This window comes from Sabethes cyaneus, chromosome 3 (genome assembly GCF_943734655.1).
Source record: "Sabethes cyaneus chromosome 3, idSabCyanKW18_F2, whole genome shotgun sequence".
NCBI lineage: Eukaryota > Metazoa > Arthropoda > Insecta > Diptera > Culicidae > Sabethes > Sabethes cyaneus.
Window position 1 is genome coordinate 184,248,100 of NC_071355.1, and position 278,226 is coordinate 184,526,325.

Genomic DNA, 278,226 nt, shown 5'->3' on the forward strand with positions numbered 1-278,226 from the left:
CCGAACGGAGAAAGTGAAGATTCTCCAGAACCACCAATTTCTAAAGCACTAGAAAAGATATTCTTTGCCAAGAAGTTCCCGTATGTTAATCAACAGTAATGTATGCTAACATTGAAGAAAACTTTCTGCCGTGCTAAGCTGATTAAGCAATCGGTGCGTTATTTACGGTTCTTCGAAGGCAAATTAATTAACCTCTAGCAGCAATTTGTCAGTGCCGCTCAAATTCCCTACCCGCTACCAACTGCCTACCCAACAATATGTTAGTTTGCAGCGAGCATAAAACTATTTCCGCATGAAACGTCGATCGTTAGTCAAAGCACTGTGACTCATGCGTAGAATGCAATCTTTCATCAATTTCCACTTAGCGCCCCTACCTGTCCATGGCCGCGGATGCAACAGGAAAAGCCGCTGTTGCAAGCTGGGAAGAAAGCGCAAATGCAGCGAGTGGTGATGATAAAGCTTCCTCGCAGAGGGGAACACATGTTAATAGGGAATCCGTTATTCTTAAGTCGGATGCCATGGCCCTGACAGCACGCATCTCTCAGCAGCATGCATGCACCGCTCCGTCGTGTCTGTCTGAGCTGAACTGATGAAGCACCTCTAATCTCGAAGTCAACACACGCGACGACGACGACGACGACGAGGACGACGACGGGTGTTCAGTGGGAACGGCGGATGGCGGCGGTTCGCTAACTCCAATGCACTGGAACCGTTTGGACCCATCGCACTTTGTTTGGTAGCGGTACCAGAACGATTTCCGCTTCATCCCATCAGCCTATCGCATCCCACAGCGAACACAGCGAAGGTGCGTGATGATGGGCGACATACTTTCCGCTCGGGGGACGACGCGACGGGTGACGGTGACGACGAATCGGCCATATCTTTTTATACGATTTCATTAGAAACCTGATATTGGGAAACTGGGCCCATATTTTACAGCTATTTTTATTATTGAATTAATATTTTGTTTTGGTTTTCTTCTTTCTTGCTTCGCTCGTTCCAGGTCCGATGTTTAGACTCGGCTCATTTCGTGATTCACGTCGTAAATCATCCGTACGGGTTTACGCTGGAACCCCCGTAGTAATTTGTTTTTCTAAATTAATCCAGCTCTAGTCGCTACAAATACCTCTAAAGTGATGCAGTTTGTTAGTGAGCTAGAGTTTGAATACAGCCAGGAAGGCCAGGTAACCTAGAGAAGGGAGCCCCCTTTGTTCAGCACTCTAACAGCTGGCTGCAAAATCTGTCATTACGAGTGGTCAACTCTCCGAGTGGCGGTTTAGCCCTAAGGCGTTGCCATTTTTATGATTGCATGGCGAAATGAAGTTTTTTATTGATATATTCAATCCGTAGTTAACTAAATTCGCTATAACTAAATGTTTCCTCATGCAGGTTTATATTCCCTTCAACACATAAACTTTTCTGCATTGGAAAGTAGATTAAAGCTATCGCGTTTCCGCATCTAATTGGTTTGTCTGTTTGAAATGAGAATAAGCTGGCAGCTGCCCGTGTCGATAAGCCAAGTTGTCAGATCCGACGGACTGACTGGGTCGATTGGACAACGTCGTCGGTATTTGAAAGATTTCTCGCTTTTCATCACAGCCGGTGAGGGTCGGTAGGACATACGGCAAACACCACGGCTGTCGTGCCTTTCTTGTGAGTGAACACACTTTCCAATCGATCAACGCAACAGTACGGTCACTTGGTATGCTACAACTGCGTCGGAAAACATGAACATATGTAACATTTCATCTTCACGCTTATGCACACTTCCTGACACAGATGACATGGAGCCAAACTATTTATCTATTTTTTTTTCGTTGAATTGTAGACAAATGAGTTCCTCGGTGCGACTGAAGTGGGGCGATAATCACACCAGCTGATTAATGAAGCATGTGTAACTTTTCCTAACGGCGCTCGATGGAGGGATCCGATCGCTTGCGCTGATGGCGCTGCGTAGAAACTGAACCCAAGCTACAACATATCGTGTTCCTTCGAAGCCATGACCGCAGGGCGGTTTGTTGTTGCCTACTGCAGATGACGATATGATACACATCTTTGGCTTCGTCTTTTTTACATTTGTCGAAACAATCCAATGATCAGAAACCAATTCCGAAACTTTGCACGGAATTGCTTTCAATTAGTCCTCGAAAGCGACTCTAAAACAGTGATTCAAGATGTTTTGTGCGGCCCGCGGACTGATTTGAGAGATGGTGGACTTATGCGTAACTTTTTTGATGAAACAGGGGTCAGTCAAATCAGTCGTAATGCCTCGTTCATTTTGTAGTTCCGAATGCTTTCCGGTCTAAATCTTGTGGTAATTCCCAGAAAATGGTTTTTATTGCCGCATATTTTGCATTTCGTTATGCGCAGGAATGGCCAGGGAAATTTGCGACCTGCGACATCATGGGGCGATGTCGTTTGGCCCGCAGCATGCCTATGCCTGGGCACCACAGGATAATCCTGAACAGGCTTACGAGGTATACAGAAGATGAACACGGTCTGTCAAACATGCAGTTTGGGTTCCGGAAACGGAAGTCCACGGTGGATGCAATTCGAACAGTGATCGAGCGAGCCGAGAGGTCATCCAAACAGAGCCGAAGAGGAGATCGTTTTTGCACCGTTGTAACCATCGACGTAAAAAACGCCTTTAACAGCGCCAGTTGGGAGGCCATTGCCGAGTTGCTGCATAGAATGCATGTCCCGGGATATCTATGCAGAATACTGAGGAGTTAATTCAGGAAGCAGACGCTTGTTTACGAGACAGCCCGCCAAGGAGCGCAAGACGATGAACATTACGTCTGGAGTCCCACAAGGCTCTATCCTTGGCCCAACGCTCTGGAATGGGATGTACAACGGTGTACTGTCTCTGAAGCTGCTTAGAGGCGCGGTTATTGTCGGCTTTACCGATGACATCGTGCTATCGGTGACAGGCGAGTCACTGGAGGAGGTAGAAATGCTGGTAACAGTGGCGATTGGAAGTATCGAGAACTGGATGCATGGTGCAAAGCTACAAAACGCCCACCATAAAACGGAGATTCTGCAGGTTAGCAACTGTAAAGCCGTACAACATGCAGTCGTCACGTCGGAGAGCACATTATTACTTCAACGCTCGCGGTCAATCATCTGGAAGTAATGATTCCACGTCGACTACGCTTGCGAGAAGGCGGCGAAGGCTATCAATGCGATAGCCAGAATCATGCCGAATTGTTACGGGCCGAGTAGTAGCAAGCGGAGGGGGGCTCCGTAGCCGCAAGGTTATCGAGTCTGCTTTGACAAGCGAGTGGTCGTGGGTTCGAATCTTAGTAGAATCAAGCCATTTCATGTCAAGTGACTTTAGCATGGGTTAATTCTAGGGCCCCTTCATTTACCCTTCCGTCATGCTGAATTCTATATTCACCCTTTGAAACCTCTTGACAGTGCAAATGTCCCTCCTATAGTTAAGAGTACTGGTCAGAGGTACGAATGAGTCCTCGCCAGGGACGGCTATAATATGGGATAGTACTGGCAGCGAGGAATAAGTGGGTAAAGCAGATTAAGCTTTGAAGGAAGGGTAAACCACAATACACACAAGCACGCATAAAATTTAATAAGCATAGCAATTATAGCACATAGCACAGCGATTATAGCAAAAAGAAATGCAGTGCAGGTTATACAGCAAACACCCAGGCGATATCACAATAGATCAACTATACTGGTCGCAGTGATGAGTCCACACATGGAAAAAAGTAGCAAGCGGAGACTGCTGGCTAGTGTGCCATCATTGATACTGTGGTATGGAGGTCCAGCCTGGATCGCAGCACTAGGATCGAAGCGGAATCGCGTAAAGCTGAATAGTACCTTCCGACTCATGGCTGTAAGAGTTGCCAGTGCATATAAAACAATATCGTCGGAGGGAGTATGTGTTATCGCTGGAATGATCCCCATCAGCATCATGCTCGTGGAAGATAACGATTGCTACGGACGAAGAAACACCAGAGGAGCCTGGAAGCTGACGAGAGAAGAGTCGCTGAGCAAATGGCACCAAAAGTGGGATAGGGCCGAGAATGGTAGATGGTCGCACCGACTCATACCGTTTCTGTCAAGCTGGTTGAACAGGAAACATGGAAAAGTCGGCTTCCATCTGACGCAGTTTCTCTCGGATCACGGTTGCTTCAGGCAATACCTGCACCGGTTCGAGAACGCTGCGACACCATTCTACCCGGAATGCTGACGGTGGAGAACATAGTGGGCGAAATGTGTCGGGAGGAGAGCGTGTGGAATGCCGTCACCGGCGTTGTAGCACAGATTATGTTGCAACTGCAACGACAGTGGAGAAACGACCAGCGAACTACCAATCCCGATTAGCAGACAATCTTGACAGACGCATCGGTGGAGTGACGAGCATGACGGAGCAAACCAAGCTTGGACAGAAACACTACGAGGGCGGCCGTGAGAGGATGGATGTTATGTTGGTCGCTATACCTGGATCAGTTCGCGTCTCGACAGGTGAAGTGGAAGTGCAGTGGCGAATTCGACGAAGCAGTGCTGAGCCCAACAAGAAACCCTGCGAGTGTGGTCGTGAGGAGATGGAAGTCATGACGGTCGCCATCTCTGGATCGGTACACGTCATGTGCAAGAAAAGTGGATGGTGAAGGAGCATGTAGTAGCAACAAGAATGGCAGAACCCTGCGAGGGTAAATGTGAAGGAGTGCACGTTATGACGGTCGTCATCTCCGGATCGGGGTGTACAGACACAGCCTCCCCCCGAAGTAATGCTTAACCTGCTGGAAAATACCTGGAGGATGGTCGCTTTCCGGACAGGAGGAAAATCCGGAAGCTCGTGCTGTTGCCTAGGCCAGGAAAGCTTGCAGGGTATCCAACATCATATAGGCCGAAATGTCTGCTGAATACATACTCCTGAAGAAGATTATCCCAAACAGAAGCGAAGATGACATTGTTTTTGCGCAGTTGTAACGATCGACGTAAAAAACACCTCTAACAGTGCCAGCTGGGAGGCCATCGTCGAATGGTTGCACAAAAAGCAGGTCCTTGGATGTCTGTGCAGAACTCTGAGGAGTTACTTCCAAAACAGGGTGTTTCTTTCTTTACGAGCCCGTCGATCAGTGGAAGGTGACGAGCATCACGGCGGGAGTTCCGCAAGGCTCCTTACTCGGCTCAACGTTTTGGGACGGGATGAACAAGCTGCGCAGCTGCGCAGAGGTGTGCTTATCGTAGGCTTTGCCGAAGACAATATGCTATCGGTGATAACATGCAGGCGGCGAAATTGCAAATAACCAACCAAAAAACGCATGACGCATGATTTGGATCCATCCAGCGTCGCACGAATCAGTGTAACTAGTTTTGTCGGAAAACCATGTTCTAGCATTATCTGCCATAGCTCATTTCGTTTAACTGAATCGTACGCCGCTTTGAAGTCCACAAACAGATGGTGTGTCTGCAAGTTGTACTCCCGGAACTTGTCTAGCAACTGACGCAGCGTGAATCCGTCGTGAAGCGACCCTCACGAAAACCAGCTTGGCACTCGCCGACGAAGGACTCCGCTAACGGTCTCAGTCTGCAGAACAGGATACGGGAAAGCACCTTGTAGGCAGAATTGAGCAATGTAATTCCTCGATAGTTTTCACAATTTTTGAAAATTGGGCAAATGAGGCCATCCAACCACTCCTCAAACATTTGTTCGTTCTCCCAGATCCTGACAATGATTTGTATTTGTATTTGTATTTGTATTAGCCGCTCGCTCCCCGCTTTTAGAAGTTCAGCCGTGATACCATTCTTCCCAGCAGCCTTACCGTTTTTTAGCTCACTGATTGCCTTTTTAACCTCCTCTTGTGTTGGTGGCTCCAAAGCTTGACCATCGCTTACAATTCCTATATCCGCATTTCCGCTGACATGCGCATTTACCTCTCCATTCAACAGTGTCTGGAAGTGCTCCTTCCACCTGGCTGCTACCGCCGTTTTATCGGTAAGCAGGTTGTCAGCGCTATCATTGCACATCATAGACATGGCAAAATTCCTGCATCTCACCGTTTTATAGAAACTCCACAAAGACAAAATTTATTTGATAAAATTCTGCAACGCACTGATAGATTCTGTAACGTACTGATAAAACTGCTGTAAAAGTGAATAAAATCTATTTGCTTTTGGATTGTTACTCGGGACAAGAATAATAGAAGAGTGAGATGACTGTTGCCATTGATCTTTCGATGTGTTACTTATAATCCATATCAAGAGGGGGAGGTGCAAATAAGTAATAGGGGTTGCGTTTCACTTTCATATCGATTTAAATTGCGCAAGTGGCTGGAAGACAACTATGCGGGGGGTTATGGAGGGAAAGTTCACCGAGAAGAGATGTATATATATAAACAAGGCTTTGTTTCTCTTCCATTATAAGGATGTTCAAAGAGCAAGCAGATATATAATTGGCTACGTGACAGAAGAGGGAACTGACTGGGAGGGGACCAAGAGGAGGGGGCCGAGGAACGTGAGTAAGTATGTATGCTCGGTCATAACTCCGGAACGGCTGGACGGTTCTTCATGAAACTTGACACATATGTTTTTGACATAAAGGAATCAGCGCAGGGAGTTGAAAAAAGGGGAAGACGGTCTCTTACAAGGGGGAGAAAGGTTTCTCTTGTATTTGGAATGATGGTAGTTGTACAAGTAGCTGGACGATAAGAGGCGATTTCTGTAAAGGGGGAATTGGGTGGTCATTGACGAAGGGTAGGTTCTAAAACGTGAAAAAGGCTTTGCCTGGCTTTATATGGATTACCGAAAAGAAGACAGATTTACAAGTGGCCAATAGGAGGGAGGGGAGAGGGGGGAGCTGACAAAGGACAGGCACATTCAAATGAAGAAAAAGGATTTTGTTTCTTGCATTATAAGAATTTTCGTTACGATAACAGATGTACAAGTGGCTGAGAGAAAGGGGTCCCAAGTAAGATCGGGTAATTGGTTAGTCATGTGTAATCAGTGAACCATTTTTATTTTGATTTGTATTAAATTTATTTTCAAATATTAACAAAATTGTTAGTAAAAAGTACTGCTAAATTCAATGATATCAGGGATGTTATATTAAAGCTATTTCATTCAGGTATAACACATTGTGACAAAAAAAACTCTAAACTCTACAACTCTAGGAAGAACGTCAAGGGCTTAGGAATCTCAACAATGTTCGTTAACAATTATTTACGTTCAAGGAAATTCGAAGTTCGACTACATAGTCTACGGGAAAACAACACTCTTTTTATTCAAAGCTAGACGAGCCAAATGGCAAGATAAGTCACAGATCGATCGATTTATTTGTCTATGATTTTCTAAGAACTAGTGAACTGACCCTCACTGCCCTACGCCGCAGTTTCCAACAATCTCCGAACAACAGGTTACTCATCTCGACTCCATCTCTTTTCTCATAATGTTATGCTAATAATATGCAATAAACATTCTAATTACGGTTCATCGGTGGGCAAGCATAACAGACCACATCCAGGCATATTCATGTAGCGTAAGATGGATCTTCCGTCGACAGCGCAGCAGCCATCCGGTGAAACATAAAATGAGTTATAACTCGTAGCGTAGTAAAAGAAAAGGCAAGCTGTATGGATGGGAGACGAAAAAGCACACTACTCCCAAGTGATGAACAAACAGCTTGGCAGCGACATAGCATAGATAGCTAGATGTAATCTTTTCATCAAGAATGGCAATCAAGCGGATGTTATCTTGTGTGCATAAACACGGCTCACACACATGTATGCATACGCGTTGTGTCTCTAAAAGGGCTTTTTTCCCCGGGGAGAAAATTACCGGGTACCCCATGGGCCAGTAGCCGCCGATAAAAGACTGGTTTTTCCACTGAACTTGCTAATTTTGCTCGGTGCAGCCTTGGTGCAGCTTGGTAAGCTCCTATGCACCGAGTTGGTCCGAGTAAAAATTGCCGGAGACCTTTCACGGACGTTCTCGAGTCTGTCTTAAAAACAAACGATCGCCGTCGTTGTATCCGAATCAACCAATAGATGATGCTCAAAAATTCAATAAAAAATCAAAAAGTGCAAGATGAGTACATATGTTTGGAACACTTTTTTAAATGATTTTTTTATAACACACTTTTACAGAAAATGTATGAACGTTAAAACGTTGCAGTATCATAACTAACTTATGTTTGTGACAAGTAAATGGAAAGGTGTATGATTATTTTAGCCAACTGCTAACATCCCTAAACCGGCACTGACGTGCATGTCGTAAATGGCAAAAGAAAAAAATTCATTTATCCGTACGTTGCACTCCCGGGTCCGTAGTGCACACATTAAGCCCACAGATGCAGATCCTGAGCATCCATCAACTCGGGCAGAGCAGGGACTCTGAAAAACCACAAGCACGTAGTAACCGGCAAACAGGAATGGATATATCCAGTTATTTGACCGGCGAATGGCAAGACATCGCGATGCGACTGTTGGTGCTCAGTGCTACCGAGTGGCGATGATGATGGTCAACGGTTGGCCCGATGCTGGAGGCAAAACCAGACCAGACCAACCGAACCACTCTGACCAGTTGTATGAGTTTTGGAACGCAAAAAACCAGATTCTTCCTCCATCTGGAAAAAAATGTTCTTATTTCATACTTTTACTCTGACCACGGCTTTACCAGTTCGGTTAGTGATGTTTTCTGACAGCATTACGAATTTCCTGGTGTTTCACTCTACATAAGTCCATAGACTGCACTTTGCTACACTTGGCAGTATTTCCGTATTTAGCACAACCGACTAAGTAAGTCGCGTGCCATTCATATAACATTCGGGGAGAGCATTTCAGTTAATCTGCTGCAATTAAACAGCAACAACCGAATGAGTTGATTTAAAAAACTATCAAAGATTAAAATAGATTCGAAGTTACGAGTCAGTATGTCAGCTCAGGAGAAAAACGCGCTAAGACAAATCTTCTAAAGTAGAACATGACAATATAAAATCTCTCTGTCTGAAATATTAAGCCCTAAGAAAAAAATATCTACATGTTTCGGCGCTAGAACGAATTCGCTTGGCGCTTAAAGTTTTTAGTAATGATAAACGATCCTCTAAGGGTTTTAAGTCTAATCCCATCTTACACTGTGACACACATTTCAAGCTTAACTTGGGAGTGCGGTATAAGATTACAAAATTATTGTGACCCAATTCATTTCAGGTATATTTGAAAATAAAATTGGTGTAATAATTAATAATATCACAGTACAAATAATTCGTTTGCCCTTTATATTGAAATTCAGTCGCTATTTTCAATAGTCGCACTTGAACTTTAAATTGATGTATAATTGCTGCTGCTCGTTTAGTCCAAAAAACATTGGTGGCAACATTTTCTCGAATATTTATGCCAATTTCTAGGATCATCTACGACAAGAAGTCGTTTAGTTCTTTCAATATTTTCAGCATTTTCATAATTTATTTTCTCCAGTAAGTTTGATAAATTGGATAATTCTTTTGGGCATATTCCCAATCAAGTTCTTTGAAATTTGCTCCCCAAAATTACCACAGCTTAATAAATGCTAACAAATTGTTACTTATTCCCAAATGCTCTCCTCTGGGTTTGAAGCCGGACTGCGAGCTGGCCGCTAGTACAATTTTACGGATGACGGATTTCGCGCCAACTCGTCTGTGAGGTTGGCAGCACCAGCGGAACGAGGAAGATAAGACCGACCATTCAGCGGAAGGAATACTGCAGTGGACTCTCGGAAAGCTGATGAGCGGATCGGTGAACAAGCAGTGGAATCACATCCACGATATGATCAATACTACAGCGCAAAAAGTGTTGGGTACTACTGCTGTAGCCACTTCCAGTGAATGATTTGCGCAGAGTGCCAACGGGTGACTGACGAGAAGAACCGAGCTAGAAGTTACAGGTTGACTTCAACTGCGACACGTCAGAGCAAGGAGAGATACCGAGATGTTAGAGTTACCGTAATCGTCGTAAGAGACGCCTGCACTGGGATAGCGTTCATGCAAAGGCGGATAATTGCTTCGAGAGGCATAACACGAGAAGATCCACAGCCTCTTACCCATCAACTCCTACCAATACCTCCTGTAGTACTAGCCGGGATACGAGCAACCATGGGGGAGATCGGGTAACCAACCCCGGTGAAAACCAAGGTCGTATGCTGACAGGGGAGGAGGGATCCCTCGAGATACGTTGGCCCTCCGGCGATACTCTGAGGTTGGTTGCGGGCTTTGCAAGCTTGAGCCACTAAAAAAATCAAAGCAATAGACTCCGTAAGTAATAATAGCTCTAGTCGGAACAATCGGCAAAGACCCAGGCGACGAAAACGGACTAACGATTGGAAATTAGAAACATGGAATTGTCGGTCTCTAAATTTCCTCGGAAGTACTCACGTGCTTTCTAAAGAAGTGAAGAGTCACAAGTTCAACATCGTAGCGCTACAGGAGGTATGCTGGAAAGGAACGATGGTACGTACGTATAGAGATGGTCATACTATCTACAAGAGCGGCAATACACACGAACTTATCATCGGGGACTGTAATGCTCAGGTTGGTCAGGAGGAGGAATTCAAACCGGTGATTGGACGGTGCAGCGCACACCCGCAAACGAACGGAAACGGCCTAAGACTTGTCGACTTCGCCATCTCTAAGAACATCCCAGTAAACCATTTGGTTTGTATATCTCGATTGCAACTGAGATATACGAAATCATATCTGAACGAAAAAGTTATATTTCACGCCATATAAGAACATATATGTACCAAAGTGGAGGCGATATACGTGCGAAAGCTTTGACAATTATTTGTATTTTTATTTTGCGTAGTTTTTATAACACGCAACTAAATACTACTGAATATATGATTAAGATGTAATCAAATATTGCAATCGTCTATACTGCTTTATAATTCACAGTCATGAATTGTATATGAAGGCACGCACGACTGCAAAACAACTTATTGTTCACTTCGATTTGACATACTCTAATCATTATACAATTCCAATGTGAAATTGACATGAAAACGATTTAATGTGAACTTTTTATTACGATTTTGTGTTATCTGGGATGGCCATACGTAGTACCTTCTTCCAGCATAACCTCTACCATCGGTACCAGACAGAATCACAAATCGACCACGTTCTGATAGATGGACGGCGCTTTTCAGACATTATCGACGTCAGAACCTATCCGGGCGCAAACATTGATTCGGATCACTACCTAGTGATGGTGAGGATACGTCAAAAATCGGCGCCCGCCACGGTATAATCTAGCGCGACTGAAGCAACAGGATGTCGCTGAAAACACGCGTTATCTCTCGAAACCGTGCTGCCGGAAGAGGGTGAGCTGGATGAAGCCTCTCTTGAGGACTGTTGGAATGCCGAGAAAACAGCCATCAACAGCGTAGCGGAGAGCGTCCTAGACCGTGTGGTACCAAATCGACGTAACGAATGGTTTGACGAGGAATGCCAGCAGATATTGGCTGAGAAGACCGCAGCGCGGGTATATATGCCGCGTAGAGCCACCCGTCAGAATGTGGAGCGATACAAACAAAAGCGGAAACAGCAAACCCGACTCTTCAAGGAGAAAAAGTGCCACCAAGAGGAGAAGGAATGCGAAGAACTCGAACAGCTGTACCGCTTTTACGACGGAAATTCACAGAATTCACTGAAATTCTATCAGAGACTCAACGAATCTCTCAAAGGCTTTGTGCCGCGGGCCGAAATGTGCAGAGATAAAGATATCTTGACTGACGACCGAGCGGTGATCAAAAGGTGGAAGCAGCACTACGATGAACACCTGAATGGCGTACAGGCGAAAGATCATGATAGCGGAGGAAGTGACCATTGAAGCAACGAAGATGTGCCTCCCCTATCGATAAGGGAAGTTAAAGAAGCCATTCAGCGGCTGAAGAACAACAAAGCAGCGGGAAAGGATGGCATTGGAGCGGAACCCATTGAAATGGGCCAGGACAAGTTGACCGGCTGTCTGCATAACTGATTGTCTAGATTTGGGATACGGAACAACTACTGGAGGAATGGAAAGGCTGAGTTATCTGCCATATCTACAAGAAAGGCAATAAGCTGGATTGTAAGAACTACCGAGCGATTACTGCCGTCTACAAAGTGCTGTCCCAAGTCCTCTTGCATCGACTATCGCCAATAACCAATAGATTTGCGGGAAGTTACAGGCCGGCTTCATGGAGGGTCGGTCTACAACGGACCAAATCTTCACCATGCGGCATCCTCCAGAAGTGTCGCGAGTTCCGATTCAAAGCCGCATATGATAGCGTAAACCGACAAGAGCTATGGAAAATTTTGGACAAAAACGGCTTTCCATGTAAGCTTATTAGCCTTATTAAGGCTACGATGGATGGGATCCACTGCTCTGTAAGAATCTCGAGTGGATTGTCGGCCCCATTCGAATCTCGCAGGGGACTTCGACAAGGAGATGGACTTTCCTGCTTGCTATTCAACATTGCGCTTGAAGGTGTTATAGACGAGCGGCGATCGAAATGCGGGGCACGATTTTCAATAAATCCAGACAATTTACGAGTTCGTATACCTTGGCTTACTGGCAACAGAGGACAACAATACCAGCCGTGAGATTAAAAGGCGTATTATCAGCGGAAGTCGGGCCTACTACGGACTACTCAAACACTTGCGGTCGAACAATCTGAGCCCCCGTACAAAGTGCACACTATTACAAAACGATAATTACACCGGTTGTTCTCTACGGGCACAGAAAGTAGTTAAAGCTGGACGTTGGGCAGGACATGTTGCTAAAATGCCGGACAACTATCCTGCAAAAATGGTTTTCGCGTCGAATCCGGTAGGAACAAGACGAAGAGGACCACAGCGAGCGAGGTGGCAAGACCAGGTGGAGCGAAATCTGGCGAGCACGTTAGGCCAATTAAGTAAGTAAGTAAGTAATACGAGAAGCTTCTTTAAAACGATCCACGGAATCAGGAACCAGAACGTGCCAACTCCTGTTATGTGCAATGACAAGGAAGGGAATCTGATTACAGAAAGGTCGGAGTTGGCCAAGCGTTGGAAATAACATTTCGATGTATTGCTGAATCGCGAACAAGATGTTGCTGTCAACAGAAACAGGATAATGATTAACGATGGTGGACATGCAGTGGATCCACCAACTTTGGACGAGGTTAGAAAAGCAGCGAGAGAACTGAAAATCGGCAAAGCAGCCGAACTTTTGTTAATTGGGAGCGAACGACTGTATTATGCAATTCACCGGGTTATACTTAAAGTATGAACTGAGGAGGTACTACCTACGGACTGGTTGAGAGGTCTCAGATGCCTTATTTACAGAATAGGCCTTCCACTCGAATGCAGCAATTTCTGAGGCATTACTCCCCTCAATTCTGCATACAAGATTCTCTCCCGCATCCTGTTTCTCAGACTGAAGTCGTTGCAGAAAACTTTTGTTGTCGAATACCAGTGCGGTTTTCGAGAGGGACGCTCCACGACGGACCAAATGTTCCCCTTGCGGCAAATCCTCGATAAATTTCGGGAATTCAACTTGCAAACTTATCATTTCTTCATAAACTTCAAGGCGGCGTGCGGTTCAGTTTAACGAAATGAACTGTGGCGGATTATGCTTGAACATGGTTTTCCAACAAAACTGACTAGGTTGATACGTGCTACCCTTGATGGTTCTTGATATGGATGGATTGCTTGATGGATTGCCGTATTTGAACGAAAGGTGTTGCGGACCATTTTAAATTAAACTGACAACCAAAATTCTACACAAAGCCGTAGCGTGACATTGTGGCGCCCCTCTTTTACTAAATCAGTGTTCCTTCCAAAATGGTCGATCAAAAGATAGACGTCGGCATATTCAACTCTCTCGTGGCCTTGATGATCAACTCCTTCAACGTTTTGGCCACAAATTTTCTATTGGTCGCAGTTGGGGGACGTTGGGATAGTTGATGATCGTCGGTACAACGTTTATTTTCAGCCGGTTCATCTCCTCTTGTGATCTCTTTTCATGAAGGTCCAAGGCCTGGTCCGGCTAAAAGACCACGGCAACTTGGTAGGTTCCAAAAGGGTGGTAGCTCCAAAATGATGCAGCAACTTCCGGTAGGTACTTCGTACTGTACCCAAGCAGGAGCGAAGAGCAAAATAATATCAAAACAATATAAAACTGTGTTATAATGGTATATTTTGTTATGATATTTTGTTATGATGTGATTGATAACACATTTTGTTATGGAGTAGATGTTTAAAACAGTGGTTGTAAAATGAGTTTAATAACTGATTTGGTTATCATATCTTACGTTGGCCTTAAAATGGCATATCGAATGTTCATAAAAAAATTTTTATTGATTAAAAAGATTTTTGGTCATAAATATTTTATAAAATGATTTTTTAACTACTGCATTTGTTATTCAATACCTTAAAAATACTGAAATATGTTATTCTTAACTCTGAATACAGTTATGGTATTGCTTTGTTATTGAAATAACACAAGGAGTTATTCTTTTGGCCATAACGGAGTAAAATTTTGATATTATTTTTTGTTATTTTACCAACTATGTCAGCCAAAACAAGACCAAATTTTGATACGAGTTATTCTATTTCCAATAGCACATTTTGATATTATTTTACTCTTCGCTCCTCCTCGGGTATCTTCGTATCTACTCGTTCACCGTAAACCCCGAACGATTCAACAGCGGCTTGAACATTCGTTTGTAGCTGATCGTCAGCAACAGAAGGATCTTTTTTGGGAACTTGGCGCGGAAGATATAGTTATCATCATCGTTTACCTTCTTGGTGAGGGACGTAAAATACTCGGTACTCTGCCAGCCGTTACTATCCAGCGTCAAATAGTGTTCATCATTCATTATAACCACGACATCGAGCTTCACCGACACCTTCAGCCGATCTCTGGGTGATTGCCCACTACTCAGACACGTCCAGCTTTGACTGACGTTTCCGTATAAAAAGTCCAGTTTAGCCAAGTACTTCTACATCGTTTAGCCGGTTACTCCGACCTCTCGGCCCAAGGTGAACGATGAGACTGCTTTGCAATCGATTTTCATCTTCAGCTGCTCCGTGCCGTTCAAAGCTTTCGCCTTTCTCGTTTTTGCCTTTCTTGTAAATGCTAGAATGGCTCCATTCAGCGGGTACGAAGTGCTTCATCATGCTCAACTTTTTCGCTACGGGGTGGAGTTGGCAGTACGAACAAAGCATCGAGCGTAGCTGTTTAGGGACCGTGCAATAATTACGTAAGGCCTTTTTCCTCATTTTTGAACCCCCCCTCCCCCCTATATAAGATTTTGTAAGATTTTGGCCAATCCCCCCTCCCCCCCGTACAAATTCTTAGTAAGATTTTTTGAAACATCAAAAATCAAGTTTTATTTAAAAAGATAGACATTGAAAGAATATTGAAACAGTCAACAAAGTTCTAACAAGTTCATAAAAACCAAAGTTCAAACAAATTCATAAAAAAACAAATAATATCAATTATCTATTGTAAATCCCTTAATCCCCTCACGAACAGAACGTATTTCAGCATTGAGGTTGTCAATAAATGTTGGTGTATGCTCAGAAACTCACTAGCGTTCACTTAATTCGCATTGATCCAATCTAAATCGTCTAAAAACGTGTCCTCGTCAAGTAGTATACAAAGAACTGCTTTGCCTCTTCTAGATGACACACGACATGGTCTTATGTTGGAATTGGCACAACGTTGCGTCTAATGTACAGATCTGTAATGACCGCGGTTTCCTTTGAAGCAAAATACAGACCCCACTCTGGCCACATACGGCAGGCAAGATATTTGGGAACAGAAGAACAATATACCCCAAGAAACACTTTTGTTGTATAGTAGCTTATCAAGCACTTGTTCCATTGGTACAGCTATACATTAATTGTGTAAGCTACTTTTAAACAAAAATATTTCTCGTGATATCATAAGGGATTGCGGCTGCCTTGCGGGATTGAGATAGGAAATTGCAACGAAATATGTTGGAATGATCCCGGGCAATCTGTAGAAACGAATTTGGTGAATTTCACATCGTTCTGCATAAATAGTATGAGCGCCAAAGCGCAAGTAGATACAGTTTAGACTGATTTGAAGGCCGCTTTTGATACCGTTAATCATACTATTCTTTTAAGCAAGTTGGAGAAACTTGGGTGTACCACAAGATTGTGCAGATGGTTGGAAACTTACCTTACGGATAGGCAACTCTTCGTACAACTTGGCAACTGCCGGCCTGCCGCGTTTACAAATGCTTCTGGTGTGCCACAGGGTAGCAATTTGGGACCATTGCTATTCTGTATCTACATAAATGATGCAGCGTTACTACTCAATGAAGATGGAAGGCTTTTCTTCGCTGATGATCTGAAAATCTATCTTGAAGTCAGAAGAATCGAGGACTGCAGAATGTTGCAGAAGCTTCTGGACTTGTTAAGTGACTGGTGCGTAAGGAATCAATTGTTACTGAGTGTGGAGAAATGTTGCGTCATCAGTTTCCATCGCATTAGAAGCGCAATAGAGTTCGATTACGAAATTTCCGGATCAAAATTGAATAGGGTAGAACAGGTGAAGGACCTTGGAGTATTACTTGACGAGAAACTCACCATGAAGTCCCACATTTCTGCCATCGTTGACAAGTCCAATCGTAGTCTTGGGTTCATATTTAAGATTGCTGGTGAATTCAATGACCCGATCTGCTTCAAAGCTCTCTATTGCTCTATTGTACGGTCAACGCTGAAATTTGCGAGCATCGTTTGGAACCCGCACGAGTTTATCTGGTCCGCCAGACTGGAAAACGTACAGCGAAAATTTGTTCGACATGCACTTCGTCACCTTCCGTGGAGGGATCAGCAAAACTTAACACCGTACGAAGGCCGCTGTCGTCTGTTGGGTTTAAGCACGCTAAGTCGACGAAGAGAGGTTTCGCAATCGTTGTTTGGCTGCAAGCTTTTAACTGGCGAATATGATGCACCGGACATCCTATCGCAAATCGGACTCTACGCACCTTCAAGAGTCTTACGACCCAGAATGATTCTACAGGAAGACTTCTATTCAACGCAATATGCTGCCAACTCTCCCATCGCTTCCATGATCAGACAATTCAACTGCTTTGCTGACCTTTTTATTTTTGACGAACCATCACGCATTTACCGCTAACGAATTCGTGCACTTGACAATGTAAATACTAACAATTAAGTAACTTTTAAGTATTCATTTAGACCCAAATTGTCCTATGAATTATACGAATAAATTATAAATTATAAATAATAGCATAATCCGATGACATCAGAGACTCTGGAACAAGTAGGCCAACTGCTGTTTCCTTGAGTGGACAAGGCTAAAATACTCAGCAGGTTGCTATGCATTTCCTTGCAGCATGAAAGATTTCGACACTTCACAACTTACCTCATCAATTTAAAAAATTTTGTAACAAATAACATAAGTTGCTATTAAAAATGTGACTTTTTCATAATTTTTTCGTGTGTGAAAATCTTACGTAAGAAATGATTAAGCCCCCCTCCCCCCCAAATAAGATTTTGTAAGATTTCGCGGAACCCCCCCTCCCCCCATAATGCCTTACGTAATTAGTGCGCTGTTTTCGTTATGGCTGCTGCATGCAAATCAACTGATAACGTGGTGTGAAAAATCGCTAAAATCAGTCATTTTTCAATGCATACGCTATTGCCTTACAGAAACGCAAGCCTCTATGGCGCCCCCAAGATGTAACGCCCTTGGCGGGGGCCAGTCTGGCCAACCGCATGCTACGGCGCTGATTCTACGTACAGTTTTTACACAGCTTCATAGTTTCGGAATGGTTAAAACATTACATTCGGATCCAAACATACTGCCATTGACGTTGTCGCTTTCATTCGTTTCGCCCCGGCATTCCGGGGGCTTACTAGTTTGAGATGGTTGAAAATTAGCAAGATCTGTTACTGTAATTTTGTTATTTGTAACAACTAAAATACTTTAAGAAAAACAGGTCGATTAGATTTTTTCGTTTTTGGTTCGATCACTTTGACTCAATTTTGTGAACGTTCATTTAGTTACTATAATGAGCTACTAGCATTGTACTACCGTAACTACAAAAGATGCAGCAAAATTGTTTATTCAGCAAAATTGTAGATAATAAATTAGTTCTACAAATGTTCCATACATAACTTTGCCAAATTTTGCTCGGCTGAGACGGTACTGTCAAATGAATCAAAATTGAGTCAAAGTGATCGAACCATCCCTGTTTTCATGAACAGAATTTTTATTTCAAACAAAAAAACTGCTTTTGAAGCTTGGCATAGCATTATATAGTTTGACCACCCGTGAGTTGCCCGCGATTGATCTAGATCAGCTGAAATTGCACAAAAAACCATCAGAATGATGCTTGAGAATAGTAGATCATTCTCAGTGTACATTTTCTCGTGATCTAATTCATTGTGACGATCAATAGCAAAGCTGGCCACGCCCATGCAGGTCAATTTGGGAGGGAAAGGAGTGTTAGCCCGACAATTGTTGCTACTAGAGACCGAGGAATCCTCTGCGTCATCCACAAGTGTAACAGGAAGGAGTTGTTGTTAGTGGGAAGGGGTCAATTTGGATCCACCGAAGCAGGTGGTGCGATCACTGTCATTCGAGCTCGCATACGATTTGAGAATGTGTTTGGTTAAGGGGCCATTGCGAAACAGGTAGTGGAAATCCGAAATACCAATATAAGAAAAAAAAAACCATGAGAAATCGGTTTAGCGCACCGAAAATTATGAGCTATCAACATATTCGACTCGTTCGAATTCGCGCGCGGGCTGTTATTAAATACCGATAGACATTTGTTGCTATGTACGAAAGTCGAAAGATGCTCTTAGTGGTTGGTGCTCAAATGAATTTGATATGGCCCTCAAAACAACCGCTGTCGTAAAAATGCAACGAGCGAGATACGAAAGCAAACGACACTAAACCACCATACGAAATGATACTCAGCATGTAAGCACCGGTTGTATGAGACTAACCTGGGTATTAGAAAATTTTCTTGTGAAGCAAACATAAGATAAAAAATACACCTAAAATGGTAAAGATATTACGTAATGAACCATAATTTGTCAATTTACATCCAAAAATTTTATGCAAATGCGAGATTTACGGTGTTTCGAAAACCTCGTTACAAACTTAAATTTATTATACCTGAAAACAAAAATAAGGCGTAATAGAACGAGCCAATGTAGTCCCTAAGTTGAATAGCATTTCCTCCTATCACTAATTTGATGAGATATAGCACCCTACACGCTTTTCAAACAAAAAAACTGCTTTTGAAATTCACAAAATCAATAACGACTTATTTCACCTTAAAGACAAATCCTCAAGCTTCAAAGCAATTAGTTTTGGCTTGTGGAGGAAGCATGGTTATGATTGGACCAAGCCAAATCCGAATGGTACCTTCGTGTAATAGAGAGTGGCTTATCTCTGTTATATTATATCAAACATGCGGGACTAATGATTTGATCTGAACTAGAGCATCTACCTACCCATACAAAAACCTAAACCAGATGACTCCTTTGCTTATGATGAAGTCATCAAATTCGTTTTATACTTCATTGCTCATAGATTTACTATCGATCGAACGCTTCAGATGAGCTCGTTTCAATGTGCTAAGAGGATCAGTTTGAATGTATATTTATTCCTATGTGGGTACCTACCTTTATTTATTTTCTACTAACCATAAAAGTTTCCGTATGTCAATAGACGGTCATTATTTCTGGTATTTAGATATGATAATTAATCGACGAGGACGACTTTTCCTTCTTATTACATTCTACGCAATAACACATAGTAACACTATACGTGACGGAGTTGCAGCATCAGAAAGGAGAAAAATATGAAAGTAATGCTCACTTATCATTATTTATGTAGGTGTTTGGGATTGGGATTGGCTCAGTAAATACATCGAGACCAGCAGAATGATAGAGTCAAAAGGTAAGTCTTGAAATCGCTCGAACGCTCGAGTACTGGGGAAATAGGAAGGCTGCAAATGTCAGACTGCTGAGTAAACGGAAGAATAAAATGTAATCATTAATGCTTGCTCACCATGGTGGAATAATGGAGGTTAAAGGACTTGCCACGGTTCCTTGATTATGAACTGAAGCATAACTTCGCGATATTTTAATAAAACTCGAATTCTAGTTTTACACCAATCAACAATTCATTAGATGAAAATTCAACACAAAAACTTTCACGACATTAGAGGTCTTTGACAGTGACTGCTAAGATGCGTATAAGTATATAGGCTCACTCTATCTTTCCTGTGTCCGTTGGCCATCAGCATCATTATCATTCTCTGCACCCACCGGCAACCTCATTCTTATGCCTATGTTTTCCACTAGCTTCGTTCGCTGTTGCGTTTGCGTTTGCCTTTGCCACGGTAGCGCTGCGGCTACGGGCTACGGCTACAGCAAGCAAGGCTGCAAACATAAACTTGAAAGGCTGTTTTACAGAGCCGTGTAGTAGAGTAGAGAAATGCTGCCACGAAGGGACAGCCACAGCAAAACAGGATTCCGTCCGACCCAACCGCGCTGCCATGCATTAGCTCTTTGCGTCGGTCGGTCGTTAATGCGCTGTTGCCGATTTTGCAGCCTCTACGGGTGTTTTTCTTTCTTTTTCTCTTTAAAACCGTTTATGAGCGCGCTTACCTGTACGATCGAGGGTTGCCAGTTTCAGGGAACTACTGGTTAGGTTTCAATATGTACTAAAAACTAGATTATTGAAAAATAGGCTGGTTGATTAAACAAAAATCTAATTTGTTAGCTAAATCCACAATAGAGATAAGCTATTTTGGCTGAAAATGATACCAAAAAAATTGAGTTTCCTGCTGGCAACAGGGACGGAAAGCTCCGTTCCGTCTTTCGGTGGCATTCGGCCGATGTTCGGGCCCGGCTTCGTGCTAAGCCGCACTCGATCGGGGTGGCAGATGTTTTCGTCGGCGCAGCATTGTTTAGTTTCGAATGTCGTCACAGCGTACCACGACGTGTTGGTTGGTTTCGTGTACGAAACGTCGGTTAAGTTTGAGACTGTTTTCTTGGATTGCTGGCTAGAGTAAGAAAGAGCACTGCGGGTCGGTGATTCCTGGCTACCTGGAGTTACCTGTTGACCCTTGCATCCCGTCACATTCACCCGTGCAGAACGAGCGGCGCGAAACCGTGGCTGCGTGCGCGTGTGTGTGAGAGAGTAGGTGCGGGTTATAACAATTAGATGAAACAATAGACGCGTGTGTGCAGAAACAAAAGGCTGACAGTTGTGGCGATCCTGAATCGGATTTAAATTACTGGATAAGAAACCTAATTAGTGGCATCCGAGGAAAGCGAGACGAGTAACAGTGATTGGTGTTCGATTGATTATGCTAATTTGTGATGATTTAATTTCGCTAATTACACTGCAACTTGTTTACTGTGGCTGATTCGTGGCATTTGTTTACATTTTACGACTGAAGAGTTGCTGAGCGAAACGGGCAGAAGGTGAAGTGCACTATGAAACGCGAAATGAAGCAATAGAAGGAAAGTGCGAAACACAACAAATGTTTATTGAATCAATCGAAACGAAGCCGAGGTCTGTGGTGAAACAAAAAAAAACGCCAGTAAGGAAAACAAGTGAGTGGTTAATTTCAAATCAGTGGTTGTAGGAAAAAAATCAAGCAACACAGAAGTCAAGCTTCAAGACGTATCGCTTGACCGAAGGAATTGTTTTTTTAAGGTTAGTGTGGTATCAGCTAAAACTTGTGTAGTTGAACAGCACCGAATCGAGTGCCGGTTTGGTACGGTTGTGTTCGACCACAACGAAATTCAAGTGCACACGACATCGTGAAGAATTATCGACATTCGATCGACATTATATGATGCAGTAAGCCGTTTTTTGTTCCTGGTGATACCTCGAAAATTAGTAACGGGGTTTTCGCGGTCGAATATCGACCGATACGCAGCAGGTCGTCAATATGTTGCAGTGAGGAATTGAGGACGGCGACGAAGAAAAACGCTTCGTTTCAGTTTGGTTTCGGTTGGTTCGTTTGTTTTTGTACGTGTAACAATTGAACCGGAAAGTAAACGTTGGAGCCGAACTTCTTGGGATTAAGCTGCAGTGAATAGAGACTGTCGTCGGTTGGTTCCAGCTGACAAAAAGCCGATTGCCATACGAGGGTTCGTCCAGAATGGATACCTCAAGGACTTTGTTTAAAGGTAAGTCTTTTTGCCCTTCTAACTAACCGTAACGTAAAGGCGGGCCTTGTCCAGATGAAGTTTAAACGAGCACAATACCCACCCCGACGAACTCCGTTTGTCCGTCTTTGTCGCGAATTTCGAACAAAAACCGGCGAATGGAATTCATTAGTTTTATTAGTCGAAACTACTTTTACACTTTTGGCTTCTCTCTAATTCATGTACGGTTCCATTTGAATTTCTATTGCAATTGCACGCCGCAAAACCCTCTGTTTCTCGAAATAAATTTCCATTAACTAGCCGCCTCGGTGGACCATTGGCCGAGGTTTGGCTGTACTAGCGACCGCTGTGCTCTGGTCGGTCACCACCGGTGGACCTCGGCTCGGGTACGGGTTGCGCCGTTTTCCGCTAATGCCTTTTGCGTCGGCTGCGAACTAGGCAACCGAAGGCTCAAGGCTTGCAACCATTCACCGACCGTTTAATGGCCACCGACCACCCCATTGTTGGTAGGAGCTTTCGCGTGTGTCGACTAACTGCAACAACCAAGCTGCTGCAAGCAGCTCCGCCGAAGGAGAAGGGAACGTTGTTGGTTGTAATAACACCAAGCCATGTGGGCCCAAACCACCCAGCTGGCCGAACGGCTCATAAAAAATACTGCACTATAAGCACTCTGCAGTCATTATAAAAGTGTATTATTCAACATTTTTGCTGGTTAACGCAGGAAAACTGGACACACCAAAACGAACGGTATGCGTAACAGTCGAAGAAACCTGCGGCGGATCGGACGCACGAGAGTCGAAGACAATGGGCAATTTCAGACCTGTCAACGAAATCTGTCAAAAACCGCGCCCATTTGTCAACTTGAATCAACACTGGTGGGCGTAATTGGTTGACTTAGGCAGCATCGAATCGCCGCCTCATTAGGGTCTCGTCTTCGGAAGGACAAATTAAGAGTGGCCTCGGCAGTGGCGAGCGCCAGGCAAATGGGATGAATTTGATGATTATTTATTCTAATTATTTTGCATAAATTAGCGACGATTAGTTGTAAGCATATCGAACCGAGCGAAACTGGATGTGGATATAGGTAGGCGGAGATAGTTTTTATGGTTGCTCATAATCGTAAATTTCCGAAGGAATACGATTTGATCGTAGCAATCTTATCGCGGATCGCAGATAATCACGAATTCGCTCGCCGTTTGCAATCTATAAACACGGTCAGTTACGGATTTTATATTAGCTTTGAATGACTTTCCATGGCAAACAATATCAAATGTGCTTAACTTAAGGTTTCGTGCTGCTTTCGATATAGTATATGAAGCAAAAGGCAATTTCGATATATAGTTTTAGATACATACCTATAATTGGAGCATACAGTATTGGACAACAAATTTGCATCTGGCATCATTGCAACTGGAAGTGTATACTCCAATGTTCTAAAATCGAATCGGAACAATGTACTGCAGTCGATAGTTCAGGAGCCTAAATTTATGCTGTATGATTACATGAGCATTCAGCTGCTATATGACAGCACACTACTGGCAGTGTTTTGTTGAAAAGCAAGCACCATTTTGCCTTGGCCAAAACAAATGTTAAATTACGCTTCCATTTGTTTTTATTGGTTAAAAACCAGTTGTGAAGCTTTTGTTTTAAAACTCAAGTGTTGTATTCTGTGATGGCTCTAGCAAACCAAGGTATATAGTGCAGTATATACGATGAAAAATAATAATATTTATGATTTCTTGGATGTGTGACGTTTTGTGAGTCGATTACGAGTTCGGAATCTTTCAAAAAGCGTTTTGTGACTATATCAAGGTTATGTTCTAAGTTTCGCTCTACCAGAAAGATAACTATTGAACGTATAAGTAGAAGACTACCCTCCACTACTTCTAGAGATGATTCTATGATCGCTAGATGCATTAAGAAGGATGCTTCAAAGTCATCCCTGAGTGGTACAACAAGAATTGTAGCTAAATCAGACCTACACCTATAGCAGATTCGATTTTCTCGACGCCATGCGAAATCGAAGCTCGACAATCGGAAGCGATGGGATTTGTCGTGCACGTCGATCAATCGGAAAACGCTTGATGCACGTTACTGCCGAAACGTCGTCCTCGAAAGCGCACATCCATCGGTTGCGTGGTCTACCCCGAAATCTGCGGCATCTTCCTGTTTCTCTGCTGAAAATAGTTTTGGCTACTCTTTCGTCAGGCGTTCTGGTTACGTGTCCAGCCCACTGCAGCCTGCCATATTATACTACCTTCACTAAATCAGCATATTTGGATACTTTACTTTATAAATTATTGTCCGTAAAGGGCCACCGGGAGGATTAGTGTTCTGTAGAGCGTCAGTTTTGTGCGAATCTGCAAACTACGGGACTACAGCTGGTAAAGTAATCCATAGAAAGTCCGATTCGCGGCTAAAATTCGTCGATTTACTTCGCGGCTTACGTCGTCACATGTTACGAGCGTACTATAGTTTATGAATTTTCAACTACTTCATATCATTCTCTATCCAGCTCCACCTCGGCACCAACACCGTTTGGACTCCCACCACGTTCTCTGCCAGCAACCATGTACTTCATTTTGGCGGTGTTAATGGTAAGTCCGAACCTCGCTGCTTTCCATTAAAAAAGCCTAAAAGTCTCTTCCACTGCTCTACGGTTGATTCAGATGATATCGACGTCATCTACAAAACCAAGAAGCATGCGAGATTCGTGATGATAGTCCCTCTCCTTTCCACGTTTGCTCTTTGTGTTGCACCTTCTAAAGTAATGTTGAATAGCAGCTCGCAAAAGCAGCTGAGGTCTCACCCGCTATTCTGATGCATGATTTTGACCCACCCAGCGTCGCACGAGTTAGCATAATTAGTTTCATCGGAAAACCAAGTTCTAGCATTATCTACTACAGCTCATTTCATTTGACTGAATCGTACGCGGCCTCAAAGTCCACAAACAGGTGATGAGTCTGCAAGTTGCACTCCCGGAAACTGTCAGGTAACTGACGCAGGGTATACATCTGATCCGTCGTAGAGCGAGATCAGCTCGGTACTCGCCGACGGAGGACTCCGCTAACGGTGTCAGTCTACAGAACAGGATATGGGAAAGCGCTTTATAGGTAGAATTGAGCAATGTAATGTTTTTGCAGTCGAGAATCCTTCTATTTGGCTGCTACCGCCGTTTTGTCAGTAAGCAGGTTGCCAGCGCACATCACAGGCGTGGCACAATTCCTGCACTTCACCATTTTGTAGAAACTCCGTGTGTCGTTGCTGGCGAATTTCTCTTCTGCGAACATATGCTCCTCGTACTCGTTTTTTTAGACGTTGGATTCTTTTTTTCGCAGCTCTAGTCTCTCTATACCTTTCTCTGTTCTAACGTGTAACCGCAGTGAGCACGCGCCTCCTGGCCAGATTCTTCTCAACTGTCACTCTCTGGCATTCGGCATTAAAATAGCTGTTACGCTTTCTTCCACGCATTGTGCTTACCATCTCTCCCGCGGATGTTTCAATGGCAGCATGAAGGTTCCTGTCGACCGTCAATCAAAACCTTACCGGTGCACAGTGGTCCAAACAGCGAAATACGTGATCGTTTGATATAGCGCCGAAACGTGAAGTTTTACGTATATAGTGTCTTTGGGAAATTTTTTTGGTATAATAAGCCCCTTCTTGTGAGAGAAATCTTTGGGTGATTAATTCCCTTAAAAGTGAGATACAAAATTTATTTTCTCGTATATTCGAGATATAGGTTTAGTACTTTCGGAAAAGTTGTAGTAAATATCAATGCAAACAACTTTGTCAAAGACACCATACTTGTATCTCTTCATGGAAATTGTCTATGAAACGTTATTCATGGACAGACCCTTCAAAACAGTTTTTAAACCCTGAGTTATTCTGGTTAACTTTTACGTGTTCATAGTATTCTAGAAATTTGTTTATGTTGCTTAAATCAACGTTTTTGTAGAACATAATTATACGTGATTTTCTAATGTTTCGAAGATTTTGAGCATTTTTGATGAAAAATAGTACTACTTTGAGCTTAAATATTTCCCAAAGTGGCAAATGGCGGCAGATCAAACAACTCGTGCTTCAAAGTACAATAAAAAGATGTGTTGCTTATTTTATTTTTTGTTTGAGTAAAGTTAATTGTTAACTGCTTGTCAATTCGTATTTTCTAATTAAATAGACTAAAAAGTCATTCCGAGAAAATTCGGTCTTCTGTGACTGTTGTTGAAATTCGGTCATTTGGATTTCGGTCATTCGTGATTCGACCATTTGTGTTTCGGCCATTTGGTACCAGCCCATTATGAATGGGATCTTTTGAACAGACACCAATCGAAGGTATTGAACAAAATAGACTTAAGTTAGTTGTTTGGAAGCTTTTCTGTTATTAATTGCGTCAAATAATTTTGAGTCTACATTCATTTTCGACTCGAAAATAGGCTAAAAAATATCTGGTAACTCAACTTGTTAGAAAGAGATTGTCAACATAAACAAAATGGCGTTTATTGCATCCGAAGTACATTTTAATTGTTCGATAAACATGACTGTGAAGGATTTTTAAAACAACTATAACTTTTGAGGATACAAACAGATACAGTCAATTGATACTTGATTTTAAAGGTTTTTTGTTGTACTTTTAAGTAGGAGTTGTTTGGTCTGCCACCATTTGCCACCTTGGGAAATATTTAAGCTCAAAGTAGTACTATTTTTCATCAAAAATGCTCAAAATCTCCGAAACTGCAGAAAATCACTCATAATAATGTTCTACAAAAACATTGATTTTAGCAAGATAAACAACTTTCTAGAACACTATGAACCCGTAAAAGTTGACCAGAATAAGTTAGGGTTTAAAAACTGTTTTAAAGGGTTTGTCCACGAATAACGCTTCATAGATAATTTCCATGAAGAGATACAAGTATAGTGTCTTTGACCAAGTTGTTTGCATTGATATTGGCTACAACTTTGCTGAGAGTACCAAACCTGTATCTCGAATGCACGAGAAAATAAATTTTTTATCTCACTTTTAAGGGAATTAATCACCCAAAGATTTCTCTCACAAGAAGGGGCTTGTTATACCAAGAAATGTTCCTAAAGATACTATATGCGAAAAACTCCACGTTTTGGCGCAATATCACACGATCACGTATTTCGCTGATTGGACCACTGTGCGGTGTCGCGATACCTACATACCGCTGATGGGTCTGACGTCCTACGGGATACTGTGTTTCATACTCAGCCACTCGCTCCAAGCAAGACGCTGTTTGAGCCACCTTTCACCTAAGGAACAGGCGCTCAGGTTCTCACCTCCTAGCTTAGCTGCTCCAGTATTTACATGAAGCATTTCCGATCGTCATCATTGACTTAGATCTTCGATGAGGCTAGGAGCTTGAAAGAGCTAAAGCTATGTTTGACGCTCCTTCCAGGTAACTCTTCCCATTTCATATTTAGTACTATGCACAATAAATTCTTCATTTTCCTGATTAAGTGCCAAATCAATTGCCCCACTAGCGGGGCTAAAGTGTGTATTCCGCGGCGCAAAATTTCGAAGTGTAAATAGGGCACGGGAGGGAATTTTAGCATGTATATCTGTACGTAATGCTGATTTTTATCGTTTTCATACACATGAAAATGCTAGCTGGGACGTGTCGGTATTGCCTACATACCGGCTCATTGAATATAACTAATTTTAGAGTGACAGCCAGCTTGCTGTTGGCGTTAGTGTATCATTGAATCGTTCATATACACTAGCACCGAAAGCAAGTGGTTGTCACTCAAATACTAGCTATGTCAACATGATAGAAGAGTTTCAAGCGAAACTGCCTCGCATATTGGTAGTAATGTAAATGGAGCACCATATGCTGAAATTAAAAATAAAATGCTGCACTGGTGTACTGCAGCCTCCGTCAGGCTTAAACTTTTTGCCGTGTTTTTACCTTTTACTCATGGTTACATGTTGTTTTGCTTCTTCCAGTATTTGTAGAGCAAACAGTCTTCCGCAGGTCTTCAATTTCTAGTATCTTTCTAGGTCTTCCATTTATAATTATCTACGCACTAAACCGTTAAACGCTTGTCCGGGTTTGGTCAAATTATGGAAAATAGAAAAATATTTCGTGAATTTCTCTGACCACTCGTTTGAAAATACGAGGTGTTTGAGTAATGTGAAACGCTGCTACAATTTTTCAAAAAGTAATAACCTCCTGTTGATGTCATATCTGCTGTATAACGAAATATTACATCAAAACCGCTCAAAAACAATATTCACGCTTAATTCAGCAACTATGCATTGTATATAACAAATGTTTACGATAAATTCAAGCTGTCAAAGACCCATCCATACCAATGTTGTCAAATTACGCGGAATTTGAACTGATAAATGACTCAATAGCAATTTTACTTCTATAACACTTTTGTCCCTCCTTACTATAATAGTCTGGGGAAGTTTTTTCCACGCATAATAGCAACGGAAAACCAACATTACTACATTTTCCTATTTCTTAAAACCCTCTGAAAAAGATAAAATAAGGTATGTTGCTGCTTCGTCGTAATTGCATATTCCCGTCCTATCCAACACAAATTATCAAAAATATCAGCGTTTTTTATTTTATGACACACAATGCAAAATTAGTTATTCCCTAATATTTTAGTTTGTTGTCTATCATACGCGATCAATCAAAGTGAGCTGAGATACATTTAAATGCTTTTTATCATTAAGGGGACATCGGTCCTGGAAAACCACGACTTTCAAACTTTATGTACCTTTTTCTCAGAAACTACACAACGTATTGGAACAAACTTTTTTTTGTTTTGTTGCTAGTAGTTTGGCAAAGACTTTTATAACTTTTGAGGTTTGCAAACGAAACACAGCTAGAGAAAAAAGAAAAAGAAACCGAAATTTTATTTTTTTAGCCATCTTTTCTTCTTTTTTTTCGTTTTTCTCAAGCAGTGTTTTATTTACGACACTCAAAAGTTATAAAAGCCTTTGCCAAGCTACTACCAACAAAACAAAAAAAAAGTTTGTTCCAATACGTTGTGTAGTTTCTGAGAAAAAGGTACATAAAGTTTGGAAATCGTGGTTTTCCAGGAGCGGCGTTTTATTCCGCTGAAGTTATTCTACGCCGCACTGGAATGCTTATGTGTATAATCGTTTTTCGGCCACTTCCCGTGGTCGGATCATTACTAAATTAGGAGCAAAATAAGCGGAAAAGATTGCAGAATCAAAATCTGAAATAAAAAATAATGATTTTTTCAAAATTTATAGTCGTTTATGTCCTTTTAAAGAGGTCCTACCAGCCAAATTTCCTACGTTTTTTCGTGCGACGAAGAATAAAATGTCGACTAATCGTTTTAATTTCGGTCATTCATAAATTCATTTGTGCGCCGGCTTATGTCTTATTTGTGCAACCGTAAAACAGTAAACAATAAAACTTGTAGACTTCAAGTCTCGGGAGTTTCTGGTTAAATCAAGTGTACCACAAGGTAGTAATTTGGGACCGCTGTTATTCTCGCTTTTTTTCAATGACATCTGCCTAACGCCTCCAATTTGATGTCGAATTTTGTATGTTGACGATCTGCGAATTTTTATCGTCGTATGATCGAAGACAAACTGCGAGCGCCTTCAAAAGTTAGTTGATTTGTTTTTCAGTTCTCTACGAGCAGCCGTCTGATTATTAGCGTAGAAAAGTATATGGTAACTACGTTTACTAGAAAAAAAACCCGATTTAATCCACCTAGTGGTGAAAGGAACCTTTGTTATACGGTCTTACTTGCTATTTGAGATAGAAATCGACACGTCTTTGGAAAATAATTCATTTATTGGTTGTAGTTGCGTAGTGCGTTGATTTACATAATATTTTTGAAAATTGAATAAGTTTACAAAATTTGAACAAAATAGGAATACTTTTAAATTTTGATGAAAAAAGGATCATGAAATTGCTAAGTAAGGATAAGTTAGTTGTTATTAATCTGAGTAAGTGCAAATAAAAGTAAGTTGTAAGAGGAAATCTTATTCTTTAGCATATACATTGTCTAGTAAACGTCTAGTTTATAGGTTTTTGAACTATGCATAGTTTCCTGTAATGCCATTCTATTTGAATCACATCAATAGAGTTTTCTTGAATAATTTTCATCAATTTTTATTAACTCACGCTGTTGTATTTTATACAACACGTGTAGGTTTTTCAACGCCATATTGTTACAAATCGTTACAAATAAAGTGACAAATCGTTGTTTAACTAACGTATATTCTTCAACAAACTTATTGTGAGCAAAATATCATAATTATTCAGTGCATTAATAATTTAAATTGTTGGGAAAATTTATGCAGCAAAACTATCAGCAAATGTAAAATGTTTAAAATGTATCCGTCTGCTGATAGTCGAGTAATTCGGAGTCAAAATTAGGGTATTCTTTATAATCAAAGTTCTACAGTTCCTAAACAAGCAAACATACAGGTATACTATTTTCAGAAAAGTTGTGTATTTTTACTATTTGTACAATTTTGTAGTACATGAAAAAGTCATGCAACAATTACAAAAAGAGCAATGATAGAAAAACTGATTTTACAAATTCATATACAATAAATAAGATTTTTCTATCTTCGCTGCAGAGATAGAAGGTTACTGTCTTTAGCAAAATTTCCTGTAATAATATGCTCTATAGCTTTGCACATCAATGCACATCAATGTGTTATATTGACACTGAAGAAAAATATTTTTTTTATTTCACTTTCAGGGGGTTTAATAAAAATTTAAATTCCACCAGACGATAGAGCTCCCAATTTCAAGAAACTCTTCCAAAGGTTCGATCAACCTAAAACCAAGTTTTTCCAGTCAAAACTCTAGTGCACACGTTTTCTTTGGTTTGGGGCTATTGTGCGCGCGAGTAACTGTGTTACAAAAGTTGGCGCGAGTGTTCGACGGTTAATATATTTTAATCGGTAAAACCAATTCTTATGAAATTTTGCATATATATTCGTAGTCTCAAAACCTCTCGTTTGAAATAATTGAAATTAGGTAAATTATCTTTAACCAAGATCATTATAAATTATTGTAAATTTTGGGGTAGTGTATACTGTTGCTCATAACTTTCAAATTAAAAGGCCAATCAAAAAACCATTCAATAGTGATCTATTAGGATATATTATCTTTCAAATGAGACTAATAGCGCATAAATCGGTTTGGCCATCTCTAAGAAACAGGCGATAATTATTACCTTGTCAAAACAGGTTTTTTAAGCATAACTTTTAAACTACTTGTTTGTTTTCAATTAAAAATTCCTGAACAATTTAGCTTTAATAAGGGCTTTCATTTGATACTAAGATCGTTGAAATCGGTCATGTAGTTTTGAAGAAACCCGTGTCACGTATTTTTCACATTTTTGCTTATAACTCTTAAACGAAACGTCGTGCCACGAACCAACTCAATAGTGATCTACTAGACAAAAACACCTTTCAAACAAAAGTAATAGCGAACCATTCGGTTCAGCCATCTCTGAGAAACAGGCGATAGAAAAAATCATTACATACATACACACACACACACACACACACACACACACACAGACATTGCTCAAATCGTCGAACCCTATCGATTAGTATATGTGACATGGCCCTCCGGGCCTCGGATCAATTTCGTGTTTTTCGACCAATTTTTAAACCTTTGTTATAGTATAACAAAGGTAAAAATTGGCTTTTTCCTACTGCTACATTATTAATACCCTGCCAATTCAGCACGAAACAATGTTGATGGGCCTTGAAGTATTGTTGGACACTGAATTGACTCTTCAGTGTTACTTTGTCGTAAAAGTGAATATGAATATATGGTACTACCACCTGCCTTAGCAGAACATCCGTTCATAGCAATGAGCCTATCATGTCAAAAAGAGTTGAACATATTCAACGATTGGTCATGGTTACCCAACTCTTGTATGAAGGGCCAAAAAGGAATTGGTCGATAAGCACACGTACCAGGGATTTAGAGAATCTCCTTGCAAGGGCTAAGTCACCTGAGTCAATCGTTGAATAAACCGTCTTAATGCAGAATGACTCCAGCAGGTGGGGAGAAGAGCCCGCTCATTATCCACGATGTGTTGTTAATCGGGCCAAGATTAAGATTAACCCTAGAAAGTTGACTGTTTCACTCTCCCTAGGCCCATCGCTTCAAACAAGTGCTCTGATGGTCCCTCCCTCTTCCCGATTCTAGTTTATTTATGAAATGTGGTATATATGGGTAAAAATAGAACAATCTCACCAGCAGTCCTTCGAATGGAATAGAGTTGCGTCCTTTTAGTTTCCATAAAAGCTTCTAATAATTAAGTTAATTTTTCTTCTGGTATCCAATATCCATGTGCAGTATTAACACTCGTATTGGCAGTAAATGCTTCATAAGCTAAAACGAAAAATTTAAATAACTTATATTATGCTTACCAGATCGTGTGGCTCCACCGTCTGCCCAAAACCTCGATTATGAGATCAGGCAGCCGGGAACCACACAGTATCGCACCTCCTAGCTTGGCTACTCAATAGAGCATTACCGGGTATGGCCACGTGGAGGCGCTAGGTAGGGGCTTGGGATAGCTAGAGCTATATTGGACGCTCCTCATTTGCCTTCCCCATTTCATACCCGGTGTCACTTTGTCGGAAAAGTAAACAAAAACTTGTGAATCATCATGAGAATTGGAAAGGATTTCCGTGAGCCCTACTATTTGTCACCTGCACCCGGTTGATTACATCGTGTTGAGTTTTTGGTTGATTAACTGAGGGTTAAAATTTAATTTTTAACCGAAGTGCTCGAGAATACAAGGTCTTAAATCTTGAATTTTGGGGCTGTCAAAATCGGGTCATCACTGTGCTTGATATTTTTGCGTCAAAATATGTATGTTACATGACGTTACGTTACATATGGTGGCGTTGCCGAACTAAACATTGAAAAGCTTTGACCTCAAAATGCTACCCTGCGGGACATTCTAAATGTTCGTGAACAAATACAGCACGTTAAAGTCAAGTAAAGTTAAGCAAAGTTATGCTGTGAAGGAATCCTATCGGTTAAGTGACAATCTCGAACAAAACTACCTCACATATTATAACCTCTACATGTATGTGAACTTATGGATTTACGATCTCTTAACAAAAAAAATCTAACCTAAAGCTGCTATTCATTTCTGAAAAGTTTTTAAATCCGTTTGATAATTCTACAGCTGTTTAGTGCAAATCCACTGCAGGTGGCAGCTATGTTTTTGATTTATAGAGAGTCAACTAACAGCAAACGATGTTCACACTGGATCGAATTCCAAGAGTCAATAATTCGAAGAATTCTCGCTAGAGCTAGCGCTGTTCGGAAATGTATTGGTATAGTAGCTAAGTATACGTCGTAGTCACACTTCTGCACCGCGCAGTCCGCAAAAAGCTCAAAACTAGAAATCAAAGCACTAGCGGCGTCTTGCAAAATATAAATCCACATAACAGCTGAACCCACCACCGCACCGGGGCGAGCGCAAGCGAACGTGTGGAAATGAATACCTACATACCTTATAAATATTAAAAGCCTCGCACATGTACAGATAAAAATACGCTTGCCCCGGACAAACACCGGTTGCTCGTATGGTACGGTACAACACACCGAGAGTTTGGCTTTTGCCGCGGTTTCTACATTTTACTGCGCTTATGTCGCTCGCGTCCCTGCGAGCCAACCTGCCTCGCCCGCCTGCAGCTGCCTTGGTTGTCAGTCATAACTTAAGCAGCTTATAACGACTTTTGAACATCGTTGGTCATGTTTTTATAATCTTTATGCTGCTTTTGCCCGTCGAGTGTGCCTTCGCTCGTTTGCTGCAGACAGGAAATGTCCAATAACTTAGAAATGTGTAACAAACGTTAAATAACCTCATTAACACTAAGTTATAGTTTGAGGTTGTTCGTCGGTATCGATTTGAATCAAACCGAAAATTACGCAAACAGGGCAATTTATTTTATTGAACTTTTATGAACCGACAAGCGGCTCACAGCTGCTACCACCTGGGATATTTACGTATGACGTGCGAAAGCCACTGGATTCGCTGGATCTGTCCCGCCCAGTGACTTCGCGCTATACGTATGCCTGCTGCAGAAGGGAGATTAGCGAGTATCCCTCGACACGACATAAAAATAAACATTTAAAAAAATCCAGCCATTGACAAGTATCGCACACAGTAATCCGAAAGCTGAGAATATGTCCATTTCCCTAGCTAGCAAAATCTATCTAGGTTGGTATGCTCGGTAGGACGCAAACGTCATGTCGAACCATGAATAAAAGGTTGGCCACGCTGAAAGTTGGATCGTTTCAGTTCTCGTAATTTAATGACCCTTTGAAACCTCCCATTTTATTCGTGCACACCACACGGCCCTCGGAAGCGGTGTGGTTCCTCTCTCGAGTGCAGCGAACACGGATAAGAGGGAATTATGCGTAGCAGGGTGCCACCGTGTTGCGACTGACGTGATTCCCTCGTTTACTATGAATCGGTGGTAAATATTTTGCGCTTCGATTTCCGAAAGGCAAATAATTCAAAGTCAGCTGCTACGTCTCACTGCACCACACCGTACTGCACCCGGCACCGCACTCGCAGCAGTTGACGAGTACGATCGACTATTCGAGGTGGGCACCGAAGAGGAAGGAAGATAGGAATGGTCGATATTAAAAAATCTGGTTTCAGAAACTTAAGGCCAACTGGGTAAATTGCCCTGTCCGATGCAGGTTTCGCCAAAATGATGGGAAAACTGGTTTCACTGCAACTCTAGTTTTCCTAGCAGGAGGCCAGAATGATAGGAGAATTTGACGAACGCACTAGAATGCCTTAAACTCGGAATGGAATTGAACTAGTGAAGTGTTATTGCGTTACGGGTGATTAACTTCAACCGGTTTACGAAACTTTCCGCTTCTTGATGCCTACTTGAAGTGATCTATTGAGCAACGATCGAGCTATTTAATGATACAATAACTTCCAATCGGAATGCTGCATCGTCAAACAACAACACTTCAAACTGCAGTGTAATCGAAACTGCTCTTCTAGTTCGATAAAATTAGATTAAAAGAATCCATTTCATGGCGTCCGACAGGCAGTACCGGGCATGTTTGGCTCACTTTTCACTGTCTTTTAAAACTGTTTATAAACATTAGCAAATGTGTTTACACAGTAGACTCATCAGGTTTGCTTGCTTCGTCTTCTTCATAGTCGCTTCTTTCCGCTTCGGAACCGAATGCTCCACAGTCAGTGGATCCGCCGCTTTACTAAGCGAAGCCGCGCTGGCCGCCCACCGCCGGTGCAATATATTTCACTCTCTTTCTCATTTGTCAATAACATCCTATTAGTAGATTGAAGCCAGTATAAGCAAGCTACGGTTCCAGCAGCCGGAGCGGAAATACTTCACCTTTTAATCATTGGCTTGTTTCAGTTTTGGGCTGCGAGATTAATACGCGGTTCCTAGATTTTGCTACGCCGCCCCTCGGGAAAATTTATGCGTTTGCTCGTTCTGGCCACGCGCTACCGAACGAACCTATCTGCGCTGGCATACCTACGTTGTATGTTGGGGAAAGATTTTCCCGGAAAATTTTCGCTAGATTCAGTAGATTAAAACGTTTTAAACGTTAATTCTAGCTAGAATGAATAATTGAATATGACGGGTTTGCCCTGAAGAGAGAGGTTGTAAACGGAGCTGAAGAGAGATTTTGAGCAGCTTAAAGAATAATCGTTTTTTTCGGCTAATCGTTTGAAGCTTGCTCGGTTCTAAAGTACTCAGATTTTGTTTCATTCGCTTAAAGACCTACACACCGAATATTTGCTTGAACGAAAAGATTGTGCGTAGAATTACTCAAAAAAATTTGAGTCAAAAAATTCCATTTTCATAGAAATTAACCATAAAGAACTTTAAAATTCTTTGAACATAACTTTCAAGCTGCAATCTTAACTATTGTGGGATTTGCCGGAAAGCTTTGGGATAACAATATTTTTCGTTTGCATTCCAAACAGTTTTGATCGGTTAACTAGTCTTTTGGACAATGGAGTTCCAACAATTTTGCACTCATACTCCATCTTCACCAGAAACAGTTCATGTGATGCACATAATATTTGTCGATTGTGACATTCGGACTGTTCAACGGACGGCTTTATGCAGTCCTTACTCGCTACCACCCATTCGAGGTCTCTTAACCCTCCGTTTCTCGCGCTGTTGTATTTTGTACAACGCCTGTAAACCGTTAATTTTATCTTGGTATATCTCAGGATTCCAGCAATAAAGGAAATTATTGTTTTCAGCAAAGTTGATCTGCAGACCATGATCTTTCAAACGGAGGAAAAAGTTTCCTAGGTTTTCACCAAGTGGCATTAGTATTCGAGTGAATTCTGTTAGGTTTTAGCATGCATATAAATTGAAGTTGGTGCGAGTAACGAAAGGTTAAAGAATAGGCCGAACATCAATACAGTTGAGTTCGGCGGGGATTTGTCTTCGCTGTGGCGGGTTGTTGGTAAGGTAAGGATTTCTGACTATGTAACGATTCGTGTGTAACGATGAGTCGTAGCAAGAAGCTACAGTATACAGAAGTTTGCAACCTTCCGGTAAAGACGACAAACAGCAATGGCCCTAAATTACTGCCTTGTGGAACACCTAAACGATGGAGGTATTCTTATGGCTCTGTAGACGGCAATTTGACGGCTTCAACATTCAACCAGATACGATTTGAACACGAAAATAAGATTTGGCCAGCAAAATTTGGTGATTGCCTGTATCAAAAGCTGCCTTGAGGTCGGTATAACTCGCATCAACTTGAAGTCCCTGGTCTATGTCAGTAAGGCACAACAAAGAGAATTGGACGAGATTGGTGACGGTAAATCTACCAAGGCAAAATCCATGTTGCTCTGATAACATGTAACACCGAAAAAGTTCCTTGTTTATTAGCGTTTCGAAAAGCTTTGAACCAACATACAGTGAGGTCTCTTTGCGGTAATTAGATGCGTCACATTAATCACCTTTTTACGTACTGGAATCATGACCGATTTTTTCCAAAATTCTGGCTCGTGCTATATCCAGCTTCTAAACAGATAATACAGGCGCACAGAGAACATCGAATATAGAAATCTCGGGTACTTTTCCAAAATCATGGCGATGTAAATGAATGCACTTTTAACTTAACCAATTACGAAGTTTTACTTATTGGAATTTTTAAAGGACTTGCACAAGTACCTTTTTTAATTTCGACGAGCAGAATTGCTCTTCCTGCTCTTTGTGCTCCGATTTTTTCTATTTGACCGTACCTTCTCATCCAGACATTAGACGTGGAAAAGTTATGAATGGGACAATTATGGAGCCTTATTATTAGCTACGAAATTGTGCAATTAGGTATTGCTCTATCTTTCGCTTTTTATAGCGCACTCCTGGTTTACAGTGAATGCTACACAAAGAGTGCCCTTTGTGCTGTTAACTGATGGTGAACCGACCATAGATACATAAAATAGAGCAGTACCTAGTTTCGCAATTTTATAGATAATAATTAGCTCTATAATAAATGTCCCGCACGTAATTTGTTCAAAGTTTGCTCAACTGAGGTAGTACAGCCAAATAAGTAAGATCGGTGTACAGAGAGCACAGGCCTACCGACGAGATTATGTGACCTGGTTAAATAGAAAACAACCGTAACTTTAGAATTAGAATCAAAATTAAAATTATAGTTTAAGTATGAGCTGGAATGCGCAAATAAGTTGTCATAATGCATTGTTCCGGATATTGTAGTAATTTTGAAGGTTCATCTTACTTTACAACAAGGTAATAAATTATAAATCATAAACAAATAAATAAATTTCCAAAATTTTATTTTGAAGTCATTTTTCCTATCCTGCTTAAAAAGTTCAAGATAGTTCTGGGGCTTCAGCTTGGATTAAGTGGAAACTTTTTTACTACCGCCATCCGGGGTGACATTGGGCCACGGGGGTGAGATTGTGCCAAAAACCAAAAATGTTTATTTGTGAAAATTTATTATATCTGTAGAAACTGGTGACTTAAATTCAAAATGATGATGAACATAACATATTTATTCATAACTTAGAATGGAAAACAGATAATATTAGCAAACTATTTAGCCTAAACAGGGTTTCAAAATTCGCGATCAAAAATACGTGGAAATAACGCTTGAAAAAAATGTCCCGCATAAACCAACCCAAACAAGAAATCGCATCAACTTGCTATCTTGAAGGTATATAAACTAATCATTTACAATGTTTTGAAAGGTTATTATGCGTTGGATAAGTTTTGATTACGAAAATAATATTTTTCGAAACTTTGTACTTTTCGAGCTTCACGGGAGTGAGATTGTGCCAAGCCATAATGATCGATCCAATTTGTGGATTTCACATACACAACAAAAATACGTCAGTATACACCAGCATACTCACATTCTTTACTATTGAGCACAATATTTTGACAGATTAGATTGCATCATCCATTTTGGAGCAAACTGCATCATATGTCTGCTGAATAATTTAAACTAATTTTTACTTTTTCTCTGGAAATTTCAGATACTTTGAATAAACACTCTAATATAAGACGAATATATTATACCGTGTATAAACTGCAAGTTTTAAGGAGGGGGAAGGGGGGTAGGATAGGCCACAAGTTCTGCGGCCGCGGGTTCTTGAAGGAAGTAATGGTTACTTTTGTTAAATAATCAAATAGGTATGCTTCCTTAGGATACACCCCTTCATATATCTCCCCCTTGTTAACCCTAGAAACGCTACTGGCTATATAAAGGCTCTCCATTGACTACGAACTCATTTTTAGTTATTTCAGACCACTCCGGGTTATTTTCGTTCATATTTTTTGTATGATGCGTTGTTTTTGGTCGGTCCCCTGCCCCTAATAGTCCACTTAGTTCATGGACGACCCCATGTGAACTACTTTATACTGATCTTCATGTGTATTGTTTATAAACATGCTAATGTTCACTGTTTAGGTTTTTAGCCTAACTTTATGTTTTTGGCACAATGTCACCCCCTAGAAGGGGTGAGATTGTGCCAAAGTTGATGCACTTCCAGTAAAATTAGGTTTCATTGTAACTAGACCATCTCTACGGTAGTTGTTAATTGAACAGTTTAGTATATATTGACAGCTTCGAAATCAACTTAGTTCCTAAATTGTGTGTATACTGAGCTAAAGAACAAAAATATATACTTTTTTGGCACAATCTCGCCCCGGATGACGGTATTTAATTCTACCAATATAATTTGTTCCAAAAAAATTAAAATTATTCTCGATAGTTGCGCATTTCTCCTATATGACTTGCAGACTTTAGCAGTGTCTGTGTTTGAACATCTGACAATAGTTTGAAAACATTGTTTCATTGTTCTTTATTGATAATAGTCGCAATCGACTGTTAGAGTACAGGAAAAGAGAAAAAGAAGCTTTATGCTGTCAGCACAAATTGGTATCTGTATCTACAGTGTACATCTACTGTATCTACAGTGAATAAAGGCAAATATCGTTTTAGTACAAAATAAACAGAAGCAGTCCTGAAAAAGTGCCTTGAGGGACACCAGTAAGCAAAGCAAAGCAAAGCCTAGGTGCTACATTCCGTTATCGAAACCTGACCTTCGGTTTTTTATACGACAGACTTTGCAGTCAGCTGTTACAGTACAGGACAATTACAGGGCCAGTTGCTACTGACTCTAACAGCCTCTCCCAGCTCTAATTCGTTTATGAACCGTTACATTAAAAACATTACTGCTTCACGAATTTACTGTTTCGCAACAAAAATCATGCAAGCAACGTATCTAGGCGCGAGGCCACCACGACCGACCTCGGCCCTACATCAGAGTCAAATATTATTGTAAATGACAATACAAACTACTATTCAATACTACTGGCTCGAATTTTAAACTGCGTAATTGCCACAGCTTCGGAAAAATTTTGTTGTCAAAGTTTTTGCAACGAACGAGACACGAAAGCAAGCGATGCTGATCCCATGCAATAAAATCCTGAACCTGAACACCTCAGCAACATTAACGAAAACTGATAATAATAATTTGCTTAATGAATTAATGGAAGTTAATTAATAACATTGCGAAATAATTTATTAGCTAATTTTAATGGATATGTAGATTATCACACATTGCACAATGGTCAAAATGAGCTTGTAATCCCAAGAATTAGAAGTTGCTGGTTTGGAAACTTACAAGATACCTATTCCTATGTAAAAAAATGCAGGAAATCGATTGGTGATTTGTTTATTTGTTTGTTTGTTTTACACTTTATCTGACTTATTAGTCTAAATGAACTTACTCTAACAATCTATGATAAATTTATTCTCCCCAACCGCTTAAATTTACTCAGTGATTCGCCAAATTAGAAATGCTCCTCAACACAGCTAAAAACTCTGACACATGATGTAACTGGTTCGTTGAGGCCAAATTCGGTACGGTGAAACAGGTTAGTCAGCAATGATGACGGCCTCAAAGTCCTTTCAGATGCACGGAAATTCATAAGCGAAAGTAATTTCGGTGAGTCGATTTCGGTTCGGTTTTGGTTTCGGTCAATTAACAGTTTGGCTACGAACAAAGCCTGTTGAACCTTACGTCGACATTCTAATGTATCTAATCCAAGCAAACGGCAGCGGTCAGGATACGGAGGCAAATTGTTTGGGTCACGCCAAGGCAGATTATAGAGCCAGTCGTATAAACTTTCTCTGAACTCGTTCAATTCGAAGGGTCCAATAGAGCTGGTGTGGAGTCCAAACTATACATGCGTTTTCGAGGATCGGTCGGACTAATACACAATAAAGTGCTTTGAGACAATGCGGATCACTGAAATTTCGGCCAATTTTGGTTATAAATCCAAGCTGGCGCGTTGCTTTTGAGATTATCTGTGCACGATGACGATCAAACGTCATTTTCGAGTCTAGTGTGACACCAAGGTTGTTAACGCAATCGACCCTTCTCAGTACCTGTCCGTTAATTCTGTAGTCATATACGATCGGCGATTTGATACGGTGGAATGTCATAATCTGGTTTCATCCTGCGCAGACTTCGGGAAGTCCATTCCATTTTGCCCTATTAGCCCCAAAACTCATCATAAAATCTAATTAAATAATATATAAACTTTTTGTCGCCCGTAAAATGAACTCAAATAACTTCCAAATGCTGCCAAAACATCAGACGAATCCAATCCCATCTATTTTATACTGTGCGAAGTGCAAGAATAGTCTTGAATTGAATTTTAGGTGTACTTTTTAAGCAGATCATTATATCTCGCAACTAGTAAAAGATATATAGTTATTGTATTCAGTAAACTTGCTCATTTTAACATATTCTACAATTTTTCCGGAAAAAATTTTTTTTTTGACGGATTCAAAAAAACTACAGTTTTTATCACCCTGATAGATGAATATAAGAGCTCCCTAATAGTTAAAAAAAGATGCGCTGCATTTTATTGATAAACTTGTCTAAAGACACCATCGTTGAAAAATTACGAATTTTTCACGCAATAGCAACTGAACGTGTTTTTGTAGATCTAGGAGAGAATCAGGCAAAACGAACCGATTATGAATTTATCACAGTACTAAATCGTTAACATTCAACTCTCCTGATGTCTTTTGAATGTACTGGTGCTATTCGAGTTTATTTCCTGTCTTTGAATTAGTTTTAATCGCTTTAATTAGGTTTTACCATTTATTTAGGGGTGAATTGGACAAAATGGACTATTCTTGCATTTCGCACAGTATGGAATGACTGGGATTTGTTTCTTATGATGTTTTGAAAACGTTTGGAAGCTATTTGAGTTCATTTCATTGGCGGCAAATAAGTTTTTACACTATTTGATTAGCTTTCATTCATTATCATGATTTTTGGAGATAATAGGGCAAAATGGACTGCTTCCCGAAGTCTGCGCAGGATGAAACCATCACCAATCAATTTCCTGCATTTTTTACATAGGAAGAGGTATCTTGTAAGATTCCAAACCAGCGGCTTCTAATTCTTGGGATTACGAGTTCGTTTTTGCCCATTGTGCATTGCTTACTAACTCACAATACTTGACAGCAAAAACCAGGAAAAGTGAAACCAATAAAGAATTTCTTGAAGCAGTTAGCTTTTCCTCTTACCGACGCAAATATGTAGAGATATAGCGCCCTACACGCTCAGAGAAAAAAGAGAAAAAAAGCAGAAACAAGAAAGAAAAAAGAGAGAAAAAAGAGAGAGAAAAGAGAATAGAGAGAAAATAGAGAAGAAAAAAAGATGAGAGAGAGTGAGTGTGTGTGAGAGGGAGAAATAGCGAGAGGGAGAAAGAGAACGAAAAGACGTGAGCAGTAAAATGGAAAAATGAGAAGATACAAAAGAACGTGGAGAGAAAAACGAAAGCGAAAAAGGAATACAACGGACGAATACAAAACTTGACAAAATGAGGAGAAAAGGATTTGATAAGAGTAAGAAGCGCTCGTCGAAAACAAAAAAAATGGATAGAAAAAAAAAAATTAAAAACCGAAAACAGCTGAAAACAGTAAAAAGTAGAAACAGTACAGAAAATAACAAAAAACTAGAAAAAACGGAAGAAAAAAGACGAAAAACGAACAGAAGGAAACTCAGGCCTCAGAAGAAAAGAAAAAACGAAAGAGAGAGAGAGAGAGAGAGAGAGAGAGAGAGAGAGCAAAGCAAGAAACAATAAGGAAACATAGAGAGAAAGAAGAAAACCGGTAACTGAAAAGAGAAGAGCGGGAAAAATTCAAAGAAAGATGAGACAAAAATCAGAAGAAAGATGAGACAAAAATCAGGAAAATGGGACAGAAAAAAATGAAAGAAAAACGGACTAAAAAAAGTTTAAACGAAAGAGAAAAGGACGAACGATTCGAACCGGAGAAGGTAGAAAAGAAAACCAAAAATAAAGTAAAGAAAAAGAATTAAAACGAACGGAGATGAACAATGGAAACGAAAAAAGTGAATAAGAGAAAGGTCGGGAAAGAAAATTAGAGTGTGAAACAAGAAAAAAATGTAACGAAAATGAAGAAAACGGAACAATGAAACAGGGAACATGGGACAGAAATTAAGAAAACCGTGGAAAATGAGGAAAAAACGCAGGCAAAGTGAGATCAAAAATCATAAAAATGGTACAGAATTTAAAATAAGAACAAGTGGAAAAACGAGGCTAAAAAATAGAAGAAACGAAGCAGAAAAAAGGTAACGCGTGAAAGAATAAGACGAAAAATCAAGCAAAACTTGATGCTTAATTTCGAGTCCATGTTAGGTTTGAAGTAGGACTTCAAGTTTAAATTAGTCCAAATTCAAGTCTAATCTAATGTTAAACGTCAAGTTCAACTGCATGTCTGATTTTAAGTCTAATTGAATTCCAATTTTTCTTTAGTCCGTCCAGTTAGCTTCGAGGTACGATGCTGGTCTAATATGCTGGGGGGGGGGAGTGGATGCAGTTTTTAAATAGCTTTGTTATTGCGGAGAGGTTCGAGCAGTAGATTCGAATCCAGAACTACTGTTATTGATGTTCCCGCTTTCACCGGTTCTGCCTTATTAATTCGAGGGTAAAGTTACTAGTGTGGGATGACTAAAAATAAGCAAGACCTGTTATGTTTACACGGCTGTACTTTTGTTAATATTTTTGAAATGGTAGTTCTACAATTGATGGATGGACGGTAGGGAAAAGTAATAAAAAATTTTTTTGAATTGGAGGGAAAAGAGCGGGAAGGTGAGGGGGTTTTATTGGTAGCTACGCTTAACAAGTTGACGTTATGACTTCTACCTTTTGGTTGGAGGATTGGCTATTCAGTCTTTAAATGCAGTGGACAATTTGTTTTATTTTATGCCAACATTTCGATCTTTGCTTTAGATCTTCTTTAGGGCTTCTAGAATGTGTCTTTTATTAGTTAATCGTGACCTATCTTGTAATTTGTGTGTGACTTATAAAGTTTAAACCGTCTTTGTCTAGTAACTTTTAGCCTATAGTGTTGTCTGTCTTTGGGTTTGGATGTATAATGGTCTGGTAAATATTGTATAGTCATTAATGTTGATGTGATTGATATTATTTGAACTCACTCGTTTGTCTGTAATCGCTAAAATATGTTAATTGTGTCACAATTTCACTCATTTGTAGCAGTTTTTCTACCTTTTGTTTTTGTTTTTGTTTTGTGTGGCATTAATATTAATATTTTTGAAATGGTGGTTCTACAATTGTTGGGGGACGGTAAGGGAAAGTAATGAAAATTTTTCTGAAGTGGATGGGAAAGAGCGGGAAGATGAGGGGGGGAGTTATTGGTAGCTACGCTTAACAAGTAGTCGTTATGACTCCTACCTTCTGTCCAATGCTGGAAGGTGCATGGGTCGAAAACTTGTTAAGCGTAGCTATCAATAACCCCCCCCCCCCCTCTTCTCACCTATCCCCTACCGTCCCTTCATCAGCTGTAGAACCACCGTTTCAAAAAAAAATTAATACTAATGCCTGACCGCATTTCAAGGTCAAAGACTAAAAAACACGAGTTTGGTCTAATTCATATTTGGTTCAAATTTGGTTCCGCAGAACTTTCTTGCTGAACAACCGGACGCTACATTTGTAAACCGAACTTCATTTTCAATAAAGTACCCTTAATATTTGCAGCAACTTGAAAGTTCAACATGCGTTGTTAGCCTATTCTGATGCATTACGCCATCTCTGACGTCGCTGGTGACATGAATTTTGCCGATGTGTAAGTTCGTTTCGGGGCTGTGGTGAGAAATCAGAAATTAGCACATCGAGTAAAATCGATTCTTCTGATGATATTTTTCTGATGATGTTTCATTAAATAAAACAATTTTTATTGGTTATCGGAACTGTTGGTTACTTGGAAATATCAACCAGTATTGATATAAAGGGGAACACTAAATAAACAAAACATAATTTCGTTTGTTTTTTTAAGACCGGTTTCATGCGTGCTGCATTTTCAAACCATGAATATTCAAAACTTAACTTATTAGTTTTAAACAGCATCGTGTGCACTGTAAATTAAGCACAGTAGTTACGGAAGGTTACCACGGTTCCACTACAATCACCGCTGGCTTCTGGTGACTGTAGCACCAGAAAGTTCGTCTTTCTTCGCTCGAAGATTTACAGTTGAATAAGTCTTAAAATTGACTTCCGTACGTAAAATCGCCTGCGGCTTTTGCAGCCACGTTGCGTTGTTTTGGTAGTTATTCTGAGCCGTGCTGTGGGACTGTGTCAGAGTCGAATTTTTGACACGTTTGCTAAAATAGCTAGCCGTGACGCGACTCACGATTCGCGAGTTGACCGCTTGTTTAGTTGGCCACCACCAAACCCCGTCTCGACTGGATCCGCGAACCGACCCTGGCATGTCATTAGTTCATCCACTTTGCATTACTCAGGCAGCAAATTACACGCTCATTTGCCTCTGCCGTCGCCGCTGCGCCGTCAACGTCGTGTTGTTGTAGTTCATAGAGTCGGTTTGGCATCGTTCGTTGTAAGAAGAATTGTTCAAATGTAAACAAATTTGACACCACGTTCCGTTTGCTTCGTTTTTCCCTCCTTCCACGACGGTTGGTTTTCCCTTCTTTGTTTTCCACCCGTTTCTGTCCCGGCAGTAGGGTGGCTCACAAAACCATCTGTTTGATTTAGTTTTCAAACTCCTTTAAAAGCGGATTTTCGATCGGAACCACCCTGTTGGCGGTTACCCAGAACACTGTAACTGAAAATTCCATTAGAAAAGGCACGTTTCTTACACTCATTTGAAGTGAACATCTTCGCCCGCATGCTGATTCCGGTGTCAGTCTCTCATCTGTTTACAAAAGTTGCACTTCGTTACAATTTCTCCCGTACCAGGCCCGGTGCTTCGAAGAAATGACGTGGCGGCCAGCCAGCAGTGTGGAATGCCAATACCTAGTTTGTTGTTATTGCTGCTGCTGCCTCCCGAAGGTGTCAGCCGCGACGGTCCAGGTTGTGTTGTTTCTTTTTCCAGAATTTTATCACGTACCTGCCTAGGTACGCACCAACAACCAGGTTAATATTTACACCTTGATGGATTGCTCTATCGGGGGTTAAAGGGAATTTTTCAACACCCAAGAAATGGTTGCAATCAACCAAACCAGAATTGCTTTGCCTTTCTCCTTTATAGTGGAGAACGTCGAGTGCTTGAAAACTTGAACGATGAACGAAACCGGCAAACGTCCGTCGGAAAATTGCTCCAAAAAGCAGATTCGTGTTTCGATGCTATTAAAATCTATATCGAATACGATTCTACCTTTTCCTGTGTGCAGCCCGAGAGCTAATTTGAATTCGATTCTTAATCGTCGGTTGTTGTCTGGCTCGGACGTACCTGCCGTGGTTTGATCTGCCCTGCCACGAATGGCAAGATGAAGTTGGCCAGAATTTTAGTTAGCTCGGGCCATGCAGGAAAAGTCCGATCGCACTCAACGCTCGCTCGCCTGCTCGCACTGATGCCCGTGCGTTAAGTGTGTGTTATTTCGTTAATTACTTTATCGCTCCGGCGTGGCGGTCGATTGTTTTCTGGTTCGAAATTTCCTTTCCTTTGCTTGCGCGCTACGCGAGGCGAGGGTTAGCCTGCCGAGCTGAGCGAGGCCCTTGAACCTTTCGTCGGCTGGATTGCTCCAAGAGTTGTTTTCTCGAAATCTTTGATGATGAGTGAAGCATCCGCTTTTCTACAGTTTTCGGATCGTTCCTTTTTTTACGTGAAGTGATGAAAACAGAGTGGGAATAATAATAGTTTTGTGTTTGATTGTAGTCGTGTTTCTTTTTTTGCTCGGGAAGAGGGGAGAAGAAGTAGCAACTTTCGGAGAAATGATCTGAAAAGTCAGATTTTTCATTTTCGCGCCCCTTCCGGTGCTGAATCCTTTAGTTTTTTTTTCTTCTGCTCTGCGGTAGCGTTTTGATGCAGCAAAGATGGTTCGATGCAGACAGAAAACTCGTGAAGGGAAATTACTTTTTTGTGCCTGTTTGCTCGTTTAACAGGCGGTGGCGATCAGACTTCAAGTCCTTGATTGGTCTTTTTTTGTGTGGCCGTTTGGCACAACAACAACAGTTGTTAAACGATTTCATTTCGAAGCTATACGGAAAGTTTTGTGTGCGCCGTCAGACAGACGGCAGCAGAAGCCGCCGAGCAGAAACGGTGCGGTCCCCGAAGACAAACGGTTTATGCAGATTGACAGAAGAGTACAACGGTAAAACGTTGGCGGCCGGCCCAAAGAGCATGATCGAAGCTGACGGGTATCAGATAAAACACTTTGAAAATCGGACAGCATTGCACAGATAGACTAACGGACGAGGAGCAGCAGCAGCACCAGCAGTGGTGGCACACATTGCCACTTTCCGGCGCTCTGTTGAAAGTGGCGCATTGGCGGAGATAGACAACGACAACTATTTTGTCTGTCTTCCATCTTGGACGTTCGATTCTGGCTTACAGGCGTATCCAGGATTTGCGGTTTTGTAAAGAAAAACTTACACGCGGTAAAGGACAGCATTTTAATTTAAACCAAATTGTAAAAGTTCATGTTGATTGTTGTTTTTCACACCCCCATCAAAAGGATCACCTGCCACGCTGCTCGGACCTCGTTGAGTGATTTCAATCCGAGTTGGGTGTGCTGCTGCTGCTGTTGAGCGATTATCGATGTGATGTGTTGGATTCTGCATCGTCAAGTAGCAAAAAAATAGAAGGTTCATGCTCGCAGGATTATAATCACAGGTCGACAGATTGCATTTGCTTGGCACCTATCCAAGTTTTATACGGTCGAGTTTGTCTAATATTAAATTGCTCCCTCCCGACTTAGAACCAATCAAGTGCCTTTGTATCAAAAATCTGTTTTCCAACATACCCGCACCAGGTGATGTGATTTTAAACTTTTCTCTAAACTGTCTAACAACAAAGCTGTGCCCATCAAACCATCAATAGGTAGTAGACACAGAAGTCCGGTACGGCGGCAGTGTTACCATCACACTTGATCCTTCTCCTGCCGGCCGCCGGGCCGAGGGCCGTGTACTCGTGATTGGAGCTTTTCCGGTGCCGGTGCATGCCAATCCGTGAAACCGAGCTGGGAGCTGCGGGTTGTGCTGCGCCAGGTGAACGGAGTGTGTGAGTGTGTGTGGTTATGTGTGCCACCAGGATAGCTTTTGGTGGATGGTTTGATTTGATATGGTCCACCCAACGAACGGTTGATCCGTGCCGGAGCGCGCGGTTAGTGAGGACAACAGAGGATAGAGTATTCATCAACAGCGACACATCTACAATCATGACTCGTTGAAGCAAAAAAGCTCACAAAGGATGCTGCTGCTGCTGCTGCTGCTGGCGCAGACGGACGGACTGCAAAAGACTGTGGAAATATGGCGGTATAGATTGCTTGTTGTACAGTTCGTGTTTTTGTTTTGGTTGGAAGCCGGTGAGATATGGTCCGGTCGAGTCTTGTGCACTGGCTTTATCGAATCAACCAGCAATGATGTGCATTTTGATAGATCTGCTTGGTGTTCTTTTTGCGCTTTGCGCACACTATCGCTACATGAGCTGTCGATTACTTGTTTGGCTAGCTGTGCTGGCGTTATTTTTTTGTGTGTGGATTTCTTCCTTCGGTTGTTCTAAATTTAGTGTTGGTTCGCAGAGCACTAAGCCAACAAGGAATAATAATTTTAAAACCTGTTTTTATCTCTCCGTTGTTCAACTTAGCAGCAGTGTGTTTTGTGATTCCAAATCTAGATGGATTTCTTTTGTGGTTGGACCTGATCGGATGTAAAACATGGCTATCTGTTATGAATGGTAGAATGATTTTCCTAAGTTTATTCGAGCGAAGTCTTTATCGGTGTATATCGGACTTTTGCTTATTTTTTTTATTGCTAATGTAGACTAGCTAATAAAAAAGGAAACGAACAATCGTTAGGAATAACATGAATCAAGTGGGATTATAAAGTTTATGGTTTATTGCTTCATCATTGCAAGTGCAGAAAATTGTTGGCTTAGTTTTCAAATGCGTTCAGTGGAGGCAGGGGTATAATTTTCATTTTCTATTCACAGCTTTTGTGATTGTGACGAACACAATCTGTGCGTTGAAATGCTTTGTTTTCAACGCTAGAAGTTGGCAGAATTTCTCAGAAGATGGTGACATCTTGTGTCGCATGAAAATGGAAGACGCCTGCCTCTCACGATTTGGCTATACAGCTTCCGAAACGATTATGTGTTATGTTAGTCAAAAACAAAAAAGTTTTATGCTGCATGAAAACGCGATGACGTGAATCATGTTAAGCATATTTTTGTTAGGACATTGGAGTTGTGGGAAAGTTTAAATCATGAACACAGAATCAATGACAGATTCAAAATTTTGTGAATAAAGAGCGAAAAAATTAGAGGTCCAAGGTTGCTACCTAGTTGCACATCAGTTAATTTAAAATTATATTGGATGATTAGGCTAAGACCTATACTATCGTCTAGAAATTCAATTTTATCAAGTTATTAAACTCTAATGTAGGTATCGGAATGCTATTGAAATGATTGCAATTTGGAAATACGGCATTAGCTTCATTGGCATTCGAGTTTGTTTCTATTGGACTACCCATATATTCTAGCCTTACTTCAGTCCATCCAACGTCACGAAAGTGGGTGAGGTCTCACCCGTCATTCTGACGTTTGATTATGACCCTTCCAGCGTAGCATTAACCAGCTTAATTAGTTTTGTCGGAAAACCATAATCTACCATTATCTACCACGGTTAATTTCGTTTGACTGAACTGTACGCCACCTTAAAGTCCACACACAGGTGATGAGTCTGCAAGTTGTACTTCCGGAACTTGTCTAGTAACTGACGCAGGGTAAACATTTGATTCTCGTAGAACTCGTTTTTACCATAATCGAATTTATCATTTGTTGGAGTGTAGACGCTGATTAAGCTGTAATTTGAGAATTTGCCCTCCCGTGAACTACTCCCGAGCAATGAGGGTCTACTCTAATGGGTGTTGAATTAAAAAGAAAAGTCTTACGGTAATTCAGTTATGCTTTCAATAAAAACTTGCATTTTTCACTTTTTTCGTTTTACTGCTACTGACTTTTTCGCGGTCAAACGTAAACTCTATTTTGATTAAAGCAGAGGAGCGTTTGGTGTGAAAAATGTTAGACTGAATACTGGGAATATTTCGACCTGCGGCTAAAAATATTGGGTAGTTTGTGGTAGTGGGACTCCAACCCACAATTTCTCGCTGGTACCCGGTACGACGGTTATTATTTGTAATACATATGACTGCCCTTTGCTTCTACCACCGAGAAGATAGACGATTATCGACTGCATTGTTGCAGGAGCTAACAGTCTGGTGCCTACCGTTGGAATGCTTGGACTGGTTGGAACAAAACTAGATCTGAGACTAATTAATACATGTGTGTAGTACAGTTGGATTTCGAATTTGGCAACAAATGCGTGTCGCCTATGTTGCCAAAATCGAAACCGTGCCAAAATCGAGACCCTTTTTGCTATGAAAAAATCGAATGTAAATGCGTTAGAAATTGAGTAAATATTGTTAATCAACAATTGCAATAATTTTATGCTTGATAAATCCGCCAAGAGCTATCCGTCAGATGCAAGTAAGTTTTTGGCGATCTGCGGTAAGACGTAGTCCTACGGCAATAAAAATATTACTGTTCGAAACCGCAAATTTTTTTTCATGAACACACTGAGGGCATCATTTTTGCGTCATGTAAGACATGTATGCGGAAACTGACTGATATTTAAGCATATTTTTGTAAGGGAAATATTATGTGTTGCCAAAAACGGATACTTTTGTTGCCAAAATCGAGGCATGCCAAAATCGAACCATGCCAAATTCGAAATCCTACTGTATAGTTTAAATGCCTAAAGCACTCGGGTACCAACGGAGAAATTGTGGGATGGAGTCCCACTACCACAAACTACCCAATATTTTTAGCCGCAGATCGAAATTTTCCCAGTGTTCAGTCTAACATTTTTCGCACCAAACGCTCCTCTGCTTTAATCAAAATAGATTTTTCACTTTGACGGAAAGAACTCTTCAGCATTTTATGCGTTAATAGCATGATATTTTTCACTTTCAGGGTTTTGCTCTCTGGCCGTAAGATATTTACATTAATAGTAATCATTAATAGTAGTTTTTTCTGGTTGGAGTACGGAAAAGACGAAATATTTTTGTTTTTATTTCTTCGCCCATTTAGACAGTTCTTACTCCTTTTACGTCATTTATTCCTTTTACGAGACGTTTAGAAACTGTTAAACTTAAAGATTGAAGCCCTCAGAAAATACAACAAAAACGCGATAAAAGATGAAGGAAATACAACGAAGGATTGCGTAAACGATGAAAATGCGATGAAAAGATGCCAAAAATACAATAAAAATTTAATGGAAAGACGACAAACAGAAGTCAAAAGCAATAAAAGGAAGTTTATTGTTTTACGACAGAAAAGCTGCGAACGAACGACGGAAAAGCAATAAAATGATGACTGTTTTGACAACAAATATGACAACGATGGTAAATAAATGACAAAACGACAGCAGAAAACCAATGAAATGACGACCAAGGAAGTTCAATAGTTGACAAAAAAGGAAGAGAAGACGATAATACGACGGCAGCAACAAAAAAGATGATAAAAACAGTAACAAATGCGACAAAAAATACCAAAAGTGGTTGTCAAAAAACGACTAAAATATGACAGAGAGCTTCCTAGGTGAATAATAGACGACGAATACAAAGAAAGGATAAAAGACGGCGTCGGAAAGATACAATAAGATGACAAAAAGACAAAAAATTGCAAAACGACAGCCAATAAACGATAAAAAAACCACGAAGGGGCGGCGAAAAGATAACGCAAAAATGATGACAAATAGGTGAAAAGATAGGCAAAACGACAAAAATACGATGATCTGACACCCAAAAAACGCCAAATAGGCGACAAATGTCAAAAACAACAAAACAGCAATAAATAGAAGCAGAAAACATCGACAAAAAATGGCGATAAAGACTACAAAGGCATTAAGGGGATACAGTACTGAATTCCAACATGGCCAGAAAAATGGCGTCCATGTGAGGATATAGGGGCCATCGATCCGGTCATGTTGGGTTCAGTACCGTTTCACTTAAAGAGTAACTGAAAACAACACAGCTGGTGATAAAAATGATGACAAATCGTTGAAAAGAGACAAAAATACGATGTAAAGAAACGCAGATGTTAAACAGATGAACAAGAAATGATTAAAAGATGTTAAAAAGGCAACGAAAAACGACAAGAAGACGGTAGCAAAAGGCCGTCGAGTATACATTAATTTAAACTAAAGTTTGATAAAATTTAGCTTCTTTCTTAATTTTGAAATAAAGTTCTAATTCTTGCTTCGGTGACAGAAACATAAACAGTAAAACTACGGATCTCTTCAACAGCAAAGTCTACCAACGCTTATAGGAAGAAAACCAGAATAAGCACCATTAATAAATGGTGGCTGAGTTCGACCGGTTAAGTGGGTTTCTACCAGGGCTTGAAAACAGACCGCAAGTTGACTGTGACTGCGTGAATGCGTACGCTTTCTGCATTCAACTTGCACTTCAAACACGATCATTTAACTGCTTTATGAATGCAGTCAATTGCGATTATGAATGCAGTTTGCGAAGATTGCAGCCTACAATCAAGAGAAGCCAACAGTTCTCCCGCTTTGCGTTCATATTGAAGAATGTGAACTGCAAACTGACTGTGAGCATAAAGTGACGTTTTTTTCGTTTCTCTTTCTGTCTCCTAATCGGACTTACAGTAAGAGTTTGTCGCCCGGCGTCGGTTCGACGCAAGCAAAATGTTCGTTTGTATTGCACACCGCCAGAACGACTCTTTCCATGCACACGTAATGTTTTTGTTTTGTAATATTGTATCGTACGATAGCGCGGTTGCTTTTCGTCTGTGCGGTGGCTGACTATTTTGAAGTCATTCGCTGCTCCAAACGTTAAAGGAAACTTGATCGAAACGAAAATTTAACAAAAGATCAGAACGCAATCGTTCTGCTGTACAATCGGAGGTATGACCCATGCGCCAACTGCGTATGACTGGTTGTATTTGTTTGTATTCCAACGGGCGGAATGAATCTGAATGCGCAGTGGTATGACTGTGGTAGAAAAAAAGGATCGATTGAAACCTCATCTTCTGTTGGATAGAACCTCAACCTTAATGGTCGTTCCGTCTTGCGCTTTGTTCGCTAGCTGTCTTCTATTGCATCGCTATTGCATCTCTCCAGACCAGCATGACCTTAAAACGTTCTGATCTGGTTGAAAAAGTCGCCGCTATTTGAAGTACCAAAATTGTTTTGCCCGAGATTGAACACAACACTCGGTGAACTGATTTGAAGATTGGTGCTCGTCGTAAACATCATATCTCTTCAGACCAGTGTGAAATCTTTTAAAACGTCCTGTCTACGAATCTCGTTGATTTCCTCTCGCCTTGCCTGTGTAAAATAAATTAAGAAATGCACATTGATGTAGTGTACATGGCGACTTGAAAGCAGCGTTTGATCGGGTTGATCACGGTATCCTCCCTGTAAGGCTTTAGAAACTGGAAGTTTCCTCACCGTTCTACAAGTGGCCACACTCGTACCTAACACATCGTAATCAAGATTTACATTAACAAGATTGGGTCCGAGTTTGCAGACGCATTAAGTTACATCTATAGCGTACCACAGGGTAGTAACCTTGAACCTTCACTACTCTTTTCTATTTTTTGTTAATGAATTGTTAGCTCTTCTGTCATCTGGCTGTCGGCCGACGATGTGAAGATCTTTAAAATAATTATAACGGACTCCAGACTGCATTGAACTGCAACGATTGGTGAAGTCCTGGATAGTGCACTCTCTTTTCGAATACATTTTAATGGCATTATGTCTAGAGCTAGAAAGCAACTTGGGTTTATTTTTAAGAAGTTATAAAAATTTGCGACATTGAAATTTTGGTTTTTATGGTTTTTTGGTACACAACATCTGTGTAATCCAGTAACTGCTTTTGAGTAAAGCAACTTAAAAGCTCCATTGAACCATTCTGCGATATTTTGCTACGAAGAAAAGCTGTTCGTTCCTGAGCTGTGTTCCATCTGTTACGCCACTTTATTTATCTGAAATCTTCTTTCGGGCTCAACTACTGTGTAATCCTAATCTAGCATCCCGATTTGTCACAGAACTCGGTGTCGGGCTCCAGGCTAGCGGGACCGTTTGCCGTTATAAATCTCAAGCGGATAAAAAGGATTTTAGCTCTTGAGGTGTACAACAACGATTTCGTATCCCTTTGTTGTACGTTCACGTTTGTGTGTATTGCATTTTTCGTCTATCATCATAGTTCGATAGAAAGCCAAACCGTTTCTTTCATACACACTTCCACAAACACGCGTCCCCGACAGGCTCAGGCAGCCATATCGGATAGAGCGGGGAATAGATCTACGGCAAGGAAATGTCTATCCTTTTTCGAATGCAATCCGGAGCAGCAGCGTGTATGGTGGCACAAAAAAGGCCGAGGCATTTCTGATGGGACAGGTAAAAAACAACTCCAATGAGAATAAGCGTCCCTTCTCGTCTTTCTATCCTATCACAGTTCTTTACCTGGGTAGAATGCATTCGACCGAAGGATCGAACAGCATGTATGGCTTTTTTTCGTGTGTTACGACGAGTCCACAAAGCTCATCACACCGTCTTGTGAACTGCGTTTTAGAGTGCCTCACCAACACCGATCGATGTTCTGCCATGAAACCAAGTGTGTGCTGCTATTCGTTGCGTTGTTTTTCTTTCATGTTTAATTAAATAGAGTCGAGGGACTTCCCGCCGTTTTCTTTCCGCCCGGCCGTCTCGAGGGCAAGACGATCTCCGGGATTGGATTTCACCTCCCGAAACCTTTGGCTGGCAATCTCGTCTTTTTAGGATCAGCATGTATTGTTATCTCGTCATTACAAACGATTTCGTTTTCTTCTTTCCTGTCTCACTTTGAGTGCCCGGCCGAATCGGCTAGGTTGGTCAGGTTCACCGGCTTGTTTTGGCTAAGGATGCGTCTGCAGAAATCGTTCCTTTGTGAGCAACATGGGAACGTGTACATTACGCTCGCTTGATTTGAGTTTTATGTTACTTTGATATCACAGTAATGTTAAATATATATTGAAAGTAAGCACGGTGAGGTTACTACAAGAGTTGATTAATCGGATTTTTTCGAGCGTCCGGCTGATTCCCCAACAAGTCAATGATTTGCTAATGAAAACCCCGATCAAGGCAGCAGCTTTCTTTCGGATGGCACGTCGATAGACGGTCGTGAATGCGTCTTTACCTACAGCCTAGCGGATGGACACAAGCCGACGGACACGCGGAGCAGCACTCGAAAAACCATTTATCATCCAATCGAGCGGTCGAGAAGTATTGTTTTGCTGCTGTTGTTCGAATATGGCATAAGAAATGAAAATATTTTCCTTAGTGGTGGCATTCAGCGAAACAAAACAGCTTCAGAGCGGCTACAAAAGCAGAGTGAGTAGCATGGCGAAAGGAAAAAAATGCTATGCGTGTAACGTAAATTGCTCTCCAACAAATTAGGAGCCATTTTCTAGCGAAAAAAAGCAGATTTTTGTATTCATTTTAGGCGAGGCTTTTCCCCGAGGCGGTCGAAAAATTCCACTCCCGTCCATTTGGGGGTTCTTCAGTACGACTCACTTAAAATTTTGAAACCTAGCAAAAAACATTGCCTCTTCTACTAGCGGAGCAAGCAACTAAGTGGCGATGTTCGAGAGGAGAAGAAGCGGCGCGAGATGATGTTCACTGATTCCGTCTGCTCTTGCTAATCGTTGAAACTGATGCCAACGGTGGTGAAGAAATAGCCGTGGAAAAAGATTATACGACTGGAGCGAGAGCCCTGCCTGCGATGGGAAGGAAGGGGGAATGACGGTGCACGTCCGAGCGGAGGAGGCCGGAATTTTTGGGAGTGTAGCTCATTAACTATTCTTCTGAGATCGGTGGATGATGGCTCATTAGTGATGAATCGATTGACTTGGAGAGGCGGTGGCCAGGAGGGAGGTGGAAAACCCCGGCAGAAGCAGCAAGCAAGTGCGTTCAATTTCCGACCGGGAAAGCCTGCCAATTATATCTTCTTAGCAAGTTTTGATTAATCGATTTATTTAATCCTACGGCGAAGTGCGTTTTGTGGTTTAAATTTAAATCTTTGCTTGCGTTTGTGCCCGTTTTAGCCGACATCATTACATTCGACAATTTCGATGGTTTTACAATCTTAATTGTACACACGCTTAAATAATTTTACGTGTAAATAGGTCGGATTTAGTTAAAACTTGGTTGAAACTACTTAAAATGCCCTTAAAGTGTACAAAATCAAATTTTGGGTAAAAAATTTAACCAATTTTGGCTACTTGCTTCCCATAATTGACCCAGATAACACAAGATCGTAATAGAAAGTTCACATTAAATCGTATGCATGTTAATTTTACATTGGAATTGCATAATGATTACCAAAGTGAACAATAAATTGCTTTGCAGTCGTGCGTGTTCTCATATACAACTCGTGACTGTAAATTATAAAGCAGTGCAGATGATTGCAATATTAAGTTATATCTTAATCATATATTCAGGAGTATTAAGTTGCGTTTTATCAAAATGTATAAAATGCAAGATAGAATTACAAATAATTGTCAAAATTTTCGCACGTATATTGCCTCCACTTTGGTACATATATGTTCTTATACGGTGTGACATATAACTTTTTCGTCCAGATATGATTTCGTATATCCCGGTTGCAATGGAGATATACAAACCAAATGGTTTACTGGGGAATTATTCTCTGTAACAAATAATTTTCTACTACCACTTGTTAGGTTGAAAAATTACTCCAAATCTGAGTTTGTACACTTTAAGGGCATTTTGAGCAGTTTTGACCAAGTTTTAGCTAAATCTAACCAATTTACGGGTAAACTCATTTAAGAGTGCAAGTTATTTTCACTTAAAAATGATTGAATATAACGGAGAAAGAAGCTTAAAATTTGTTTCAATTTATTGTTAGAGTTTGTGTATGAAATTTTATGGAAAACTTGTTTCAAAAAATATATTCATGTATTGCTGAGAAAGTTTACTTATGTCTTACGTATTTTTCCAAATTTGCATACATAGATTGTGTAAATTACAAAATTCGTGTTAAGGGGAAACCGATAACAGCTGGAAAATGGCTGGATGAATGACTACCGAATGATGCAGTTATTGTTTTGCGCCTTAAAACTGCATCGCCAGGTAGTCAATGCTTCCAGTGCTTTTATAATTACCTGATACTTGTCTTTCTATTCATCGATCCACTATACATCAACGACGATTAGCAAAATATAATTACTATTTGAAAATGAAATCAATTTGGCATATCGATCAAAATGTGCTCATAAAATTGATCAGTATAATAATCTGGAACTAGTTGTTATTTGTTTGGTTGCACTTCGAAAGAACAGGAACACTACATCAAAGTCGCGCTGTATCCGTGAATCTTCAATGAACTTTCTTTTTTTACCACATCAGCAAGCGAAGTAAACAAGCAAACAACTGAGCAAGAATCGAAAACTGGCCTAACATCAGTACTTAGAAATCTTATATTCAATGTATGCAATACGCCTGAATTGATGCAATATAGGTTCATTCTTTGCTGTTTCTAGTGCAAATGAAATGAACTCTAAAACTAACGATTCTAGCGAATCACTTGCGTTCACGGGAAACTAGCAATCATTAACTTTACGTTCTAGAGCAGCGGTTCCCAACCTTTTTTCGGTTCGCGTACCCCCTGACGGATTTCCCTATACTATTCTGCAGCGAACTAAAGTTTTGGCGAACCCCCATTTGGGAACCGCTGTTCTAGAGCCAAATTTCGGAAGCCTTTTCTGGGCCCAACAGCAAGGTTCTGTTTATAGAAATGTATTCACTGCATTCTTTTTGCCAATCTGAACACAGCGAATATATTTTCATGAACAAAATTTTTGTTTCAAATAAAAAAACTGCATTTGAAATTTGCAGAATCAATTTCACCTTCATGTTCATGTTCAAATTTCCTTCAGCCAGGTTTTGGATGATTTTAAAAAAGCAAGCAGTTTAAAAAACTAAACTTTGAGTTCTAAATTATCAGCAAGAGCAAGAAATTTGACTGTCAGGTTAGTTGAGCAATCATTCAGCATTGTGATGGATTGCAATGAATGAATTGTTTTGAAGGTTAGAAAACTTAGAAATACAAACACTGTCAGCAGTTTAGTCGTTATGTCCATGGGCTGACAAATGAAAGAATACTGCCAGGGGTAAAATAGTATGCGATGCCTGCCTACAATACAATCCGCTTAATTTACCATCCTGACTCAATGCGGATGCGGTTGCTTGAATAAATCAAAATATCTTGAAAAAGAAAACATACTAAATTTTGGGATGTTTGTAGTCAGTAGTTCGTATCGGATCAACTATGTTTATGCAATAACATAAGAAGCCACTTTTGGTTTCCCGTTAAAACATTTGCGTGCAGTAGTTCTCTATAAATTTGCGTAAAAATAGCGCGTAAATTCCAAAATTAGTGTAAAAAATTCAAAATTCGCGTGATAAAAATTGCATAAACTCGGAAATTTGCGTAAATTGTGAAAAAAACAGTAAATTCAAAAATTCCCCTTAAAACCGCATAAATTTCGAAATTTGCGAAAGATAAAACATGTAAATTCCAAAATTTCCAAGGAAAAACCTCGTGCAAACACTGCGGTAATTCCCCAAAAGTCACGTTAAAATAGTCACATGAAAGAACTGCATAAAACGGCGGCTTCAGTGAACACAAATTCTAAACAAACTCGGGGCCTTTTTAACTTTTGACAGTACTTTTTTTCGTAGGATTGCTGCTCACAAAGCAGGAGGGTTGACCAACAGCTTCGGTGGCAATTGTTTTGTTTTATTAAGTTTTCTGCAATGCAAATGAAATGTCATTTAAATGTTTCAAATGTCTTAATTCGGTTCTACATTGTGATATCGCGAAAAGAGGTTGACAGAACTTGCCGTATTGGCAATTACTATTAGAAGTTGCCAAGATGCTGTTCTGTATTCGTCACAGTGCTGCGGTGGAAAGGAGGTTCCTCCCTAAAAAAACAGTCGGCTTTTGTTCAGCTTTCATTATTTAGGATTCGTGATTGAGTTCGTGTTCACAGAAAAACAGACATAACATTCACTGTTCTCATCTCAGTGCTTAGTAATCCTATATTTAATTAATGCAATACGCCTGAATTGATGCAATATATTGCTCATTCCTTGGTGTTTCTAGTATAGATGTAATGAACTCAGCATTGCCAACCTGAAACGAACGATTCCAGCGAATCACTTGCGTTCATGTTCGTGTTGTTCTCTACATTCATTCATTCTCCAAAATAGGGAATGAAATCAAATGTGAATCATTAATTCATTTTGAACTGCCGATAACGGCAATTGAAGTTACAATAAACGTAAACATTGCTGCGAAGTTTTAGTTAATTGTCTTCAGCCAGGCTTTGGTTGGTATTAAAATTCAGGCAGTTTAAAAAACAAAACTTTGCGATCTAAAATAAAATGGGTATGTGCCTTTTTATGTGTAAATGGGTAATCCGACGAAAATGATATTAACTGCACATTGAATGAATGAGATATCTATGAATTTCTTTTATTTTAACTTATCATTTTTTAAAGACGAGGCGGTGTTTCACTGTCCGTTTTCGTCAATTGTGTCTTATATATTGTGTTTGTGTCTTATATATTGTTTTGAAATATTGAGCTAATGCTATTTTCTTTTTTGTTTGTTTCCAGGTATGTGTCATTTCCTTGACTGAGCTTCTATAATAATCCTATCGTGCCCGCATTCTAGGCGAATGGTATCAGCTTGATACTTTCGGATTTGTTGTTATCCTTCAACTTTTACGGCTTAAATTTAAAGGTAAAAAGTAGCAATGTAGCAATGTTACTTTTATTGCAGTTTTCATGATCATTTTTGGTCATAAAAGTTATCATAAGAGTGTAATAAAACTCAACTTGTTGCTTGGGATATTTACATGACCTCTCCAATCTCAAACGAACAAAAGACCACAAGATTATAACTGGATTCGAGTCCAACTTGACCAACTTAACTCCAATTAAAGCCATAATTGGCACCCTTTATAGTTGGGTTCCATCCGCGGATTCTCCAGCTTGGCTAAAGAGTAATGTTATACAAACTTAATAAGCGTTGCTTCAATAACCCTCCCTTATCTTATTTTCCGCTCTTTCCTCTTTACGTCTTCCCTTCCCTGAGATATTAGGTATCAACATCTTTGTTACATTACTTTAGACAAGTGTGAGTTCGACTCTCACCTTCGCTAAGTCTATATTTTTGGCCTAATAAGAAACATTTTTCGGTTTGCCTAAATCTACATTTTTCGCATTAAACATTTACTCTTCCCCAAGAGAGAAGTAAGTCATCTCCTATACTCTCGATAAAAAGAGAAAAATTAAATAGACCAGTTTTATTACAAAATCGGAGCACTTTTAAATTTCGATGGCACTTTTGTTCATGTCTTCTTCAGACAAAGAAAAAATGTTTCATTATATTCTAATTTCAAACTGTTGATACATTTTTACTTTTTTAATTCCTGGAATTAGCTTCTGACACATTCTGTTATTATTTTTTATTGTTAGAGTTTTCTCAGCATACTTAGGCCTTTTTGTTAGATGAAATTTTATAATGAACTAGCTTTGTGCCCGATCTTACTCGAAGCCTCTTTGTCTCCCGATCACGTGTTTATCTGTTATCGTTACGGAAATTCCCATAATGCGAAATTTAAAGCCCTGTTTCCTCATTTGAACATCCTTTTCCTACTTGTTAGCTCTGCTTTTTTGTAACTCAGCCACTTATAAATCTATTTTCTCTCCGGAAAACCCTATAATGAAAGAAAAATTTATCCTTTTTACTGTGACGTTCCCCCTTAGTAGCGCGCCATTTCAGACTGTGCCCCTCTTGCCTCATAACCATTTGAACAACTGTTATCATTCCGAATGCATGAAAAACGCAGCCTTTTTTACTTACTTGGGCCTCCTCCTCATCCAAGGAATACGTATTCCAAGCAGGGCTTGAAAAGGGAACGCAAGTTGACTGTAATTGCGTGAATGCGTACGCTTTCTATATTCCACTTGCGCTTCGAAAATGATCATTTGACTGGTTTTTGAGCCCTGTTCATCTGCCGCTTGCGAAGACTGCCGCCTACAATCTGTGTGACCTTTCAATGGAAGCCAACAGTCATTCTCTCGCTTTGCATTCGTATTGAACAGTGTAAACTGCGAACTGACTGGAAGCAAAAGGTGACGTATTTTTTCGTTTCTTTTTGTTTCTCTCGCAAAGGAAACTTGCTTGAAACGACTATGTAAATAAAAGATCAGAACGCATTTGTTCAGCTATGCAATCGGAGGTATGACTGCATGAACTGCTGGTTGCGTTGTTCATAGCGTTCGTATTCCACCGCTAAACGGACGCACAGTGGTCCAATCAGCGAAATACGTGATCGCGTGGTATTGCGCCAAAACGTGAAGTTTTTCGCTTATAGTGTCTTTAGGAACATTTCTTGGTATAACAAGCCCCTTCTTGTAAGAGAAATCTTTGGGTGATTAATTCCCTTAAAAGTGAGATAAAAAATTTATTTTCTCGTACATTCGAGATACAGGTTTGTTACTTTCGGCAAAGTTGTAGTAAATATCAATGCAAACAACTTTGTCAAAGACACCAAACTTGTATCTCTTCATGGAAATTATCTATGAAGCGTTATTCGTGGACAAACCCTTTAAAACAGTTTTTAAACCCTGACTTATTCTGGTTTACTTTTACGTGTTCATAGTGTTCTAGAAAGTTGTTTATCTTGCTAAAATCAACGTTTTTGTAGAACATTATTATACGTGATTTTCTGAAGTTTCGGAGATTTTGAGCATTTTTGATGAAAAATAGTACTACTTTGAGCTTAAATATTTCCCAAGGTGGCAAATGGTGGCAGACCAAACAACTCCTACTTAAAAGTACAACAAAAAACCTTTAAAATCAAGTGTCAATTGACTGTATCTGTTTGTATCCCCAAAAGTTATAGTAGTTTTGAAAATCCTTCACAGCCATGTTTATCGAACAATTAAAATGTACTTCGGATGCAATAAACGCCATTTTGTTTATGTTGACAATCTCTTTCTAACAAGTTGAGTTACCAGCAATTTTTTTCGCCTACTTTCGAGTTGAAAATGAATGTAGACTCAAAATTATTTGACGCAATTTATAAGAAAATAGCTTCCAAATAACTAACTTAAGTCTATTTTGTTCAATGCCTTCGATTGGTGTCTTTTCAAAAGATCCCACTCATAATGGGCTGGTACCAAATGGCCGAAACACAAATGGTCGAATCACGAATGGCCGAAATCCAAATGATTGAATTTCAACAACAGTCACAGTAGACCGAATTTTCTCGGAATGACTAAATAACTATTCAATTGGAAAACACGAATTGACAAGCAGTTAACAATTAACTTGACTCAAACAAAAAATAAAATAAGCAACACATCTTTTTGTTGTACTTTTAAGTACGAGTTGTTTGATCTGCCACCATTTGCCACCTTGGGAAATATTTAAGCTCAAAGTAGTACTATTTTTCATCAAAAATGCTCAATATCTCCGAAACTTCAGAAAATCACGTATAATAATGTTCTATAAAAACGTTGATTTTAGCAAGATAAACAACTTTCTAGAACACTATGAACATGTAAAAGTTGACCAGAATAACTCAGGGTTTAAAAACTGTTTTGAAGGGTTGTCCATGAATAACGATTCATAGACAATTTCCATGAAGAGATACAAGTTTGGTGTCTTTGACAAAGTTGTTTGTATTGATATTTATTACAACTTTACCGAAAGTACCAAACCTGTATCTCGAATATACGAGAAAATAAATTTCGTATCTCACTTTTAAGGGAATTAATCACCCAAAGATTTCTCTCACAAGAAGGGGCTTATTATACCAAGAAATGTTCCTAAAGACATTATATGCGAAAAACTTCACGTTTCGGCGCTATATCAAACGATCACGTATTTCGCTGATTGGACCACTGTGGGACGGTGTGAATCTGAATGCGCGGTGGTGTGACTGCAGTAGGAAAAGGATCGGCTGAAGCCCCGATGCCAAATTTGGTGGAGAACAGTCCGCGCGTTCCAGAGTTATGGCAGAAAATACATATTCACGTTCACTTTTCTATATATAATTGTCAGTTTGTGACTAGGTTAGACAAAGAATACATTATATTTCACGACTCCATTATGACTAGTTAATCTTGCGTGTGATTTGTTCCGTTTTATCTGTGTTTTTGCTAGCATCGCACCGTTCGAAGCGAGACGGTTGCTATCAACATAAGTGTACGCTGTGTTGGTGCTGTATGCTGGCTCGCTAGCTGTCAAAGAAAAACCCAGAACGCGGCACCTTGGGCTTCGGGTCGACACCAATGCACCCGGCGCCAGCGAAACTAGCAGGTTTATGTTTTTCATAATTCATATTTTCTGGGGACTTCGTACTCCGGCTCTGTAATATAGCTTGGTATGGCTCGGTAGACAGGCGTGGTTTTTCTCGGTGCACACACGGTACCATTCTGCATATTTGTGAATGGCAGTGGGTGCTTTTGATAAATAAATTCAAATGAATAAGTTACTCGGTTACCGTGCTGTGCCTTGGCACGGTGCCGTACGGTACCTCACGGTGCGCTTCAAGCTCATATAGCACTGCACCATACGAAAAGCATTGGCTCCGAGTGGCGGTGTCTCATCCGTTACACCAGCGAGTCGATAAAATGCACCGAAACCGAGAACGTAGTAACTATGAACGGGGTTGGACATTTTAGCACGGCCCGCAGTGCAGTGCATGTTTTCATATGTCTGCATTTAGTCAATGCAAGATTCTCTTGTTATATTTATCGATTTCATTTTCAATTAGCTATATTTTTTTCAATTTTTTAAACCATTTTTCACCTATATTTGGTTTATTTCTCTTTTGTATGTATCCCATTTAGACAAAAAAAGAACTCTAACGTTAGATTTCATTTTTAGTCATCCAATTTTATTGTGTTTTAAGGCATCTAAAATTATTTTTGATAAAATTTCAATTTGTGGCTTATAAGCTGGCTTCTCGCACAGTCCTGCAGAAACGCAACAATCGACTGTTTCTTTGTCTAAAAACTCCTAGCAGCGGTCCACTATTTCCTACTAGGTCGAACGACGCTGACCGTCCAGCGACACATTCAGTTCAGATCTCACACACAAACTGACCCAGTTTGTGGCAATTACAGAGCAACCAACGGAGGACTGCGACGGTTCTAATCAGCGCTCGAACTCACCTACGCGGCCGCGGCGGGTCGTGCTGGGTGCCTTTTCGGATCGGTTCCACTTAATTGCACTCCATTCGCGTCCGCCGTTGTCGGTTGCATTTGTGTGTGCACTGTTGCATGTTCTACTGGGGCGACCAACCGGTTCCTCGAGCCTCAAGCCTCGTTGTCGTCGTTGTCGAAGTTGCTGGTTGCTGCAGAGAAAAAGGAACTTTTTCACCATCATCCACTTTGCAATTGTTGTTTATTTATTTATGTGGCTTTACGACGAACTCGGCTTAATGGGGTGCACTGCTAAGTCTATCGGTATGCAGAAAACAGTTTTAAGCCTCTTGTTCAATTGCTGTATCGTCTACCTTGCATTGTCGAGCACATACAGATACAGACACATGCACAAACACACTCACTAGCTCACTAGCTAAGGCTGGATACCATTTGTTTAATGGCCACCCCCTCATTGGAACCCCTCAGGTATGTTGGCATGGTATCTCGACGCCTTGTAAGTCTCGTCGAAAGATCTTGAGAGCTGAGCTGGCTGGCCGGTTGTGAAAACTGGTTTCGCAGATTATTGTCGATATTCATAAGGCTGACGGTTGTTGCACACCGGGCGAACTGCTCCATTCGGGTGGTCAATATTATACAACTGTTGGGAGGAATAATGGTTTTTCTCTTGACCAGCCCTAACCCGTTGTGCTTTGTGGTCGTCAGCAGCGGATGGAAGCGCCGATCGTATTGGAGCTCTGGGCAACATTTGCATTAGTATTAAATTCCATTTTATCAATAAATTTGCAATATGCAAATGTTTACCGGGGCAGCTGGCAGCCGGGCAGAGGGTGGTGATGTTGTAAGCTGCAATCAGAGACTTCACAAATATGAAAATTTATTGATATTCCTGTTGTTCCTGGCCCTCTTGCCTGATGTGTACATGTACATATATGATGTCGGTACGTCGTCAGTGTCGGTTGATGCTCTTCGGAGTTTGCTGCCGAACGGTGCCCCGGATGCTGACCGTTGTGTACCCCAAGGGGCAAAAACAGTCCGTCATAGGCGGCAGCATCCATCGTCCATCGTGGTCAGTCAGGGTAGGCACAGCACAGGACAAAGTGTAAATCGATTTTGGATGCACTGGTCGCCGCCATCTTCAGTGCGGATGAGTTCCCGGGGCGATCCTAGAAAGATAAACATTTGCAGACGGATTACAGTCCGATAAGATAGGCTTCTTGTGGCTTCTGTCCGTTGCCGGTCCATGCATGCTGTGATGGGCTTGTTGGGCCATAATTATCCGTCCGAGAGGAACAAATCTTATTAAGTATGATTGTGTCCGCGTGCACGTCCGGGGCACGATCCGATTGGGTGTCCCGATTTGGATGCAGGAGCCAGAAATCGAGACGTTGCATCGTGCGACGCACGATAGAGTTACGGTTGGTAACTAGTAATATTACTACTACGCGTAACAGCATCTATTTTGTTGGCGATTGTTATGTTTGTGAGTGATTCGCTCCGATGATTGTCATTTGCTGATAATTTATGTAAGCAATTTTGTCGAAGAGCTTCGGTAACGTGAGTATTTTAGCATTGTGTATTACTTTCCGCAGTCAGCTTAGTAGGCACTAAGCTGAAATGGGACATAATAAAATACAAGGATTGAGCATACCAATAAGCTTAAACTATTCCATTCACTGGTCCGGCCTAATCGCTTCTTCAACTCAGTTAAGTACTCCATTCAGCGCGGGCTAACAGCTTCCGAGTGGTCGAGAGACAGCGGAAAAAATCTTCAAATCTTTTCATCGGAATGCGAATGTTTATGATTATAGCGTTGACGGTGGCGGTTGTTAGTTAAAAGAGCCAACGTCGGCCTCCAATCACTGCTGAAAATCTCCACTTCAGTCCTCCTCGCTGCTGGTGCTGGCTGCGTCTTCGCATGACACGACAGTTAACGGACCTCGTCTGTCCGAGGCAGGCTCTCGCTCGTATAACGACACCGCGCACCAAAGTCCGGTTTTAAGGCAAGACAGTGTGCTACGCAGCAAGCGAGGTTTTTAAAAATGGCCACCACACGATGGTGTCCCCTCGCAATAATGACGGTGTTGACATATACGAAAAGGCACGGGGTAAAGAAAACAACAGATCTTTTCAAAATAGGATATGTAAATATTGATAATATGATAATTACTTCGAGTTTCGGTTTGGACTGGTTTAGGTAGAGGAGATGATGATCTGCGTTGGATGTGTTTTTTTTGTCGGTGTAGAAGGTATTCATGTCTCACGCGAAGCAATTCACTGGCAATAATGTAGACAGAAGATAAGCGCCCTAATACCTTTGGACTTTCCACTTCCAGAAGCTCGTGGGATCACCAGTTTAGATAGCATCAATTAACCGCTTCTGGAGAATCATTTCAAAGCGGAAAAGTTTTAATGAATAAAATAAATTCTTGTCTGAAGCTAAATTCATCAACATTTTTGACAAGCTTCACTACGGTGCGGTGCAGTGCGGTGCGACGGTACCGCCGAAACTCGCCATCTGCGTGTTTGTGTTTCGCAAAAACACGGTCCGAGCCGTATAATTATGTTTGTGGCTTCAAGTTCCTTCTGTTCGTTAGTCGAACAGCTTTGCATCAGTTTCTTTCCACGATCGCTTCCATCGGTGCACCGCTTCAATAAAACAAAAAATACAACAAGTTGCTCACGGGAGCACCGAGTTGCAAACCTGAATGACAGGTGAAAATTGAAAAGTTTTTGCAGCAAACTGGCCAACCGACCGACGCCATGTGCAACGAACGGTCAAACCAGATTGTTGTCAGTGGCGATGAAAACAAGTTGAGACTCAACTATAAACCAGTGAACTGAGGGGAGGGAGGTAACTTTTTTTCTCCTCAGCATTTTGCTGCAGCACACTGAAACACTGAAAATCAAACCAAAGTCGAAGGTCAAACACGGAGAGGAGTCCACCCCGAACCCGAAGTTAATGTTTGAAAACTCCATTTTCCATCACCGTCCCCAGCGCTGCTGCCACCGCTAGTAGTGCTATTTACATGTGACACTCCATGCGGTTTCGGTTACACTCTCAGCAGCTTGGTGGGACTTATAAATAAAGATGAAATTAGATACCGGTTAATTGCATGAACTGAAAAATACCGAAGCAAAAAAGGACAACGAAGAAGAGATGCGCAATTCACAAGCCAATCATGATGGCGAATCGAGTGCAGCAGGTGGTAACTGGAATTGTTGCAATGGCAGTGACCGCAAAAACCGCCAAAAAATGGCATATCCTGACCGTCCCCTGTTTTCTGTTCAGTAGATTTTGTTGGAAGGACAAGTTGGAAACTTTGAGCTAACTATTAACTATTAATGTTGTTTAAATTTAATATAGTAGACTTGTTGAACTGGTTTTTTTGACGATTAGCTTTTGCTTGCACCTGTGGTTAATTAACCACAGGATGGAGTTTGGCATCAAGCTGGTACTGAACAGTCTTTTGCTTGCACTTAAAGCACAACAGCTTCTAGCATATGAAAAGGACATTTTTTCCGTAGAAAATAAAAAATTGCGAAACTTAACGCGATATGATTTTTATTCGATAGAATTCGCAATCAGCTGTTAAAGTACAAGATAATGACGGGTCTAGTGTTACTTTAACAGCCTCAGCAGCTTCTAAGGTTTAATTCGAACATACGACGACTAGCTTGTCTGCAAATCAGTAGTGTCGCACCTCGAGGCCACCTGGAGGGCACTATTTCCAACCTAAAATGTATTCCCCGTGCTATAACTGTATAATTTATGTTATCTAAGTTCAAAAAAACGCATGACTGTTTGCACTAAAACTGACGAACTGAGGTGTTATTAAACAGAGCGTTGCTTGAGCAGCGTGAAAATTGAGCTCATTATTGCTGCAATTGAACATCAACAACAAACACTGTCATTATCGATTTGATGCGGCCATATGAAATCAAGAAATAGAAAAGGTAATGATATCGTAAACTATGTGCATATGACTGTGGCTACTTTATTGCTTGTTTTTACTGTCCCACAAAATGATCCGAAGGAAATGATTATGACTTGTTTTCATCCGTAGAAGCGCTTATGGGTCTATCGATGAAAAATGAAAAAAAAAAAAGGAAATCGCTGCCTTGATCGCTTTGGCAATTTGTTTTAAAATTTCAAAATAGTTTGAGATAGGTACCTAAATTCAATCTGGAAAACGTTTTCACATAAATTTGATTGATTTACGAAAGTTGTATAGGGGAGAGACGTCTAAAGTGAGACAGTTGTTATCCAAAATTTTTAAATTTTTTTAATGATAGCTACCCGTTGGTAGTTTCAATTCATTTGAAAGGTATATCCTTCTAGTTGTCCGAAAAAAAAAACATTTCAGTCGTTTTGGTTATAAGCTGGTTTAGTTACATACAACCACAAATTTGAAGCCGTAATTTTGTTTCACTGTTAACCAGAAAGAGCGAGATAACCAGGAAAGAGCGAGACAACGAGTATTGCATACTGATACAGAGACGCTTATGTGAAATCAATTTAAACCATATTTTTGGGTAATAAAGTATAGTTTAGAAATCTTGCTGTTTATTGTGTCAATAAAGCATACATTATTATTGGGTATGACTGACTCTCCTCTACTCAGTTTTTTTATGACGAAATTTGAATTACTGCCAGTCAGCTGAAAACAGCTTTTGATTTTTTTTTAACGTTTTTCAACGATGTGCGCCTTGTGCGTTTTTAATCATTGGTTTTCAGCCGTAACTAAGGGACGGCAAATAATATTATCGTGTAATTTTTACCAATAAAGGCGCGTTTAGACTGGGAAATTTTGTGGCAACATGTAGGGCATGTTTCTGCTTCGTCGTAATTGCTTGTTCCCGTCCTATCCAATACAAATTATTAAAAATATCAGCGATTTTTATGACACACAACGCAAAATTAGTTATTCCCTAATATTTTAGTTGCTTTTTTTCATTAAAAAGTTTCTAGCAGCCAAATTTCCTACGTTTTTTCGTGCGATGGAAAAGAAAATTTCATTCATAAAATGAAAATAACTCACGCAACGCATTGTCGTTATTCTGTAGCCAACTTGCATGTTCTGCAGAAATTTTGCAGAATAACATTTGTCATGCCGTCCCACACAAATGCACAGAAATGCGCGCTACCTTCGTAAACATTATTGTGATTTTTGGTTTGGACGATGAAAAATTTTGATGGACGGATTTCAAAACGGTACGATGAATTTAAGAAATAAAGTCAGTTGCGTAATTTCAATGAAATGCTTTAATAATTGCTTTTTAGTGAATTCAAAGTGTACGGATCGGAAGGTAAGGAGTGTATTTGAGTCAAATCAGCACAAGAACTTTTGCAGTATTTATTAAATCCACCTAAGAAATGATGAAAATTAGAGTGGCTTTCCTTACTACTACTACTACGACTCTCACGGAACTTGTCGGAAGTTTTCTTACCTATTTTCTCGACTCGTATGGAACTCGACGGAAGTTTTCTTATCTTTTCATAGAAAAATTTCTGTTCAACGATGTTTGGTTCAAAATTTATAAATTATATAAATATGCCATGTCCGATAAAAACGAAAAAATCTTTTGAAATTTCTCGGAAAATTGAAGGCCTCATTTTTTTTTAAATATTGTTTCTGTTGAATTATATTTGTTTGTTTATTTGTTAAAAACATGTTTGTGTATGGAAAAATATTCTGTTGGAAGTCAAAGAACAATGCTTGAAGCCATTTTAAAATGCAATATGGCGGAAAGCAGTCGAAAATTTTGCATTAGAATCAATCAATTGTAGACGCTTTTAGTTCGGGTTGACTTTTAGAAGCTTTTTTGTAAGAAACTTTTCATTGTGTATCGTCCGGATGTTTTTTCCGTGTTTTGCACTTCATTTTTTTGCATCACCATCAGGGAGGGAAAAAATCGCTACTAGCGATTAAGATCATAGAAGCGATCAGATTTAGATTCATTGACATCACTACTTGTAAACGACAAACACTTTGCCGCGATCTGTACAGATTATAATAAACCTCAAGTCAGATCATGTTCATTGCATGATTGCGTTGAGAAATATAACAGATACAGACGGTTGGTTGAGTGCAGCGTATGAATCTCAATACATACAATATGTGTAACCTTTTTTCTCGCGGCTAGGTGAGATGTATCACCGTGATCGACTGCTGAGACTGTTTAGAAAACAAAATCTTGTGATCAATGCTGAAGATTCACCGTTTGTCATGTACGATACGGATCGGGATCTGTGCATGTGGCGATAACTCACAAATTTGATCAAAATCACTGATTTTCCATCCCTGATCACCATTGATTGAGCGAACTGCTTATTATTCGTGTCTGAGTGTCGGCGTTTTTCACCCTTTTTTCCTTCTGGGCAGGACATTGGGCAAGAGGCTGCATTACGCACCTCTAGCCAGTGCAACTGTTATAAACTTTTACTGGCAAGAGTCTTCTTTGTTGGTAAAATGCAGAATTCAGTACAAAGGAAGGATGTAGACTGTGCTTGTCACTAAACATTCTATGAACAAGTCCAATGTTGCGGATCGAGCGAGAAGCCAATGTTGTCTACTCTCACGCGAGTGAGTATGAGAAGCATAGCATTCAATGCTTACGCCGCACACGCAAGCGTAAAACAAACAGCCACCGATGCTGTGTACAGACATTCTGCTACCTACACACTCGCGCACGCATATCCTCACATCGTCTTCCTGCACAGCTTATTCGCGAGTCAAATAACTCCTGAGCAATCAGCTGCTCGTGAAGCATGGGGGCGCACTGGGATACATCAGGTTTTGCATTGCTTTTTCTTTTCTTCTTCATTCTCGTCCTCGATTCTGCTCACGGGAGGGAGTGCAAGCCCTCGCGAGTAATCGGTTTCAGGAGCTCGGGCTGCAGCGAAGAACGAGAGCGACGAACGTAGCTGTTAGCTAAACACTCGCTCGTAAAAACTCGTCGCAATGCATGAATAAGTATGAGCGAGAGTTCGAAAGGCACGATTATGCCGGTGCGTTCGTCAGCATGAGTACGCGTGTGTGAGAAAATTAGACCACACGCGTGTGGGCTGCGCAATATTGACTTGATCCCTTGCTTTTTTGGCCCATTTTCACAGCGTTATGGCACTACTATTCCGCTTGACTATTTTTATTGGAAAATATATTTCAAACATAATGCAAAACTTGCTCTACTATCTATCTTTTTATCGAGAAAAATATTAACACTAATCTGTCGATAAGCGCGGCAATTTCGGTCTGTTAGCAAAAAATATTCGTGGAGTTCAGTCGGTATATTTTGTGTTAAAACGGTATTTATTGAAATTCGCCAGGGGACACTGTCCGATTTCAACACATTCTAGGCAAGCTTCCCGGGTGGATAAACCTTACAATATGGATTTTTTATGGACTGGAAGGGATGTTAGTACATTGAAGTCTCGCTAACGTTCACTATTCGGGAGACGTAAAAGAATTGGTCGTTTTAAAAGAGGACGTTAATTCATATTATGAGCCCATCATCATAATGATGATCATGATTGCGATTGTGAAGAACTGCTGCGCTGCTCGAGCCAAAGATGCTGATTTACCTGATGATTCATATTTTAGACGTAAAAAGCCAGGTAACCAATAGACATAACTAACGCCACTCAAATCCAAGCCGATAAGCATTCAAGTCACCTTAAATGCTACTTAAAAACTACCTTGGAAAAATATACGGCTACTTTACTGATAATCCTCTTATAATGCTGGCAATATGCTTATTTGCAGCTGACTACTGGCAAAACGAATTTGAATAGCATTTTGGACGCAAATTTAAAACAGCCACACATTCATAAAGCTAATAAACTGCAACGTGCAGTATAAAATGCCCGATATGCCAATAAGCAGCTGATTTGTTGCTGATGTTAATGCTTATTGGTTACCGTAAAAGAGAGGACTTTAATTCAAATTTTAGTCGTAAATCGAAAGGACGTTATTTCAAATTTCGAATGTACAAAAAGGGGACATTAATTCTAATTTTGTACGTAAAAAGAAAGTGCGAAATTAAAATTTCGGACGTAAAAACTGGACGTAAGAGTAAATCACGCAAAATGAATGGACATAAAAGAGATTCTAGTGTAATTACAAATTAATATTCGACGTCTCTTTAAAATCTAATATTATGGATGACAGTTCAGCATTTTGCGTGACAAGCTTTATAATATTATTTCGAAAGGTACAAGCACAGACAAACAGACGAGACACTCGCGATAATTCCATCATCCAATCAAAAACCACTCATTTTTCAAAAAAGCATGTTTCGCAACATGGCCACACCGCGGCGCGCGAGTGTTGCGTTGAGTTTTCAGTATAAAACCATTCAAATGTACAAAACCCTACAGTATAAAACCCTGCAAATGCAAGCTACTCCGCAACATGCATAACAGAGGGTGCTAGTGTGCAAGCAAAATGTGTAGGACGATGGTTTTTAAAGGATTTTCTTCTAAGTGTCATGTCAGTTCGTCAGTGGTACAAGGCTTATGGAAACTCAGAATCGATGTTGGGTGTCATTTGGTGAACTTTACGATACCCGATTTACGATATTAGGTGCCATAACAGTCTTATTGCCGAGGGTGTTCAACGGCCTTTAACTGCCACTGTAAATCATATAGAGGTTTCCAGTAATGTGTGTGTTGGTGCTTGAAAATGAGGCAAACAACAATAGTAAACAAAAGAGATACATTCTTTTGTCACCAAGGTACAGAATGATTTTCGTCTTCCGCTGGCTTAAATGCCTGCAAATTTTCAAAATGTGTGCTAGAATTGGAAACAGGGTGATAAATTTGACCAAATCATGTGCTCTGCAGTGTGGCAAACGAAGCAACACAACCAATAATCGTTTTTTTGGGTTTGCTCCTCCAGCATCAGCTGTTCCCCAACATGAGGCAAACAACATGTATACACGCGTATTTCGGTGTTTGCTAGTGTGGGTGCATGAGCTGTCAGAAAGCTCTATATTCTGATTTTTAATGTACGACTAAGTCTTCCGGGACGCAACTCATTAATGGGCCCAATAGACCACTGAAGTGGAGAGGCATTGTCATCAGCTACTTCGCAAGACTAGAGCTTGAGTTTTTGCTTAAGATTTTGCACAATTTGCCACTTTGACTATGGTGTTTTGGTGGAATTTGTCAGTTAGTCTGTACTCAGCAATAATCCGTCTACGATGGAATTTCACAGATTTTGCAACCGCTTTCCAAATACCGCCGAAATGTGGACTGCCGTCTAGGTGTTAATGTTGCTTATTGTGACATAATTCAGTCTACACGCATGCTTTTTTATTACTTGTGCATTTCTTTTAGAAGCGTCGGTACGAAACTTAAAAGAAAATCCAATCCTACTCTGTGCTTAAAAACTGATGACTGCTGTACACGGTAGTGTGAAAGTTCTTTTATTAGTTGTGAAGTCTTTGTCGTTTTCAATTGGAAGCATACAACGCAACCATGGGTTATATTTCGAATAGCATCTTTTGCTTTTAGAGGCTAGTACTGCTATCGCGCTATTACTAATAATAATAATAATACTAATAATAGCTAGGGCTAGGACTAGGGCTAGGGCTAGGGCTAGGAGCAAGTAGATGTCCATAAAGTAAACAATGTTGTAAATGGACCCAGAACACCCAGTTCCATTCTTTTTATCGCGCCAGTTAGAAATTTTTGCATATTTTAATCCACATCGCATGAAGATGCGATGAACATCCGCTAACTAGTCAGAACTAGTCAGAAGTGTCAGAACTGTTGCTAAGAAAATAAGGTGTTTTACTAGTACAGACATCAGTTTGATCATTGTCAGTGCAGCTGCAAACAAACAAACGCTTGTTGAAAAGTAAACTGGTTATTCTCGTTTTTGACTTTTGAAAATTTATTTGGAATCACAGGCGACACGCTAACTCCTAGCCTTTGTAGACGACCTCGACATCATTACTAAAAACCGTGGGATGGCGTAGGTAATCTACACCAAACTAAAAACGGAGGCTAGGTGGATAGGGTTACAAGTTAATGCGTTGAAAATCAAATATATGGTAGGAAGAGACTCCCGAGAAAGTCAAGTTTGCCTCCCACGGACAGTGACTATTGACGGTGATGAACTGGAAGTGGTTGTTGAGTTCGTATATTTGGGATCTCTGGTCACCGCCGACAATAATACGAGTAAGGAGATCCAACGGCGCATTCAAGCTGGAAATCGAGCCTACTTTTCTCTTCGCAAGACGTTTCGATCAAGGAGCATACGCCGCCGCACAAAGCTGACGATATACAAAACGCTAATCAGACTGGTAGTCCTCTACGGACTTGACTTTGCTTTGCAGTAACTTTGCCGTTTTTGAACAAAAGGTGTTGCGGATGATTTTTGGCGAAGTACAAACGGAAAGCAGAGAGTGGCGGAGACGTATGAATCACGAGCTACAAGCACTGCTTGGAGAGATTCCCACCTGGCGTACACCTGGCGAAAGTTTGGAGACTACGCCAGGATGCCGGACGACTGTGTAGTGTAACCCGTTCTCTTCAAGAACTCCACCGGCACCAGGAATAGATGGACTCAACGGGCTAGATGGCTCGACCAGGTTGAAGCCGACTTGCATGTGTCGAGACGCGCATCGAATTGGCGACGAGTAGCCCAGGACCAAGTACAATGGAGAGGAATTCTTAATACGGCAAGAGCCACCCCGGCTCTCGGCTGAATAAGTAAGTAAGTAAAGTAAGGCGACACGCTATGGCTACTACATTGTTGCCACTAATATTCTAGTGTAATGATCCAGTAATAATAATTCAAGTTGGCCTCGAGATACGACATTAGTCTAACAAGTCAGTCGTCGTAAGCTTGAATTTCGACTAGGAGAGGCTGTAAAAGTCAATAGGATCGTAGCTCTAGTCATGCAATTGTCTTGTATTTCAACTGTCAAAGTCTTTCGAACAAAACCCCAGAAGCTCAAGTTTGTTTAATTTTATTTTTGAAATTTGAGTTTTCTAGAAAGTTTTTGGTAGAGCTTATTTATGAAATAGAACGGTACAAATAGATTTGGCATTTCACGATTTTTTCTCAAGCAAAAGTATTTGTTTTTGGAAATATAAAATAACTCGCTTACCAAAAATATGGTGGAAAGTTACATTCCAGCTAGCATTTTCATATGTATAAAAAGGTAAAAATCAGGATTACGTACAGATATACATGCTAAATAAATCGTATTTCATGCGCCAAATTGGCATATCCCTACTATTTTGGAGGCGATATACGTGATTACGAATAATTTTGAGCGTTACGACTATATAAGTATTTATATACGATAATATCCGATTAAGCGCGAGTCCCTCCGTACTACACGATTTTGTGCTGAAAATCGTATGTATGTCAGTCACTATCATTATATACGACAGAAAATCAACTTGATCCAACTTTATCCAGCTTTAGCTACGATTTCCAGTTTGTTAGGAGATATTTACGATAGTTTTCGTGCATTGATATACCAGTTGGTGCTAGCTGGGATGTGTATTCCAGTGCTCGAAAAAATTGATAGCTCTACATGAACGCGAATACAAAACGCATTCAACGTATACAGTTTTACCCCTGGTAGTATTCTTTTGTCTGTCAGCTCATGGGCATGACTACTGAACCACTGACAGTGTTCGTCATGCTCTGTTTTCTACTCTTCAGTATAATTTATTCATGAATTGCAATGCCGAATGATTACTCGTCGAACCTGTCCGTCAGTTTTCTTATTCTTGACTGATATTTTAGGTCTTAAAGTTTAGTTTTTCTAAATGCCTGCTTCTGTAAATCAAAACCTGCTTGAAGAAAATCAATTAAAATTACGGAGCAATATTTACGTTTATTGTAGTTTCATTCACTATTGTGAATGAATGTAGAGAACAACACGAACATGAACGCAAGTGATTCGCTGGAATTGTTGGTTTCAGGTTAGCAATGCTGCGTTCATTTCATCGGTACTAAAACAACAAAGAATGAGCAGTATATTGCATAAATTGAATATGGGATTTCCAAGCACTGGTGTATTCTATAGGACACAAAAACTCATGTTTTTATAATAAGCATGAACAGTAGCTAATAGTTTTGACATTTTGGAAAAATAACATACCATCTTAAAGCAATTTGTTTTTTTTCTTCCTTTTTACACTATGTTGGCTGCATGGGGCAAAGTCGTAAAAAGGTTTTTAATCAAGATTTTATGATAAAAATCTGCTTAACTTAGTTCTATATCAAACATGTGTTCGTGTTTGTAACACAACACTCCTAATTTTTTTGCTTATTAGAAAGGTCAATAAAAAAATTGAATCTATTTTTTTATTAATAGCGGCAGACTTCTCCTTAATTGAACATTATCGCGACATTTCAGTCAATTTATACACAAAGTTACAGTTAGATGTAACCTACTTATACCGCAAGCCTGCTGCTCTAAATGCTAAATGTAAATCCAATCATCATGATCGTTGCTGTTGACTATCAGCAATCGTGAACCGATTCATGCACAAATTCCAGTTAAACATCTCGAAACACTAGAGAGTGACTCAGTTGACATTTAATACTGTGCGCCATACACCATAAACCAACAGTGAATGTCACCACTGAATGGGAAATTGCGCCGATCTCACACACCTCAAGCACACCTCAGCAAAACCATGAAACAAACCGAACCGTCACAACCGCAGTGGTAAGAGCGCGAAACCCCCCTTCACACAGCTTCCAACCAACCAAGTTAGGGAATAAAATCACTTCTTCCTGACAGATGAATCACGAGCATGTGGCGACGATTAATTTCCCTGTGTCTCACCGGATAAACCACACAATCGATGCAACCCAGCCAGCGGTTACAACTCAGCCAAAGAGAAACACACGCCGTCGTCGCTTCAACGGCAGAAAGAAGTTAAATGATTTCAGCGACGAACCTGACGAATGAGCAACTTCAGACTTCAAAACTTCCAAACCGATAAGCGCACAAAATGGCCGCTCGCCGAACACGATCGGAAATAAGTGGAAATGATTAAAACCTAAAATGGTAGATGATTCGATTATCGAACCGATTAGGTTTGCTCCTAATGAGTGGTGTCCCCAAAAATAAACCCAAATTGCCAAACCAACATACCTCCGGCTAGATCGTAAGTGGGCAAAGAGGCCTATAAAAGTAACGGATCTTTCGGCCTGAACATTTCAATAACAATCTCTTGGTGCTTTTTGCCGTTCCATCGGGGTTCCATTTGGACCGGTTGTGTTCCTCGGGGGGAAAGAAAGTCACCCGAAAAAAAATAAACATGCGGATACCGGTTCTGCATGGCGCAGTTTTTGTTGGTTGCTTGCTTTCGGGTGACAGCGCGCGATGTGTTTTTATCGGACCCATCGCTGATGGACGGACCGACGGACGGACGGCGCTGGACGACACTCTCCGGTCAGCAACAGCAGCTGCTGCCACCGCAATGATAATGGGCCGTAATACAGCATCCCCCCTACCGGCTTCACATACCAACCGTTCCAACGACATTGTGCTTTCACCTGTGTTGTCCGGTAGGTACGTGAGCAAGATTGTGGTTGACGTTCCACAAACCAGTAGGAGCTGTTGGTAGTTGGTTTCATCGGAAAATGGCGATGAAAATTTTTCTGATTTTGATTGTAACAACTGCTTAAAAAGTTCAGGTAAACTAAAATGAAAAGCATGCTGCAGACTACATTTCTAACAAACTTGAATAGGTTAAAAACTATACCTATCACCCTCCCGACTGGTGATGACCATCTTATTTGGTCTTCACATTCACAGACGCCATAATCATCACCAACAAGTGACCAATTTACGTGTTGCTAACTGTAGGCCAGATAACGACAAAAACATGAAAAAACTCAAATGTCGATGTCCCCATCATGTTTCAGCATCTTTTGCCGGGCGACGTGCGGGTCGTTAAAAAGTAACAATCACCACCGTGTCAGCATCGGCCAGTTGCGTGCATCGTAATTGTAAACAATGACGAAAACAATTTCGTGATTAAAAGTTGTTAGCTGCCGCAGCAGAAACCGGATAAACCTTCCTACCTACAACACGCCGAGTTCGTACGAAACAAGATTTTTCGACCGATAACTTCGTTTCTTCTGACAGCGAAACAAAGCCTCTATCTAAAAGCCCCCGGGGCTCGATTTTATGTCGAAACAAAAGAAAATCCTGCTAAGCACGCATGGCCATTCTAAGAGTCTTCCACCGAAAAAAAAACCAGTGCAGACGAGAATTTATCAAATCGATAAAATCAAAACTATCTTGTGCTCTGCCTTTCTGGCACAACCATTTTCGAAAAATGTTGTTGTCGACATTGTACGCTTCCACTTGGATTGTGAGGTGAACCATTAATTCTAAACAAATAATTTATTTTTCCTCGTCTTTCTATGATCGCCTTTATTCTAGGCTTCGATCTTCATTCTTCAAACTTACGACCTGTCTACGAAGAAGAACAGAACATGACGACGGAAAACCCTCTCCTTTCAGAACAGGGAGCTAAACTAATAGAAAGTTTCGTACCTTTTTCTTCTACAAATTTTATGTCTTCCTTACTATAGGGTTGGGATCAGCTCGGTCCGAAATTTCCAGTTGAGTAGACTCGGGGTCAATCAGGGCAGCAGTCTATTTTGTTTTTGCTAGGCCGAATGGAACTTAATCGTAGGCCTAATTACTGGTTGTTCAGCAGTGACCATTTGCTCAAAATATAAACTGCCAGGTAATGCAAATTAGCAACAACAACAACAATCGCAGCTAATTTAATCGATTTTCGGTCGACCGGCGTGCTGCTTCCCAATAAGCATAACTTATTTACCAATCCGTCGATTGGTTTGTCTTTTTTCAGCGAACGCCTCAAGCCGGCGGCGGACCGCAGCCGAAATGTGACAGACCGGACAGTCTAACAAGCCGGTAACAACTTTTAAATGGCCATCGGACGGCTTGAAGGTAACGGATTTTTCGTCCGTCGGCTGTGAGTGAAAATAAAATTTACTCGCATTCCGCTTTCGCACATCGACTTCTTGCGTATTTGTGGACGGTAAAATGTATACAAAAAAGGCGTTCAATAACGACCCCGACAACAAAGAAAACGCGCAACGCACGCAATGTATTTACACATTTTGTTTTATAGTTAGGTGGTTGGTGCACCACTCAAGGCTCAGGACCCTACGACCGCGGTGAGAGACGCTTTCGAGTGTGACCTCCGAAGGCGCAGAGGAATTCACTGCGTGCCGCCAGCGCACTGCGAAGTTCCTTCGAAGCAGTCGCACCCACAATCCATTCACTCACTCACCGATGTGGATGTGAACTTCCCATGGGCGAGACACTGTCTAACAATTAAAATTGAACTGTTTGGCACCGGCGTGCCTAGGGTGGGGTACACTGGGGGTATATATCCGAAATTCTCTTCAAAACAAAATAATTTCTGAAACTCCGAAGTCCGCAGTTTTTAATTTGATCTGCCACTATTTTTGCGATAAGTAAATTAATTGCGAAAAATTAGTTGCAGTTTCAAATCCAATTTCGAGATGGTCTAACTTGGGGTTTACAGATTATTACCCAATTTTGATAATGCAAGCTATGTTTTGATATATATCCGTCCGCCACGCAGTTTCAGTGACTAGTGTTGAAATAGTTATAAAGATCTGTTTCTAGTGCTTTGCACATTCAATAAAAAACACAGAGTTAAAACGAACAACATTCGCTCTACTGGTTGAAAAAGTTAATACAAAAACAATGTGACCAACTGATTGTTGTGATCCCATAGCTTAGAGGAAATTTGTGAGTATTTAGAGCACATAAACGAATTCACTTCTTCTCCTGCCTTCCAGCAAAGTAAAAAATAAGCGTTTTATCATACACCCAGCGAAGGAGAAAAGATATCAATCAATGGGTACTTACGTATTTTAAACTCGCTGTTAACAGTCAAGTAGTATCTACGAAACTGCCTTCAGTTGATGCCTTTTGAACCGTTTCTCATACAGATCATAGCATGCAGTTGATTTATGGATTTAGGTTGCGCGCTTGTGAGTTGTCCTGTTACCTTAAAGAAATCAAGGATTGTTTTTAATACCAATCTTTCCCCCGCATTGAAGACATTTTACCAGTTCGGTAGCACATCGAGTAGCACATCCACTTTAACGCCAATACAGATATCAAATTAGCCTAGGATTAATCGTCGTAAGTAAAATTTTTTTGATCTGTTGGGACGAGGTGGTTTTGTCATTTTCCTTAGAGTACTTCCCAAACAGAAATATCAAATTGGTTAGGTTTAAGCGTCGTAAAGAATTTTCGACCTGTTGGGACGGGGATTGTCACTTTTTTCCAAAAAAAAAAAAACACGTTAAAACTTTGATGATGTCTTTGCCAACCAATCACGAAGCGAGGATTTCCAGTTGGACAATGCTTCATTATTTTCAATTTTTCCTGAAGAACCAACATTTTTCTTCAATTTTTGTCGACGCGAAGAAGATTTTCCGTTCGTTTGATGCAAAACTATTGAAAATCAATCAGGAAACCGCTATTGACATTTAAAGCCGGACCACTTTTCGAGATATATTTTTTGGAATGCCCGTTATCAGCTTCCTGAACTTCCTGAAAGACGTAGTCTTACGTCAAAAAGAATGCGAAAGGAGGAAAAGGAGATAACATGGGAGCAGGAACATTGAGAAACGAGAGCAAAATGAAGAAAACGGAAAGAAACAAATGAAAACAGAAGACAAACTGGACAAAACGAAAAACGAAATGTAACAGAAAAAGAAGAAAAGCAAGACCGAAAAAGAGGTTGAATTGAACAGACGAAAAAAACGAAATTAAAAAATAGTTAACGGGATAATGATACAAAAAAAAACGAGACTGGTAGAGAGGAAAAACCGTCCTGAAAATGAAAGAAAACAACTTCTTTTTCTTCGGAAAACAAGAGGAAAATCTGGACTGAAAAAGGCAAAAAACGGGACAGAAAACAGAAAAGAAAGAGGAAATAGGGGATTTCAAAAAAGAAAGGAAAAAAAAACGAAAAAATAAGGAAAAACAAGACAACTACAAAGAAGACGGGGCATAAAATGAAAAAACGTGACCGAAAAGATGGGTAAACGGGAAAGAAAAAGAGGGAAAACGTGACAAGAAAGAGAAAGCAGAGCAGAACACAAGAGAAACCACAATGAAAAAAAAAAGAATAGCAAGAGAGTTAGAAGAAAACCAACAGAAGGGATGTAGCTCACGGGAAAAGGGGTCAAACAGGATGCAACATGAGAAATATGAGACATAATGGGAATGGAATGAAAAAATAGAAAATAAAAAGGGAAAAACAAGAAAAACGAACAAAAGAAAAAGGTAAAACTAAAGCCGTAAAAATGGAGATGGAAAAGGAAAACCAAGGAGCAAAGGAAATAAAGGGAGTCAAAAACAAATTAAGCATGTCAGAAAAGGGCAACGAAAAGGGAAAGAAAAAAGGAAAAACGAGTCCAGGAACGGAAAACGGAACAGAAAACGGGACACACCAAAAAGTAAAAAAGAATAGCAAGTGAGAAAAAAGAAAACCGATAGAAGAAATGCGAGATGCGGGAAAAAGAGATCAATCAGGATATTACTGGAGAAAAATTCGGAAAAACAGAAAAAACTGCCCAACGCAAAAGGTAAACTGGAGAAATAGAGACGAAAAAAGAGAGATGAAAAAGGAAAACCGGAAAGCAAAAGGGACAAGTGAACCAAAAACACAATCGCCAAAAAGCCAAAAACAGGAGAAACGTAGCATATAACAGACGAAGTCGAAAAACGAGAAGGAGAAGAGATAGTAAAAGACGAAAATTCGGAACGAAAAAAAGGAAATGAAAAAAATAACGACCGGAAAGAACATTGCAGCTAAAACAAGAGGAAACACGGGACAGAAAGTAAAATAAATGGGACAGGAAAGGAAAAAACAGAGCAAAGAGACAGAAAACACTGGAGAGAAAAAAGAAAAGCGAGAGAATAGGAAGAAAAGAAGAAAAAGGAGAGTCAAAAACTATGAAAACAGTACAGATAAGAAGAAAAATGGAACAGAAAGTCGAAAAATGTGACTGGAAAAGAGAAAGAATCGAACAGAAAAGAGGTAAAAGGTGTGAGTGAGGAAGACGAAATATGTCGGCTTAAATCTTTATATATGAAGGTAAGCGTAAGTATGTTATTACAGAATGCGTTGACCGTTATCTACCAAACTTGACACAAATGTTCCTTGACATAAGGGAATCAGCACACGTCTGGGGTGATGGGGGTATCCTTATCAAGGGAGGGAGTTCCAAATAAATAAAATGGGTTGCGTTTTTCTTGCATTTAGACCGATCGCAGTTGAGCAAGAGGATGGGAGACAAGAAGACACGAATCAGCGCAAGGAAGGTTATGGGGGGTGCGGAATTAGAAAAAGTTTGGGAGGTTGGAAGGTGATTGAGGAGGGATATATGGAAAAAAGGCTTTATTTCTCTTCCATCATAGGGATGTTCATAGAGCAAACAGATATATAATTGGCTGCGTGACAGAAGAGAAACTCCCAAGTAGCATTTTCAGTTTTATTACGCTCTTATAATAGTACTTATGACCAATTTCGATCGTACCAACTATCATAAGAGTGTAATAAAACCTTTATTGTTACTTGGGCTATCTGGGATGGAGCCAACAGGAGGGGGAGCAACGTGAGTATAACTGTATGTTCCACCATAACTTTTCAACGCCCGGACGGTTCTTCATTAAACTTAACACACATGTTTTTTGACATAAAATCATCAGCGTCGGTAACAGATTAACAAAAGGGGTGAGACTCTTACACGTAAGGGGAAGCAAGGTTCAAATGGGTTTAGGGGTGCGTTTCTCTTGCATTTGGAATGATAGTGGTTGAGAGGGGATTTTTGAAAGGTGTGAATAGGGTGGCCATTGACAACCCAAGTAACAATTGTAAAGCCACTCGATTTTACTTGAATTTTATAAAGGTTTTATTGCGGTATTAATCGTAACCTCTGGTTTTATTGTGGTATTGCGCAATACCAAGAGGATACGAGTCCAAACACACTTATAGCTAGCTAGAAAACCATAATAAAACTATTAACAAAGCAAACTTATTGTGGTTGCTTATATTACCACGTTAAAACTTGTTGGCTGCACCACGTCTCTTATAAACTTACCATAAGTGTGACGTAGCAATACAAATTGGCGCACCAATGAAAATTGATCTTATCGCGGTTACTTGTCAAACCGCAATAAATCTGTTAGTTTTATAGAGCTATTAAAACGGTAACACCCTGACCAAACAGTTTTTTTGCTGCTATTATGAAGAATACCAAAGTTCAACACCAAAATTATTTTTTTATGCGAAGCCATATTGCCATATTCTAGTATTTTGTTTTAGCTCGCAAACAACAATTCATCAAAGCAAAGTGTTTTGCAGAAAAAAAGTTATTATCAATCGGGTTTCCTGTCAAAGGAAGCAACTATAATGATTTTGCTAGAAGTTGAGATTGACTAACTGAATATTTTTAATTTGTTAAAACAACCAGTTTCCGAAAATTGCAAAATTTCAGTGGCCCGCTGATTTTATCGACCTATCATATCAATATGCACGATGAAATTAAAAGCGCACATGCTGCAAACCAATGAAATTGCTTAAAATTTAGTAAATATTCTATGGAATATTTTATTCTGGTCGTTATAAACCAAATCGTTCAGAATGATCTGTCTGTAAAACCTAAACTTTTCTGCTCATGGACATATTTTCAAGTTGACAATGCTAGTGAATTTATTCAGCTTTTGCCAGAAAAGCAGAATGCGAAAAGCGAAGAGCTTTTTTAAATTATGGTGACGGCTGTCAAACAGCGAAAGTTTAACCGGTTTTATTGCTGTTTTCAGCAGAGCGTGATACGACTACTTGAGCTTATAACCTGATTCTTATAGCGGTTTTGAAAACATTCTGAGGAGTGGGCCACTTGGTCAGAAAGCCGTTTTATAGCGGTCATCAGAAAGTTCTGTTGGAGCTCATAGTTTTATTAGCGGTTTTATGAAATTGGTCATGAAAACCACTGTACGAACGTAATAAAACTTAGAATTATTACTTGGGAAGTGGAAGGTTCAAAAACGTAAAAAAGGCTTTATCTCGCTTCATAGGGATTTCAAACAAACAGATTTACAAGTGGCTGGGGGACAACAAGAGGAGAACTGACAAGGGGAGTAAACACATCCAAATGAAGAAAAAGGGTTTTGTTTCTTGCATTATGAGCATTTTCGTTGCAATAACAAATGTACAAGTGGTTTAGGGAAAAAAGGGTCTCGAGTAAGATCGGCCAATCAGCTAGTTTCAAATACAACTTCGTGTCTAATTTCGTGTCCATGTTTGCAGTCAAGTCGAATTTAATATCTTTTTATAATATTTCATTGTTGAAACCAATTTCATGTGTAATTCCGGATAAAACTGCCAGTCCAAATTGCATCAAATTTAGGTCAAATTCCAATTTGAAATAAAACTTCAAGCTAAAATTCAAGTTTAATTTAATGCCCTATGTAAAGTCGGATTTCAAGTGTAAATTTCAACTCTAATTTCTAGTCTATTTCAACTTTGATTTTAAAATCAATTGCACCCGAAAGTCCGGAGTTTTCAACTTAATCGGCCGGTATTTTTGTGACAAGTAATAATGGCTTTGCCATCCTTCGATTAGGTATTCGATTTTCCAGGCTAAAACATTCTGCTGAAAGGTTGGGTGCCCCACCTTGTGTTTATGCCTGGGCACGCTAGCGTAGTGTTTAGTAAAGCTAATATCAGAAGGGTGGGGACGCGTCTCCTTCATAGTGGTCTAGGAGTTTCGACTGTTCGTCAAGCACACACGTGCGCTTTTTCGCTATTTGTTCCCTCAACGAAAAGCAAAAGGGAGAGGAGAAGAAATATAAAATATAACTCTAGACTTTTGACCGTCATTTTGATTATCAAATTATAGAGACCTGTCCTTCCTGTCATTTCAATTTTTATTCTGTTTTTGGCTTTATTTTTAAACTACATGAATTGCCCCCTAATCATCAATTTTTACAAATTTTGATTTCATCGTGTGAAATAGTGTGCAAAAGCTGTTCTAATCTCTACCATCCAGTTATCATGTTAGGTCACTATTTTTAACTATATTTTTTTAATTCAATTTGTAAGACCCACTAAGGAAGGGCAGCGTCATCTCAAATCTATGGAATAACAAATGACATATGGACAATGACAATCAATGTGTTTGAAAGCAATCCATTTTATCTCAATTGCTTGAACACAAACATCAGAATGTAGCAATTAATTAAAACATTTTATTTTAAGCAGGGACAATAAATTTCCTTCCAATAAGTGCTTTTAAATTCCTGAATTCAAATCAGATGAAAGTAAAATATTGATTCATTAATCACGCGTCAGAGAAATGGGAATTTTTTATTTCCGTTTAACTTTGGGACGTATAGGATCAAAAAAATTATCTGATGTTATTTTTTTTACACGCGCAGTCCAAAAAAGAGAAAAATTTTCCGAGCAATGAAAAAATTTCCAAAATTATTTTACCTATTCGTGTGCCAGTCGTTGCGTGCTTCAACCACAGTGCTGCTACTCCTGCTGTGCTACGCCGACACGGCAGTGCGGTGCAGTGGCTTCACATACATGCAATTGCATGCTCTCTCTTTTTTATTTCATTTTATTTTATTTTTTTTACAACACACAATCCTAGAGGCAGCAGCGCGACGTCGTCGCGTCGCGGTGAAAACGGAAAGTTCTCCGAACCGTGCCATGCCAGCCGTGTTCAATCCATCCAGCGATCCAGCCGCAACAGGCAGTCGGTCGGATGTGGTCGCTAATGAAGCTTAAAATTAAATCGGCTGATCCATCGTCGTCAACTATCGATTGGTTATCTTTTTCTAGAGGGGGGAGAAACCCTCCGTTGTTGGGCTGCGATGCGACTCGATGCGATTGTCGTCGTCATATACCTTCAGTCCACAGATTACAGAGCGGCGCTTTTGCGGTTCATCAAACCCCCATTTGTTACCGTGATTGGTTTCAACCTTTTTCCTCTATTTACTCGAAGCCAGCAGGCGCAGCGGTTTCGAACTTTGGAGGGAATAATCGGAATGATTGTATTTAATTTATTTACATATTTGGATTGATGAGCCAGCGATAAACACTAGCTAATAAGACTGTTTTAATAAGTCATACGTAAACATCTGTTCGAACCGATTCGAACGATTCATTCTGCTGACCCTTTAAGGGCAAAGCCGTAGCACAATGATTCGACTTTCGAATCTGGCTCTATTTCTGGGAACAACTTACTGGTATCAGTGACCGTATCAAAACGAACATCCCCGAGGCCTATATCGTAGGGTCATTTATTCCGACACTGAAACTTCGAAAAGGAATCACATCGTCACGTAACAAAGCATCGATGGCCTAATTTGGAAATGAACAGGCATCTTTCAACCGTCGTCATCTGCAAACGCAAAAAAACATCCAAGGAAGAAAGCCTGGCTTGCCCTGGCCATCGGTCATCTCCCATTCTTCTTGCTCCATCCTCTCTACTCTACTGGGTAAGTTTGATTTATGAAGGTTTCACCTTTTCACCTCCACATATGGTGAAGCCGTGCTCGCGCGATGATAATAATAATAATGACGATAATAACGCATCTCGGCACCACACACCATAACCACCATCACCAGCTGAAAATGAGGTGAAATTCCGTTCCGTTTCTTATTTTCTGGTTCGACCGAAGAATAAAACATTCTAGACGGCCAAGGCAGCCCCTTAGAATCATTTGTTATGCCCAACTAGAAGAAACCTCTGCCAGAAGAGGGGGGGAAACCTTTGAATAAATGAACACAAGATAACCATCATCGGAGCGAATACGGGTGTGAGTGTTGTGTGATTGAATCAGCATCAGGACGACCAGGACCAGTCCACACCAATGGAATTTAAGAACTTGAGGCAAATATTATGGATAGAGATAAAGCTGCGTTGCATGGTTTGATGAAGTTTACCAAAATAACAGTCCAAAACATTGCTGTTACGGGAGTCATGGCGTGTCATCATATCACTTGAAGAGAACTCGGGTCGAAGTAATTAAATGGATGCAAATCTCGTGCATCACAAGACATAATTTTCTTTCCTGGTAGATCTACCGTTACCAATCCATAGTTTAATTCTCATCACTGTGCCTCACCACCATGGATCATGGACTTCAAGTCGACGCGATATACACCGATCTTAAAGCAGCCTTTGATCGAGTCAAACACCATATTCTGCTTGCCAAACTCAATCGTCTGGGTGTGTCATCAAATCTAGTTCGTTGGTTCGTTGGTCGTATCTGACTAATCGCCGACTGTACGTCAAATTGGGATCAACGAAATCAGATGAATTTCATAATCACTCAGGTGTCCCACAAGGCAGCAATTTAGGACCATTATTGTTTATCATATTCTTTAATGACGTCTGCCAAGTGTTATCGAGAGATTGCAAACTTTTATATGCTGACAATCTTTAAATCTTCTGGATAATCAGTGCTCTCACAGACTGTCAATTGTTGCAAAACAGGGTTGACAAATTTTACGACTGGTGCCAACGCAATTTTATGACTATCAGCGTGATGAAATGTTCTGTAATCACGTTGACGAGGAAAAAGAACCCAATTCTATGTAGTTATAAAATAGGAAACGAAGAAATACAAAGATTAAATGCTGTACGTGACCTCGGGGTTTTGATAGACTCAGAACTAAGCTCAGGATATCAGCTCAGGAGTATCATAGTCATATCGTTGCTAAATCTCGACCGAACCTCGGGTTCATCTTCCGTAACTCAGCTGAATTCCTCGACCCATACTGCCTTGTACTTCAGCTTAGTTCGATCGATGTTGGAAACAGCAGCTATCGTTTGGAGCTCATTCCGTAGCAGTTGGATCCAAAGAATTGAAAAAGTTCAATCGACATTCATCAGATACGCTTTAAGACTTCTTCCTTGCCGAAATCCAAATGAGCTACCGCCGTACGAAGTAAGATGCAAACTTCTGGGAATGGATACCCTCCAAAAGCGAAGAAATCTCGCGTAACTTTTCAAAAGGACCTAAGTAATATTGAGAGGTTCTCTTTGGCGTCCCTCTCTTCTGATTATTACGGTGACATAAATGCATTCCAACAAAAATTTTCCTCACGTTTAGCTAGATAGTGACGCTAGCAACCGATTCATGCAAAGCTGTTGTTTTAAAGGGCATTTGCACTGCCGTGGGACTTGAAAGAGAAGAGACACAAAGTGAATCTCTCATTGTTACTTAGGTCCTTTTGAAAAGTTACGCGAGAAATGTTCAAAGGATGGTCTTTGTCGGCAAACTGTTGTTGGGGGAAATCGACGCACCGTGGATTCTCTCCAGAATAAACATAAATGCAATAACACGACCCCTTCGACGCCGGGATTTCACGAAACTTCAGCAGTACAGAACGGATTATGCACAAAATGAGCCCATTCGATCGATGTGTTTTTTATTTAACCAGTGTTATCATTTGTTTGACTTCAATGTTAGTGCTAGCGTTTTTCGTGACCATGTAACAAATTATTGTGTGATATTCTAGTTTATAAGCGTTCATGTAGACTGTCTGTCCGAGAATGTATACAAAATAAATAACAAATAATAACAAATATAATTTACATTCTTAGTACATTTATTGTTCTATCTACAAATTTCGTGTGCCTAATGGGTACAATTTTACGAAAATATTAGCTTTTGGCAACTCGGCTTACGTCAACTTGACTCTTGAATTTGATTGTAAAAATACAAAAGTCAAAGTGTCAAATTGACGTAAGTTGCTAACAGCATGTTAATATTTTCCAAAACGTTGAATCCACTAGCCGCCATATTTGCATACTCCTTCTGTAATATTTATGAAAATCCGTAGGCGTAGGCACTTGATCTGTAGGTTCGTGGAAAAATCTTAAATTCGAAGAACTACGGAAAAATCCGCTGATCTGCCATCACTGCCACACTCGAATATTTGGTTGCTAGTCAGCAAAATTAGTATGTTCCACAACTTTTCTGAAGACACTACATCTTTTTGGATGCTTCTGAGAAAAAAATTTATAAATTTATATCACCCTAATGAGTGGAACGAAATCATCAAAATCAAAATATTTTTTGTAGCGTTCGTGTAGCAATGCGTAATGCTTTGAGGTTTGCGTCTTCAACTTCATTAATGAAACATCCTTCATTATTATTAGGATAACCTTGATGGGTTCAAGGGGTGGGGTGATACAAATATTGTTTTTTGAATACGTTCAAAAAATTCTAGTGTATTCGCCAAAGTTGTAGAACACACTAAAATAAGCAACTTTATTAAATGCAGTATCAGTCTTTCTCTTATCGTTGGCGAAATATCATGATTTGTTTGAAAAAAAAAAGTACTTACAAACCAATTTTGCTCAAAAACTTTGCACATGATTAACTAAATAAGTTTGTAGAACATTCGAAAGCAATTCAAAAAATCGTATGCAATGTTATTGAGCAGCAAATTGCAATATTCAGCAAAGTGTCATATTTTAGGGTTCTAAAACTTTTCTGAAGAATTATAATTTTTTTTGGACGCACCTGAAAAAAATTGTATCACTCAAATAGGGGTTTGATCCTCAACTCTTTTTGAGTAAAAAGATGCATGAACGCTACATTTTTTTAATAAACTTCTCCAAAGACAAGCGGAAAATTACCCATATTACGCAATAAGAAATGGTCGCTTTTTGTGGTTTGATTTCACTATGGAGCGTCACAAAGTCACAATGCCGAATGCAGGATCCGTGCAGACTGCTAATTGGAGACAGATAAAAACTCGTGCTTTTTGAGAATTGTGTTCAATTAAATTCAGTGTTATTCATTTGGTCTTCCGTAGCCATTTTTTTTTTGAAGTGTGTGTTAGTGTGTGATACTAGAAAATCAAAATTTTTAATTCTTCATTCCCAATTAACGGGACTACGTGCTACGTCTAGACAGAATTATTAAACCTAGCGCAAATCTGCAGCTGCACGGCGAAAGATAACCTCATTTGCAGCAAAAAGTTACATTATTAAATGTTTCCACCAAGTTAATTTGTCTGAAACACGTCACAGCCTGAGTCATGCTGTGAGCTCTTCGGAGCTCTTCAGCTTTATCGTTGTTGTTGTGCTGGCGGGATAGAGTTTCCAACATCTTCAGCGATGCAGTATTTGGACAGGTGTCACATTGGAACATGGCGAGAAGACGAAATTTCGGTAGCTAGTAGCCATCGTAGGAGCAACTTTTTCTTTTAGATTGATAAGTTTCCGATGCGACAGATGTACTACTGCCAGTTGGAAATATTCTCAGTTTAGTAAGATGATTGCCCAAGGATGCAGCTCATCGAGCATGAGTAATGTCGGTTATTCATCTTTCCTATGTTCGATCCGATTCGGTATCATTAGTTGAATACTGTGTTCGGATGCTGAACATTAATGATGACTCAAATCGGCTGGAATAATGGTAACTGGAGCGGTTGGTGGTGATCCCAGAAGTTCCCAGCCTACCGGCCGGACAATCACGTTTCAATGAACGACTGTGTTATCTCAACAGGTGTCGATTCCAATTCCGAAACATTATTGAAATCATGAGACAAACAGCACTCCACAGCAGGAACCGGCACATATTTAAAAGGAAGATGACGATTATTTCAGACCCTTCCTTCCTGGTTGCCGTGAGAGATGATGGCATTTAATCAAGAGGAAATGTGATAGTAAGTAATTGTGTTACCAGAAGCATTCGGTAGAGAAATATACCGTTTTTGTTCTTCCAGTGTAATAAAGCTGGAGGTCGATTTCCAGTTATGTTAAAGTACGACGAAAGATGTTGAATGCAACACAACGTCTGCATATGTATGATAGCTGGGACATTTCTATGGCGCACTATAACATTATGCCAGCTTCATCCGGAATTAATAGGCAAGAACGGAAAATGCTTTGTGCTATGTCCCGGAACAAATGTCAATTGCTTATAGGTGAATGTTATGGTATGACCCAAGTATGATTTCTCATTGTGTATATTTTCTAGTTGGATTGACGATATAGTTCGATTGATCATCTGTAAAAAAACATTTGGACAATGGATACTGCATGCTGTTTTTTATGTATTACTGAAAACTATTTTCAATATGTACTTATCATGCACTTCTTTTTTGTGCAGTTCCTTTGTTAGCATCATCATCCGACAAACAATCAAATAAACTTTCGTCAAACAGCTTTTTTTTTCTGTTCTGGAACTAATTGCTGACGAGTTCTAATCCAATTTCTGGTGGTCACAAGTGGATGGCTTCGGCAGGCTCACCACCACCAACCAAAGCGGCCGGGTCTCAATGACAACTAGAAAAAGTCACCAATTTTTCGTGAACCATACAGTAAGGCCAGCCAGCAGTGCAAAGAGTGCACTTCTGATTGGTTTGTACCTACTCTAATACTAACATCAGCACAAAGTGCCGTGCAGTGCAGCAGTGCAATAGTCAGTGGCATTCAAGGAGCGAGCACAAGAAAACTGCAGTTTGCACAAGTCCGAGCCCGTAATTGCCTGCATTTGAGCGATTCTGGTTTTCTTCCAGCTGAACGACCCTTTATGGTTAGGACAAGAAAAAGTTTTTCCTTTCTTTTCCATTGAACATACGGAACTCGAACAGATATTGAGAGAGCGAGGGAGAGACACAGAATGGGTCAGCTAGGCGAACAAGTGACCAGGCAATCAGCGTCGATGTTTGTATTGTGGGCTAATAACACTGACAGTAGAAGGGAAGAGCTACAAGCAAAGGGAGGAAGCAAGAGGGTTAAGATACTGTGGTTGTGCTTGTTCTAAGCATTTGCACACGTAACCGGAATGTGTTTTGTCGAGCGGACTGCTTCCTTGGTTTGCCTCGTTTGGCACTCGCCACTCGATATTCCCTTCTCTAATCACCTTGATCTGTCCCGAAGAGCAGTAATAAGGCCAATGTTTACTAGCATAATCTTTTTGCTTGAATGCAGAGAAGGTGTTTGGAGCTCATTTCTTGAGCAAACATCTTATGGAAAAGGGTTATGTCGAGCTGTTTTAACAGATTCTGAACATATTTGGTCGGAAGCAGATTTTTTTTCCAACGCAGCACAATTGTGGGTTTGTGGGTGGCCGGGTGTTAAAATCTTGAAATTGTTCGCTGTGACTGCGAGGAAGAATCAAGAAGCTTTCACTAATTCAAGATGCTGTACACTGCTGTTATCTGCAGACCTTTGTTATGCAAATTGTAAACGGCACACGTCGTCGTCGTCGTCGTCCTACTGGGGAAAGCCCATCTGCTAATGAATAATGAAAAGATGGTTATTTATTTCACCTCCGGCTAGCATTGAGTGGCTACAGAATCTGGTGGTGGTCGTTATATTACTGCTTCGTAGGTAAAGTTGGGATGGATTTGCATAATAAACGACGTGCATTGGACAATACAGCAACGGCAATTACCATTGCATGCAAGCTACCGGACCCAGCAGCGGAATGAGGAAACTTAAACCTAACCAAATTGGTAGGTTGGATTCATGATGAACTTTTACGGGTCTCGGTTTAAATAATCATGTAGCAATTTGCCGACGACATTAGGTTTACAATTTTAATAACGTAAAATATTTTCTTTTCTCATTGCAGGTATGAACATTTCCCCCCGGAGAATGGATCCCAGCTAACTGGTACCCTGTTGTTTCGTAAGTTCCACAATAGCGAATCATTTGAAAAATGATTAAGAATAAATTATCTGACGCAGCTGAATGATCGCAGGAATTATTTGGAACATATGTTTTAGTTTATTATCCTTCCAACTTCTTTCAAAAATTGACCCTTTCAGAGACAATCTCCACTTATCTGATGATGCAGCTGCACGGTTTTTCTTTCCATCTTTCCTGTATACATCGAGATATGATTGATGATGCACATGCAGGTCGTCAAAGTGTGTAGTTTGATTGGAAGACCAACCGAAGTCAGTTTGGCTGGCACGCAAACACTCAACCACGGTAGCGCAGTAGTGAATTCCAAACTGGTTCCGAACTTCACTCACACAAGGCCTGCATGCATGCATGGCTGACAGCAAAGCAGTGGAAATAAGTCAGCAACTTACGTTCGTTCCTTGCTGCTGCATACATACCTACAAGCTGCTCGATTGACTCAATGCTAAATTTACGATCGAAAGGTGTTCCAACCGGTGGTGGAGTTATTTTTCTTTCCATCCCCGTTTCGCACCTCACGGCGGCGGTGGTGAACCCTCGCGCTCGATGGCTGGTCCTGGTGGCTCTGGCACCCTTATCCGTTCCTTCTTATTGGATTGTGTCTCTCGGCGAGAATTGGAAACCGGCAGCAGTTATGCTGCTCGCTCTTGCTGACGTGGTGTTTAGTAGTGTGATATTATAGTCAATGCGATGCCAAGGAACCGAAAGCAATGGCACACAGATATAGGAGACACCACTAAACGCACAACAGTTGCAGGCAGCAGAACCGGTTTTTCGTACGGTTTAAAGCCATCGATCGCTGTCACACCGGTTGCGGTGGTGCCGGGGCAGGGTTGTATTTCAATTAGCTCTTGTCGACTCAGAAAATGGCATTCATGAGTACAATTGGCTTTTGGCAGTTTGTAGATTTGTATTGTATAACTTAAGACAAGTTTAAAAGCAACCTGTTCAGTGTTGTCTACTCGATTACTGTTAAAAAACCGCGAGCTTTGCCAGTCCTACTAAAATCCGCTTTGGCTTTGATAATAGAAGTCAAATAACAAAAGTTGAAAGCACGGTAAAACAAACACAGATAAAATATCAGAGGAGTTGTGTTCTAGATATACTGTATGAATTCTTTGCCACTACCGACTATACTGGTGTTCTTGATGGAAACGATACTGCCCAACAAACATTTTATTTGAAGCGCAGTTTATTCAACCACTATACAGCCAATATCCAGTAAACAAGCACTTTATAAGCTACTATACAACAAAAATGTTTGTTGGGTGACAACGCAGCTTTGATTCTTTTGCACATAATTGGGCACGCAATCGATCGTTATGTACCTAAGATAGTACATTCGCCAAACAGTAAACCTTGGTTGACCCGCGAGCTTGGTATGCTGAAGACGGAAAAAAGGGCTGCGCCTAGGACATATTTAAAGTTTCGCTTCCTTTCCCTGCGTGAGCATTACTAAAGATTGAACGTTGTAACAAAAGAACCAGTCGGAAGTGCTTTAGATGACACCTGCAGAGAATTAGAGATTTCAGCGTAATCTGAAGATGAAGCCGAAAACTTTCAGGCAGTATGTTAGCGATCAGCATAAGAAATCGGGCCTTCCTTCAACCATTACCCTGAATGGTGAGGTTGCTTCGGAACATCAGTTTATCTACCAACTATTTGCTGATAAATTCGGGTGAACGTTTTGCGATGAAGTATTCCTAGACCACCAAGTTATTCAGGCTACTTACAATCTTCCGCTAATGACTGGGAATACGCTGGGTACTTTCAACATCGACGAAACAATGATCTCTAGAGCCGCATCAACGTTAAAATCCTCGACTAAAGCCGGCCCAGGTGGTATCCCGCTTCAGTTTTTCAAAAAGCATATCGCTGACCTGCTTATCCCCCTTCGGTTCGTGTTTAGTCTGTCCGTCTCAAGCAGGATATTTTCGACTGTATGGAAAATCCTATATGTTTCCTATTCATAAATAAGGGGATCGAAGAGATATCAATAACTACCGAGGAATCTCATAATTGTGGCGCCACTTCCAAGTTATTCGGGCTTGTAATCATGACTCCGCTGCTGTCACATTGCAAACAATACCTAAGTGATGGTCCAGCTGGATTAATAGCAGGTAGATCAACCAGTACGAATCTCTTGTGACTCAAATCATATATTGTGGAAAGCTTTTCGGATCGTGCTCCTCAAAAGGACGTCATCTATACTGATTTATATGTGGTGTTTGCATAGTCAATCATGCTCTAACAGTTGCTGAATTCGGAAGACTCGGCGAATCGGCGGGAGCGTGCTGCGTTGTTTTAATTTCTATCTCGCAGGTCATAAACTGATTGTGACAATTCAAGGTTTTCAATCTAATGTGTTCGGCCCAGGGATGGTTCGATCACTTTGACTCAATTTTGATTCATTTGACACTACCGTCTCAGCCGAGCAAAATTTGACAAAGTTATGTATGAGACATTTGTAGAACTCGTTATTATTTACAATTTTGCAGAATAAAGTGTTGCTATAATTTTTGTAGTTACGGCGCTACAATGCTAGTACCTCTTTAGTAACTAAATGAACGTTCATTTAGTTACTAATGACATACTAGCATTGTAGCACCGTAACTACAAAAGATACTGCAACACTTTATTCAGCAAAATTGTAGATCTAGTTATTATCTACAAATGTCCCATACATCAATTTGTCAAATTTTACTCGGTGAGGATGCTACTGTCAAATGAATGTAAATTGAGTCAAAGTGATCGAACCATCCCTGGTTCGGCCTCGTCTGGAATTTCAGAAGGCAGTCATTTGGGACCGTTAATCTTCTTGCTGTACTTCAAAAATACCAACCACGCTCTTAAGGTGATACGGTACTGAATCCTAACATGGCCGCAAAAATGGCGTCCATGTGAGGATATAGGCGCCATCGATCTGGACATGTTGGATTCAGTACCGTTTCACCTTAAAGGCCTTCGTTTATCTTACGCCGATGATCTGAAGATTTACTTGAAGATTCGCTCCAAAGTCGATGCAATTTATCTTCAACGATAGCTTGACACCTTTATGGATGGGTGTAACTTGAACTGCGTGTTCGTGAATCCTGAAAGTATTTCTTCATTTCTTCATTATTTCTTTCACCTGAATCCGCCAACCTGTGATTTTTAACTACAAGCTCGATAGTACTGAAATCCAACGTGTCAACCAGGTGAAGGATCTCGGCGTTATCTCGGACAGTTAGTTATCGTTTAGACGGCACATTTCCTACATTGTGGACAAAGAATCCAGAATTCTAGGATTCGTCTTCCGCATCTCCGCATCGCAGGTTTCACCAACGTGTATTGTCTCAAGTGCATCATACCGCTCACTTATTCGTTCGACTCTCGAATACCAAGTTCCATTGTCTGGCACTGCATTGAGTCGATTCAATGCCGCTTCTTTCGTTTTCCGCTCCATCATCTACCTTGGCGTGATCCGTTCCGATTGCCAAGTTACGACAGTCGATGCCGATTAATCCATTCGGAGACACTTCAGGTGCGAAGGAACGTCGCAAGAGCTTTGTTCGCTGCGGATATGTTGCAGGGAAGAATCGATTGTCCTGCTATTTTGGGAACCAATAATCTGAACGTACGTTCCAGGGCACTGCGGAATGACACAATGCTGCGAATACCATTTCAACGCACCAACGACAGACGAAACAGTGCTATGACTCGAGTGTAGCGCGTTTCATAGCGTTTTTTGGCGTTTCATAGAAAGTTATATTTGATTTTAATCTATCACGTGAAGCAGTCCGCAGTAACTTTTCTGTGTTCGCTTCTCCAAATGATGTTTAAGAAAATTTGTGTATATTTGTATTTTTTTGACTGTGTGATTGTTTGGCGGCTGGATAATGCGCAACATAGATCCTATAGAGCTCCTTAGCCTTCTATCCCTACCTATTCGTGGTACTAGCCGGACTGCAAACGGAGATCGGGTAACTAACCTCGGTGGAAACTAAGGTCGCATATCAATAGAGAAGAAGGCACTCATGCGAACGCTGAGTGTAGTAACGCGGAATAGCCTTGTCAGCCTTGAGCATTTATTCCTACGTTATGGGCTGTCCTTGGTGGCTTGACGAATCCTCAACCAAGTGCGCGATAGTACTCTAGGTAAGGAGTGGCTCACGACAGCGTCTGATCCGGAGCGGGTGGCTGAATCAAGAAATGAGTTATCTCGGCATCGACAAAGGCGACGAAATAATGACGTGGAATGGATGCTTGGTATCTGGAACAGCAGATCGCTAAATTTTGTGGGGGGCTATAGGGTGCTGTACGATCAGTTAGAACCCCGAAAGTTCGGGGCTGCAGGAGATCTGTGGTGGTGGAGGTGTGAAGGATCCGTAGCGGCAAGGCAAAATTTTACCAGAGGGGTGGAGCTACCAATCAAGGAGGTTTTTAATGGCAGACCGAATGCAGGATCGCGTAATGGAAGGCAATCAACGAGAGGATGTGTGTGTTGAAGCCTTTTATCCTCGTTTTTCGTTCATAAACGTACACTATCCACACGTAACTAGAACCGACGATGAGAAGAAAGCGGCTGGAGGCAACGTACGACAGCTGTTCGCCACGGGATATTGCGATAAGAAAAGCGATATACAGATCGGTGTTCAGGCTATGGGGCTTGAACCTTAAAGGCCAGCGATGTATCAACTATGCAACTTCCCGAACCCTGGGGATTACACGGAAAGAAATCTGATTCCGATACCATGAATAAAGTCATGAAATCATGAAACTTGATTTGCTGTCAAATCATGAATGAACTGCCATATCAGGCAGCACAAAATCATGAATAATAGTTCATGATTTTGTGTTGTGTTGTACTGTAAAAGTTCATGATATTATGATTATTATTCATGGTGTATTTTCATAAAACATAAGCTAGAAACCTGAAATCATGAGTCATTCTGCTCGTTTTGGAGAATAAATTTCTGTCCGTGTAGAACTATTTGCTTTCCTCGCAAAGGTATCCACAAACCCACCTGAAGATCGTCTGATCAACGAACATGGAACCAAATCGACCAAATGCTCATCATACATACGCATACATACACATACGCTCCCTACGGAGTGCGGATATCGGCTCAGACCATTACCTAGTGACAGTACATGTGCGCTCAAAATCCCCTCGTTAGCCGTCTTCCTCGGTTAAACGTTCGGCAATTAGACAACCCGCGAGTTGCCGAGAACTACGCGCGCGTGCTGGATGAAGGTCTACCTTCCTCTGTGGAGCTAGATGCTTTGACCCTCGAAGAAGGATGTCCATGAGGTCGCAACCGCAGTAGGTGAAGAAATTTATGGACACGAAATGATTGGTTTGACGGGGAATGTCAACAAGCAATGGAGAGGCACAAAGAGCTTGCAAAAACTATCTAAGCATTGCCACAAGAGCGAATTTGGCCGAAGTATCGACGAGCTCGGAATGTGTTGACTATGATTCTGAGGAGGAGAAAACGCCAGAAGGAGGACAGAGTTCGTTAGGAGCTGGAATAACTATTCCAGGCTAATGACACGCGCAAGTTTCGCGAGATGGTGAACTGAACTCGCAAGGGCTACACACCTAAACCAGACATGTGTAGGGAAGGGTCGAGGGAGGAGATCTAATCACAAACGAGCGCGAGGTCGACGAGCGGAACAACAGGGCACAACAGGGTGTCAGCTGCCGATCTCGAAGAAATCCGGTGAGAAATCGGTCTGCTGAAGAATAACACAGCCGCCGGAAAAGATCGACTCCCGGCAGAACTCGACAGAAATGGCCAAGAACCTCCAGCAATGGCACTTCACTGGATAATTTCAAAGATTTAGGAGGAGGAGAAACTACCGGAGAAGTGGATGGAAGTTGTGGTTTGCTCCATCTACAAAATAGGTGATCGGCCAGATTGCTGTTATTACCGCGGCATTACGCTCTTCAACGCCGCCTACAAGGTGCTCTCCTAGATTTTGTTGCGTCGTCTATCCCCAATAGCAAGAGAATTCGAATGGCAGTATCTGGCAGGCTTGATGGGGGCCCGTGCTGCTACAGATCAAATGTTTACTCTCCGACAAATCGTCCAGATATGTCGGGAGTACAACGTGCTCACGCATCATATTTTTGTTGAATTCAAGCGAATTATTAACAAGACTGGCCTCTCTGTTATTTTTCCATATAAACGCCATGCGTCAGCATTAGCGACGCTTCTATTTACGAAGGTGGTAAATTTTACATGAGTGTTAGTAAGACAATCAGAATTATGAATTGGTGTTTGTTTGACTATGTTGGCATGGCGGTATGAATATTACCATCCTGGCTGGCAGAGCGAGCTACCATCAGTGTCTCTTGAATATTGGCAGAGCTGCAGTCTTCTTGTTATGGAGTCTTCGATTCAAGGCAGCATACGATACAGTTCGAAACGAAATCGAAACGAGAAGAACGACCTTCAGCTAGAGTAACTAACTCCCAGCCTTCGCAGATGACTTCGACTAGAAATCTTGGGACGGCAGGAGCAATCTACGCCAGACTAAAAGCGAAGGCTAAGAAGATCAGGTTACAAATCAATGCACCGAAACCAAATATATAGTACGAAAGGGCTCCACAGAAAACAATATTCGCCTTTCACGGACAGTAACTGTTGATGGCCATGAACTGGAAGTGGTTGATGAGTCCGTTTATTTGGGATCTCTGGTCACCGCCGACAAATACGAGTAAGCAGATTCAACTACGCATTCAAGCTGGAAGTCGAGTCTACTTTTCCCTTCGTAAGATGCATCGTTCAAGGAGCATACACCGCAGCATAAAGCTGATGATTTACAAATGGCTAATTAGGCCGGTAGTCCTCTACTGATTTGAGACAGTAACTTTGCTTACGGAAGACATACGTGCACTTGGCGTATTCGCACGAAATGTCTTGCAGATTATTTTTGGTGGAATACAAATGGATAGTGGAGAGTGGCGTAGGCGTAACAACTATGAGTTGCAGGCACTGCTTGGAGAGATTACCATCGTACACCAGACGAAAGTTGGTAGAAATAAGTATGGATTTAAGAATTTCTTGCGGACCTGCGGGTCAAGTTTTACCTAATTTGATGAATGTTTCTGGCAGCATTTTTCTTAGCTTTTCAATGGTGGTCTTAAAATTAAAATTTGTTGGGGACTCATGGCGAAAAAGGCCATTTTTTGATAAAATCCAATATGACTACCAAATCCAAGATGGCCGCCAAAAAATTTTTTCTCCATTTGACAGGCCTTTTCTTCTTCTTTATAGAACCATTCTTCAACATGTGTTCATCTGAATTCAACTGTTTTTTAAACTCTCGTGCCCCTTGGCGAACGAGGGGTCCCCTATTTCGAGGTATTAAAAGTGTAATTGTTATTGTTTAACCATTTTCGACCAATCAAGTACAAAAGTTCCGATATTTGAAGACCTCGTGTCAGTAGTGGGCCCGTTTTAACGAGAAATACTCAATTAGGATAACCGCCTAATTAGCTTCGAGTTACGATGCTGGTCTAACAAGCCAGACGTCGTATGTTCGAATCTCGGCTCGGTGGTGCTTGCTAGATAGAGTCAGTAGGATCGTTGCACTGGCCCTGTAATTTTCCTGTACTCTGACAGTCGGCTGTGTGGTCTGTCGATAAAGATGAGTAATGTCTAACGACGGTATAAATCCAAGGCTTTTTTTTGTTCAATTAGGACCTAAACCTCAAGCTAGGAGATTGTAAAATTAATGTAAAAAATCATGGTGGTGCTATTTTTATGTCGCTTAGTGTTTCTGTTGCATCAGTATCTATATCAATAAAGAATTTTAGCAACATGATATTGAATAATGAAAAAATGTCAGGCATTATCTAAATAATAGATTAATAAATTCTTGATATGGGACTACGCATATAGGTACAACTGGTCCTACCGTCCTGTTGAGACCAGGGTAATCTATAAGAAATTCAACAAATTAAATTTCATGAATGGTGTAATACTATACATTTACGTTAAACATAATTGTTTCTCTATGAAACTTAAATTATTCGATTATTAGAAAAGGTCGAATTGTATCTACATTTCACAAACGTCAAAATGAAAGCGCCGACTATGGAAGCGTAAAGTTTTGCAGAAGTGACGAATCCCATATCTTTATGTTTTTATCCTTAAAATATTAGAAATTATTTCGGATCGCCCTTTCCAAAAATAACACCGAGGTTCTATCGCTAGAGTAGGCGGCGTACAGCAACACAATTCGCCTTCAGTCGGCCTTTTGACGAAGGCTCGCTCGCGGAAAAGCAACACCTGCACCAAATGAGTATTAAATCGGTACAATTTATTACATCGGTCGAATTGCCCCACCGGCGATCTCTTCTGCCCGGGTGCACTTGATGATGCTACTCTACGGGTACTACCAACCAACCTACTGCTCGCTGACCCGGAACGCGCACACCAATCGGACCGAGAGATCGGCGGACCCTTTTCTTTTCGTTAAAGCTCACGTAGCCTACGGGACGGAACCGTCGGCCGCTGATGCACTGGGAACTGGAACGTGTGTGTGTGTGTGCGCGCAGGGCTACCGAGCCAAATTCAAATTATAATTAAAAGCGACCTCGGCTTATGATTTCATAAATAGTTTTTTTTTTGTTCTTCTTTCGAAGGGATGCGCTCTTCGATCTAATGGCGAAGCGAGAGCCATTATGCATCAGGTAGACGACGCTCCGTGTAGCGGGACGAATGGCGTAGTCCATCGGGATACGGGATGACGTTGATTATAAGCGAGGTCACTCTCAGTGAGGTTTCGGTTGGGGGAACGCGCGCGCGGTTGAATTCGCCGAAGTCGAAGAGCTGAAGCTAGTAGGGGGAAAAACGGCGGAAGTGACGAAATTGCACTACATGCCATGCCTTGGCACGGCAGTGCTGGCTGACCCACGTTAGGCTATAATTTTCATTTAGGAATCTGTTTTTTTTGTCGGTTAGACTAACAGTCGTCCATTCGTTATTTTATTTCTGCGTTCCTTTTCGGTTTTCATGTTGGCTGACCGACGACGAACCCCGTAGCAGCAGTAGCCAACGAAGGGATAAACGAAAACCCTGCCGCCGTCGCCGCCGCGCTGGGCCGGTCAGCAGAAGCCGTTGCATGTTTTGCACATCAAAATTATACATTTCGGAATTGAGATTCACCATCGCGCGTTGCACATGTTTGTTGGCCGCAACACGTTTCGGCTGCCAGAGCACGCAGGTGAAAGATTGCTCTGCTGGACGATACATGGCGTGCGGGAGGGTAAAGGGAGGTTTTCGACTGATTGATATTGCTGGCAGATTTGGTTAGTTTTTTTTCTACCCCAGGTTGACACAAATCGGTTTCTTAGAAATAAAGTAAATATTATCTCTGATAAACTGATTTCATAACAGGTTCTGACTAGTTTATAAACTAAGATTGCCAGCTCGGTTTTATGTTATCTAAGGATATGAACAGTAATAATAACACTAAGTAATAAGGCTGGAAGTGTAGAATTTCAATCGTGTTTTTCTCAGTAATAATCGCAGATTATGAAGGCAAAAATCATGGCGCATAATGCTTACATCATTTTCACCAAGAGAAGCGTTTCATTTCAAAATCGATTTCAGTGTACGTATGGTCGCCATTACGTAGGCCATTTTTCATGTGAGATTACCATGCCACAAAGCCAGTGGACCATTAGCCATTGTACGCACGCGGAAAGCCCTTCCTCGTACACTCTATTATTATGCGTCGTTCCCAACAGCATATCGATATAACGAATTCTCACACGATCGCGATCGTAAAAAGTTTCGTTTGCTTCCTCCCAATAGGGTTAGCTAATTTTAGACCCAAGACGCTAATTTTCCACACTTCGCGACACTTTCTCTCACATTCGATCGTTTCCTATACGATCGGCGACGGCGACCCGGCCAGGAAATGAATCGTGAGGCGGTCGTTTGGAAAAATGAACCATATCATTTCGAAAGGTGTTCAAAGGGAGCAATGCAAGAGGGTGACCGCTAACTGGTTCGATGGCCGCTAATAAACCGGCGACAGCATCGCGTCGAAGCATTTGATTAACGCTGCTTTTGCTTTTTTTTTGTCATCGCAACATCGACCGGCCATTTTTACTTCTTCGTCCGGTCTGGGCGACCGGCATTCAGGGCCATCATTAGTGGCGATGATCAATAAGTAGTTGCCGTTTTTTTTGCTTTTTTGATTCCATCCAGCAGCAGCCACCCCAAGATGTATGACAATAAATATAATTTATTGGGGGCTTTAACTGTTGGAGTCCTAGGCGTATTTTAATATTGGCGAATTTTCGGCCTTTTACCATACGAAATGAGGCTCTATTTGTGAGACCTAAACATGGTTGATTACATTACAGTGCAACAGATTCGGACGGTCAGTAATATATTTGCCAAATTTTTATAGTTTTTTAGACAATTGCGTCTCCTGCAAAATTTACTGAATGGTTGAGAGACCACTATAATTCGGATCGGCTCATGTCTTACATGACCGCAACCCATTTTTAACCGGTTATTGGTAGGGGAAGGGCGGTAAAGACGGACACTGCGGGAAAGACGGACATTTGTCATATTTCATAAACAATAATTTTTTGAAGCAAATCAATGATGAGAAATGTTTCTATAGACTGAATTAACACTTTTGAATTAAACTGCCGATTTTTAGCAGCGCAGCTGTCAAATTTATAAGCAAAACAAAGAAAAAATGCGTATTTTCGCTAACCGATGTAATTTTTTGTGTGAAGGAAATAGCTGGTAAATCGTTAAAAAACAACATATTCATGCTAAACCGACGACATTGCGTTAGTTTGACCCTTCACTGAATATCCGTTGGAAAACTGGTGAATTTTTAAATATTCAGTAAAAAGTTATTGAAGCTTGAAAAAATGGTATCCAAGTCGGGAAAGACGGACACCCAACGGTAGGGAAAGACGGACACATAGATTTTGAACCCATTTTGCCCAACGACGATTTAACATTGCAAATACTTACATATTATATATGTAAAAGTAACCAGAAGTCTTATAACAGTTGGAATAGGCCAACTTTTAGAAACGATTAATTCGTCATCAATTAAAATATTGAAGGGAACCATTTTATTTCCTCGCTCAAAGGGGGAATTGGGTAGGGGGTTTTCCCAAGCCAATTCTTTCCTAAATACATGATGAAATATGTTAATCTTTCTTAATACTGATAATTCGTCGGCGCGTGACACCTTTTCGCGAGTGTCCGTCTTTCCCATATCAAGTGTCCGTCTTTCCCGCCCATGCGCAGAAACTCTGATTTATACATAATGTTTATAATATTAAAAAAAGTATAAATTTTGGAAGAAATTTTCTAGTACACGCTGTAACTTTATTAGACAGAGACTTAAAGTTTCAGTTTGTATGAAAATTGCAATCAATACAGTTATATTTGAGTAGATATTGACTCTTGACCTTAAGGTGTCCGTCTTTACCGCCCTTCCCCTATTACATGTTTTATGATCCTATTTACTATGAACAGAATCTGATTGTGAAATGCGCTGTCGGTTCAAACCACTTCGTTGACATCAACAATCGAAGGCGATACAGTCTTACTTGGATGTTTTTGCTTGTGCGACTGTAGTTGTAGACTGTATTAGACTGTAGTACCTACTTGTGTGCGGTTGAAATGCAGTTTGTTCCGTATGTAGCATTTTGGCATTTTCGAAAACCTTCGCATGTCACGTATTGAACTAAAGCATGCTTAGAAAATTCCACACATCATAGGCAATGTGTATGCCAAGTTTCATCAAAATCTCTCGAGCGGTTTGCGAGGATACCGGACACACGAACAGCATTTCTTTTTTATATATAGATAGAATACGGGAGGGAATTTTCGGCTTGTTTCTAAATTCAGCCTATTTTTCCTTTCTTTCGCCATTATTTATACTTTGCCGACATACAGCTTTAACTTGTTATAACTATTTTCTCAAAAATATTAGTAATCTACTGTTTTTTACTAAAAGAGCATCAAAAACATTTGTTCTTTCACTAGAACTAAGCCTAGGCCGAAAAAGAAGATGCAATCGCTTAATGGGCAGAAATTACCCTCCCGTGCCCTATGTACATAGAAAAGCAAAATAACTTCGGCAAAGTATACGGCTACTTCATTGTTAACATTTTCATTGTGCTGACAATGCTAATTTGCAGCTGATTACTGACAAGAAGAATTGAAATAGAATGTTGTATGCCAATTTAGAACAGCAACACAGTCAAAAAGCTGGGCATTACTTGTACCTAAAATGAATAATCTGACCAAATTTGGTTTAACGACAAGGTCGTCAGAGTCCATTTATGGCAGTCAGTATGGCACCGAATATCACCCTTCCCTTCCCGTCTTCAGTGTACCAACATCCTCCCATAGACTCGGGAAACCATCACAAAAAAATAAAATTAGTTTAACTAACCTGCTAGCCGTAATAAGATCTTGCAATTCGAAGTAACATTGTATTCCATAGGTTTTATTACTTTTTGGGGCATAAGTTACACTATGTACCGAGATTTTCGCCTAATTATAATTCATCGCTATATTTTCACTTTTTCGCCGACGATTTGTTATTAATTTTTTTTTTCGACTGTTCCAATCGTCACATCACTCGCGAAACTTAACTTGAGACACAGAAAACTTTAATTTACTACCCGAACAGTTATTTGGTAAGAAATTATAATGATTTTGCCCTGTTCACTTGAATTGATATGAAAAACTTTACTTCGCTTCGATTGTAATTCCGAAGCCGCGACCGTCGTTGTTGTACGTTACCAAGGAAACGGGTATATATGTGGAGTGTTGCCATCTTTACGTTGAGCATGAAATTGACCAATAATTTTCGCTATTAAATTAACGGCCGTAGAGTGTCGAAAATATATTTATAACATTCACTGATTATAAAATTCACCGTACACATTTTAAGTGATAGAATTACTGTACTCGTTCAACAGGAAAAATAGATACGCGATTCTACGTTTCATAATTGTTCATAACAGATTATTACCTACTACTAGCAACTCTGGTCTCGTTGTCAAAGTACTGAAATCACTGAAGAATGCAACTGGACTCTGACGACCTTCACCTTAAAATTGACAAGGTCGATTTAGGCTGTCTAATACTACCTGGAAAAACCTGGAAAATCGGGAATCCTCAGGGACTTTTATTTACTCTGGTAACACCTGGATTTCTCGGAAAATTTTACCTAAATTCAGGAAATTTTTAAAATCTATCGCAATATTTTCCTCGCAGCACTGTCCCACTGTAGCATTATACTAAAAGTTAAACTGTTTCGCATGCTTTGTGGATCGGAGAAAGAAAATTAAACATTTCTGCGTGATTTGCAGGAAAATACCACGGCGGGTTCTAGAGTTAGCTCCAATGGGCGTTAAAGAACTTGACATTGGTAAGCAATGAAAGTGCGAGTGATGCTCTCCGCTTAACCATCTTTGTTTATCAATTTTTCGCCTGACGATAGCGCTTAAGCTTGCGAATGAACTCGCACGGGAAAAAATAACAGTTAAGGAATTCAGGAAAGCGATTCTCGCATGGAGAACTCACCTAGAGAAATGGAGTAGGTGGAGAAATTTCCCCGTTTCGGTAGCTTATGTTAAGACTCGAGATTTGACAAATCCAGCCACATGGAGAATATACGTTTTACTTATTCGCAGCCGTTCCCCAATCTTTTAGTATTAAGATCGTGGGGTAGTTCCGGGCTACCCTTAAGAAGCAAAGAAGGCATATTTATGAACATAAACTCTTTTCCCCAGCAATCTAAATTCTGTCTGAGATAATTTATTACCTCTAAAGCAAAGCAAAGCCTAGGTTCTATATTCTGTTTTCCAAACTACGTTAGTCCTACGATTGTATTGACCGTAACAGCCGAGATTCAAACATATGACGACTGCCTTGTTAAGCTAGTGTTCTTACTTTGAGGCCACTTGGAAAGTTCTCCTACTTAAAACAAAAAAGTTATTCTGATTTAATTTAATCGAAGCTCACCTTCGTCGATTTGAAGAGCATGACGTCTATTTTGTCGATTAGCATATAGTTCGACATCTATTTGATATTTTTTGAAACGATGGTTCTACAATTGATGAAGGGACGGTAAGGGAAAGTAATGAAGAAGGATTTTTTGGGAATGGTGGGGAAAGGAAGGGGGGGGGGGGTAATAGGTAGCTACGCTTAACAAGTTGTCGTTGTGATTCCTACCTTTTATCCAACGCTGGAAGGTGCATGGGTCGAACCAAGCTGAGATTATAACCGGATTCGAACCCACAATACTCGCCAGGGCATGTGGCTCGCTGGTATCCGTATACCTATGAACCACAGAGGCGCTGGACAAAACGAGACTGCACAACCCCCCTTATGTCTATTGGCTATATATTCGCGTTATATACCTGGCTACGTCCGAACAACCGCAGGGGAAGTGGGTAGGAATGTTAGTGATAGCATCTACTTTTGAAAGTGCAGGGAACCCATACTACTTTCATAGATGTTACAGGAAAATAGAGAATATCGTATTAGTAGGGCAAGGCAAACAATAAGGACCATGAGGAAGCTTTATTCAATTTTAAAGTATGTATACAGTCAGTCCACAATCATGGGTCACGCACAATTGTGGGTCATTTTAGCTTTAGCTGCTAATTTTCGTTTAAATATCACCTAATGATTGATCAAAATGTCAACTTATGAGTAACAATATTATCAATCAATTAGCATAATATTCACGCATTAATCGCCAGATAAAGCTAAAATGACCCTTAATTGTGTGTAACCCATGATTGTGGACAGACTGTACATAGTATAGGGTACGGGAGGGTATTTTCAGCAGGTTTCTAAATTCAGCCTATTTGCCTCTTCTTTCGCCAATAAAAATACTTTGCTGACATGCAATTTTAATATGTTATAACTATTTTCCCAAGACTGTAAGTAACCTACTATTTTTTATTCAAAGAACGTCAAAACCACCTGTTCTTCCACTAGAACTAGGCCATACGCCGAAAAAATAGATGTCATCGCTTAATGGGCTGAAAATACCTTCCCGTGCCCTATATGGCCAAAAATAAAACAATCTCACCAGCAATCCTTCTTGTGAAATATAATTGCGTCATTTGAGTTTCCATCATCTAATCTCTAATATCCAATAATTTTTTTTTCGTTCTGACACACACACATACACACACACACTCTTTCTCTCTCTCTCTCTCTCTCTCTCTCTCTCTCTCTCTCTCTCTCTCACACACACACACTCTCTCTCTCACACACACACACTCTCTCTTTCTCTCTCTCACACACACACACACACTCACACACACACACACACACACACACACACACACACACACACACACACACACACACACACACACACACACACACACACACACACACACACAAACACACACACACACGCACGCGCACGCACACACACACACAGATACATTGCTCAGTTCGTCGAACCTTACCGATTGGTATATGTGGCTTGACCCTCCGGACCTCGGATCAATTTCATGTTTTTCGACCAATTTCTAAGCAAATATTATTCTACATAATTTCTGCAGGTCAGGCTAGTTTTCCTGGCTGTACAATAACGACAATGCCTTGCGTGAGTTATTTTCATTTATGAATGACGGAAATTAAAACGATTAGTCGACATTTTCTTCGTCGTACGAAAAAACGTAGGAAATTTGGCTGGTAGGACTTCTTTTATGATAAAAACCATTTGAATAGATCTCAGCTCACTTTGATTGATCATGTATGATAGACAACAAACTAAAATATTAGGGAATAACTAGTTTTGCATTGTGTGTCATAAAAATGCTGACATTTTTAATAATTTGTGTTGGATAGGACGGGAATAGGCAATTACGACGAAGCAGCGACATACCCTGTAACTTCTTTGAACAAAAGTAATCGTGACGAACTTTTCAGCAATAGTTTCAATCTATCTATACTTATAAAAATGAATTTCTGTCTGTCTGTCTGTGTGACCATTATAGACTCGGAAACTACTGAACCAATCGGCGTGAAAATTTGTATGTAGGAGTTTTTGAGGCAGGGGAAGATTTTTATGATGGTTTGAGACCCCTCTCCCATCTAGAAGAGGAGGTTCCCATACAAATGAATCTCAAATTTCTGCATAACTCGAGAGCTAATCCAGCATTTGCAACCAATTTTGGCATGTGGAGGTTTTTTGAGGCAGGATTTTTTCTACGGTGGTACGAGACCCCTTGTTTGTGGCAGTACGAAGTTTGCCGGGTCAGCTAGTATTTTATAAAATTGATGATCCTGAGAAATAGCGTTAAAATTGAATGAGTTAAAATATTTACCTTAAAACATGATAGCTTCTCATCCCAAGTAACAATTTGATTTATATTGTACTATTATTGCAATTTTTTTTGGTCACCGAAATCATTTAAAGTGTGCTATAATATAGTGTTACTTTGAGTTAGAAGTATGTGGATTGACTGGCTTTTTTACGAAACTCAGTCGTTCAAGTCACAAAATCCATTCGTTGTGAATTCGCATTCAGCTAGTAAGCATCGATAATGTTTTTAAAACATATATTTATTCTATTCAAACAACAGACAAAAGCGTTATTGGTTAGTTTAATTGTGTGTACAGCAACGTTTATATGCGCGCTAAACGCTAATTTTAACTTTAAAGCGTTCGAAAACTTTATGTCCCATTCGGCGCTATTAGTAATTATAGGGCTCTTTATAATTACTTTTTTATGAATATCTTGTAATTATATATGTGACTTTAGTTATGGCATCACATCATGAATGTTGGTAAAATTGAAACGTGTAAAATGTTCCCAATTGTATTATATCTGCGATAAAAGGTAACTAATTATTATTGCATTTTGCATTCATTAGCATTTCGAGTTAGAGAATCTCAACCAAATAAGATTCCGAAACCAACTAACAACGGTTTCCTCGTTCCAATATGGCGCTGTTACTGTTGCTGGTAGCCTATCAAATAACTTTCCCACCGATTTCATATAACCACTTCAGGAACCGATACTACTTACTGACTGACTCCGTTCGTATCGATACCGAGGAAACACTTTGTAATTCGAGATCCACTCCGGTGTACCTCTACTCTCAAAGACCGCGTCGAGTCGAGCTGGATGGACACTCTGCGGTTGTGTGTCATTGATATGGTCTGACTTGACAGTGCTGGTTGGGGAAGCAAGACGACGTCGATGACGATGTGCTCTTTACTGGTAATGCATCAGCCGATGAAAGGGCTCACAGTCGTCACCTTTTACGACCCCGAAATCCGTAAATGGTTTCCCTGTTGTTCAGCGTCTTCTTGATCCATCCAACCCCGAAGGCATTTAATTGCGAAAACATTTTATGAGCTTCGCAAGGTTCGTCGAGAGGGAAAATGAGAAAAAAACGGAGTTCCCTTCCTTCGTCACCCGTCGGACCTGTGACACAACAGGTCGGATTGTGCGAGAAAGGTTGGACTATCCAAACAATTATTCAAGAATCATTAGCTGACATAAATTATTGATCTCGATGAGTTTCTCAGGTGCCATTCGACGACGGTGACACCCGGTGGGTTCTTGCACGTACATCAGGTAGACGTGGGACCAGGGATCATTTTCGGCTAGGGTCAGGTCAGCTTTCCGTTTTTGCGTCCTTCCACAACACGCGAAGTGGTGCGAGCTAGAATGTACCTACTTCTGGTTACATTATGCCTTCCACTTTCCTGGCTGGGCCGTGACTTTGTTCGCTTCCAGGAAACGACGACCCTTACCCACCGGCGGGGGACAAAAGGTGAGAATTTCTTTCGTTTAGCTTCGCTTCAGTCAAGGATCGAAAGGAATTTGGTTCCTTTTGTGAAAAAGGATTTCGTTTCGTGTTTTTTTTTCGCTTTTCTTTTCGTCCTAGTGCCTTTCATTCTGAACAACATATGTTTGCCCTTCTTGCCGCCGTGCCGCGTCACGCCGTGGTCGCAACTCGATGATCGAAATCGAGGCCCGCACTGATGATGCCTCTGTAGGGAATAAATTACATCCTTCTACGTGCTTCGTAAACTTTTACTTGGCTGCATTTTTTTCCACTTTTTTTTCGTTGTAAAAGTCATGCTCGGTTCTGGTGTTGCTGAGTTTTACCTTTTGTTGTTTTTCCTAAGTCAACCGTTCAGTTCAGAGCTGATTGAAAGAAAATGGGTGTTCAATCGTGAAAAATTGGCGCGGTTTTCCACTAAACGAGAGTAACATTCGTGGTGTTAGTGGAAATTATCGCACTAATTGGTTGTCTACAATTATCGGGGTTTCTGCGGTATTCATCATCACATGAACTGTTAGTAAATTTCTGATTAATTTATTTTTTCTACTTTTTTATTTTCAGGTAAGCAATGAGCCAAACTTAGTCCTCCAATTCAACGTTGGGTCGTATCTGTGTAAGTACGTTTACATTTAGCAACACACTGTTTTTTGTGTAAGCAACAATTCAACGGCGCAGATGTTTAACAGCTGTCCAAATTAAAAAGATTGACATTACCACCGTGCCATGCATACAATTTGGCAAACATTTGCTTTTCCGATTCATTATTTATTCACAAGTGTTTCACTTCGTATCACCCATCATCAGATTCTTCTCCTCAAGCCAAAATTGTCGTTTTGTGTGCTTTTGAAAAATTTACCATTAATTTGTAGCACACTATAAAGTCTGTTCTGTTCTGTTGTTTTCCAAATCCTAATTAAGCTGAGGTTTTTATTGAGGAATATTTTATTGCTGACGCCATTCGGCGGTACTATTAGCTTTGCCGAGCGCGTGAAGAAGTTTTCTTCGGACTACGGGAAGGTTTTCTTTTTATAGCCATCGATGATGACGGTTGAGACCTCCGCCATCAGCAGCAGCTCTGCCAGCTAACTCATTAAAGGAGAAACCTTGTGTGTCATAATAAATTGCCACCCCTGGGGAGGTCCCTCGGGGTCACCGACGCACCGGAGTCACGACAATCCACTTCGGAGTCGGAGTGTTTTCTATTGATGATCTCGGCTGGTGGACCAAGCGACCTCTGTGCGGCGGCGAGAAAGCACGGAACCGCGGTTGGATAAATTATGACTATTCGAGACGGTGCGCGTGGTTTTCCTTCGTCGTTTCACTTCACTTCACGTTTCGTGACCTCCAAAGCTAGGCGATGGCGATGGCAGAGTCAAGGCGATGCGGCGGTAACCGACATATTGGACAACAGCATGTTAGCGGCGGCCGGCGGGGCGAGTCGATCGACAACTTTCTTCGTGGTGGACACAGCCAGCAAATAAAAACACGTTTTACAACTCTCCCGATGCGATGGTGAAGACGACGAACCGTTCCTTCCAGCACCCCGCAGTTCTTGGCAACTCCTTATTTGCTTGCTTGCTTGGTTGGCTTTGTTTATTTCTCTTTACCCAATTTCAAGCTCCAGCATCCGCCGTTCGATCTCCGCGGATTTGACAGTGTGCGTGTTTGTTGTTTGTTGTGCACGCGTGGGGCGACAAGAGGAAAAAGAAATTAACTGTGTCACCGATTTCCTGGGTTTCCGTATACGAATTTTCTGCGCCGTCCGCGGGACGTACGGTACGCGTGACATGTGGCCCGGCAAGTCTTCGCCGCGTAACGACGAAGCGACGAATCGATTTGAGGTCACCACGTTCGTAGTGCAGGGTTCTTCTCGGAAAGGTCTGTTTTTATGTGAATTTTTTTCCATTACAAGGATGAAAGATAAGAAAGATAAATAGTGTGCCCATGCTTGGAAGCTGAGACACGAAACTTTTACAATTTCTAGTATTGATCCAATATAGCTTCAATTTGGATTTAGTTTTATTAGGTATACTTAAACATATTCTCTACTTTCAAGCGTTTATGCTGTTGCTTCATGCTGCTGTCATGCTATCACAATGTTTTTTTCTTAAACTTCTTATCTCAATTCTTTTTTAATCTAAATCCAATATAGTCTCGATTTTGTGTGAGTTCTACTTCTTCCTCGATGTTCAATCGAAAACCTCTTTAACTAGAAGACTTACATCTCTGTTGTTTGCTAGTGATATCAAACATCACTATCGGCGACGCGTATTTCAGTGAAGGTGGTAATTTTTTCATGAGTGTTAGCCAGTTATTCGAAGTTCTGTATTGGTGTTTGTTTGGTTATGTCGGTACGATGGAACGTATAGTAGAACTCACTCACGCGAATGGTTGCAGGGACCATCATAGTCAGCAGAGCGAATTACCCTCAGTGTCTCCTGAATATTGGCAGAACTGCCAGTCTTCTTGTTAAAGAGAGTGGTTTGGTTCAATTTTAGTTAAAGTTTAGCTAAAACATGAATTTCTATTTCGGAATTATACCACAATTTTCCTTGACATTTCACTTTTGGCTCAATATTTCCAATGGCTTAATTGAAATTTCGTTAAACTAGGTTTGCTTCGTGATATGTAATACAATTTTTGTATTGTTTGTTTTTTCTTGGATTTGTTTTATGTCAGTTTTGTGTTATTTTTATGCTATTTTACTGTTATTTTTGGATAATTTTGTGATTTTCGTTATTTTTATATCAGTTTATGTAATGTTTTGTGTTATTTATGTATTTTATGTTATTGAATTCCAACTGTAAATTATGTTTGCACTCCTTACTGTTTGTCATCCGTGTCATTTTGATTACCGTTTTATTTTTACATGATTTTGTTGTTGTTGTTTTAATTGAGTAAAAGGGGTATAGGTAAAGATGTAAAGCCTCTCACACTTTAGTGCGTTCGCTGTTCTTGTATTAATTTGGTGTCATTTCTGTGCCTTTGGTTATAACTATTTATTATTTTTGAATTGTATTTCATTTTAAGGGTCCTTTTTGTGTTATTTTGTGTCCTTTTAAAATGATTTTTGTATCTTTTTCTAGTTAACTTCGTGTCTGCTTTTATTTTTTATAATATTTGTATTATTATATCATTTTTGTAAAATTTTTGTATCCTATATGTTTAAAATTTTTACAATTTATAGTTTTTGTGTCATATTTATATCTGTTTGTCCGCCCAGTTAGCTTCGAGTAGGGATGGGAAAACTATCATTAATTACTGATAGTTATCAGTAAGCAATAATATCACTAAGTATCATTAAAGTTTCGCAGTTATTGATGCTTACTGATACAGCTACGTCGTCCCGTAAGTAAAATCAGTTGGATAAAAGTCAATGGTCGGTAGTTGTCGTCAGCAGCCTAGAATTGGGGTGGCTCGTGCTGTTTCAAGCAGTCGTCTCTATTCAACTCGATCTTGGGCAATTCGTCACAAATTTCCCAGTCGTCTCAAAAGTCATAAACCACTTTCGAATTGGTCAAGCCATCTTGCATGTTGAGTCTTCGTGTCTCCGGTGCCGGTGGGGTTGTTGAAAAGAACTGGTGTCGTTGCTCTGCCGTCCGGCATCCTTACGACATGCCCGGCCCACCGTAGCCTACCGACTTTCGTCAGATGTACAGCATATTGGATAAGCTGTCACCTTGTCCCAACCCTCGCCGCGTCTCGATGGGACTTAAGTGTGTCCCCGAGACGTGCGAAAGACATCACTCGTTCTAATGTACCTCTGATTAGTCGTGACAGTTTATTCGGAAAACCGGTTTCGTGCATTGTGTGCCATAGCTGGTCTCGATGGATTGTATCGTATGTTGTTTTGAAATCAATAAAGATGTGATGCAAGGACACGATGTACCCTCATCATTTCTGCAAGATCTGTCGGATGGCAAAAATCTGGTCGGTAGCTGCGCGAGCCTCCATGAAGTCCACCTGATAAATTACAATGTAAAGTTACAATGAATAATGCCGTTATTACGTAACGTACTGAAATTACTGATAGCTATCAGTAACGATTTTTTATGATAGTTCCCATCCCTAGCTTCGAGTTACGATGCTGGTCTAAGCGTATGTTCGAATCTCGATAAGACGGTTTTGGTAAGTAGAGTCAGTAGGATCGTTGCACTAGCCCCGTAATTGTCCTCAAGATTTTAGAGTCTCTACTCCAACAATCGGCTGTGAAGTTTGCAGATAAACAAGGGCCAGGTCTTAGAAAGACTTTTAAATCCAAGGCTTTGCTTTTTTATATCTTTTGACGTAGGACTACGTCATTGTTTACTATACTGGGACTGGGTAGCACTTTGTGAAAACGAAAATAGAAGTGTAACGTTTGAATGAAAGATTTCAAATAGTAATTACTACTAAACTACTGAACGAAACTGAACAATTTATATGTCGTTGGATAGATAAAATGACCAGCAATTTTATGGAGAGGTTGAGAGAGCAATTTTATGGAGGGTGTAAGAGGGGGGGCTCCTATATAAATGAAACACAAATTTCCTCAAAACTCAAGAACTAATCAAGCAAAAGGAACCATATTTGGTATTTGGGGGTTTTAGAAGGCAGATTTTTTTCTATGCTGTACTGAGACCCATTCCCCTTTTAAGAGGCGGGGCTCCCATACAAATGAAATACAAATTTTTTCATAACTCGAGAACTAATCAAGCAAATGGAACCAAATTTGGTAGGTGGTGGTTTCAGAAGGCAAGATTTTTTTCTATGGTGAATTGAGACCCCTTTCTTTTTTAGGAAGGGGGGCTTCCATACAAATGAAATACCAATTTATCATAACTCGAGAACTAATCAAGTAAAAGGAACCAAATTTGGCATCTAGGGGTTTTTGGAGGTAATAATTTTTTTCTATGGTGTACTGAGATCCCTTCCCCTTCTAAGAGTTGGGCCTCCCATAGAAATGAAATACAAATTTCCTCATAACCTCAGAACTAATAGCAAATGGAACCAAATTTGGCGTGGGGGGTTTTGGAGACAGGAATCTAGTAAAATCTTCTCGGAACAAGAAACATTGAATCGACGCCGCTAACTTACGTGCCTGTAGCCATTCATGCCAAAAGAGAAGGACATTCGAATGACACGTCATATTTGGCCCTTTTAAAGCGAATGATATAGTCCTACGGCACCCTTTTGTACAACCCTTAGGGCTGTACACCTTGTAGTTTTTGTGTCATTTTCATGCTTTTGTGTCCTATAATAGTATCATATTAATGTTATTTTTGGGTGTCTTCTGCGTATTTTCGTTTTCAAATAAAGCATGACTAAAAACGTCTCAAAATTTCAATCACAGAGATTTTTAGTCAAAAGAATTGGTAAATATCTTCATTTTTGCACTATTTTGGCATCATTTTGGAATGATTTCGGTGTGATTTTTTTAAATCGTGGTTGCTAAATTTCATCGTTTTTGGATCACCTTTGACACATTTTTTTTTATTTATTTTGAATCATTTTATTGCCATCTGTTCTTTTTGCTTTTTGTTGATTTTTTGGCATCTCTTTATTTTTTGTTCCATTAGGCTTATACAAATTTGAAAAAAAGTTTATGTCCTGGTCTCAAAATATTGTTGAAGGGGGGGGCAAGAAAAAAATAATAATATTAAACCTTCAATAACCAAACAAAAGAGAAGAAACCAGCGTTTATTTTTCCATATTTATTAAAATTTTAATACAAATATTTTGTACAGTAGGTAAATTTTAGTCCAACCCTTTCAAATTTCAAAAATTTTCGACCCAAGCACATCCTGTAAGTAAGCATCCTGGTAGAGATGAAGCAGTTTGATAATAGTGGAGTGCCACAGGATCACCTTAGAGAGCCACAAACGTATAACTTGATCTTAATTTTGTTTTGAACCTCCGTATCACTCGGTTAGTTACCTTGCTTTTCTAATAATCGAAATCCGTGTCACTTACTAGTTCAGAACTCGGCAACCACGACATAGTATCGTAATCTAACCATAGTGTGAAAATGGCAGTTTAGGTCCCTGCCACTTTATTACTTGGAACACTTATGCTGTGCTATCGACATGTTTCAAGAAAACAAATCTTTGAAGCTATTCACGTTTCTTGGTCAACCTTTTAGTCATGAATATCAACCCGAGCAAAGTTTTAGAGCAAATTTAAAACAAAATTGGTTGGTAATGCGTACCATCGTTGCCTTGTGCACTGGGCATAAAATAGACCCCACAGTGGTTCACAGCCTCTTATCTAGCAACTCCTACCCCAACCTCCTCATGGTACCAGCCGGGATACGAGCAACCTCGGTGGAGATCGGGTAACCAACCCCGGTGGAAACCAAGGTCGTATGCTGACAGGGGAGGAGGGCTCCTTCGAGCTACGTTGGCCCTCCGGCGATACTGTGGGGTTGGTTGCGGGCTTTGCAAGCCTGAACCACTAAAAAAACCAAAGCAATGGACTCCGTAAGTAATAATAATAACTCTAATCGGAACAATCGGCAAAGACCCAGGCGACGAAAACGGACTAACGATTGGAAATTAGGAACATGGAACTGTCGGTCTCTAAATTTCCTCGGAAGTACCCACGTGCTTTCTAAAGAAGTGAAGAGCCGCAAGTTCGACATCGTAGCGCTGCAGGAGGTATGCTGGAAAGGAACGTTGGTACGTACGTATAGAGATGGTCATACCATCTACCAGAGCTGCGGCAATACACACGAGCTGGGAACAGCTTTTATAGTGATGGGCGAGATGCAGAAGCGGGTGATCGGGTGGTGGCCGATTAAGCAGATTAAGAATCAAGGGCCGATTCTTCAATATAAGCATAATTAACGTGCACAGCCCTCACCTCGGAAGTACCGATGATGACAAAGACGAATTCTACGCGCAGTTGGAGCGTGAATACGACCGCTGCCCAAGACATGATGTCAAAATTATCATCAGGGACTGTAATGCTCAGGTTGGTCAAGAGGAGGAATTCAAACCGGTGATTGGACGGTTCAACGCTCACCCGCAAACGAACGAAAACGGCCTAAGACTTGTCGACTTCGCCGCCTCCAAGAACATGGTCATACGTAGTACCTTCTTCCAGCATAACCTCTACCATCGGTACACCTGGAAATCACCCAATCAGACAGAATCACAAATCGACCAAGTTCTGATAGATGGTCGGCACTTTTCAGACATTATCGACGTCAGAACCTATCCGGGCGCTAACATTGATTCGGATCACTACCTAGTGATGGTAAGGATACGTCAAAAACTATCTGTTGTGAACAACATACGATACCGCCGCCCGCCACGGTATAATCTAGCGCGACTGAAGCAACCGGAGGTCGCCGAAAACTACGCGCTATCTCTCGAAACCGCGCTGCCGGAAGAGGGTGAGCTGGATGAAGCCCCTCTTGAAGACTGTTGGAATGCCGTGAAAACAGCCATTAACAGCGTAGCGGAGAACGTCCTAGGCAGTGTGGCACCGAGTCGACGTAACGAATGGTTTGACGAGGAATGCCAGCAGATATTGGATGAGAAGAACGCAGCGCGGGTACAAATGCTGCGTAGAGCCACCCGTCAGAATGTGGAGCGATACAAACAGAAGCGGAGACAGCAAACTCGACTCTTCAAGGAGAAGAAGCGCCACCAAGAGGAGAAGGAGTGCGAAGAACTCGAACAGCTGCACCGCTTTCATGACACACGGAAATTCTATCAGAGACTCAACGGATCTCGCAAAGGCTTCGTGCCGCGGGCCGAAATGTGCAGAGATAAAGATGGAGGTATCTTGACTGATGACCGTGCGGTGATCGAAAGGTGGAAGCAGCACTACGATGAACACCTGAATGGCGTGCAGGCGGAAGACCATGATAGCGGAGGAAGTGACCACATTGGTGCAGCAAGCGACGAAGATGTGCCACCCTCATCGATAAGGGAAGTTAAAGAAGCCATCCAGCGGCTGAAGAACAACAAAGCAGCGGGAAAGGATGGCATTGGAGCGGAACTTATTAAAATGGGCCCGGACAAGTTGGCCGGCTGTCTGCATCAATTGATTGTCAAGATTTGGGATACGGAACGACTACCGGAGGAGTGGAAAGACGGGGTTATCTGCCCTATCTACAAGAAAGGTGATAAGCTGGATTGTGAGAACTACCGAGCCATCACTATCCTGAATGCCGCCTACAAAGTGCTGTCCCAAGTCCTCTTTCATCGACTATCGCCAATAGCCAATAGATTTGTGGGAAGTTACCAGGCCGGCTTCATGGAGGGTCGGTCTACAGCAGACCAAATCGTCACCTTGCGGCAGATCCTCCAGAAGTGCCGCGAATTCCGAGTCCCCACGCCCCTGTTCATCGATTTCAAAGCCGCATATGATAGCGTAAACCGACAAGAGCTATGGAAAATTTTGGACGAAACCGGCTTTCCGGGTAAGCTAACTAGACTTATCATGGCTACGATAGATGGGATCCAGTGCTGTGTGAGAATCTCGGGTGGATTGTAGGACCCATTCGAATCTCGCAGGGGACTTCGACAAGGAGATGGTCTTTCCTGCCTGCTATTCAGCATTGCGCTTGAAGGTGTTATAAGGCGAGCGGCGATCGAAATGCGGGGCACGATTTTCAATAAATCCAGTCAATTTATCTGCTTTGCTGACGACGTGGATGCTGTCGGCAGAACATTTGAGGCGGTGGAAGATCAGTACACCAGACTGAAACGCGAAGCAGAGAAGATTGGATTGCAGATAAATACGTCTAAAACGAAGTATATGCTGGCGGGCGGGACCGAGCGCGACAGGGCTCGCTTGGGCAGTACCGTGGTAATCGACGGGGATGAGTTCGAGGTAGTCGACGAGTTCGTATACCTTGGCTCACTGGCAACAGAGGACAACAATACCAGCCGTGAGATTAAAAGACTACGGACTCCACAAACACTTGCGGTCGAACAATTTGAGCCCCCGTACAAAGTGCACACTGTACAAAACGCTAATTAGACCGGTTGTCCTCTACGGGCACGAAACGTGGACATTGCTAGAAGAGGACCTACGAGCACTCGGAGTTTTCGAACGGCGGGTGCTAAGAACCATCTTTGGCGGAGTGCAAGAGAACGGTGTATTGAGGCGAAGAATGAACCACGAACTCGCGCGTTTCTACGGCGAACCAAGTATTCAGAAAGTGGTTAAAGCTGGACGGATACGCTGGGCAGGACATGTTGCTAGAATGCTGGACAACTAGCCTGCAAAAATGGTTTTCGCATCAAATCCGGTAGGAACAAGACGAAGAGGGGCACAGCGAGCGAGGTGGCAAGACCAGGTGGAGCGAGATCTGGCGAGCACTGGGTGCCCGCAGAACTGGAGATCAGTTGCCATGGACCGAAACAGATGGAGAAATTATACTGCGCAGGCCTTGTCATAAGACGTTAGGCCAATTAAGTAAGTAAGTTAAAACAAAATTTGATATCTTGATGTAACGGATTTTGAATACTCGGTGTGATTTCATTTTGGTCGGATCAAAAATGATTGCAAAAATTCCAAGCCGTGAAATTAAATTGAATACTACTTTTGTTATCAAAAATATCAAACGGAATACTTATCTTGCTGTTACACAATATTAATAGGAAAGCAGAATTAGTTGTCATTTTACTATTATATCATCATCATTTTGCTATCATCATATAATTTGAACAAACCATTTAACTAGAAAAAAATTTATATGAAAATAGATTAATTTAAATATTGAAGGTTTATTTACATCATAAATAGAATCTGTCAGCAAATTTTCTTTCAATAAAAATGAAAACAAAATGATAGCAAAGTTTGATACATCATAAGTGCCATTTTGAGTTGGTAACAAAACATGTTTTCTAGTTAATATCAACAGCAGAATATGTAATAATTTTGATATACTTTTGTTGTCAATCCTTGCTCGGGAGGCCTCTCCTTTGTCTATTAAGGATTTCAAGTTTCGAACAGTTCAGTGACATCCTGCATGCTGCATGCATCCAATGAATGGTAAAAACTGTATTGTTGAGTTTTATGTCCCCTACCTCCAAAATTACGGTAGTTACTTGGACATTACGGAGTAAAACGACCAATTTTGAGCCCCGAAAACCCGAAAAATTTCTATTTTTATCTTATCTAGTACCTTTGAGGGAAAAAATAATCCCACTGCAATTCAAAAATCGGAATATCTCCGTCAAAAGCGGTACCAATTTTCACTAATATATTGTTTAATTGATTGTTGCCTCCATCTAATTCTTTTAAAACATGGTAAATTAAAATGGAATCAAGCCGAAAGTCTGATTGCAAGCATACCAATTTTCGACGTCGGGAACTTAAAGTTTAAGCACAATAGTTGCCTATGACTTGCAGCAGAATCAGAAAGCTTAGTTGGTGAAAGAAAGTTGATCGAGACTAACGAGATAACTATAACTTTGCACATATTGGATAATTTAGAGATGTAAACTCATTGAACTGTGAAAAAATCCGCTTATCACTAAAAAATGCAACAGACTAATATGACACTTTATTTTTTTGCCCCTTCACATTTCGAAAATTTTCAAAGGGGGGGGTGACATAAACTTTTTTTCAAATTTGTATCAGCCTTATTGTTATTTTTTGTATCATTTTGTGTCATTTTTGTATCATTTAGGTGCCATATTTGTGTAAGTGTATCAAACATGCGGTGAAAATAATACAAAATAATTTAAAAATAAGGCTCTACAGCATAAAAAACTCGAAAAATTAGTGTACGAGTTGAGTTAACGCTTCTTACACGAAACAACGAAAATTCATTCGAATAATGGAATTTCTGAAAAACGGCAAAAAAATTCTTTTATTTTTATTTTTTTGTAGGTTTTTGCAACAAAAATAATAACGTTTATATGAAAATCAAGAAAAGATTTGGGTTTCACATTTAAACTTTAATTAAAAATGCTTAAAACGCATATTATTTTTGGTCGAATAAAAAAATCTTTGTTTTTTTTCGAAACCACCCTCCCCCCCTTCAGTAGCCCAACACCGGAAGGACAAAAACGATACAAAATATTTGTAATGGCCTAATAAAAAGTATAAACTTGAAAATCTTGATACAAAAATGGAACAAAATGTACACAAAAATGGTACACATAGTAAAAATGATACAAATACAAAAATATGCAAAAATGATATAAAAATACATGGAAATGCAACTCTAAAGAGGTATGAGAAATAATGCAAAAATGACACAAAATTGCATAAAAATACACTAAAACTAAAATAGTTCGTAAAATTTACAAAAACTACATTGAAACGACACCAAATTAAAATAGTTACAACACCAAGTGACGTGAAAATGATAAAAAATGCTACGGGTCGCAAACAGATATGAGAAAAAAAAAACAGTCAAAATGCCACATAAATAACATAAAAGTGATGCAAATACTTGAAAAAAATGTTATAAGGAAGATTCCAAAATAAGACAGAAGTATGTAATAGCATAATGGCACTAAAATACCAATCAAAAATTAACTAATCAAAAACTAGAATAGAAATGAAAGTTTATACCGAACCACCAAAATGATACAACAAAAATCAACAGAAAAATGATACAAAATTTGAACCAAAAAATACAAAAGAAAAAAGAAGGATACCTTTTATGTCCTTTTTGTTTTGTTATTGCTTTATTTGTGGTATCATTTTTGTGTCATTTTGGCATCATTTTTGTATCTTTCTGTTCCTTGTTACACTTTTGTATTTCTTGTTAGTTTTATGTAACATTTTGAAGTAATTTTTATACCATTTGTAAATCATTTTCGTGCCTTTTTCATATTTATTGTCATCAAATTTTGTGTCATTTCTGTTATTGTATCGTTTATATTTGATTTTGGCGTTGTCACTTTTGTATTCTTTTTGTAATTTGTTTCATTTTTGTGCATACGTTTTGGTATCAACTTTGTGTTATTTTTGTTAATTTTTGTGTCTTTTGTATGTTTTTTAGTTATGAGACTTTCAGCCTTGGGCTGGTTTGCCTCAGCTTTTATATGTTATTTTTCGTGCTAGTTTATTATACAGTGATGTTCCGATTTTGTCTACCCTGATTTTATCAGCTTTTTATCCCGATTTTGTCAGCCTATAAATTTTGTTTAACTGTTGTGTTTTTAAACATGATTTATAAAACTTTTCAGTCTGCTTGAAACTATTCTGATTCCCTGGGGAGAGTTTTTAAATAAAATGATGCCTTTTTGCGAGTAACTCGGGGTCAAAATCAGGGTATTTTTATAGTAAAAGTTCTATAGCTCCTAAACATGTAAAGATAGAGATGTACTATATCCAACAATGTTGTGTATTTTTACTATTTTTACAATTTTGTGAAACAAAAAAAAGTCATACAACAACTACAAAAACAGTTAACATAGAAAAACTGATTTTAACGATTTTTTATTAAATGAGAAATAGTATTTTTCTATCTTTCCTCAAGAGATAGAAGTTATGTTATGTTTTGTTATTTTTGTATCATAATTTAGTCTAACGTTCTTTTTATGAATGTCTTATAGATTCAGTAGACTGAGATGACACTTTTCTTTTCAGACCCACTATTTATTCATTATTTTGGTTGATACATACTTCGTCTTTGACTTGCTTCATCAAGTTTGAAATAAGCACTGCTTTTTACGATAAATTTAACTTATTCACTGGTATAGAAAACATAGCGTATTAAACATTTTGTTTCAAGAAAATTTCAACGACTCGAGGTTGCAAGAAACTGTACCTGTCAATATTCTATTTACACGAGCATACTCTTCTCCACCTTTATGTCAGCCGCAAGTTGTGAAACAATCCCATCAATGCCGGAAATTTTCTCCACCGATCCTGTTCATTCATGCGCACACCCTGCAATACCGGGTGTGTCGGATTGTGTTTGCGAGTTCAATTTGTCGGCGTATTAGCGCCATGTCAAACAAGCGCTAAAGGAAAAAAGTTTGTTCTACAATTAGCTCCACCAAAGTGACCGACCAACCACTCACTCGACTCGACTCGGCAGGTCCCCACTGACCTCAATGAGCGCGTAATTTCCGAAAAATGCTTTAATGTCGTTACCTCGAATGAATGTCGCCGGCCGCTTGTCCACTGTCCACTGAATTTAAGCCGCTGCGTTCGCTTGCTCGCTCGCCCGGTGAGTGGCTGATTGACTTTGTGTTTTTCTTCATCCCTTCTAGGCTTCTCGCATTTGCAGCAAATTAGCGCAAACCGACCGACGAATTTATGCTTCGCCTGAGGATAATTGGAATTCCCGCGGTAGATTTCGTTCCAGCTGGCTGCCTTTCTAATTTCTCCGGGATAGCCAGGCGTGTTCGGCCGTCGTCACAGCCCACATATTCCGATATTGGTGCATTAGTAATTAAATTGCAGGAGATAAAATAATAACCATAATTGTTCGGTGGAATGTGCGTCGTGTTTATCCTTTGCGCTGCTGCATCACACGGTATGTAACCGTGAATTCCGATCATCTCGTGTGTTTGTATGTTTGTTAGCATTAACCCCTGAAGGGTGCCCGGAATTGCAACAAAAGAATAAAAGTGATTATAAGCTTGAACGAGCAACAAATTGTTGTCGCGAGAATGTATCAAATTAAAAATTAGCTATGTGCTCTGGCGTTTGAGCTTATTATCGATGTGAAATTCCTGTAGCTTTGCATTAGTGAAATTCCTGTCCCACTGTACTTGTGGTAGGACGCAATTTGTGGTTGTTATTTTTTCTCACCCAACCGGGCGTTGTTAAAGTTTCCTAATACCTGGTCTTCAAATCCTTTTGTGCACAGAAACAATTATTGAATAATACAAATATTTCGCAGGAAAACATCCCTGGCATACCACAATTGTCATGCTGGTGGTGATCCGAAGCAATTTAGAAATGATTTTTTTTTCATCTTTCATCTGACTGTGATAAGGATTGATTTAAACAAAATTTGATTTACACATTAATAATTACACCGAAATCATGGATTGCGTGGGATTGTTCACAGGCAAAAACAAAACCTACTTATATTTCTGAACATATTGTCCAGGTTGTATCATTAAACAAAAACATGAGCTACAACTAGCCCAAGCTTTCCGGGTAACAGCCGCCTGGGTATGGCTCCACGTACATCGTTATGACAACGAAACAGGGAACGGAAGTTTGACTGCGTCTTCACCCGTTTGTTTTCCTCTGCGTGTACCTACCTGGTGTAAAACACTCAAGACAAGAAAAAAAACATTGCCCTGCAGATGCAATCTAGAGAAACACTCTATTCTTTCACACTTTGCTCTTCAACTACTGCGGCTTCGGTAAGCGCAACGCGGTACGACGACGACGACGACGACATTAGCGCGCTTGTTGTTACAACAATTATATTTCATTTCCGTGTAAAGCAATTATGGATACTGTTCTTTTCCTTTTATAATTGTCGACGCAGACGATGGCAACGCAACGGCGCGACAGTGACGCCGATGATTGTTGGAGTAGCAGTTGCAATTGGTTTCAAAAAGCCGTGACACATTTATTCACATTGCACCAACATTACGAGCAAGTGTTTAATCGACAAAATTATTTTGAGTTAAATCGTTAAACATCATTTCATAGTTTTTCGTCAGTTGTTAGGCCATTGCCAATTATTTTAAAGTTTTTGTTACCCTCTATCCCCCCCTTGAGATTGGCAATAAAAAATTTTCGAGTTTTTTTTCTCAAAATTCAAGTCTAAAGACCTTGCAATATCGAAGACTTCTACTAAAAATTAAATTTTAACCCTCAATCGGTCAACCGAAAGCTCAATGAACCGGGCACAGCACACTGGTCCAGAACTTTTTTTGGTGCGCATTAGCTTTGAACGGGAAGACTTAGTTTTAGGTTTATGGAACCTTTCTTAAAATTAAAAGTTCTATCGTCCAGCGGAATTCAAATTTTGATTAATCCCCAATAAAAAATGCAATAAAAAAAATATTTTTCTTCAGTTTCAATATAACACATTGATGTGTTCTGCAAAGTATATTATTACAAGAAATTTTGCTGCAGACAGTAACCTTCTATCTCTTCCGATAGAAAAATCCTATTTCTCATAAATGAAAAATAGTTAAAATCAGTTTTTCTATGTTAGCTGTTTTCGTAGTTGTTGTATGACTTTTTCTTGTTTTACAAAGTTGTGCAAATAGTAAAAATACACAACATTGGTGCATATAGTATACCTCTATCTTTGCTTGTTTAGGAACTATAGAACTTCTACTGTAAAAATACCCTAATTTTGACCCCGAATAACTCGCAAGAAGGCATCATTTTATTCAAAAACTCTCCCCAGAGAATCAGAATAGTTTCAAGTAGGCTGTAAAGTATTACAAAACATGTTTAAAAGCAAAAAAGTTAAGCAAAATTTATAGACTGACAAAATCGGGATAAAAAGCTAATATTTTATCAGCCGGGGGTAGACAAAATCGGGGATAGAAAAAATCGCGAGCTGACCAAATCGGAACATTTTTGTATAAGTAGTTTTGAAGATTGGTTTCTAAATACGCTCTTTTGAAAAGTTACTCTTGACGAAAAAATTATGTTTCACGAAAAATGCGTGGTATGCAGTCAAAAATAGTCGTTTTGATAGTTGAGCTGAAATAGTTCCTGGAATATCTTTTGTCCAACATTTACCTATACATTCGTTTTCTCTCCGGAAATTCCTGTTGTGAAAAAGAAACAAAGCCTATTTTTCTTATTTTGATCCCTACACCTTGTCAGGGCCCACCTCCTTTTTTCAACCCCTCTATGACCATCTCCTCGTGCCAAGGTACACGTATGTTTCACTGAGAACGATTCAGGCGTTCCGGAATTAAGGCAGGACTTACACATAGATCGGGCACTCAGCTCCCCCCTTTTGTTCCGCAGGTACATATGCATCTGTGTCTCTCCGAAAATCCCTATGATGGAGCAGAAACCAGGCCTTTTATTCTTATTTTAATCTCCTCCCTAGTAGTTTAAACCAATTTGAGTCAATTTTTGAAAAAATCGTTCGGCGAATTTTTGAGTTACGTCTTTCTGAAGTTTTAAAAGGAAGATTGCTCGTATAATGTGAATAAAAATCTTTAATGACACTTCTGAAATGAACGTAAACCTCAGCTGGTCGTGATTTTTTATGCAACTTGTGTCCATTGGCGATCATTTTAGGACGTTTACGCCGTATTGGGACTAACCGGAGATGTTCCGGATTAAGTTATCGCTGTGGGAAATGGCCAGTATCGTACATGAACAAATTTTTCTCGCGCGATACCTCAAATTACATCAGAATTTAAGAACTGGATCATTCGAAGTCTGATAAACTACCTAGCACCACTTTGGTTATATCTGGAGTAGCTCCGGGGACTTCCGGGAACACCCAGAGAAGTGGCCATTTTCGTCCATGAACAAAAACTTATCGTGCGACACCTTAAATCACACTAGAATTTAATAACTATGGAAACCAAGTCTGCTATCTAGGATTAGGTTTGGTCATATTTAGACATGTGTGGGGGACTCCGGGAACCCCCTAGGGAAGTCAATAACACAATGTGGTATTTGTTTGATAATAAAACCATGTCCGGAAATGGCCATTGTGGTTTTAGGTGCTCAGTTTGGCTTACTTGGATCTATTTTTAAAGTTTTAGTGTGATTTAAGGTGTCGTATGATGAGTTTTTGTTCATGGTCGAAACTGGTCTTTCCCCGAAGTACCCCATAAACATGTCCAGATATGACCAAACCTGATCCTAGATAACATATTTGGCTTCTATTGATCCAGTTATTAAGTTCTAGTGTGATTTAAGGTGTTGCACGATAATGTTTTGTTCATGAACGAAACTGGCCACTTGTCTGGGTGTTCCCGGAAGTCCCGGAAGTTGTCCAGAAATAACCAACGTGGTGCTAGGCTGTTGATCTGACTTCGATTGATCTAGTTCTTGAATTCTGGCGTAATTTGAGGTGTCGAATGATAAGTATTTGTTCATATTCGATACTGGCCATTTTCCACGATGACTTAATCCGGAACATTTCCTGTCCCAACACGGCGTAAAGCTGCTAAAATGGTCGCCAATGGGCACATGTTGCATAAAAAAATCACGACCGGCTATGATTTACGTTCATGTATGAAGTGTCATCGACGATTTTTATTCACTTTATACGAGCAATATTCCTTTTAAAACTTCAAAAGGGCGTAACTCAAAAATTCGTCGAACGATTTTTTTTTAAAAACTGGCTCAGAAGTGTAGAATAACAATACAAACTAACTGGCATTTGCGGTTTAAATGGCCTATTTTATTTTTTGATAACGGTATTTTGAACACCGTGATGGTGTCTTCGGCAAAGTTGTTCAGTCGAGAAGGGCTTTTAGATAGGGAACAGTAGTTTAAAATCTTCTTATTACGTGGCGCTAGTGCTTCCTGAGAATCGTATTTTCTATAGAAAAACTTTCAATTTTACCCGCACTGCTGCTTGTTACGCCTGACGAAACAGAGTTTTCCTTTTCATAATATCCCGAGCAGGAGCGAAGAGCAAAGTAATATCAAAACTACATCAAATTATAGTATAATACTATATTTTATTATTGAATTGATACGGAGATACATTGATAACACATTTAGTTATTAAGTAGATATTTAAAATATTGTTTGCAAGATGAATGTAATAACTGATTTTGTTATCATATCTTATTGTGACCTTAAAATGACATTCGAACTGATACGAAGAATGATTAATTGGATGAACTGGAAAATTTCGATGTAGACCGAAAATATATTGGGTTGTGCAATGGTAGGTGGGGCTCGCACCTACGCTCTTTTTGTTGGTACCCGAATGTTTTACTCACTAAGCAATTGCCGCCCGTTATATTAGGTAGTCTAATACCTAGTTTTATTCTCCCAATTCTATCATTCCTGTTAACGCACCACACACTCCTATGCGACAATATTATTTTGTTTCAAAAGTCAAAAATCAAAAGTCAAATAATGATGAAATGAAACAAATACAAAAGTTCAAGAAAGATGCAAAAATGCAATTAAAGTAAGCAAAAGTATAAGCTAATCACAAAAAGACACAATAAAGAATGGAAGACCACAAATGAAAAAATTAGGGAAAACAAATCAAAAATGAGGAAACGTTTATACATATAAAGAAAAAACAAAGAAAAAAAAAATTTTAAACTAAACGAGAAGTGTAATAAAATGAGAAGGGAAAACAGAAAAATTAAAGGAACTTATAGTGCAAGACAAAATCACAGCAAAAACAATTAGCGAATATAAAAAGAAGAGGAAAAAAATTGGCAAACGAGAAATATTACGAGAAAAGAAGGCAAAAAGAAAAGCAAGAGAAAAAAATTAAAAAATGAGAAAACAGGTTTTTATTAACCTTTACGTCCCCGTCATAAAAAATGAAGGTACTTTCAGTTACACTTTAGGCTCCATCGCCACTGATTTTCAATCGATTTTTATGCAACTGCAATGTCTTAAAAGAACCACATTAGATTGGCCTTTAATGAAAAAATCTGCTGGTAAATTATGGTTCCATTTTCCCGGAGATATTCCAGATCGCGGTGGGATTTTTTTTGAGGTTATAAGTAACAGATGAAATAAAATTAGAAGTCTGCTTAATTAACTGCGCAAAAGTTATCCATTTTGTTTGAAGTCACTAATAATGACGTTTGCACTATCCTGTAGAGCGCTGGCTTACGCCTCACACTACGGAACATCTGTTGTCGGTTCTATCGGAACTCAAAAGTGGTCATTTAGTATTCTCTTCGAAAATATGACAAATGGGGTATCAAATGACAGGATTTTGCAGCACGAGTTCTTTAGTGGACATTTGGATGTTTTTTGAGTCGATTTGGACATTCCGGAACATCCGGCATTGGTTCTACCTGAACTCAAAAGTGGTCATTTGGAATTCTCTTCGAAAACATGGAAAATGGGGTATCAAATCACAGGATTTTTCAACACGAGCTCTTTAGTGCACTTTTGGATGTATTTTGAGCTGATTTGGGCATTTTCTCACCCCAATATCCCCGATCTGGAATATCTCCGAGCAAATGGAACCATAATTTACCAGCATATTTTTCCATTAAAGGCCAATCTTATGTGGTTCTTTTAAGACTAGTTGCGTAAAAATCGATTGAAAAAATAGTGGAGATAGAGCCTAAAGTGTAACTGAATGTACCTTCATTTTTGATGTCGGGGACGTAAAGGTTAAGTATAGGTCTGTTAGTACGGGAAGAAATAAGAGACATAATTTAACGATTCGACATCAGTTCTTATATTTTCATCTCCTTTCTTTATTTTATATGTACCTTCCCCATCTCATCTCATGTCGTTCCATTTATAGTTGGATTTCCAAACTCTCACCATTAATAGCTAGTCCCACCAAGTAATGCTACGAACTACATAATATCTTCTGTTCTTGCAACAACGATTTGGCATCGGTTGGTGACATTTGATGAAAGTTTGAGGACCTCATACAAAGTAGAGCCCTTGCGTTACTGATTCTACTAACACTGTGAAGATCGCAGAAAAGCCGTTAAATCGACTCCATAACAATGAAAACTGTTACCGCTTTAGATTGCTCTTCTAACAAGAAAACCGGAAGTAATTAAACTGAGCCTTTAACAATCTCAAACTGCACACTAATGAAGAGACAGACAGGACTACTTTAGACTAATGCAGTTGATCAAGCCGAAAAGTTGCACCACCATCATGCTGTGTTGTCAAGCTCAGACTGTGACGAAGTTTCTACTTACTTCCGGTTGACTTAAATACCATCAGAACTACTAGCCGAACGTAAATTGTGGGTTAATGGGTTTCCCCTCGCTGGCCGGCAGAACCTGACGTTCCGATAACCGAAGTCGAAAATATGTTCAGCTACCGTTTCGCGCTGGACAGACAGCCTCAGCCGTTTTCGTTGCATGTTTGGGGTTGTTTATCGCCACTTGCCAACCGTGACTTTTCCGCGCGGTGTGCTCACGTTCGGACACGCAGAAAGCCGGCACCTACGCTCTACGCACAGGTCTTCGCCACGGAACACTTGGCTTCACTTTTCGGGGGTTCCGTGTCGATGTCGGGGCTTACAAATAGCAACGGAAGAAAGCGAATCCAGTTCGCGCTGCACTGTATGTATATGACGGCAGCAAGCAGCTTGCATTGAGTCGAGCGCAACGACGGGGAACGGCGGAGATCCTCCAAAGTCCATGGCAGCAAACTGAACCGAAGCCATACGGCGGCGGCACCGGCGGCAGCGGCAGCATACGGGTTCCAACGAAACTTTGGCCCGCGAAGAGGCGACACACCAAGTCGAAGGTATGTGGCATGGTAAAACGAAAAAAAAAATACACACATAAACTTTTGCGCAGACGGAACGGAACGGAGTTTTCAATTGTTTAAAATCACCCACCAGCCACGGTTGAAGACACGGGCAGATTCGTAACAATTTCGCCCCTACACCGCACCGGTGGTGCTGGTTTTCCGTTTATTTTTTTGTTTTTCTTGGATAGAGATAGTGTCGGTTAATTTAATGCCCGGAAACTGGAGACGAATATTTCTGTTGTTAGTCACTGGTAAATTTTCTGAAACTGTTATTCGTTACAGTCATTTTCCACCTCGCCTCGGTGTTAGTGTTGAGTCGATCCTAGAATTGTGTTTTGTTTTCTTTGTTAGGATTGGCCGTCATACGCTTTGCGTGTATAAAAATTCTCCACAAACTAGGTTATGATGAATGAAACTTTGACGTGATTGGATGGGCCTTCAGTTTGATATTTTTCTTCTCTTGTTCGTTAGTTTTCATGATGCGCGACACTAATTGCAGCCCCTTTGCAGCATGCCGATCACACTTCGAGATCGTGTCCTCATTGTCATATTACGTTGCTTTATCTAAAGATCCGTCAGTCACCGATCAGCGTGATGCCTGCAGGTGGTATAGATCGAGCCAGCAAGTGCGTTGTGCCCCGATCGGATCGGTCAGTAGGAGGTTCGGATCGATCTATCAATAGGAAACAGACTTCATGTTACGGAGATAAATGAAGCTGGCGGGATGTAGAAGAAAAAAATAGTCACACCTTTGACTCTCACGTTCGGTCTGTATCACAATCAGGCAGCGTCTCAAAGGAGTGAAAGCAATTAAAATTCTCGTCCCCACCTTCTTTTCATTCAAACATTCGCGCTCCGCGGGCTGACGGACTGGCTCAGGTGGTAATTTTCTCTTCTCTTTTTGTTAGTCCTATTCAAGTGCTCAATAATGTTGCAGCGTGGTTTCGTGGATATCTGTCGAATCACTCCGCCGAAGCTAGATAACGGGTGTGGGGTGGTGGGTGGCTCGCGGTACAAGAGGGTTCGAATGAGCATCCTCTTGTTCAACGCTGGCGAGAGGTTAATTCTTCATCATTAATTTTGAGCGGTGAAGCGAGCGGATGGAACGAAGGGGAAGAATTCAAGCTTCCAGCAAGCGTGTTCGCTGGCTGTCTGGCTGGCTGGTTGGCTGGTTGGCTGGTAGGCTTTATGTGCCGAATCCTAGCGCGTTGTCTGCCAAACCACACATTAGTGTGGTACGTGGCTGAAAATCAAAATAATGAGGCAATAAAAAACATCATCCGCAGTATTTCTGGAGCCCGCTGCCGGTTCGAACATCGTGATTTCAGGTTTCGACAGACCGCAAAGATGAACTTATCGGCGATGCTTGCGGTGAATGAAAAAGTAGACACTACGAGCGAACTGAATCAGTTTTTCTTGACATCATGAAATGCGTTTCTGAACCAACCCAAATTCAAACCTGATTACGAGCTCTATGGAACCTCCTGCCAAGTCGAAGTAGCTTCTGTGAAACAGCAACACAATCGCCTCAATAGGCGAACCTGTCGATCGCACTCAAGATGATGCGCAAAAGATTGCCGAACTAAAAAATGGCAAACAAAGCTTCAAATTTCAGCGTTACTCCACACGGATCGCGCACCCAGATTTTGTGCTGTTGAAGATGATGAGCGTGGATTTTTTTTGCCCAGGTCTTGAAGACGCCATAAAATTCGATGGTAAATTTGCATAAAAAAACAAAACTGATATTCGACACATTGCAACACAATGCCAAACCATTCCGAACCACCGGCCAGGTGGATATGGTATGTACATATTTTGCCTGAGAGGATGCATGATAATAAAAAATAAAGAATCCGACTCTTGAGAAATGGCTGGTTAAAGCCTGCCATATGAGCCTGAAATCGTTTGTATAACCTTGCCGGGACGAAGTTAAGCCTTGGTTTAAAGTTTGCCTCACATGTGTTGCTTTTTTTTGACTTTCGATAGAGAGAAGCCATTATTTCACATCACATTGGCAGCGATGAGAATCAGACTGGTTTCGTATATCCTGAAATTAAGGCTATCGATTTCGTCTGAATTTTGACTCCATGTCTTATGATAAGAAGGGCTAATGAAACGAAAATTTAAGTGATAAATAGCTACACTTATAAAATAAAGAACTGTAACCAACCAACTTTAAACATGTTTCAACCCAAGCACCTAAGTCAAGCATCCTGGTAAAGATAGTGGAATGCCACAGGATCATCTTAATTTTGGTACAAGCTTGGAACACTTTATAGTATAGCACCAGTCTAAAATATACTCAAATGGCCGTTCTAAAGCTCGTCTTGAAAAATTCTACTATTTGCCATATTTTCATAAAAAATTGAAAATAAGCAGCTTTCACTACGACACTACAGGATTGTGCAAGAGTGCATTTTATTTTGCTAGAATGAAACTGATAACTTTTACGCAGCAAGGCCCCCAATAGTGTAAAACAACTAATAGTGCAAATAGACGTAAAACGAGACTTGAGTCTACTCTAGAGATATAATTTTGTAGATAATTTATTTCTTTGCTTCATCTGACAACATGGTCTACATGATATAAAATAATAATAAAAAACTAACAAATTAAAATGATCTACGAGACTTGGGGCGAACCAACCAACGGTTGAAAGCCCCATCAAATAGTAAACAAATAAATGATCTACGATTACGTTAAACGTTTCACAGCTAAAATTAAAATCAAACAAGTAGAACATAGAGTTCAAACCTGCACAAATGGCGGAATCAGGTTCGTTTTGATCATATTCTGTGACTGTGAACTGTGCGATGAGACGAAATTCTTAGAAAATCAATTGAGCAAAGAACTCTCTAGGGTGCGTTCATATTGATCTTTGGTAGAATCCAAGGAGCATCAATTGATCCAAATAATAATTTCCAACAAATACGGCACGCATATCGTCCCTTCTCTTTTCCAATATTTCCATGCCCAGCAGCTTACACCTGTGCTCGTATGGAGGAAGTTCGACTGGATCCGTCCAGGACAGATCCCGAAATGCGTACCTGATAAACCTTTTTTGTACAGATTCGAGCCGTGCTGTCCAAAGGCCAGTGTATGGGCTCCACAAAACATGTGCCGTCTCCAGTGATGAGAATATAATTGCGTAATACAAAGCTCTGAGGTAGTATGGATCACGAAACTCTTTTACAATTCTCATTATGAATCCCAGCTTCTTGTTTGCTTTGGCAATGGTGCTGCTATAGTGGTTCTGGAATGTAAGTTCGGTATCCAATAGAACGCCAAGATTCTTGATGATGACCTTTATGCGTTTAATATTCTATCTGTTTGTGGAAAAACTGTATTGGATTAGAGCCGTCTTTCGGCTGTAACTGATCATGGAGCACTTGGCAATGGCAACGCCTATACTGAGCCGGTTGCATACATATCAAACACAAAACATGTCGATCAGCTTTTGTAATTTCGTTACAATTAGCAACTGAGCGAACTACAAGGTAGTTTTTGATCTACCTTGTATCTTCAGATCTTCAGCGTACAGAATAATGCAACCTGGAGGAAGGAAGTACCATGCAAACATCCTCGTAATACAACGAAAATAGCACGGGTCCGACATTGCTGCCCCGAGGAACGCCTGAAGCACTCCAAGACTCAGTGTTCCCTAGTTTCACAGAAAGACAGCGGTTTTTATGGAACGGAAGCTAACCTAGGAGTACCCATGTAAGATAGTAATGTTCCAGCACCTATATATAAATCTAAGAAGTCAAACGAGAAATCGGATTACTGAAGAACAAAACCGGCGGTAAGATCCGCCTACTGGCTGGGCTTTATAACCTTGGCCGAGAAACGCCGGCAACGGCTTTACACTGGGTTATTTCCAAGATTTGTGGAAAGGAGAAGTTACCGGAATGGATGGATGAAAGGAGTGGTGTGTTCAATCTACAAAAAGCGTGATCGGCTCGACTGCTGCAACTTTCGCGGCATAAGGCTGGTAAATGCCGCCAACAAGGTGCTCTCCCAGATCCTGTTACGCCGGCTGTCATCGATAACACGATGTTTCGGAGAGAATTAAATTTCCACCATCCAAAAAATCTTGCAAAAATATCGGCAGTACAATGTTGCTAATGCATCACATCTTTATTGATTTCAAAGCAGCATACGATACAATCGATCAAGACCAGCTGTACGCGACGAGCGCTTCCAGCAGTAAGCCTTCCAGTACGTTCGAGAAACATCTCCACGTTGTCTTCATTTACTACTAACGTATGCCATCGAACATCCACCGGTACATATACCTGAATCTTCTCGAAGTTGCTCGAGGCCACGCAGGTAGTAAAAAATACGGGCGTTTTGGCCGAAAGCAAGGTCAGTCTAATTTTGAACATTGTAGTGTGAAGATCAACTAAAAGTAAATAGCAGCAGTAGAGAAAAGGTGTAAATAAAATCACTGGAATTTTCATTTCCATCATACTTCCTTGGAGCGGAATAAGGGCAAATACCACCAGTTCTTTTAAGAATTAATTTTGAAGAGTGAAGTTTTTCTCTTGATTGCCAATTCCGTTGCCATACCTTCGGTGTTTGCAGACCACCTCAAGCCGTCCCCAGTTCCCAGTGCGGACATAAAACACCAGCTTTGACAGATAATTCGCGAATACGGTTTTCCGGATAAACTGACGTAACTGAATAGAGCTACATTAGATCGAGTGATGTGTTTCGTGCGCATCTCGGGGACACTCCCGAGTCCCGAGTCCCTTCGAGACGTAGCGAGGCTTATCCTGCATGCTGTTCAACATCGCTCTTGAGGGGCTGATCCGACGAGTGGACCGTTTCGATGCCCGTACGATTATTCGAAGGTACGATTTTCACTAAGGGTGGCCAATTTGTAGGTTTTGCGCCAGACTGAAAGCGGAATCTTGGAGGATTGGGTCAAAAATAAATGCGTTGAAGACCAAATACATGAAAGGTAGAGCTTCAAAGGAAACAAACGCGCACCTTATAGCGGTTAGCTTTTATTTTTAGAGTAAGAAATGCAGGTATTTAGCGGATTCTCAGAATATCGTATGAAAGTATGCACTTAAGTCTCTGGATAACGTTCTGCCGAAAACGGCTTAGTAAAAAGAAATGAGAAATGAAGAAATTCCACTATAAGAGGTGGCGGGATTATTAATTATTGCTGTCAGCTGTCCCCTTCGATTACAAATACCTTTGCAACGGAAAAATGGCTGGGAAGTTTTCTTGGATGCGTCAAAGAAAGTTGGCGGTCTCTTACTCATTTTGTCGTCAAGCTGTACGGCCGATTTTGATTAAACTCGGTGGTGATTTTGGAGGAAGAATAAGCCTGAAAAATTGCAATATTCATTGTGCCTACAGAAGATTCGTCGGTCAACCAAATCGGCTTTATTTGCGATTACGCTACACGAGTAGTCCGGTTACCAAGAACGATCGAGTGCGCGGAAAAGTGAACGGACCAGCCATTTCACCAAACCGCGGAGGTTTAGGAATCAAGGTGGATGCCATCCTGGATTCAGTGCTACGAAATCAGCGAATTACCTCCATTTTCTTTGGTTAATCCAGTGTAGTTAAAGAGACACCATACTCTGTGGGTCTCAGGTGAACCTCCCCTGAGAAGCGAGTCTGGGTTTTAAAACGCTTCCGGTACATCCACTTTCTAGTGGATGGCGCAAAAGTACCGGAAGTTGAAATTATAATCAAATCTACGGAATTCCTTTTTACCTTGTCCTTTTTAAGCTTGTCTAGAAAGCTTAGGAGGGTACAATCTCTAACAGACGGTAACCGTTGACGGCGACAAACTCGATGTGGTAAATGAGTTCGTGTATTTGGTAGTGCTGATGACTGCGGACAACAACACTAGTAAGGAGATTCAGCGGCGCATTCAAACCAAAAATCGGGCCCACTTTGCCCATCGTAAAACGCAACGATCAAGAAGCATACGCCACCATACGAAGCTGACAATGTACTAAACCCTTATTAGATCGGTACTTCTATATGGACTTGAAACCGTGATGCTGCGCCCTTGTCGTGTTCGAGCGAAAGGCGCTGCGGACGATATTCAACGGAGGATAAACTGAACGGCATCACGAGCTGCAGACACTGTTTGGAGAGATTCCTATCGGGCATTTGGCGAAAATCGGTACGGTGGTCCGGACACGTCGTAAGGATGCCGGACGACAGTGCGATGAAAACAATTCTCTTTAAAAACCACACTGGCTCTAGGAACAGAGGGACTCAACGTGCAAGATGGCACGACCAGGTCGAAAGTGATTTGCGACTTCTGAGACGACTGGGAAATTGACGACGAGTGACCCAAGATCGAATTGAATAGAGACGACTGCAGGAAACAGCATGAGTCACCTCTGGGAACATCCCAAGCAGCAATGGAAGTTTTATTGTACTCTTATGGTGATCTTCAAGACCAATTTTGGTCTTAAATGCCATCATAAGAGCGTAATAAAACCCAAATTGTTACTTGGGATATGCAATGAATTTTCCGGTTTTTGAATTCCAATGTGGAAAATTACTGGAGAGGGCCTGAAGAATTCTCGAGGGGGCCCTCAGACACCCTCTCTAGCTAGGCCAATGTGGAAGTGTTTGATTCTCAAAATCCAGATGAGCTGATGGGGTTGCCAAGTTCCCTTCGCTTTCAAGTGCAGCACGAACTAATGCGCAATACAGACATTTTAAGCAATGCGGATCCTTGAAATCTCTTACAATTTTAGAACATTGCACCGGTGAGTGTTGAACGTAAGTTTGCCGAGGTTGTTAACCTGATCAACCTTCCGGAGAGTATTTCTATCAATGTGGTAGTCAAACATAATCGGGCTCTGAATACGATGAAACGTTGATAACCCATATTTTGCTATACTCACAATCAAGTAATTTAAATTGCACCGGTTCACAAAAATCTAGTAAATCTTGTAAATCTTGCAGCCGATTACAATCCTCGATAGAGCGCACGTTAAGACACTGTTTGAGACCGTCAGCGTAAACAAGTATGCATCTAGTTTCAAGTAGTGTGATTATGTCGTTGAGGAATAGGATGAAGAGTAAAGGTCGCATATTACTTCCTTGTGGAACACCAGATTTATTTGTAAACGCAGATGAAACGGTAGATTTCAGCCTAACTTGTAAGACTCGATCACATAAATATGAGCTAAGTCAACAACACCAACAGTCGTTGCGAGGCAACGCGATGCTGGAGCTCTGGTAAAAAGATGCGGTGGTCAATCCTGTCGTCGGCCATCAAAATATACCGTTTAATTTCGTCAAAACTTGCTCTTGCAAAACGCTACGATCAAGAAGTATACGCCGCCGATCGTACGAAGCTGACGATGAACAAAACTCTTATTAAACTAGCAGTCCTTTAATGACTAGCATGCGTCTTGGCTACCAAATTTTGCTTCAAGTGCCACTTCGGATGTTTACTGGCCTTCTCGTGCGAGGATATTCCATGTGGTTTGATCGTTAACATCGTACCTTTTAGTCACATCCCGGATAGAGATGCCAGGATTGCACTTAACGCATCTCAATATCTTCCCCCTCAGTTTTCGGTGCCTAGCTCCAGTTTTCTTGAAAGTAATTTGCCGCCTTTTCACACCTAGGTTCTCCTTATAACCCTTCAGAACATTACACATTGTAGACTTTGGCATGTTTAGCACTTTACCCAACTTTGATCTAGATCACTTTGGATTTTTTTTTTCTACGTTGTTCGAGTTCTATTCTGTACTGGTCCGTAGCGTGGTGGCATATTTTGACGAAACTTGCCAGTTGTTCTTAATGAACAAGTAAACCAGGTTATGTAAAATGGTTCCAGTTCCTACCATAAAAGGCGTGCCGGTAACGAACGAGGGGCGTTCAGATTTACTTTTAGTCGGACACTTTATGCAAATATGATTGCGTTTACATGCAATCTGACCCTCAAAAGGGCGTAAATCAAATATTTGTTTAACGATTTTTTGTTAAACCCGGCTCAGATGTACAGGATGACAATACAAACCAACTGGCGCTTACCGTTTTGGTGGCTTATTTGTTTTATAGTAACGGTCAAAGGAGCACCGTGTGCGTAGTATATTTTAGAATGTATTTAAAACCTTCGAAAATATCAACACATCTGTCCCAGTAACCAAATATGGATGTCACGCTGCAATCGCTTGCTGTTTGATCGAATAATGTATTATAACGATTGGCTGAGCGACTAACATAAGCCATGTGCTTCTAACCATAAATGAAAACGATGTTGACAATTTTGGGAAGCAGCCGCCCACTGATGCCATTGAAATGAATCACTACATCTCTTAGGAGAGATTTTGAAGCTGACTATTTCGAGGATTCTGAGAACCGGTGTTACCTTTTTGTAACTTTGGTGGAATCATAAATGAACATTTACACACAGAAAAGTTGACATCTCATCACCACCCGAAGTCAATCACCTTTCAGTCAGAAGAGGTAAATGATTCAATCATTTCAGTCACAAAGTGAGAAAAAATGTCCAAATTGTGCAGGCGTCCGATCATTTCCTAAAGAACTGTCCATCGGCACACTCAGGGCACTAATCATCGTCGCATCTTTAGTGCCATTGCCGTTTATGTACAAACAGATTAACGAAGTTAAATCGGCTGAAATTAAGTTTTGCTTCGAGCACTCAGCCTCAGCCAGCATCCAGATAAGTGTCGTTTTCCAGAAAGCTTTTTGTTTACGTTTTCGAAGGCAACTTTACAACCCACTCCTCGATGACAATTAATTATTCATCGAATCTCGAATCGTGCCCAAATGCGTCTCCCGCGTTGTGATCGGTCCATTCGGTCGGTAGGTCGTTCGTTCCATTGGGATGACTTGGTGGTGGCGACACTTGACAATTTATATCTTATTTACTATCGGGCTTTTCTATCGAGTTGTCGTTAAATTCAACAAAAGCCCACAATGTTGCTGGGAAGGAAATTTTCTCCCGATCTAATCAACGTTTCTGGTAGGAGTGGATCGGAGAAATAATCGGTTCCAACTAAAGCGATTAGAACCGAAAAGCGGTTTAGGTTTCTAAGCCGGTGTTCGACAGAACGAGAAGAGAGTCCGGTGGAAGAGGGAGGAAAACAATCACGATTAAAAATTTTATGTGCGTGTATCCATTCGCTTTGGTGGCGATGAGTACTGCTGCCTGATGGACCAGTTGGTGCGTTGTACTATAATTTCACGTGTCGATAGAATGTTTGCTTTTCGTTTTAAACCGATTAACGCGTAACAGATCACCAATGTGCGCACTACAAGTCGGAGAAAAGTTTTCTCCTGAAGCAACTATCCCGAAGAGGTGTCACTGCCCTCACAAATCTCTAGAATTCGAGCCAACAATGAAGCCATTTCGTGTGGGAAAACGATGACTCTAATAGAGAGCTAAAATTTTCCGAATGTAATGTATTTTAATGCAGTCAAATAAATTAGCAATCTCTCACCGTCGGCAGAACTTGCCCCTTAAGCGACGAACCCGAGTGAGCTCAAGTCACACCAAACGCACAGCAGGGGGAAAAGCTGTGAAACTACCACCAAATTACATCGGAAGACAGTTAGAACAATAAAAAGTAAATTAATTTTATCTTTCGCAGTTAATCTTCCGACGGGATCTGCTGCAAGTTGAAAACCTTCGCCAGTTGGTAGCATCACACATACACCTTATGAGGCACACAGACCCAGCGACAACTAGCGCGCAATCAACTCGCGTGGGGATCAATCCAGATTTGCCCCTATTGTTCTGGGGTTCCTTTGTTTCCCACTCCACGAGTTTCGCACAGGTCGCAAGATGCAATTCCCAAAACGGTCGCCACAAGAACATTAACACCAACCTACCAACCAACCATCCAACAAGCAAGCTGGCAAATGCCGGACGAGAGTTCGTCGCCATCTTTTTGCCTTTTGTCTTTTACCATTCAACCGCGCCGCGAGATGCCGCGCTAGTGAGAACGGTTTGGCTAAATTTCTCACGCCATACAAAAACAAAAAAAGAAAAACAACAACAACGACCAACAGCACCTTGTTGAAACAGAGAATTAACATTTTAATTTTTTCCGTTCGCCCCCTACAATTGTAACACACTTGAGTGCACTCTCTTCCCTGCCAGCACTCTGGGGTCTCAGCTAACTTGAATAAGTTAAAAGAAAGGTTGCAGCAAGCGCAGCGCCACAGTCGAACGCTATTATGACGCGGGAGTTCAGAAATAGGTATGAAACCGTGTTTTCACGGGGGCTAAATGAGGTGTGCGTCAGTATCAACCATTTTCTGTAATATTTCTTAAAAACAAATAGATGTACCAGCAGATTGTTGTCACAACTGCACTCGACGTTTCTCAGTTTAGGTTGAGGTTTCTTTCTCTTTGAATAATGTGTTACGTATTTGCATATTTAATTAATTTGAATTTCTGTTTTTTACCTTTTCAGGTTGGTTTAACATTTAATCTCTTCTGCCATCAGGACATCCGTCCAAAACAAAGCCAAACGAGTAGTTATAGCGCTGCTAATGTGCCAAACTGCGCTTCGGTGAGTTTCGAAACTTTCGAAACAATTTGTCAGCTCAACAAACATTCCGGCGAAGAACTGGTCGGTCGGTATCCAACCCAGCTGCTGGAAGTCCACGTAGGAATTGGGTGAGCTATTTTTTCCTATGATTTATTGTCAACGGTTCTCCACAAATATGCGACCACCTCGGCCTCAGCCTCAGCCTCTCGCATGGGCGTGACCCTCGACGAATTTGACATCGTCCCAAATATGTTCAAAAGACCCGCTATGCCACGACGTCGCCCAAAAAGTGGTCCACTAAATCGCTGCCGCCAAATTTTTGACAAATAGCAATTTGAACGGTAGCTCTAGTACCAGTACAAACATCAACCGACGGCAACAATCAAATTGTTAATGAAAAATACCGAAGCAAGAAAGGAAAAATAATGGTCGAAAAGCGTACCGAAGCAAAAGATGGAGGAAAAATGTGCTTACTGCGAAGCAGCCAGCAACTGCCAGCCAGTCCGGGCCAGGCCGATGGAGTAGCGTAGCGAAGAGCGCGCAGCTCATAAAAATGATGATAAATGATCCGAGACGAATCGGAAAAGTATTCGTTGGAGAAGAAATGGGAAAAATCACAACCATTTAAGCGCGAATGAAATGAGCTGACGCTTAAATATTGGCAACCGCAGCCCCCCTTTTGGGGGGGCCAGGCGAGGCAATACCGTGTGCGAGGGCTGTAGTTTTAGGTCTTTCACTGGTGCTGGCGGTGGTGCTTTCGTGTGGTGTTGTACCCCGCGTCCGGGAGGTGGAAGGTTGCGGTATGTTGTTGATGTTTGACTTTCGTACAGGCGGAAAATTACTTTCGATGCTTTTCGTGTTGTGAAAAGTGTCGGCTGATGGAAATTTAAATTGTCAAATTTTGACGTTTGCACATTTTATGGCAAGTGATGGTGATAAAATATAAAATTGTGTTTTCGAATCGACCCGTTGGATAGGCCAATGAGGTCATTTCATGTTGTCAGTTCACCATTTTAAGCAGTGTTTCATTTTTAAGGACGATTTGAGCAATTTGAGCGCTTGATTGTTGGCTAAGTTTTACCACGAATCAATGATGGTGAACTTGAAAGTTTAGTGTTTATCGTCATTTGTGAAAAATATTCATCTCTTTACGACTTAAAAACCAATGTTGAAAATTGGCCGAGCGGTCTCTTAAAATTTTTCTGAAAATATATTTTTATTCTCCTTTGGATGTTCTGTGACAGTAAACAGTATAGATAATTTCACTTGTAGTACCCAAAAACCACCCGCATATTTCGATATTTCGATTTGGTTTGATACCAAAACGTACGTGGGTTTTGATCGAAAACTTTCTATTTAGTTAGGTGGCATCAGATATTTGACTTTTTGTTTGAAGATTTACAAACTGATGAAGTCTGGCTCTTTTTATGTCTGGTTATGTTGTCACTATCCACAGTGCAGTTGTCTGCGGTTATTTGAACCGGTTTTTGGCCTCTATGATGCTTTTTATGACAAAAACTTCTCTTCAAAACCGGAATAAGAGTGCAATGAAACTCATATTTTTATTTTAAATATTTACTTAAAATGTTCACGAGTTTATTTTCATGCTTATCCCACCTTAATGTGCGATGTAGTATCTAGTACTAGCCAATATTGGTGTCTCGACCCAATATCGGAATATCAATAATCAATACATATCGGGTTTACCGGGTCCCGTATCACTTTCTTCGGCCTACTTCTATTTTGCGTAAACCTTTGCGTACTATTTTTTGCCAATAGAAATTATTTTGCTTGCATAATCATCTCATGACGATAAACTGCGTTTTTTTAATTTGTGAAACGGCAGAATGAAGTGTGCCGAAGCCTGCCGAAAATACCTTCCCATGCCCTGCCAAAGACAAAACAGTTTGCCAGTATTGGTGACCAGTTCGAAGAGAAATTCGCGCAGGTAGTCGATGATTTGACTTGTGCTGTGACGCAAATCAATTTTTTGGATTGTAATTAGTACTAAAAATACGTTGCGAAAACTTCAGAAGTATCTAAAGTTCTTGTTTCACCGATGTGAATTGAAGTATTCGAAAATCTTAGACCCGTATTTCTATTATTCAGTTAGCTAAGTACCCTATCTTGCCCGCGGCCAGCCTCTCTTCATCTTATTTCTTCCAGCCACTTGCCCATCTATTTTCTGTCAGAGAATTTTCATAATGAAAGAAAAATTTCTCATTTGCAACATTCTTCCTTTGCAGAAAACATCCCCTTTCGACAACTTTCCTATGGTCATTTCTTTATGTCAAGGAACATGTATGCCATGTTTGATGAAGAACTGTCCACTCGAAAGAAAATTTACCTTGAATTTTGTAATAGAAATGAAACTAAATTTCTTTGAAAAAGTATGTCTCGGAAACAATAGCTATACCTTTCTAAATATGCGATATATTTCTTAAATCCAATTTTAATGGTTCCATGGTTCAAAAGATCCGAGAGATCTGGGGGTAAAAGGGACAAAATTGGTTATTTTTGGAAATACTTTCACTCAAAAGGGGGAACACTTTTAACCCCAAATAAAAAAAACTACGAATATAAGATTCTTTGAAAAGTAACAAGTAGGGTTTATTTCTAATTCCCGTCGTAGTAAGTAAAGCCATTCTAATTTTCATCATTTGTTGGATGGATTTAATGAATACTGCAAAATTTCTTGTGCTGATTTGACTAAAACACACTTACCGTGAACTTTGAAATCACTGAAAAGCGTTTATTAAAGCATATTGAGTAATTCTCGCTGAAACGGGTCCACGAGGTCTTCAAATATTCGTACTTTTGCGCTTAATTGGTTGAAAATGGTTAAAAAATAAGACTTACACACACTGATACCTCGAAATAGTGGACCCCTCGTTCGCCAAGGGGCCTAACAGTTTCAAAAAAAGTTGAATTTGGAGCAAACCTGAGATCTATATCATGTGATATTTCATAAATTTGCCATGAAACAACTAACAAATGGTCCGGTTCTGTAGAGAAGAAGAACGGGGCTTTCAAATGGAGTAAAAAAGTTTTTGGCGGCCGTCTTGGATTTGGTCGCCATATTGGATTTTGTCAAAAAGATCGCTGTTTCCATCATGATTTTCATTTTAAGACTACCATTGGAAAGCTGAGAAAAAATGCTATAAGAAACATTCATAAAATTAGGTGTGCAATGGCATTAACTGAATAAAACAACCAGTTATTTGTAGCAAGGTTCACAATTTTCATATAATTTATTGTGATATTTCCAAAATTTGCTATAAAATAAACTACAAACGAAACGGGATTGTTAAGAGAAGAAATAGGGTTTATAAACGAAGTGAAAAAAAATCGACGGCCATCGTGGAATTGGCCGCCATGTTGGATTTTATCAAAAAATCGCCGTCTTCGCCATGTTTCCCCCAACTGAAAGCTAAGAAAAAATGCTATAAAAACATTGATTACATTGATCAAATTACATGTATAGTGAATTTGACGAATCCGTCCAAAAAAAATTATTTTCAGAAAAATTGCAGAACGCACTTAAATGAGCAACTTTGCTGAATATGGTAACTTATATCTTTTACTCGTTGCGAGATATAATGATTTGCTTAAAAAATACCCAAACCCTGCAGTAGCTAAAAAACTACTCCATTTAACTAGTAGTGAACTACGCACGATCGGGACTCCTAACAGGACACAGCCCCGCTCTTTATCATTTAAAGAATATCGGCAAGGTATCATCCGACACCTGCCACTTTTGTAACTCTGAACCTGACAGTTCAGCGCATCTGCTCTGCTATTGCGGAGCTCTTGCATTATCAAGGCACAACTTCTTAGGAAGTTTCCTTCTTACTCCATATCAGGTATGGAGCCTAAATCCCAAAACGGTCATTGGCTTTATAAACCATGTAGTACCGAATTGGGGCACAGGATTACAACTATTCCGCTCAACTCCATCAATGGGTATGAGCGATCCGTAAACTGTGTACAGCAATCGGGGCCTGCCACAAAAGACGATCATTAAGGTTGTCGCAGTGGCCTTTTAACCCAATGCCCTTCTGGCATACAAAAAAAATCAGTAGAGCGCACTTCGCTGCTACAAGCTTTCATATGCTTGTAGAGAACGCTTAAGCTGAATATCAGGTATCATTGTGACATAAAATTATCTTGAAATATAAAAATATAACATGCAATTATATACCAGATCTCGCAGATAAATTTTACATACAAAACAGTCAACAGAAAGCGTCTGTGTATGAACATCGAATAAGTAGTTTAGGTGACACGTGTATGAGTTTCACTTTTGTACGAAGTGCGTGGAGAGTAAGCTGCGATTCTTACCACGAAAATATGGTGTCCTGTTAGGGGCCTGGTATTGGTTACAGAGAAGGCCGCTATAATTTGGATTTTTAACACATCTAATGTTTCCAATCCAGACCATATGATTCAGTCTTCAGGAAGGTATAAAATCGTTCCGTACCCTAACTTCAACCCTGCAATGCATCTGTGGTTTGTTCAGGGGCTCCCATTAAGCAACCCTTTTCGGTTTTATGTTGCTCACAAAAACCTATGCTTGCGTTCGCCTGCCTGTAAAGCCTCCGTTTAATGCAGCATTTTTTCACGCTATTTTTCTAGTGTAGCGAGTGGATTGTGTTGGAATCTTTCGTTCGTAGCTAGTAGCAGCGGAGCCACGGTCACGGAGCTTTCGCGCCCATCACGCATACACGAGTCACTTTCTGTAGCAGTTTGTAGCATAATTGAAGATCCAACCGGTCCGGTTCGTTTCGTGGTTGTTGCTGCGCGATGTACGGTCATGAATTTAAACTACCGTCGACAACGAGACGGCGACGCATGCCGTCTGCCTGTCAGTCACAGTGGCTCCCAGACTCTCGGTTTGATTCGCAATCCTCTTACGGTGCAGTCAGTGGCGCAGTAGTTCGCCTGTTGCCAAAAGTGAGAGGATAGTCGCAGGTAATTGACCGATATGATCTACATTTTTCACTCGCTACGCTCGGTACGGCGAGCGAAGATTTATGCGGAGAAATTTCACTCAATTCCCGCCCGGGCTCGTTTGAACTGAAGAGGTTAAAAGCGGCTCGGTGATGCATTCTGCCATTCGCCAACCAACCGCGAACAATGGAATAATAAATTCAAACTAATCTGAGTTGATAGTAATGTCTCTATTTTAGTTAGGGTGGGGTGAAATCTGAGTGCAATGCTGGGTGGGGTATAAAATATGCGTACATTTTATTTATCACGATATGATTTGTCCTGCAACCATCCACGATTGAGGGTTTCTAGTTAGGTTTGATTTTGTTAGATCTGCAATCATGCGGGTTCTGATTGCTTTATTATATCAATACAAACTACAATGCCTTTATTCAGTTATTCTTGGAATGTCAGTTGATCGATCGATCACATTTTCTAGTTCATAAACTGATGGTGACTGTTCTGTGGGATGGTACCTTTCGGTATAAATTGATTTTTATTTCGATTATAAATGGCGATGAAAGAAAAGATTTCACAGAAACAAACACGAAAGAACAATCTCAACGTTTTCAACGTGTCTGCTTCAACAAGTTGAACCAAAATTTAAAGTACAACCGAGTAAATTGCATACACTATTCCAGTAGAGTACATGGCCGTAAAATATTTCGCGTTCGCTACCGTTCGGCTCGTGTGTATATCAAAGATACACCGAGGAAAAATCAACATCCCATCGCAGAGCAGCACGAGCCACAAACGAAAACTTCTTTCCACATCGCGTTCCAATATGCTCCGGCTATAAGAGCTAAAACAACGAACATGTGCAAGCTCTCCGGGTTCTTCAAACACCAACGGCGATCTTTCTTCTCGAGTGGCTGGCACGCTGGATGGCTGGCTGCATTCATTATTGCGATGATTTCCGCGTGGCCCCCGGTTGGCCAGCCGGCCGGCCGAACGAACGAACGAACGATGGTTGTTGTTTCGTCGACTGGGGAACGATTCCTTCTCCTTGAGTGCACCATTGCGGAATGTGGCCTCTTCAGAAGCCCCCAAGTGAAGAGGAAGAAAAACGGTACCGTTTCGTGCGGTCGATTCCAATTCACAAATCGACTGGACACACGTTTGGATGGATATGAAGGAAGGTGCTTTAGTGGACCACACCCGGCACTGAGGGAGATTGAATGATTGATCGCAGAAGTGGATGAAATGCAAACACTTCAGATGATTTCAAATGTTTTTCTTTAGAAAGCAACCTGGAGTCTTGGTTGCTTATGCAAGTTCAATTAAACGAGGTAATTACTTTTCTAGTCGCCAATGTTGATTGAAGTAAATGAAAATGTTTGAAACTGGTGATTAATCTGTTTTGCTTTGCATATATTTGAACAGTCAGTGTGATAACACTTGGCCAGAATTTGGTTACTTATACTCACCTTTTAATTGTGTCAGAATCAGAATGGAACGTTTGGGTGCTGTTTTCTGCCCATCTTGGTGTTAAAGCAACTTGTTTATAGTTAGTTGAAACCAACTGTATTTTTGTCATTGAAATGTCATTTTGAAGCTTATTTTCGTGTTGCTTTTTTTCGACTTTTGGCACTTAGAGGACGGTTTTGTTGCACAAGACTGTCCTTACCAACTGCTGCTTTTAGAATCTCGAAGATTGCTATTCCTTAGTGAATGCGATTCCTTTACCGGATAATAGGTAACCCAGGGATTAAACTGTTAGATTCTCATATAAGAATCCTGGGCATTCTGTACGAATCATGCAGAATTCCTCGACACAATTCCTATGCGATAGTCAGAATCTAAAATTTTCCACAATTTATGTCAATTGGTTAAATGAGACGTGAAATGCTAATTTTATTTTAGGAATTAAATCGTGTTAAGTAGTTAAAACATTTTTTTAAATTTTATTTTAGTCACTTTAATACCTTTACGATTCAAATGTGACCCCCCCCTCTCCACCATCTGTCCAATTGTGTCACAAATCTGAAACCCCCCTTCCTTCTTGGACATCACTTCTTCCTCCTCCTCTCCTTCTTCTTCAGCGTAGAGCCGCGGTGGCTCGTGCTGTTTCAAGCACTCGTCTCCATTCAACTCGGTCTTGGGCCACTCGTCGCCAATTTCCTAGTCGTCTCAGAAGTCGCCAATCGCTTTCGACCTGGTCGAGCCATCGTGCACGTTGGGCCTCCCGTTTCCTGATGCCGGTGGGATTGTTGAAGAGGACTATTTTCGTCGCACTGTCGTCCGGCCTCCTTACGACGTGTCCACCGTAACCTGCTAACTTTCGCTAGATGTACGATGGGAGTCTCCCCAAGCAGTGCCTGTAGCTCGTGATTCATACGCCTCCGCCACTCTCCGCTTTCAGTTTGTACTCCACCAAATATCGACCGCAGCAATTTCCGCTCGAATACGGCAAGGGCGCGTATGTCCTCCGCGAGCAGCGACACGACTTCAAGTCCTTAAAGAACTACCGGTCTAATAAGGGGTTTGTACATTGTTAGCTTCGTGTGGCGGCGTACGTGGCGGTGATCGTGGCGTTTTACGAAGGGCAAAGTAGGCCCGATTTCCCGCTTGGATGCGCCGCTGGATCTCCTTACCAGTCACCAGCGATCCCAAATACACGAACTCCTCTACCACTTCTAGTTCGTCGCCGTCAACGATTACCGTCCGTGGAAGACGCGCGTTTGTTTCCTTTCATGTATTGGGTCTTTGACGCATTTATTTTGAGACCGATTCTCCTAGACTCCGCTCCGCTTGATAATTCCCTACGAAACCTTGTGCTATCGGTGACAACCGGCGTAACAGGATCTGGGAGAGTACCTTGTAGGCGGCGTTCACTAGCGTAATACCGCGATAGTTGCAGCAGTCTAGCCGATCACCCTTTTTGTAGATGGGACAAACCACTTCTTCCATCCGATCCTCCGGTAGCTTTTCTTCCTCCCAAATCCTCTAAATAACCCAGTGTAGAGCCTTTGCTAGCGTTTCTCCGCCATGTTTATAAAGCTCTGCCGGTAGGCGGTCCTTCCCAGCGGCTTTATTGGTCTTCAGCAGCCCGATTTCTCGTTTGATTTCTTGGAGATCAGATGCTAGGAATCAGATAAACGTGGTGGAAAAGCGGCATTGGTGATGTTAAATTATTTTGAAATTTTTCGGGAGAGATTTTCGAGTCTCTTCAGAATCCGCAATCAACAGATTCCTCTTCTATGAAGTAGCAAGCTATGAGGACGAAGTTTCTGAAGTAATAGGAAATATGAGCCGAACTTTTTTGTTTTTTGAAGGTTTATCATTCTAAAAATGGGTATCAAGAAGCCGACAATTACTCAAAAGAAATCTGTGACTGTGATCAGTGTTGCGAAGCCCGCACTTGTGTGGGCTAATTCTCTAACACGCGTACTCATTTTAATGAACACGCCGGCAAAAGCATTCATTTCGGACTCCCGCTCTTGTTCATTCATGCACTGCAACGACTTTTGCGAGTGTGTATTTAGCTAACAGCTACGGTCGTTGCTCTCGCACGTCATTGCAGCCTGTGCAACTGATACCGATCACTCGCGAGGACTCCCACCCGCGTGTAGAATCGAGGGCGTAAGATGAAGAAGAGAACAAAAAGTAATGTGAAATGGATACGTGGGCAGCTGGCTGCTTACGAGTTGTTTGCCTCGTGAGTGGTTATGCAGAAAGACGCTACGAGACTGTGCGTTTGGGAGTATGTTGGTAGTAAAATGTCTGCACACAGCAACGCCGGCTATTTTTCGTTTGTTCTGGGGGCGCCATTTTGAGAATTTGCGTGGAGCGGCAAATTAGCTAGCGCCGGCCCTGCAATGATATGAATGCGTTCACATTTAAAATTGATCAAGCGTCATACGCAATTGAAGGCATAGCTGACCGGGCTAATTGAAAAAATGCAAAAAAAACTTAATAAGTTTGCACTTTATCCAGCAACTTTAGCAATACAGTGGACCCCCGTTCGTTTGAATGATTCCTCATGCAAACTAACGGGGTTAGTTTTTAATTTGAATAACTGGTAACCCTAAATATGCTGGAACTTGTGTGAACTGGCTGCCCTGCTCTTTGTTATTGTTTTGGTGGTTTGATTCAATTGGCAGTTGCAAGCAGCGAATATTTCATTCTCCGATCGGATTTCTACTATAATCGTAGGGAAAACGCAATGTGAAACAGATTAAACACGCTACATCAGCACAAACAAATCTTGTTTATGCGCATTCTCTGCATAGGCAAATGATGTCATATTGAGTATGACGTTTGAACCATTTTTAATTTGCACCTCGTGCAAACCAACGGGGTTCAAATTAAAAAGTGTTCAGATTCAGAGGATTCAGAAACGAACGGGGGTCCACGGTATAGCTCATATGCAACTTACCTCTCTCCAGCACCCAAAAAGGACTGTTTTAGTCGGAAATACCGTACTCGCTGAATCCCATGGTTGATATTGCAGATTTCAGTACGATGGAAGGATGAGAATCTATTGTGGCTCGCATCCAACTCGGTAACAATGTGACAGCTCCCATACAAATCAAGCATACCTAAAACTGCTGGTTCATGGTTCACGACAGATGTTTGAAAGCGGCGTAAATATCAAAGAAAGAGTTCCGGAGTGATTCGCGATAGGGGCTCAACTGCCAAATTGTAAACAAATCGTTTTATTACACCATCAGCCTTAAAAAGACTGATAATATCCTTGGCAAGAATCCTTTCTTCTGTTTTAATCGTTAGAATTATTTAAAACAAATTTTTAGTGATGGGCGATAGAAGTGTTTAATCAAAACAAAAGACAATTTGCAGTTTAGCCCCTCGCATTGTTGTGAAGTGACAGGCTTATTTGCAAATCGTTTTGTAAACAGGCGATAGTAAAGAGCGAAACTGCGTTGTTTTCAAAACACAGGCGCATTGTAAACAGGCGAAACTAAATAAAAAAATCAAAACAAGGCGAAACAGGGCTGGGCGAATCTCATTGTCAAAATGCTTTGAGGCTCATTCCAAGGGGTTCAACTATAAAACTTAAATTTTGAGCTTGAATGCACAAATTTTATGCAGTATTGTTGTGAAATTATAAGATTGATTTATTCTACACCGATTTATGTCTTTAAACTTGATTTTTGTAACTTTTATTTAAATTATGACTTGAAAATGTACTGGAAAATTATCACAGTGATATTTCTCATTGTTCACACTTTGCCCTTATCGCGAATCACTCCGGAGTTTATTATCATTTTTTTTGGTAAAAAATCCCTTGTGCATATAAGATCTGAATTGGTTTATTATTTTAATAGAGCATTTACGAACTGACAACATTATGTCAAGTACCAAAATGTTTCCGTGTTTTTTTTGTACAACTGCAACGATCTCTATTCTTTGGATTTACTCTTGAATTTTGTTTAACTTGTTCTGTTAACGACAAAATCGATCCAGCAATCATGAAAGAGCATTTCATTTTGAATTGCGCAGCGCATTGAACTTTCAATGAAGCACGCAATATTTAAATACTTTAGAGCAGACAACTCGTACACAAGAGCGTAATAAATATCGCTTTTTATCTTGTAAACAAATCAATCAAGCAACCCACCAAGAAACAGTTTTACCGAAAACATGAAACAATGCTGAATTAATCAATACGCACTTTTCGAATCGTTGTCCAGACAGCTTCTTGCGTTCACATTTAACATAACAAAAATGAACATTTCCTTTGGAAATCGGAGATGCGTCAATTTTGACCGGCACGGGTAAAAACGATAGTCGCGACATTTTTGACACTGGCGGGTTTTATGGGAAACTGTTAATAACTGTCAGTCTGTCACTTTGTTACGGGGTAGCTCGCATGCTCAAACTGGGTATCCTTAAATGAAATTTCTGCAATGATCCCTAGCTTTAGGATTGAACGGCCGGTCATGTTCATTCCTTTACCACTTTTGGCTTAAGTTAATTAGCCCTTCACTTCGCGATTTTGCTATAGCACCGGAACAATGAGTTTGCATGAGTTGCGTTGTTCTGAGGCATGCTTGGCCAGGAGTTTTCTGCAAGTCTTTGTAACTATTTAGCGACAAGACGATAACGTCAATTTTTGCTTGGATGCTGCCTAATATTTTTATACAGATTTACGGTTTATTATAATGTAGAAGATGAATAGGAATGCTTTCAACCGAATGATGCATAAATATTCAAAATTTGTCAAAAACTGACTAACTTTTAAGAGTTCATTACATGCTTATTTGATGTTGCTAGTTAGACTAGATTGCAGTAATGAAGTCTTTTTTCATCGTCAGTAATAATTCGATGCAAAAACTAGTTTTTCAATAACATTCATGTTGCATTTCAGACATGAAAAGCCACTGTTCCACAATGGCTAGCTTCGGCTTGTGCGGCACTCAATTTCCTGAGTTTTGGATGAAGCCCAACGGCTTGTTGAGACTGAAAATGCATGTCTATATCATACCTAGAGTTTGCGTGAGCTCGTCTTGGTACGAATTTACGCTTAGTAGGGTTTTCAATTAGTCGTTTCCAATTTTCGTTTCTCTTAGCCTGTAGGCTTTGTCCTTGATGTCGCCACTTTTGAAGCATTGAAAACAGTGTGTTCTGGAGAAAACATCCTCGCCAAAAAATTCCACCCTTCGCCTTGGCCTTTGTCAAAAGTTTTCTTGGCAACAAAATGTTCCTGGATGGTTAAAAATATTGCAAACAAGTTGTCTTTGATAGCTTTAACAGCCATCAGGACTGCGAAAACAATGTATGGTCATGATATTAACGATATATCAATGTAGTATATTAGCCTGTCCACCCGTTAGCAGCCGATAATTTCTCACTTATAATCTCCACACTGCAATCGACCCCCTAACAGCTCTATCTTCGTTGGATCGTGACCTCCAGCCAGCACTTGTCCGCCTGGCCCGGAAAACAAACAATCGCAATCGGAACACTAAAATATTAGAACGGCAATAAACAATCGTTGCACAAATACCACGTAAATTACGTGCATTTCTCCGTGCCAACATCTGCTATCTGCCGCCTTTTTCTCCGCCGCCGCTGGCTGCTGCTGTGCCCAGACCGCGCGACGAGACGCGAAATAAATTGAGAGTACCGCCGTAGCCGTAGCCGTAGCCCGTAGCGGGCGGACGTATTTTTCACCTACCATGCCAACTAGCTAGGTATTTGAAATTGCAGGTTGCCATCATTGTATTGTACGAAGAAGGAAACACTCGCCCCTGCCTGCTGCGCTGCGAACTTGTTTATGAAAAACCCGGCCCCAAGTGAAATGGGAAAATAATTAAAAGATTGCGATCTGATCCAAATAAATATTTCATTTTCCGAGGTCGATTTTTGCTTCCACTTGTGCTGCAGCTCACAGCTTCTCTTTGGGGCCAGGCCATCGATACCTACAGACTACTTCTCTGTGTCCGCCGTCTTGATAGTGTTCGACTGCGCTGCACTGCTGCCTCGAAGGAAGGGAAAACTCCCGACCGAAGTTGAAACAGTTTTTAAAGACTATAACTCACGAAGAATTGCTCATAACTTTTTCCAGCGCAGCAAAGTTTGACAATCAGTTTGTACCACTTATTTCTTCGACTACGCGCGCTGGTGGCTGTACGTAGGACCACTGACACCCGGTCGGACTGTCTAATCCGTTTCGACTGCGAGATGCGCATCTGCTCAGCGCGTAAGGTCATAAAAACATAACAATGAAATAAATTTCCATTCATAATTAACGTTTCCGAGGGACGTGGCCCGGTCGCCGTGTCCCGGCGGCGGACGCGCGAGGGTAACAATTTAACTCACTCACTGAGCGCTCCTGCCGTTGATTACCCCAAACGATCGTCTGGGTCTGGTTAGAGTTGGAGTATTCGGAGCTCCTTCAGCTACCGGAGTAAAGAATAATGTTGGGGCTTACCGGAGCAGACCATCAGAAAAAGAAAACAAATAATCACGTCTCTTCATTTCGTTGAGGACGGACGGTAAAGATTTTGAATAGTACAAAATCGTTTCAGGCAGCCGGAATTTATGGCACGGTAATTAGGCTGATGGCGCGACAAGTTACTTGTTCTGTCCCCTCTGAGAACTCTGTTGCGTCGTGATGAGCGATGGCCGGGGACTCTGGCTTGGCTGGACAAACCCGTCGCCATGATTACCTTTATTAACCGCCTCTCGGAAGGAGCAATTAATATTTCAAGCAACATCATTCTTACGAGATGGTTTTCACACTTTTCTCGGACATTGGTCCGAGGCGGAGGAAGATTACCGAGTTCCCAGTGTGGGCGTTTGGGAGTTTGGGATGATAGAATCGGTTTGGTCCGGCAGTGCGACGGGCGGCGGAGCAATACGATGCGATGACAGTGTGCTGCTTGTTTGGACCTTAATTATTTTAATGAAATTTTTCGTTCAATTGTCGAAACTATAATCGTCTGCCTTGCATTCCGGTGCATCGGGAGAAGTATTTTTTGAAAGGAAAAAAATGTTTTCCGAGTGGGGATCTGCTTAATAGGGGGTCTTTTCTAAATTATTCTAGTTCCCAGTCCAAGTTTGTGATGTTTTTGATTTCATCATTCCAAAAGTATTTCTCCTAAAGATCATAGGGAACCAACTCATTGAAGTAACCACACCCTAACAAGGTCACCCTGCGGAACCGGTTCCGGGAAGGCAAGCCGTATCACAAAGAACAGATGAGAAATAAATTTGCTTCGATTGTTCACCGGAACTGAACGAGAGAACAAAAGTGAATTAAACCGGCTGCTGCTGCTGCTGCCGGAGCTCTCGGTTCTTTGCAAACAATCCGGCCGGTCGGTGGAGCACAACCAATTCGTATACACGAAGCAAACCTGAAGATGTCCTCTCCGATCTGCTTCTTCTTTTGGTTGTATGCACCACCCACCCACCTACCCACCCACCACCAAATGGTGCTGCTGCTGCGACACAGCGGAGATTATACGGGTCGATTTCGATATCGACTTTCTGCAACTGGAGGTGCCATTGGCGAAAATTAATTAAATTTATCAAAAAGTTGGAAATTAATCTGGCTGCTAGCGGGAAGCTCCTGCGACCGACATTGGGCCAACAACGGGGGCTTACATAGAGCTAGATCTGGTGAGCTTTGAATTGGTTTCTCCTTTTGGAAGAAAGGCAACCCACCTGCTAGTGGTTTCGGTTTGGTTTCGCTCCTTTGATGTGGGCTACACTCTGATACAGTGAATAGATACGGTGATAATGCAAAATGAACATCGAATAATCTTCGATAAACTTTCCACTGTGATGGGTTCCTCAATTAAATTTGTTGATTAATTGAAAGTGTATTAGTTGAGATGATGAGATGCCACACTTTTGCGGTTTTTTCGGGGTTTAGAGTTTCGGTTTAGTAAATCCTTAATTTTAAGGGTTCTTGAGCGGAAAATCTTTATCGCATAGCACAAAGCATCATCTCGCCCGTTATGGAGCTGCGGATGATTGCTCTGTTATAAAACTACACGCCCAGCTCAGCTGCTTTGTTCAAGGTTGTCAGCCATTAGATAAACCAACCGCGCCAGAAACCGACCGGAAGTGGGTGGTCCACTGGGAGGAGTGAGTACACCACTGCAATTCTGAATAATGACTGCCATAAACAGCGTTAACGAGGGACATAGTTGTCGTCGTTTGCTCTCGACACAGGCACGGGAAGTGTGCGAAATAATAAAATTTCGCTGTACAAATCCCAAACGAGGCTACCAGTGTGCGGTCGGTTGTGCGGATTGGTGCAAAATCTACCAATTTCAACTAACAAAGTCAGTCAGAAAGCAAAGAGCTACAAAACGACATCAACGCGAAACAGGAAAAACCTGGAAGAACTTTGTCCCACAAAAGACGGTAAAAAATAGCTCAAAAGTTAACGACTTGACTGCTGCTGACGGCGGTCGTTCAAAATGACGAAAACGCTCAAGTTTTCCGAGCGCTCGTTTCGTACTGCGGCTGCAATTGCAGCTACCAATAATAGAAACTTGCCTGGCGTGCGCTAATAAAGGGCTTTTCAATTTGCGGCCGACATTATGCAATTCGCTAGATTTAACGAAACTCAACAGAAATATAGTTCATTTTTCGACAGGCGCTGGAGGGATTTGACAGCAATATTGCATAATTGAATTGGAACAAAAAAATCCGTTAGTCTAGGAGGAAAATGCTTCGGTTGCATTAAGTGTACAATCACAACTATCGACCGAGCAAGTAAGCAAGTACAATCGAATATCTCGATTTGATTCCAAGAAAGCAAAAAAAAAACGAATTAGCATGTAGATCTGTGGGCGGCTGAGCCTACACACAAAGTGGTCCGTTTTGATCTCCATTGAGTGTGTTGTTGCTGCTGCTGCTGTCCGTCGATGATGGCGTAACAAAATTGGCCGATTCGGGCTATGAGAGAACACGGCCGGCCGGCCGTCGGTGGTCACGTTGAGTGTGCACTCGCACCACGCAGGCAGCAAGAGGACAGGCAGCCAGGCAGAGCTGGTAACGTAGGAAAGGAACTTCGAATTCAGCCAACTATCGTGCGAATGGTTAATTGTATGGCCACACCTTTGTTAGCCAGCGCTCTGGCTGCGCTTGTACGTTCGTTCGGTGGCTTATCCGATTCGGAGTAAATCAACGCTGCCTGGTTGGTTTAATTTGTGCACTGGATTCGAACGTGTAACTAGAATTGGAGACTGGTCTGGTGGTGGTTTATGGAACTGGGTCAAGTTCTTCATGTTGCGTTTGACGTGTGATACTACTTTCAATAGGCTAAGTATCTGTGACTTTATAATTCATATATGAGCTTCGTGTTCTAAAGCATGACTGTCACTTATCTAATTTTGAAATTTCGTCAGATAATCAGAGAGCGCTTTATAATGAAATATTTTACTGCTGCTTAAACTAGTGCATTAAGTATAGTCAATTTTGGGCTTTTCCCGAAAGTTAAAACAAATAGTCCAGGTACCGTTTCAGATATTTTTGGATAGTTAAACATGGTAGGAATGGCCTGTAAAAAGCATTAAATGCTTCAAGGAAATTGCCAAGCGGTTCTACTCTTTTTCTTTTCCTTATCTATGCTTAATTTGGACACCTTTTCACTTTGCTGCAGTCTAAAGTTAAATTAAATGTCTTGAAAACCTGAAATTTTTCTAATCTAATCTCATATTATTGCTACGTTAGTCTTGAAAGCATCCTGGAAAATGACGATCTTGAATCAAACAGTTTTCTTTGTCAACGGCCAGGCCAACAGCACATCATGTACTGCAGAAAAAATTCCAAGGAATCAGCTGAAGCCAGAAATAATACCTCCCTACATCCAACCTCTTGATATTCAGGGGAAGAAGAAAGCGTGGCCCTCCCGTACCAAACGCTTACCATATAGATTTTTCACTTCTTCTGATGGCCTCTGACCCTATTTGGTCCTTGCCTTCACTCCCTTCGCATCTTTGGAGTGGGAGGGACGTTTATCTCTTGTTAAATAAATATAGTTACTTTATATATTGTTGCCTATCTGTTTTCCAGCCATAATACTTGTTGTATCACTCTTCCCCGTATGTCCATCACAATACTATTAAATTCTGATAATCGTAATTTCTATAATTTCATATAGATTGGGCTACCGTTACTTTCGACCTGTATCACCTTCGTATAGATAATAATTAATTTACAGTCATTGGGTGTATCTCTGCTTAGAAAGGTTAAGCGATATTCTGGACCTTCGAGGATGAATGCCGTTATTTAGACTAGAAAAACCAGCCTGCAATAGGCCTAAGATATAGATTAAATAATATAGGGACAATACTTGAAACCAAAGCCATGTAGTTTGCTCAAAACTACAGTAGTAAGATAAGAAGCCGAAAACCACACGACCTCGCACCTCTTAGCTAGGCTACTCAATTAAAAATTGAATTATTTCAAGGTATGGTCACGTGGAGGCGCAGGCGGGGAATGGTCAGAGCTATGTTGGCCGCTTCTTTCTAGTTGCCTTCCCGATTTCATTCCCTTGAAATAAACAGCAAGGTAAATTTGGCTGTGAGTTTGACACTTAGTAACGTTTTTAGTGAGATCTCTTGCTTACAAATATATTTGACTTTTAAAGAAATATTAATATGAAAGTTTACGTTGAAATTGATGAAGCACTTCAAGAAGAAGCGCGTTCAGCTTGAGCCAACACAGTCCCAGAAAATAATCGTGTAAATAATGTTGCTATACATCAAAATAATACCTGAAGAATAGTAAGGGTAAGCGGGGCAAGACCGCCCACTTAAGCAAAACCACCTCTGTAAAAAAAGTTGTAGCTCAATTTCTAATTTATCTGCTTTAAATGAACAATTGATCTATTACCTACATGTAAAAAATAAAAACATAAATATCTGTAATGATGTTCTATTTTTTATTGCGATTTGAAAACACGTCCAAAAAATAGAGTATTTTTTCCATGCGGGGTGAAACACGCCCACTAACGGGGTAAAACCGCCATAGCGTATAACTTTACCAATATTCAACCGATTTGAACGAAACTGGTGGCATTGGATTCGTGAATTTATCTAATTTAAACAAATTGAATCAGTTTGCCATCAAACAATACATGGTTTCCCGAGATTCGCAATTTCGAAAAAGTGTCCGGCAACCACTCGTATTGGAAGAATATCAGTACTATAGGTACCAACAGTCTTGAAATTGATACCGTGTAGTTTCCTTAGACAACAAGATGAATCGGGTTAGGCATCCTGGAGTCAATCTTTAAGGACTAGAGAGGATCTAAGATAAAATATAACAATATGGGATTTAAAGTTCCTGCAATTGATCCAGTGGGTCATTCTTTGACATTTCAAATTGTTCTGATTGATAAACCAGATCCATATTATTTTTGCATTGCTAAGAAAATTTGCTATATTTTCATTACAAAAATGTTTTTTCCATGATATTTGTTCCAAGAGGGAGGAATTATTGAAAAAAGCTATATCCGAGAAAACAAGAAAATGTCCATAGCGCCCGCAGGGAAAATTGGCGATTTAGATTTTTTCAAACAGTCTACCAGCTACAAGTTAAGCACATTTACATTGTTTTATGTAAATCTAAGATTATTTGGTCTAAACTATGCAATTATTTTAAAAATCTCCTTATCGCACTAGCATTATGCACAACGGTCCTACGCCGTTCGTTGTGGGCGGTTTTACCCCCAAATGATCGACTTACACATTTCACTATTTATTTCAACAAAACTGCATGAACAATTACCTAATTTAAGTACTGTCGGATGAAGACAGGATCAGAGATGCGATATGGGTTGGATTTACTAAAAGTTTTAGCGTTTTGAATAAAATAAACCCTAAGTTCTGCGGGAACAAAGTTATAAAAAACGAAACGATTATAACGAAAAATCTGTTTTTATTTATTTCTCCGATAGTTTATACTATATTGCTGTACAAGATATTGTAAAATATTGCGTACGCATTCAGTAATTTGACTGTCATCAACATTTAACACCAATTTGAGCAAGGCCCTGTAAAACCATGGTGGGCGGTTTTACCCCGGCGGGCGTTGTTACCCCGTTTACCCTTACCTGAAATGTTTTACTGCACCCGTCATATTCGCTAGCCTTGGGGCCATTGAAAGTTTGACAGTATATCGAGTAATACGAAATGCTCTTATTCAAACATTCTTCATACAAAATGGAGTAAGCTTGCTCATTGTTCGATTTAAATTTGGCTAAGTTTAAATTACTCACTATCTTTCGTGTAAACAAAACACCGTGCGTTAGTTTAAAACCTTAAGAAATAAGAAATTGTCCTGCTAAACTATGTTATATGAAAAATTGTAAATAAACGCGTCAATTGAACCGTGTTACTGTAACAATCCAAAAATCCAAGTATGCCTTGAGGCAACATAAGAAATGGATTCATGAGATTTTTTTGCTACTCTTTTTGTCAATCGAATTGCTTCCGAATCGGAAACCGAAACTGTGGCAGAGGATGCGTCAGCCAGTATAGTTGTCTTGACTAGCTTTGAAGCAACCTCGAATGAGATACTGGTCGCCGCTAGCAGCCGCAAGTAAGCTTGTTCATGATATATACAAGGTGATGAATAGCTGGGACAAATGGTGTTTCTAATTCAAATAAAAAACTGTTTACAGTAGGTGTTCTCCAAGGCAGTAAATTGGGACCATTGCTGTTCCTTTTTATATCAACATTATTGCTAACATTAACTCGCATGGAAAGCCGAGGTTATTCGAGGCTGACGAGTCGTTATCATATGAAGATAGAGATCCTGCAGCAAACATTCGCCAAACGAGAGAAGCTATGGGAAAACTTCAAGAATTCTTGGCCGGAAATCTCTAAACTTATCAAACACGAAGTAAATTATCGCCTCTATCCTTATGCCGATCGGACCTGGATCGGATTAGAATAAAACGTATGCTAAATGCTATAATACACGTTAGGGGGGCTGCGTAGCCGCAAGGTTACCGAGTCTGCTTTGACAAGCGAGCGGTCGTGAGGAAGCGTGAGCGGTGTATGGAGATGAAGAATAAGCCACGAACTGGCGCATCTCTACGGCGAAACCAATATTCAAAGAGTGGCTAAAGCTGGACGGATACGTTGTGCAGGACATGTTGCTAGAATGTAGGAAAACTATGCTGTAAAAATGGCTTTCGCATCGTATCCAGAAGGAACAAAACGAGCAGGGGCACCGGGGGCGAGGTGCCAAGACCAGATGGAGCGAGATCTGGCCAGCAGTGGGTGTCCGCGGAACTGGAGACCAGCTGTCAAGGACCGAGTTAGATGGAGGAATTACGCAGGCCTTGTCATGAGACGTAAGGCTGGTCGAAAAAGTCTATCGTCGTATGTTGGCTGGGAAAGGCTATTAGAGTCAATAGGATCGTAGCACTAGCCCCGTAATTGTCCTGTATTTCAACAGCTCGCTGCGAAGTCTGTCGAATAAAACCAGAAGGTCAAGTTTGGAAAATGGACCATCCAAGTCCAGAATTCACAACAACACAATTAAGTTGTACGCTGAACTGCAAAGGTTGAAATCTAAAGCTTCCTGTTCGTGGGATATAAACATAGTTCTAAACACAAACAAATTTCAATAAAGCTGCCTGAAAAATCAGAAGTAATCTGCCAAAAGCAGACAAATTTCACTCACTTTCGTATCTAATAGCTCGAATCACTACGACGTTTACCAAAAAATGCCTGATTGTTAGGATTTAAATAGAAACACAAACTCAAACAGCATCTAAAATGGCAAAATTCATTTTCAACAAATCACAACCGCTCGCAAAAGTAAAATAGAGTTTTTTAACACAACAAAAAAACACATTTGGAAAAGTTGGGACAATGCAACTCTTTTAACGCCAAATAACTACGAAAAGCAAACATTATCACGAAAAAGTTGCTCGTTTCAATTACAGTTAATTCACGATAATTATAAACAAAGTGATGAAACTGTAGTGGAAAATCAGACTTTCTCGTCTAAAAGCGAAATTGGACAACACGTGTCGGCACACGTTTGTGAACCAGATAAAAGTTTGACGTTTCGGCAAAATACGCTACCGCAAGAACGGTTCGGCAACACGCTACTATACCCATTCAGACCTCACATGGTCTTCTCACGCTCGCTGGTGGGCTTCACTTCTGCACCGTGTTCTGCAAAATCTCAATACCGAACGGTTACGCACATATGCAAAAACATAATAAAGTTTGCAGCCAACAACCGAGCTGATGGGATCTGTCCTTCTGGAAGTCATGTTATCTATTTTTTTTCGCGCTAGGGTGGAGGCACAGTTGAAAACAACAACCGGTACATACTACATATTCTGCCCGCTGGCTGGCTTTTTTCCGCTTTACAGGATGATACAATATTTGTCTTCCCGGAAAAACCCCAGCTACAAGTCGGCACAATCGAGTCAGTGGGCCATTGTTGAGCGCTGCTGTTTTTCTTGGGATTCCAATTCATTGCATTGTCTTGGCCGTCTCGTAGCGTAGGTTATGTTAAATTGTTGCTTCCCACGACGAGCGCAGATGAAGAACAGTAACGGCCGACCCGGGGAAACTGCAGCGGAGATGTTGGGCCTGTTATGCACTTCTAACGGCCGCCAGTGTAGCTGCGGTTTCTTCAGACGGGGGCAGAGGACATTAAGAATCTTGTAAGCCAGCAACGATAACCGTAACTACCATTTTTTGCTCAGGGTGTGGTACGAAAAGCGCCCGATTTGTGCGGGTGGAAAACTGCTCACATAGTTGAACCGGTATATGGTTATTATTAAAACATAATTACGTTACATCGTCGTCGAAAATTGTTGACGGTACTGTTGTTGTCGTTGTTCTGATTCCGGTATTAAATATGACAGCTCTTAGATTACAGTGAATTTTTCAAAGTTTTTACTATTCGAGAAATAGCTTAAATTTTAAAACAAGATTGACGAGCATCGCAAAAACTATTGCCCTGGCGTTACGGAAATGATATTTTTCATTACGTTAATTAAGATTTAATTACACACTCAGCAAAAATTCGCCAAATCCTCGAGCTCTTCATCAATGGGAAGCTTCAGCTAATCTGCCGCATCTCGGCAAAAAAATCCTCGTTCTTCTCCTCAACAAGCGGTATTTTCTTTCCAGCGAGCACGTACACACACATACACATACACACGGTCTAAGACCCGGGCTTTGGATTGCGGTTTAATTACCGGTTTGGCGCGCACCGTCTTCCACTTTCTTTGCTTTTGCCGAAAGGATGGCAGCGCCAGCGCCGACATAGTCATCAGGAGCGGCAGCGGCACTGATTATCAACTTGGGAGCGATTCTTCCTGGGGCCTTTCCTTTCGTGGCCTTTCCTTTCCTACGCACAACCCGGCTGAATATGATCGACAAAAGAAAAGCTGAGATAACTATCATCATCGCCGACGATGGTGAATGGTTGCTCATCAATTTCGATGACGTCCCCTGACTGGCAAAAGAGAGTGGCGTAGTTTTGCCTAAAAAGTGCCAAGAGCTAAGATTAATTACTTCGAGATTGCTCAACTATTGCCGGGTACAGACTTGATTTGGCCTTGGAAAGCGAAACAAAAAAACGCTAATAGTGTCACAGGGCCAAGAGCTGCTCCATCTCCGGTTCAATATTAAGCTGATGCTTGAATATCGATCTTTCGGAGACAACTAGAAAGAAGCTATTAATTACAAAGCCGGAAGCGGACAGAAGGTGTGTTCAATAAGTCAAAGTTGCCACCTCTTGTTTGTTCTATCAATCGCAGCAGCATCAGCAGCACTGGAAAAAGCCGTTTCGAAAGATAAACAATAACCTTAGGAAGCGTACTGGGATGATTGGATAATGTATGGCCGGAATTAGAGGTGCCCGGTAGGAAAAAACGTCGACTAATTATGCTTGATCTCCTGCCGACATAAAAAACTGTGTCAAAAAAAATGACGAAGATGATAGAAACGTTAATCTGTTTATCTTTGTTGTCCCATTTTAAGTGTGACGAAGACAAAACAGCCGATGTCTATTAGTTTGATACTATAATTTGACTCAGGATTAAACAATTATGAAGATATAAAACAGGCAAACGACTTCTACTTTATCAAACTTTATTTTCGGTACCCATCTGAAGAATGCTACACTTTTTGAAAACTACTTATCTTCGGACAGTAGAATAGAACCTGAAGCAATGAAGTTCATCTTAGCTAGCACGAGTCAGACTTTTGACAAATTCGAGTCGAGGGTTCCCAGATTCCCAGAAAGATTTTTGTTGTGAAATGAAAGATATAGTTAAAGAGCATTCGAGAACCACGAAACCCACGGTTTTTTGTCAAGCCTCCCAGCAGACACAGGTGCAGCAGCATGGTTTGGAAGAAAATAGAAAGTTTGATGAATTGGGGCTAGTACTTAAACTACCGAACGGAAGCAGCATGAATGGTGCCTCGGGTCGGGTAAGCTGGAACGATTGAGGCTGAGGCCACATTTACGGATTTCGATCGTTTGCCTGTTGCCTGAAGCAGAACCAGCATGAACAGAAAGGAAGGACGCAACGTAATCTGATTTGTTTCGTATTATCTTCATCGTCGATTGCACCGACCGACGACCGTCTGGCAGACGTCATATGCATGCAATTGGGCCGCCTTCTACCGGGGTGATTTTATTCGATCCTACAGTAACCGAATCCATCTCATATTTCAACCTGACTCAGGTTGGATCATACTTCCATACTTCGGTAAGTAACCGATTCATCATTACCGTTCAATTGTCCATATTTTCTACGTCTTCCATGGGGGCGAAGTTGCATCGATTGATTGACCTGCCAGAATGGTGCTGAAGTTCGAATTGCTTAACTGCTGTGTAATAATTAGTTCCCGTAGATGATGACGGCACTGGAGGTGCGGTAAACAGTCCAAAAATCATCCGGTAGCGTGTTTCCGGTTCTTCCATCAAACAACCGCACGCAAACACCAAAGCGCAATCGACTTGGGAAAAACTAACGAGCTTCCAGCGGAAAAACTACTCTATTTCTGTTACGGCTTTGACTGGAATCGGGGGTAAAATGTTCCAAACCAACGCAAACCGACCAGCATCAGTAGCACATTCCATTCTTTTATTCTTCGACCAACGGCATTATTTGGCCCTTCTGTAGGACCAGCAGAAGTGCACTCGCCTTTCCCGAATCTGCCTCCTGCAGCGAGCAAATTGATTGCTCAAGATTATAATCAATCCTTCTTCCGATGCGAAGCGATGGGGCAAATACTTTTTCACTTTCGTTCGCTTCCATCCGTTGCGGGAAAAGCTCTCGTGCTCTACGGTCACTAAAGTAGGAGTGGAAGCTCTGGCAAAACACGGCTTTACCTCCGCATGCAGGAATGCTCTTACGGAGTGCTGTTCATTTCATGATTTTCTCCCGGGGAATCCTTCAGTTCTATGGAAATCCGTCGTTGCAGGCACAAGCGCTCCGTACGGTTAACATGTGTTCCGAGTCGCAGGATGAAGAATTTATGTCGATACTTTTCAGATTTCCACTCGGTTGCATCGAACTCCATTTGCATAGGAACGCATTCCGCTTCGATGCCGCCATCAGTGGCAGTTACAGCAATTACGAAGCATACGGACGACGGCATCCGAGTGAGGGAGGATGATATGTGGTGATGAAGGACAACGGTAATTAATCATGATTTGCGCGCGAGGGCTCATGCTGAAGGATGTAACTCTTTGTGCTGTGTAACCCGCCGCCGCCGTCGTCGTTCACCGCGCGCCTACGTTTCGGCGGTCGGTAGTAATGGTGGTAAACAAGAAGACGACGCAAGATGTGCAATGCATATATGCATGTTCGAAACCGATAAAATCATCTCATCCATTCTCAGTCAGCGAGAAAAAGGGGTCTTGTCTTTTGATATTTTCACACGCACGTACGTATATGCTACATATACCTCAGTCGGCAAAAGGGGTACGATATAAGTATTTTCAATGTAGTGGATCTAGTCGAACAATAGATTGATTTCAGAAAGGTTCAAAATGATATTGATAACTCTTAAATACCTTTGGACACTTTACTGTATCGCCGCTCTTCGGCTTAACAAAGTTAAGTCTGTAGCTGCTCTCATCAACATAATTAGCTGGACTCGGCCCCGTAGATGGGTAACTACTTACCCGAAACCGGTCGGCAAAAAGGTAATTTTTATACTTTGTAAGAACAAAAAGTAAACTGTCCAAAGGTATTTAAGAGTCATTCTAGTTCTTACGTTAGCACGACTACGTAATTGATGATATTGATAAGTTTATTCACAACGTTTCGGCCTTGAATGTTGTCCTTTCTAGAGTCTATATTCAAGGTATTTTCAGTAATTCTCGCTGAAACGATACCATTACTGACAAGAGGTCTTCTAATAGCCGCTTATCCACTTATTAAGAAAGGCGAAAGGCCACTCGCTTGTTGGGCTGGTACCGAATGGCCGAATCACGAATGGCCGAAATCCAAATGACCGATTTTTTTCGGAACAGCAGTCACAGAAGGCCGAATTACGAAAGGCCGAAGTACGAATAGCCGAATCACGAAAGACCGAATTTTTTCGGAATGCCGAAATAACTATTCAATAAAAAAACATGAATTGGCAAGTAGTTAACACTTAACAAATAACTTTAATCAAATAAAAAACAAAATAAGCGACACAACTATTTACTATAGAGTATAGATGATTCATAGTTCTTTGTTCCCCTAAGCGCAAATGAACTTCGTTCATTATTAGGTTGAAACCTATTTACCGTGTTAGTAGCAAATGTTTCCTATATGATTGAGGGAGACACGGCCGCAGGCCGTGATTGTGCGCCGGTGACCCGCCGTCGGAAGCGCCGGCCACTGCGGGGGGGGCAACCCCCTCCAAAACCACTTCTATTTAGGTGCATGCATTTTCCCAGGTTTACTGACTAGTAGGAATTATCCCTTAGTTATGTACTCCACAGCATGTACCCCACGTTTTTTTGCAGGTTGAAGGCCGTGAATATTACCGGCCGAATATTACGTTCGGCCTCTTGTGATTCGGCCATTAGATATATTATGCCATTTGTAATTTCGGCCATTTGTGTTTCGGCCATTTGTAGGTAATCCGACACAGGGGTCACTCAGTTTAGTCCTAATGACTCGTGTATGTTGTGGATGCTTTCCGGCTCAAACCTTTCCTAAATTCCTTTCCGATGGTGATTCCTTAATGGTTTTCGCCACCGCATATTTTATATTTTATTATGCGCAGGAATAGTTAGAGGTCGTTGCGGCCCGCGGCACTCATGGAACGATCAGATTTGGCCCGCACCATGCTTATGCCTGGGCACCACTGGCGCTCGGTCCCACCCACCAGTACATACGTCGTTTTAGATATTGATTTTCAACCCAATCTTCTCTGCTTCGCGTTTTAATCTGGTATACTGATCTACCACTGCCTCAAATGTTCTGCCGACAACAACCACGTCGTCGGTAAAACAAATAAATTGACTGGATTTATTGAAAATCGTGCCCCACATTTCGATCGTCGCTCTGGCTGGTAACACCTTCACGAGCAATATTGAAAAGAAAAGAGTAGGAAAGACCATCTCAAATACCCTGGGAAGTTCAAATGGGTGATTCACCTGTGACCAGACAATTCACTGGTCACAAAGACAGGTGATGCGTGAAAACTTGGAATTCGCGACACTTCTGGAGGGTCTACCACAGGGTGAAGATTTGATCCGATGATAGACCAATCCAACATAAAGCCGAGCTGATAACTTCCCACGAATCTATGGGCTATAGGCGACAGTCCACGGAAGATGAATTGGGAAATCACTTGGTAGGCGGCATTCAGGATGGTGATCGCTCGATAGTTCTCACAATCCAACTTATCGCCTTATCGTCTGCGCCCATTTTAATAAGTTCCGCTCCAATGCTATCCTTTCCCGCTGCTTTGTTGTTCTTTAGCCGCTGGATGGCTTCTTTAACTTCCCTTATCGATGGGAGTGGCACATCTCGATTACTTACTGCGCCAAAGACGTCACTTCTTTCACTATCACGGTCTTCCGCTTGCACACCATTCAGGTGTTCATCGTAGTGCTGCTTTCACCTTTCGATCACGGCACGGACGTCTGTCAAAATACCTTCATTCTTATCTCTGCACATTTCGGCCCGCGGCATAAAATTCTTGCGAGGTTTGTTAAGTCTTTAATAGAATTTCCGCGTTTATTGAGCTGAGTTCCTCTCACTCCTTCTTCGACAGGTGGCGCTTTTCCTTCTGGAAAAGTCAGGCTAACTGCATCCGCTACTGTTTGTATCGCTCCACATTCTGACGAGTGGCTCTACGCAGCATTAGCACCCGCAATACGTTCTTCTCATGCAATATCTGCTAGCATACCATTCGTTACGTTACGTTCGATTTGATGGCAGACATTCACCGCTACGCTATTTTGACTGTTTTAACGGCACTCCAACAATTCTCAAGAGGGGCTTCCACCAGCTTACCCTTTTCCGGCAATGCGGCTTCGAGTAATAACGCATAGTTTTCGGTGACATCTGGTTAGTTCAGTCACTTTAGATTATACTGTGGCGGGCGCCGGTAACGTATGTTGTTCACAACAGATAATTTTCAACGTATCTTAACTATCACTAAGTAGTGATCCTGATGGGATGGGTGATGGGCTTTCATGTTTGCTGTTCAATATCACTTTGGGGGGTGTGATAAGAAAAACGGGGATAGATACGAATGGTACGATGTTCACGAAGTCTGTCCAGCAGCCAGCTTCTTGGTTTCGCTGACGACGTTGACATCATTACACGTACCTTTGAGAGGATGGCGAAAACGTACATCGGACTGAAAGCTGAAGGCATTAATCTATTGAAAACAAACAACATGAAAGGAAGAGGTTCTGGAGAAGTGAATGCTGACCTCCTTCCTCGGATTCATTTAGACGGTGATGAAATCGAGGTGGTAGAAGAGTTCGTGTATCTGGGATCACTGGTTACCGCAGACAACGACACCAGCAGAGAAATACAAAGACGCATTATGGCAGGAAATCGTGCCTACTTTGGACAAAATTCGCCACCGCACGTTAACAATCTACAAGACGCTGATTAGACCGGTAGTCCTCTACGACCATGGGGCATGGACTATACTCGTGGAGGACCAACGCGCCCTTAGTGTTTTCGAACGGAAGGTGTTGCGCACAATCTACGGCGGAGTGCAGATGGAAGACGGAACGTGCAGGAGGCGAACGAATCATGAATTGCATCAGCTGCTTAGGAAACCACCCATCGCTCACACCGCAAAAATAGGTCGTCTGCGATGGGCTGGGCACGTCGTGAGGATGTCGGCCGACAGCCCGGTTAAAAAGTTCTCAATATCGATCCGCCTGGAACGAAACGGCGGGGCGCGCAGCGAGCAAGATGGATCGATCAAGTGGAAGGCGACCGGCGAACCCTACGCAGACTACGTGGCTGGCGAATTGCGGCCATGGATCGAGTGGAATGGAGACGACTTCTTCGTACAGCAGAGGAAATCACGACCTGGAGTTAATTAAGAAGAAGAAGAAGTAGTGATCCGAATCAATGTTAGCGCCCTGATAAGTTCGATCGTCAGTCAGTTCCTACTGATCAACCTGCGCATTTTAGTCACCAATGAGGATTTTCACATCACACAACTGCGCGTAAAATTCAACTGTCGTCATCGGTACTTCCACAGTGAAGGCTCTGCGCGTTAATTATACTAATATCAAATATTAGGCCATCATTTTTAATCTGCATATTCGGGGGTTTATCGTCCATCACCCGCTTTTTCATCTCACCCATCTTTATTAAGATGGGCTGTGTGTGCTGTGTGTGTTACCGTAGTTCTGGTAAATGGTATGACTATCTCTATACGTTCGTACCATCGGTCTTTACCAGTATAGCTCCTGCAGCACTCCGATGTCGAACTTGTACTCTTCACTTCTTCAGAAAGCTCAGGAGTACTTCCAATGAAATTTAGAAACGCTGCCAAATTTCCAATTGTTAGTCTGTTTTCGTCAGGCGTATGAAACTGAAGGGTAAAGAAATAGCTAACATCTTTTTACGCTTCCTACACGTCCGACACGAAAAGAAAAAAAGCAAAAAAGTAACTTTGTTCGGGAGCTTACCAATACAGATTCATCCGAGGCTGAAGTTAGAGCGGGCTACTCACAAATACATTTTGTCCGAGGCAAAGTTTGTTGTGGGCTAGATGAGATGTTGGCTACACGAAAAATGTATGGGAATGACATTTGTGACAGTGGGGTGGTTTTCGTCGTCTGGGTCTTTGTCCTGGGTCTGGAATCCAGATTACTACCTATGTCTTTAGTTGCTGTTTTTTAATTGGTACTGGTTTGCAAGGCCCGTGACCAGCCCCTAGCCTTTCCAGTCAGCATACGACCGTGGTTTCCACCGAGGTTGGTTACCCAATCTTCACCAAAGTTCCTTGTAATCCGGCTGGTACCTCTAGGAAATAGGTATAGGAGTTGCTGGACAAGAGGCTATGAACACTGTAGAGTCTATTTTATGTCTCCAGTGCGAAAGGCACCAACGGTACACTTTATTTAGACGTTTACCAGCCAGTAACCCTGTAATATTGTAGATAAACAATTAGTTCTACAAATGTCCCATATACAGTAATGATCCGATTTTGTGAACCACATATCGACTTTAGGGTTGACAAAGCGAGAAGTTGACAATTTTCGGGTTTTTGATCTAGAAAATGATCAAAATTCATGATAATAATCTCCCATAACCTTATAATATCGAGGACTTCCGTTAAAAATTAAAGATTTCTTACTTGCAGTAGCTCGTAAGTCTATAAAAACTTCCAATTTTTTCTGCTTCGACTTTATTTTGCTTTCGTTTGGTCGCAGCATAGTTTTCTGGAATTTTCAAATAGTTTCTTAACACTTTATCAGAACCAATAAACCAACGTCCGATTTTTACTTTCTAATCGAATTTAGGTACCTGCAGAAAAATGTTGCAAAACACTTCGTGCGACTATAGCAAATGGACTCCTGATTTATTGAAAACACGTGTTTTTTGACAGATGCGACGAATACACGATACAGTAACCCATGGAAAGCGCATGCTGCCTTAATACTAGCAAAAGAACACTTGTTATGAATATTGATTCTACAGATTCAACCGTAAACACCGATATGTGCCGGTATGGAAGTAATGTGCGGCTTTTGAGCTTGCTGACATTTACCTTACTCACACATCGTCGCGCGGTTTGTTATTGAATGTTGATGGATTTTGCACGTTTATTATTGTTTTCCCCCAGTTATACACCGGACACACCGGTAAAAAATACAGCTTCCATAGATTTTCGTACTAGGATTAGCTATTCTCAACAGAAAGCAATCGAAGTGAACATCTTAATAGAAAATAAGACGTGATTAAAACGTAAAATGATTGATAATGTTGTAAATATAAGGCATACTCTATTTTGGACTTTTACGGCAAAATCAAATGGAAATGTCCAAAATAGAATAGGCGTAACGGTTGTCCAAAATAGATAAATCACGCTAATAATGCAAATATTTGACCGAATAAAACCGAATATAGCAGTGGTTTAGTGAAAAAAATATTCATTTGGCAAGACTGATTTACTTCATGCTAGAAACTACTAGATCACAAGTACCATCTCACAAAACTTACTTCCTAGTACATAAGATGGAAACTGCGAACCAATTCGACACCACACTATCGGCTCCTAGAGACCACTTTCGCATCACACACCCGGTATAGGCGAAAGCCGTTACTCATCCGAGCGTTACGATAATTCTATGACAAGCGTGAGTGTGTGAACAGCAGCAACTAATAGGTTTTCTATTTCCTCTCGTTTTACTTACAGTTACGATGTCTCGGACAAAGTTGATGCCCGGAGTGCTGCTACCGCTGCTGGTGCTGCTGCTCGGCGTCCAAACAGTGTTCGCCGACAAAACGATGGACACCCGGGAGGGCGAGGATGTGACGCTCAAGTGTCGCTTCAACGAACACTACTCGGACCGGGAGTACTCGTACTATTGGGCTCGCCAAAGTCTGAACAAGTACGACAATGTGGCCATCAAGGCGGACACCTTCAACCAGAACCACAAGTAAGTAGAGCGTGACGCAGAAGGCGCAGTAAAAGTAGTGTTAAGAACACATTTTAAAGTCAGTTTGAAAGTTTCAACAATGGAACCAGGTTCCCGTACGAGTTGTTCCTAGAGTGTGGGGATAACTGTGTTTTAGAAGTTTTTTTTCCTCCTCAAGGATGCACCGACTAAGCATGCAGCAGCAGTTTGCGGCTGTTGATAAAATTGTGAAGTTGGAAATTTGCATTCCATTCTGGCGATGTACACATTCTTTCAAGTTTTTATTTTGTTGTGAAAGCAAAATAAATTCAAGCACCAAATTATTTGTAGTTTTCTATCACCTCTCGGAGGTGAATAAACTAAAATGTTAAAACGCTAATTTATTAGAATGACGGATGGTTCGTGGACAGCCAGCCGACAGGTCCGTCATCCGTGCAAGGTTCGTTCATTCGGAACCTTGGTCACGACCTGCCGCCGGTTGTTTGGGAAAATTTGCTGCGTCAGGTTGAATTTTTTTGTTCTTATTTATACGATGCGTTTTCATCAAATGATTGGCAAAACAACTCGTACCCAATGATGCGACGACGGGCAACGCTCGTTCGCTCGTTCGTGGCCATGACGCGTTCTTGGCTGGTTATGTGGTGCTGCCGGTGCAACGAATTGGCCACTTCCGAAACGAATGGAGAATTAATTAAGTTCTTTGTATTGTTGTAGCAAAGCGTACAAAATCATAAGGCATACAATCACCGACCGAGCAGGTTCGGTTTGATTTATGCATGTTTCTTTTGTATCCGTCGTTTTTTCATTGATCATAATTGGTGTTTTGTTTAATCGAAAATCGAACGCCGATGATATTGCTGTACTGAAGAGTGTTTTACTCTTCTTTGCACAAAATTTGGATTTTCATTACAATGATTTGTTTTTAATAGCTGCGTTGAAAATTGTATCGAACAAGAGAACAGAAAGTTTTCCGATATTAAGTTGTACCCCTAAACATTTTTATTAGCTTTTTCTATTATTGTAATAATACAAAATTTCCCCCCTTCTCGCCACAGAATCGACTACCGCCCGGACAAGGGCATCTACGATCTGCAGATTATGAATGTGTCCTACGCGCGCGACAACGGCCGCTACGAGTGCCGCATCAAGCTGGTTGGCGACGGTGAAGTCATCTACGAGGACTACTACAATCTGACGGTGCTGACGCCTCCCCAGCCGCCGCTGATCTTTCCCGGTAGCGAAACGACCGCCACCGAGGACAAAGCTCAGGAACTGACCTGCAGCAGCGTCGGCGGTTCGCCGGATCCGATGATTTCGTAAGTGCCACAGCCACGTCACGACAGCTTTCATTTCCCGTTTTCTTTTTGCTTCATTCATTCGGAACTCGTCTTTTCTCCGGCCGTTTTTTCCGTCTTCTTCCATGTACAGTTGGTACCGCGAGGGAAGCACCACACCGCTGGCAGCCAATCTGATTACCGGCGGGTCCCGGGACATGCAAACCACCAGCACCCTAACCATCATTCCGCGCCGCGAGGACGACGGTGCCAAGTTCATGTGCGTCGTCTGGAACCGCGCTTTGCCCGAGGGACAGCGGCTCGAGACGGTTACGATGCTGTCCGTCAACTGTAAGTACCTTTGGTTTGTTCGTTTTTTTTTCTTCGACTTTGTTTTACTTTTATTGAGAAACAAGGCTTCTCTCTTTGGTTAAAAGTTTTTCGCTGTATGCCTGGCCAGCCGAGGGATCTGCATTGTCTTTTACGATCTTTCGTTTCGTTTGCTTTTCGATGTTGGGTAAACGCAAAAAGAAAAAAATTAAACTGACGGAAGAATTTTGCGAAGTGTTTAAAGTGGTTTGTTAAGAGGTTAACCGCTGAGATCTTCGTTCCCCATTGGTAATATTGAAATGTAAGAATCATTCGAAATGACGTTCTTCATTTCGATTGATTGCATTCGGCACAATTTAGCAAGCAATACCATTTTCTGCTTCTTTATCATTGGGGACTTTATTGAAAATAAAGCTGAAATCACCAGCTGTTGGTTATTTTGGTATCATTAACCATTTTCCCTTTTTGGAGCTGAGAACCTGTGTTTTGTGTAGACAGCGAGCTCTTGCAGTATTTATAATGAACCCTTTCATAGCTGCAGGTTGGAAAGAACAGCACCTAAAATAATTTTCAGATCTGTCGGCGTACCAGTCGAGCACTCCCTTTCGCAGAACAAGTATTTACATTTCAAATGGATTTTCCTCTGCCATAATTTCAGCCTGACAAAAGGTCAGAAATGGCAAAACTCTCTCGACCTGCTTTACTCCAACCAACGTGTATTCTTATCATTTACAAGTTTCGCAATTTCGTTCTACCGAGTCCTAAATAGGATTTTATGCGAAATAAAAAAAATCCGTTCGTTCTAGATACCGATTTAAAGAGGATTATTCGCTCCAATTAGGATTTTTACTTTTTTACTTCAATTCATTGCCGGGCTATGCGCAGACTGGACGCTGGGAACAGCTCTGCTATTTTATTACTCTTCGGTGGTGGCTGACATGAATCGGAATTAATTAGGTGGCTTCTATGACCAGACCATCCACAGCCGAGAATTGTGTTTTGGAGTTTGAAGAGTTGGAGTAGTGTTTCACATGGAACAAAAAAAAAGGAACATCATTAGGGCTCTTTTTATGGTGTAATTTGTTGAAACTATTGAGCCTCATTATTTACTGTTCGGTTGTGTCGAGATGTAGGTGAGAGGTTGCCTTGTAGTATCTAGTGATTATTACACTCTGGTTGCTATTTTATTGGTCGTCGTTTGCAAAGTAATTGAATTGATTAATTTATGTTGACCTAAAAGTATGATTGGCTAGTTAATATGACGGTAGTTACAGGTATGAATCTAATTAAAAAAATTGTTAGGGCTTGCATAAGTGCAGTCCTGCACATGTTTCCGTGACCGCATTCAAAATATTGAATCCTGTTGAAATATTATCTTTTCAGAACTTGAAAATATAGGGGTTTATCTCTTTAGCATTGTAATATCATTTCCCATTACAAAAACTTCTAATTAAAAATTAACCAGGTTGTCTTCCAGGAAACGAAACGTTGGAATCGTCCAGCAATGATGAAGAAAAACATTAAATGTATCTTTAAATTAAACACAGAAATGTGTCCTTTCATTAAGGTACATATTAATTTAAATGAGCCCTTGTTTACATCCATGAAGCACACTCAAAGTGTTCCCCATGGAATTAGAGGCGAAAACAGAGAAAACACAAATGGCTGTCAAACTATTTACACTAGTAATTTCAAAGCAATTAACAATTTCTAACGATGAAGGTTTAAACATTTGAAATGATGTGGACGAAAATTATCAAAAAAAAAACCGTAATAATAAATTAAAGATAAATTATCTTTTGACCATCTTAGTATTGGAAACCTACGAAAAAGTAAGGCGAATGTTTTATTCAATTCTTCTGTAATAGAAGTAGATTAATACAAAATATTTTTTTCCATTTTGCTAAGCTTCTTCTGTAACTAGATCCCCAGTAGTGGCAAGAAGGTCAGCATTCTGACTCGTCAGATGATAAAAAGTTACTTGAATGAAAGCTGACCGAGTTTACACGTTAATACCTTTGTCAAGTGATACTTTATACAATTACTTGCAATCCAGTATCTTTACCAGCTGGACGTTGAAATCAATGAATGTACCAATTCCAAAGTCTAAAGGATCCTAGACGGTCAGACTAACATCACTGACTATCACCATCAATCTCCAATACGCATGCAGGAATGTACGTTTAAAATACCACCACCACAAATACCATACCTTCAAAGACTTCACAATGAACAGTTTCGTTTGCTTAATTGAGGATTAAGACCGAAATACACTATTTGTTTGGCCGTACTTCAGAATCTCGGTCATCAAGAGAAATTTGCGAATCATTCAAGGGTTTCAAGTGCCAGAACAAATACCAACCGTGGCTCAGTCGATTCTTCTGGGTAGTGCTCGATTTGAGAAGCTGGCTCTTGTACGTTCATTCTAGCAGCATGGAGCCACCCGCTCTAGATTCGACGCTGTCGTAAGCCGCTCCTAACCTGGAGTATAACCGCGCATTTGGTTGAGGAATCGTCAAGCTATCAAAAGCCGCCCCTGACATGAGAATACTAATAGACGCTCAAAACTGAAAAGGTTATTTCTCGTTATTACACTCGTGCACGAGTGTCTCTTCCCCTGTCAGCAAGCGTTCTTAGTTTTCACCGGGGTTGGTTCTCCAAGCTCCGTTAATGTTGCTCATATTCCGGCTGCTACTACCTACTGGTTGGGATAGGAGTTGCTAGATAAGAGACAAAGGACCACTATTAGCTCTATTTTATTTTTCTTCAGCATTTTCATGAGAGTCCTAGAACTATTATGCGGAGAAGTATTCTGAGAATCATCTGCCGGATTAGAAAGATCTATTTGATCCATATTGAACGCATACTCAAGTGCAACAATGTTGAGTAAGAGAAATACAAAAGTGGGAAAAACTACTCAACTGAAGCACTGACTGGAAAGTGCTTTGCCGTCTCTCTTACACTTGCGACACCAATTTTAAAGTGCGAACCTACAGTACAGCAAACGCTAGATTTACACTCGTAGTAAATAGCGTAGAGGATAGGGTGACGGTTATTTCTTCTAACAATAGAAATTCTATAACAGCGCTGAGCACACAGTAAAGCGACGACCTTGGAAAACGATCAAAACTGATGCGAGCAATAATTGATCAGATGCTAGAGATTCTGTCCATCGTCAATTTTAGTTCTTTGTGGGAGAAAGTTCAGCTTTGAATGTACATTAACAACTGTTGCAAAAATCGAATAGAAAAACTAAGAAACCAACTTTATTTGTTAATGGAACTAAGGGAAACTAAGAAATCACCGTGGGCGTACAGTACCACCCACCGCCTTATTCGGGGGACTGCTGTAATTTATACCCTTCCTGGTCCCTGATTAAACATGTAGGAAAAGAACTTAAACTAGTGACATACAGGCACGGATAATAAGCATTTCGCTTACTTAATAGCGATACTGCAAAGAATGAAGTGCGGAATACAGAAAAATATCTGGACAATATAACAATAGATCAATATACTGGTAGCAGTGGTAATGTGCATGGATAAGAAAAAAAATAAGACCGCGTCGGAATTCTTAACCTCCTAGCGGGTAAGGCCATCTATAGAAGGCCTTCGGTCGTGGAGCTTCGGAGCCACACACGAAATAAGTTTTGAATTAACATTGCAAAAAATATATTCAGAACAAATTTCTTGACATTTTGATATTAATGTTACCATATTCTGACCATGAGTTCCTGCTTAATCATCGTTCAAACAAGAGAATTCAGGAAAATTCCGGGAAAAATTATTGCGCGAGAAGGAAATATTTTTACTTTCGAAAAAAGAACGGAACAAAATGTTTGACTCCAAAAAGTAATTCTCTGAGTAATTTACATGGTTTATTTCAATTTTGTAATGTATTTGAATTAAAACAATCTATATATATAAAAGAGGCTTGTCAGTAGCCAAAACCAGGTCTCTGATACGACGTCATAAGAGGCTTATCAGTAATTAAAAACAGGCCCCTGACAGGACGTCATGCTTTCGTAGCAATGGATTCTATTTTCAGTCACTTCACTGGTCGACTGCTGGACTGCTCGATTGTTCAACTGGTCGACTAGACTGCTTGGCTGGGCTGGTCGACTAGACTGCTCGATTTGATTGCTCGACTGGACTGCTCAACTGAACTGCTCGAGTGAAATTTTTGATTCGACTGCTCGCCTCTATTGTTCGATTGGACAGATCGACTTGACTGCTTGACTGAACAGCTCGATGCAACTGCTCGACTGGAATACTTGACTCAACTGCTCGACGCATTTACTCGACTCACTGCTCGACAGGACTGTTTGGTTCGACTGTTCGATTTCACAGCTCGACTCAACTGTTCGATTCAATTGCACGACTGGACTACTCGACTCAACTGCTTCATTCAGCTGCTCGACTTGACTGCTCGGTTAAACTGCTTGACTCAACTGCTCGACTGAACTACTCGAATCAACTGCTCGACTCAACTGGTCGATTCGACTATTCGAATCGGCTGCTCCACCCGACTGCTCGATTCTACTGCTCGACTAGACTACTCATTTAAAATGTTCGACTTGACAGCTCGACTCAACTGCTCGACAGGACTGCTTGACTGAACAGCTTGATTCAACTGCTCGACTAGACTGTTTGATTGTACTGCTCTACTCAACTGCTCGACTCGACAACATGATTCGACTGCTCGACTCGCCTGCTCGACTCGCCTGCTCGATTCGATTGTTCATCGCGATATCAATGTGCCGCTCATTAAAATCAGTTCGTGGCAGAAAATGGACGGTTTAGAGCCACTCACACAAAAGAGCCATTGCCAATGTTTTTATTCAGTTAAATAAAACCCCATAACCCCCATAACAAGAAGACTGGCAACTCTGCCAATATTCGGGAGACACTGATGGTAGCTCGCTGTGCCGGCCAAGGTAGTCCCTGGATGCATCTGTGTTAGTGAGTGCTAATATTCATACGGCTATGCCAACATAGTCGAACAAACACCAATACCGAATTTTGGTGAGCTTACTAGCACTCATGCAAAATGCACCACCTTCGCAAATAGAAGCGTCACTGATGGCAAATAGAAGCGTCACTGATCACTGACTCATGGCGTTTATCTGGAAAAATAACAGAGAGGCCAGTCTTGTATAATGGGGTCTTCGATAGAACCCAATGCGAGCATAAAAACTATTTGTTTCAGTTTCAGGCTATAACTTTCTTATGTGCAACATCTTAGAGCTATATTATGATAATCGCATGATCTTTGCATGCCGTGATGTAAAAAAAATCAAATATAAAGATCAAAGAACTAATACAAAGATTAAACATCTTCGCAAACACTGGCAACAGGAATGTATCCGCAGTTTTCTTGACAGATATTTTCCGGATCGTAAGATTCGGGCTCAACTAGTATCGGAATAAAATTATTTTTATTTAATCTAATTCCCTTTGGCCGGCCGCCAGCAGTATTTGAATAAAGCCGTAGTCATGAACAACGAAAAAGAAAAATTGGACTATTTCTTACCTAGCACTCCTCTAGACAATCATTTTTGCATGAAATTCAAAACTTGAGCTTCTTTTGAGTGCACTTTCACGAAAAAATAGTCATTGGCTTGATCGCATCGTTTTGACGATGTTGTCCGTTAGAGGGTTGAGGCTTCTTCACCTCTCGAATTGAATGAATTGTATTGACGTGTATTTTGCAAATGCAAGACAAGAAACAAGTTGATATCATCTATATTGACCCAAGATCGGCTCTTGATAGAATTAATCATTCTGAAGTATTTCAAGGTAGCAGTTTGGTGCCATTGGTTTTTTGCGTTGTTCTTTAACGATGTTTCGTTACTGCTGGAAATTGGTTGTAAGTTACTCAAGCATCACAATTTTGCATTTTGCAATCGGTTAATGCGAAGTTAATAATTTCCACTGCATGAAAAATATCATTCTATTTCTTTAAATTGCGAAGGGTGGATCGAGTTAGTGATTTTGGTGTCTTGCTGGACGCTAAAATGATGTTCTATTTACACTTTAATTCAATTACCTCTAGGTCTAACGGCAGCCTAGATTTATCTCTAAGATTAGAAGAATCTTAAAGGGTTTCCACTGTCTTAAATTCGTGCATTGGGCCCTAGTTTGTTCCTGGTTTGAAGACTTCGTACAATGCAACGAATGTTACAATTAATGTACCGTCATCCGGGGCGAGATTGTGCCAAAAAAGCATATGTTTTTGTTCTTTAGCTCAGTATACACACAATTTAGGAACTAAGTTGATGTCAAACCTGTCAATATATACTAAATTGTTCAATTAACAACTACCGTAGAGATGGTTTAGTTACAATGGAACCTAGTTTTACTAGAAGTACCTTCTAGGGGGTGACATTGTGCCAAAAACATAAAGTTAGGCAAAAAACCTAAACATTAGCATGTTTATAAACAATACACATAAATATCAGTATAAAGTAGTTCATAGGGGGCCGTCCATGAACTAAGTGGCCTATTGGGGGCAGGGGGTCATCCAAAAACAACGCATCATACAAAAAGTATGAACGAAAATAACCCGGGGAGGTCTGAAATAACTAAAAATAAGTTGGTAGTTAATGGACAGCCTTTATATATCCAGTAGCGTTTCTAGGGTTAACAAGGGGGCGATATATGAAGGGGTGTATCCTAAGGGGGCATATCTATTTGATCATTTAACAAAAGTAACCATTACTTCGTTCAAGAATCCGCGGCCGCAGAACTTGTGGCCTATCCCACCCCATCCCCCCTCCTTAAAACTGGCAGTTTATACACGGTATAATATATTTCTCTTATTTTAGAGTGTTTATTCAAAGTATCTCAAATTTCTGGAGAAAAAGTAAAAATTAGTTTAAATTATTAAGCAGACTTATGATGCTGTTTGCTCCAAAATGGATGATGCAATCTAATCTGTCAAAATATTGTGCTCAATAGTAAAGAATGTGAGTGTACTGGTGTATACTGACGTATTTTTGTTGTGTATGTGAAATCCATAAATTAGATCGATCATTATGGCTTGGCACAATCTCACCCCCGTGAAGCTCGAAAACTACAAAGTTTCGAAAAATATTATTTTCGTAATCAAAACTTATCCAAAGCATAATAACTTTTCAATACATTGTAAATGATTAGTTTATATACCTTCAAAATAGCAACTTGATGCGATTTCTAGTTTGAGTTGGTTTATGCGGGACATTTTTTACAAGCGTTATTTCCGAGTATTTTTGATCGCGAACTTTGAAACCCTATTTAAGCTAAATAGTTTGCTAAAATTATCTGTGTTCCATTCTAAGTTATGAATAAATATGTTATGTTCATCATTATTTTGAATTTGGGTTACAAGTTTCTATAGATATAATAAATTTTCACAAATAAACATTTTTGGTTTTTGGCACAATCTCACCCCCGTGGCACAATCTCACCCCGGATGTCGGTAGTCAACATCGTCAAATTGTACCAGACTGTCAGTGCCGCCTTTATTAGAAAGAATCACTAGCTTCAATCGAAGCTTGCTTGAAAGGCTCTATGCTTCAAACGAAACAAGTTGCTTCGTGTACATGAAGTGCAGATAAAAGAAAATGAACTTCATTCGAGATTTGTCGATGTCGACGCCCTGATCTTGCCATAAAGCATCTTTATATGCAAGTAGTTTTCTCCAACTGAGCAAATGAGTGATGGAATGAACGGTGATGTGACGTGATGGTGCAGTAGCGAAGGTTCCTTTTAGCAATGACGATCTGAGGACGGGCTCTGCATGTATGTTGTATGTATTTATCTTTTAGTTTTCACTACCGGTGTAATTATAAACTTATGAGCTACAGCGATAACTTTAATTTAAGTTTTTATTAAAATTCATTGGTGATTATGTTTTATAATAGTGGTTTGTAATGATAATCTTGTTTGGCTCAAGCTAGTGTCAAACCCGGCAAGGTAAAGTAGTGTAGGGCAATAAGAAAGAGTGGTACAGTGCCAGATAATCAGATGAATTATTTTGAGTTTATTGTTTTGTTTTAAGCACTTGCAGTGCAGTTTACATTACGCATTTGCTGGTGAATAGCGGCAGCGAAGGAAGCAATAATTTTGGTTTAATTATTTTTGCAAATTATTTCTACTGGGAAGCCACCCAGTAAAAACTTTCAGTTTAACATTCGCTGTAGGTATGGTTTCATAGGAATCATACAAATCGAAATGTTTTGAAAGACAGCACTTTGCTTTTGTTACTGTTAACTTTGACAATAGAAGAACAAAGAAGACGGAAGGAGTCTTGCAGGAGTCTTAATAAACTACACCGACAGACCAAATAAATCTGTCTGGGAATATCGAGCCATTGAACTAAAGGCGGAACGGACCGCACAGACAAATGCAGCTGATAAGTGTCTCGGAAGGGGGGTCCTATCGTGACCCTCCGAGTTACTCCAATGCGTAAACCTTTAATTTTTGAACCGTTAGTGCGTGTACATACTTGGGACTTTTTTAACGCTCATAAGTGCACCTATTGTTAACAACATAAAGTAAATAAAACGATATGATTGTTTCCATCAAACAATGCAATTTAGCTGCACTACTCCAACTCTCCCCGAGTGAGTGAGTGGTGCGGTGCGAATGTTTGTTCCACGGACTAACACAATGGTCAATGATTGTCGGGTCCAACCTTCCAGCCGCAGCAGCAGCGGTTCCGTTGCGACGCAAAACCCAATCTGTCACGACCGGCACGTTTTTCACGTTCTTGTCACCGAAAGCGGGCGGGCAAAAGAAAGAGTTCTTTGTCCAATCGTTTAGAATTCATCTAATGCGATATGCATACGCGGCGAAAGAGTGGCGGCTGTATGTCACGACTGGCTGAAAATAAGCCAAGCTGTCCCACTCCAACCCGGCACGGCGCAGCACCCATCGGCCAGTCGACCGAAGACTAATCAGCCGTCGACGTCCGGCTGAAGCCAGGCTCTGGTAATAATGCATGCGCCATTAAAATGTATCAGTTACAGTTCGCCTTTTACTTCTATTTCACCGGCACGAGGCGACAGCAGGGACAGCAGAGCGGACTGCCAACGGCAGCTCTAATGAATTAAGCACGAGATATGGATGACATAATCCGTTTCTATACTTTTTTAAATGGAAAAAAATAAAATCAGATTTCCAGCTACCAAAGCCGCTTGCTGAAGCACCCCGAAGCAAGGGGCGACCGGAGCCGAGTAGGACGAGATTTAATTCCCAGCTGACAACTCAGAGGTCGCGCGCGCTTATTAATAGATTCTAACCTCGGAGTATAATGAGTTCTCCCGCACTTTTAGTTAGTTTTTTTATTCGCTTGGAAACGCTCATGTCGTGCATGTATAATTTATGGACCAGACTGTGTTATGCTACATATATGCTCGGTGTTATCGTTTGGGGTATTCTATTTAGGACCAGCAATTTTTCGTCGCCATACGAGCGAGCGTATTATTACCAAATTATCACATTGGGGTTGACAGACGTTGGTTGGATTTTATTCAATTTTTTTTCTGCGGTCGAGGAATCGCTACGAATGAGCAGTGGTCGCCCCCGGGGGCCACCATCGTAGAAGGAGGTGGCACTAGCACGCAAAATGGCAGGAAAAAATATTAAAGCTGTCGCGAAGTTGAAATTTATGAAAATTTTATTTGCAAGCGGACAGTTCTAGACTTTTTGGTGCTGTGTATTAGAAAGTTTTTTTTATTAAGAAAAACTGGCCTTATTATAAAAGGTTATTATTGAAACGACAGAAGTTAAAGTCCGCTGTCACCATTTTATCATAATGACTTTTCAATCTGATTAGCAACATAAAATACTTCCACCTAATGATGGTAGTCATTAAATATGATTTGATGATTTGTCACCTTCCGTTTTGTTATTGACACACTGCACGTTAAAGTCTTTCAACGTCAACTTCCTAGAACATCAATTTTCCTTCGGAAAATAACTTCTTTCCACTTGCAAACGAAACTTGATTGCGGGTAAAGTTAGTCAAAGAAGAAAAAATTGTTCGATTCTCTTTAATCTACTTCCTTCCGCACTAACCACGTCTGGCGTTATTAGTTGCGTAGTCGTGTGCGCTTTTTTTCTCTCGTTGGTTGGGTGGTAAAATTTTACTGTTCACCAAACTCTTTCCACTATTTTCCGCCGAAAAGCGCTCTGCGCCCGTACCCGTGCACTGCGCTGCAAGCACAACTTTCGCCAACAGCTCGAAAAACGTAGGTACCTACCCGTTCTTAAACCCTGGAAGCAGGAATCTCAACGTAAAAAAGATAGGAAACTTTTGCAGCATTCGAGCTGAAGCGTTGCGTTGATAAAACGACAAAATGTTTACCATCTTCCGGGCGAAAGGCGAAAGAAGAGTGAGTTTAAAAAAGATGGATGCAAAAAGCACTTCAACCTCTGGCTGAAATTTGGCGCTTCCACAAACGGTCCCCGGCTCTAGACCCGCAAAAGAAAAGTAGAGAAAAAAAACGATTGCCGCTTCCAGCCCTGCAGCAGGAGGAAACGTAAGCGTCCATTACGGGGCCGGCAGCAGCCATCACAAATCACGAACGCTGCCGCTGTTAGGGTTAAGGAAACGGCTTAATCTGGTCACAGCGACAGCAGCAGCGGTGCGGCCAAGTTTCGAATCGTAGATGAGATCAACTTTCAAAGTGGGCTTTGAATTTTGCTAATTGGAAGTGGGACTTTAGCTGGCTGCCTGCTGTTGGGGGCGTTTCCAGCGCCGTTGTTGGAATTAGCTTCGATGGTTGAGCGATTTTCAATAAATTGTTGGTCGACGTTTTGGTGCTATCAGTGGTTTGTTTTTTATTTTGTTGGTTTTATAAAAAGGCAATCGAATAAACCGATCAAATCAAATAAGTAAATTGAATATTTTTTGTCTCAATTTGGTTCTACATTTTAAGGCCTAAGTCTTTCATATTATGCTTCCCTCTTCTCGGTTTACTTTTTACTGACCACTTAGATTCTGACTAGATTTCGTTTTTGTCTTGACTGTAAACTTTTGACTTTTAACATTTGGATTTTCATTTTTACCTTTTTATTTTTGAAATTTCATGTTCCACTTTTGATGATGACTTTCCATTTTCGACTTTTCACTTTTGATTTTTTTACTTATGCCATTTGTCTTTTGCCTTTTTGTTATGACTTTTGATCTCTGGCTTTTGACTTTTTCATATTTATTATTAAGTTTTTACATGTTTGACTTTTGATTTTCGACTGTTGGCTATTGACTTTGAATTCTTGACGTTTTACTTTCAATTTTTGACTTTTAACTACTGACTTTTAAATTTGACTTTTAACCTTCAACATTCGACTTTGACTTTTGACTTTCTATTTATAATTTATGACTTTCGACTTACGAGTTTCAACTTTCGACTGACGACTTTCGATTTTTGACACTTAAATTTTGTCTGACTTTGTACATTCAACTTTGGCTAACTTTAACCTATGAATTGGCTTTTGAATTTTGAATTTTGAATTTTAACTTTGGACTTTCGACTTTTAACTTTTGACTTTCGATTATTGTCTGTTAATTTTGACCCTTGGCTTTTGAATTTAAGAGTTTTGACGTTTGTCTTTTGATTTTCAATTATCGGCTAACGACTCTCGACTTTTGACATTTAACTTTAAACTGACTATTGACCAAACTCGTGACTTTAGTCATGACCTTGAAATGCGGTCAGGCATATATATTAATATTTTCTTTTGAAACGATGATTCTACAATTGATGAAGGGACGGTAAGGGAAAGTAATGAAGAAGGATTTTTTTCCCGGGAATGAAGGCTTGGTTCGACCCATGCACCTTCCAGCATTGGACAAAAGATAGGAGTCACAACGACAACTTGTTAAGCATAGCTACCTATTACCCCCTCACCTTCCTTTCCACCCTTCCCCTTCATTCCCGGGGAAAAAAATCCTTCTTCATTACTTTCCCTTACCGTCCCTTCATCAATTGTAGAATCATCGTTAAAAAAAATATTAATTTAAACTGACTTTTTACCTCCGACTTTGGCTAATACTAAAATATTTATTACTAAAATAGTAGTTAGGATACAAAAGTGACATAAGAAATAACGCGAAGATAATAAAATAATGGAAGAAACAATAAAAAGACAAAAAAAAGGCATGCAAATATAACAATGACAAGCAAATAAATCAAGAATAACACAAAGTGATAAATCCAATCATACAGTTGTAAAACATTAAACAAAAATGATACAAAAAAAGCAAAACAAACACAGTCCAAAAGCGATAAAATCTAATAAAATAAAACAACATAAAAATAGCCTCCAAAAAGAACAAAGATGGCATGAAAACCAATGGCGAACAAATGCCACAAAACTGAAAAAGAAATGAAACAATAATTATACAATAAAAAAACAATACTAAATAAGTTGAATGAATTCATCTTTTGTATATATAAAACGCGAAATAATACAAATACGTTGCGAAAATGTTGCAAAAATGATGATAAAAAATAAAGAAAAATTAGAAAAATAACATGAGTAATATATAGTTTTGATACAAAACGATATAAAAATTTACGAAAATTATACAAAACTGATAAAATTATAGCAAAATGTTACAAAAATGAAACAAAAACACAAAATAACCTTAAAATATAGTAAAATAACACAAAAATCGATACAGAAATGACACTGGCACGGTACAAAGAATGGTATAAAAATGATTCAAAAAATTAACAAAAATGAAATGGAGCATAAAAATAATAGAAAAGTAAAACGAAATAAATGTAAAAACGATACAAAAACGTTGAAATAATACAAAAATAATACGCAATAATACAAGAAATATCATCAAACGGGGTAACTTGCAACAGTTCTCAACTATGAGTGCAAGTAAAAGCTTATATGTAGCACCTTTGAGGACATTTAATTAATACAAAGTTATTAGATCTAGGATAGAACAATTTCAAATATTGAGAACAAATATGCGATCAATATTGGCTGCTGTAGAAGTTTTTAACTAGTTTGTTTCTAGTAACCCCTTAAACGGGGTAACTTGCAATAAGTAATATTTTTTGGAAATTGAACGAATTTAATGATTTGTATGGGTTTCTTTTGGCTTGAATATGCAAACGATAATCCGAATTATTAGTGCTTTTTGAATATACGCATAAATGTCCTATGTCGATATATCGATTTGTCCTAGTGAGCATATTTTCTATTTAGCCTCTTCTATGGCCATTTTCAGTATATCCAGAGAAAAACTGGCCTATTTCCAACTTACCGAAAGTATCTTACACTGTTCAGGAGTGCTTTAGTATTGTTTTATGCCAAATTAAATGATAACTTGCCTCGTACAGTTAACGGAACACAGCTTTTTATATCTACCAGCTGTTGCAAATTACCCCGTTTAAGTACTTGTTTTACGAATAATGTAGTAACAAGCACGATAAACAAAACTAGTCATCATAAATCAATTATTTTGTTTCCTTTATTATTTATTTCACTATAAAAAATGTATGTTAGGCTTCTTTTATTTGAAGTGCTTGTGTGCCACACAAACGTTTTACAGACGAAAAATTTCCAATGAATTTGACACCATGTTGTGGGATTTTTTAAAAATCACCAAAACAGCAGAAAATCAACATAACAGTATCTAAGGCTTCTTTGAACTGTTATCAATACAAGATTCAGTGACTGATATAGATCAAAAATTGAAGTGACAGACCAAAACAAACAATAAATTGGATCGTTATAGCGTTGTTGCATGTTACCCCGCTGTTGCAAGTTATCCCGTTTGACGGTAATATAAAAATAACACAGTAATGAAAAACAAAACAAAAGATGAATAAATGAAAAGAGACAAACAGAGCCCTAAAAAGAAGAATCATAACTCACAAACCGATACAGAAATGATGCAGCGATCATACAAAAATTGTACAAAAGAAGTTTGGTGGATTTTTTGACTAATAGGGTACGTTGCTGCTTCGTCGTAATTTCCTATTCCCGTCCTATCCTATCCTGTCCTGCTTTTTTCGTTAAAGAATTCCTAGCAGCCAAAATTCCTCCATTTTTTCGTGCGACGAAGAAGAAAATGTCGACTAGCCGTTTCAATTTTCGTCAGTCACAAAATGAAAATAACTCACGCAACGCATTGTCGTTATTCTGCAGCCGGAAAAACTTGCATGTCCAACAGAATTTTTTGCAGAATAACATTTGTCATGCCGTCCTACACAAATACATGCGCGTTAGCTTCGTTAACATTGTTGTGATTTTTAGTTCGGTCGATGAAAAATTTTGATGGACGGATTTTAAAACGGTACGACGAATTTAAGAAATAAAGTCAGGTGCTTAATTTCAATGAAATGCTTTAATAATCGCTTTTTAGTGGATCGGAAGGTAAGAGTGTTTGGGTCAGATCAGCATTAGAACTTTTGGAGTATTCATCAAATCCATCCAAAAACTGATGAAAATCACAGTGGCTTTACTTACTACGACGGGAATTAGAATTAAACCCTACGTATATTATTTTTCAAATTTTAACTGAGCTATTTTGAATCATTAGAAACATGGTATAAAAAGCCGTTGTTTCATGACAAAAACGACACAAAAAGTACACTAAATAACAAAAATGCAATGAAAATGAAACAACAAATCATGCAAAAATACAAAATTTACATAAATAATATAGAGAAAGAAAACCAAAATAATACAAATATCTTACGATAATTTTACAAAACTGACAAAAAGTTATAAAAATAATAAACAAATAGAATAATCACAAACATGGTACAAAAAAGATACCAAAATGGCATAAAAGTTACATAAAAATGAAACAAAAATAATAAAAAAGTGACTCAAATATAAAACTAAAGAGCAAGGTTTTTCCCAACTCTCAAAGGTTCATTCAAAGGGTCTGTTCATCACAACCGGCGATATGGTTATAACTGCCGCCTGAAAACTAAAGCATTCGTTTCCTGTGGGACCTGATGGGATTCCAGCTGTAGCCTGGAGTCGTTACGTTGGCCAATCCGTTATGCTCTATATTCAATGAGTGGTTTGAGCAAGAAAAATTTCCTGGAAGGAATCGTTTATGTTTCCGGTATATAAATATAGCGACCATCTTAGCGCAAGGAATTATCGGGGAATCACCAGCCTTTGGGGCCGTGCACTAATTACGTAAGACATGATGGGGGCAGGGGAAGTTCCGCAAAATCTTACAAAATCTTATTTGGGCGGAAGGGGGGTTTAATCATTTCATACGTTTGATAACACTTGAACGTATGGTCAGAATGCCGTTATGTCGATGCCAAAATGTCAAGAAATCTATTTTGAACGTATTTTTCATATCGTCCATTCATGTGACTTACCCAAAAAAACATTTTTGTTGAACAATATTTAACCATTGTACAGCTAATGACTGGGTAACAAGTTATACAACAAAAATGTTTGTTGGGAAAGTCACATTGTCACATTGGGCTGTGGCTTTAAATGCGTAGGCCTCTAAACAAATTGCAAAGCTTATTTGTTTGTTTATTTATTTGTACATCAACAGGCCTTGTGGCCCAAATGATAATTTAACCTAAAAACTACGCGCTATTGAAAAAAAGCGATTTTTCAGCACGTTACGGCTGACGTCAAATTCGAAGCTGGTGTAAAAGCGGTTAAAATGGCGTTGGAGACCGGTAATCGTGCTGAAGCTGCTGTAGTTAGTCCGTCGATTCGGCACGTGTAAAAAGTGGCTATTGCGTAATGTACGACTCCGGACGTGAATATCAAGGTTTTGCAATATATACGGGCAATCCACCCGTGAGGTCAATAAATCGGAAACAATTGTTGCTCTATTTACATCGCGACGAACATGAAGGGGGTCTAGGTCGATGAGCTTACAGCGTTGTTCGTAGCTTGGCAGCTGGAAAGGGTTATTCCACGGAAGTTTCCGAAGAGCAAAACGAATGAATCTCCGCTGCACTGACTCGATTCGGCTAACTCCATTTTGATAGTATGGGCTCCAAACTGGAGCACAGTATTCAAGGTTGGAGCGGACTAATGCACAATAAAGAGCTTTCAAGCAGTAAACATCGTTGAAGTTCTTGCCGATGCGCATAATGAATCCGAGGTTTCTGCAGGCTTTGTCCACGATGTACGCGATGTGCTGTTTGAATGTAAGTTTAGAGTCGAGCAGTATCCCCAGATCCTTGACGCAGTTTTCACGACGTAATGGCGTATTTGACAGCTTGTAGTCAAAAGCGAACGGGCTCAGCTTTCTGGAAAATGTGATGACTTCACACTTGTTGGGGTTAAGCAGCATTCGGTTGTCGACACACCATTTATCAAAGGTCGATAGTTCCTCCTGAAGGACAGCGGCGTCGGATAGATTTTCAACTTTTGAGTATAACTTGAGGTCGTCAGCAAACAAGAGTCGCGGACCTTTAAGCAGGTAGTTGACGTCATTAAAGTAGATTAGGAATATTAAAGGACCAAGATGGCTGCCTTGTGGTATTCCAGAATGAGCAGTGAACGATCCAGAGAGACTGCCCTCAATGTTCACCTTTAAGTGGCGATCGGATAAGTATGAACGGAACCAACGCAGCAACGGACCACCTATGCCAAGCTTATCCAATTTAGCAATAGCGATTTGGTGGTTCAATTTGTCGAAAGCTGCGGAAAGATCAGTGTAAATGACATCTGTTTGCGACCGAGCATCGAAACTATTTATCACGTAGGATGTGAGAGTCAAGAGATTGGTAGTCGTGGAGCGCTTGGGCATAAATCCATGTTGGTTATCAGAGATGTACGGTTTGAAAAATGCAAATACTGGTTCAAACAGGGCGAGCTCAAACAGTTTCGAAATTGAGTTTAGAGCAGAGATTCCTCGATAGTTATCTACGTTTTTCCTATTTCCCTTTTTATGCACAGGGAACATGTAGGCCGATTTCCATGCTGAGGGAAAGACACCTGAGTTAACGGATAAGCTGAAAAGATGACTCATTGGAGCAGCGATAGCGTGGATGCATTTTTTCAGGAACACAGGTGGTATACCGTCCGGTCCAACGGCACGAGAAAGTTTCAACTTCGCGGCGGCCGATGTAACCATCACTTCGTCGATGGTGAGGTTGTTCAATGAATGACCCAGGAAAGGAACACACAAAGCCTTAACAATGGACGAAAATTCTGAAAGCAACTCCTAATTTTGCTAAACAGTGCAATATTTTGGTCCGTTTATGAATGGCTCTTGGTACAGATTGATTGGGCTGTATTTCTAGCATCCATAATCAGCTGCAGAATTGCTTATCCTACCGCTTCCGTAGCAGAAACAGACTGCATCATGATGGGACCGAACTCATGTGAAAGTTTGTCCTAGTGTCCTAGTGTGTGCCAGTAAGTTTCGGTTCCCGGTGGATGGGACAAGTCACTACGCAGCCTAGCCGCAGCCCAGAGCGGGTACCGACCGACAGAATCATCATCATTTTCTGGTAATCCACACAGCTGCCTGCAACCAATAACAACAACAACAACAACAGCAACAACAACAACGGTGCAGTTTTGTTTTGTTCGACGGTATAAAGTTGCAATATAGTTCTTCCGGAATCATCACCGACGTGCGTTTGTCGGTTCGTCTTTTCCGGTTGGCCAGTTTTCGAGCTGGCTGTGCACCAACACCCACCATCGCCGCCCCAGTATTCTCTGGTTTTAAAAGGACGACTACGAACGAATCATATCGATGTTACCGATTGCTATCCAGGTTTCCTCTTGGTTGTACACCGGAGCTGTTCTGTTCTGAGTGGGAAAAAATAGCGCACAAAATGAATATCCTACCGGCTTCTGGTTCCGTCCGGTGCACGTTTCGGTTAGCTCCGAACAAAAACGCTCGCTTTATCGGAATTGGTGCAAATGGGAGAACAGCAATTTGCCTCGGTGTAATTGAAATTTAAGTTTATGCCGGTGATATAAGGTGTACACTTCGGTATAATCGAACATCTGTTGCATCCTCAGCAGAAGTTTGTCAGTACCTGTGTAACAATTTATCATTCGACAATGTATGTGCATGATGGCGACTCTTCCCAGCTCGGTAGGGGTTTGTTGCGTAATGACAAAGTATGAAACTTTTATCAACTGCTATAAATAAGGTAATTATTATATCGCAACAATCTAGCTCGGTTGAAAGGAGACAAACAAATTGGCAATAAAAGTGAAATTATTTTCCTTGTTTCACCATACGTCGGCTTGCTTATTGAAATTTTCTGCTTGTTCGTTGCTATTTTGATTGCGAATGGGAAAGGGACCTTAACCATCTTAATGATTTGGCGAAATGCGAAAGTAAGTCAACCCCAACCGTAATGCAAGCGCGACAGCGACGGAACAGCCAAAGCAGCGAATGGAGAGGGTCATAATAGTATGATCGTAGCACCTGTCGACGAGATCTTAGCTCACGTTCGCGCTGGCCACGTTGGCATTGGCACACCAACCAGGTTTGCTATCAGAACCACCGGTTTTTTTATCAACTTTTGCCAATCTGCCATCGGTCGGTGGTTTCGTCGCCCGGCTGGGTAGAAATTAAAACAAGCGAAAAGAGTAAGCGCAGCCTTCGAGAGCGACGAAGGGAAGCGAAAGAAGACCCAGAAGCACCCAAGACTTCGCACTACTGCCAGGCCACAGAGCACAGACAGCGACTATGTTGCTGCGAGCCTCGACGACATGCGATAGCCTGATACAAGGTGGAGGGAGAAAGAAAATAAAAAGTTCGTTGAACTAAGTGGCTCCAAAGAGTTGAAGTTGAAGTAGCTTTCCAGCTCAGCTGGCCGCCAGGTCAGACGGCAGATCAACAAGAGTTTGTGCCCTTCCTTCGCTTCGCTTAGGTGTATGATGAAGAGAAAAACTTCATTTTTTATCTTGCTTCCTTCTTCTTCCACGCCAAGCCTTGATCGCTCTGCACTAAAGATGCCTTTCAGGTGAGGCTCCGTTGTTGGGTTTGATAAAGTTTTTGTTTTAAACAACCCTGCTAAACAAGGTTACTTATGTATCGGGAGAAACATTCTTTTGCAACACCGATTTATTTGAAGAATGCTGCAAATATTTCACTATTTTGTTGTGGCTTTCGGGTTGATGTTTCTCGGTGAAAATTCAAATTTATAACTTTTTTAAACTACGTTTCGGCTTACTGTTTTTACTCAGCCATCATCAGATTCTTAAAATAAAACAATTTTCATTACACGTTTAAACAAAATACAAATCTTACGTACAAACAATATTTATAGTTAATTAGGAAACACTAAACTTTTGTTGTCCGCTGTTTCTTCTATGACGACGCTGTTCGCGTCGTGTGCGGTTCTCTTCTGTTTCGTTCGAATCTTCTTAGTTTGTTCAGGGCGCCGTCGTATGCATTGGAGAAGCTTAGTGCGTCCCGCTGTAAGTTTACTGTTTTCCCCTCGTGTAGTTTTGTGTGTAGTGTTTCGGCGTTCAGTCGTTTAGCTTCGTTGCTCTCTCTCTCTAAGATGCCAGTCTCCGAGAATTTGAAAGCATGGCCGTGTTCTACCGCATGTTGTGTGAGTCCGGTCATCGATGATTTCGTTCGGATTGAGTTCTGATGCTGCTGCAGACGTTTTTCCAGTGTCTGCGATGTTTGACCGATGTACACTTTATCATTACAACCACCACAGGGTACACTATACACCACGTTGGTTTGTTGCATTTTTGAAATTTTATCTTTCAGCTTTGAGAAAATAGTGTCTTTTATTTTATTGCAAGGTTTATGTGCAACTGTTACGTCATGTTTGTGTAGTACCTTGGCTACTTTCTCACTCATGCATGGGATGTACGGGAGCGATATGTATTTTTTAGGCTGTTCTTCGTTGTTGGCATTTTGTAGCGTGTTGTATAGTAAGTGTACTCTGTTGGTGAGTGTACGATTTATCAGCTGATCCGGATAGTTGTTTTTTCGTAGTGTGCTTTTAGCAGCCAATATGCTCTCGTGTCTCTTTTCTGGATCAGTCAGCTTCAGAGCGCGATCGACAAGTGCTGTCACTGTATTGACTTTGTGCGTGTGGGGGCTTTCTGAGTAGAAATCGAGATATCGTCCGTCCTTCTGTTTGGGATGCCATGTTTTCCCTATTTGATTATTTTTCCTTGTTAGGGTTAAATCTAAAAATCTTATGCACGAGTTTATTTCTTTTTCTACCGTGAATTGTAGAGTATCGTGGAACTTATTGAATTCGTTAAGGACGATATTTATCTCTTCCTCCTTTCCGATTAAAAAACAATCGTCCACATAGCGCCTATAAAATTCAATCGGGATGTTGTTTTCATTCAATGTCGTTAATGTAGCCTTTTCTAATTTTTCCATTATGATGTTTGCAACAACTGGAGAGAGAGGCGATCCCATAGGTACCCCCTGGACTTGAGAGAAAAACTTGTTGTTGTATTTGAAGAACGATGCATCTAACACTGTTTTCATGGCTGTTTTGAAGCTGTCCCACGGGATGGATGTGTGGTTTCGCAGTTCATTCCATTTTTCTTCCACACATTGGTATACATCATCAGTTGGAATGTTAGTGTAGAGCGAGACGACATCCAGGGAATACATCACGGTGCCGCCTGGGATCCGAAGTTTAGATATTTCTTCGGCAAATGCGAAGCTATTGCGAACATGGTACTCTGTTTTTCCAACCAGGTGTCCTAGAATTTCTGCCAGGTATTGTGCCATCCGATATGTAGCCGATCCTATCGTTGATACCACCGGTCTAAGTGGTCTTCCTAATTTATGAATTTTAGGTAGTCCATAAATCCTCGGTGGTTGGCAGTTGAAAATCTTTAGCTTGTTTTTAGTGTGTGTATCGATGTATTTTTGCTCCCACCAATATTGCACTATGCCGTTTAGTTTTTTGAGAGTTCGATTCGTCGGATTGTCCTTTAGAGGTTTGTAAGTGGTGATATCATTTACCATTTCAGTCATTTTCTGATGGTATTCTTGTGCAGATATCAGCACAATTTTTGACCCTTTATCGGCTTTTGTTACATATAGATCCGGATTTGCTTCGAGGAATTTTCGACTGTTGTGTATATCCTTCTGAATCCAATTATTTTCTTTGGTTCTTGACTGGCCAGTCAAGAACCAAAGAAAATAATTGGATTCAGAAGGATATACACAACAGTCGAAAATTCCTCGAAGCAAATCCGGATCTATATGTAACAAAAGCCGATAAAGGGTCAAAAATTGTGCTGATATCTGCACAAGAATACCATCAGAAAATGACTGAAATGGTAAATGATATCACCACTTACAAACCTCTAAAGGACAATCCGACGAATCGAACTCTCAAAAAACTAAACGGCATAGTGCAATATTGGTGGGAGCAAAAATACATCGATACACACACTAAAAACAAGCTAAAGATTTTCAACTGCCAACCACCGAGGATTTATGGACTACCTAAAATTCATAAATTAGGAAGACCACTTAGACCGGTGGTATCAACGATAGGATCGGCTACATATCGGATGGCACAATACCTGGCAGAAATTCTAGGACACCTGGTTGGAAAAACAGAGTACCATGTTCGCAATAGCTTCGCATTTGCCGAAGAAATATCTAAACTTCGGATCCCAGGCGGCACCGTGATGTATTCCCTGGATGTCGTCTCGCTCTACACTAACATTCCAACTGATGATGTATACCAATGTGTGGAAGAAAAATGGAATGAACTGCGAAACCACACATCCATCCCGTGGGACAGCTTCAAAACAGCCATGAAAACAGTGTTAGATGCATCGTTCTTCAAATACAACAACAAGTTTTTCTCTCAAGTCCAGGGGGTACCTATGGGATCGCCTCTCTCTCCAGTTGTTGCAAACATCATAATGGAAAAATTAGAAAAGGCTACATTAACGACATTGAATGAAAACAACATCCCGATTGAATTTTATAGGCGCTATGTGGACGATTGTTTTTTAATCGGAAAGGAGGAAGAGATAAATATCGTCCTTAACGAATTCAATAAGTTCCACGATACTCTACAATTCACGGTAGAAAAAGAAATAAACTCGTGCATAAGATTTTTAGATTTAACCTTAACAAGGAAAAATAATCAAATAGGGAAAACATGGCATCCCAAACAGAAGGACGGACGATATCTCGATTTCTACTCAGAAAGCCCCCACACGCACAAAGTCAATACAGTGACAGCACTTGTCGATCGCGCTCTGAAGCTGACTGATCCAGAAAAGAGACACGAGAGCATATTGGCTGCTAAAAGCACACTACGAAAAAACAACTATCCGGATCAGCTGATAAATCGTACACTCACCAACAGAGTACACTTACTATACAACACGCTACAAAATGCCAACAACGAAGAACAGCCTAAAAAATACATATCGCTCCCGTACATCCCATGCATGAGTGAGAAAGTAGCCAAGGTACTACACAAACATGACGTAACAGTTGCACATAAACCTTGCAATAAAATAAAAGACACTATTTTCTCAAAGCTGAAAGATAAAATTTCAAAAATGCAACAAACCAACGTGGTGTATAGTGTACCCTGTGGTGGTTGTAATGATAAAGTGTACATCGGTCAAACATCGCAGACACTGGAAAAACGTCTGCAGCAGCATCAGAACTCAATCCGAACGAAATCATCGATGACCGGACTCACACAACATGCGGTAGAACACGGCCATGCTTTCAAATTCTCGGAGACTGGCATCTTAGAGAGAGAGAGCAACGAAGCTAAACGACTGAACGCCGAAACACTACACACAAAACTACACGAGGGGAAAACAGTAAACTTACAGCGGGACGCACTAAGCTTCTCCAATGCATACGACGGCGCCCTGAACAAACTAAGAAGATTCGAACGAAACAGAAGAGAACCGCACACGACGCGAACAGCGTCGTCATAGAAGAAACAGCGGACAACAAAAGTTTAGTGTTTCCTAATTAACTATAAATATTGTTTGTACGTAAGATTTGTATTTTGTTTAAACGTGTAATGAAAATTGTTTTATTTTAAGAATCTGATGATGGCTGAGTAAAAACAGTAAGCCGAAACGTAGTTTAAAAAAGTTATAAATTTGAATTTTCACCGAGAAACATCAACCCGAAAGCCACAACATAAATATACGGTGATCAAAAAAATTTAAAACATTTCACTATTTTACATTCGAAGTATGTTATCGGGACTGTTGATGTTTACCAGTTGGCCAATGATAGCGAGTTTTACGCATTTTTGCCAACAATAGTTACGGCAGTCAGAGGTAGCTACTTGGTACAATTAAACATCCATACATTTCGCACGCCGAGCTGACATTATCACGAAGCCAATCTGCAGTGTTCCGTTCGAATCATGGTTGCACCAGGTTACAACAGCCCACCTCCCCTTTCGGAACTTGCCAGTGATCCACAATCCGCCCAAGGACTTTGGAATGTTTTTATCAACTCTTCGAATTTTATTAATTGTCCTCCACTGCGCCACGGAAGTTCAATACATTCTCACTCGCTCTTTCTCCCTGACACATTCGCACCGGAAAAAGGAACTACTGGAGAGTAATTTATTGATCCGGATTGTTTCGACTAGATATGCGGTTTGCTTTGCTGAGCGGTTGAGCCTGCCCTGCCTGCTTGCAGGCTCGGAACCGGTGTGCCTTCGCCGGTGTGGAAAATTTATGCCCCGTATCGGCCAGTTGCCGAGCGGGCGGTTGAAGAATTTGTACGATCCATTCGTCAAGTGTTTTATTACAATATTGCAATCGGTTGCAGTTTCGGTAGCCTACGAGTGTCGGCCGGGAGGGCACAGTAAAAAATCTGTTCAATAAGTTTTTCCCAGTTTTTTTTTTGTTTTAAAAAGTTTGACACTTCCAAAATTAATAAAACAAAAACTGTGTTGAACGTTTCAGTGATTTCCAACTTTTCACGGTGCTCTTCTTTCATCACAGTAACAAAAGCACAACAATGGAGGAGCAAACTTTTTCCTATGGGAATCGTTCTCACTATATAAATAAAATTCTTCCGCATCGTAGTTCCAGACCGGGCGTATTCTAGAACGGCGCTGATAAGGATTCCTTCGCAACAACATGCCGCTTGCTCTAGCTACTAGGTATAAGGCAAGCAAAGGCTACCAACCAACCAACCAACCAACCAACAGCGGACCCCCAAGCACACCAATGTTGCCTATCGCAAATCTTTACTACCGCCGCCCGCCGTCAAGTGTTGCTGGGGCGGGTGTGGGTGTGCATGTGTGTATGCTGGAATGTTGCCCTCGTATGGACGGATAGTTTACGCCGGGAGCCTGTAGCAAAGACGTTTAATCGGAGTAGGACATTATTACAACATTATCTAGACAAACACAAAAACTAAGCAGGGCTCCGGAGGAGGGCGGTCTCAATACAACCGTGTGCGACGGGTGTGTAGAAGGGAGCAGGACAATAATTTATGAACTGACATTTTGGGGACGTGGGGGACGTGTGGAAGACTTAACTGAAATGCGATGCAACTTGTGCTTTCGAGTTTGTAAACTGGGCTCGCAATTTATGGGGCGGCTTGTTTCCGAGCAACTATTTTGGTTGAAGAAGTTGTTTCAAACTTCTAGATGAGATAATATTTAATAATAATTCCGATTGTGAATTGATCGCAGCAGTAAAGTTTACTTTATTGGTTTGGTTATTCACCCATGAACACTGGACACGGCCACGAGGTCAACAAAGTGAAAGGAACATAAACAACTGAAGCCAACGACAACAATGCTACAATGTTTTTGAGAGGATGCGGAAGTCAGAGTGCACCATAAACTGAGCCGGTACGAACTGGCCAGGCCACAGGACAATAAAACGATTGCCTCGTTAGAGCGCGACGGTAATTTATGGATCAACATTCTCTGCCGGGCCGACTTTCTTGCAATAAAAGTTATTTTCTTCCTTTGGAAACCTCCACTCACGAGCTGGCTGGTTGGCTGGCTGGTCCGGATTCTACCGAGTTCAGTTGTTGAACGCGCGGTTTCCGATAAGACGACGACGAACATGGCACTGGGAGTTCGAGAATAGATGGCCCGTTTCAGGATTTTTGACAACTGTACATCGTTGCGTCGGGTGCGGGAAAAAGTTGGCCAAAAGTTGGCAAAAAGTTAAGCTGCACTTTGGAACATTTATGATTTTACGTGCAAATGCAAAAATAGCTGCATGAAGTAAGGATGTGAAGTCAACGGCGATGAGTTACGAGCGAGGGTTGATGGTATAACTCTTTCAACTCATTAAAATTTCTCGAAACACAATGTGCTAGATTGCGTAATGCTGTTGGCAGCACAGGAAATGCACAGTATTTTATGGCAAACTTATGAATAATTGTTCTGTCAATCGTAGGAAAACCGATACAAAATGTAATTTATATTTAGCAATTTGGAATTTTGGAATCATAACGAGTAGGGTGACGGACCTCTTCCGTCATACGTAAATACAATTTATATTTTATTTCGAGTTTTTAAAAGAATTGTTTCTGCAACTGCTTAATTTTTGGCGCGAATTGAATCGTGTACGTGTACGTGTATCGTGTACGAGTTATCAAACTTCCACAAAAAATGTGGGAATACTTTGAATCACAGCTCAAAATTTTAAGTATTTACTCCGAGTGATCAGCAGATTCTCTTCGTCATATTCAAACTTACTTTACTTTTACTTTAGTAGCAACGGTCCGTTACCGATCCTGCGCCGAACGAATTATGGTCCTCCAGTACCGTCGGTCCTGGGCTGCCGTTTTCCAATCCCCACGAACACCAGCTGAACGTGCATCGTCTTCGACAGCACACCCACCCACCGAGTGCGGGGTCTGCCTCGGAGTCTACGGCCTCTTCCTGGTTCTCTGCTAAAAATAGTTTTGGCTACTCTTTCGTCGGGCATTCTGGTCACGTGTCCAGCCCACCGTAGCCTGCCACATTGCACTACCTTCACTATATCAGCATATTGGTATACTTGGTACAGCTCGTGATTCATGTGTCTGCGCCACACTCCATTGTCCATTTTGCCACCAAATATAGATCGCAGAATTTTACGCTCAAAAACCCCAAACAGTCGTCGATCAGCTTCCTTTAGCGTCCATGATTCGTGTCCGTAAAGGGCCACCGGGTGGATTAGTGTTCTGTAGAGCGCTAGTTTTGTGCGAATTTGCAAACTACGGGACTTCAGCTGGCTGTGTAATCCGTAGAAAGCCCGATTCGCGGCTACAACTTGTCGTTTCACTTCGCGGCTTGTATCGTTGTTACATGTCACGAGTGTACCAAGGTATATAAATTCCTCCACTTGAGTTCCCACGTTCCTTATCAGCAACCTGTACTTCGTTTTGGCTGTCTTAATGGTAAGTCCCAATCTCGCCGCTTCCTTTTTAAAAGGTCTGAAGGCCTCTTCCACTGCTCTACGGTAGTTTCCGATGATATCGACGTCATCCGCAAAACCAAGCAGCATGTGAGATTTCGTGATGATAGTTCCATTCCTTTCCACGTTTGCCCTTCGTAATGCACCTTCCAGGGCAATGTTGAATAGCAGGTTAGAGCGTGCATCCCCTTGCTTCAGTCCATCCAACATCACGAAAGCAGCTGACGTCTCACCCGCTATTCTAACGCATGATTTGGATCCGTCCAGCGTCTCACGAATCAGCGTAACTAGTTTCGTCGGAAAACCATGTTCTAGCATTATCTGCCACAGCTCATTTCGTTTAACTGAATCGTACACCGCTTTAAAGTCCACAAACAGATGGTGTGTCTGTAAGTTGTACTCCCGAAACTTGTCTAGCAACTGACGCAGGGTGAACATCCAAACCAGATTGGTACTCGCCGACGAAGGACTCCGCTAACGGTCTCAGTCTGCAGAACAGGATACGGGAAAGCACCTTGTAGGCAGAATTGAGCATTGTAATTCCTCGATAGTTTTTACACTCCAGTCGATGTCCCTTTTTGAAAATTGGGCAAATGAGGTCATCCAACCACTCCTCCGACATTTGTACTTCCTCCCAGATCCTGACAATGATCCGGTGGATTGCTTCCTACAGCCGCTGGCTCCCCGCTTTTAGAAGTTTAGCCGGGATTTCGTCGTTCCCAGCAGCATTACCGTTTGTCATCACACTGATTGCCCTTTTAACCTTCTCCTGTGTTGGTGGCTCCACAGCTTGACCATCGTTTACAATTCCTATCCTATCCCTGCTGATCTCCGCGTTTACCTCTCCATTCAACAGTGTCTGGAAGTGCTGCTTCCACCTAGCTGCTACCGCCGTTTTGTCGCTAAGCAGGTTGCCAGCACTATTATTGCACATCACAGGCATGGCAAAACTCCTGCATCTCACCGTTTTATAGAAACTCCGTATGTCGTTGCTGGCGTATCGCTCCTCGGCGCCGGCGAGCACGTGCTCTTCGTACTCGCGTTTCTTTAGACGATGGATTCTTTTTTCCGCAGCTCTAGTCTCTCTGTACCTCTCTCTGTTTTAACGCGTTGCCGCAGTGAGCAAGCGACTCCTGGCCTGGTTCTTTTCATCTGACACTCTCTGGCATTCGGCATCAAACCAGCTGTTACGCTGTCTTCCACGCGTCGTGCCAACCACCTCTCTCGCAGCTGTTTCGATGGCACCATGGATGTTCCTCCACGGCCCATTTATATCTTCTCCTTCTACCTGCCGTTCTGCGATTCGTTGGTCCAGCTTCCTGGCGTACTCCACTGCTACGCCATCTGCCGTTAACTGCTGGATGTTGAAACGCAGCGTCCTCTCAGTGCGAGCTTTCGCCATGTTCGACAGCCTTGCGCAAATCTTACTCACTGGGAGATAGTGGTCAGAGTCAATATTTGATCCCCGCAAAGACAATCCATAAATATTAATGCCAAGTAAGGTTGCGACATCAGTGTCAGTCGGCCTGTTTCTATTTTGGGCCTACCCTCTGTTCTCCGCATCCTATGGGGAAAATCATCACTAATTCTTATTTATATTTAATATACACTACTCCAGTTCCACATTCGTTTCGTGGTGAGAAATTCGTTCTTCATGTACAGGTCACACGAAAACAGACTCGCCATAAATGAATCCATCCAGCACCCTATACGTTGTGCTCGGGAAATCGGGAAAAACCGATATGAGCGACGTTACGACAAAGACATGGTCAACTAATTAAACCTACTAGAATGATTTATGTATGTTGGACAGGAGTTACGCGTAATTTATTTTGGACTTTTCCATTTGATTTTTTTACCACTTTTTGGCCAATGGCCGAATTTCAACAGCTGTCACAGAAGTCCAAAATTGTATTTGGCCGAATCACGAAAGGCCGAATCCTTAATTGGCTGAGCCTCGAAAGCCGCCACATGAAAAGTTGAATTTTCAATAAAAAAAAGCATGAATTGGAAAGCAGTTAACAAATAATTTTAATCGAACAAAAAAAAAAGTAACACAACTATACCACAGACAAACAGACATAACACTCGTTTGCCATTCTTCGTACCGATTAAACCGTCATTTCAAATTTTGGCTTAGTTGGGAACGTCTCCGTTTTGGCCAAAGTGGCGCTTTTTGACGAAAGAAGGGGAATTCCCCATAAAAAATATTTGCTGCTTCGAGGGATACTTCTGTTGCTATTTGATATTTAGGAATGGCGTGAGGTACACACACACACACGCACACACACACACACACACACACACACGCACACACACACACACACACACACACGCACACACACACACACACACACACACACACACACACACACACACACACACACACACACACACACACACACACACACACACACACACACACACACACACACACACACGCACACACACACACACACACACACGCACACACACACACACACACACACGCACACACACACACACACACACACACACACACACACACACACACACACACACACACACACACACACACACACACACACACACACACACACACACACACACACACACACACACACACACACACACACACACACACACACACAAAATACAATGCTTTAAGAACGCTTTTGTTTAGCACTCAATATAAGCACAACTGCATCATCAAAATTTTCACACATTTTTAATAGATTTGTTTGTCTATTTACCGTGTCAGTAGCAAATGTTTCCTAGATGATTCAAGGCAAAACGGTCGCATTTTTCTTGGTTATCTGACTGACTAGTATGGATTATCCCTTAGTTCAGTCTGAACGAGCGGCAGCGAGTAAGGCCAGCATATAGGGTTTATTTTTAATTCCCGTCGTAGTAAGGAAAGCCACCCTAATTTTCATCATTTCTTAGGTGGATTTAATGAATTCTCCCAAAGTTCTTGTGTTGATTTGACTCAAACACACTTACCTTCCGATCCGTGCACTTTGAATTCACTAAAAAGCGATTACCGTGAACGTCCCATATTCTGCGCAGTTAAGACATTTTTATGATTCTTCCGCTATTCTAAGTATTCTAGATTTAAATTAACAACGTGGATAGCAGCAACGTGTAGTGTTACGGTCTATAATACCTGGTAAAAAATATGGGAATTATAAGTCGACCAACAATTGAGTATATTTTTCGTTTTGTAAACTTATCCACGGTGCCTAATTCTGCGCACTTTCTTGCCCATGTTCATAATTCTGCGCATGTTTGCTCCTAATTCTGCGCACCCAAAAAGTAACAATAAATACTCCTGCCATGCTGTTTATGTCTTTATACGCTGAAAGCATACCAAAAATCCGGCATTAGCCATTACTATAATTAAATCCATGATCCGGCCATCCGATGCTGTCCAGGTGGCACAGGAATATTGTTATCATTTTGATTGCCTCATTTTAAATATTTTGTACTCGATAACATAAAGGGCGAATTGTTTGCAGGGTTTCACTTTAGACTAATACTAAAAATTGTGTTTTCATATAGAAACCACTTCCCCACTGCCTGACAGCTCCATGAGGCTGGACATTTAAAACAATCAGAAGACATGGTTTCATGAATTGGCGCTCGTAGGTTTAGACCCCGAGGCACAGCACAAGATTCCAATCAATGCAAGTTAAAGATTCCACTTGAATTTTCATGCCTCTATACATCATCCATTTGGGTGAGGTCGCGTATTCTTTCGCGATTTCTTCGTAGGATATATTACTGCGCAGCATTTGGAACATGAATAAAAAATCTGTGCCTATATCTGCGCATTACATTATCGCATTTTTCTAAGGAAAGCAATGCATGCAACCACTCTTTTAGTGTAAAACATGACTTATTATTCTTTCTAGTTATGCTGGGTAATTTGATCATTGCAAAGAATTTCGACCATAAATTTGTTAATTTTCTGGAAGGACAATCTTAGCGTTGATGCTAACGACGATGTCTTCTGCCATATAAAATACTTTCAGTTTCGCGTTAAATTATTTCGCTGTCAAATATTATGGCCCGTTTGTGAATTATGGCGTAATATTCAACAGATATTTATAAAAAAATAACGCAATGATCATAAATATGCACAATGTTAAAAAATTGTAATATAAAGAAAAATGCGCAGAATTTGGTGCGGTCACGGTAGTAAAGCATATTATTGAAATTACGCAACTGACTTTATTTCTTAAATTCGTCGTACCGTTTAAAATCCGTCCATCAAAATTGTTCATCGTCCTAACTAAAAATAAACATAATGTTTACGAAGCTAGCGCTCATGTATTTGGCAGGACGGCATGGCAAATGTTATTCTGCAAAATTTCTGCTGGTCATGCAAGTTTTCCCGGCTGCAGAATAACGACAATGCATTGCGAGAGTTATTTTCATTTCATGAATGACGGAAATTGAGACGATTAGTCGACATTTTCCTCTTCGTCGCACGAAAAAACGTTGGAAATTTGGCTGCTAGGAATTCTTTGATGAAATGATGAAAAAAAGCGTTTAGATAGATATCAGCTCACTTTGATTGATGGCGTATGATAGTCAACAAATTAAAATATTAGGGAATAACTAATTCTGCATTGTGTGTCATTAAAATCGCTGATATTTTTAATAATTTGTGTTGGATAGGACGGGAATAGGCAATTACGACGAAGTAGCAACATACCCTACCCAACATTTGTGTAGGTTGAAGGCCGCGAATATTCTCGGCCCACATTCGGCCATTTGTGATTCAGCCGTTAGCCATTTGTTATTTCGGTCATTCGTGATTCGGACATTTGTCTTACGGCCATTCGCAGGTAATCTGTCATTTGCGTAAATTTTTTATATTATTTTATCTAATGATCATTTGATGAGTTCCATAAAATACATAGATTGAGGAAAACTACACTTCATTTTAAATCTACTATTTTATACACTCAAGTTTTGTTTTACGTCCACTATTGGGGGGACGTAAAAAATCGGTCGGCAAAAAAGAGCACGTTAATTCATATATCCGATGTAAAAAGAGAGCACAAATTTAAAGAACATTATTTGAAAATCTTCTACGTTTCTTGCATTCCGTAAGTTAAAACCGGTGGAGAAATGAAGTGGCTGGTCGGTGCCTTGCGTACGCGTAAGATAAAACCTACAGTGGCTCTCAGCCTCCTATACCGATCATCTCATGGTTCCAAACGGAATACGAACTTTAGCGAACGTCGAGTAAACAACCACTCTGGAAGCTAAATGGCCATGGCGACAAGGCCCAATTTTACCAAAGCAGTAGTCTGCAACGATTTGGGAACGCGCATGATCGTGTGACGAACTAGAACGGTAGACCCGACGACAAGGAACCATTCTACCTTCCAGCTGCAAGCAACGTATGACAGTTGTTCGGCATGGGGCATCAAATTCTTCCCCGGGTAGGGAAACGATATGTAGAGTATGGCAAACTCGCAGCTTCCTAATCTGGTGGTCCACAAGGCCCCCAGGTGATCACCTGACCTGAGGTAATATATAGAGATCGTAGGGAAATAGAACAGCTATTTCGGATGAATGACAGGCGCAAGTTCTTTCTTGACATGTGTAAGAACGAGGAGAGAAAGCTGATCTCGAACGATCGTGAGATGATCGACAGGTGGACGAAGCTCTTCGATGATAGTCACATAAGCGGAGGAGGCGAAAGGGCAGGTAACCTGGACGCGTCCAATCTTAACGAGATTTGGCGAGAAATCAGACAGCTGAAGGTCAATAGAGCCATCGGAAAGGACAGAACCCCAGCAGAACACTACAAACATGGTACGGAACTACGGTATTGAATTCCAGAAGAGCAAAAACTATTAGAGATATGGACAAAAGTTCAAATTAATGGGCAAAGTAGTCAAATCTTCCAACAAAAAAAAGGATGAAAGAAGAGGTTTATCCCATTCACAAAAACGGCGATTCCACGGTTGTATAACATTTCGCCGAAGACCATATCGCGGAGTACCGTTTCGCGGAATACCATTTCGCGGAAAACATTTTCGCGGAAAGTACTATTTCGCGGAATGTACCAAAACGCCGAAAACCCTTTGGCGGAAAGAAACATTTCGCGGAAAACCATTTGGCGGAAAATATTGTTTCGCGGAAAACCATGTTAGTAGCAAACGTTTCCTAGATGATTCAGGGCGAGCCGGCCGCAGGCAACGGCGAGTGTTCGCCGGTGACCCGCCGTCGGAAGCGCCGGCCACTGCGGGGGGGCAGCCCCCCTGCAGAGATCACATCTGTTTAGGTCTATTCGTTTTCCTAGGTCTACTGACCTCTAGTTAGTTTTCCCTAGTCCTCGCATCAATTTAACTTTCATTGAATACAAAGCGGCGAAGCCGCGTTTTGCGGCTTCCAAACTGAATGAGCGGTGGTTCTCTGCCAAATAGTACTTTCGGCGAAAATTTTTTCCGCGAAACAGTACTTTCCGCAAAAATGTTTTCTGCGAAATGGTACTTTCCGCGAAAATGTTTTCCGCGAAATGGTTTTCCGCGAAACAGTGTATTCCGCGTTATGGTCATCCGCGAATTGGTTTTCCGCGAAATGGTATTCGGCGAAATGTTATACAATCGATTCCACAGTATCAGGCAGACTTCATGGCGCATTACTACGGATCAGTCTTTCACTCTCCGAGAATCCTCTAGAAATATCATCATATTTTTGTCGATTTCAGGTTAGCACACTCTCGAATGGAAACAACTCTGGCAGGTGATACGGGAGCACGGATTTTTGAATAAATTAATGCAGTTGATCAATTATCCGCGGAGCAGGACTGCGACAAGGAGATTGGTTATCCGAAATGTTGTCTAACAAATTCAGCAAAAGTAGCCAGCAACTCCTAACCGTACCTCTTCGTGCAACTTTGGTGGAGATCGGGTAGCCAACCCCGATGGAAACCAACAATGGCAATGTCGTATGTTGACAGGGAAGGATGGCTGTCGCAGTGAGAAGTGTCGCAGTGTAAGCGTGATGGGCCCATAACCTAAAATATGTTTTCGATATGTCACGAAATTCGGAAAGAAAACGGACACGTTTTATAACGAGAGAAACTAGAACAGTCTTTATTGTATAAGAAACGTTTTTAATGTGAATAAAAGAATAAATGTATTTTGGCATTTGACACACAGTGGAGTCTGTATGTTAAGAAGCACAGTAGCAGCGGTTACATAGAGGACACAAAAGTGCAGTCAAAAGTTGTTCTGTAACATTTAGAAAATAGTTGGGTTGGGGCGAAATTTGTTCTCGTCAAGAATTCAGCCGGCACCAAACATAGAGAGGCCCAACGTATTAGATGGCTCGATCATCAAAGCTGACTTGCGCGACTGGCGACAAACAGCACCGAATGGAGTGTGGTGGAGACGAGTTCTTGATATGATCGCCAAATTATTTTCTATCGAAGAAATTTTGCCTCAGTTTCAACGGAAAAAATGCGGTCACTGTTCCAGATGAAACAACGTCGACGCGACGGCGCGGCAGTCGGTACAATTACCGAAATAATTGGGGGCCACTCGGTAGTCCAGCTTCCAGCCTAATTTTAAACTCTTGTTCAGAGAGTGGGCGATTGCTGTTGTAGACTGCAAATTTTTGCTAAGTCATTCACATTATTACCAACATTGCCGTGTCGCCGTGGTTCTGCAACAACAACGGCAACATAATATTTCATGGGTTTCCATCGTTTCTGCACATTGTTGCCCGTTGAGCAAGAAACGGATCAACGGGAGAAAAAAAAGGAACACCGAATTGAGAGAGAAATGTTTTCAATTAATTTTTTTCACGTTCAATTTAGTGGGCTGCTCCCGCTGTAGTTCATACGGCGAGCGGCTAGCATCGCACCTCGCGGCCGGCCATCATCTTGACATCGTTTGCATTGTCTGTCTGTCCGTCCGTCTGTCTGTGGGGTCTCGGTAGGGCCTAACATCAGCACATAAATTGTTTCACTTTCATGTAGGTATGTGTCCTAGCTCTTACAACACGCCGCCGCCCGTGTTGCGCCCGAGCGTGCTCTGCTCCAGATCCAGATGAATAAAAGCTTTTCCGCTACTACGAGGCAGGAAGCGAACCGGCAAGCTGAACAAATATTTAGATTGTCCGTTAAATTAAGGCCTCATCCAGCCAACCATTGTGCTAGGTAGATAGGTATATCTACAAGCTACGGAATTCGTGTGCGGATGAGAAGCCAGAAGCACGATAGAATGTCCTTCTCCTCATTAACCCCCAATTACCCTAATTCGTTTCGTCGAAAAAATGATGACACTCCGGTATGTTCATACTGAAACGATCAGAGAAAAAATACTGGACTTGTCCAGTAATCGTGAAACGTTGGAGTTTGTCTTAAAAAATTAAAATTAAGCTAAGATTTTAAATGAAAAAAAAAACCGCTAATTATTGATTCTAACTCATACTTAAACGGCTGTTCGCCCCAATAAAGTTTAAACTATATTAGACAAGCTTTAAAAATCCCATGAACCGATTCGTGAATCTACCATTTGCTGTTGAATTTGACCGAATTCTGCTTTCTTTTATACGCCACTATCAAGCTTTAAAAGCTACTAATGGCGAAGAATCATGGCAGTGAAACATGATATTTCAATTTAAATGAGACACCTGTGCAAGAAATGGTCTGCCATAATCAAGCCCGTTGGTTGATAGCGACTCATAGTGACAATAATGACGACGACGACGACGACGAGGACGAAGACGAGGACAAAGCGAGGAGTTAACCCGTTTCTGCCTTACCCCAAGGAAAAGACGTAAAAGTAAAAAAAAATATGATAATGAACATCTGCCCGTACGAGATCTTGCCTGAATCCGTCCGTCCGGCCGCCATTGTCCGTGCGCCGTGTCGGCTGTGGCTTTTCCCGAACGACCGACACCGACGTCGTTGCGTGGCGTCTCCTACCGGCCGGCGGCGGTGGCCCCTACAACTGACGAATGTGCTTCTTCGCCGATACCTTTCGGGCAGGTGTGTTTCCACCGCTGCCGTTGTTATATTCGCCGAAAACCATTTCGCGTATAGGAGAAACATAAATCAATCGCCTGACGTGAAATTATAATTATATAGTTTGGCTTCTAAAAATATTTCATGTTTAGCGGTTGGTGACTGTGACCGATAATAATTCATTCAACAAGCGGTTCGGTCTAGCAAGACGGACCGGGCATTCCTGCTTGATAACTTAATGAACTAGACCGCAGCGCTGAGGTAGTGATTTGAAAAAGGCAACATTCCAAAAAAATTTAAGCGTTTATCAAGCGGTGATCCAAAGCTGGATACCTTTCTGCTTGAAATTACGAAAAATGTTCCCGAAGCAAAACGCAATCTAACCACCAACCAAATCACCAATGTTATGGTCAATATTTTAATTTGCCGCTTTCCGATAATTTTGAACCATCGAAAAATTTCAATTCCTATCGGACCGCTAGAAACTATACGTCAATTGGTGTCATTGAAAGCTTCAACTAAAAATAAAACAAACATCCGCTATCCTCCGTTGATTACATTTAATTGTATTCGAAATAATATTAAAAGCTTTTAATTTACAATAAAACTATTCATTTACCCCGTGCACAAGCTGCCCGACCATCTGATGAAATGATGGTACAAATCTGGCAACAATTATGTTCTAGCTAATCGATATTTTTTTATTGATATCTGGGATGCTGTATCTGAAACGATTTAATTTCAATGATTATATTTTTTTCGCAATCATCCGACGCTGCTGCGGGTCGAGGTCGACGACTAACAGCAAGCCAAAAACGGACCATCGAGCACCGAGCAGCCGACCGAGACCAAAGTTGGGCCACAAGAAGCTATCCGTGTAGATCTTTGTCTGCTAATAGTAGATTGAATTAGATTGGGTGAGTTTATTGTAGGGCTATTATGGTTTGATTGTGCTGCTGCTGCTGGTGCTGCTGCTCATCTAACATCTAGTTCAAACCCTGTCATAAACGGACTGGATGAAGATGACCGAAGCTCTAGCTCTCTCTAGCTAGACAATCGACCCTGGAAGGCCTGGGGGAAGAGCACAACACATTGCATAACTGCGCCTTTGGCGAGGAGGTGAAACCGTGACGTGACGGTACACATCATTTGATTCATTACGCTGTTTGCCGTTAGTTGAAGCTGCCAATGGGTTAGACAAACAGTTACCGTGCGCGAGAAGTGCACCACACGATAATGGGTGAGTTTTGCGTAAAAAAAACTCCCAGCCTGCGAGCTGGAAAGAGGAAAATCGACCACGGTGCAGACGCACTCGGTGGGTCGAAGTCTTCCATAATAATAACTGCAGCACAATTGGCTGTAATCTAAAATTCATATATGTTTTTATTTTTTTTTCTGGTACATGTAAACACCGTTAGATAAAATGATTTTGAAACACTAATTTCACTAACTATGGACAGACAATGGATGGTAAAATTTAATGCTCAGAATAAACCTATTTTCCGATTGTTGGCCTGAACATTTTATGATATGCTCGCTTATATTCATTTGTTGCTCGACATGGATACCATTACGTCCATTACATTCAATATAATTTGATCACATGTAGATCGAATGTTTACTGATCGAATGTAGGTGATTTACAATTATGATTGGCTGTTTTGAACAATGCAAATCTTTTCTGATATTTATATTAGCGAAACTGCAATCTATATTCGATGCACCCGAGTAAAATCGATTATAGAGAAACCGATAACTTTTTGTATTGCAATGATAAAGGAGATATTCAAAATCGTTTCATCCTTCGAATGAAGGAATACCCTTCAAAATATCGACTGTAAACTGAACATAAATATTTTACACGTGACCTGTTCAAAGATACATTAAACAACAAGCAAGATGAAAATTAAATAACCCGAAAAAATGGTCGTCCATACCAGTAGGTACATTGACAAAGTTTTACTAAAGACTGTACTCGAAAAAAAATGCCACACTTTCTTTCGTGCACTATGGTCAAAAGGTTTAGGTGTGTACATTATTTTAGCACCAAACTAATGCATTTAGAGCCGTTAAAATTTGAACGTCCGTCCGTTGGTAATCAACGACTAGACAACAAACGTAACCATATTTCCTTTGAATAAGGCCAAAACCGAAGGCCGAAACGTCAGGCAGTATAAAAAAAGCCGTTTTTGATATAAAGCTGACTGTAAAGCCGAAAATCCACAATATTTGAAGATAACTTTTTTTTGCATGGATAAAAATTGATGAAATTTTGGGTAAAACTAGCTTAGAGTGTAATGTTCATATGTGCAAAATTTCATCTCAATATGTCAAGCCATCTCGACTTCCAAGCAAGAAGTACTTCGACAAAAAATTATTTTGCGCGGTTCTGGTAAATCCAGACTAGTCCCACAGGTGGATCGCAAAATAGTTGGGAATCGACCATTCGACCGTGTTCTGTGTGCCTCCCAGTTGGCCTCGAGGTAAAACGCTGGTCTATTAAGCCAGTCGTCGTATGTTCGAATCTCGGCTGGGAGAGGCTGTTAGAGTCAATAGGATCGTAGCACTGACCCCGCACTGTCCTGTATTCTAACAGTTGGTTGCGAAGCCTGTCGTATAAAAACAGAAGGTAAAATTTCGATAACGGAATTCGCACCCAGGTTTTGCTTTGCCGTGTTCTGTATGGTAAAATCGTTTAAGGAGACTCAGACGACCCAACGACGAGTTGATAGTGGAAGAAAAGCGAAGACGATTGACCCCGTGAAGGCAAAGAAGATGAGGGATTACTTTAAGCACAATTCGAACCTTTCGATTCGGGACGTAGCCCGAAAAGTCTATTTTTCCGTCTTATTCGTTCACCAGACAATGAAGCGGACCGGACTTCATGTCGTCAAGGTAAGGAAGGCGCTTAACCGAACTGATAAACAGAATACGATGGCCAAATCCCGCACCAGGAAGCTGTACCGCGAGACGAACATTAAAGCGGATCCCCGGCCTGATTTTTTTCGTCAGCAAGTCCCGCCTGGATGTTCCGGAAGAAAAAGGTTGATAAATTTGGCAAGAAGTAGGGTTTATTTCTAATTCCCGTCGTAGTAAGTAAAGCTATTCTCATTTTCATCATTTGTTGGATGGATTTAATGAATACTCCAGAAGTCCTTGTGCTGATTTGACTAAAACACAAAAGCGATTATTTAAGCATATTATTGAAATTAGCAACTGACTTTCTCAGCAAGCACCAAATCGTACATCAATAACCGAAAATTATCGTAAATAACTCTCAACAAATTCGGAGTCGTAACTAAAGCTTAATAAAGTCCGCCAGTCGTATATAATGATAATAGCTGACATACATACGATATTCAGTACAGAATCGTAAAGCAGTACGGTGCGGGTCGGGCTTAATCGCATATTGTCGTATATAATTACTTATATCGATGACATGCGTATGTTTATTCCTCATCACGTATATCGCCTCCAAAATAGCACGGATATGCCAATTTTGCGCATCAAATACGATTTAATAGCATGTATATATGTACGTAATGCTGATTTTTAACTTTTATATACACATAAAAATGCTAGTTGGGTTATTTTTTTAAATTCGTCGTACCGTTTTAAAATCCGTTCATCAAAATTTTTCATCGGCCGAACTAAAAATCACAACAATGTTTTCGAAGCTAACGCGCATGTATTTGTGTAGGACGGCATGACAAATGTTATTCTGCAAAATTTCTGCAGGTCAGGCAAGTTTTCATGGCTGTAGAATATCGACAATGCCTTGCTTGAGTTATACTCATTTATGAATGACGGAAATTAGAACGATTAGTCGGCATTTTCTTCTTCGTCACACGAAAAAACGTTGGAAATTTGGCTGGTAGGATTACTTTAATGATAAAAAGCATTTAAATAGATCTCAGCTCACTTTGATTGATCACGTATTATAGACAACAAACTAAAATATTAGGGAATAACTACTTTTGCATTGTGTGTCATAAAAATGCTGATATTTTTAATAACTTGTGTTAGATAGGACGGGAATAGGCAATTACGACGGAGCAGCAACATATCCTACTTGGTGTGGCAGGCGATCTGTGGGTGCGACAAATTCAGCAAGCCGTATATAACGACCATGAACAGCTAAATATACAGTGGACCCCCGTTCGTTTGAACGATTCCTCATGCAAACTAATGGGGTTACTTTTTAATTTGAACAACTGGTAACCCGAAATATGCTAAAACCACTGTGACCTGGCCGCCCTGCTCTTTGTTATTGTTTTGGTGGTTTGTTTTAGTCGGCAGTTGCAAGTGCGAATATTGCATTTTCTGATAGAATTTCTATCTTAATCGTTAGGAAAACCAAATGTGAAACCGATTAAACACGCTAGGTCAGTACAAACAAATCGTGTTTATGTGCATTGTCTGCATAAACAAATGATGTTATGTTGAGAATGACATTTGAACCATTTTTAATTTGCACGTCGTGCAAACCAGCGGGGTTCAGATTAAAAAGTGTTCAGATTAAAAATGGTCAAACGATCGGGGGTCCACGGTATAAAGAAGAATGCCTCCAGAAGCGCCTGCAGTCCCTCCGATGCACAATGATCCAAAAGGATGAAAAGTGGAACTTTTTTCCTAGCGTCTTTTGCTTTCATTTTATCATTTATAGTCTTCAGCACTTTTGTTCGTATGAATATTTCTCTTAATTTAAAACTGTCAAAAGTTGGTCATTGCTTACTGTTAAGAAAATAAAAAAAAAACTTTTCTGTGTTACGAAATATAGACATAGTTTCTTCGGCAAAGCTGTAAATAATGTAAAAAAAAGCAACTTTGCTGAAGAAATAAAATTTCTACCTTTATCGAGTGCTGAACTATAGGGCATATTCTTTAAAATTTCTTTAAAATTTGGTTTTTCATTCTTAGCTTTTGTCAGTTGCATTTTACAAAAACACATTGTTTTAGGAAATTATCGAAGCACTCAAAATACAAGTTTTTGCAGAAGACCGCAAATCTCTGGGACTTTTACTTTGTAAGTTATCATATATACAACCTTTAAATTTCCATATCTTCACGAGCCTATGGGATAAAATGGGGCAAGTGGATTTATGAAATCAGTGCTTCATCTTAAAGCTTAAGTCAAGTACTATAAACTTGTATGGGTTCTGCTTGTCCCCAACCACCCAAATGAGAGTCCGGCATGCATACGTTTTATGTGTTTTGCGTTCACAATACAATACACGCCTCAATACACGTCTATTCTTTTGTGTTAGTAGATAAACACATGGTTTCTTCGGCAAAGTTATAGAAAATATAAAGGCAAACAACTTTGCCCAAGAAATGACATTTCAATCTCTATCGAGCGCAGAGCTATAGACCATTTTCCTTGGAAATTCTTTAAGAATAAGTTTTTCATACTTAGCTTATGTTAGTTGCATTTTACAAGCATTTTACAAGAATATATGACCCCAGGCGATTATTGAAAGACTTAAAATACACGTTTTTGCAGAAAATTGCAAATCTCTAGGACCTTTCCTTACAAAGTTATCGCTTTTGGCTCGTGACGTTAAGGAAAAATAAAGCTTAAATAGCGATAACTGTGTAAGGAAAGGTCCTAGAGATTGGAAACCATCTTCAAAACAAGTGTTTTGAGTCCTTCAATAATCGCCTGAAACCATATATTCTTGTAAAATGCAACCAATATACGCTAAGTATGAAAAACTTATTTTTAAAGAATTTCTAAAGAAAATGCTCTATAACTCTGCACTAGATAAACGTAGAAATGGTAATTCTTTAGCAAAGTTGTTTGCCTTTATATTTTCTATAACTTTTTCGAAGAAACAATGTGTCTACTAAACCAAAAAAATGGACGTATATCGAGCCTTTAGCGAACGCGAAACACATAAAACGTATGCTTGCCGGACGCTCATTTGGGTGGTTGGGGACAATCGGAACCCATACAAGTTTATAGTACTTGACTTAAGCTGTAAGATGAAGCGCTGATTTGAGAAATTTGCTTGCCCCATTTTACCCCATAGGCTCGTGAAGCTATGGAAATTTAAAGCTTGAATATGCGACAACTTAGCTAGTAAAGGTCCAAAAGATTTGCGGTCTTCTGCAAAAACGTGTATTTGGAGTGCTTCGATAATTGCCTAGAACATTGTATTCTTGTAAAATGCAACTAACAAAAGCTAAGTATGAAAAAACCAATTTTTAAAGAAGTTTTAAAGAATATGTCCTATAGTTCAGCACTCGATAAAGATATAAATTTTATTTCTTCAGCAAAGTTACTTGTTTTTACATTGTTTACAACTTTGTCAAAGAAACTATGTCTAGATTGCGTAACACAAAAAAGTTATGTTTTTATTTTCTTAATAGAAAGCGATGACTAGCTTTTGACAGTTTTAGATTAAGGGGGATACTCAACTCATACGAACAAAAGTGCTGAAAACCATAAACGATAAAATGATAACAATACACACAGGAAAAAAGTTCCACTTTTCGCGCTTTTGGATTACTGTACAATGCCACGAAGGTTTGTTTTGGTCGGATCTGACATTATTGCAATACGCAAAACCGGTGGTGGTACGGAGCCAACGATGTTGGTTTAGTGCCGAAGGAGGCAAATCCACCAAACTCGCCAGAGCTTCGTCCAATAGAAAAATTTTGGGCGATTGTGAAGGGCAAGCTCAGGAAAACAGGGAAGGTCTTCATAAACGACCAGGATTTGAAAAAAAGAGTGCATGAAAGTGTGTTAGAAAGACGGCGTAAATGTTGCACAGGATTAGATGGGTAGCGTTAAGTCCAAGGTGCGGGCAGCCTCGGAGAGGAGGTTGAATAACTTGCAAATAACTTTGCAAGTAAAGACATTACATCTCCCCAATAATGGACGCAAAATGAGGCTTGAGTGTAACCAAGAAATATTTATTAGAATATTTTTAAATACATAAATAATGTTTTGGAGTATAACAATAACAATAAAACACTGATGCTGTTGTTGATATTGTTTTGACAGTGGAGTGGAGAGTGCTTAGTCCCAACAAAAAATTCCTGCAACTTTTACACCAATTTAGTGCGTAGGTCTGCGTAGGTCGAATCACCCGATTTTGTTTCCAATGAATCGGCTAATTGTTGCAAGAACGGTTTATGAGTTGTCGACTGAAGCGAACTATATTGGAAATTAAGGTGATGGAATTAAACCTAATTTTCAATACAAGACAGACAAATTTCCCTAGGCGCATGAAACGGTGTTGCCACCTTCAAAGTATTGTTCTATTTGTGACGCTGAATAGGATTTTTTTAAAGAGTACAAAAGTACAATTCTTTTTTTCGAGCACAACAAAACTATTTTTCGAACTTTTTAGTTCATATCATATAAATAAAACATTGCCCATTTCACTTGTCGTTCGTCTTTACTAATTTTCAATTTTCGTGTTTTTTTTCTTTTCCTACCTTACAGACTTCCCGCGCGTTGACATCGGACCGGAAAACCCTCTGAGTGTCGAACGTGACCAGACGGCCAAGCTGGAATGCAACGTGGATGCCAAACCGAAACCGGAACGTGTGCAGTGGACTCGCAACGGACGGTTCATTTCGTCCCATACGGTACACACCATCCATCGGGTTTCGCTGCAGGATGCCGGGAAGTACGCTTGCTCGGCCGACAATGGACTCGGCAAGGTGGGCGAGCAGGAAATTGCGCTGAATGTCCTCTATCCACCGATCGTGCACGTCGAATCGAAGACGAAGGAAGCGGAAGAGAAGGAAATGGTTCAGATTAAGTGTAACGTAACGGCGAATCCTCCGCCGGTAACGATCGAGTGGCTGAAGGAGGGTGAGATGGAATTCCGTCAAATTGGTGAAACGCTGACGTTGCGTGATGTGCGAGCTGAAGATGCTGGGACTTATGTCTGCAGGGGTATAAATATTATGAAACCGTACGGTGGAAAAACTTTGGAACGAGAGGGTAACGCCTCGATTGCTTTGCTTGTACGGCATCGTCCCGGACAGTCAGTGATTACTCCGGAGAAACCGGTGGTTCACGTTGGGAATAGTGTTAGCCTGATGTGTAAGGCTGATCCCCCTGGTTGGCCGCTAGCTCAGTACCGTTGGTATCGGGATGTCGGAGGGGAAATTTCAACTACCGTGATTGCTCAGGGTGCTCAGTATCTGATTCCGAAAGCCGGGCTGCAAAGCGAGGGCAAGTACTATTGTCATGCTGGAAATGATCTCGGAAACGGTGGAATGGCTAGTGCGACTTTGGAGGTACATCAACCTCCGCAATTTTTGGCCAAGCTGCAGTCCAATATGATTCGTCGAGCTGGCGAAACTGATTTTACGGTTACGTGCAGTGCCAAGGGTAAACCTGAGCCCACAATTACGTGGTTGAAGGATGACATAGAAATTACCCCCGATTTGCACATGTTCGATGTGAAGACGAACGTTGCGAAGGGTCCTAATGGTATGGTCACGGTGCAAAGTATGCTTAGATTTGCCGGAAAGGTGCGTTCTAATGGGAATGATCTTATGTCCGGGGATCGCGGTCAGTACACTTGCTTGTATGAAAATGAGGTTAATAAGGCCAACTCTACCATGCACTTGAAGATTGAACATGAACCGATTGTTTTACATCAGTATAATAAAGTGGCCAACGATATTAAGGAAACTGCCGAAGTTGTGTGCAAGGTTCAATCGTATCCCAAACCCGAGTTTTTGTGGCAATTTGGAAGCAATACAGCTCCGCTGAGTAACAGCGATCATTACGAAATCGGATCTTCATCGGACAGCAACGACGTCTACATGAGTGTGCTAAAGATTAATAACTTGCGCCATCAAGATTATGGGGACTATCACTGTCGTGTTTCGAACGCACTGAATACCATCCATGTGCCAATCCGGCTGCAACCGAAGGGTCCACCGGAGAAGCCAACGAAGCTGAAAGCTGTAGAACTTGGTCCGAATTATGTCGTACTCTCCTGGACGCCCGGCTTTGATGGAGGCCTTACCAATACGAAATACTTCGTTTCCTATCGTAAAATTGTAATTCCGAACGAAAGTCTCGTTACCGACGAATGTGCCGTTGTTTCTGCTAGCGGAGCCGAATGGATGGAGTTCGACTGCCAACGGGAAGTTCCCTGTTCCATTACTCCCCTTGATCATCACCAGAGTTACGTGTTTAAGGTGAAAGCTCTGAACACCAAGGGAGTTTCGGAGCATTCCAACGAAATCAGTGCCACGACAAAGGTAGAGAAAGTGCCCGTTCCTCAGCAGGCTTCGTTCGATCCGGAAACGCGCATTCTTGCTCTGAGCGTTGGACCCACGTGCCTTTCGATGATCGCCATCGTGGAGTCGGTGATTTACGGTGATACACCAATGGCGGCTTGGCACATTATCGAGACTATCGAACTGCAGGTCAATGGACACGAACCGACCTATAAGGAGCGAAAGATCGAACACTTCGTAGCCAACAGGAGAAATAATGGACGGTCGCTTGGAAACGGGTTGGAGGACATTCCGCTGCCAGCGTTGGAGGATGAGCTGAACCCGAGAGTGCGAGTTAAGTTGTGTTTGAAGATTAATCACGAGTACTGTGGAGAATATGTTGAAGCTGATAGTGAGTATTATAAACAAGTTGGTTTGTCTGATGGAGGAGACTAAATTGTTGTTTTTTTCAGTTGGACCATCACTAATTCAGGAGGCGTCCTTCGTAGAACTGCATACTCTGATCGGTATCGGTGTATCTTGCATTGTTGCGGGTATTTTCGTCGTTCTGCTACTGTTGTTCTGTCGCTGTAAGCGTAAGCAATCGAAGGAAACGGCCAAAGCCAAGGAATATGACATCGATTCGATTCACCCGTCGATTGTGGCTCAGCAAAATCAAGCTCCTCCACCATACTATTCAGCCAGCAGCCTGGAAAATAAAGCTCTGGAACACTCGATGGATTTGGCAATGGACCAGAATGCAGCGTTGTACGCTAGTCAACAGACTTACGGATATCACCAGCAGAACGCCATGATGCCGCAAGTTCCGCAGAATGACTGTAAGTACAATTTTTTTTTGTTTTTAAGAAGTTATTTTACTAAGTTCAATTTTTTCTTCGTTTAACAGGGTCCAACATGGGTTATGTCGAAAATTCGTACTCAAACTCTAATAACGGTGGAAGCGTAAACTCCCAGGACTCGATTTGGCAGCTGAAAATGTCAGCCGCTGCGTCCAATTCGGCCAATATGATACCACAGCACAACTACATGGACCAGCCACTCCAGCAAAACTACGGATATGACCCGATGACACACGGAGGCTACGGAGCGGTTGATGATTATGCTCCCTACCCGCACTTGATGACTACAGCCAGCCAGCACGGAGGCGATGACTATCACCATAATATGCGCAACAGCCAGAACCCGTCCCGTCAAGACTACTGCAGCGATCCGTACGCTTCGGTGCACAAACCGAAGAAAAGGATGGACCAGCATATGGGTAAGTCAATTGCTCTGGAATTCTGGGTAAAGCAGCGAAGTCTAAAACTCTTTTTCTTCCTCTGCTTCTTACAGATTTTGTTGCCGAATCTCCGTACCACGATGTTAGTGGCTTGCCAGACCCGTACATGGAACAGGATGAAGTCAAATCACCCGGTCCGAATCAGCACCTCTCGATGAGCTACGACGACGCCCTGGCCCTGGAAAGTGGCTACTCCACACCGAACTCCCGCAATCGACGAGTGATACACGAAATTGTCGTGTAGACGAGCAGCAACAGCAGCAGCAGCAGCCACAATCAAGGAACGACGAAAAGGAACAACTTTTAAGGAACAAATGCGAGCAAAACAAACAACGAAACATTTTAAAGCCAACTTAAGAATACGCGCAAAATTTACGTTAAAGTACGCAGATGGCAGCATAGTTCAAATTGACAACGTAGAAAGAGAGAGCAAATATTATAACAATAGTGCCGTTAAAAGTGAAACGACAGAGTTTATATCTAAATACCTAGTAAAAACAAACAAAAAAAACGATCATCTGGACGGGAGGCTTCAGCCCGAGGGGCTTATTTGATCTCAAATAACTCTTTCTGGTAAGTTTAGGTTTTCATTGGAAAGACACGCTTCGTACTAACATTTCCATTGTTTTTTTTTTGTTTTTTTTTCCAGAGGCAATCGCTGGATGGTTTGGCCAAACTGTGATTGTAAATATATCCTTAAGCCTAATGGTAGGGTTGGAGCAGCAGTTATTTGTTTTAATGTGAAGCTCTGATTTTAATTAATGAAAGAATGGAAGAAAAAAAACTAGGCATAGTAAACCGTGCTCAGAAGGAATTATCTACAATACAATATTTTATGGTAAATCGAACAATAGAGGAAAAACAAAATACGCACGATCGTCCTGAGCCGACGAAAGCAAGTGACTTAAATGACAACGAAATGTAATCTCATAAAAAAGTGCATGCCTAACCGAATGTGCCATTCTTTGTCATACTTTAGCAATGATCGACACTCACTGGATTGCATGACGACGGAACAGAATTAAGTGCTTATTTTTACGAAGATTTAGTACGAATGGCTCGAATATAACAAAAAAAATGTATGAGATTATTTTCAATCTGAACAGGAAGGGAAAATAAGTTTGTGTATAGCTACAAGTTGATTCTTTTAGAGAATGAATCGTCAAAGTCGAATAGTTAAAGCCTATCGAGTAATAGATAAGCAAATTGGTTTTATATTTAGATAAGGCGTTATGGTGCCATTCACAATTCATTTCAAACATCGTCGCACGTGGTTGCACACCGTTTGACGACGAGCTTGGTTCGAAACGAATTATGATGAATCTTCCACCTGAATATTCATACAAATTGCGTGACACATGACAATAATTAACTTAAGATGACATTTTTTTAAGCAACTCATTTTTTTTGTTTCATACTTATCCTTCTGTTCTTCTTATTCTATTACTTCGAATCAAATTCAACGACGTAGGTACAAAGTAACAAAGCTAGCGTCCGTAGTTCTATTCAGAGTAGCGAATAATTTTGTAAAAAGCAAACTACACCGGAGAAGACGCAAACTTTGCTTAATTTATTATCAAAATTTAAATCCTTTAGAAGAAGAAAAAACGACACGACCTGTCATCGGTCAACCGGACACCCTTACGAGGTGTCGCCGTCCGCGTTCAATATTCATCCTGCCCTATTACTACTTCAGCAGTGTGCGGAACACTCTAAAACTGCTCACTTTGGTGAGATATTATTAAACGTATGTAAAATGTAAATTAGTTCACTTCGCGCGGCACGCGTCCGCGTCCACGCCTTCTGTCATTCTACTTTCCAAGTCCGTAACTTTTGCTTCCCTCCGTTAGTTCTTAGAATAATGAAAAAAATACACTCGTTTTTAAGTTAGTAAGTTTACCTACACACTTCTCCAATCTTCTACAAACAAGGCAGAGCAGTGAGCTGCAGTTAGTTAGAAAACAGACCGAACAGAGAAAAAGTTAGGCGAGAAACGAGTAATTAAAAACTTGTACATACTGAAAATCGAGCGAACGCGAAAACCGAAGCTGCTGAGTTTTCCCTGTAAAATAGTGAAAGAAAAATAAGCGTTCATTACAGTTGCAAAATGTCCCACCTGCCACATCCGCTTCTCACTCACACCACACCGTTTCGAATTCCGACGGACTGTGCAGACTGGACTAATCGTTTCGTTAGCAGCCCCCCGCCGCCCTCTTGTTGCGACAACCGGAAGTGGTCAGGAGGCTTCACAAAAGCTGGCGACAACCGTCCGGATTCGGTCGTCGGCGTCACCGTCGCCGTCGTCGTCAACCGAGCGAGGGGTAGCGGCTAGGACGTTGATGAAAATGTCATCAACTTTGCTGGCTGGCTGGTGTGCAATGCGATAAAACCAGTTCAGTTCAGTCCAGTCCAGTTGAAATAGCTAAAGTTTCAAGCAATTTCTTAAAACATTAATTCAAAGTTTGTTAACGAAATGAAGTTTTGTTTTTGAGTAGAGGCAACGAGAAAATAACCGGTACTTACACTACGACGAAAGCAAAGCAAATGGGAAACTTCTCTCAGTACCAATTACGGAAAAACTCGGGCTCTCTCACTTGCAACGCCCAAACAGCAATAGTGCCTAGAACAAAAAAAATAATAATAATATGTTTAATCGGAGGCAGGAAACTTTTCCTCTTCCACGTTATTGCTAGAACGAGTTTCGTGTAAATATTGACTGAAATTATTTTTACTTTAAGAGGATCTACTTATTTTTTAGTACATTTTGTAAGTAATTAATTAGTTGCTAGGTTAACTTTTTCGATGGTAATATAACGATAAATTTTATACAAATAGACGTGCTCTGTGAAAATCCGAAAATTGGCATGAAAAACTTCAACTTTTCAGTTGGTTGGGGGCTGGTAAAAACACAAAACAATAATTGGCTTGTGTATCGATCTGGATAGGTTTTTTCGTTTCACTAGAAAATGTGTAGGGGAAGGGCAGTAAAGACGGACACTGCGGGAAAGACGGACACTTATCATATTTCATAAACAATAATTTTTTGAAGCAAACCAATGATGGGAAATGTTTCTATCGACTGAATAAACACTTTTGAATTAAACTGCCGATTTCTAGCAGCGCAGCTGTCAAATTTATAAGCAAAACAAAGAAAAAATGCCTAAATACGCTAACCGATGTAATTTTGTGTGTGAAGAAAATAGCTGGTAAATCGTTAAAAAGCAATACTTTCGTGCTATATCGACGACATTACGTTAGTTTGACCCTTCCCTGAATGTCCATTGGAAATCTAGTGAATTTTTGAATATTCAGTAAAAAGTTATTAAAGTATGAAAAAATGGTATCCAAGTCGGGCAAGACGGACACCCGAAGGTAGGGAAAGACGGACACAAAGATTCCGTATTCATTTTGCCTAACAACGATTTCAATTACAAATACTTGCATGTAAAAGTATCCAGAAGTCATTTAACAGTTGGAATAGGCCAACTTTTAGAAACGATTAATTCATCACCAATTAAAATATTGAAGATTATAAAAGGGAACCATTTTATTTCCTGGCTCAAAGGGGGAATTGGGTAGGGGGTTTTCCCAAGCCAATTCTTTCCTAAATACATGATGAAATATGTTAATCTTTCTTAATACTGATAATTCGTCGGCGCGTGACACCTTTTCGCGAGTGTCCGTCTTTCCCATATCAAGTGTCCGTCTTTCCCGCCCATGCGCAGAAACTCTGATTTATACATAACTAGCTGACCCGACAAACTTCGTATTGCCACAAATTAACCTGTGTTGTACATAAATCATGAATCTCGGATGATCTTTGTCACTATCTCGAGTTTTGCAAGCCCCCCAGTGGGGGGCTTCCGGCTTCCGACGCCGGATCACCGGCAACACTCGCGACCGTCTCGTCCTGAATGATCTAGTGTTACTATAGATAGTTTTTGTGGTCTTGTTATTGATTAATGTTTTATGGAAGAGTCTCGAATTTCTCGAGTTGGATTAGTTTTTGAGTTTCGCAAAAATTTCTGTTTTATTTGTATGAGAGTCCATATCCCCCTACCACAGGGGTGAGAGGTCTCTAACTATCATAAAATAAATTCAAGACTCAAAAATCTCCTACATGCTAAATTTGGTTCCATTTGCTTGATTAGTACTCAAATTATAAGGAAATTTGTATTTCATTTGTATGGGAGCCCACCCTCTTAAAAGGGAAAGGGGTCGTAATACACCACAGAAAAAAAATTCTGCCATCTAAAACTCTCACATGCCAAATTTGGTTCCATTTGCTTGATTAGTTCTAAAGTTATGAGCAAATTTGTATTTCGTTTGAATGGGAGCCCCCCCCCCCTCATAAAAAGGTAAGAAGTCCTAATTCATAATGGGAAAAATGGTTGCCTCCAAAAACACCCACATGCCAAATATGGTTCCATTTGCTTGATTAGTTCTCGAATTATGAGGAAATTTGTATTTTATTTGTGTAGAAGCCCCCCCTCTTGAAGTGTGGAAGGATCCTAATTCACCGTAGAAAATATTTTTGCCTCCAAAAACCTCCACATGCCGAATTTGGTTCTATTTGCTTGATTAGTTCTCGAGTTATGGGGAAATTTGTATTTCATTTGCATTGGAGCCCCCCCTCCTAATGTGGGAAGAGGTCCTAATTCATCACAGAAAAATTCTTGCCTCCAAAAACACCTACACGCCAAATTTGGTTCCATTTGCTGGATTAGTTCTCGAGTTATGAGGAAATTTGTATTTCGTTTGTATAGGACCTCCCCTCCTAAAGTGGGGAGGGGTCCCAATTCATCATTGAAAAAAAAATTGTCTCCAAAAACACACATATGCCAAATTAGGTTCAATTCGCTTGACTAGTTCTCGAGTTATGAGGAAATTTGTATTTCATTTGTACAGGAGCCCCTCCTCTTAAAGTGGGGAGGGGTCCTAATTCACCATAGAAAATTTTCTTGCTCTCGAAAACCTTCACATGCCAAATTTGGTTGCATTTGCTTGATTAGTTCTCGAGTTATGAGGAAATTTGTATGGAAGCCCCCCCTCTTAAAGGGGAGAGGAGTTATAATTCCTCTTATAAAGAGGGGAGGGGTTTCAATTCACCATAGAATAAATTCTTGTCACCAAAAAAACACCCACATGCCAAATGTTGTTCTATTTGCTTGATTAGTTCTCGAGTTAGGAGGAAATTTTTTATTTCATTTGTACAGGAGCCCCCCATCTTAGAGTGGGGAGGGGTCCTAATTCACCGTAGAAAATTTTCCTGCCCTCGAAAACCTTCACATGCCAAATTTGGTTCCATTTGCTTGATTAGTTCTCGAGTTATGAGGAAATTTGTATGGAAGCCCCCCCTCTTAAAGGGGAGAGGAGTTACAATTCCCCTTATAAAGAGGGAGGGGTTTCAATTTACCATAAAATAAATTCTTGTCACCGAAAACACCCACATGCCAAATTTGGTTCTATTTGCTTGATTAGTTCTCGAGTTATGAGGAAATTTGTATTTCATTTGTATAGGAGCCCCCCCTCCTAAAGTGGGGAGAGGTTCTTATTCATCATAGAAAAAATTCTTGCCTCCAAAAACACCTACATGCCAAATTTGGTTCCATTTGCTGGATTAGCTCTCGAGTTATAAGGAAATTTGTATTTCGTTTGTATAGGAGCCCCCCCCCCACTTAAAGTGGGGAGGGGTCCCAATTCATCATTGAAAAAAATTTTGTCTCCAAAAACACACACATGCCAAATTTGGTTCCATTTGCTTGATTAGTTCTCGAGTTATGAGGAAATTGGTTTTTCATTTGTACAGGAGCCCCCCCTCTTAAAGTGAGGAGGGGTCCTAATTCAACATAGAAAATTTTCTTGCCCTCGAAAACTTTCACATGCCAAATTTGGTTCCATTTGCTTGTTTAGTTCTCGAGTTATGAGGAAATTTGTATGGAAACCCCCCCTCTTAAAGGGGAGAGGAGTTATAATTCCCCTTATAAAGAGGGGAGGGGTCTCAAATTACCCTAGAATAAATTCTTGTCACCGAAAACACCCACATGCCAAATTTGGTTCTATTTGCTTGATTAGTTCTCGAGTTATGCAGAAATTTGTGTTTCATTTGTATGGGAGCCCCCCCTCTTAGTGGGGGGAGGGGTCTCTAACCATCACTAAAACCTTTCCTGGCCCCAAAAACCTCTACATGCAAATTTTCACGCCGATTGGTTCAGTAGTTTTTGATTCTATAAGGAACACAGGACAAACAGACAGACAGACAGACAGACAGACAGACAGACAGACAGACAGACAGACAGACAGACAGACAGACAGACAGACAGACAGACAGACAGACAGACAGACAGACAGACAGACAGACAGACAGACAGACAGACAGACAGACAGACAGACAGACAGACAGACAGACAGACAGACAGACAGACAGACAGACAGACAGACAGACAGACAGACAGACAGACAGACAGACAGACAGACAGACAGACAGACAGACAGACAGACAGACAGACAGACAGACAGACAGACAGACAGACAGACAGACAGACAGACAGACAGACAGACAGACAGACAGACAGACAGACAGACAGACAGACAGACAGACAGACAGACAGACAGACAGACAGACAGACAGACAGACAGACAGACAGACAGACAGACAGACAGACAGACAGACAGACAGACAGACAGACAGACAGACAGACAGACAGACAGACAGACAGACAGACAGACAGACAGACAGACAGACAGACAGACAGACAGACAGACAGACAGACAGACAGACAGACAGACAGACAGACAGACAGACAGACAGACAGACAGACAGACAGACAGACAGACAGACAGACAGACAGACAGACAGACAGACAGACAGACAGACAGACAGACAGACAGACAGACAGACAGACAGACAGACAGACAGACAGACAGACAGACAGACAGACAGACAGACAGACAGACAGACAGACAGACAGACAGACAGACAGACAGACAGACAGACAGACAGACAGACAGACAGACAGACAGACAGACAGACAGACAGACAGACAGACAGACAGACAGACAGACAGACAGACAGACAGACAGACAGACAGACAGACAGACAGACAGACAGACAGACAGACAGACAGACAGACAGACAGACAGACAGACAGACAGACAGACAGACAGACAGACAGACAGACAGACAGACAGACAGACAGACAGACAGACAGACAGACAGACAGACAGACAGACAGACAGACAGACAGACAGACAGACAGACAGACAGACAGACAGACAGACAGACAGACAGACAGACAGACAGACAGACAGACAGACAGACAGACAGACAGACAGACAGACAGACAGACAGACAGACAGACAGACAGACAGACAGACAGACAGACAGACAGACAGACAGACAGACAGACAGACAGACAGACAGACAGACAGACAGACAGACAGACAGACAGACAGACAGACAGACAGACAGACAGACAGACAGACAGACAGACAGACAGACAGACAGACAGACAGACAGACAGACAGACAGACAGACAGACAGACAGACAGACAGACAGACAGACAGACAGACAGACAGACAGACAGACAGACAGACAGACAGACAGACAGACAGACAGACAGACAGACAGACAGACAGACAGACAGACAGACAGACAGACAGACAGACAGACAGACAGACAGACAGACAGACAGACAGACAGACAGACAGACAGACAGACAGACAGACAGACAGACAGACAGACAGACAGACAGACAGACAGACAGACAGACAGACAGACAGACAGACAGACAGACAGACAGACAGACAGACAGACAGACAGACAGACAGACAGACAGACAGACAGACAGACAGACAGACAGACAGACAGACAGACAGACAGACAGACAGACAGACAGACAGACAGACAGACAGACAGACAGACAGACAGACAGACAGACAGACAGACAGACAGACAGACAGACAGACAGACAGACAGACAGACAGACAGACAGACAGACAGACAGACAGACAGACAGACAGACAGACAGACAGACAGACAGACAGACAGACAGACAGACAGACAGACAGACAGACAGACAGACAGACAGACAGACAGACAGACAGACAGACAGACAGACAGACAGACAGACAGACAGACAGACAGACAGACAGACAGACAGACAGACAGACAGACAGACAGACAGACAGACAGACAGACAGACAGACAGACAGACAGACAGACAGACAGACAGACAGACAGACAGACAGACAGACAGACAGACAGACAGACAGACAGACAGACAGACAGACAGACAGACAGACAGACAGACAGACAGACAGACAGACAGACAGACAGACAGACAGACAGACAGACAGACAGACAGACAGACAGACAGACAGACAGACAGACAGACAGACAGACAGACAGACAGACAGACAGACAGACAGACAGACAGACAGACAGACAGACAGACAGACAGACAGACAGACAGACAGACAGACAGACAGACAGACAGACAGACAGACAGACAGACAGACAGACAGACAGACAGACAGACAGACAGACAGACAGACAGACAGACAGACAGACAGACAGACAGACAGACAGACAGACAGACAGACAGACAGACAGACAGACAGACAGACAGACAGACAGACAGACAGACAGACAGACAGACAGACAGACAGACAGACAGACAGACAGACAGACAGACAGACAGACAGACAGACAGACAGACAGACAGACAGACAGACAGACAGACAGACAGACAGACAGACAGACAGACAGACAGACAGACAGACAGACAGACAGACAGACAGACAGACAGACAGACAGACAGACAGACAGACAGACAGACAGACAGACAGACAGACAGACAGACAGACAGACAGACAGACAGACAGACAGACAGACAGACAGACAGACAGACAGACAGACAGACAGACAGACAGACAGACAGACAGACAGACAGACAGACAGACAGACAGACAGACAGACAGACAGACAGACAGACAGACAGACAGACAGACAGACAGACAGACAGACAGACAGACAGACAGACAGACAGACAGACAGACAGACAGACAGACAGACAGACAGACAGACAGACAGACAGACAGACAGACAGACAGACAGACAGACAGACAGACAGACAGACAGACAGACAGACAGACAGACAGACAGACAGACAGACAGACAGACAGACAGACAGACAGACAGACAGACAGACAGACAGACAGACAGACAGACAGACAGACAGACAGACAGACAGACAGACAGACAGACAGACAGACAGACAGACAGGCAGACAGAAATCCTTCTTTATAGGTATAGATGTTTATAATATTAAAAAAAGTATAAATTTTGGAAGAAATTTTCTAGTTCACGCTGTAACTTTATTAGACAGAGACTTAAAGTTTCAGTTTGTATGAAAATTGCAATCAATACAGTTATATTTGAGTAGATATTGACTCTTGACCTTAAGGTGTCCGTCTTTACCGCCCTTCCCCTATAAACTACATTTCAGGCTTAACTCAGGAGCCTGATTGTAGAAATTGTGACACAATTGAAATGGTTGTGTTCTCTCTCTCTCTGCTAATACCTCTTTAAGTCTCTACCGAAGAAATAGTTTGTCTAACTTGTCTCGGATCAAGCGTTCCTCAACGACCTTGGCTGTGTATCTTTAAGCTGTAGTCCTCACCAGTAATCAATTGGAACGTTTGTTTTCTCAACTGAAAGGTCAACATTTCGGTGGGCCCCAATCCGTGTCATAGCGGTTTACTGTTCCAAACAAACCAAAGCAGGGGACGGCATCACCGCTGAATTGAGATCTGACTTCTCAAAAGAGACTTAGCGATGGAGGACGTATATATATTGCGGATGGCCTTAATGCTCGACATGAAGTGTCGGCCAACCAAAGAAACGGGAACGTTCTGGCGAAAGATTTTGAGATAAAACATCATGGCACTGGACTGTGCCACCAAAATCTCCATACTGAAAGACATATTATCACGTCTTTACACGTTACACATCTCATTGAAGGCACACCTATCGAAATAATCCCCCACCCAACATTAAACTTCTGCGGAGGTGTTGTATATGATGCAGATACAATCAATCTTGACACAAAGATCCTACTCGAATCGAAAGTCTCGCTGATCAGCACTAACGCTGATTAACGTTCGCCGAATAACCGGACGCGTTGGAGATGTTAACAAATTGATTTTAGACTATTTACATGTTAGCAACAAAATCTTGATTTAGGATGCCGCTTTCTTTGGCATGAGCTATTTTCCTTCAATTAACCAAGATCCAGAAATTATCTTCGAAACGAAATAAGATAGAGCAATACTCACTTCAGCAATTTATAGGTTGAAGTATTTTGAGTAATATTGCAGAAGACGGAATCCCTTTATCTCAAACCGTTTCCATATTAGGGCGATTTTCCTGAATCAAGTTAGTAGGGTGACCCTGCTATTTTGAGATTTTTCTCCATAAATTTTTTATTTTGCATTTCTCGCAAAACACGTCTTCAGATGATTTTTGAGGCTCAATAAGACAAAACTCTCAAACGGCTCAATTTTGGCGAAAAAAGAAACTGGCTATCTACTTTATTTCTACACTTATATTTAATTTTGTGGTAAAGATAGGCCGTTTTCAAATGTTAGTATCTTAGAAATATACAAGCAGAATGAAAATCGGTTGATTGCGTTTGAAAGATCGTGATTTTTTGTGCATAATATCAAAAAATTAGAGAGGGGATTTTTGTCTATCTCAAATAAATCAACTTTGACTATGTGGGGTTTAAACAAATTTAAGTATATAAAAGATAACGAGTTGCGCCATAGCTCCGGAACGCCTTGACTGTTCTTCAGCAAACTTGGCGTACATGTTTCTTGATACAAGTAAATCAGCACAGGGGGTCAACAAAAAGAGGATGGTCGCCAAAAAGGAGAGAGGGGGGAGGAGGTCAAAATATGTGGCTGCGTTTATATTGCATTAAGGGGCCAACCAGCCGTAGGCTGAAAACCTCTCAAATATAGAATAATAATAATAATAATATCTTGCATTTGGACCGTTAGAAGTTGTACAAGTGGCTGGGAGATAAGATGAAGAGCGTGTGAAAAGATGAGATGGTGACAACTACGGGAGTAGAACAATATAAGGAAGGCTTTTTTTCTCTTTCATTATCTTCGGAGAGACGTACAAGTGACTGTACACAAAAGAGCCGCAGACCGAGGAGAGCTAGGGGAGGGGTAGATATGTCTAAATGAGGAAAAAAGCTTTGTTTTTTGTATTATGAGAATTTGCAAACTGAAACGTAGTGTTGTGAAGCCCGCATTCGTGTGGTCCAATTTTCTTCTAACGAACACACATGCATGAGCATTTCTTTCGGATTTCTTTTCTGATATTCTCATGCACTGCGAAGTTTTTGCCATAGAGTATTTAGTTATCACCTTCCAGTTGGCTTCGAGGTATGATGCTGGCCGAATAAGCCAGTTGTCATAAGTTCGAATCCCGACTGGGAGAGGCTGTTAGAGTCAATAGGATCGTAGCAACTGGCCCTGCAATTGTCTTGCTCTCTAACAGCTGGCTGCGAAGTCTGTCGTATAAAAAAACAGAAGGTCCAGTTTCGATAACGGAACGTAGCACCTAGGCTTTGCTTTGCTATTTAGTTATATCAGCCACGGTCGTTGCTTACGCTTGTCATTGCAATCCAGCAGATACCTGTCATCGCTCGCAATGGCCTGCACACTTACCCGCGAGTGTAAGCGAGGGTGTAAAATGAAGAAGAAAAGAAGTAAAGTACAATCCGTATCCTTACATCCTAGTGTGCTGCTCGTGCTCAAGACATATTGACAGCTCGTAAGCTTTGGATTCGCGGGCGGGATGTGCAGAAAGTTACTATGAGGCTGCCCAGCCAGCAACTCGTATATTAATGTACGAAAACTATCGTAAATATATTTGAACAAATTCGGATTCGTAAATAAAGCCTAATAAGGCGCGCACAAGTTGATATTCTATCGTTTATAATCATTGGCGTAGCTAGGGAATTTCTCTGGAGGGGGCCTAGGGGGTGCCTTCCAAAAAAAAAAAATTCATTCATCTTGTTACTCCGGCTGTCACCGATAGTACAACGTTTTGTAGGGAAATACCAGGCGGGTTTCATGAGGGTCCGCGCAATTTCGGACCAGATGTTTACCATCCCACAAATTTTGCAGAAATGTTGGGAGTACAACGTGTTCACACATCACATCTTTATTGATTTCAAAGCAACATACGATACAGTCGATCGAGACCAGCTATGGCAGATAATGCACGAACACGATTTGCTACAACTGATCAGAGCTTTGGATGTGTTTCGTGGACGGTACGCGCCCTGAATCACGGAGACTCATGAATCACGAGCTGCATGCCCTGTTTGGAGAGATTGCCATTTTCAGGTGGTGAAAGTCAGTAGGCTACAGTGCGACGAAAACAGTTCTCTTTAACAACTGCACCAGTATCAGGAACAGGGAGGCTCAAAGTGCAAGATGGGTCGACCAGGTCGAAAGTGATTTGCGACTTCTGAGACCGGGAAATTCGCGACGAGTGGCCCAAGATGCAGTTGAATGGAGACGACTGCTTGAAACAGCATGACCCGGGGTGGTTACTATGCTAGGCTACCCGAGCAGGAGCGAAGAGCAAAATAATATCAAAATGTGTTATTGGAAATCGAATAACTCATATCAAAATTTGGTCTTGTTTTGGCTGACATAGTTGGTAAAATAACAAAAAATAATATCAAAATTTTTCTCCTTTAAGGCCAAAAGAATAACTACTTGTGTTATTTGAATAACAAAGCAATAACATGACTGTATTCAGAGTTTAGAATAAAATATTTTAGTATTATTAAGGTATTGAATAACAAATGCAGCAGTATATGAGATATTAAAAAATCATTTTATAAAATATTTATAATCTAAAATCTCTTTAATCAATATAAAAAATTATATCGAATGTCATTTTGGGGCCAAAATAAGATATGATAACAAAATCAGTTATTAAACTCATCTTACAACCACCGTTTTAAATATTAGTCAATAACTAAATGTGTTCTCAATGTATCTCCATATCTATTCAATAACAAAATATACCATTATAACACAGTTTGATATTGTTTTTTATATTATTTTGCTCTTCGCTCCTGCTCGGGTACTGAAAAAGAAAATATCTACGCAGCGGGAACATGTATACTGAACTTTTTTCCGGTTTTAAAATTCCAATGGGAAAAATTTCTGGAGGGGGCCTACAAAATTCTGGAGGGGGCCTGGTACCCCAGGCACCCCCTCTAGCTACGCCAATGTTTATAATGCTAATGCTGCCAAACATACGATTTTCAGCACAAAGCCGTATAGCTGCATGCAGCTGGTCGCGCTTCATCGGATCTTATCGTATTGAAATATCTATATAAGTGTACCGCACAAAATTATTCCTCACTGCGTATATCGCCTCCAAAATGGTACGGATATGCGGCTTTTGCGCGTCGAATACGATTTTGTAGAATAGGGGAGTGTCGTCGTGGTTGGGCCACGTTTTGGAGTTCGCCCATAACTTTCGTTTCAAAAGGAATTTTGGAAATCTAAATACATCGTTGCAAAGGTCTAAGAATCAGGTATATTTCCGGAAAGTTTTGAACTGATTGCTTGAAAAATAAAAAAGTCATCGGCATTTATGTGAAGACAAAAAATGTTGTCATAGTCGGGCCGTGTTGTACAGGTTGGGCCACCGCAGAAAATCTGAGACATACGTATTGAAATTCTATATAGAGACATGAAAAGAATGAATTTCGTGAACAACGGCTTATATAGGTACAACTACTCGATTTTTTAATCGCATTTTTGCGAAATTTTGGCGATCTTGTAAAATCAATATTGCTACAATCGCCTTTTCCGAAGTGTACAACTACAATGAAAAAAAAAAACAACAAAAATCTAGGGTTTTATCGTATTAATTTCATCATATTTTACGTGACTGACATTCTCTAGCGATTATTGCGCTTCTGCGCTTAAAATTATGGTGGCCCAACCATAACTAATCAAGTGACCCGACCTTTACAAATAGCGCTTTTCTAGTATTTCACCGTAGCCTTCCCAAACAACTTTTTTTTGTATGGGCTTATAACTTTGACCACAACATTATTGATCTATTGCAATGTTGCCCGGGTGTATGCAGTATTCTGCACTGCATTTCTGTACTTTATCGTTATTGAGTAAACGATAAGCTTATATTTTTTTATGCGTGCGTGCGTGAGGGTTTTACCCTTGCTTCGATGCATGTCCTACCATACCAAACCTGTTTCGCCTCGTTATAGTTAGCACTGGTGAGTCCTCATGAGGTTCAAAACCATTACCTCAATAGGTCCTCATACCAGTATACTAACCATAAGAAGCGTCTTCGGGATAATGTAGAACTCAGCATGAAGAAAGGGTGATGAGGGGCTAGAGAATAATCCCATGCTAAAGTCACTTTGACATCGAATGGCCTGATTCTACTAAGATTCGAATCCAAGACCATTCGCATGTCAAAGCAGACTCGGTAACCTTGCGGCTACAGAGCCGGTCCCAAACACCTTACTGTAGGGGATTTTTCTATAGTCTTCGTGTGCAGCACAACACACTTCATACATTTTCAAAATTTATCTCGATAATTGCATTTCATGAATCATTTCTTGAAGAAAAGTTCATTGCGCCTGGGAAACTTTTTTTGTAAGATTTAGTCACTGAATTCAGTACGGGTGTTTTGAATACACGATTGAAACTCACAATATTGTGAAAAGTTAGGTATCACAGTAAGAAGTTTTACAATGGTTGTATCATAGATATCATGAGTTACTAAAACTGTAAAATCGTGATGGTCCGACCATAACAGTGGCCCGACGATAATACGACAATACCCTACTTAAATCTGTTAAAACCCCACATACTCAAAGTTGATTTATTTGAGATAGACAAATATCCCCTCTTCAATTTTTTGATATTATGCACAGAAAATCACGTTCTTTCAAACGCAATCAACCGATTTTAATTCTGCTTGTATCTTTCTAAGATACTAACATTTGAAAACGGCCTATTTTCATCACAAAATTTAATATAAGGGTAGAAGTAAAGTAGATAGCCAATTTCTTTTTTCACCAAAAGTTGCGTCTTATTGAGCCTCAAAAGTCATCTGAAGACGTGTTGTATGTATGATGTATGGGGGTAGCCACCATCACCTCAAGGGTTTCCCATTGTATGCAAGTAGAATTACTGCAGAATCGATTTTATCTACCCAGCAACTTTCATGTCAATGCTGTTCGTGAAGGACCAAAAGGGGTTGGGTGGATCTTTAAGCAATGTCGCTTATATGATTCCACGGGAATATAAGACACTCCTTCCAGCATAGACCTCCGGTTTCTAGATACATAACTTCGCCGTGCAAACTTATCTTGCGTGATGATTTGTGTGCTAGGAGGGCGCGTCAAAATCCTCTCCGACCTTATATGACTTGGGCTGGTTACCACATCCCTCATCCAGTCTTCGATTCATTTGGTACCCTGATGCTCCCTCCCCTCCCTTTTAATGATGTATATGTAAATGTATTAAATAATGAGTAATATGAATCTATACCTATAAAGAAGGATTTCTGTCTGTCTGTCTGTGTCTGTCTGTCTGTCTGTCCTGTGTTCCTTATAGAATCAAAAACTACTGAACCAATCGGCGTGAAAATTTGCATGTAGAGGTTTTTGGGGTCAGGAAAGGTTTTAGTGATGGTTAGAGACCCCTCCCCCCACTAAGAGGGGGGGCTCCCATACAAATGAAACACAAATTTCTGCATAACTCGACAACTAATCAAGCAAATAGAACCAAATTTGGCATGTGGGTGTTTTCGGTGACAAGAATTTATTCTATGGTAAATTGAGACCCCTCCCTCTTTATAAGGGGAATTGTAACTCCTCTCCCCTTTAAGAGGGGGGGCTTCCATACAAATTTCCTCATAACTCGAGAACTAATCAAGCAAATGGAACCAAATTTGGCATGTGAAGGTTTTCGAGGGCAAGAAAATTTTCTACGGTGAATTAGGACCCCTCCCCACTTTAGGAGGGGGGGCTCCTATACAAATGAAATACAAATTTCCTCCTAACTCGAGAACTAATCAAGCAAATAGAACAACATTTGGCATGTGGGTGTTTTTTTTGGTGACAAGAATTTATTCTATGGTGAATTGAGACCCCTTCCCTCTTTATAAGAGGAATTATAACTCCTCTCCCCTTTAAGAGGGGGGGCTTCCATACAAATTTCCTCATAACTCGAGAACTAATCAAGCGAATTGAACCAAATTTGGCATATGTGTGTTTTTGGAGACAATTTTTTTTTCAATGATGAATTGGGACCCCTCCCCACTTTAGGAGGGGGGGTCCTATACAAACGAAATACAAATTTCCTTATAACTCGAGAACTAATCCAGCAAATGGAACCAAATTTGGCGTGTAGGTGTTTTTGGAGGCAAGAATTTTTTCTGTGATGAATTAGGACCTCTTCCCACATTAGGAGGGGGGGCTCCAATACAAATGAAATACAAATTTCCCCATAACTCGAGAACTAATCAAGCAAATAGAACCAAATTCGGCATGTGGAGGTTTTTGGAGGCAAAAATATTTTCTACGGTGAATTAGGATCCTTCCACACTTCAAGAGGGGAGGCTTCTACACAAATGAAATACAAATTTCCTCATAATTCGAGAACTAATCAAGCAAATGGAACCATATTTGGCATGTGGGTGTTTTTGGAGGCAACCATTTTTCCCATTATGAATTAGGACTTCTTATCTTTTTAGGAGGGGGGGGGGCTCCCATTCAAACGAAATACAAATTTGCTCATAACTTTAGAACTAATCAAGCAAATGGAACCAAATTTGGCATGTGAGAGTTTTAGATGGCAGAATTTTTTTTCTGTGGTGTATTACGACCCCTTTCCCTTTTAAGAGGGTGGGCTCCCATACAAATGAAATACAAATTTCCTTATAATTTGAGTACTAATCAAGCAAATGGAACCAAATTTAGCATGTAGGAAATTTTTGAGTCTTGAATTTATTTTATGATAGTTAGAGACCTCTCACCCCTGTGGTAGGGGGATATGGACTCTCATTCAAATAAAACGGAAATTTTTGCGAAACTCAAAAACTAATCCAACTCGAGAAATTCGAGACTCTTCCATAAAACATTAATCAATAACAAGACCACAAAAACTATCTATAGTAACACTAGATCATTCAGGACGAGCCGGTCGCGAGTGTTGCCGGTGACCCGCCGTCGGAAGCGCCGCCCACTGGGGGGCTTGCAAAACTCGAGATAGTGACAAAGATCATCCGAGATTCATGATTTATGTACAACACAGGTTAATTTGTGGCAATACGAAGTTTGTCGGGTCATCTAGTATACTATATATGTAAGGAATGTCTATTATAGTGGCAATGATTCTACACTTGTTTATGTATCGCAGTCATATACTAATTAATAAACTATATTTTAAAAGTGCAATCAATTGTATAAAACTCTACTCTGTATTATTAACCGAATCAGCCACCCGATTGGCCATCAGTCTGCGACTGTGTAAGGTTCAAAAGGGACAGTACACAAGAAAGACATCGCCACACATCAGTCTTTAGCTTAAAAAAACAAACAGTCAAACCACTACTTATCTAAGCACTCGTCGGATCGGAACGTCGTCTGTCCACTCTACACTACACATCAGACCATACACATGTGGAGCATGGTACCCGTACACACTAACTGCATGATGGTCTCTTATTCCCACCACTAGCAAGCAAAAACACGAAAAAACGAACGGCGATGATCCGGTTTATTCGTCAGCGGCTTCAACGGCAAGTAGCACAACGAGATGCACACACGGAAAGCACGAAACTATGTGCTAGCAAAAAAATTAACAAGCCTCAACTGGTTCACTAACACATATGCACATTCGAAACACATTATTACACGAACTGCCGAAACGAAAATTTTCTTGCGCTCTGTAAAGACGCACATAACTGAGCGGGCAATGTTATTGCTTGAATACACAGACATGCATAACCGACAAGGAAAAAGCTGAAATAGCTTGCTTCGGAATCGCACTTTTCATCACAATTAGCCCAAAACATCACTCATTCTGATCTGCGGAGTATAAACTCGTCGTTAATTACTCTTGGATCTTCGAATTCCAACTAAAGGCACTCGCGTACATTAAATCACAGTGAAAACTACTGATCTTTCGATTCTGCGTCTCGCGAAAACGCACAAGCGTCCAATCTCTCTGCTTTCCCATACCGAACTGTTTCAAAAGTCATCTGAAGACGTGTTTTGCGAAAAACGCAACAGGATGCGGGAGATTATTTTGTATGCAGCTTTGAGGATTACTCTCCTCGATGATTGCTGTATTCGAGTCGCAGGCCCTTTTAAGTAATTCCTCTTCAGTTCATACCTTTCGTATAACCTGGTAGATTGCATAATACAGCCGTTCGGTCCCGACTTTCAAAAGTTCGCTGGGGATGCCGTCCTTTCCACCTGCTTTGCCGTTGTTCAGTTTTCTCGCTACTTTTCTAACCTCGTTTAAAGTTGGTGGATCCACAGCTTGTCCATCATCCTCAAACATAATCCTGTTTCTGTTAACCGCGCCATCTTGCCCACCATTCAACAATGCATCGAAATGTTGTTTCCAACGCCTAGACAGCCCCGATCTTTCGGTAATCAGGTTCCCTTTCCTTGTCGATGCACGTATCAGAAGTTGGCACGGCGCTTGTTTTAAGCACTTGTTCAATAGACATGTTTATTTATGACTTCAAATTGTTTCTTGGGAAGACCTCTTTTTTCTCCCAGTTGGCCGTGAGCGACTCGAAGGTCCTCAGGGTCGGCTCCGGGGGCCTACTTTAGAATCAAGCAAACAACGGAATCACTCTTAAGCATTTGATTTATTAGACACTCACTTTGCGCACAATTCCAGAACACAAGATGAAATTCACGTGGTCGCGTGTGGCAACTGCTGCATAAGGGCGACGCCGTGTCGCTCGTAATCGCATCCCGTCGAAGCTCTTGCTGGACATCTATGACCTTGAAGGCTGCGATGCTATCCGTTGATGCGGTTGGGATAGTTGTTGCTTATGCAATCGACGGAAATTCAACCAAATATCGACGGGTCCCGTCGTCCTTACAGTACGGTGTACTTATACAGGCACTCGGCAAGAAAGCTTTTAGCTTTTAGCTAGATGATTTTAGAATTCGTAGTGCACTTTTAACTTTTGACTTAAGCTTTTGATGTTCACTTTTAATTTTTGATTTATGCTTTTAACTTGTAGTTTTTGGTGTCGTCAAGTGTCACTTTGCTTGACTGGTCTACTTTTGTTAGTATGTAAGTCACATGCGATAGGATTTGGTTACGTAACTCAACTGAGTCGCCCGCGAAAAGGTTAGTGACTCAATCATCAGCAAATGACGAGTGAGATTGCTTTATTTTGGTGGTGCATTCGAGTTGCTCGAAGTGACTAACAATATAGAGTCCTATTTTAATACATTCCAGAATCCAGATAAACTAATTACATTTTGTAATCTAATCTTCAGAAAGCAAGAGTGGAATCAATTTATTTGACCGGCAAAATATTTCGGCAATCTAACAGAAATTTAGCAGCATTTTCCGATAGTTTTTTTTCCCTGTCCGGATCATGTGGAAACTGGGGAAAGAAATCTCAAACGAAGTGCTTCGCACTGGCAGCAGCTGAACAGAAGATACGTAACAGACCATCGGATCCCTTCTGGTGGATAGAGACAGGCAACTTGCATGATGCTCGCTTCGCTCTATACACATTCCGCAAATTGATTTGCAATCATCCGAAAATGCTTCCCTCATCGAAGAACGGAGTTCAACTTTCGCTCGTAGCGTGGTGCTTCATCAGTGGCTGTAAAACTCCCGAATCGTTCCGTTTTCCTTTCGCTTGAAGTGGGAAGCTAAATGATGATTAATATTTCATTACGCTAAAAGTTCTAAGAGCTAATGTTTCGACTTTTCACGACTTCAGCCAGCCAGCCAGCAAGCGATCGCGCAGCACGGCACACACTAGACGCGAAATCAAATTAGAAAACAGTGAATCGATTCATTTTGCGCTAACTACACAAAAATGAGAGACAGAGTCAAATTCCGAACGCTAACATAATTAATGCCTCACAGGAAGATAAACACAGTCTGCTGCCGGTCCGACAGCCCTGGTCCCGGCCCGGCCCCGGCGTGACGGTGTGACGACGGTGGCGTAGGGCAAACCAACAGCCGTACGCCATTAGCGATAATTACTGTAGAACTTTTAACGGAGCAAACAGGATGGACGGCATAAGTTTGGCTGTTTCGTGGAACTTTGATCGGATTGGTTGTCGCTATTATGAAATTCATACTGCTGTGATATTGGATGTTGATTTTGCCGATACTTTGCCTGCTGCCAACTCTCGCCTAATATCGGTCGACCAAGCTCGGGCTCGGTTCAAATTTCTAAACGCCTTTCTGTAGGCAACATGCGCGACGCTCGGTTTTACATTCAGTCAGCGATGCGAAATAGGTTAGAAAATTCGGAACTGCTCGAAACTCGAAAATACTATGTACTCGATATCTGAAAAATAGGTTTGGTCAAAAAAGTGTTCGGACAGCATCAAATAAAAATTTTATATAACATATTGGATAATATTATTTTAAATGGGTAATATGAATCCAGAAACTTGGCTCACCTTTGACAGAATATCTATTTTTAAATGACAGATTCTATTTAATCTAATCTGTTTTAATGTAATAATTCTAATGCTGGAACTACCTCATAGTATGACTCTGTTTTCATGAAAATTTGTAAAATAGCTGTGATTTCATTGAGCTTCATTGGATTCTTCGAAACTTAAAAAATTCATGATGTCAAGGCTGGAATTTGCTTTGCTAATGGAGCTGAAATGACGGAAATTGCTCATACTAGAATAGGTACCAACCTTAAGAAAGCCGAACATGGGCGGACTGGAAGCCAAAGGGCTCACCGGGCCATGAGATTACGGATCCCGGTCTGCAATATTCTCATAACAGTAAATCAACACAAAAAACGGCATCTACTCAAAAGACATCAGCGTTACAAGGATAGTAAATTGAATAATTATGGGCTCTATTTTGTAAGTCATGTCGTGCAACTCGACTCGACTCAGTCACTGTCGAGGGTCGAGTATGGGGAGAACGGGCGGCATAGCGGCTCGATGCACGATCGAATCAAAACAAACTCACTCGTCATTAAGACCGACTCACCAGCTTTTAGCGTGTGCGTCATATTCAAGGTTGCCTACAGGTTTTCCCGAAAATCTGGTGAACACGAATAAAAGTGTCTGGCAAAAATCTGGTGGTCAATTAGTCCGATGGGTAGGCGTTTTCCTGAAAAAACCTTGCTCGTTTTGCTAATCGTAGATGCAAAATTTTGTCCAAAATTAGAAGTTATGACCTTTTTGCAAGACGGAGGATCGAAAATCTGGTACATTGCCAAATATCTGGAAGATTTTAAGCTTTGTTTATCTGGCGCACAATCAAAAATCTAGCAAAATCCAGATTTATCTGGCATACTGGCAACCGTGGTCATATTAGCGGTTCACGATATTTTAGTTTGCACGCATTTTTTTCAACCGAACGAAGATTCCTTCGCTACTTTGAGATTTAGTTTTTTCAGCCACCACCACAGATGTTGTTCTATCGACAATATCCATTTCATCGGCAAAGCAGAGGAATTAACTAGATTAGCTGAAGTTTGTGCCTGTGGGTTGCTCCGTTCATAACATCCTGTAGCGGCATGTTGAACAGCCTTGTGAGGTTAGAAGGGTCATGATTTTACGGTCGATGGTATCAAACGCAACTTTGAAATCAATGAAATAATTGTGCGTTGAATTCTGTATTCATGTGACTTTTTGAAGGATCTGCCGTAGTGTGAATATTTGATTCTTTATTGACCGTCCTTCAGCGAACCCGGAAAAGCCCTTTCCACATTCTGATGAGTGCACCAATGCAGCGTTTTCCTCATCTATCACCCATTTATATTTCTGCAGATTTTAAGTTATAGGGTATCAAATAAGCTGATTTTATATATGATAGGATCTCAACAGTTCAATATATATGAGTAGCTTACTGCGTCTACACGTCAGAACAGAGAAAAGAATCGAACGAGCAGCATTCCTGCTTTTAGAATCCAGAAGATTCTTATTTCATAACGCAGGCGATTCCCGTACCGAGTTATCGCTATCCCTGGGCAGGCTTGATTTGCTCTTTTTACTTTATTTTTGCTCTTTTGATTATTGATCCGAGTTGATTATTATCTACAATATTGTTGAAGAGAGTATAGTTTTATCTTTTATATTTAAAGCACTTCCAATAGCAATAGCACTCTTTTTGCTACCAATGGCATTGCAACTCTGTAACGCTATAAATACAAAAGAATAAACTATACTTTCTTCAATAATATTGTAGATAATAAGTAACTCTACACTTGTCCTAAAAATCACTTTTTCGAATTCTGTTTGGCTGAGACGCTGTAGTCAAAAGAGCAAAAACGAAGTAAAAAGAGCAAATCAACCCTGTCCCTGGGATTAAATTCTTGGATTTTCCTATAAGAATCCTGCTTCTATAAGCAAGGTATTCTGTGCGAATCCTCTGCAGAATTCCTACACACAGTTTATGGTTTATGGTACATTTTTGGTTCGTCCTAGTAGAGCTGCGGAAAAAAGAATCCACCGTCTAAAAAAATCAGAGGGGTTGTGTACAAGACACGGCCGCATATTTAGGTGAGGCAGGACTACGTAAGTCTCTTTGTAGTGATAGTAGCCTGTATTCATGCTTGTAATCATTCGATTCTTCTTGTATACATGCTATATGCAACATATATACATACTACATGCGTTGTATGTAACATTTATCAAAGTAGTAACATTGCATACGTTCAATTCTCAAAATATTGTGCATTTGAAAACAATTTAACAAAATCAAGAACACAAACTATTACTTTCCTGCTACCTTACTGAAATTAAAGATTGTTTTTATTATCCATGGTTTCCCACGTTGAAGGGATTTTACCAATTCAATCCTATTTTATCAACAGCACATCTTTTCACTACACTTCTAATGAAACGGCAAGCATAGTGATGTCCGATTTTTTCAGTTAATCGATTAGTTAACAATCGATTACTTTTTAGGCGGCCAATAATCGACATCGATTAATCGGCGCTGCATAATCGATTAATCGAAATAATCGATTGGTTATAACCTTTACGTCCTGTAACGGAGCGGGATGGGTTTCGGGGCAGGGAGCAGTGACAACCTTCACTTAAGCGCCAGGCAAGGATTAACTTGCTGTGAAGGAGCGTGTTTAGCGATACAATTCCGGTCCGGCTAGAATACCTCAGGGCAGGTCCATCAAACGATCAACTATAAACTTACGAACGAAATGCCGACTAACCTAACATCGGTTGAATCCATTCGGCCGACTCAACAGGGGGACAAGAGCAACCATCGGTTAGTGCAGTGTCCCCTAGGCATCCTACACTAACCTACCGGAGGCTAACTCGCGAACCGATCTGGGGGGGCACATTCGGGGACTCACACTTTCCGAGGACACATATCGTAGCAAACACAATTTCGAGGGTTAACAGATCTTCATTTACACGTTTCGCTTAATCTAGTGGTTAGTTTTCTTCAGTTTTTCTTACGGCCTGCTGCTTCTTGTCGACGAAGGGTCTCTGATGTTCCGATGAACAGGTGACTGTGCTAGACTAGCGGTTTCGTAGACCGCTTACAGATAGCCCGTACCAAATACGTGGTGGGTGGCAAATGGTAAATCGAATGTTTTAGTTCGACCGGGTCCGACATCCGGTAGCCGGTACGAACGGTGATGAATCCACGGACAGTAACAATTGGTTATGTGGTGGGTATAGCATACGGTTGGCTCTTCGGCGATAGGGCCACGGATGGTAGCAACTGCCTGCTCGCTCGGCGTGTTGCTCGGATAATCGGATCACGCACTCGTGGTCGACACGTGTTGAGGCCGACTGACGACGGTCGCGCTCTCAAGATCTAAGGAAAGACCTCCGTTTGAAGGAGGCTGCTGGTGGTCTTTTGCTTCGTTCGACTAGGTAATCTAACCTCGCTTTAGCGCCTATATTTTCTACCCGTGTTTTTTCCACTTTACTTCTACTTATTGTATCTTTTCCGAATACTAGTTTACTTCGCTTTTCGTCTTCTCATGTATCACTTTGCGTCTTATAACTTCTAGCCCTTTCCAATCTTGCGTGTCGTCTCTTAGGTGGTTATCTTTAAAATCGCTCATTCCCCAGACTGCCTGTCCTGTCAAGCACAGGACTTTACGACAGGACACAGGTTCCATCCAGTGGATATTAGCAGGGTTTGTTTACTGTCGCGGTACCCTAACCTTTTTTCGGGGATAACGGCAGGTAACGCGAACAGGCTTTTAGTGACGGTTGTGTGTGGGATTGGACAATAGGGGTTGTTACCTTATTTATTTTGTAACCTCGTTACAATCCCCGACACCAAAAAATAGTTTTGCGTCCCGCAGTACTGTCCACGAGTGTTTTGGAATGTGCAGTCAGACTTTGGCTAGTTACATAGAAATCAAGGAGACCGCATTTTTTGGTTTTTGTATAGAAAAAGACGAAGGGTATTACCCAGTTTTCTAAAAATTCCTTACAAAATTCCGGGTCTGAAAGACTGACAAATTTTCGAATTATCTTTTGACGGTGGCACAGCTAGTATCTAGATAAAGTTTAGTTTGGTTTTTAGGCTTCAGCGTGGTATTTAAACCGGCCTACTGCGTGCAAACTGGAAGATTAAAAGCAAAGCCTTGGGGTTAAACATCCTTTCTAAGATTTGACCCATCTTTATCGACAGACTTCACAGCCAGATTTTAGAGTACAAGACAGTTACGGGGCTATTGCAACAATCCTACTGACTCTATCTAGGAGCACTGCCTGGCTGAGATTTGAACATACGACTACTGGTGTCTTAGATCAGCATCGTATCTCAAAACCAACGAACTGGCTAATTGCGTGTGGTTAATTTAGAAGGTAAGCGCCTGCCACTGTAATAATTAAATTTGTTAGAAATTGTCAAAGAATAAAATTTTAAATAATCCGGCATAATCGATCGGCCAGTTAATCGATTATCTAATAATCGGAACATAAAGCAATCGATTAAAAATTAATCGATTATTTTAGCGGATAATCGATTAGTTCGATTAATCGAGAAGTAATCGGACATCACTAGGCAAGCATGCGTATTCATGCAGAGCCGTATTATAACCGAACACTACAGCTGTAGTACATTTTTCCAACACAGATATCAAATTCGCCGAGGTTTAATCGTCTAGCAGTAAAGAATTTGCCATCTGTTGGGACAACGAATTTGTGTCATTTTTTCTGGTACACTTCCCTAACACAGACATCAGATTGGACTAGGTTTAATCGCGTTCGTAAGAAATCTGTTGGCACGAGGGGGCTTTGTCACTCTCTCTGGCGTACTTCCCAAGCAAGGACATCAAAATGATCTAGGTTGAACCGCGGTGTTAAGAAATCTTGTTGAAATGAGGAAATTTTGTCAGTTGTTTTGGCTTACTTACCAAGCACAGATATCAAATTGGTATAGGTTTAGATCATCGTAAAGAATCTTCCAACCAATCACGAAGCGAGAATTCTGGTATAACATAGGTTCAATATTTTCAATTTTTCAATAGGTCAACATCAAGAATCCATACTTTTCTTCATTTGGGTCAATTCTTAGAAGATTTTCCGATCGATTGGCGTAAGAATATTGAAAATCGATCGGAAAACCACAGAGCTATTAGCGCTCAAAACCTTTCATTTTTCGTGACGCTCACATTTTTCGATTTTTTGGAATGACACCCTATCTCAAAACTTGCCGTAAGACGTAGTCCTACGTCAAAAACGCCAGTACCAAGAGCACGTGCCGCCGGTCCAGAGGAAAGGTTCGCTAGCAACGACACACGGAGTTTCTAAAAAACAGGTCAGGTGCAAGAATTTTGCCATGCCTGTGATGTGCAATGATAGTGCTGCCAACCTGCTTGCTGACAAAACGACGGTAGCAGCCTGGTGGAAGAGTACTTCAAGACACTGTTGAATAGAGAAGTAAACACGAAGATCAGCAGGTACAGGATAAGAATTGTGAGCGACGGCCAAGCTGTGGAGTCACCAATACAGGAGAAGGTTGAGAAGGCAATCAGGGAACTGAAAAACGATAAGGTTGCTGTAATGGATGGTATCCTGGCTGAACTTCTAAAAGCGGGGAGCAAGCACCAGTACGAAACCATTCGCCGCCTCATTGTGGGGTGGAAAATAAATATCGGAGGAGTGGTTGATTGGCCTAATTTCCTATAATTTTAAAAACGGACATCGACTCGATAGTAAAAACTGTCGAGGCATTACGTTGCTCAATTTTGCCTATAAGGTACTCTCCCTATCCTGTGTGGTAGAATGAGATCGTTAGCGGAGTTTTGCGTTGGCGAGTACCAAACTGGTTTTCATGAGGATCGTTCTACGATGGATCAGATATTTACCTTGCGTCTAGTAACTGACGAGTTCCGGGAGTACAACTTGCAGACTCATCATCTTTTTGTGGACTTTAGGGCGGCATACCATTCAGTCTCAACGAAATGAGCTGTGGCACTTAACGCTAGGACATGGTTTTCCTACAGAACTAGTTACGTTAATTTGTGTGACGATGAGATGAGCAAAAATTATGAGTCAGAATGGCGGATGAGACCTGATATGCTTTTTGATTTTGCTGATGACGTCGATATCACCGATATCAACAGTATAGCAGGGAAAAAAGCCTTTAAGACATTTAATTGGGAAATTGAGACTTATACCATTAACACCGCCAAAATGAAGTACATAGCTAGAAGGGAACGTTGAAGTCCAAATGGTGTTGGTGCCGAAGAGGAACTGAATGGGGAACGATATGAAGGTAGTAGATGAATTCATATATCTTGGCATGCTCGTGACATGTGACAACGATGTAAGTCTCAAAATAAAACGACTTATTGCAGCTGCGAATTGAGCTTTCTACGTATTACGTTTTGTGTCGCCCTTTACGGACATCCCAAATGTTAGTTTTATTGTAGTCTTATGGCGGTTTTATGACCAATTTTGGTCTTAAATGCCATCATAAGAGTGTAATAAAACCCAAATTGTTACTTGGGATGGACGTTAAAGGAAGCTAATCGACGAGTGCTTGGGTTTTTTGGCGTAAAATTTTGCAAAATGGAAAATGAAGCGTAGCGCAGACGCATGAGCCACGAGCTATATCAAGTATGCAAATATGCTGTTATAATGAAGGTAGTACAGCGTGGCAGTCTGCGGTGGGCTGGTCACGTGGCTAGAAAGCCCGATGAAAGTGTAGCCAGAATTATTTTAAGGAGTGAATCAAGAAGAGGCCATAGATTTCGGAGCAGACTCCGCAACTGATAGATGTGCGCTATCGAGGATGACGGGTTTGGAGAATGGTAGCTCAGGATTGAGTACGGGAGGACCATAATTCAGTCATCGCAGGACCGATAACGGACCGTCGCCACTGAAGTAAACTAAGTAAGGACCTTAAGCCGACCCCTCATAAAGTCGGGAGGGGTCCTAATTCAGCATAGAAAAAGTTCTTGTCACCAAAAACACCCACATATAAAATTTTGTTCCAGTTGCTTGATTAGTTCTCAAGTTATGCAGAAATATGTGTTTCATTTGTATGGGTGCCTCCCCTCTTAGTGGGGGGAGGGGTCTTTAACCATCATAAGAACCTTCCCTGGCCCCAAAAACTCCTATATGCAAATTTTCATGCCGATCGGTTCAGTAGTTTTCGATTCTATATGGAAGTTTCAGGTAGACAGACAGAAATCCATTTTTATAGGCATAAATTTGTATGGGAGCCCCCCCCCCCTCTTAGTGTGAGGAGGGGTCTTTTGCCATCGAGAGAACCTTCCCTGGCCCCAAAGACCCCTACATGCAAATTTGCACGCCAATTGGTCCAGTAGTTTTCGATTCTATGAGGAACATTGGGACAAACGACAGACAGACAGACAGAAATCCATTTTTATAGGTATAGATAAGACGACTTCGCATGAAATAGAATTTTTACTTTCATAATGCTTAGTTTTTGGAGTCATTTTATCCAAGCAATTCGAAGTTTAGAAACACTTACATTACCGGTAAAATACCGGTATTGGCAGATTATTCGAAATCAATAGAAATGTTGTTGATGAGTTTAACTGAAATAAAAACTTTCGTTTAAAGTTCGGGGCCCCAACAGTCCCATTTAAAGCTGAATTTTCAATCATTAAATCGGTTGATTTCATGAATCATGGGGCACCAGTAATTGAACATTCGTGAGGCGTAGAAAAAGTTTAATTGAAATAAAATTTTTGGAAAATCTCATTTTGTGTAACGACGAAATTTTTACTGCGGGCCCGGTGGGCCAGTCCGCCCCTGAAGCCGAAAGATGAATATACGCCTGAAAGTTAGCTGTTTTCAAAACAAAACTGTGATTGTTTCAATTCTGCGTCTCAATGCATCTGTTTCTATTTGGATAAGCATTATTCTGCTTTTATGTCCTGTAGCATATTTATACGTAGAATGAGATATAAATAAATAAGGCTTTCCGTGTGGACCAATGCTTTTTCTCTCCATAAACAAATTATCTCACTATCCCATGGAACATCCTTAGGCTTTTGTTATTTTTTGCTTCAACTAGAAAAACTGTTTTCCTGAATCTACGTTTCATGGTTTCCTCGTGTCAGGAAAATGTTCATAACCAAATTACTTCTACGCTTTTTAGTTCAGTGATGCTGACGTCTGATGTAGGTTCCTATCATTGCCTTGCTGTACCACGCCAACTGGGGTTACTTTGCCCCGAGGGCTTTGACTGTAAACGTGCGGAAAATTTTGATCATCACACAGCTCATAAAAATCGGAATCTCTCGGCAACTAGAAGGCAACATATTCTGTGCAGCGGCGCGTACTTGTACGGCACCCCACGGAGCAAACTACCGAACCGTGTTAATTCAAGATCCGAGGAATGCAAATATTGCGATTGCCAATGGAGATATTGTTTTCTTTCCTGCTCAGCGCTCACTTACGTAGCTTGCGGAAGAATTTGAGTCTGTACATCCAGCCCTATGCAGTTTAATTTGACAATACTTGATGATATGCAAGCGGGAGGGGAGTTTAACGAAGTTGGAGCTAATGTTCAACAGGAGGGTTTTGCCAAATGTTTGATCAGATGGCCGTTGCTGGAGGGTTGAAAAGATTTGAGTGGTGAATCGTTTTCCGAAAAATAAGCAAAAATGATTTCAGTTTTTATTGCGTATTTTGAAGGGTAATTAAATTTTTATCCCTCTGGTGAACGGAGGGATAGGCAGCTAAATTTAAAACTCCATCTAGATCGTAAAGCTTGTTTAAGTGAGCACTTATGTGTGTAGCATTCTTAATTCCATTTCCGATTTCGGAATTCTCGACTCAACTCAGAATTACTTACTGTTCTAAGATGAAAATCATATCCTCGTACGAATCAGATTTCTCCACTTCGTAGTGTACTTACGTATATATGTACCTAGCACAAAACTAATTTCTTTTCAGTACCAGAAGAAGTTGGCAAGTGATGCTACCCAAGAGTAACCAGCTTTTATGTTTGAATTGGATGTGCAAACACTCTTCCCCACATCATCTTGTTTTGTCGTTTGGTTGGAGACGTGTGGTGTGGTTTCCAGCTGGATGATGCTGTGAAGTTTTCTCCTGGGCTTTCCTCTTTCGCGGTTTTGCTTCCAATCGTTTCATTTTTAATTGAAGTTAATGGAAAATAAATGACTCACAGTCAGTACTACTGCAGCAGGTATCAGTGTTTGTGGCTCGAGCAGCACGTTTCTCACAGTCAAGACAAGACAGTCCCTTTGAATTAGAATGGCATTCTGCTGGTTTCTTTCATTTTCGAAAATCCTAGGGTAATACTGGTGGTGTTGATCTCTGCAGCTTCCCCATATCTTGAATCGTAGTTTTGATTGCACAAAGCGATAATTGACTGTAGAAATGCCGCCTTTGTGCACTGTAAAGTGATGAAGCCATTCCATTTGGTTCGGTGGAAAGCTCTACATTTCCCGCAAAGTTGCTTCTGTTTGTACAACGCTGTGTTGTGGTGAGTGAAGTGAGTAAAAATTCAAGTGCTCTCACATTCAACCAGCGAATTGCACTTGGTAAAAGTGCAAAACGAATGAAGACGCCTTCTAGCAATTGCACTCGACCCACGCGAAGACCAGGAAGGCACTGATTCATCATCCTCTTTTTCTATCTTTATCGCCAGGGAAAAGTGCTTTACGAACGTGGATTAGCGAAATTTTACCACCGTTTAGTTTATGACGAGTCGTTTCAGGAAGCTCTTTAGAAATAGTTTTGAAAGAAGTTCTTTAACAATCTCGAAAGCCGTATAAACATAAAATTGATTGATCGTATTTTGTCATTTCGTTATGTATTTGCAAATTTCATTTACAAAAAGAGTGAGTTTTTAGAGTGTAGTATTGAGGTCCGACATTCGTCAGGTAGTTTGAAAATGGTCCCCAAGTTACGCTGTTCTTGAGTAATCGAAAAAAAAAAAACAAACCGTGTAAAAAAGACTTGAGTGTAAATTGTTTCGGGACAAATTTAGTCTAGAGTGCCCACATTTGCTAGGTTCTTTAAAGCCTTTGGCATTAATAAATATTTCTTTTTAAATCCAGCTTGGGAGATAAATATCTAGTTCATGCAATAGAAGAGGAAAAGTTTAAAGCAGAACTGAGTGTAAACGGCAAAAAATGCTTAGTAATAGGGATTAAATGATATATTCTAATAAATATAGATAAGATTTGCATCAAAATCGATAATTTTTCTGAAGGTGAGAATGTATGAATCATGTTTGTCTTTACCTGGCAAACACGTAGGATAAGGAACCAACGTTTTCCTACGACAGTAAGGCGAACACCAGCATAAAAATGAACATGGCATACGAGTCCTGTAACCTAACCATTGCTTCTACTGGTAATTCTATCGACGACACCTTATCAACCAGATAAACCGGCAGCTGTGAGGGAAAGCTTCGAGCAATTCCACAATCTGCATTTTTGGTTGTAACGGTTTCTTACGTAAGGAGGACGTAATTAATTTAAGGGATTGAATAAAGTTGGGAGGCCAAAAGTGTCGATTTTTCTAATGACTTTCTAGAGAAAACCTTCTAAGTGATTAAAGTGAAGCTTTGAACGCATGTTACGATGACTTTTGGCTGTCCGCGCAGCGTTCTCCTCATCCGTCATCCTCCTACATTTATCGTCAAACCGTCAAACCGCCGATTGCGCGCTACATCCCCTATGGAGCTCTTCGCTACGCTGCTAATGGGTGTTTCGATGGTATTCCAACAGTCCACGAGGGGCTTCCCCCAGCTCGTGCTCTTCCGGCAGCGCAGTTTCGAGTGAGTACGCATAATTTGTGACGACGTCTGGCGGCTTTATCCGTGCGAGATTTAAACGAGACTGGCGTCGGTACCGAATGTTGTTCACAACGGCGAGATTTGGACACATCTTAACCATCGCGATGTATTGTTCGGAGTTAACACTTTGATAGGATCTGAGATGGACAATGTCTTAGAAGTGCCGTGGTCGATTCTATCTGATTTGGTAACTTCCAGAAGTGCTTGAGTACGAGGCCATGCTGGAAGAAGGTATTACGTACGGCCTTGTTCTTGGAAGCAGCAAAGTCGATAAGTCACTCATTTCATTGGTCAGCTGGTGCGCGCTGAACACTTGAATCATCGGTTTGTGTTCTTTCTCCTGGCCGACCTGAGCATTGAAATTCCCGATGATGATCTGATATCATGTTTTGGGGAGCGGTCGTATTCACTCTCCAACTGCGCGTAGAATTCATACCTGTCATCATCGGTACTTCTGAGATGAGGGCTGTGCAGTTTGATGATGCTTATATTGATTCTCAAACTGCAGATTCGATGATTGATTGGCCACCACGCAAATATCCGTTTCCGCATTTTGCCCATCACTATTAAAGCTGTACCCAGCTCGTGTGTGTTGCCGCAACTCTGGTAGATGATATGTCCATCTCTGAACGTACGTATCGTTGAGCTCTTCCAGTGCACCTCCTGCAGCGATATGACGTTGTACTTGCGGTTTTTCAATACGTCGTAGAGTACTCGAGTGCTCCCTTGGAAGTTGAGAGATCAGCAGTTCCACGTCCCGAGTTTCAAATCCATAGTCCTCTTTCGTCATCTAACTTGCTCTGCATGTCGTTTCGGCGTTGTGCGAGTAAGACAATGTCGTCGGCTAGGTCGAGGTCATTTAGCTGCTCCATCGTTACAGGATTCCAAGGCAATCCTCGATTTGGTCTACTGTCAATTGCTCCAACTAATATCTCATCCATAACGATGAGAAACAGAAGCAGTAACCCTTATGGGGTCGGACAAGACGCCGTCGTGCATAACCTTGCACGAGAACGCCTCGTACTGAGCCTCGATGAGATGGACTAGCTTATCTGGAACTCCTCTACGCCTAAGTGCGCCCCAGATGTTTTCGTGATTGAGTCGGTCGAACGCCTTTTCGAAGTCAACGAACACCGGCAGAAGAGAGTCCTGGAATTCGCTGATCTGATCCAATATAATGCGGAGCGTTGTGATATGATCTACACATGATCGGCCAGCACGGAATCCAGCTTGCTGCCGCCGGAGAGTAGCGTCGATCTTCTCCTGGATCCCGTTGAGGATTATCTTACAGAGTACTTTGAGAGTAATACAGAGTAACGTGATGCCACGCCAGTTACCGCATTCCGTTAGGTCTCCTTTCTTAGGGACTTTGCCCAATATGCCCTGCATCCAGTCCATCGAAAAAGTTGCGGTTTCCCAAATATTTCTGAAAAGCTGATGCATCATCTGGGCTGACAAAGATGGGTCAGCTTTATACGATCTATCCCTGGCGCTCTATTGGATTTCATAGTCTTGCTGGCTGCTACAATATCATCCAGCGATGGCGCCTCCGAGTTCACGCGATTTATTCGACGAACTGTAGGCGTCGTACGCTGCTGGTTTTGTTGGTCTCTGATATTTGAAACTCGGAAGAGTTGTTCAAAATGTTCAGTCCATCGCTTAAGCTGTTCTGTACGGTAAGTCAAGCTAAGACCAGCGCTGTCCTTTAGCGGCATCTTTGTATTCATCCTGGCGCCACTAAGGCGGCGAGAAATATCGTACAACAAACGGATATCACCATTGGCGGCGGCGGTTTCTCCTTGTTCGGCTAGGAAGTTAGTCCAGGCTCTCTTGTCCCGCCTACAAGCACGTTTAACAGCCCTCTCCAGTTCGGCGTATCGTTGACGGGCAGCCGTCTTAGCCGATCTGGTCCGCTGGCTTTCGCCTCTCTCCGCTCGTCGATCTTCCTCCAAGTTTCATCCGAAATCCACTCCCTCCGCCCACTGCGCGCTTTGCCGAGGGTTTCATCACTGGTCGTGATGAAGGCGTTCTTGATGCCGGTCCATTGCTCTTCGACGGTTCCACCAGGTGGCAACTCCGAGGCTCGAGATTCAAGTTGTTCAACAAAGGCCCTTTTCACCTCAGGATTCTTCAATCGGCGGACGTCGTAGCGGCACCCAACTTTCTCCTCCCATCGTTGGACACGGGCGACGCGCAGACGTATCTCAGCGATAACAAGATGATGGTCGGATGCAATGTCAGCGCTGCGTTTGTTGCGTACATCAAGAAGGCTCCTTCTCCATTTCCGGCTGATGCAGATGTGGTCGATTTGGTTTTCTGTTCGGCCGTCGCGGGAAACCCACGTGACTTTATGTACTGGTCTATGGGGGAAAAGCGATCCACCAATGACCATGTCGTTATTGCCACAGAATTCTGTAAACAGCTCCCCGTTTTCGCTCACCTCTCCTAGGCCATGGCGTCCCATGACGCGTTCAAGGTCCGCGTTGTTTGAGCCAATCTTCGCGTTGTAGTCGCCCATGTGAATTTGGATGTCCCCCTTCGGGATTTTCTCAACCACGCTGTTCAACTGGCTGTAAAAACTCTCTTTCTCATGCAGGTCGGCAGCGTCTGTTGGCGCATAGCACTGGATTGCCGTAAGGTTCCTAACCCGTGTTCTGAATCTGGCAACGATTATTCGCTCATTTATTGGTTCCCACTTCATCAGGGCCGCATGTGCCCCTGGGCTCCTCCAACTCCTCTTTCTCGAGTAGCATTTTCACCTCGTATGCCAGAGTAGAGCAAGACTTGCCCGGATGATGTCCTGTGTTCGCCAGTACCCAGCCAGCGGACCTCGTTCAGCCCCAGGATTTCAAGCTTCAGGCGGCTAGCTTTCCTTGCAAGTTGAGCCAGCTTGCCCTGCTGGGCAAGGGTCAGTATATTCCATGTTCAGATTCGTGTCCGTGTTTTCATGCTAAAGATCGTTGCCAATAATCCGGAGAGATTTCTTCTTTCATTTTCGGTAACTTTTTGTATGTTCTGGTACAGTAGGCTGGTAACCTAAGGTCCTTATCCCGCTGATGGGGCTGCCATCTTAATGTGGGCGGGAGCCAACGCCGAAACGACATGCAGAGCAAGCTAGATGACCTCTCCGAGAGCTCCCAAGCAGCAGGTCTCACATTCAATGTAGCGAAAACTAAGTCTATGATAGTGAACACTGACAATGCCACCAACTTCACAGTAGCGGGACAACAAGTTGAGCAGGTAGCCGCCTTTCAATATCTTGGTAGCCAAACAACGCCCGATGGTGGTACCAAGACTGATATAGCCACACGGATCAGGAAGGCCAGGGGTGCCTTTGCAGGTCTGCGAAACATTTGGCGCTCAAACCAGATCACTCTACGTACGAAAACCCGAATCTTTAATTCAAACGTTAAATCCGTATTGCTGTATGCCTGCGAAACGTGGTGCGTCTCAGCGGAGACAACGCAAAAACTGCAGGTATTCATTAACCGGTGCCTGCGATACATTATTCGTGCCTGGTGGCCTGATAATTGGATATCCAATGAGGAACTCCATCGTCGGTGTCATCAACGGCCGATAGCCACAGAAATTCGTGAACGTAGGTGGAAGTGGATCGGACACACCTTGAGGAAAGGAGCGAACGAGGTTTGCAGCACTGGACTGGAATCCACAAGGACAGTGTAGAAGAGGCAGACCCAGAGGCTCATGGCGACGGAGCTTAGCCAACGACATCCGCGCTGTAGACGAGAACCTGTCCTGGCGACAGGTAAAAGCCATGGCAGGTAACCGCCAGCAGTGGAGATCTCTGATTTCATCCCTTTGTTCTGCCGGACCGGCGGACATGGACACATAAAGTAAAAAAAGTAAAAGTCCTCTTTCGCCGAGTGGGTCTATTCCGATTGTTTCAGTCCAAATTTCCTTGTTTTTCGTGGTGCCGATTTGCATGGCCTGCTGCACCAAGCTCTGTTTCGCTGGAGAACCAACGAAACTCGAAAGAGCCCTCCTTACCTGTCACCATACTAATCTTCTAGTTAGGGTAACTGGTGGTAAAATGCCCAGTCGGGGCAAAATGCGCCGCTGTAATATTTCACGAATTACTCACTTTTAAACTGTAATTAAGGTGCCAATCGCTTCTATTTTACATTTCAAACTTGTGTTGAGCATATAAGCTTTCTAAATTACATAAATCCTATGAAAAAACAAAAAAATTATTTGCAGGCTTATTCCTTACAATTTTCGCAACTTTTTTCGTAAGATATTACGCCACCAATAAACAATATTACGTATCTGTAAATGGCTCCTGTTTTGAACAATGGTTTCGGTATCCAACAGCCAACGTAAAATTGCTTAATTGAATTATTATTTATGTGATTTAAACGATTTTTTTAAACAAGTTTTAGCGGGGCAAAATGCGCCGTGAGAAGCATGAATTTACTTGCAGTGCAACCAAACGTTAATCGATCTAGTAGCCCATAACCTTTTAGGCAAACGTCAAAATGTTGGTAAAAGCAGAAGGCAAAGTGTTGTTTTAATTCTGATTAGCTCCGAAAAATCCGGTTAAGATGTCGCGAAGCTACGTAAGAAAAACCCACCGTCGGTCTTGGCAGGAGCCTGCCACTTGCGGCGGTAGTGAAAACCAGTGAAAAACAGAGAAAGACGCGTTGCCGGCAAGGTACCAAGAAAAACCCTTGTGTGATATGTTAGCATCGACCGCTCCAGCGAAGATGGGCCTGACGATTGCAAAAGCGCGATCCAGAATAACAGATTTAACTGGTAGGTAGGTCCTCACGCTGTTCTGAGTCGTGCCGGGCTTGCATTAAAATAAAACAGACAGCGCATTTTGCCAATTTGTTGTGGTGCATTTTGACCCTTTGTTGTGGTTCGTTTTGTACACACCTATGCGCATTTTACCCCTAACGAATCTGAAAACAAATTTTCAAATGCCTTATATAATTTCATGATTTAAACGTGTTTTATTGATTTTTATGCTTCAGGACGAGCATGTTAGGTAAAAACTGTTCTACTTTAGGGTTTATAGTCTAGTTTCTGGAAATGCATTCCGCATTGATGAATAATATGATATTCTTCTTAACGTGGGCATTATACCCCCAGTCCCGCTAATTTTTTTTGTTAGATTATAGTCACTTTAACAGTTTATATCATACGTGACTTCTGCGGGGATGGAATTTGAACCCGGGTCCTCAGCGTGAGAGGCGTGAATGCTAACTACTACGCCGGGACTGACCACTGTTGTTAACCTTAATTCTTCAAGATACTAAAAGTCACTTTTGTTAAACTAAACTTCTAATTTTTTACGATAATTATTGAGGCGCTATAACTAATTTTAATCAGTCCGAATGCATTTTAATCGCCAAGATGCTTTCTTAAGCAGTCCTGAATTTTACTGACTTGTCCCAAATTATCGCTGTTATAAGCTTGTGGCCATGACCTCAAATGACGCAAGCTGACAAATCTACTACAATACGGTATATGTTAAAAATGAGTCCTTGATTTTGAGAAATGCTGTAATCAGTGCTTGAAGTAGCGAGGTAGAGATCCTTTTCAGCAGCAGCGAGGTGACGATTCGCTTCAGCACCTGAAAAAAATGCAAGTTTTTTTGTAAACAGTTTTTAATTCATCACATTTCTTTTCGGGAATACACTAAGTTGTGTACTCCCGATGATTCAAGATGATTTTTTTATCAAAAAATTCTGAAATTATGAACAAAATACTGCATTTTAAGCTTCCGTTAATCCGTTCCTTACCCGATGACAGCTCTGTGTGGAATGTTCACATTCAAATGCATTCAAAATTAACATTATATTGCATAATACACACAAAACAATCGGCACGTTAAGTTTACGTGAAAACATATGTAATTCTCATCCACCGCACTTTTCATGTAACGTTTTCCTGAATTGTTGGTAACTTGCACTCATAGTAACCGGTTTACGAGCGATCCCAGTAAATTTCATCAATTTTCCCAATTACTAGCACCTGAATTTCATGTAAATTGCTGTACAGAAGTTTACAAGATTTTTGACGTGGATGGGACGTGTCGGCTGATTGTAATTCCGGAAAGATATTGGCATTTAATTGGATGGGATTGAAAGCTTTTTAGCCCAACAAATTCTCTGTGCGATGGAAAAGATCATGCGGTTCTTCGGTTCTTGAACTAGCAAAGAGGCATCTTATATGTGGTTGATTAACATAATATCATTTGTTCCTAACTCGGATGCACTGGTCAACAATATTCGGTCGAAATTAACAATACAATATGCGTAAAATAATGAAATTCACCTCAAAATCGCGGTTAAATTAACCGATAAAATAAATGACAACTACGCCGTTACATAAACTATGGCTTTTTAATTGTATAAAAAGTTCAGCCGTTGGAAACCAATTTCCACATCCATTCCGAAGCATCAGAGGCCGCAAAAAAAAACATCCAAAGGATAAAATGAAAATTTGCATCGTGGGTACATCATCCATCAGAGAACAGGTTTCCAATTCTCATCACGCTAATGTGAATTTGATTGCAATGACCGTGAATAATAAATTATACACCATTCACCATGAAGTTTGTCCGCCATCATCGATGCATGCACGACCAAATGGACACGGAAACCTATTTTCCGATTGTCCCGAGCGTTGCGATTATAATCCTTGTTTCTATGAAGTATGTTTTTCAGGTAAAAAAGAGTACGTGGAAAAAAAAGAACTTTGCTCTCCACTCATTCTACTGACCGGTACGGATTACTTGTTCAATTTGGCCCCTGCCAGGATCTTCGTGGTACAATTAAACGGCAATCTGCTGTGTTTCATTAGCTTAATTACTCAACGATTTATGGGCATAAAGAACAGCTGAGCGTCGTCGAAGGGCCGAACGTGCCAACGTCGGCCGCTCTACACAACAGGTCCTGGCTGCTTGCATGTGCACTCGCGGGCTATCGACCGTCTATCATCGGTATTCCATTCCCACCGTCGCGTCGTCCTCGTCGTTCCTACCTTGCCAGCACTGGCACCGTACACCCCGCACCCGCACAACCGAGGTTCTATTACAAATTGGATGGCAGTTTAAATAGGAGCTTTTTGCGGTTGCAAATGATTTACTTACTGTATGGTGCCTATTAGGGTGTACAAGTGGCAATCATGATGTACGATGTGGGACTAAAATTAATGTTCGCTCCCGGCGCGACATGGTTTGTGGGTGGACAATTGTCAAATGCTTAAAGAGTTCACACATGTGCACCGAGCCGTGCGGTGGTATTAGGCGAAGGGCCAGTGCGGAATATTCGGTTGAATGGCAAATGATGGCATTTGATATATGCAGTTGTGGTTGACTGAGAATAAAATACTACGCAAGCTGTGGAAAAATATCGTATCCCTTCTCCGCAGTGTGAAAAATATTGCTATTGAAATCAATTGCATCGCGAGACCTGCAACTTACATATGCTTTATCTGGTGAAATTGCTGAAAACATACGTCTACACCTAATAAAAAAGGAGATAAAAAAAATGATTATACACACTTAACAAAAAGCACCGAATTCGGTAAAATTTTACCGAAATCTAAACAGCTGAACGTTCGGTAAAAATTTCGATGGTGCCAAACGACGTTTACAGATCATTAGTAATATTTGGTGCAATAAAAAATTTTACCGAAAGTTCAGCTGTTTAGATTTCGGTAAATTTTACCGAATCGTTTAAGTGTGTACGCTTTACATTATACTACAACATGGAATGATTCGAACTACAACATCGAAAATGATTAAAATGTTTAAAATGATTGAAAATGAACATAAATTTTATTACTAATATCAAATCATTCATAAGCTTACTGGTAATCGCATTAATTTACACAAGAATCTTTCCTCACATTAGAGCCTTTCTCGTAATTAAGCTGTCAAACCATTATTATTAACGGTATTTCCGGAAAATTCAACGATGGATGTTTTAGCAGGTTCTCCGCACCTCCACTAACATTTTGCCGAGCAAGCGAAGGTAAAGGGTAATATTTTGAGCTCATAAATTAACCACAAATTTAGCTTTTAGCATCCGCACCAGTGAGCATATTGCTCTCTGTATGAAATTTGTGCATCAAAACCAAACCATATTTGCCGAGAAATACTAGCTGCTCACTACACTGTTTATGCTCCATTGCGAAAGACAATCGTGGCAGATGATCCAGCACACTAGCACTCCCTGTCTGCCAACGATAACATCCCACGACTAAGCAACAGCTATCGACGAGTACCTAAGTGGTGTTATCTTTATGAAGTATTCTGTTTCATTTCGTAGAGAAACCATACATATTTTGGAAAATTTTCTTTCTGGAAGAGGAAAATTACGTCAGCGCTGGCAGTTTCAGTCTCGATTCAGAGGTAGTGTCGGTGGCTTGAAATTTCCAGCTGCCAGTATGGGAAAATAAGTTATTATGAAGTAATCAAAATGATGTTAATTAACGATTTTCTTTGAGTCCCAATGCACGCTTCAACTTTACCGTCCGTCGGCCTGTTTCTGCTGACGTGCCTGGGTAAAGCATCAAGTGCACAAGGCAGCCTGCATTTCCAATTCCAATTCCGCAATAGAAATTTGAAGTGATCTTCCACTAAGATTTCGTTAACTGTTACGGGACCGCGTACGGATTTGCTTACTTCTTAAGAATACTAAACTATACTACTGCCTACCAATACCAAGGTTACGATTCGTTTTAAAAATTATGTTGAAGTAATGATTTTGAAAGGCCAATCAATTTTAACAACTTTTGACTTCATCTCGAACATAACTCATCGTGAACATCGGAATTGGTTCATAAATTGAATGGTGAACACTGAATGTGGTCGATTTAACGGATATAGGATTCCCGTGGATTCCCGAAAATATCCAAAATACAACCTCTGAGCAGTACCTTTCGTCAAACTAGTTGATAAGATCTTGTAGTTGCATGCGGATCATTTAGCGAAAGCCGAAAACAAACGAAACGCAGTCAAATGTATAGAGAAAAGTAACAATCCTCAGTCATTTCCTTGTGGAACCTAAGAACGCTTGCCAAAACTGTATGCGACTCAGTAAAGTGCAACTTTACGGCATTTAATTTATTAGGTATGTCTCAAGCCAGCAGACAAAGCCTTTAGAAGCTTCTGAGCGGTGAAGCTTCGAAAACAGGGAAGTTGGAAAACAGAGAAAACAGGAAAGTTAGTAAACAGAGAAAACAAGGAAGTCAGGAGGCAGAGAAAACAGGAGAGTCAGAAGACAGAGAAAACAGAGATAACTGAGAAAACAGGAAAGTCAGAAAAGAGAGAAAACAGGAAATTCAGAAAACAGAGAAAACAGGAAAGTCAGAAAACTGAGTGAACTAGGAAGTAAGAAAACAGGGAAGTCAGAAAACAGGAAAGTTAGTAGCCAAAGAAAACAGAGAAACCTTAGAAAACAGGAAACTCAGAAAGCAGAGAAAACTGGGAAGAAAGAAAACAGGAAAATCAGGAAACAGAGAAAACAGGAAAGTTAGAAAACTGAGAAAACAAGAAAGTCAGAAAACAGAGAAAATTGAGAAAACAGGAAAGTCAGAAAACAAAGAAAACATTGAAATCAGAAAACAGAGTAAACCGAGAAAACAGGAAAGTCAGAAAACAGAAAACTGAGAAAACAGGAAAGTCAGAAAACAGAGAAAACTGAGAAAACAGGAAAGTCAGAAAACTGAGTGAACTAGGAAGTCAGAAAACCTAGAAAACAAAAAAAACCTGAGAAAACAAGAAAGTCAGAAAATAGAGAAAACAGGAAGCTCAGAAATCAGAGAAAACAGGAAAGTTAGAAAATAGTGAAGTCAGAAAACAGGGAAAGGAGAGAAAATAGAAAAGTCAGAAATCAGAGAAAACAAGAAAGTCAGAAAACAGAGAAAACAAAGAAACCAGAGAAAACAAGAAAGTCAGAAAAAAGAGAAAACAGGAAAGTAAGAAAACTGAGAAAACAGGAAAGTCAGAAAACAGAGAAAACAGGAAAGTCAGAAAACAGAGAAAACAGGAAAGTCAGAAAACAGGGAAAACAGAGAAAATAGAAAAGTCAGAAATCAGAGAAAACAGGGAAGTCAGAAAACAGAGAAAACAGGAAAGTCAGAAAACAGAAAACTGAGAAAACAGGAAAGTCAGAAAACCGAGAAAATAAAAAAACCTGAGAAAACATGAAAGTCAGAAAACAGAGAAAACAGGGAAGTCAGAAAACAAGAATGTCAGAAAATAGGGAAGTCAGAAAACAGAGAAAACTGAGGAAACAGGAAAGTCAGAAAACCGAGAAAACTTGGAAGACAGAAAGGAAGAAAGTCAGAAAACAGAGTTAAACAAGAAAATAAGAAAACATAGAAAACAGGAAAGTCAGAAAATAGGAACGTGAGAAAACAGAACAATCAGAAAACAGAGTAAACGAGGAAAACAGAAAACAGAGAAAACAGGAAAGTCAGAAAACTTTAAAGTCAGAAGACAGAGAAATCAGAGATGTCAGAAAACAGAGAAAACAGGAAAGTCAGAAAACAGAGAAAACCGAGAAAACAGGAGAGTCAGAATACAGAGAAAACAAGAATGTCAGAAAACTGTGTGAACTAGGAAGTCAGAAAACAGAGAAAGTAGGAAAGTCAGAAAACCGAGAAAACAATAAAACCTGAGAAAACAAGAAAGTCAGAAAACAGAGAAAGCAGGAAAATCAGAAAACAGAGAAAACTGAGAAAACAGGAAAGTCAGAAAACGGAGAAAACATAGAAACCTGAGAAAACAGGAAAGTCAGAAAACAGAGAAAACAGGAAAGTCAGAAAACAGAGAAAACAGTGAAGTCAGAAAACAGAAAACACTGAGAAAACAGGAAAGTCAGAAAACTGAGTGAACTAGGAAGTCAGAAAACAGAGAAAACAGGAAAGTCAGAAAACCGAGAAAACAAAAAAACCTGAGAAACATGAAAGTCAGAAAACTGAGAAAACAGGAAACTCAGAAAACTGAGCGAACTAGGAAGTCAGAAAACAGAGAAAACAGGAAAGTCAGAAAACGGAGAAAACAAAGAAACCTGAGAAAACAGGAAAGTCAGAAAACAGAGAAAACAGTGAAGTCAGAAAGCAGAGAAAACAGGAAAGTCAGAAAACAGAGAAAACAGTGAAGTCAGAAAACAGAAAACACTGAGAAAACAGGAAAGTCAGAAAACTGAGTGAACTAGGAAGTCAGAAAACAGAGAAAACAGGAAAGTCAGAAAACAGAGAAAACAGGAAAGTCAGAAAACAGAGAAAATAGAAAGGTCAGATATCAGAGGAAACAGGGAAGTCAGAAAACAGAGAAAACAGGAAAGTCAGAAAACAGAGAAAATAGAAAAGTCAGATATCAGAGGAAACAGAGAAAACAGAAAACAGAGAAAACAGGAAAGTCAGAAAACTTTAAAGTCAGAAGACAGAGAAATCAGAGATGTCAGAAAACAGAGAAAACAGGGATGACAGAAAACAAAGAAAACAGGAAAGTCAGAAAACAAAGAAAACAGGGCAATCAGAAAACTGAGAAAACAGGAAACTCAGAAAACTGAGTGAACTAGGAAGTCAGAAATCTGACAAAAAAGGAAACTCAGAAAACGGAGAAAACAAAGAAACCTGAGATAAACGGAAAGTCAGTAAACAGAGAAAACAGTGAAGTCAGAAAACAGAGAAAACAGGGAAGTCCGAAAACTGAGAAAACAGGAAACTCAGAAAACTGATTGAACTAGGAAATCAGAAAACAGAGAAAACAGAGCAAATAGGAAAGTCAGAAATCAGAGAAAACAGGGAAGTCAGAAAACAGAGAAAACAGGGAAGTCAGAAAACAGAAAACTGAGAAAACAGGAAAGTTAGAAAACAGAGGAAACAGTGATATAAGAAAACTGAGAAAACAGGAAACTCAGAAAACTGAGTGAACTGGGAAGTCAGAAAACAGAGAAAACAGGAAAGTCAGAAAACGGAGAAAGCAAAGAAACCTGAGAAAACAGGAAAGTCAGAAACCTGAGAAAACAGGAAAGTCACAAAACTGAGAAAACAGGAAAGTCAGAAGACAGACAAAACAGAGAAAATAGGAAAGTCGGAAAACAGAGAAAACAGGAAAGTCAGAAAACAGAGAAAACAGTGAAGTCAGAAAACAAGAATGTCAGAAAATAGGGAAGTCAGAAAACAGAGAAAACTGAGGAAACAGGAAAGTCAGAAAACCGAGAAAACTTGGAAGACAGAAAGAAAGAAAGTCAGAAAACAAAGAAAAACAGGAAAATCAGAAAACAGAGAAAATAGGAAAGTCAGAAAATAGGAACGTGAGAAAACAGAACAATCAGAAAACAGAGTAAACAGAGAAAACAGAAAACAGAGAAAACAGGAAAGTCAGAAATCTTTAAAGTCAGAAGACAGAGAAATCAGAGATGTCAGAAAACAGAGAAAACAGGGATGACAGAAAACAAAGAAAACAGGAAAGTCAGAAAACAAAGATGTCAGCAAACAGATTAAACAGGAAAGTCAGAAAACATAGAAAACATGGAAGTCATAAAAAAGTGAAAATAGGAATGTTAGTAAACAAAGAAATTCAGAAAACAGAACAAAAAATAGACCTGTCGTAACTTGTTTGTTTTAATGACCAGTCGCAATCGTTGTTGAAAGGCGTTACAGTTGGCATGCGCAACATCCTGGGGCAATTAATCCCAATTCTTCTCCAAACGTTGCCTAAAAGTGTCCATAGTCAGCCCTTGCTCCATAGTTTTTCCAGATGCATAGAAGTCGAGAGGATTCAAATCGCTGGCGAAGACGCAGGCTACTCTTTCGAAGAGAAAACTTGTCCTCACACCAAGCCTATGTAGCTTTCGCCTGGTGAAACGGTGCAGAATTTTGTTGGAAGCAATATCGTGCATTATTGTAGTGTTTTACGACGAAGGGAAGCAAATGGTTCTTCAAAACATTAGGGCGTATGAATAAAAGATATAGCGCAAAGGCTTCCATACCGCCTATTATCGATGTAAACTTTAGTGTTGATTTTAATTTCAGGTATAATGAACGGCAATGGAACCTTCAGTTTTTTGGAGAAAAATCTTCATACTATCATCCTAAAAACATTCTGGAACCTTTGAACAGCAAGTTTGTCCCGAGCAATATCAGAAAGATGTGCTGCATATATCCGATCAACCATCAAGGTGATTCTGTAGCGTTTTAGTCCGAAAATAGAATTCACAATCACTGTGCCGTTTGAGCGGGTGCTGATGTCTTTCTGCTCAAGCAACCGTCTGATTTTCAGTCAAATCGTTCACCCTTTTTTTGTATGGAATCAATCGAAGATCGTTTTTAAAAATATTCCTCATGATTGACAACGAAATCTTTACCAATTCCTTGGCCATCTTGAGTCCAGACTGATCTGGTTTCTGATGCTGAACTCGATTTCTAATTCGTTTGATGGCTTCCGGTGTCCTTACAGTGTGTTTACGGCCAGGTTTGGGGAGTATTTTTCCAAGAATAAGTTTCCTGCAATCGCTTAATAGTACGAAAGATTTATTCCGGCTGACTTCAGCTTCTTTAAAATATCACACGTTCGAAAATTTTGCAAAAACAGACCTATCACAAGTTCCCTTTTTTGCGTCCATGATTATCACGACTCTTAAACGAATGAAATTCAAAAAAACTTGCAGGCAGGCTTCATTCTCGGTTTTTTGCTCAGTAGATGCTCATTTGACTACAGCGCCCCAACTAAACAGAATTCGAAAAAGTGGTGTAAAGGGCAATTGTAGAGCTAATAATTATCTACATTATTTTCGAAGAAAGTATAGTTCTATATTTCGTATTTACGCCGCTATGGGGCTGCTATCCAGTTGGTAACCAAATGAGCGCTCTTTTTGCTACCAACGGGGTAGCAGCCCCATAGCGCCGTAAATACGAAAGATAGAACTATACTTTCTTCAACAGTAATGTAGATAATAATTAGCACTATAATTGCCCTTTACACTACTTTTTCGAATTCTATTTAGTTGGGGCGCTGTAGTCAAATGAGCATCTACTGAGCAAAAAACCGAGAATGAAGCCTGCTTGCAGGCTGTGTTAACATTTGAATATTACTCTAAATGAAAAATATGCAAACACATCTGTGATTAACCAATTTTTAATTAAACAAGTCCAAACAACACTAACAGTTATCAGTACTCACCATGTAGTGAATGTAATGTTATTTTCCAACAAAATCAAATCAGTTATCATTGAACCAAATCCCTGGCATACAACTGGAAACTAAAGTCCCCTTTAGTCACCAATTTTACAAGCTATTTGGCAAAAATTTGGTGAAACAAGTGCCAATTTATACACTAAAAATGGTTGCTAATTGTGTCCCGTAACGCTGGAATGTGTCAATGGCTCTTGCATGCTGTATGCGTCTTATATGTTTCAACAAGCAATTGAGTTATGATGTATAGTTACAAATAATTAGTATTTAAGAGTGGATAACATATGTAATAACATATAAACAAACCAACATAATGTAGTCATACATTATAACTCTGCATTTGCATCTGTAGATTGCAATCGTTTATTGTTGCACAAACATTCCTGTGCCTTCCGTGTGCCGCATACTCGGAAAGCCAACCGGATAACTAATCTGTCTTTGTAACTCACCCAAATTGCAGTCTACTCCAGCAAACGATTGAACGATAACATCTTGTTATCTTCTCTGACAAGTTGACATCCGGCAACGTCCAGGTGGAAATTGAAATCAAATCAACCTCCCATCCTCAACGGTGGTGCCAGTCAGTCCGTTCCGTTATTGCTTGTTCCATATTGCAGTAGACCGCACAAACACACAGCCAGACACAGACCCAAACCCAATCCAGAACTCACTTTTCACTTTGCCAAAATGGAACAACAACTCGTTCCTTTTTCTGCACTAGTCGGCATCTCAACTTCCCCCGGTGTTGATTGAGTTTTCACTACACCTGGGTTGTACCCTGATTTTCCCTGCTGAAAGCCAACTACCGAAACCGGTTACCCTTACCTTGGCAGGCCGACTGCAGCAGCCAGCAGTCCGAACCCCAGCCTGGTCGGTGAAAGGGATGCATCTCTTCCCACACATTTTTGGTTTTCTCTAACAATGTTTTGTCATGTCGATTCGGTTGAATTCCATATCCTCCTGAGGTTTGTCCCTCTTTCGGTCGCTGCAACCTCTGCTGCCACATAGTAAGCAGCTCCATCGCATCGCCAGAGTATGGCCTGAGTATGCAGTCTTCTTTCGGTGATAATTTTAGCCAAAAACGGGTGCGGTTTGAGTAACGAATATTCATAAACAATGTTTGAATTACATTTGTGACGTGAAATTGATGCTTGTTGCAGATGTTATGCTGTACTGGCAATCAACACTAATTTTTGGAATATTACTTTTTGTCATGTTCAATGTTCAAATTCGACTCTGTTAAGAGCTACTATTAAATTCACGGGTCTTCGGGATAAAAATTTCTAGCAACAGATTTATCAGCGATGTCCAGTCTTCGTTTTCGCTTCCGTAGGAAGAAACCTACGATTCGTTTCGGATTGAGCCAATCAAATGCATTCCCAAGGCATTTCCATTCTAGCAACGTGTAGTAGACGGTAGTCTGAAGAGAATATATTTCTGCTTTTTGCCAAGTTTTAACTTTTTAACGTTTACTTGCCTTTCGTTTTTGCTCTTCTTATCTTCCGTCGGTATGACGGAAGAAGCAGTTGAATAGTTTATAGTCTCACCTCAGCAAACGAATATATGGTTCGCCTGCCGTCCGGAAGTGACAGTACCTAGGCGAAGTTTTTTAGGTGTATGCCTCCGGTGTTGAATAATGGATTCCATCTGCTTCCGAGTCATGACGGAGTACTTCTTCGGACGTAGGCTAGCTGAGCAACTAGCCACAATAACCGAGGAAAAACTGTATTCTGTCAGTTGGTGGCTCAATTTGCGACCGCATTCAATTATTCATCGAAAGTTAGGTTTACTCTCTATGGATCAATTTCTGATGAATATATCGATTTGATAGCTGACACAAAACTATCATCCCGGACTTATGCTAGTTGCTGAACCATGTCGAAGGAATTTCCCAAAAAGGTTTTCGGTATTAATAAAAAATAAAACAAATCCAGTGTTGGCGAGTTTTGTCACAACAAGCAAGTTGAAACGAAGACAAAATTCGTATATATCCTTAAATAACCTCAAGAGCTACAAGAGAAAGGAATGAAATTTAGCCCATCGAAAGCTAACTATACACAACGGTGACACTATGGTAATCAACCAGCACGTTGATCTTTTATGGTACTAAACATTATCTACCTGGAAAATTGTTTCCCCCCTGAAACAAAGCACAAATTTGCGACCAACTCGATAGGCACCGGCGGCGCTGCTAGCACCAGGTGTTCGTCGGAACCGATAGGTAGGTATGAACTGCTATTTTCCTCGTGCGAAAAAAAACTGGCTGCACAAACAAAGGAAATGACGCTGTCTTGTTGATTTTTGTTGCTCCCAGTACTACTATATCACTTTGCACACACGACCAGCCCGGGCTATCGTTAACAACATGCAGAACAAGGACGAAAAAAATCGCATCCATTTCCTGCCAAGCCGTGTTGTCATTTCCCGAACAGTGAGATTTGGGAAACCGCTTTTCCTGCAAGCATCATATTTTCTTTCCGCTTTCGTGAGTCTTGCAAAAGAGCGATGCACTTTCCTCCAAAACCCTGTCCCGGCTGTGCGGCTCTCTTATCGGGCTAGCTCTGGCAGTGGGGAAAGATGTACGGTGACAGCCCTTCAACTTGTTCATCACATAACCATCGTTATCACGAGGAGCGCAGCGCTATTTTCACTCTACGCCTCTGCGATGTCATAGCAGCTCAGTAGACCCTCCTGTGCGTGATGGTGGGGTGAGGTTGGAATTCCTTTGTGCACTGGTGTTTTCATTTCCTTTACAAATTTCCATTAAGCTGCATGTTCCAATTCGCTCCGAAAAGAAAGTTCTTGTTCCTCAAAAAAAAAAACTGCGTTGCTTCGTGGCAAAACGTTCCTGTGTTTTCTTTTTCCAGCCTGCAGTGACGTTCAAATTGGGCCAAGTGTTTGAACATTTCAGTGGAAAACTGGTGGCTAACTATTCTGATTCCGTTATATTGAACATCAGCAAGCGGTTTGACAACTGCTGACTACAATGTTTATGATGTTGATGTCTTTTTTTATGATGAGAATTTCATCACAACCTATTAGGTGGTTATGGACATGGTATCGTAGCCAGAGTAGATCCATTATGTGTGTCGTCGTGTAAAACACAGCTATGTCCCACACAAAAGCAAGCAAAGCTTTGGGCTTAAACGTCTTCTAAAACTTGATCCTTCTTTATCGACAGACTTTGCAGCCGGCTGTTGTTAGAGTACAAGATAATTGCAGAGCTAGAGCAACGATCTTACTGACTTTATCTAGCAAGCACAGGTCAGCCGAGATTCGAATATTCGACGTTTGGCTTGTTAAACCAGCATCGTACCTTGAAACTAACCGGACGGTGTCCCACACATGGATCGTGAAACATTCAACGATATCTCGGGTGGTAAAGTTATTCAAGGACACCCAGCGATGGTCAGGCAGCGGCAGAAAACCGAAGATAGCTGACCTAGTGAAGTCCAGGAACATGTCTATTCAAGCGACGGATTCGTCAGCAGCCTAAAGCCGGGGTGGCTCGTGCTGTTTCAAGCAGTCGTCTCCATTCAACTCGAACTCGTCGCCAATTTCCCAGTTGTCACAGAAGGTGCAAATCACTTTCGACCTGCTCAAGTCATCTTGCACGTTGAGCCTTCCTATTCCTGCCCAGTCAGCATATATTTCCTGTGTAAAATTAGATTGCAAATAATAGTTACGTACTGATATGTATCCAACAAAATCGTATTCGACGCGCAAAATCCGCTTATTCGTACCATTTTCGAGGCGATACACTTATATAGGTATTTCAATACGATAAGATCCAATTAAGCGCTACCAGCTACATACAGCTATACAACTTTGTGCTGAAAATCGTATATTTGTCAGCTACTAGCATTATAAACGATAGAATATCAATTTGTGCGCGCTTTATTATGCTTTACTTACGATTCCGAATTTGTAAAGAGATATTTACGATACTGTTCGTACACCGATATACGAGTTGGTGCTGGCTTGGTAGTACCGGTGGGGTTATTGAAGAGAACTGTTTTCGCCGCAGTGTCGTCCGGCATCCTTACAATGTATCCCGCCTACCGAATTTTGCCAGATGGACGATAGGAATCTCTCTGAGCAGTGTCTGTAGCTCGTGATTCATACGTCTCCGCCACTCTCCACTTTCATTTTGTACTCCACCAAATATCGTCCGTAGTACCTTCCGCTCGCACACGGCGCATATATTCTCCGTGACCAGTGTCACGGCTAGAAGTTCATAGAGAACTACTAGTCTAATAAGGGTTTTGTACAACGTTAGCATCGTACGGCGGTGTATGCTTCTTGATCTAGACGTCTTGCGAAGGGCAAAGTAGGTCCGATTACCCGCTTGAATGCGTTACTGTATTTCTTTACTAGAGATTCCGCGACCACCAGCGATCCCAAATACACGAACTCATCTACCACTTCAAGATCGTCGCCGTTAATGGTTACCGTCGTTGGGAAGCACGCGGTTGTTTTCTTTGAGCCTCTTCCTTTTATGTATTTGATCATTCGACGCCCAATCCTCCTAGACTCCGCTTATAGTCTGGCGTAGGTTGCCTCCGCCTTCGCAATGTTTCATAGCTAGGTACTATCAAAGTCAACTGCAAAGCCCAAGAGTTGGCTACCCTTGGTGAAAATCGTGCCTCTCGTTTCGATGCCTGCTCGTCGGATCAACCCCTGAAAAGTGATGTTGAATAGCATGCAGGATAAACCGTCACCTTGTCTCAACTCTCGCACGTCTCCAAAGGACTCGAGAGTGTCCCCGAGATGCGCACGAAATACATCACTTGATCCACTGTTAGCTCTGACCAGTCGCGTCAGTTAATCCGGATTCCATATTCAGACATTAGTTACCATAAATGATCTCGATCGATTATATCGTGTGCTGCTTTGAAATCAATTATGATGTTATGCGTGGGTACATTGTATTCCAGAAATTTTTACAAGATCTGACGGATTGTAAAAATTAGGTCCGTATCGGTGAAAGCCGGTATAACAGGATCTGAGAGAGTACCTCGTAGGTGGTCTTTAACAGTACTTTATATTTTTAGTCACCGTAACGTTATTAATACCATGTGTCGTTGATTCTTCTCGGTGAAAAAAAGTTACGTTACGCAGAAAAGGAAAAGAGTCTTTTTTTCACCGAGAAGAATCAACGACACATGGTATTGTCTTTAACAGTGTTATGCCACGATAGTTGCAGCAGTCGAACCTTTCACCGTTTTTTGTAGATGGGACAAATCACTCCTTCCACCCATTCCTCCGAAAGCTTCTCCTCCTCCCAAAATTTCGAAATGACCCAGTATAGAACCGTTGCCAGGCTAGTGAAGAGCCTTTCTTATCGGTATACCTGGAGATCACCAAAACAGAAGGACTCGCTAATTGACCACGTTGTGATTGATGGAAGCCACTTGTTGGATATCATCGACGTTAGAACCTATTGTAGTGCAAACATCGATTCTGACCACTACCTTTTAATGGTTGAAGTGCGCCAAAGACTTTCCATTGTTGATAACATTCGTACCGTCGCTCGCCACGGTATAATTTGGAACGAGTCAAGTTACCTGAGGTCGCTACTGAGTACGCGTAACGACTTGAGGGCTAAACGAAGCCGCTCACGAGGACTGCTGGAATAGCGTTGAAGCAGTTATCAACGGCTCAGCGGAAAGTGCCATTGGGTTCGTAGAGAGGAGTCTACGTAACAACTGGTTCGACGAAGAATACCAGAGGATGTTAGATGAGAAAAATGCAGCGTGGTTGTCGATGCTGTAGCTGGGGACCCGTCAAAACGTGGAATGATATAGATAGAAACGAAGACAACAATCCCACTTTTTCCGGGATAAAAAGCAGCGCCAGGAAGAAATGGAGTGCGACGACATGGAACAGCTGCTTCGTTCTCAGGAAACGCGTAAATTTTACAAAAAAAGCTGAATGTATCCCGCAAAGGCTTTGTGCCGCGAGCTGAAACATGTCAAGATAAAGACGGAGGGATTTTGTCGGATTAGCGTGAGGCGATCGAAAGGTACCAAGACAGCAGGGATAATGACTATATAACAGTACGGTGGATGATGGTAATGTGCCGACCACCACAATAGGTGAAGTGATCTAAATCATCAAGCAGCTCAAAAAGGCAGCTGGCAAAGATGGTATCGCAGCGCAGCTTATCAGATAGGCCCGGACAGGTTGGCTAGCTGTCTGCACTGGCTGATAGTTAGGATCTGGGAAACAGAACAGCTACCGGAGGAGTGGAAAGAGGGATTAATATGCCCAATATACAAGAAGGGCGACAAGTTGGAATGTGAGAACTATCGACCGATCACCATTCTCAGCGCCGTCTATAAAGTGCTTTCTCAGATCATCTTTCGCCGTCTACTGCCGCTAGTAAGTAATTTCTTGGGAAGTTATCAAGTCGGTTATTTGGACGGGCGGTCGAAAACCAAATCGACCACATCTGCATCAGCCGGAAATGGAGAAGGAGCCTTCTTGATGTACGCAACAAACGCAGCGCTGATATTGCATCCGACCATCATCTTGTTATCGCTGAGATACGTCTGCGCGTCGCACGTGTCCAACGACGGGAGGAAAAAGTTGGATGCCGCTACGACGTCCGCCGATTGGAGAATTTTGAAGTGAAAAGGGCCTTCGTCGAACAACTTGAATCTCGAGCCTCGGAGTTGCCACCTGGTGGAACCGTCGAAGAGCAATGGACCGGCATCAAGAACGCCTTCATCACGACCAGTGATGAAACTCTCAGCAAAGCGCGCAGCGGGCGGAGGGAGTGGATTTCGGATGAAACTTGGAGGAAGATCGACGAGCGGAGAGAGGCGAAAACCGGCATTGAGCGAGCGCGGATCAGATCGGCTAAGACAGCTGCCCGATACAACGATACGCCGAACTGGAGAGGGCTGTTAAACGTCATTGTAGGCGGGACAAGAGAGCCTGGACTAACTCCCTAGCCGAACAAGGAGAAACCGCCGCCGCCAATGGTGATATCCGTTTGTTGTATGATATTTCTCGCCGCCTTAGTGGTGCCAGGATGAATACAAAGATGCCGCTAAAGGACAGAGCTGGTAAGCTATTGACTGACCGTACAGAACAGCTTAAGCGATGGACTGAACATTTTGAACAACTCTTCCGAGTTTCAAATGTCAGAGACCAACAAAACCAGCAGCGTATGACGCCTACAGTTCGTCGAATAAATCGCGTGAACTCGGAAGCGCCATCGCTGGATGAAATTGTAGCAGCCATCAAGAGTATGAAATCCAATAGAGCGCCAGGGATAGATCGTATTTCAGCCGAAATGCTCAAAGCTGACCCATCTTTGTCAGCCCAGATGATGCATCAGATTTTCAGCAATATTTGGGAAACCGCAACTTTTCCGGTGGAGTGGATGCAGGGCATATTGGTAAAAGTCCCTAAGAAAGGAGACCTAACGGAATGCGGTAACTGGCGTGGCATCACGTTGCTCTGTATTACTCTCAAAGTACTCTGTAAGGTAATCCTCAACCGGATCCAGGAGAAGATCGACGCTAGTCTCCGGCGGCAGCAAGCTGGATTCCGTGCTGGCCGATCATGTGTAGACCATATCACAACGCTCCGCATTATATTGGAGCAGATCAACGAATTCCAGGACTCTCTTCTGCTGGTGTTCGTTGACTTCGAAAAGGCGTTCGACCGACTCAATCACGAAAACATCTGGCGTAGGCGTAGAGGAGTTCCAGATAAGCTAGTCCATCTCATCGAGGCTCAGTACGAGGCGTTCTCGTGCAAGGTTTTGCACGACGGCGTCTTGTCCGACCCCATAAGGGTTACTGCTGGCGTGAGACAGGGCTGCATTTTATCACCGCTTCTGTTTCTCATCGTTATGGATGAGATATTAGTTGGAGCAATTGACAGTAGACCAAATCGAGGATTGCCTTGGAATCCTCTAACGATGGAGCAGCTAAATGACCTCGACCTAGCCGACGACATTGTCTTGCTCGCACAACGCCGAAACGATATGCAGAGCAAGTTAGACGACCTCTCCGAGAGCTCCCAGGCAGCAGGTCTCACAGTCAATGTAGCGAAAACTAAGTCTATGGTAGTGAACACTGACAATTCCACCAACTTCACAGTAGCGGGAAAACAAGTTGAGCAGGTAGACGCCTTTCAATATCTTGGTAGCCAAACAACGCCCGATGGTGGTACCAACACTGATATAGCCACACGGATCAGGAAGGCCAGGGGTACCTTTGCAGGTCTGCGAAACATTTGGCGCTCAAACCAGATCACTCTACGTACGAAAACCCGAATCTTTAACTCAAACGTTAAATCCGTACTGCTGTATGCCTGCGAAACGAGGTGTGTCTCAGCGGAGACAACGCAAAAACTGCAGGTATTCATTAACCGGTGCCTGCGATACATCATTCGTGCCTGGTGGCCTGATAACTGGATATCCAATGAGGAACTCCATCGTCGGTGTCATCAACGGCCGTTAGCCACAGAAATTCGTGAACGTAAGTGGAAGTGGATCGGGCACACCTTGAGGAAAGGAGCGATCGAGGTTTGCAGAGAAGCACTCGACTGGAATCCACAAGGACAGCGTAGAAGAGGCAGACCCAGAGGCTCCTGGCGACAGAGCTTAGCCAACGACATCCGGGCTGTAGACGAGAACCTGTCGCCAGGACCCAGGAAAGCCATGGCGGGTAACCGTCAGCAGTGGAGATCTCTGATTTCATCCCTTTGTTCTGCCGGACCAGCGGACATGGACTCATAAGTAAGTAAGTAAGTCTACATCGGACCAAATCTTTGTGCTGCGACAGATCCTCTGAAAGTGTCGTGAATACCAATTCCCTACGGCCACCTACGATACCATCGACCGTGAAGAAATTACTATGGAAAATTTTGGACGAAAACAGCTTTCGTGGAAAGTTGACCAGACTGATTAAGGCCACGATGGATGTTGTTTGGTGCTATGTCAGGGTATCTGACGCGTTATGAAGTTCGTTTGAAACACGTAGGGGCTTCGGCAAGGCGATGATATTTCCTGTCACCTTTTCAACATCGCGCTAGAAGGTGTTATGAATCGTGCGGGTTTTAACATGCAGGGCACGATCTTCAATAAATCTAGCCAATTTTTCTGTTTCACTGACGACGTGGACATTGTCGAAAGGACGTTTCAGGTGGTCGTTGAGCAGTATGTCAAACTGAAACGTGAAGCGTTGAAGACTGGATTAATGGTGAATACGTCTAAAACCAAGTATCTGTTAGCAGGAGGAACCGGGCGTGATCGAGCTTGTATAGACAATAGTGTGGTAGTCGACGGAGTCGAGTTCGAGGTGGTGGATGAATTTGTATACCTCAAATCACTAATGACGTCGTATAACAACTGCAGCAGAGAAAGACGCAGACGTATTCTTGCCGGAAGTCGAGCTTACTGTGGACTACACAAGACCCTAAGGTCTGGTACACTTCACCTCTGTACCAAATGTATCATATACAAAACGCTAATAAGACCGGTAGTCCCCAACGGGCACGAAATGTGGACAATACTCGACGGGGACTTGAAAGCATTGGTCGTTTTTGAATGTCATGTGCTTACAACCATTTTTGGCGGTGTATATGCGAGCGGTATATGGAGGAGAAGAATGAACCATGAGCTGGCACAGCTCTTCGGCGAACCCAGTATCCAGAAAGTTACCAAAGCTGGAAAGGTACAATGGGCGTGGCATGCTGTGAGAATGCCGGACAACAACCACGCAAAATTGGTGTTAGCCTCGAATCCGCGCAGCGTGCTCGATGGTTAGGTCAAGTGGAGCAAGACCTGGAAAGTGTGGGACAGCCGAAAAATTGGAGACGGACAGCCAAGGACGCAGTTTGTTTAAGAAACATTATTATCTTGGTGAAATTCTAAAGACATTGCAACAGGATAAGTAAATAGTTGATGCGCGAGCACGTTGTATTCCTGACATTTTTGCAAAATCCATCGAACGGCAGGTCCGTAGTTGCGCGAGCCCCCATGAAGCCCGCCTGACAAATCCCTATGAAATGTAGTGAAAGCCGGTATAACAAGATCTGAGAGAGTTCCTTGTAGGTTGCTACAAGGACCGTTATACCACAATAGTTGAAACAGTCGAACCAATCACCCTTTTTGTAGATGGGATAAATCACTCCTTCCATGCATTCCTCCAAAACCTTATCCTCTTCCCAAATCTTGGAAATAACCCAGTGTAGCACCGTTTCCAGCTTTTCTCGGGTCTTTCCAGTGGCTATTTTCCGGATCGTAAGATTCGGGCTCAACTAAGCACCTTGGGCTTAAACGTCTTTTTAAGACTTGACCCTTCTTTATCGACAGACTTCACAGTCGGCTATTAGAGTACAGGACAGTTACGGGGCTAGTGCAACAATCCTTCTGACTCTATCTAGCAGCACCGCCTAGCCGGGATTTGAACATACAACAAATGGCTTGTTAGACCAGCATCGTACCTCAAAACCAACTAAGCGGTTCGGGTTCGACTAGTAAGTAATAAATCTCTGAAATATTTTAGAAGGAAAATTAAAACACTACCGAAAAGGTATTATAAAACAATAAAAGTCTAGTCAAATCCAGAAATGTTGATTTAATTTTTTTTAACACGCCAAGGATCGCCTCAATTATGTCAGTTTATTATAGTACGTAATTTCTAATTAATTTTTTCGTACTAATAGGCGTCGTTTCATGTCGTATTCTTTCCTCACAGTTATCGTTCATCAACGACTTGCTTAATCACGGTAGCTGTTTACAGTCACACAATGTTCAATCGAAAGTGATGATAACATTTTGTCCAAAATCTACATTATTTGTCTACAATCCTGAATTCCCGACAATATAGAAATTTGACAAAATCATTTAATTAAAATTATCATTGCATAATACAATTAATTTATTCTATTCACCGGCCTAATTTTCACTGCTGCTACTGCTTTCTCGCCTATTGCTCATTTCCCGTCTCAACGCTTCAATAAACTGCTGACAGCCACCGGGAGCTCCGATATCGATATCCATTCGATCCACCAACCAGCGATTATCCCGATATCTTGGATGGGGCAGCGGAGAAAGCGTCCAATTGCTGCACGGTGTCCGGGGATTCACGTGAAAAAGGTGCCGATCCTTTCCGTCGGCGACTTGCGGTGGTTCTCGAGCAATTATGCGCATTCGTTGATCCAGCAGTTGCCGGAACTGGGCTAGCTGGTGAAAATCGATGCATTCCTGTGTACGAGAAAGCAACCACAGCATCGGGTGGCTTTTGGATTGTGCTTTCGTCGATCCCCAGTAGAGAAAGTAATCGTCAGTGAAAGCATGAAACAAGTTGACAATCGGAAAGGGTGTCAATTTGATGACACTGTCCGGGAAGATGATTTCCTTTAGGTTGGTGATGACCGGTTCTAAGAACTTGTTAGGAGTGGACTTCAAGCTGAAGAAATATACTAAACAAAGCACTCCGCCGATGTGCTTGAGAGCATCCTCGAGCGTATCGTATTGGTCATTGAAATGAACGACGTGCATTTCCAGTGGAAGTGGCGTTCCGTCGATAGTGTGTTCGCTGCCTTCTACAGCCGAATTGCCCCAGTGGAAGTGCAGTTGGGAGAACACATATCGACCGTCCAGATAACCGCACTTGAGGCCAGGATATACCCCATCTTCCCATTTGGCACTAAGGATGACAGTTTCTCCGGTGTTTGTCAGTTTGATTTTTGTCGGTAGCTGGTCATAGTTTTGCCAGCTTACCGGTGGAAGCTCGATCTGCTGGCTACGGTTGATATTGATGTCAATCGGAGCTGGGAGGGTGGCTTCGTCCTCGGCTAGTGCCACGACGATTTTGGATGGGTCTTCGCTGAAGCTAGAATTCGTTTCTTCCAATGCCTCATCAGCTGTGTCAGTCGGTAGAGGAATTTGATTCATTTTTGTCGAAGTTTTCCTGACACGATTTTTCCTGGACTGCTTAGTTATTTAGTAATTCAATAAAAATACTTAGAAGACAAGATCGCATGGTTAGCGTAGGACTACGTTAGGCAGATTTTTACTGTAATCTAGTATCTTGAAAATCAAATAGCATGAAGGTAATGTATTATATTCTTCTTAAGCTATCAACTACTATTTATTGTTCATAATTACCATTTAATCGCGAATTTTCTTGTCCTTTAGGACTCATGTATATTTAAAATGGTTACCATCCTATGTTTTTGATAGGAACTAATTTATATTGCCTAAAACGAACACTTCACATCGTGATACAGTTGAATCACAACAGGGTGTGGTTGAGTAGTCTCTGGCTGAGAAATTGAGAAACCGTAAACAAAATGACTTCAAAGGTTTTAGCTATGATCATCGTACGATTTTTTGCAGCACCATTGTCGTATTCAAACAAACACGTGGTTACCTTCATTGAAATCGCCACATAGAACAATGCATTTTGGGGGTTTACAATTTCAGAAAATAACCATTTCAATAGGTCCAACTTATTAATCAACCTAAACTCAAGCCTAAAGCGTCAACAATAAAATTTGTTAATTTCATTCATTCGTTCATTCATTTATCAAATTTATGAAACAAACACGAATCATTTTCATTCCTTTTTACATCGGATGCGTAGCCAGAAGATCC

General features: G+C 41.1%; 2 protein-coding genes across 2 annotated transcripts; one reads left to right on the top strand and one right to left on the bottom strand.

The window, feature by feature from the left end:
* The first annotated feature begins 21,020 nt into the window (after nucleotides 1-21,020).
* Nucleotides 21,021-222,652, top strand: LOC128744733 (hemicentin-1-like). The gene is made up of 9 exons (XM_053841935.1): nucleotides 21,021-22,180; nucleotides 172,212-172,455; nucleotides 173,490-173,750; nucleotides 173,863-174,059; nucleotides 216,811-218,964; nucleotides 219,026-219,391; nucleotides 219,460-219,831; nucleotides 219,906-220,425; nucleotides 220,502-222,652. The coding sequence occupies exons 1-8, from the start codon at nucleotides 22,153-22,155 to the stop codon at nucleotides 220,094-220,096; spliced, it is 3,813 nt and encodes a 1,270-aa protein (XP_053697910.1). The 5' UTR covers nucleotides 21,021-22,152; the 3' UTR covers nucleotides 220,097-220,425; nucleotides 220,502-222,652.
* A 53,870-nt stretch (nucleotides 222,653-276,522) lies between these two features.
* LOC128740486 (carbonic anhydrase 13-like) lies at nucleotides 276,523-277,524 on the bottom strand. Its single transcript, XM_053836028.1, has one exon. It carries the CDS (start codon nucleotides 277,522-277,524, stop codon nucleotides 276,523-276,525), a length of 1,002 nt encoding a protein of 333 aa, XP_053692003.1.
* Nucleotides 277,525-278,226: the final 702 nt, after the last annotated feature.

Coding starts and splice junctions, on each gene's coding strand:
- LOC128744733 (XM_053841935.1), top strand. CDS start 22,153: ATGGATACCTCAAGGACTTTGTTTAAAG. Junction 22,181..172,211: donor CTCAAGGACTTTGTTTAAAG/GTAAGTCTTTTT, acceptor TTTTACTTACAG/TTACGATGTCTCGGACAAAG. Junction 173,751..173,862: donor TCGCCGGATCCGATGATTTC/GTAAGTGCCACA, acceptor TTCCATGTACAG/TTGGTACCGCGAGGGAAGCA.
- LOC128740486 (XM_053836028.1), bottom strand. CDS start 277,524: ATGAATCAAATTCCTCTACCGACTGACACAGCTGATGAGGCATTGGAA.